Source organism: Anabrus simplex, chromosome 7, assembly GCF_040414725.1.
Source record: "Anabrus simplex isolate iqAnaSimp1 chromosome 7, ASM4041472v1, whole genome shotgun sequence".
NCBI classification, from domain to species: Eukaryota; Metazoa; Arthropoda; class Insecta; order Orthoptera; family Tettigoniidae; genus Anabrus; species Anabrus simplex.
This window is the reverse complement of record NC_090271.1, coordinates 49,618,667-49,905,363: the sequence shown is the minus strand read 5'-3', so window position 1 is coordinate 49,905,363 and position 286,697 is coordinate 49,618,667. Positions and strand designations below refer to the sequence as shown.

At 39.3% G+C, this 286,697-nt stretch overlaps 1 protein-coding gene and 1 non-coding gene across 2 annotated transcripts; both read left to right on the top strand.

The window, feature by feature from the left end:
* The first annotated feature begins 51,022 nt into the window (after window positions 1-51,022).
* Window positions 51,023-177,394, top strand: LOC137501507 (zinc finger protein 813-like). The gene is made up of 7 exons (XM_068228565.1): window positions 51,023-52,885; window positions 100,696-100,803; window positions 116,705-116,926; window positions 121,443-121,554; window positions 127,641-127,813; window positions 157,966-158,076; window positions 176,306-177,394. The coding sequence occupies exons 1-7, from the start codon at window positions 52,011-52,013 to the stop codon at window positions 177,138-177,140; spliced, it is 2,436 nt and encodes an 811-aa protein (XP_068084666.1). The 5' UTR covers window positions 51,023-52,010; the 3' UTR covers window positions 177,141-177,394.
* Window positions 177,395-281,839: 104,445 nt separating this feature from the next.
* On the top strand, window positions 281,840-281,951 carry LOC136877869 (U6 spliceosomal RNA). The gene has a single exon (XR_010860817.2). It is a non-coding gene; the product is annotated as a U6 spliceosomal RNA (small nuclear RNA).
* Window positions 281,952-286,697: the final 4,746 nt, after the last annotated feature.

The following is a 286,697-nucleotide window of genomic DNA, read 5'->3' as shown; positions in this document are numbered from 1 at the left end:
AAGGACCGGTTTCGACGCTCACTGCGTCATCATCAGCTAACAAAGATCAACAAATAGGCAAAGTACATGTCATGAATGATTTACATTAATAACTCTTGTATGGCTGAATACAAATGGTGAACTGCTTTGTCATAAAAGCTAGGAGAATATGTATCCCAGTATCAACACCAAAAAACTCCTTCCCATAATACTAAAAAACCTAAAAACATATAGTGGGCTAAGTAAACTAGAGATCCAAGACTTTATGCAGGTCCTAAAACTCGTAATACATAACAACTATTTCGCATTTGATAAATGCATTTACCAACAAGATAAAACAAGATAGAATACAATATCTACAGAAAACCAACCCAAACAGCGACCACTATCAGAAACGACTCTACACATCCACATGCACATAAATGTGCCACTTACTATAGCATGGTAGACCGTGCACTAAAAATACCCTTATCCAAGGAAAACCTAAAGAAGGAATTGAACACCATTCGGGCCATTGCTAAATTTAACGGTTATAATGCCTCATTCATAGAACGCATCATTAACAAATGTAAACATAGACTGAAGTCAACATTAACCAAAGAAAGACATAACCCTGCCCTATTCGCCACCTTCACCTTTAATGAAAATATACACAGTGTAACGAATATTTTCAAGAAACATAATATTAAAATTTCTTACAGAACCAGCAATAGAAACATAGATATAGTTCACAATTCCAAATCAGTTAACAGGTCTGACACTTATGCAATGTCAGGTGTTTACCGTTTTCAATGCAATAACTGTCTTTCCTCATATGTCGGACAGACCGGGCGCAGCTTCAAAGTTAGATACTTAGAACACGTTAATGCCATCAGATATAATAGATTTTCCGCAATAGGCCAACATATACATGACTTAAAGCATAATTTTACCACCATAGAACAAGACCTAGAAATTCTCAAAAACATAAATAAAGGCCCTTTACTCGACGTTACGGAGAACTGTTTTATTCACCTAGACCAATTTTTTAACCCTAACTTAAATCTTAACGAAATCTCAGAAAAATCCAGCATTCTTTTCGACTACCTAATAGAAGTCTTTAGAGGTATAAAAACCACGAGAGAAAAATCGATCTTTCACGCTCTCCACAGTACTCTTTTACGTCCCACACCACTGCCACTCCGCCCTCCTGACCCACCTTAAACTCTGCCTCCCTACCCCTCTCCTCTCCACCCCTCTCACTCTAACTTCGCTACTCAGTCACACCTTCTCACTAGTCCAGAACTCTTCTTACACCACACACTCAGCACGCCAAACAAGGTGAGTCTCATATTCTATCACCCTTGACCGAACTCGATTTAGACTTCCATTTCACTAACTTAGTTTTTCTTTCCTCTCTTAAAGATTCACTACCCTGTTGAGCTGAGACTAATTTGAAGAGCAACCTTATTCAATCGCCCAACATCAGGTGTCCCGGCCTCGACAAAAATTTTTTATTGGTTTGACTATATAACATCGGACCTGGACTTATGTGCCTGAAGTGAACAACAGAAGAGTGGACAATTTTACCATTATATTATTTTTACCACATAGTTTTATCACCATATTCAGACTCTCATGCTCATAGCATCAGTTCAATTTTATGCATAATTTTTACCCATCAAACCACTATGTTTTATGTGTCACATCACATTATCATATTTTACTCAAGTTTCTCCTAGCTTTTATGACAAAGCAGTTCACCATTTGTATTCAGCCATACAAGAGTTATTAATGTAAATCATTCATGACATGTACTTTGCCTATTTGTTGATCTTTGTTAGCTGATGATGACGCAGTGAGCGTCGAAACCGGTCCTTATTATTCAATAAATATTATGTTGTGAACTTCTTATACAACACGTTTTGTATTGAAAAGGTTGAACCTCTTTGATATTTCAATTGTGTTTCTTCCTTCCTCTCGTGGAGTAGAGGCTGAAACTAACAAACAGTTGTAAAATATGCTCCACACACACACGCGATGAAATTAATGATGGAAAAATATGTAACTTGTTGTAAAGAAATCTGCCAGGCTCGTTGATCCAACTATAAGCGAAGGGTGGCTGGTTTTACTGTCAAATAATTGATTTAAGAAGTAACCATCCCGGAGTAGACAGTGAATATCACGTCGAAGTTCGCAGCACAACACAGCAAGATAAGACCACAGCCGAAGAATCAACGAGCAGAGAGCGTAGAGAACGTTTCTTCTGGAAACATGGGTTTTAATGCATATCCAGGGAAAGGGGTTGTCCGTAATTGGTCGACGTCTAGCGTTCAATTTTCGAAAGTACTTCTGCCTGAGATTTGACATGTGCTGTCCGCGTGTCCAGGCGGCCTTGGCCTGCTCCCTCAGTGTGTCACGTGGGCCAGCTGATTGCTCCGCAGAGAAAAATCAATACATTTCTCCCCTGCCAATAAGACCGGTTTTGAACTGTTGGAGCAGCCTTTGTAATACAAGGCTGGAGAACATCGCCCGCGCTAATGAAATAAATATTACACACGCAGATACAATAAATGCTTATTGTAGGCCAAATTTGAAGGGGACAGTATGTATGTGTGTATGTATGTACATGCATCACGAGAAAACGGCTGAAGAGAATTTAATGAAAATCGGTCAAAGTCAGGGAATAAGCCGCTACAATCTAAGCAATAAATAATTGTATTCACGCTGAGTGAAATGGTAGTTTAGGGGTAGGCCTAAAATTTAATTCTCAAATATTTATGTTATTAGTGGTTTTTTAAAATGAAAATAGGTATGCAAAGTTGGGGAATAAGTCGCTATAATCTAGGTGCTAAATAATTTTATTCATGCTGAGTGAAATGTTAGTTTAGGGGAATGCCTAAAATTTAATTCTCAAATATTTGTTATTAGAGGTGTAATCGATAAATACTTCATAACCAAGATTATATATTATTAAATTTCCTATCATTCATGTCTTATACATTGTTACCGTACCGGCTGTGATCACAAAGATATTAATGAATTTGGATTTTTGTTACCAAGGCCATATCAGCGCCGAGTCACGAGAAAATGGGTAAACAGAATTTAATGAAAATTTTACAAATCACAGAGTCAAAAGGAAACTAAATGTGAAGGCCTACAGTATAGAAAGCTCATAACATTGATCAACAATAACATTACATTGACCATTGTTTGTAGTGATGCTCTTAATGTCTTCTGTTGCCACTCATCTCTGGCAGATAGGATTACTGCTGCGTACCGAGTGTTTGTTTATTTGCAAGGAAGCGGCCTTGGCCTTAATTAAGGTACAGCCCCATCATTTCACTGGTGTGAAAGTGGGAAACCGCGGAATACCATCTTCATCGTTGCCGACAGTGGGGTTCAAATCCACTGTCTTTCGGATGCAAGCTCACAGCTGTGCACCACTAACTACGCGGCCAACTCACCCAGTCGTCCAGAGTGCAACAGCCTGCCGAATATTGATGGGAAGTAGCTGGGGAGTTAGATAACTTTCTTCTTTAGCATGCCATTCCTCTGGTTCATAAATTTTCTAGGGCCGATAACCTAGATGTTAGACACCTTTAAACAACAAGCATCAATCAATCAATCAATCAATCAATCAATCAATCAATCAATCAATCAGTCAATCATAAATTTTCTGATACTACTGGTACGTAACACGCCGGTTCATCATAGCATTTGAGCTATTCAGTTCCTACTCTGAGGCACTGATTGGAATGAACAGTGTGCATATTTAATGGAATAATGGCAGAGGAGTGTTCACGGCAGTCTGCAGCCTGGTCATTCCAGCTCTGGAACTTTGGACTATTAGATTAGCAGCATAGAACTGTTCGTTCAGAGTGATAAAATGTGTGGTTTTTTATTTGATAGAGTATTTTATATGATAGCATTGCTTTTAATCGCTACATTCCTACTGACGTTTTTGTAATGACCTATGTTGACTTCATTTAGTAAAACCACAAGGGCAGTCTTTCTGAGAATCCCATAGTGAAGCACGGGTACATCAGCTAGTTTTATTCTATAATGTAGCAGCCTATGTTGACTGCAGCATGTTTCATCTTGGCTCTTGTCATTATCTTAATGTAGGTATGCCAGAAGATGCATACATTTAAAATCCTTTCCTGCCCTTACATCAAGAGTTTAGTTAAATGTAAATATTGACTGGTGTACAAATAACAAAACCCAGTGTAATATACACAGTCATAAAGCTCACAAGAAGCTGCTTCCTGTTGACAGCTAGTGTGACAATAGCACTTGCAGTAGCCAGCAAACTATGATTTATATTTTTAGTTGTATGTTGTTTATACTTTTATTAGTTCACAGCCCACATGTGTAATGACATAAGAAGCTCTTTAAAGGGTGTTTCAAGATCATTTTACATAATTGCTCACATATTTGTTCATTTTAAAGACTTCAGTTCAAAGTAAGAGCATAAGGGTATACAATTTCAGAGCTGCGTTGTAGTGTAAGTTATTTTTAATCACTTGTTAATAAGAAATCAAAATTCCACAGTGAAAAACTATAAAACTACCCTTGTGACACAAATAGACAACATTACAAGATGCTCTAGTAATCTTCATTTTCATTGCACACCAACAGTTTCTGCTGACCCATTCAGCATAGCCAATTCTCTTGTTAGTAACTTAATGTTACTGTACAAATTATCAACATCTTTCTTCATTTGATAAGCCCTTTTACTCTTTACAAGCCATTTTACTCCTAAGAATTAAAGATATAAGTTAAGACTGCATGGAATAAACCTACTTATATAAATAAATAAATAAATAAATAAATAAATAAAAATAACTTCATCTCAGCAACATTAAAGTAATGTCTTTGCTTGTTTTAAATCCAAAATAATAATTATTTGAATTCTACCGTTAGACTTTTAGCAGAAAATGCCTTGTTCAAGACTCGCCTTTCAGGAACCTAAAAAATGAAAAAATAAAAAATAAATTGCTTTTAATGATCTTATGCAAACCCCACTACACTGAGCACTATTAGCTTGCTGGCCACAGAGATGCACTGGAGTCAGGCAAGTGAAAAAAAAAAAAAAAAAAAAGCAGAACTTTGCGACTATGGATATTAAGGCCGTGTAACAGAATACTTTAAATATTAGTAAGAAAGGCTATTTCATTATTTTTCTGAAGAACTGGGAGAATTTCACACACTAATTTGTTTTTGCTTCATACAAGGATCTGGGATATCAGGATCAACAGCCACATGTACTTGGTGACTTGTGTGAAGTATGTCTGATACCTTTTGCTATTGCAGTATGTGTAATTGTTATTAATTGCATCTAGGATTGAGAAGGAATTGTCTTGACATTCACCAAAGTTGAGTACCATACCATGGAAGATCACTTAAGAATAGTGAGATTTTAAGTCTGTCCACTACACAAATGGGGACATTTACTTTTTTGTGCCAAAATTAAAAAATGAAGTTAGTCTGTTGCTACTGCATATGATTTTGACACCTAGCCATAAAATTCTTTTTTTAGCTTATTTGTTAATTGCACCTATTCCGTGAATAATGTCTCTATAGATTTTAGATTCTGGCTGTATTCCCTTTGCTCAATGTAACTTAATGAACTATTCTCTCTTTTTGCAATATGCCCTCCTCTTTTAGTCTCTTCTGCTGAACTCTTTCTTTCTCAGACATTCTACCCATTCCTGTCCTTGTCACATAAACTGATATTAGTAGTATATACAACCATTCTTTATTGCTGAACCATGACAAATTCTATGAGAGGTAGCAAATTACTTAAACTCTGGACACAGAATTTGTGAAGTGGCAGTGAGGAAACAAGCCTTCTGTGCTTGTATTATCATAGGTGGCTGGTCTGATAAGTAGTCAGCGCAAAAGGAATAGAGAGGGTGAGGGAGCATATCACATTGATGCTACACATTTGGTTGTTGTTGTTTTGGTCTTGAAGCAGAGAACATGCCAGTCTGTAAGATGGGCTCAGTGTTCTGATTGGGAGAATTCAGGATAGTTTCAAATATGTATGAGAATATGTTTGAACGTGGTGGCAAAACATTTTCTGAGTGTTTTTATTATAATCACAATACAACTGACCGATGTGCTTGCATGATGATAGAATACTGGTGTACAGTATTTGTTTACATTTTCTTTACTTTTCTTCATTGAGTTGACTTACATTATTATTATTATTATTATTATTATTATTATTATTATTAATTTTTTTTTACATTATGCCCTACTCAGCAGCACGGTTGAACTTGCTTAGCTGATGTGTTGGCCTTCTTTTCCTCCCAAAATCTCTTCATCATCTCGCTGAGCTTCTTCCTTTGTTCTTCTGTCCAAGTTGTAGTAGCTCTGGTGTTGGGTTTGTCTTCAAAGTGGTGATTGTCGATTTTGGTTCTGAATTTACATCTGTCCAGTACAATGGGTTCTGAGATGTTGATTTCCTGGAGATCTGTTTCAATTTCACAAAGCCAGCTGTGTTCTTGGTTTTAGACGAAAGGGCCAGGTTGAGAATTCTTTTAGTTAGCCTGTTAGTGTTCATTCTGTTAATTTGTACATACAATTTCAATTGTCTTTTCTGAAAAGTGTGAGAATTTTTTTCTGAATGACACTATATCTCCTGGGATGATTTTTTTTTTTTTTTCATATGCCATCTACACAAACTGGGTCAAAAAGTTTTTGTAAAATTTTCCTTTCTTGTTTCCCAATGTCTTTGGTTAAAGATTCGCCACCTATGATTAAGGTTTCTGAGGCATATAACGCTTCAGGTTTGATCACTGTATTATAGTGTCTTAAGTTTTGCATTCCAAGACATTGATTTTTTATTATACCTTTCCAAGTGATCCTGTATGCTTTCTGTAATTTGGAAATTCTTTCTTTATTTGCTTCGCGGTTTAAACCAGAGGGCTGAATAATTTCTCCCAAATATTTAAATTGGTTCACTTGAACAAATTTGCCAAATTTAGTTATCATAGGTTGTCCATCCAAGTTTTTTTTCTTTTTTTTTCTTTACGTCGCACCGACTCAGATAGGTCTTATGGCAACGATGGGACAGGAAATGGCTAGGAGTGGGAAGGAATTGGCCGTGGCCTTAATTAAGGTACAGCTCCAGCATTTGCCTAGTGTGAAAATGGGAAACCATGGAAAACCATTTTCAGGGCTGCCGATAGTGGGGTTCGAACCTACTATCTCCCGAATACTGGACACTGGCCGCAATTAAGCGACTGCAGCTATCGAGCTCGGTCATCTAAGTATCGTGAGGCTCCTTCCATGTACGAAGTTTTCTCATACGAAATTTGAAGTCCCATTTTGATGGCAAATTCATGTAGTTTTACAATGGAATGAATTGCTTCATGCCTATTATTGGAAAGGATTGCTATGCCATCAGCAAAGGCCAGACATTGCATGTGAATTCTGTCTTTACATAGTTTTCCAAGGGTTATTCCTTTAGTTTCCTTTTCCCAGGTCCTGATTACTTTCTCAAGTACCAAGTTAAACAGTAACGGCAATAAACCATCCCTTTGACAGACCCCACTTGAAATTCTTCTAGAGTATTGAAAAGTGTTTGATGTTCTATGGAGTCATATGCTTTTCTGAAATCGACAAAAGTAATGTCTGTTTGTCTGGTTTTGCGTATTTGGAGGATAGTTTTGAGATTAAGGATTTGTTCTGTACAAGATCTTCCTTTTCGGAAACCTGTCTGGTATTCACCAATTTAGATGGTCTGTTTGTTTCTCAAGTCTAGTGAGCAGGGCTTTGGAAAAAAATTTGTAAACAACTGGTATCAAGCTAATTCCTCTATAATTATTGATGTTCGTTTTATCCCCTTTCTTGTGTAGTGGATGGATTAGAGCACATCTCCATTCTTCCGGGATTTCTTCAGTGATCCAGATGTTCTCAAGAATCAAGTGAATTTTCCGGGCTATGCTGTCACCTCCTATCTTCAGCATTTCGGCAATTATACCATCTTCCCCCGGGGCTTTGTTATTTTTGAGTCCATGGATTATTTCTTTGACTTCTTCCAGTGTTGGGGGTTCTGAATCTTGATTAGATAAGGGTTTTTCAAAGGTGAATGTTCTTTAGGGGATTCACAGTTTAAAAGATCCTGGAAATAAACTGCTAGAAGTTTGCAGTTGTCTTGATTATTCGTTTCCAATGTCTCATCTGGGCGTTTGAAGCAAAAATCAGGGCCTGATAATTTAATAATTCTTCTCTGGAAGTTTTGTAGAAGTCTCGTGTATTGTTTTTTGTAAAATCTTGTTTAATTTCTGCCAATCTGTAGTGTGTATTTGTGTTTTTCAGACCTGATAATTTTTTATGTTTGTTTCTGTATTTTGGTGAAATCCTTCCAGGTTTGTTCAGTTTTATGAGAATTCCAATTCTGCCAGGCTCTAGTTCTAAAGTTTATGGCCTTGTCGCAGGTTTCATTCCACCACCTATGTTTGTGTTTCCTGGGTGGTGTGCCAACATTTCGAGACGCCTTCAAAAGTATGTCTTTGAGTTCTAACCAGTTTGAAGGATTGTTAGTAGGAATACTTTCAAGGCAAGTACTAGTGTTCTGTTTAAGAAATTCTGGATCGACACGCAGGTTTTTTGTTATTCTGGGTTTGGACCTGTTTGGTTGAAATTTGACCTTGATTAAGGATAGATGGTGGTCAGAGTCATTGATCCCTTTTTTAACTTTAACATTCATAATTTCTTTTTGATTTTTCATGGAAATAGCCACATGATCTAGTTGAAATTCTCCCAAGTGAAAATTTGGGGATCTCCAGGTTGTTTTCTTGTGTGGTCAAAATCAATTAATCTTTCTCCATTTTTATTAGTTCTATTGTGCACTGGGTATAGTCCTGCAATGGTCCTGAATTTCTTTTCTCTACCAATTTGGGCATTGAAATCTCCGAATAGAATTTTTATGTGATGATTTGGAATTGTGGCTGTAGTTTTTTCGAGCAGTTCCCAGAAGTCTTCCACCATTTGTGGATCTTTTTGATTGTAGTTATTGGTGGGTGCATGCGCATTAAGTAATGTATAAGCTTTATTTCCTGATTTAATGGATAGTGTTGAAATTCTTTCAGAAGGCGAAGAAAAGTTAAGTACTGAGTTTACAATGTTTCTTCTTACAGCGAATGCTGTGCCGAATTGTAATGATCTCTTATGAAGGGAGATTGCTGGCTTATCTTTGTAAATTCTATAATTTCCTAAGTCAAAATGATTTTCATTCATGTATCTGGTTTCTTGAAGTGCTAAAATTTGGATGTTTAAGTTATCTAACATGTCTGTTCATTGTTCAAACTTCCCAATTTTCCGAAGTGTGTTGATGTTTAGACTACCAAAGAAAGTTTTGCATTTTGGGCGAAGACTTTGTCTCCTTATCAAAAATTGATGCCTGCTTGGCCATCAGATGATATAGATGTTGATTCCCATAGGGAATCTGAAATATTTGTTCCGAATGAGTAAATTTATAATACCAATATAAATGGTCCGTTATTGGACATTATAGATTTTGGAGATTTTGGAAGCTCCGATACATTCCTGCATGATGTTGATGTTCTCGGTCCCCCAGAATCTGATGACCGAGAAAAACTAATATGTCTACTAGGGCCTGGGGTAGTTATATTGTAGGTTGATTCCATCATGCTATCAAGTTAAAAGTATTGGGGGCATCTATCTATGTCGGTATCATGGTTATAACTGAAGTAGTGAGCTCCAGAGGTTGCTAAAGATGTTGGTGAGCTGTGCCTCTTTTTGATTTGCGAGAGGTATTTTGTTTCCCTCAAACCCTCCGGACAAGTCCGACAAACCTCCCAATCCGCCGCCTGGGACCCGCCCGATAGGGGAACAGGCTGAAACCCCCATGGGATTATTATTATTATTATTATTATTATTATTATTATTATTATTATTATTATTATTATTATTATTATTATTATTATTATTATATTCTTTGTCGTTTAGACCTACTAAGGACCATGGGGCTAGTATCTACTCTTCGGTAAAGTTGTTGCTTTCTTCTTCTTCCAATACTCCTTCATTTGCTGACTATGAGCCAGCTTTCTCTCTTCTGTCTACTTAGTTCCTGTAATCCTCTTCCTTGTAAGTGATGTTGGGAAAACACTGTGTCGGATGGTTTGACAGAACAGTATTCGGTCATGAGTTTGTCCCAGTGGGATACCTAGTTGTTCCATATCCGACTTAACTGACATGATCCATTTGTTCTTAGAAGCCTTGCCTCTTCCTGTTACTGTGAATATTCTGTTGGTGAGTCTTTTGGAATCCAGACGGGCCAAGTGCCCATAAAAGGTCAGGCGCCTTTTCCTTAGACACGTGACGATGTCCTCCTGGTGTTCATACAGTTCATCATTATGGCGGATTCTGTAAATGCCTCCTTCCTCTCTGATTGATCCTAATATCCTCCACAGGATCTTTCCCTCTTTTAACACCAGCTTTCTGAGTGGGCCCTTCCTGGCCATTACAAGGCACTCGGAAGCATACAGAACAGATGGTTTGATGACCGAGTTGTAGTGTCTGAGTTTGAGGTTCTTGGAGAGGCACTTAGATGAATAGATAGTATGACAAGAGTGATAAGCCCTTTCAAACTTGGTACATCTGGCATCTATGGCTAGGTTCTCACTCTGATTCACAGAGATCCATTCTCCCAGGTACTTAACTGCAGGTACTTTTCGTATGGTAGCGTCTGTGAGAGGAATTGTAGAAGGGGCCTCCTTGATATTGGTCATAAATTCAGTCTTCTGGATGCTGATCTTCAGACCAGTCTTAACCGCTACACTATAAAGACTCTGTAAGTTGTAGGTAGCCTCCTCTATATTGTTTGCCAGTAGAATGAGGTCATCGGCAAAGGCTAGGCACGGGACAATGAGGTTGTCTCTCTTGTACCCAAGCTTCAGTCCAGCTCCCGGTGGTAGCATCGTTCTCCATTCCCTAATGATGTTTTCTAGGACACAATTGAAGAGAATGCAGGAGAGACCATCACCCTGTCTAACTCCTGTTCTGATTGGAAAGCTTTCGGATAGTTCACCTCTGAATCTGACCTTGGACGTTGTGTTCCTCAGAGTGGCTTGAACTAATCGTAGAGTCTTTCCATCCAGACCCAAGTTCCCATAGTATGGAAAAAAGGGTGTCTCCATCCACAGAGTCATAAGCTTCCTGAAAATCTACTAGGACCACCACCCAGGGATGTTCACCTCGGCTTTTGTAATTGAGTACTGTCTTACGATTGTGTATCTGTATTGTGTATTATTATTATTATTATTATTATTATTATTATTATTATTATTATTATTATTATTATTATTATTATTATTATTATTATTATTACTACAAAAGATTATACCACCCGTTTACAAAGAAGTGAAAACAGCAATTAATGCACTTTAAAACTACAAAGCTGCAGGAGAGAATCAAGTAGTAGCAGAAATATGGAAGAATGCTAATGATCAGACTATTCAAAACCTACATAAATACATCATTGATATTTGGAACACAGAGAAGCTTCCCGAGGAATGGAATACAGCGATAATCCACCCGCTGCATAAGAAAGGTGATCGCTCCGATCCAAATTATCGGGGGATATCCTTGCTTAATATTACATACAAGATTTTATCCAAGATTATATACGCAAGAATCCAAGAACAACTCGACCAAGAACTTGGAGAATATCAGGGAGGATTTCGACCAGGTAGAAGCTGTCCAGATCAAATCATTAGTTTAAAATGGATAATGAAGCACCAAAGAGTTCAAACTAAGGGTCTAGTCATCACGTTTGTAGATTTAAAAAAAAGCATACAACAGTATTCATCGTGAATCATTATTAAAAAGCCTTAAATAATTTGGCTTACACCAAAAACTTGTTAACCTCATTAGTATATCTTTTAAAAATACGAAGGCAAAAGTTTAATTTAGAGGTGAATTATCAGAATCATTCACTATAAGAACTGGACTTTGACAAGGAGATGGACTTTCACCATTGTCATTTAATTGTGCATTGGAGAAGGTTATGCGTCAATGGAACAAGAAATGCCAACCAACTATCAAGATCGGTAGAAGTATAACTCAACTGCCTTGCTTTTGCAGACGATTTAGCATTACTTGCAAATATAATAGAAGAGGCTAAATTTCAAATTGAACAACTAGAAATTATAGCAAAAAAGAAAAAAGAAAAAAAGGGGATAAAAATTTCATTTGAAAAAACAGAAATGATGCCAACTTTTAAAGTTGATTTACCAGTTATTCAACTGAACAGTAATAAAGAGATTAAAATTGTTCAGAAGTTCAAATATCTTGGGGAAATAATAACTTGGAACACAAATGAAAAAGAAGCAAAAGAACACAGAACAACTAAATTTAAACAAGCACGAAGGCTTACCTGGCCAACCTATTTAAAAAAAAAAAAAATTATTTCGATAAACGCTAAGCTGAAACACTATAATTCCATAGTTAAACCAGAGGCAACGTATGCTAGTGAAACTTTATTCAAATTAAATGTAAAATCTACAACAGACAAATTACAGAAAACTGATAGAAGAATTCTTAGAACAATAATTCATAAAAAACACCTAGTTGATGGACAGCGGAGATTGTTGCCTAACAACATTGTCTATCATGAATGTGAATCAATAATATCTACAATGCGTAAAAGAAGAATTTCCTTTTTCTGTCACATATCAAGATTACCAGACACCAGGATATTGAAACAACTATTTGATTACTTTTTGAAAAATAAAATCAATAATAATTGGTTCAAAGAAGTTCAGGATGATTTGGAAGAATTGGGTATGACTCGGCAACAAATCAAAGACAGAAAAGAGAAGAAGATTTTGAAGAACAAAAGCATAAGTCTCAAACTAAAAACATTTGAACAGAAACAATATACTATATCGGACACACAAAGGGCTTCCAGGTCGGAGAGGATGAGAAAGTTCTGGGAGAAGAAAAAGAAGAAATTAACGCAAATGTATTGATTTAAGTGCTCCAATGTGGGCGTAAAATATGTAAATAATAATAAATTATTATTATTATTATTATTATTATTATTATTATTATTATTATTATTATTATTATTATTATTATTATTATTATTGCCTTAAAATTATTTTTAGCTTATTCACAAATTGGTCCTAATCTTTAGCATCACTGAATGCTCGGTCATGAGCAGAGAAAGCAAAGCTGTAATGTAAAGCTGAAAGTAGGGCAGCTTGACCTTTAAATATCTTGTCAGTATTTGTCAAAGACAACAGATTAACCAAAAAAATTAACAGTAGGCTTCAAGCATCTTCATGCAAACGTCTACAGTTTGGTCTCACAGCTTGTATGGGACAAAAGTTTCCCCAGGAAGCTCAATTACCAGTATATAAATCCTACCTGCCTCCCTTCCTAACCTATAGACTAGAAACTGCTACCCTGACAAGAAATGACAACAGCCCAGAACAGAGATGAAGTTCCTCAGGCGAAGTATACAAAAGACCAGATTGGACAGAAATAGGAATAAATCAGTCTGCCTCCAACTAGGACTGCAACAAAGTGCACTTGACATTGTGGAGGAGTCAAGGTTGAAATGGTTGGTCACTTGATGAGGAAGACATTAAGCTGAGTACCCAAAGCCTGTTTTGAAAGAGAAGTATCTGGAAAAGGTCCTAGAGATGGACCAAGATGTGGATGAAGCAGATGCAAAAGGACTAGGCTAGTAGCAGGGCTGTAGTCAAGGGTATATACGGGTATATGCTGTATGCCTACTGATTCCTTGGGTATACCTTCAGCTTTGTCTTTCTTTTTTTTTTTTTAATTTTGCCATTCTGTCTGCGAGTTTTAGCTCTCCAGCTATGCACGTAACAGTGAATATCTAAGGTTTAGCTTGATGAATAACATTTTCAGCCATCACTTATTTAAGGTCACCACTGTTTGTTGCTTACGCCTCATACATTCAAATGCCTCACCACTTGACCAATTTAAGCCTGAGAAATATACGGAGACATGGCTGCAGAATCACTGTACTGCAACATATGCCAATTCAAGAGTTTTTTCTGGTGAAAAGTAATTGCAAATGAAAAGAGGTGGTCATGCATGCAGGATTTGTCATGCCCTGTCTTGGAGTATACCTTGTGAGAATTTTGGGACTACCAGCACTGACTAGTGGGAGCCTGGAATGGGTGAAGATACTGGAAGACAGATGGTGGCACGACAGGAGATTGTGGAAGTGGCTTATTCATTGCCATGCATGTTTGTTTTATTTATTTTCCCAGTGGCTTTATGTCACACCGATATAGATAGGTCTTATGGCGACGCATACATGGTCTGCTGGAGTGGAGAATCCATGATGATGAATAATTATACCTATTATAATGCTACTTCGGTAATATTTGCAAATACAAAATATGTTTCATATTAAAGTAAAAAGTTGCGTGCTAATATTTTAAAAATTATGGTACCCAGAGTTATGGTAGATCTGCGTCTTGCACGAAACATTATGTGAGACCCTCAGAATGATTTTAGTCATATTCTGGATTTCCTGCTTTCTTTTTGAGACTTGCTGGTAGGAAATAAAAGAATGCATGCTCTCAGGCTACACACACACAGTTGACATTACACGTAACCATACTTCACAGAATCCATGTACAGGTTTTAGAAGTAACGACAGTAACTGTAACCTTAAAAGTGTATGCTATAAGCCCTCTTTCACACATACTGATTTCAGCTGGCTGGTTCTTGCCGATTAAAGTAGTAGTCCACATGAAGGCATTGCACTTTTCACACACACCAGCTGCTGGGTAGCAGCTGGATACTGCCACTGAAGAACTGGTACATGCAGGAATGTAGAATACACATCTTCACACACATTGGTTTGTATTAGTCCAGCTGTTTTCTTACAACGTAGACATGCTAAAATGACCAGTTCGAAGTAAATATGGAGTTTGTTATTTTACTGATCAAGGCTAGACCCAGTGTTGTCGGACAAGGCGGAGAATATTTTCAGGGACCGAAATGAAACAGAGAAAGTGTAGGAAGAAGTCTACAAAGGACTGAAGGAGGACTTTGGAGAAGTGTGTAATAATGAAAAAAAAAAAAAAAAAAAATTGGTAAATAGCTAACCATAAATCAAAGATAAGTTACAGAAGTTCTGTTCGCTTGCTTTCAAAGACCTTACTTATGAAGTGAAAATTTACAGAATCAAATCAAAAATCTTGTTCTTACATACTAAATACCGTATTTACTTGTATATTTGACTCCACACCCCCCCCCCCCCTCCCATGGATTTTCAAGATGAAAATGAACTAAATGAATCTCACATACAAGAGCCCCCAGCGTAATTCATCAGAGGACACCGATGATTCCGCTTCAAAGCGGGTACAACTCTTATTGCAGCTCTGATGACATCACACAAATTTGTGAATAGTTTCGTCCGTATGACCCACGCAATGAAAACATGCGTCTAAGTCATGTAGTACATCTGTGTTTCATAGTAAAGAAATGTCTGCCTCTGTAGCGTAGACTTACTGCAGCTCAGATGACATCGCACAAATACGTGAATAGTTTCATGTCTGACCCACGCAATGCAAGCATGCATCAGTCATGCTATATGTCTGTGTTTTGTAGTTAAGAATGTCCGCCAGCGAAATGTTTATACCAATATAAATAGTCCGTTATTGGACATTATAATTCCTGGTTGGGGGTTCGTATCCCACTGTCGGCAGCCCTGAAGATGGTTTTCCGTGGTTTCCCATTTTCACACCAGGCAAATGCTGGGGCTGTACCTTGATTAAGGCCACGGCCGCTTCCTTCCAACTCCTGGCCCTTTCCTATCCCATTGTCGCCATAAGTCCTATCTGTGTCGGTGCGAAGTAAAGCAACTAGCATTCCTGGTTGCCATCATTTCGCCCCAGTGTGCTAAGTTGGGCTCATCAGTTAGTAAATAGCACACCCACCAAGATGCATGGCTAGTGCATACCGTGGATCATCTGATGGCCAAGCAGGCATCAATTTTTTGTAATGAGACAAAGTGTCTCATAGTGCATTGACACTGCAGGTGGCTCCAAATAGCCTATGCCAAGCAGATGAAGGAAGAACTCGAGAGGTTAGGAATTGCAAATGAAGAATGTCGTGATAGAGACCAATTCAGGAAAAGACTTTCCAACATAAAAGTTCTGGTTGAAGAAAAGAAAGAGCGCAGAGGGGGAAGATGGACTGAAGAGAGAAGAGCGCAACATTCTGAAAGAATGAAGGCATTGTGGAGAAAGAGGAAGGAAGAAGGGATGATTAGAAGGAAGTGAAGTGGTATTGGCTTGGTCCTAAGTTTGGCCGGTTTGCAAGAAAGAAAGAAATAATAATAATAATAATAATAATAATAATGATTTTATATCGCCATTTACTTTTAACAGTTTTTGGAGACGCCAAACAAAACATATTAGAGTATACGTTAGTAAGAAAAATGGAGACAATGAACGTGCGAAATAAACATTATGATAATAAAACGCATTATCACCACACTTGTAGATAGCCTATCCATAAATGCGGCAAACTTTCCTGGTATTTATTTTCATTCTTTCCGTCGTGGAACTTTTGGCACTATCCGGACGATAGCATACCTAACCTAAACAATGTGGTCTCTCTTTATCTCATATACAGCTGTTTAGGTAAATCCTGATTAAATAAATGTAGAGAACAAGCATGATTTGTACTTAAAAGTAAGGGTCTGGCTTTCAACAGCTGCAGTTATCAAAAGAATGCTTCCAGTCACTGGGTACGGTATTACATTCGGAAGTACAGCTCGTATCATACGCTAGTTATCAGCTGATGGTTTGGCTCACTTCCTACAGCATGGCTTTATTCTGAAGGAGTGGTTTCTGTTACACACACTCACTAACTGGGAATATCAGAGACCATCTCCAGAAACCATTTGGGAATAGATTCACACTGTTTGGACTCTATAGTCAGGAACAGAACTATTTTTAAAAGTTTCATAAAGACGAGACCTCAAATGCTCTCAATTGCAGTGCATGGCTGAGGAGATGACAGCGAAGATGACGTCACTTGGAATGACAACACGCCGGTAGCAGGGAAATTGGTGGCGCAAGATGATAATTCAAATTATAAAGCAGTGATCAGGTTTACTGTGTGGTAGGCCTACTGCTCAACTGACAGAGACAAATGACTGACCATTAAGTTATTTTGGATCAATATTGCATTATATGATAATACGATACCCTTATCCCTTTTCTCAACAGGGTTGAATATGAAGCGAGACGAATCTTTGTAGTGAGTTTTTATGACTGTATGTCCTTCCTGATGTCAACCTCACAGAGGAATTAATGAGATGAAACGAATGACGTGATATGAGTAACTAAAAGTAACTATACATGTACAATTTATAGCCTAGAAATCATGTGTTTACTGCACAAAATTTGAGGGTATCGCATATTGGACTCTCCTTTACTTTTTTGGCTGTAAATGTGGGGGAAAAGGGGGCCTAATACGCGAGTAAATACAGTAGTATTTAGCATTCCGTATTGTCTGGCACTAATACATATTCTAATCCAGCAGATTGCATGTCACTGGAACAAGTCCAATGCTTTAAGTATCTCAGTTGCATATTTGATCACAGCTGGAAAATGTTGCGTTCAGGAGAATGAGTAAAATCCTCTGTAACAGGGGACGACTTTATCTCCATTTACTTCGGTGTTATATATTCTCTGTCTTACTTTATGGTGCCAAGGACTGAACCCTAACAGGGAACACCAGCAAAAGGCTTCAGTCCTTCAAGTTGTGGACCCTAATACCTGCTCAGAATATCATGAGTTGATGGGTTGTAGTACTTCATCTCCTGAACAAAGAGGTCCTGCAAAACATCAAAAAGAAGAAACTAGAGTACTATGGCCATATCATTTGAAATGATAAGTACAGAATCTTTCAGCTAACTTGTAAGGTAGAAGGAAGGAGAAGCAGAGAAAGAAGGAGAATAACTTGGCTACAGAATCCACAAGAATGGTATGGACTCAGTACCCCCTACACTTTTCCTACTTGCTAAAGAGAAACTTGTGTCCTCATCTCAGAATTGCACAGCTCTTTTCAAGCACACCCCTAATGAAGGTGAGCTGCATGTACTATTTTAACTACATGCCAGCCCTCCTGCCATTTTTAAATTCCTGGCAGTGCCGGGAATTGAACCTGGGCCGCTGAGGATGACAGCTAATAGTGCTAACCATTACATGCACATCCTTGCTGAGAACAAGAATCATTGCCCTGATGACAACCAACATGAGGATATGGTACAACAAGAATAATAATCCTGTACGTAGTAATTTCAATTTACTGTACTTTGACCATGATGAATAGAATACCTATAGTTCCATTTTTATGAGTTTCAACTTGACATTTAGCCGGAAGTCAGCCGGTGGTGCCAAATTGCTACGAATACAAACAGCTGATTTACGATACACAACACAAACAGACATGTAAATACTGGAATATAAGCCCATAATCAGTTATTCTTTGTAGCAACATACATGATTCACATAAGATCAATAATACACAACACATTCAGGATAAAGCTACAAGATAAAAATATGTCAATGCTCAAACTGATAAATCGTGAAAAAATTAAATTAAATTTCTACTTAACCATGTAGAAGATCTCGCGTTGCTGTTAGATTCAGTTTCCTGTAACGAAGGAAATAATCCTGCAAAGCGAATATACCACTCATTTCCCAGTCACTATCGGCATTGTCATCGTCTGTTACAATACAATACAATACAATACAATAGATTTATTTTGTCTGGCAAGATTAAGGCCATTAGGCCCTCTCTTCCATCTAACCAGAAAAGACTGTTTTTACATGTGCAAAATTGAAATAAGTACACTTACAATTGAAATATCTTGCAACTACTAAACAATACAATATTATGATTAAAAAAGGAAAAAAAATAGGAGAATGATGAAGATGATGATGATGATGATGATTATTTACACAATTATGACATGATTAGCTAATTTCTATTATCCTTAGTAATAACAGTGGGATTATAATTATAAAGTCTCTAGTTTGAGGGAGGTTAAATCTACAATATCTCCATAGCATTACTTAGTAGGTAGCGGTGACAAAGTTGCCTAAAACTAGCAGGCGAAGCTCCTCTGACAGAGACGGGCAGTGCATTCCATTGTCGTGCCGAAGAAATAACAAATGAGTTTGTGTATCGTGTGGTGCGGTGAGGTGGAATAGATAAGAGTGTATCAGATTTTGACCGTGTTCCAAAACTGTGATTGGATGAGAGGTGATGAAATTGACTGTACAAGTAGGGAGGTGAGCATGAGGAGAGTATTCGACGAAGAAGGCATAAAGCATGAAGATTACGGCGCTGTTTGAGTTTTAGCCAACCGAGTTCATCGTAGGCAGGTGTAACATGGTCAAAGTAACGTAAGTCACATATATAGCGAACACAGGCGTTTTGCGCGCGTTGTAGTTTGTCGTTAAGAGTAGTAGTCAGGTCGTTGTACACGGCGTCACAGTAGTCGAAGTGAGGCAATACCAGAGTGCAAATAAGGCGTTCTTTTAATATTCGAGAAAATATGTTGCGGAATCTTCTAAGTGAGTTGAGTGTCGCAAATACTTTCCTGGAGATGCTGGTAACCTGCTGCTTCCAAGAAAGATGTTCGTCTATCATAACGCCGAGATCTTTGACAGATTCACTGAAATTAATGGGTGAATTTTGTAGGTAAAGTTTTGGTAAAGTGAATTTGCTTATAGTTATTGAACAAAGCCGAGGATGTGAAATTATTATAGCTTGAGATTTTATGTTATTTAATCTAAGTCCATGCATGTCAGTCCAGTTACAGATTTCTTGTAAGTCTCTATTGAAATTTTTAATTTCGTCGGTTAGTCTTTCCGGTTCACAGTGCAAGTATAATTGTATATCGTCAGCGTACATGTGGTGTCTGCAGCTGTTTACCGACGACGTAATATCATTTATATAGACAGAAAATAGAAGCGGTCCTAGGACAGACCCCTGTGGAACACCAACCTCTACGGATCGCCAGGATGAATATTCATTGTTGTTGTTTCTTACACACTGCAGACGACCACGGAGGTATGAATTCATCCACTGAAGACTGTTTGTCGAGAACTGGAGTTTAAATAGTTTGGAAAGTAGTATGTCTATGTCAACAGAGTCGAAAGCTTTAGAGAAATCAAGAAGAGCTAGTATGGTAACTTGTCTTTTGTCCATCGCATTGCGAATGTCGTCTGTAACCTTAAGTAGTGCAGTAGTAGTGCTGTGGTTACGTCGAAAACCAGACTGGTGTTCGTCAAGAATATCGTGTATTTGCAAGTAGTTGGAGACTTGTTGGTGTACAATGAATTCTAGGGCTTTTGAAAGCACCGATAACATGCTCACAGGTCTATAGTCAGTTACGTCTTCAGGCGGTGATTTTTTAGCGAGCGGGACGACAACGGCAGATTTCCATAAGGAAGGATACGTGCCAGTCATTAGTGAGTGGTTAAATATGTGAGTTATAGTAGGTAAAATTATGTCAATTATTGTCTTAATAAGTTCTATTTCTATGTTGTCTATCCCTTTGGACTTCGATTTTATTCTAAATATGGCTTGTTTAACTTGCGAGGGTGTCACATGTGAAAAGTAGAATTTTTCTCTGTCAGGTGCAGGGGAGTTGTAATTGCTGTATAGTGTTCTATGTTTCCTTTCTCTGTCAATGGTATGTCCGGGAGTGGTAAAATATGTATTGAGGGAGTCGAGGGATACGTCTGTTGAGGTTTCACTCTCGCTTGACCCTAAAGAGATAATAAAATCTTCAACATAATCGTCTGAACTACTTTATGCCCATTCCTTCTGACTATCCACCACATAAATTGGGTACTGGGGCTTATTTTATTTCAAGAGAGGCATAAGATCCCCCTTCCCCATGTCACCGCGAACCGAAATATTGTGCTCCTTCAACCACTTAATCAACTCATTCTTTCTAGCTGCCATTGTTGGTGCTTTGTCAAGAATGACTCCCTAACATTACAAACAATTTCCCGGGCCTGGCTCCTTACTGGAGTACCGCGTCCAAAGGGCTTTCTTCTCTTGGGAGCTTCATCCTTAGATATAGGCGTCAGAACATCAAATTCACACATGGGCCTAAAATTAACCTACTATATAATTACCGAACAAAATATTAAACTAAGCTACTATATAAAATAGATCACTTGTTACACACTATTTTATTATTTTATTTTAGCCCACATTGGAGCACTGAAATCATCTATATAGAGTCAAGTCTTATGAATATTGGTTACAAATTTGGTTGATGTTTCTTCTTTTGTTCCCAGAAATGTTTCATCCTCTCTGACCTAGCTGCCCGTTCTTCGTCAGTTATGTTGTACTGTTTGCGTGTATAGGTCTTCAGTTTAAGTCTCACTATTTACTACAATATAACACGCTATACTATTAAAAATACTAAACAATACATTTATAAACTCTACACTATGAAATATAAACGAACAACCTAGCACAAAGACTGCGAAAAGAACTGAGCACAATAAAACACACAGCTGATAGCACGTGGTTACAGTAAACAACAGATCGACAACACTGCTAACCGGAACTGGAGTCTAACGCGCTCTGTCGGAGCGATCGGCTGCCTATGATTGGCTGTTGATTAATTCACTTACCCTCTGCCAAAAGGCAGTGCTCAAACGTTAAGTCAAAACTCATAATAACCGAACTATAGTGAGATCACTGACCGAGTTCAAGCGCCCTCCCACAGAGCGGCGCTAGTGAAGCCAATCACCAGCGCTACACGGTCAACTGTTTTAGTGGAGGTTACACTGATACACAAATAACCAAATACGACACCCACTTGTTTAGAGTTGTGAATAATACTGTCGGGGAGTTGTAAATAATATTCTCAGTCCCCACAAAGAAATATCCGTGGACTTTAATAAGAGAACACGTGAGATAAAGTGGAACATTATGAAAAGTGAAAGCAGTATTGTGCTTTACATACAAAAAAACCCTTTTTAAACAGAGCACATAAAATAGGATGAACCAACTGTTTTGGTTTGGTTGTTTTTAAAATAGAAGAGAGTCGTTCCGAGGCATACGTGGAATCGAAAATATTCTTGCTGCAAATCTGTCTAATTCGGGAAACCTTTTTTTTAATGAAAAATGTATATAAAAGTCGCACAAATCCTTCTTATTTTCAAATTTATCCCTTAGTTCTCTATCACACTGTACATCTGTCAACTCTTAATTGCAGGACTGGATCAACGTTATCTGCAACAACTGAATATGGCATGGTTAAAAGTTGAATATCAGTTTCCAGGCACTCCAAATTATTTAAATCTACAATCAAATCCTGAATAAAGGCGTTTTATGATAATGATGTACTTATCGCTGTAGCACATTCAAACGCTGTAAGCAGTTTTTGAAAATCTGGAATAGTTCTGTTTACAAACTGATGCTCCCACACACACAATTTTAATTTGAATGATTTCACTCCAGCAAACATTTCTGTCATTATTAAACCCTTTCCCTAGAGAGAAACATTTAAAATTTTCAAATGACCTGTTAAATCTCCAAGAAATGCTTGGTCACAAATCCACTTGGGAACTGACCCATTTTGTTGCTCCATAAATGCAGCTATATCTTAGTTGAAAAACCGCATTAAGTACTTTGCATTGACTAAACCAGCAAGCAGTACAATGATAAGGCATATCCCCAATTTCACTCTCACTTTCTGCTAGGAATTCCTTCAATTGCCGATGGCAGAAGGCCCTTGATTTTGTGAGGTTAGTGATTCTAACTACTGTGGTCATTATATTATTCATGTTAATGTTTTTCTCACATAGATTTTCTAAATGTATGATGCAGTGAATTGGAATAAGTGTGTGAGCTATATTAAGAGTCTTCATCTGTTGTGTTAAGAGCCCAACTACTCCAGCATTATGCCCTACCATTGAAGGTGCGACATCTGTTGCTATTGAAACTAGTTTGTTCCATGGCAAGGAAGCATTTTCAACAACACTTACAGTACTGTTAAAAATTTCGATGGCTTCCGTGGTATTCATCATAGGCAATAAATCCAGTAGTTCCTCCCACATTGTAAGGTTTACGTCAACCCCTTTTATGAAAATGGTTAGTTTGGCCGTGTCAGAAATATGTGTGCTCTCGTCAATTGCTAAGGAGTAGCCTATGCCCAGAAGCTTTCGTCAGTTGTAATAATTGTAGGAGGACATCGTCAGAGAGGTCTTCTCGACACTGTCTGTGGATTCAAGCTGGTAACTTCAAACTCTTCAGTGATATTTGGTCAAAACTCCTCACCGGCTAGAATTAAATGTTCCTTCACAAATTCACCGTCACTGAAAGATTTGTTTCTTTGCAATTAAATTATAATGTTATTTGCTTTACGTCCCACAAACTACTTTTATGGTTTTCGGAGTTGCAATTAAATATGAAATTTTAAAACTCAGTCGAACTGCTAACTCACTGATCGAATGCTCGACAGGGTTATTCAATTTATCTTTCAGTTCTGCAATTACACATACCTGTTCTTTGCCTTGATACTGATCATAACGTGTAGTGTGATACAAACTGTAGTGAATCTATTACAGAACTATTTAAAATATGTAGTTTTACTTGAGTCCGTCTTGTCAGTACACCTTATAATGATAGAAAACTATTTATTTTACCATACATGTTTTGGGAAAATCATCCATTCCCTTCATTAGTGATGTCAGCATTACCATTGCCCTCCTGCTATTACCACCAGTCAAGTCAATACAGGAACAAACAACCATATTAACCTATTATGGTTAAATTTATCAACAAACTGTAGTGACGTTGTAAATTATATATTTTTACATACTGTAGCTCTTTTCTACAAACTAAACATTTAGGTGTAGCATTCCTATAATTTTTTTTTTGTGAGCCTCCGAGGCTCAGACGGCAGCGCGTCGGCCTCTCACCGCTGGATACCGTGGTTCAAATCCCGGTCACTCCATGTGTGATTTGTGCTGGACAAAGCGGAGGCGGGACAGGTTTTTCTCTGGGTACTCCGGTTTTCACTGTCATCGTTCATTCCAGCAACACTCTCCATTCTCATTTCATTGCATCTATCAGTCATTAATAAATCACTTTGGGAGTGGCGACCCCATCGTACTAATAGCCTATATCTGCTTCATTCATTCCATCCCTGACCCGGTCAGTGACTGGAAAACAGGTTGTAGATTTTCATTTTCATTCCTATCATTTTTAACAAATAAATGTAGATCTTCCCATAAAGATAAAAAGATCAGAAGCATAGATAGCTTGTCGCACTGTGAAGTGCTCGGTTCATCCATGCTTATGTAGTGGACTGTACCACTATTAGCACAACTCTGTACGGCACAGCACATACCTGCTACAAAGTGAGGCAGTCCCTTCGTCACACTCTGCACTCTTATGTCACACGGGCACTCCGACGTCACTCATCAGCCAGTTGGTGGACACTGACATAAAATGTTAAACATTCCATGTTCTTATTCTGCCCCTGTAGGAAATTAATCCTAGCTTTGACTGAGAACAAAGACATTTACCTCACATTAAATTACGAGTTGCATTCTTTGGTCACCTTTTGAGAGACACTGTTGGGTTTTGGGCATCGGTAGGAGAATTAGACTGGCCGTGAATTTGACTATGGCTAGGCTGACCTTGAACTTTACTGTTTAGTATTGTCATTACTGCTTCAAATAAGAATTAAGTAAAAACTTTTCCACCTGATCATCAGGTGGAAAAGTTTTTACTTAATTCTTATTTGATTACAATATCGATACGGAATGAAGTGGATAGTATGTAATATTACTGCTTCACTTGCATTGTAATTCTTGTTCCTTATCCTCTTGATACTGTCTTCATTCCTTTTCCTTCTGATTGCCTTTTGCAGTTTTACCTGAGTGGATAGGTATTTCGGTAAATTTGGGAAAATTGGTTTTAATTGGTTTTAATTTCCACCTCACATGAGGAAGTTCAAAGTTTTCACCGTTCACAATGAAACAGTCTGCCTTTAATCTGCTAAAAAATGCAAGTCACATATTCTGCTTTTGACCGACAATTGCTTATCTTGAAGTCAAATAAATATTAAAGTTTATTTATTCCACCTGTTCAATACACAAAAAAAGATAATGAATTAAATAAAATTATAGGGACATGTTTTGCCCTTTAATTATGGGCATCTTCAGCCTTGATCTCGAACTGAAAGTTGATTAATCAGGTACCTGATTGTAATTAACTTACATATGAATGTGAAGGAAATGTTGGAAATGTGCGAAATGGTTGACAATAGTTATGAAATTCTTAATATCAGGCCTTAATAAAGTCTAAAATACAAATATTCGTAAAATTATATACTTTCTTGAATATAGTTAAGAAATTCTTGAAATGAGGCCTTAATGAAGTTTAACATACAAGTAGTCGTGAGTTTATACACTAGAGGAAACTTTTGGATCTTAAACAGATTGAATGTCACTATAATAGTCGCATCAAGTGGGGTAAGTTAGAACCAGTCTATAGTCTATCTTTCGTGAGGAGGAAAATTAGCCTTCCTCTTGAACTGATGCCAGAGCGAGGGAAAGTGTGACAGTAAACATCCAAAATTATAAAGTTCAATAAGGACTCAGTTAATTACGCTAAAAGGTGTTCTGTAAAGGGTTGATGGTATAAAAAATCAAATTGTAGCATTAATAGTTTGGTGAGATTTGCTTAGAAGCAGCTTACCCTCAAGCACTCTTCTTCTCTCATGCTTCTAGAAAACTACAGTTTTATCTTTTCACATTTATTATAAACCCCACTTGATGTGACTATTATAGTGACATTCAATCTGTTTAAGATACAAAAGTTTCCTCTAGTATATAAACTCACGACTACTTGTATTTTAAACTTCATTAAGGCCTCATTTCAAGAATTTCTTAACTATATTCAAGAAAGTATATAATTTTACGAATATTTGTATTTTAGACTTTATTAAGGCCTGATATTAAGAATTTCATAGCTATTGTCAACCATTTCGCACATTTCCAACATTTCCTTCACATTCATATGTAAGTTAATTACAATCAGGTACCTGATTAATCAACTTTCAGTTTGAGATTAAGGCTGAAGATGCCCATAATTAAAGGGTGAAACATGTCCCTATAATTTTATTTATTTAATTCATTATCTTTTTTTATGTATTGAACAGGTGGAATAAATAAATTTTAATATTTATTTGACTTCATTGTACATTTCAATACAGACCTAAACATGAGAATTATAACATGTAATTGCTTATCTTTCCAAGAAATAACTCTTGTCCACTTTGCAAACAGACTATTTTCTTTTGGCGGCTTCCTTCTGTTACCCAATTTATAACCAGGAACGAAAGAGTATGGCATTTGTTGAAATTGCACACACAAAGCACTGCACAGATATTAATACAAAGCAAAGCAAAGTCATCTCCATACAGGCCATGAAGGCCCCTTGGAGGGGTGGAAGGTAAAGGCTTCCACTATCCATAACCTCGGCACTTGATGGGGTTAGCTCTACGCCCGGTCGCCTTTGCCCCCAAGAATTAACCTGGTACTCATTTTTGGTGTAGGCTGAGTGAATCTCAGGGCCATGTGCATCTCCAGAAGTGGAATACTAATTTCTTAAATTTTACGACTTCCTGACGGGGATTCAAACCCACGTCCTTCCGGGCGAACCGAGCATGCCTTTACCACCGCGGCCAGGCAGCCCCTACAGATATTAATACAGACTTTTGGAAAATATCAAAACAAATCAATTCCTTCAATAGGCGTTAAAATTATTATCATGACTTTACACACACTATTACCTTCGTTGTCAATTTGGTGCACGTGTTGTTGTAACTGGTTCGTTGTGATTGCAGCGCCACATTCTGGCGGGGCCACCAACAACAATGTTGAGAGAACAGAGTGATCATGCTAGGTATTCTATTCGTCATGTTTTACTTTTTTAAAGTGGATAAAGTGGATTTTGGATTGAATTTTTATATTTTTAACAATTGCATATCCACAGCTTCAGTCAGAAAGTTATCAGTCAATGCATTAATATTTGCAGCCAATTTGCTTTGCTTTGACAATTTCTTTGGCAGTAATTCACTATTCCAGTGAGAGTTGATGAAATGATTGGCTGTATCCAGCCTAGGAAGTTGCATGGCAGCAGGTGGGTAGTATGAAAACAACAAGATAGTCAACTGGTTTGCTGCTGGGTGGCTGAAATCATCTAGAGGGCTAATAGTGAATGGTAGAAAACTAAATGGCAATTGATCCAACATTTCCACAAGAAATGATTCGTGCTGTAATTTTGTTACAAATAAAAGAGTGTTTGTTTTATTACTCTAATTTACTTCACGATGACCCAATAAATTTACACACACAATTCTAATCAACCATGAATAGCCACACTCACTAATTGCTGTCTATTTACAAGTCTCTCTTCTTTCGCCACAAAAGGTGATCCGACCAGGCGAGTTGGCCGTGCGGTTAGGAGCGCGCAGCTGTGAGCTTGCATCTGGGAGATAATAGGTTCGAGCCCCACTGTCGGCAGCCCTAAAGATGGTTTTCCATGGTTTCCCATTTTCATACCTGCAAATGCTGGGGCTGTACCTTAATTAAGGCCACGGCTGCTTCCTTCCAACTCCTAGGTCTTTCCTATCCCATCGTCGCCGCAAGACCTATCTGTTAATACAGATGTTGATTCCCAAAGGGAATTTAAAATATTTGTCCCGAATGAGTAAATTTATAATACCAATATAATGGTCCTTTATTGGACATTATAAATCTTCCAGCTAACTCTCTTGGTTACCTGCGTTTTGCCCTCGTGTGCTAAGTTAGGCTCATCAGTTGGGATTTAGCACACCACCCAAGATGCAAGGCTAGTGCATATCGTGGAGGCCACTGCATAGGCTACTTAAAGCCACCAGCAGTGCCAATGCACTATGAAAGCTATGTCTCATTTCCAAAAATTGATGCCTGCCTGGCCATCAGATAATACAGATGTTGATTCCCAAAGGGAATTTAAATTATTTGTCCCGAATGAGTAAATTTATAATACCAATATAATGGTCCGTTATTGGACACTATAAATCTTCCAGCTAACTCACTCTTGCTTGCCTGCGTTTCGCCCTCGTGTGCTAAGTTAGGCTCATCAGTTGGGACTTAGCACACCACCCAAGACGCAAGGCTAGTGCATATCGTGGAGGCCACTGCATAGGCTACTTGAAGCCACCAGCAGTGCCAATGCACTATGAGAGCTATGGGAATCAACATCTGTATTATCTGATGGCCAGGCAGGCATCAATTTTTGGAAATGAGACATAGCTCTCATAGTGCATGGCACTGCTGGTGGCTTCAAGTAGCCTATGCAGTGGCCTCCACGATATGCACTAGCCTTGCATCTTGGGTGGTGTGCTAAGTCCCAACTGATGAGCCTAACTTAGCACACGAGGGCGAAACGCAGGCAACCAAGAGTAAGTTAGCTGAAAAATTTATAATTTCCAATAACGGACCATCATATTGGTATTATTTATTTACTCATTCGGGACAAATATTTTAAATTCCCTTTGGGAATCAACATCTGTATTATCTGATGGCCAGGCAGGCATCAATTTTTGGAAATGAGACATAGCTCTCATAGTGCATTGGCACTGCTGGTGGCTTCAAGTAGCCTATGCAGTGGCCTCTACGATATGCACTAGCCTTGCGTCTTGGGTGGCGTGCTAAGTCCCAACTGATGAGCCTAACTTAGCACACGAGGGCGAAACGCAGGCATCCAAGAGTGAGTTAGCTGGAAGATTTATAATGTCCAATAACGGACCATTATATTGGTATTAGACCTATCTGTGTCGGTGTGACGTTAAGCCAATTGCAAAAATAAAAATAAAAATAAATAAATAAATAAATTGATCCGGCCCGTTAATATTACCTGGAGTACTTTCACTTCTCTAAGTCCAACAGCCTTGTGCTTATGAGGGGCAACTAGAACATTCAGGGTTCGGCTTGCAAATTCCCGTTGTACCTTACAGAAATCGCCTGAGAAGCTAGACAAAGGGAACAATGAGAAAGAGCCGCAGAATATCCTCGGGTGAGCTGGGAAGTTCTCCCAGCTGGCTCAGTCATTCCTTTGAGGTAATACAGAAGGGGCTGTGACAAGCTGATGGTCGCTTGAGCACGTAACAATTTGATAACTTGATATTAACAGTCTTGGAATGTCGCAGATTGACACTCTACCTTAGATATAACATAATGACATTTTTTATTATAATATTACCCTTTTGTTTAGTATTCAGTAGGATTTTCAAAATCTGCAACACTGTTGAATTACAACTTAAATGATGCCATACTTACTTCAGTAATTATTTGAATACACCCGTTTCAAGTTAGAGATCTACTAAACTACCTTATACCGAGTGATTCAAAAGGTTGCACAGAAACTGAAGTAGCCCACAGAGGGATCAAAATACAACAACTTTCAAATAGGAATGAATAGTCTAGAACGAAATCCTCTGTCAGGGCAAGACGGGGAATGTTAAGAACCATAATGGAAAACTTATCTTATTTTCCAAAATGCTTTACATTTAAATAGTGCAGAATTAACAATAATTGAAATGATAGTAATTTGTGCTCACAGTGAGGGTAGACACTGGACACTTGAATGATGTTTACAGAAACTTTGCTAACTGTCGCCTACCACATTTATGGCAGGCATCACATTAGCATAGTAAACTCTAATGCACTTTACCAATTATACACACATCATACTAAGCTCATTAAATGCTGTAAATATCCCGACCATTATGTCATTCCTGATGTTCCCAGGCTTGGATTGTCACAGCGTTTTAGAATGTATGTCCTTATTCAAAAGTTGTTGTATTTGCACCCCTGAATGGGCTACTTATTTTTGCGCAGCCTTGTGAATCACCCTGTATATGAATAAGTAAATTGAATCATTTTGGGTCAGAAAATATCATCATCATCTAGCACAGTTTTTAGCCATTGGCCAGATCTTCTTGGAATGTAAGCATCTCCTTTGTTTTGTATCATAAAGATTATTGCTATCAGTTTATAAATTCAGTGAAACTAGTTGTGTGTGAAATTTCACTCATCTAATACATAGGACTATAGGCCAAAGGGGTTGGCTGTTTGTCATAAAATTCTAGACTCACTTGCTGGTAATCTGCTATAGTGGTTACTGTGACTCCTTTTTCTTTGGTGTATCCTAAACTGTTTATGTAAATTTCATATATTTTTATACATGTACATTTGTATAGAAATAATTGCTCCTTTATATCAAGAAAATCTTAAATTTGTTTCCTCGTATTCTTTATTCTGTTGCATTTCAAAGTGATAGTTTATGACTTTTACATGAAATTTCTGGAAACATTGTGCTGCGTTGCTGAAATATCAGCCATATTGTAAAATTAGTTTTAGTTGCAGTTTGTAGTTAGCAAAACTTCTGAAGATAATTATTAGAGTTAATGGTGTGTATAATATTTATATTTATCCATTTCATAATGAGTATATGTAGCCATGTTTTTACTAATATATGTATATATCAATTAAAGGCTTTTTTTTAACTCTGTTTTTGTCTTCGTCCCTCTCCTCACATGGAAAAGTTCAGAAATTGCTTTAAAATATGACTTTCCAGAGTATAAGGATGATGGCAAATCCAATATAGCTTTCCTTTTTTCTTTTCTTCTCCCCTACCCCCACATTTTTCCTTTTTTCTTTTTCCCCCCTTCCTAATTGACAGAAAGCGTAGATGTTCCAAGAATTTAATTTATAATTTAATAGAGGTAATTACATGATGTTTATTGTTGGTAAATATACTGCACTCTCTGCCTGTGACCATTGAAAATTGGATATGAGAACTTTCTTATATTCTGGAATTATTTTTAATAACTTTCTTGTAAGTTGTAGATATTTCAAGCTATTTAATTTTGAGTTTAGAGAGCTTAACGTGAAGTTTAAAGCCAATTCATGTAGACAAAGATGATGCGGATTCCTTTCCATAGAATAGAAACGTGAGATTAGTGTATTGGGTCGATGCATAAGTTTATGTGGTTCTTATTTTTTATATTTATTTTACTGTCACTGTCACGCACTGTAACTCGCAATCACAATCACTCAGTGATGTATTCACCTCCACTCTCTACGACCTGCCAACGTTCAGGTAGCATTTGAATGCCTCGCCTGTAGAACTGTTTTGGTTTTGACTGGAAGAAAACTGTTAGCCATTGAACATGAGAAGCTTCATCAGGAAACACTTGCCCCTGAATGTGGTTAGAAAGAGAGCGGAAAAGATGAAAATCTGAGGGGGCAAGGTCAGTGCAATACGGAGGATGAGGAAGAGGTTCCCAGCTAAGTTCAGCAATCACACCTTTGGTCAAATGCACTGTAAGCGGATGAGTGTTATCACGGATCATAAGACTGGTTGTTGTTGTCTTCGTCTTTTGTTGTCTTAGCTGGTCACTATACACAGCAGAGGTAATCATTACATTTTTCGGAAGAAGTTCATGGTGAAGAATGCCATCTTTGTTACACCAAACATACAACATGATTTTCTGTGGATAGGCACTATCCTTGGCACGGGGAGTTGCTTTTTTTGATGGGCTGAGCCACTCTTTCCTCTTCTTCATGTTGACATACAGGCACTATTTCTCGTCACCGGTGGCAATGTTTGAAAGGAATGCTTCGTGCCTATCACAAGCCAACTGATGCGGGGCAAGCAATGATGAACAGATGTTTACTCGTTGATTTTTGTTACTGTCACGTAGCACATATGGTACCCATAAACCCAGTTTCTGTACCTTACCCATCGAATGCAAATGGCGTACAATAGTTGACTGATCACATTAAAAAACTTGCGCCTTTGGCACGTTGTTTGACGAGGATTCTCATGAAGCATTCAAACGATTTTCGTCAAAATCTGAAGGTCAGACAAGTCAAACCGACCTGCTCAAAAGCGGGAAAACCATTTTTGTTTGTCTGAAATATACACAAATAATACGTTCACAATCAAGAAAACCTTTGTTTCACAACACACAAACTCCAGACTCGGTTAAAACGACGGAATAATGATAAGCAATCCCTTCGCGCCGCATTGTTGCCAACCCAAAAGAATACCACACTAACTTATGCATCTACCCAATATTTCTATCCAGATTCTCTAATCTGTTTAACTGAGAGGTATGTATCTCTTGTATCTTCAACTTACAGTTGTAACTGATGATAAAAGAATCTGGTTTTGTGGCCCTTCTAGAATATTAACCATGACCACCATGTGAGCTTCTCACCAGAAAACTGGTAATGTTAAGATTTCAGGGTTGGGTTTTGAATTTTTATAAAACACATTGACTTTTGAGTAATAATAATTGTAATTGTATGGCCTGAACTACCCTTTGCAGTTATTTTGATTTCGTTTCTTTTAGGATGCCTACTTGTCAACATTGATTTTCCGTTTCACTTTATCAGCTAACTGAGGAACTGGGATTCTGCTGGATGACTTATTACTTAGTTGTAATTCATTTTGGTTGGTAAACTCCAAACGTGTCATCAGAGATTTGTTACATACTAACATTGCATGATATGGAATGTTCCACCCTTCTAAAATCTGACTAGAGAGGAATCTGTCTTAACTGACCTGGGATTAACCAGCCAACCTGGTGAATAATCTTACTGCTGTTTTCCTACAGTCGCGAGTGTGGAAAATGGTGAACAGTAAGGAGAAATCTACCAGAGGCATTATGTTTATGAGGAAATGGAAATAGCCTTAAAAAAAAATTGTTGAACCCCCCCTCCCCCAAAGAAAAGGCATAAAACATTGCAGATTACTTTAATACACTGATGGTTGCTTGTGAGACTTTCTCTCACATTGAAATAAAAATGGTAACATTTACAATTTTGCATGGTATAAGATTGAAATTTATTTTTGAAATGGAGTGCAAAGTCTGCCTGATATACCTTAGACATAACATACAGAAGAAGAAAAAGAAGAAGTGTGACCTCTTCTGCTTTTACCCGTAAATCAATTGAAGAGAGTCGTGGCCCCGCCACACAGCAGCAGCACCGTTGTCCGAGATGGCAGTTTGCTAGTATAGCCATAAGCGTGCAGTCGTCTCAAGTTTCCATAATAATTGCTGATTGTTTTGTTGCTGTTTATTGTTTGTGAAACATCTAGGCGGTCTAGTTGTCTTATTACTTTAATTAGTCATATACAGTTGTATCAGCACACTAAAATAAAATTTATCAAACAAGAGAATAGTTTATTTAGAAAAGTGTGAAATTGATTCCATTGCAAATGAATAAGGTAAATGTACTAATATTCCTTCAACTGTCTTATCAAGCCTTGATGCAGCTCCAAATCACCCTAATAACTATACTTCTTATTCTTCAGATATTGGGGAAAATAACCCAGGCAGCATGGAAGAGGACAAGCACAATGTAGTACCATCAGATAAATTCAAAGTTACCAATTCATGCCAAATTTCAAATTAGCACTTCCACTGCATTATATTTACATTTATATCTCCATAATGAGCAGTAGTGTTCTTTGAATACAGTGTACATTTACATGTTTTTTATTTTTTATTTATTCTACGCCCACATTGGAGCACTGAAATCAATCTGTATACAGTCAAGTCTTATGAATATTGGTTACAAATTTCGTTGATGTTTCTTCTTTTGCTCCCAGAAATGTTTCATTCTCTCTGACCTGGCTGCCCATTTTTCGTCAGTTATGTTGTATTTGCGTGTATAGTGTAACGCTCTTTGTACTTGATAGAGTCTTTGCTTACTATCAACTTGCTAGAAATAGCGTTGTAATTGAGATTTGTTTTTAGGAGAGTGCCCTTGATCGGGATACTAGACAACAAGATATCAAAGTACTCAGAACTGACTACACAAGCGCGCAGAGTGCCGAGAAGCGTGCAACATGAGAATATAACAGTTCAATACATCGTGTCAACATTACCGTTAACAGTGCAATTCAGAGCTCCATATATGTGCATAAAGAAGTTAAAGGGCCCCTACCCAAGAGAATTGCCGTGGTAGGTGCACGTGAAAACAGAAGTAATAGGGGAAAGGAACTCGTGAAAGAGAATTTTGGAAAACAAGTTTGAAAATAACAAATATATTATACCAATCTCAAAGGGGTAACAAATTATCTTTACATCAGAACAAATAGTATGAACCAGCATATGGCGTAATAAAAGCATTTTGATTTTAAAACACGTAGGTGATACAAGATTTGATTACATCGTCATTATCGAATTCCTAAGCACCAATCACTACAACCTTTGGACATATGTTCCGACACTTCAATTAGGGGAAAGAGAAAAAGGGGGAGGGAACCCATAGATTCTGAAATCAGTTTCTTTGCATTATATTACACAATACGCTAGAAGGGAGGTACATCAAATAAAGTTTCAGGCTCGTGCCAGTAGAATACAAAGTTGGTAGTGTCATACCCTTGCTAGATAAGCTCACAAATTGATACAATGTTTACAATAGGACATCAAAAAATGTAACCTCATGCCAAACAATTCTAGAGATTCAGAATAGAAATAAACCAATCTCCAATCCAGGGAGTGATCCTTTTGGTAGATTAGAGAAAAAATAGGAATTCTAACAAGTGATCCCAGAAGGGATTAAAACACACATGCATGCGCAGAGGCGATAATAAAATTGAAGCTAACCGATGAACATACAAATTAAATTAGCCGAACACATCTTCTGAGCAAGCACCATTTATACGCAGAGTTAACAGATAGATGGGATAAGAAAAGAAAACAAGGAAATAAGAAACGGAGGAATGGGATAGGATAAGGATCAAGCCGCCAAGTCCCCCACTAACAGACGCGATGCAAAAGTTCATCTCAGAAGGTAGGAATGTGTATGGGCTAGAATTTTAGATCAGCTGTCCAGTACACCATTTTACACCACATTTTAGGAATATAAATGTCCAAAAGGCAGAACATTTGCGCTGCACGAATACTCAGATGCGTCCTGAAGGGACCAAAGTTCAATTTTCGTTACTACGGCGAAGCCCAAGTACAGCAAGGTAGGGCACGTTAAATGATAGAAAGAAACAGTGTCTGCTCACCCTTGACAGAAGTCCAGCACGAAGTTTACAAGTAAAATGGACACGGTCCAGCCGTGTACAGAGTTCCAGCTCCCACTGTCTTTAACAAGGTTATACCACAACTGACCTGCCGAATGAACGACACAAGGCTATATATATATGCCAGCTGGGTAGATCGAGAACATACTATAGGCGTGACATCAGAGTGGATGCGCCATGCAGGCGAGCAGTGACAGCAGTAGTACAAGCAGCCAGGAAGCCGACAGTTCGTAACAGCAGACGTAGAAAAGAGCACCAATTCGAAGGGGAGAATTTTTTTTTTTACGTAAGGTAAGCTCAAACAGCTCGCAACAATAGGTCTTCAGTTTAAGTCTCAGTCATTATTTCTCAGGATCCTCTTCTCTTCTCTGTTTTCAATTTGTTGAATTGTCAAGCCTAATTCATTTAAATCTTCTTGGACTTCTTTGAACCAGTGATTTTTAGTTTTACTATTCCAAAAGTAGCTGAATAAATGTTTGAGTATCCTAGTTTCTGGTAGTCGTGATATGTGACAGGAAAAAGCAACTCATCTTTTCTGCATTGTATCTGTTATAGACTCAGTCTCCTTGTATACAACTTCATTAGGTAGTAATCACCATTGTCCATCTACTTGGTATTTTTTGTTAAGTTCTAATGATTCATCTATCTATTTTCTGTAATTTATCTGTAGTTGATTTCGTATTCAAATTGAATATGGTTTCACTAGCATAGGTTGCTTCAGGCTTAATAATGGAGTTGTAGTGTTTAAATTTTACATTTATCGAGAGAGATTTCTTCTTGTAGGTTGGCCAAGTAATGTGTTATGCTTGTTTTAATTTGGTAATTCTATTTTCAACTGATATTTTCTCTTTTAAGTTCCAATTTATAGTCTCTCCAAGATATTTAAATTTATTAACAACCTTAATTTGTTTGTTATTAGTCAGTGTGATAGGTGATGTTTCCACTTTGAAGGATGGCATCATTTCTGTCTTTTCAAAGGAGATTTGTAATCCAATTCTTGCTGCTAGTCGTTCTAATTCTTCAGTTTGGAGTTTAGCATCTTCCACACTACTTGCAAGTATCGCAAGGTCATCTGCAAATGCTTGACAATTAAGTTTGATATTTTTGGCAATCTTGATGTTTGGCTGACATTTCTTAGACAATTCTCGCATGACTTTCTCCAATGCACAGTTAAACAATATTGGTGAGAGACCATCCCCCTGTCGAAGTCCAGTCCGGATTGCAAATGATTCAGACAACTCTCCTTGGAATTTAACTTTTGCACTATTGTTCTTGAGGGTAACACCAACGAGATTAATGAGTTTCTGGTGTAACCCAAATTCTTTAAGGATTTTAAGTAATGACTTGCGTTGAATGCTGTCATATGCTTTCTGGAAGTCAACAAAAGTAATAACTAGCTTTTTGTTTCTCTTTCTTTGATGGTTCATAATTCACTTAAGATTAATGATTTGGTCAGGACAACTTCTTCCAGGTCGAAATTCTCCCTGATACTCTCCAAGTTCTTGGCCGAGCTGTTCTTGAATTCTCGTGAGGATAATTCTAGACAGGATCTTATATGTGATATCAAGTAGAGAGATCCCTCGGTAATTATTTGGATCCAGTCTATCCCCTTTTTGTGTATTGGATGAATTATAGCTGTATTCCATTGTGCAGGCAGTTTTTCAGAGTTCCATATGTCTATGATGTGTTTCTGTAGGTTTTGAAGTGTGTGGTTATTTGCATTCTTCCACAGCTCTGCAACCACTTGATTTTCTCCTGCAGCTTTATAATTCTAGAGACAATTAATCGCTTGAAGTACCTGATGGAAGTCTGGTGGAATAACCTTGTCTAAGCGTGTTTTATTTTTTGGATCAGGTGAAAATTCTAGGTATTCTTTTGGGTCTTCAGCATTTAGTAATTCTTTGAAGTGATCAGCTAGAATTCTCGTGAGGATAATTCTAGACAGGATCTTATATGTGATATCAAGTAGAGAGATCCCTCGGTAATTATTTGGATCCAGTCTATCCCCTTTTTGTGTATTGGATGAATTATAGCTGTATTCCATTGTGCAGGCAGTTTTTCAGAGTTCCATATGTCTATGATGTGTTTCTGTAGGTTTTGAAGTGTGTGGTTATTTGCATTCTTCCACAGCTCTGCAACCACTTGATTTTCTCCTGCAGCTTTATAATTCTAGAGACAATTAATCGCTTGAAGTACCTGATGGAAGTCTGGTGGAATAACCTTGTCTAAGCGTGTTTTATTTTTTGGATCAGGTGAAAATTCTAGGTATTCTTTTGGGTCTTCAGCATTTAGTAATTCTTTGAAGTGATCAGCTAGAATGTTGGCATTCTCTTGATTATTGTGTGTTAGTTGTCCTCGTTTATTTCTCATCATGAGTGTAGGTGGAGTATACCCTGTCCTGTAATAGTCTCGTGTCTTATGTTGTTTGCTGATTCATCTATAAGTAAAATTCTTTCAAGAATAAATTCATCTATCTATTTAGCTAGCTTTTTTTTTATGGTCTCTTTTGATTCTTCTAAGTTCTTTGGCCGTTTGTCTTCTAGCAGTAGTTAGTTCATCTTGAGATTGTGCGGTTTTCTTTTGTTGGTCATTTAGCCATGCTTTGTGTCTTTTCTGTATTGCCTTATCACATTCCTCTTTCCACCAGGTGTGTTTCTTTCTCCTTTTCATAGGAGCAATTTGTCTTTTCTGTATTGCCCTATCACATTCCTCATTCCACCAGGTGTTTCTTTCTCCTTTTCATAGGAGCAATTTTTTAGTTTTTCAATAATCGTTTCCAGTTTGTTGCTTAGAGGTGTTTTGTATCTCTGTATACACAGCATTATTTATTAAATAGCTGGGGTTATATTTCCTCCTTCTAGTGAATTTAGATGGTTTGTGATGTTTTCTTGGGGTTAACTTGATTTTAATCTTTGAAATATAATGATCAGAATCAATGTCCACCCCACGAAGGACTTTGACATTATAAATTTCTGTATGGTATTTTTTAGGTGTTTTGTATCTCTCTGTATACTGAACCGACTTACTCTTCACTGGGGTGTCAGTCTCTCTTCCAATCAACTACACGCCGGCGTTCAAGAAAATCTCCAGCTAGCTATGCCATACAACTCAGGGATTATCCTATTTCAAACTAAAATGTTGTATTTTTTTTTAAACGTGAATCCGACTGAGATACGCACCTCAAATATATCCATCATGTTTGCCTGACTAACAGGTCAATAATTCAAAATACGACCAATCTTAAATTTCATCATTTCCATATGAAATTACCTTAAATTATTCTTATAACCTATTAATAATATTAATAAGTTAAATTCTTAAATACTAATTTTATTCAAAAATTATTTTTGTACTAATGATAAGTTGTCATTTAAATGATTCTTATGTACATGTAGGTATCTCATCAAAAATTTAAAAAAAAATATTGACTTGAAGGTATCACTCTAATTATTGGTTTACATTTCACAGTATTAATATTTTTTTTTTCAACATCCACGGTCTCGTCTTCTCTGATAAACAATTGTGAAGTGGAATTGTATCATTTCAGGAAGCTCTCCTGACCTAACATGGATTACCTCCTACATCTCCTCAGTCTCATATATAAAAAAAAATTAAAATGTTCAGTCCACTAAACTACCATAAAATAATTCTATGATTCCTTCTGGCTAATTCAAAATTAACGAACTGTTATATTAAGAATAAACTAACATGAAATTATCTGGGAATAGAACTCTCAAATTCTCCTTAAATATCAAATTCTAACTTGTTATTAACTTTTATCAAGATCTTAAATGATTACATAATATTATGTTCTACATATGTACGTAATTATTGAAAGGTTTGTTCGGCCATGTATTTAAAGAATGCTTCTTTTTGGTGTCTCATCCTAACATTATTTCATTTTTGTGATTGTATCATTAATAACGTAGATGGAGTAAGCAATGTTTCACATGTGTAGCTTTCAATTGCTACCTAGGCTGATATACCAATGAACATAAAAAATATATATATATTTGATCATACTTGGACATATTCAAAATATTCCCTAAGAAATATGTAATAATTGTTCAATAAAATCTCAATAAGTTTATGTCTAGGTCAAATTAAGGTCGAAATGCTTTATAAATCCAATCAATGAGTGCTAATGGTCAAGGGCTACCGTTGATGAAACTTCCACACTCGCAAATAGCAGTAACATAACAGTATGAAGACACTACCGTCAATGATTTACTGTTCCCACTTAAGTCATTTTAAATACTGAGTAACATGTAAAATTTTCTTAGAAAATGCCGTCATTATGCTCTACTATAGGTTATCTAGGGTTATTTTTGAGGATCGTACATTATTACCAATCTGCAAGTTCACTAACCAAATGTCAATAACTCAAATAATAAGACAAGCCATATTACATATCGCTATATGCGTCAAATATATCCTGATCCATAACTGCTTGAAATAAACGGACATCAATTCCTTATTCGTCGTCGTATTAATCATAATTCCACGTCTAATATCTCAATGCATATATTATTTATAACATTCACAAGTCTTACCTCAATATTCCCGACGTATAAGAGCTCACCGTGAATATAAACATCATTAATTCTTTTCAGAGTACCGCTCGATTCACTATATTCAATATCTCATCAGAATTCATATTATATGGATCAACAACTATCATTTTACTTCTCTTATCAAAGCATGAAGATATTAAGCCTGTATCAATTTACATTAGGTAAAAGTTGACGTCGTATCCGCACGTTAACCTATAATTCAATATACTATATATTCTCGTTTGAAATATCTCATTTCACATTATGTACGGCAATATTCTTTGAAAGAAAACTAAACATTGCAAGCAAAGCACGTCATTTGCGAGTGTTATCTTTCCTACACATGGGAGTGCTTATTAGTTTTGGAAGATTACCTAAATATAATTATATAAGGAGCACTCGAATGAGTATTGAGTTTGTTGTGCCAATTTACATTGTGCTGTATTCTGTTAGAGTCTTTATTCTGTTCTTGCACTTTAGCAGATGGTAGCGGTCGCACTTTTCCTTACACAGTGTACAAACACAGTCATCTGTTGGGTTGTGGAATATTGTCTTTGCGCATATTTTGTGGTGGAAGCAACACCTCCTAGATAATAAGGCCTAACAACAGCGTAGTGACGTCACGCTACGGAGGCGATGGCAATGCAGAGAAACGCGGAACATAGTTAAACACAGACATGAATTTAATATTTTTTGCCAATGGAATAATTTATTTACTAACAAATAGTGTTTCAAATTTGAAGGATATTGAATTATACTGTCGTTATTACCGTATTTTAGTGACTCTGCCATTAAAGATAAACAGCAGACAGTTGTAAAACACGACAGCATTTTGCAGTGTTAACTCACTTAGGCCGAACTGCTAACATCACAACAGAATGTTACAAACATATTTCAATTTAAATAGATATTACGTGATCTTAAAAGAAAACTAGCACGTATAATATTAGCATAGGCCTAACATCTAAGCTGATGTAGCATCACTGGCAGTATTTGCACATGAGCCTACAATGTTTCCTCTCTTGAAGTTCATGTATGGTTTAATGAGAATTTCACCTACCATCGATGTTACTAATTTGTAATTCTGTTCGAAACCTTTATGTATTCCAGAAAGTATGTAAGTTTCTAACCTAATATTGGACTACCATTCGGACTGGAGCCTACTCTTTTAAAAGTATTGACATATTGTGGCAACATTAAATTGCTACTGTCTCATAAATTTGTAAAAATCGCACGGCGCAACAGCCCTGAAGGGCTTGGCCTTGATCCTGCTCAGCCCGAAGGCCTGCAGATTACGAGGTGTCTTGGGTTCCGCATGACGAATCCTTTCAGCCGTTATTCTTGGCTTTCTAGACCTGGGCCGCTATCTCACCGTCAGATAGCTCGCAAATGTAAACACGCAGGCTGAGTGGACCTCAAACCAGCCCTCAGATCTAGGTAAAAATCCCTGACTTGGCCTGGAATCGAACCGGGGCCTCCGGGTAAGAGGCAGGCATTATATCCCCTCACCACGGGGTCGGCCATAAATTTGTAAACATGAGGAGATATCAGACAGAAGGTTGAACAAATAACAAGAAAATCATGCACATACTCCTTTATGAACTAAGAAATGTTTTAACTATGGCTATTAAATTAACTGTGGGGACATCATCCTCGGTGTCCAATTCACCAAAAAGGACTAGATTTAACTTATTTATTGAATCTTTCTACACATTGTTACACTCATTCCTTGTGATGCAGCTATGATGTTTTGTAACTAAAGAATATACCGCATTTATATTAGAAATTTTGTCCACATATACATTAGAACTATTTTTACTTTAATAAAACCCGTTTATAATAAAGGCCATGTCTTATAAGATGATTACATATGCCATGCAGTATGGTTGCCGTGATGTATCGACGTACTGAAAAATTACATACGTTCCCTTCATCACAGTACAACAACCATCAGGTAACAACGTGTTTATTGTACTTTTCAGCTGTGTTGAAATTCTGTGTATGAGATATGTACTATCTTCAATGGCTCTGTTTATTGCTCCTTTCTATTCTACATTTTTGCCTGGTTCTTTTAACTACTCCTCTTCCAAGACCATGATTGTCAGAGACAGCAGTGGCTTATATCTTTTCCAACTGCCCATCATATTTATAGTCACATTCTGGCAGGATCAGTACCAGTTACTTCCCATAAAATATCACCGACTTTGAAATGTCTGTGGCATACCTGTAAAATAATGTATCACCGTGAGCGAAATTCGTGCATTTACAGAGTGAATCGGCCTACACCAGCAGCTCCTGCAGTAGCGTAGCCAGGATCGGCCAATGGGGGGGGGGGTTGCAGTTACAAAATTAAGATATAACATAATGAAAGTGCTTGTGCTTGTGCGTGTCTGGTACGCGCATGCATGACTGTCATAAGGATACTGATAGAAGAGTGAATTACTGTATGTGATATTCAGATTGCAATACACTACAAAATTCTTACTTTAAAATACAGAACAAGAACAATATGATCGAGGTCAGCAGTTTTATCTCAAACGGTATGTTCAGTTTACAATCTAAAATCTAATTTTCGAGGCTTCCTAGAAAATACATCTGTTGGTTTTACAACTATGTCTCTGTGAATGTTCAAGGGAGCCAACCCGTTGAGTCGACTTTCACTTGTGGTATTTCTGAAGTAGGTTTTAAGGCGTCTTAATGTTGAAAATGATCTCTCACTGGCTGCAGTGGTGACAGGTAGGGTGGCAAACACTCTCAACAAGCAGTAGATTGCAGGGAGTTTATCTTGATCACATAAAAGAAGTTTATTGTTTACTGTCAGTTTCTATTTATTTTCTTTTTGTGAAAGTTCAATGGGGGGGGGGGGGTTCTAACCCCCAGTAACCCCCCCTGGCTACGCCCCTGTGTAGGTGGTATGTTTTAATGCGTATAATAATAATAATAATAATAATAATAATAATAATAATAATAATACCGTTGAAATAATGTATCCCATGATTGTGATATAACATAACCTTATATCATTAAAGAGTAAATATGCCTACATATCACCAGCTGTTGCGTGTAGTTAAATACGTCAAAGGCCTATACTCATTATGATTGTGTGAGAATGTAATAATAATAGTTACTCACCATTGAGTTATTAGTAAATCTGTAGTCTTGTCTTGGAATTGCACGTAAACATATCTGCCGCATAACCTCGTCTTTCGTAAACTTAATGCATGCACTTCGTTATCACTGCCGGAATTCTCCTTAAAGTTGAGTACGCAACACATCAGTACCATTACGTACAACGGTATTAACAATTGGCACCATTAAACGAATTAAAACTCTTCTAATTTCAGCGTTACATGGCCAAACTCATTGCTGTGTTATTACTGAAAAGGTTCAAGCTTGCCTCCCGATTTTGACGTCACAGTATATTCCCAGAACAGTTGTGAGGCCTTATATATCTAGGAGGTGTTGGTGGAAGCCATGTATTGCATATCTTGTTATGACATGTCTTTGCTCTTGAAGGTGATTGGTCCAGTTTCGATCGATCATGGCGTCATTTCCGTAGAATTCGGGGTCTATTTCCGCGCGTTTCTTAAGAAGTTTTTTCTGAAGCTCTTGGAATGGGCCGGTAGATGGCAGTGGTAGATTGAGTCGTAGATCCTCAATAAGTTTCCCGTGCCAGTACATAAACAAGTCTGGAGGGTGCCAGTTTGCCTACTCCTAGGGCCTTCTTCAGGAACCTTGATTTGACCCTTTCTATCCTCAACAAGTCACCGATTGTCAGGTTATCCCATATTATTTCGATTCCATATGAGACAATTGGGGTTATTGCGGTCTTAAATAAAGTCATCGCTGTGTTAAGGGATAGCATAGATATATTCTTGATGTTGTGGATGGCTCTGATTGCTGCTGTCGTTCTGTCTATGACGTGGCTGTTGAAGGATGTCATGCTCGTTTGGAACATGATGCCCACGTATTTGAATTTCTTGACTATTTGTAGTGGTTTATTATTTAATGATATGGCGTCGTCCTTGGCCGCCTTGCCACCTTTTCTGAAGACCATCTGCACTGTCTTTTCCTGATTAATTTCAAATTTGTTATCTGAAGGCCAAGCTTCTAACTTCATCACTGTCGACTGTAGTTCTGCCTTTGAGCTCGATCCCAGAGCCATGTCATCAGCGTACATTATTAGAGTAGTCTCAGGGGAGTCCGTCATTATTTGTGTGATATCTGCCGTTGCTACGTTGAATAGTAGCGGACTTAGTGGGTCTCCTTGGGGTACCCCGTTTGTTTGAATTACTTTCCCGGATGAGGATGCTCCATCTTCAATTTGGATTAGCTTGTAGTCTAGTATGGTCTCAACGATTCTCACGAGCTTGTTGTCACCAATCATTTGTTTCAATTTTCCTATCAGGATATCTCTGTCGATAAGATCAAAAGCCTTCTTATAGTCGACAAAGACGACGTAGTACTTCCCTTTTGGATGCCTCAGTGCCTCTTCAATTTTTTCTTTCAGGCATGCTGCGGCTTGTAACGTGCTTTTTCCTTTGCGGAAGCCTAGTTGGCATTCTGGTATGAATGGGTCTATTTCGTTGTTCAGGCGATTCGCTACAATAGTTGCAAATGCTTTGTATAAGTTGCTTTCTAGTGCTATACCTCTATATGAGTCGGGGTTGTCAGTTTCTCCTTTCCCTTTGTACAAAATCTTCAGCGTTGCCGTTCTCCAAACTGCCGGTATTTTGCCTAAATTTAGACATTTGTTGAATAGTTCTGTCCAGAGTTGTAGTAAATGGTCTTGAGTACTTTTTAAGTGTTCTGTATATATATTGTCCGGTCCTGCTGACTTCCCTTTTTTTCCTTTGCTGATTACCATCTGTACTTCCCCTGTGGTTAGTCTAATTTCGTGTTCTGGATCGATAGGGTGGTTTGCGGTTTCACCTTTTGCTCTGCTGTCCCTGTTTAGAAGCGCTGAGAAGTGTTTTTCCCATGTTTCCATTGGTATTTCCCTCGCTCTACACTCTTGCTTTTTCTGGAGGGCCCGAAATGGGTCTGTTTCTGCTTCGACTGCAAGCTTCTTGGCTTCTGCTTCCAGGTATTCAGCTCGCTTCTCTTTTAGAAGTTTTCTGTAATTTCTTCTTTTGATGGCATATGCTTCCAAGTAATCAGCGGTCTTCATTTTTGTGGCTTAAGCTTAAGTGCATCTTTAGAAAAGAATTATATATAAAAAATGATTTTTATATTTCACTAACTGTGAACAAATATATAGCAAACGAATTATTGAGTTGTTTGGGGCATAACCAGCCTATATAAGATATAGTCAGTAACCATTTGGTGAGTGAACTCAACGCCATTGTTGTTCGGTGCTAACAAAGAGTATATTTACATAATAGACAAAGAGAACGAATCAAAGAAACATGACTGGGAAAGGCAACAACAATGCCCCTTGCGGCACATGCGGCAAACAAGTAACAGATAGCGATGCCGGTGTTTGTTGTATCGATAGTTGTAATAAATGGTTTCACAAAGATTGTGTCGGTATCAGCGCTGGAGACTATACTACTCTCCAGAAACCTAGTTGCACATTGTTATGGCTTTGTAAACCGTGTAAAAGAGAACTAGAATATCTCAAAAGAAGCAGAAGCGAACTCAAAGATATCAGAAGAGAAATGCAAACATTACAGGAAACAATCTTAGCCGGAGTCAGAGAGGAAATGAGGAAATTCGTCGAAAACCTCACCTGCAAAGACAATCAAATCAACAAAGAGCAGACATCAAAGACACCTCCAGAGGTAGAATCAAACCAAACTCCACAGACCCCACCAGAAAAACAGAAAACGGACTCCTCTAAAGATCGTACAACTTCAGATATACCGATCCAAAATAAGAACTCAACTACTAGACCCGGAAAAGCCTCAAAAAAGAACCCACCTACGGACAACTTGACTGGACAGGAAGAAAATTCCAAAGAAAAGTGCGTGGATGGAACAGCACAAGTCCGGAACTATAGACCTCAGCTTGCTCGGATACTGACTTTGGAGACAAGGAGAAAACGAGTGATCTAAATGAATCTACCCTACCAACACCGACCGAAGACGCAGGACCCGATGAAAAAACACCCTGGAACACAGTGGTGAAGAAATCGAAACAGCATCGTAGGACCATCATCGGGACGAAACAAAGCAACGAAGAACTACAACCGGCAGCCAAAACAGCATGGCTATATGTGGGAAAGATAAAAGAAGGAACCACAGAAGATAACATCAAAAACTATTTATTAAGAAGTGGCATTACAGAGATAAAAGCCTGTGAAATGCTTAATACAGTTGGGCCCATGAAAGCCTGCAAATTGGGAATTCCTTTTGAATTTCTACAAACAACAGAAAACCTGATTTCTGGCCTAAAGGTATTGTAGTTAGAAGATTTTCTTTTCGAGGCCAAAGACGCAACATTGGAGTGTCCCTCGAATAATAAAATAATCAAGATTCTTCTCTGGAACATCGAAGGACTAAAAAACGCCTTACTATTAATACCCCCAAAGACAATGGAACATTTCGATGTCATCATAGCTACGGAAACTTTTCTTTTAGAACCAACAGACCTACCAAAATTCTATGGATACCACACATTTGCAACGCCAACAGGAGGTAGACCGGCTGGAGGAGTCTCATGCTTCCTCAAACCAACTGTCGGAAGAGTACATGAAATCCAGAGAAGTGAAAACACAATCATAGTTAAAACCACTGACCTAAGATTAATAGGAATATATATCGCACCAGATAATTCAATAGAAGATGTAGTAGAATCAGTACTTAATGCAATAGGGAAAGTAAATACTGCGGAAGAAGTGATAATCGCGGGTGACCTCAACTGCAGGATAGACAAGCCGAACGTAAAGATTACCTAAATCCATCAGTTAAACATCAACATTGGTACATTCGCGCTGAAACTCGATATTGAGATCACCTCTCGAAGATATATCGACCTAGCTCTTGTACAATCACCATCGACAACTTGATATCAAATGATATACCGGTACATATAACTACAATTTAAGAAAAGAAATTTGTGAAACTTAACTTAATCCATCTGCGTTTCTGGACTGGGATGGCTGCTTCCTGGTTCTCCTAGGACGTTCATCTCCGGGTTATCGCTGCATCATGACCGGGCTGCGGCCACGATCCTCGGGTCCGTAGGAATGGTTGGCGGGTTACCGTCAGACTCTCGTCCCATCTTCAGTCTAGCCGGTCATCTCGTAGCTCTCGAAGACATGCATAAAACACATATTTGAAGACATCATTAGCTTGACAACCATGCTACTCGTATATCTTCCTTAAACTATACTTATGTTGAGCAGAGTAGGTTATGATGTGACAAACGTCAATATTTTAATTTGAATTATCTTAAGAGGTATCTTCAATGTTGCCGTGTCTTCACTAGATACATTAATTGATCGATTTTCGTCTTCAATAATAAATCTTTGATACTCTAGTTTACTCGGAACCTGCGCTCCACTATTTACTTCGTTTATTCCTTTTTTTTTTTTTTTTTTTTTTTTTGATACTCCGCTTGGGATTTCCGTTACCACTACGAAAAATATATTGTCATAACTTTATAATGCAATCTGGTTTTACAAAAATTTAGGAAGTATCCCTTTTAAATCTTCTGTTCTAGTTGCATATCAATTCATTCGTAAATCTCTTCCTGGTGACTTCATGCGATGTTCACCCGTTCCTATTGTTGTTTCTTCCAATTAAAAGTCACTGCATCAAATACAGTAGAGACGGCATTCATCTAAATCACGGCCATTTGGATTCCACATGTCTGCACCTTCCTCCAAGATATTCACGGCCTATCAAATTCTGCATATTACAAGTCGTATTTTCTGCCGCATGATTTCCGACACTTTATCGCTATTCACGGCAAAACGACGATTTTAATATCGCGATTCTAAATGACCAGGGCAATGAAATGGTACAATACACAGCATTATTTGTTAAGTAGCTGGGGTTATATTTCCTCCTAGTGAATTTAGATGGTTTGTGATGTTTTCTTGGGGTTAACTTGATTTTAATCTTTGAAATATAATGATCAGAATCAATGTCCACCCCACGAAGGACTTCGACATTATAAATTTCTGTATGGTATTTTTTATCCATTACCACGTGGTCTATCTGAAACTCACCCAGTTTAACATTAGGGCATTTCCAGGTCATTAATTTGTGTGGTTTTCTCTTGAATCTTGTGGTTTCAAGAATAAGGGCACGGTCTGTGCAAAGCTCAATTAATCTTTGACCTTTTCTATTTGTCAATTTGTGTGCTGGCCATTTACCTACCACTGTGCGATATTTTCTCTCTTGCCCAATTTTCACGTTGAAGTCTTCAAGCATAATTTTAACATGGTTGTTAGGGATATTTGAAATCAAAACATTCAAAACATTTCAGTGTCCTCTTTATTTGTCCTGTTTTTTTCATTTGTTGGAGCATGGACATTAATCAGTGTATATATTTTGTTCTCTACTCTAATTGTTAAGGTTGCGGTTCTTGATGAGTTCGATGAGAAGTCCTCCACTGAATCTAATAGGCTATTCTCCCATCACTGAGAGAACCGAACCCGATGTAAGCAAAGAAAAATGTGTATCCTTATGTATCCATCCGCGGTTTAAATGCTGATTGGAGAATCACTAGGCTACTCCCGGACACATGGCAGGAACCACGTGGGCAGTCTTGAAACTGTCGTTACTTCGCTTGATTGAGGCGATTACATCAGGATGAGCTCTACATTGACTGTTGCCGGATACCACTGAGGTCAACATGTAGTTGACACGCAGTTGTGATGCGGATTACGGCACAAATTATACTCACTGTCTGCAAGAAATAAACAACAATGAATGATTAATGCCATCTCGATATTTAAAATATCAGAAAAGAAAGGTAGATTTGAATTTATGGCCGAAACGTAAATACGTAATAAATCAAACATAACAGCGCATATGAGTAAAACTTCACAAACTTAATATTCTAATCAAATAACATTCTAGCGAGGATCTTATAGCAGAGAAAAGGCAATATTAAAACAATAAAATGTACAGTACTTTACCTAATCAGAATATGATAAAGGACAAATGCCTTCCATGTCGGCGCTTCTTCGATTTCCCAGGTTTTCTTACCAATCCTCGGTGCAGTCGTTTGCTGCGCGCGGTTATAATGCTCCACTCCGAAACACAAGTGAACTCGGATTTCAGCTTCGCAAATCCTTTAAAACTAAAGTCAGGTATTTCTTACAAAATTTATGAAACACATTCAATGCAATTGCCTTCTCGCCACTTTTCAAAGGTTTCTCTTAGTGATGCTTAACGAACTCAACTCGGTGATACGCATTGCACAAGAACAAGTAATGTCTCTCTCACTCACTCACTCACTGTATCTGCTTGCTTCCCAAGCTCACAGCTTAACAAAATGGCGGGTCAAGCATGAGCGCATGCATCCCTGGTGTTCTTCAATTTGAAATGCTTGTTTATATTAAATAACATTGAATACAAATAGTTTTTTGTACATTTCTCTGACTTAAATTATTTGAGGAATTATATTTTGGACATTTTGCATCTAGGATAGCATTAGCCATGATGTGGCTAACGAACTAGTTTCATGTCTCCGCGTAGGTGTCCCGCGGCAGAACTAACCAATAAACGTTAACCCAAGCACGTGCTTATATTTACATCACGACTGGTTCTCTGGGTGAAATCTGTATAGTATGAACCAGGAATCCCATTCCCAATTGGGGAACATTTTTCATTACTCTCTTTCCTGGAGGTCCTTTGTAAAGATGATATCCCCCAGATTCAAATGGGTCCTGATCTGTGTTCCGAAGTTCTTGTAGGGCTGTGATTAGAATTCTGTGTTGACCCATGACATCAGTTAAGTGTTTCAACTTCCTAACTTGCATTATTGAATTGATGTTTAATGTTGCAAAGAAAGAGAATTTTCCTGGTTTACTGAATTTAAGTCTGTGTCTGTATCCGTGGTTCGTCTGTTGGGCTTTCAGGCGCTCCGACTCACCATGATCTTCTATGTAACACCCCACCGTATCCGAATGGTGTCTTTGCTCGGGTCTAGAATGTTGGATGTCCAAGCTGGTGGATTCTTTCATTAGAAGACTCTCCATGATAAGTTGATTGTCTGATCATTGATCAATGTTCTGACCGTGGTCAGGAGTTACAATCCCAGATGTGATCTGGGAAGGTAATTCATCCTTGTTGTTCAGGACTGGGAGTAGGCATTTCCTCCATACCCCTCAAACGTTATGGTTTTCCCACCAATACTAGGGTGGCTGATTGCAGTGGTTTCCCACTGGGCGGTGGGGTCGCCACATCCCTGCGCCATATTTACATGTTTTAAATTTATTTGCTTAATTTGTATCTTGATAATGTGTAACTAGTCTTCTAATATCGGGATGAAACGTTAGTATTAAGAATGTAATTGTATTTCTCTTATGGCAATATTTTGATTGATATATTATAAAGGTGGATTCCGTTCAAACTTTCACTTCATACGAGAATTCATTGTCAATATGGGCTCTAAATAGGAAATTTCTTTCATGCAATGAAGAGTCGGTATGGAAAACGATTGATTGTATTCAGTATAAACACCGGAGTGTATAAATATGGATAACGGAAAAACTAGTGCCCTGATTTGCTTGTAATAAGGTATGAAACAATGAAAAGGTTCTCGTAATTGAAGGATATTACACAGATTAATATAGGAATTTCCCAGGGGCTTTAAAAAACTGTTCTTACAACAGGGTTATTGCTATAGCGGACTTCTGACTGTACTACAGCAGCCGTGGTTGGCTAAGGACGGATGAATGTATGAACCTGACATCTCAATTTTGCGTTAAACGCCTGCACTCCAAATTCCTCTTCTGTCTTGAATCATCTCTAGCAAGCTTATGACATCCTTTTCGTAGGTTCTTAATGTCACATTTTCTAACGCTAAGTGCAGGTTCTACTTTAATGCAAATTACGTTAAATTGAATATAAAATTGAATAATTCTTGGGACAAAAATTTTGTCTGTTAAATACAGGTTTATGCAAAATCGTGGTTATACTTGTACTACTTTTTGTTGCATTACGAAGGTTTCCAGTTTATATGTGGTACTATTACATATAAAATCACTGTTTTTTTTTTTTTTTTTTAATCTGTATTTACAAGTTTCCTTGTTATACAGGATCTGTGATGTAAAGGTTTTACTGTGTTATTAAATTGATCTCTTCAATTATCATAATTAAAGGAATGGATGTAAAACTGCAGCTGCTCATTAATCAGCACCGTGTGAGAACTTCTTCCCTCCCTAACTACTTGTTTGGACCTCACTGTATAGATTGAGATAGATACGTTCCTTCTGAAAATAGCTTTGTATTGGTGTATATTTGTTATAACTGTTTGAATGAGGTTACATTTTTTACTTATTTTGAAACGTCCCTATGAATATAACTCACATAAGCACATCACAAAGCAATGTCTTCGTTACTGGTTTTACAAGAAAGAAATGAGCACCTGTGATGAGTAAGCTCATCATGTCTGTAAATTGTGATGAAGGAGCTAGCATATCCTGTACTCTGGAGTCGTTCATGTGAGGTTGTCGTGTAACATGCTAATCTTTTTGACTTATTTTTGTTCTTTCATGGACTGTCTCTCTCTTTTTAAGAGGATAGTATATGCCATTGGTTGAGCTGTGATCGAGGTAAGTCTTTGTTTATGAATGTTTCTCTTTTATCTGCAGAATGGACTACTGAGGAGCCTCAGCATCCAAGGTCTGTAAAGTAATGAGTGTATTTACTTTGAGTTGTCAATAATGATACATCTCACCATCATTATCTGTTCATTTTTCCTGATAAGCTTCTCAAGCCTGTTTCAACAAAACATTATTAGAGCTTTGACACACCATATATATTTTCTTTGTTCTAATAGCATCTTTCTATTTCCTTCTAGTATTTTGCCTTTCTCGATAAATAATTCCTGTTGGACTATTGTTTAAATAGTTAGAAGCTCTGATATAAAAAGCTATGCGAGTTAATTTCTCATCAGTCTCCTCATGAATTCCACATAACTTGTCATTTTCCTCTTGTGTTTCCTTCTAACAGTAGTTATCTGTAATAAATAACTTTTAACTGACATTTTTAATAGTGTTTGCTAAGTGTGTTCCTTATTACAGGTATTAAGAAGGCAAGAATTCTGTTTGCTTCAAATAAGGTACAGAGGAGATCCACTAAGCTGCATACACATCAAGAATGTGAGCCAGTGACTTATCGTGAAGATAATATGAAAGAAGCTTGCAACTCTTCTACTTTACTTGAATCTACTTCTCAGGCTGTCGAGGTGCCTTTATTAGCCACTTCTTTCAGTACTCCACAATATTTGGATGAGTCATTTAATTCCAGTGATTCCCACCGTGAAGTTCTTGTAAGCATTGATACAGTTTCTTCAGATGGTTCAAGAGATATACCATATGATCAATTAAAAACAGCATTGCCTGATATTAAAAGTCTGACCAAAAGCAATTCAAATACAGACGGTGATAATTTTTTATCTAGTAGTTCTGTACCAGTTATATTTATTAATGATGTCAGTATCTCAGAAGACTTATTTGAAGACTCATCACAGTTAGTCGTTAACAAGAGAATAGTTTCTTTAGAAAAGTGTGAGATTGATTCCATTGTAAATGAACAAGCTAAATGTACTAATATTCCTTCAACTGTCTTATCAAGTCTTGATGTAACTCCAAATCACCCTAATAACTACACTTCTTATTCTTCAAACATTGGGGAAAATGACCCAGGCAGCATGGAAGAGGACAAGCACAATGTAGTGCCATCAGATAAATTCAAGGTTACCAATTCATGCCAAATTTCAAATCAAACAGTAATGAACCAAATGCTATCAAATATTCGTTCAGAGGTCAAAATTGAAGATCGATTCAACTCATGTGGGACAATCTTCTCAAACCATGATCCTCTTGACTCCAATAATGTGGAGTTAAGCACTTCTGGTCCTGATGATGTGCAGTTAAATGATAATTTAAAAACCATTGAATTAATATATTCGACGAACTCTGTGAAGCAGGATACAAATGTGTCTTCAGACATTAAACCTTCTGAAATGGAACAGGGCATTGTATCAGGAGGTAGAAAAAGAAGGTAATGAAGAAATTTCAAGTCTAGTTATGACCATTGCTGGTTCAACCAGGATGAAACATGGCTTGTAGTAGATGTTATAGATAAAGGTAAAGTTTAATATTAAACATAAGGGAGTTTTAAGAATTCCTATTCAAAATTTAACTTTTAAAATCTAAAACAAAGTAAACCAAACAAAGTAGGGATGGGACTTCCCTCTCGAGAATCTTGAGGCTGTCAGCCAAAATGTCTTAGAATCTGGAGCCTTCTCGAGTCAAACTGAATAATTTTGTGCACTCTGAGAATATTTGCAAATTACAGCTTGCTGTAAATACTTCTCTCTCCAAGTGTAGGGTTTCAGCTGTTTTATGGGATCATATTTTTGGTTAATTTGATGTAACACATGGAGAACATCTTTTTAGAATTCCTTACACTTTAGGTACCACATATTGAATATTCTTTGTTAATTATTAACATCTGCTAATTTCCAATAAGAAATGAAATCGAACAAAACACAATTTAGGAACTGTTCAAAATCAAATGCAATAATATTTGCAATTAAATTAAAAATTAGTCTTATTATTCCTTTGAACCATGCTTTCTCATAAGCTTTTTATTTAAAAAAAATTAATCATACTGTAAAATTAGAACTACTTATTCACACAAAAGGAATGAGTAAGAATAAAATAATTATATTGGTTTTATATCCCACTGACTACTTCTGGAACAACGTAGCTGTGTCTTGAAATAGTGTATTGTTGGTTTTGAAACTACTACACCAAGAACAAGTATTACTTTGCACTTTATTTTCTGGGACTTTTGTGAAATGCTCCCAGGTCCATAATTTACTCTTGGTAGCCATTAGTGTGCCCCAAAAATATTACATTCAATAAATGACAAGTAGAAGGGTTTTTCCTATCGATCTTAAATTGAAGGCTCAGGCTCAGATGAAATGACAAATTATACTATCTGCCTTGTGTGTTGACTGGAGACATGTCTTCTCTGCAAGACATTGAGAAGTTCTTGAGCTTCTAAACGCTACAAGTATGCAATCTCATGAAATCCACATCTCTAGCGACACTGTCAAATATTTGCATGCTATATTTCTTTGGTTAGGAGATAGAAATAAAGATTCCTAATCTTCGCGTGGAATATACTTCTCTCATCTGTTAATTTTATACAAGTAGCTTGGGGGGAAGCATTATTTTTTTCTAATCCATGCTTTCAGAGATAACTACATTAAAATGTTGAAAAGAGAGACAGGATATTCCAGAAAGTGACTGATGTAATGTATACAAGGTGTGGTTAAAAAAAAAAAACTGGACTGGGGCTTCAAAATCTTTATTTAAAAAGAAAATTGCACATTGGAAATATTATTCCCTTCAATATAGTTTCCTTCCCAGTTCCGACACCGCTCCATGCAAATTTTCCGCTGTAGGCTCACTTCTGTCAGACTGTTCATCAGCTTTGTCACTTTTGCTTTTACTGCTTCTAGAGACTCGAACCAGATTTCTTTCAATGCATTCTTGATTTTGTTAAAAGTAGAAACTTCGTTATGTTCCGTAAATAGAACTGAACTGCTTTGGAACCACCTGAGTTAAGCCTGTTGAATACCACTGATTAAGAGAACAAGATTTATTCTTCCCACGGATAACACATTTTGCAGTTTCTTTGTAACAAAACTAAAGATACACCTTATGATCTATAACATTAGTCTTGTAGGTGCTTGTCATGTGTTTTATATTGTTTTTTGATTAGTTGTGATTAACTCAATTGATTCATTGGCTGATGATGACGCGCAATGAGCGTCGAAACTAGTACCAATCTTGTTTAAACGACATGATTCAACTCCCATCAATAAATTGTCATTGTATTCTCGATTTTGGGAAACAAAATATGTCACAGTGTGCCAGATCCGATGAGTACGTTGGATGCTCCAACATAAGGATCTTGTGCTTCTCCAGAAACTGTTTCACAGAAAGTGGATTGTGCGTCGATGCATTTTCTTGGTGCTGTATCCAGGAGTGATTCTTTCACATTTCAGGTCTTTTCCATCTGACCTGCTCATGGAGGGTTTCTAAAACATCCTTGTAGTAGACTTGGTTAACTGTCTGACCTTGTGGCACTCAATCAACGTGACTGATTCCCTGGATGTCAGAAAAAAAAAACATCATGGCCTTGAATTTGGATTTGCTTGTGCTTGCTTCCATCTGTCTGGGTGAAGAAGGACTCTTCCAATACATGGATTGGTAATCAAATTCTCAGGGAAGCTGGGGGTAGTCGGGACAGTTGTTCATTCTCATGTCCTTTTGCTCAGGAGTGAGGAGTTTTGGAACAACCTCTGAACACACATTTTTTCATACCAAGGTCATCATACAAAATCTGTTTGTTTCCTTGTCAAGATCAGTTAATTCTCCAATAGCTGAAATGCTCAAACGACTATCGTTCCTAACAATTTCACAAAATTTTGTGATTATTGGTCCATTCTTGATGTTCAAGGTCTGGGTAACTTCTCTTCCTTCTTTGAATGTTCTGAATCCGTGAAACACTTAAAGAGTATGGAATAAACACTGATCACCATAAACTTTGCTTAACAAATTGAAAGTTTCTGTAGTGTATTTTCCAAGGTTTACGAGGAATATCACATTTACACGCTATCGACTTTCACACTCAACATCTTTCCGACGGAACTGAGGTATACAAGTTTCTTAAAATGGCTGCTACAGTGAGACTGTTGGTTGTGTGTCAGTGTAAGTTGGCGGGTGAATAGAGGGGGAAACAGGTTACACTCGCCTGCCCGAGTCCTTGTTAACAAGACCACAGTGATTTGAAGAAAAATCAATCGTTTTTTTTGCCACGCCTCATATACAACTCAATAAGTACTCAAGCCGGTGGAGATGTTGGTCACCCAATGCCTAAATTGATTTTGTGAATTAATTTGGTAGGACACAATGGGGCATTGAAATTTGTTTGCTTCAACTTTTTCTGATCCTTTCCTATAAAGATCTTCTCAAGTGTTCTACAGTTTAAATTTAGATATCCTCCAAATCTCATCCACTTCTTGAAGTTACACCCTATAGTTATACATTGGTCGCTGCCAGTAATGTTGGTTGCATGTTACTGGGGTTTCAGGGATGGTAAATATTACATTCACCTATGAGTTGTGGCTCTTTAAGTGTGGTGGTATGTTTTTGTCAAGTAGTGATGATCCTAAATACAACCATGAAAATACATTAACCTGTGTTGAATTCAATGAATAGGATATATACTACAGGTGGTGCAAATTATTTGTTAGTATTCCATGGAATTACTAATGTCACATCCCGAACATTTATTTTAATTTTCATCGTTAATAACCAAAACATAAAATCCAGTTATTAGAAGAGGAGGCTTCTAGCACCTAGATCTTATAACCAATATATTAACACAATGCGGACCGGTCCCGAGAAAACTCGTGTTTGCCTAGCCGAGCGTTGCGGACCGGTCCCGAGTTATCTTGTGCTAGCAGCAGACCCAGCAGACTGAACTTTAGTGCTATCTTTTGAGATATATAGGAACTATTTGGAGGTCAAGGGTGATAGAACTCTTATGTATCGTTCTACACAATCGATAGTCGCATTTCTTTTCTAGTATTCTTCATATCATAGATTTTCTTTGCATTTTTTGACAACATTTACAAAGTTCGAAGAGCCATGCAAGATGGCAGCGCTCAGAGATCGCACGTGTTTAGACAAAGATGAAATTATATTATTCGCGAATTATGTGTTGACACAGGCTCCGAATGTCTAAGTGTTGCTGAATATTTAGAGTTCGATGATGAAATATCTTCTAATTGAAATGACCGAGCTCGATAGCTGCAGTCGTTTAAGTGCGGCCAGTATCCAGTATTCGGGAGATAGTAGGTTCGAATCCCACTGTCGGCAGCCCTGAAAATGGTTTTCCGTGGTTTCCCATTTTCACACCAGGCAAATGCTGGGGCTGTACCTTAATTAAGGCCACGGCTGCTTCCTTCCCACTCCTAGCCCTTTCCTGTCCCATCGTCGCCATAAGACCTATCTGTGTCGGTGCGACGTAAAGCAACTAGCAAAAAAAAAAAAAAAAAAAACTAATTGAAATGTTTCAAGTGATAACGAGGCTATAGCCGTATCTTCAAGGTGTGGAACTCTTGTAGCAGAGAACGAGTCTGATAATTGTGTTACGGGTGTAAATATTCTAAATATTGTAAATAATGTAGTGTTTTCTGACAACTGGGTTATGGACAACGGTGAACCTAGGCCAGAGAATTCTGAAGGCACTCCTGGTATAAAGGTATGGCCTAATGAATCTGGAAATATAGGACAAGCAGCAGGACTTATGTTTGGTGAGGAATTTTTTCAGTATGTAGCTGAACAGATATACTTATGCTACGAGCAGAATTCACATTCTCATAACGTATCCCCTAAAACACTAAAGTGGACTAATGTCACTAGCAGGGAAATTAAAAAATATTGCTCTTGTATATTGATAGGGCAGGTGAAGAAATCATGTCTGAAAGATTACTGGCCAACCGATCCCGTAATAAAAAACCCATATTTCCGAAAACTATGAGCTGAAATAGATTTCAAGAAATACCCTGCATTTCAACAACTATTCAGGAAGGCCGCTAGAAAAATGCACAGTAGTCCTTCAAAAGCTAGTGAAGTTCTGACAGTTTATTTGAATGCATGCACTCCAGCTTGGAGGTAGTTAAACCGCGAGGCCTCGCCGTGCGGTCTTTTCGACCGCACATTCATTTATTCACTTGTAATCTGCAACGAACTTACATCTCGTCTTGCTCTTGCTTCTCTTATCCTTCGCTGGAGAGTTGACAACGCTAGTGCAGTAACAGTTAATCTAAATTTGTTGTCCATTGTTACCGGGAGGAAGAAACCAAGAAGAAACTCTGACCTCGACGGAAGTTGCGGTCTTTTCCACCGTGCGCGAGGCCTTGCGTTTGGCGTTGTTCTTTTGTTTGTGTTCCGTAAAGATACGTTTGCGTAGCATTTTGGGTATTGAAAAAGAGGACCAACGTCACCAAACTGTAAATCAGACAGACAATGATCGCTGTTGCTTATTGTGACAGAAAGAAGAATCGGAAAACCAAAACTAAATGCGTTTCATGTTCACGTTTCATATGTAAAGAGCATACATGGCCATCATGTGTCCAGTGCGCGGAGAAAAGTGTTGAAATCATACAGGAGGAGGGGGATGATGACTAAATTCTTCAGCATTTGTGAGATCTGGCAAGGTCTGAACGGTTTTCCTGTATTGCACTCAGTGTTAAGTTCCGAGATTTGTTTTGAAGCAGCCAGTGGATTTTCATTCTTTAATGTTTATTACTGTTTGCATTTTACATTTCCAGAGTTCAATTTTTAAACATCGGTAGCCATAAGTTCTGATGGACAGATGTTCAAAGTAGTCAATTGAAATGAATATATCTTTATTTTGTGTCTTGTAGAATATTTTCTCAGCTGATTAGACATACATTTGTGTAATAAAGCTATGATATGACATTTCGGTGTATTGTGTTCGAAAAAATAATTTGTGCATTAAATAATGGCCTGTGCGAGTTCTGGCGAAAAAATATCAGTGCGAGTTCTCCTGGGTTAAGAAAGTGAGCGGGAACAGGGCTGTGCATGGGGTGAAGGACACCTGGTCCGCAGTGTGTTAGCATTTTTCCTCTGTCATCTGTGTTTCCTCTCCTCTGCTTCTTCCCTATAGGACGGACAGAAAGAGGAGGTTGGTTTCCAGACCCAAGCACTAATGTGTTCCTCTTCCAATATTTGAGTGTATGAATTTATGGTTTCCTAGTTGACCATTTCAGAGTCTGGACTGTAGGATCTGAGTTAATGTAGTAATTGTGGTTCAGGAGAGAAGTCGCTTCTGCTCCAGGCAATGCTGACACAGAACATGTTCTAACAATAGCTTTTTATCATTAATAATTTTTGGGGTCGACATTTTTCCGTGTCGGACAAGTGTGTGGTACTGGTTGTTAGAGAGACACTCTTGCTGTGCTCTCGCATGCGTGCACCCATCCAGAATGTAACTATGACCAGCGTGCTTTCACCGTCCCTTGGGTGGGAGTTCTCTCACAACTCCCATGCAATGTACAGTCACCCTTCCACCAAAATGGCTGTCATTCTTGCTTAACTGTTGTAGGTCATGCATTGCAATTATCTCGTAAGACTTAATCATTTTGAAAAGTTGCACCCACCTTGGTTTTTCCACTTATTTCCAGTGCGTCACAATGAGACTACTTATCATTTGGAGAGCCAGTGCCATTAGGTATAGTTGTGGAGGTATCTGTGGTGGTGCAATTTGGAGTCCTAGTAAACTGGATATGTGTCTGTTCTCTTGGTTTAGTCTGATTTTTCCTGATTGCTGCCTTAAAAAAATGCGGGATATTAAGGATGTGTACATCTTCGTTAAGTTACTGTTATAAGACACCCTTGTACAAGGAGCCATCGCTTTTATACCCAACAGAAAAATTCTGAAAATGTATTCTTCTAGACTAATAAGACATGAGTCTTGACGCCTAGGTATAGAAATTAGATAGATTTGTGTGGCTCAGGCAGCAGCTCATCGGCCTCTTGCTGCTGGATTACGTTGTTCAAATCCTGGCTACTCCATGAGAGATTTGTGCTGGACAAACTGCAATAGTGAATGCATCCCTCCAGTAGGGTTGTGTCGGAAAGGGCATCTGTCCATAAAACTGGGCCAAAACAACACGAGGTACCTCCTCCAAGACAATGGGATAAAGAAGATAAAATCTAAGAAATACTGTAATCTTATTCAAACTTATTTTGCCGCCCAAGGCTGATTGGTTGGCGTAATAGCTTTTGGTCCAGGGCGTCACTAGTTAATGTCCCTTATACAACTTTTTGCACCGGACAGGAGTTCTTTTATGGGTGAGTAAACTAAGAGTCTGTTGTTCTGTACACAAGGGGCAAGCACCTAATAAACCGGAGGACGGGACAAGTTTTTCTCCGGATACTGTAGTTTTCCCTTTCATCGTTCATTCCAGTAACACACTCCAATATTATTTCATTTCATCTGTCAGTCATTAATCATTGCCCCAGAAGAGTGCGACAGGCTTTGGCAGCCAGCACAATTACTATCCTCGCCGCTAGGTGAGGCCTTCATTCGTTCCATCCCTGACCTGGTCGGATGACTGAAAGGCTGTGGAGTTTCATTATGTATGTTACACAGTTTTAAAAATCTGTTGGTATGATTTAAACCCGGGACCTCTTTGTTAGAAACTCTCGACCCTAACCACTCATACACAAAGCTCACCTGCAAAGTCGCTACCAGATTTCTGATCTTTGGCAGACAAGACTTATTATTATTGTTGCAATTATTATTCATGTCCGACTCCTTGACTGAATGGTCAGCGTTAAGGCCTTTGGTTCAGAGTTTCACAGGCTCGATTCCCGGTCGGGTTTGGTTTTTAATCACGTCTGATTAATTCTTCTGGCACGCGGACTGGCTGTTAAAGTTTGTCCCAACACTCTCCCCTTCATGTTTAGACAACACACCACACAATCAGCCACCACAGATACATAAAGTAGTGAATACATTCCTCCATATAGGGTTGGCATCAGGAAAGGTGTCCGACTGTAAAACTGGAACAAATCCACACATGCAACCCCGCAGGTGTGGGAAAAGTGGTAGAAGAAGATTAATATTATTAGTCATATTATTAACATTATAGTACTATATGAACTATCAGTAACAAGTAGTCCTACTTGATATTGCACCGTATCCTGTCATAAATTGGTCTAAACTCAGGATAAGAGTGTGTGGTTACGTTTGGAAAAGGTAGACGACATGAAAAATCTCTAAATATATCTTATACTAAAGAGTATATGGACAGGATATACGACTAAATTAATTTTGTGGATAAGAATGCAGATTAAGGGCTGTGATGGATTTATTTGCCTAAAAACATAAATTTAATTCACACTAATAAAATAAATTGCATAATTAAATAATGGAATCAATCCCAAATCGGTCATAAAAATATGTGACATGCACATGAACGAAAGTACATCTGACAAGATAAAATTGATACAAAAGCAGTTGGGTGTAACACTACATTTTGTATGTATTTGTAATGAATAGGTTGAACTACCTTATTTATTATTGTGATACATTTCAATAGGGAACATTATGAAACTTTTATCTTTAAATGACAAATGTTTCACGAGCGCATCAGAACGACTGAGAACCAAATGCGCACGGTTCCCCTTCCCCTGGACTTTTTAAAGCCTCCCAGTGATGCAGTTGTGACGAGGGTTCCCCATCCATCACTGGCACTCCTCTTCCAACGGCCAAGCAAGTTCAAACGGCTTTATGTTTAACACGTTCCGTGCGGTTCAGGTCACCATGTGCCCCGAAACATGTTACTCTTATCCGTCGGTGCAAACTTCCCAGAATTGCGAAGTAAGTAACTACGTCCTAGTTACGAATTTCCGTTAACTAATGGCAACATAGTGTTCCAATTGAAGCAAAGGATCGGCCCACCGGTGACCCAAATTTAGTTTTTTTCATCTTCCATTCATATCACTTCGGGTCACCCTGAGTCCCGATTGTTGTCTGGCCTATATTTTTACGCGGGAATCGCTTTATTCCTTAAATGATCAAATGCTAGTTTGTACAATGAGTTCTCTTCTGTGCATCTTTCATTTAAACTTGATTCAAGGTCATTTTTTGTACAGGATAAATTTCTAAACTTTCCAAAACATTCATAAATTTTCCCTTCTTGGCCGAATGCATTAACTCCATGTCATTAGAAATATCTGTAAATTTATGATTCCTTTCAGCCATATGCTCTCACATTGCCGAATATATTTTATGTTTGACTGCATTAACATGTTCTTTTTACCTTATAGCCATACGTCTTCCAGGCTCTCCTATGTATCATCTACATGTTTGGCATAGATTAAAAAAAAAAAAAAAATTAGGTATTCTCATTCAGTTCAACAATATATTAAATTTTATGATCATTTTCATAATATTTCATTAGTTTCTGTATTCATTGATGTAGTGAAATTAGGATACAATACTTCTTTAAATTGTAAGAAAAAACAAAAGATAGTGTTATATATTTTATTCCTTGAACTGACATCATTGATGAAGGATGTTTTACTTGAGTGCATAATCCTTACTGGGTGTAGAGCCAAGTGAAACTGTTTTGATCCCTCGAATACCAATGATACCCACCGACCAACCATTTCAATTAAAAGGCTCCAATTTTCAGTAAAAGTATGTTTTAGTATCACCATTAATCAAGCACAGGGCCAAACTCTAAACTTCGAATGTTTCTTTCATGGTCAACTCTACGTGGCCCTGTTGCGTGTTACTTCCAAAGAAAATGTGTTTGTGTTGACCCGAGATGGAGAGTCACGTAACGTAGTACACACAGAGATATTTAATATGCAAAGCCTGGGCGGGTCAGCTAGTATACTTCATTGCATATATTTTTTTAAAGAAACGAGAGAACACAGAACATCAAAAATCTTCTGTTACAAAAAAAGTATACAGTAATACTAAACTTGTGTTTAGTAAAACACATGTTGTACAGCCATAATAGCTTTGAGAAGGAGAAATGTTTATAGCATATTGTGATTTGCACCCACGCTCAGAGAGCACAGCACTATTCACTTTGGCTTGGAAGAGTTTATGAAATTCTCAAGATTTTGGCTGCTGGCCTCAAGGCAGGTCAGTTCATTAAACATTTGTGAAGGAAAAGGAAAGAAATGGTGAGGGGAAATGATGAAGATGTTGACGACGACATGTAGTTTGATGGTCTGCATTTCTTTCCGTGGTGTTGTTGTATAACCTAAAAATTTAAGATTTTGTAAAGATAACATGACCCTTCTACTCTTATGTATTGTAAAATATAATCAAACTCAACAACTGAATCTTGAAGAAAACATATTAGTTGTTTTCTTCTGCATTTTGTACCATGACCATGTTAATAGTATCTTAACCACATGGAAAGTATGGTTAAACCATGATTATTCATGAGTAGATGAAACACTGTGCAGTTGGCATTTTCCCCTCTCTCTTTTTAGGAAATTTCAAGTGCTGCATTTACACCTGTTTTGATATGTTTTGGAAATATGATACAGCTGATCATTTTACTGGTGCCTCTGTTTCCATCTACAGTGAATTTTCTTCTTCACTTCAGTTTAGGAAAAGAGCAACTGCAGTTCACAATGTTCATTGGTTTTTTTAGTGACAGAAAATGTCTGAGGAATCGTATATTCATATATAGTAGTAACAATACATTAGAAACCTGAAATAGTGCATTAACTTGAAGGAAGTTCATCTCAGCAATCATCTTTGATATATGGCAGTAGTGAAATAATGATTGTAATATATCAAAGAATACTCATAATTAGTTTTTGCAAGCATTTCCAACTTATTTAATAATTAGCAACAGAGAAAAACTATGAAAACATACTGCGCAGAACTTTGTGAAGCTATGTTAGTATACTTTCACCAGAAATGAGCAGAAAACATGCCAATATCTGATCCAGTATGTGTCAAGCAAGCCCAGATTTTCTTCATAAACCTTGGGAAGCAAAAGAGATGTTATTCTATCATGTGGTTTGTTTTAATAATACAGTGGCATCTAGGTTACTGTCCAAGGAGAAGAGTGAAAATAAAACCATTTCCTCTGATTTTTGTAATCAATTTAAAGAGTTCATTGTTAAAGACAGTGTACATCAGGAGCAGATTTATAATGAAGACAAAGCAAGAATATTTTGGGCGTATCATTCAGCAAAATCTTTATTTATTGAGTGCTCTTCATTTGATTATTAATCAAGCAAGGAAGGAATAACAGTACAGGGTCATACAAAAGCTTGGTGTAATATACAGTGCAAAAAAATCATAGTGCCTCAAGGGAACTGATCCACACAATTTACTTGTAAATTACTTCATCCAGAAGTTATTTTGAATGGATTATTCCATCTTTTTAAAAATACAATCTTTCATTTTCTTTATAATCACTAGGGTGAGAATACTGAATTACAAAAGACCCATGGCTAAAGACTATTTTGCAATTAGACAATACACATCCAACGCAAATATACTAAAATCAAAGGATGGGAGAATGTTAGAAGTATTTGCATAATTTCAACCAGTCATTGCCATGATGAAGAGCTTTCTGAAGGAAGCCCTATACAAAAAATATTTTGATGCAGGTGATCTGCTAACAAATTAGAGGAAGTTAGATGATATTTAGTAAGTGCAAAAGCAGTTCGAAAGGAATCAAATACATGTAGGTTGCTTACTCTCACCTTACCTGTTCAACTTATTTGCCGAGTACAACATGAGAGAGACAAATTGATTTAGTCCTATTGTGGAGCTATGATAAGTGGACTGTATGAAAAACCTGCAGTATTCAGACAAAGACACCTTGATAACTGAAAATAGGATTGATTTGGAGGACATTATAATCAAAGTTAAAGAGCAGAGTAAAAGGATAAATCTGTATCTTAACCAAGATCTTAACAACAATTTTACCATCTGATATCAGGATAAATAAGAAATCATCAAAGTAGTAGATAATTTTTGTCTTCTGAGATTGACCATTAGTGGTCCAGAAATTTGCCAGAGTTTTGCCAGAACTGAGTTCCTCTCTGTTCTCTGTACAAACAGGCCCATCAAGTTCCTGCATTGGATCGAGAACTTTCTGGTTTCACAACAGTACTTCTGTCAATGCCGTTAACACAATCCACTTGCTTAATTACTATATAATTTATTGTTTTCCTTATGAAAATTGATGCTACAGGCCACTACCAAGTTACATATTATCAACAGAGGAACTATGTTTCACGTCATCTTTTACATGTCAACATTCAACATTCATCCAGTGATTATTCATGCCATGTTCAAGACTTTTAGGCATTACACAGTGACAAAGACTTTTTAAACCATTTGTTAATATTTTTTCACTTCTATTTTATTATTCGACCATCAAGTCCCTCACTTGTAAATTTTGTAAGAATGACTTTTAAGCACTATCACGTTGTATATTTCATCCAATTAATGTCATTTTATTACTAATGGTCTACATTTTGTATTATTATATACAGTATTAGCTGATGTACCCGTGCTTCGCTACGGGATTCTCAGAAAGACTGACTTTGTGGTTTTCCTAACTTGAAATCAACATAGGTCATTACAAAAACGTAAGTATGAATGTAGCGATTAAAAGCAATGCTATCATATAAAATACTCGATCAAATGGAAAGCCGCATGTTTTATCACTTTTAACGAACAGCGCTGCAGTTAGATTGCGGTGCCCATCTAATAGTCCAAAGTTCCAGAGCTGGGATGACCAGGCCGCAGATTGCCATGAACACTCATCTGCCATTATTCCGCTAAATATGCACACTGTTCATTCCAATCAGTGCCTCAGAGTAGGGATTGAATAGCCCGAATGCTATGATGATCCAGTGTTACGTACCAGTAGTATCAGAAAATTTATAAACCAGGGGAATGACATGCTAAAGAAGAAAGTTATCTAACTCCCCAGCTACTTCCCATCAATATTCAGACAGGCTGTCACACTCTGTACGACTGGGCGAGTTGGCCGTGTGGTTAGCGGTGCGCAGCTGTGAGCTTGCATCCGAGAGATAGTGGATTTGAACCCCATTGTCGGCAGCGCTGAAGATGGTATTCCGTGGTTTCCCACTTTCACGCCAGTCAAATGCTGGGCCTGTAACTTAATTAAGGCCTAAGGCACTCCTAGCCCTTTCATATCCCATCGTAGCCATAAAACCTATCTATGTCGTTGCAACGTAAATCAAATAAAAAAAAATACTCTGTACGCAGCAGTAATCCTATCTACCGGAGATGAGGGGCAACAGAAGACACAAAGCACATCACGACACACAATGGTCAATGTAATGTTATTGTTGATCAATGTTATGAGCTTTCTATATTGTAGGCCTTCACATTTAGTTTTCTTTCGACTCTGTGATTTGTAAAATATTTTATACCATAAACTGTAGTTTCTTATTCTCCGACTTTACATACCGATTTTCATTAAATACTGTTTACCCATTTTCTCGTTACTCGGCGCTGATATGGACTTAGTAACAAAAATCCAAATTCATGAATATCTTTGTGATCATAGCCAGTACGGTAACAATGTATAAGACATGAATAATAGGAAATTTAATACTATATAACATTAGTTATGTAGCATTCATCGATTACACCTCTGAAATGAAAACCTACAACCTGTTTTCCAGTCATTGACCGGGTCAGGGATGGAATGAATGAAGCAGATATAGGCTGTTAGTACGATGGGGTCGCTACTCCCAAAGTGATGTATTAATGAATGATAGATGCTATGAAATGAGAATGGAGAGTGTTGCTGGAATGAAATATGACAGGGAAAACCGGAGTACCCGGAGAAAAACCTGTCCCGCCTCCGCTTTGTCCAGCACAAATCTCACATGGAGCGACCGGGATTTGAACCACGGTATCCAGCGGTGAGAGGCCGACGCGCTGCCGTCTGAGCCACGCAGGCTCCCGATTACACCTCTAATAAGAAATATTTTAGAATTACATTTTAGGCCTTTCCCTAAACTGCCATTTCACTCAGCGTGAATAAAATAATTTACAGCCTAGACTATAGCGACTTATTTCCTGACTTTGCATACCGATTTTCATCAAGATAGGACTACTAATAAGAACAATATTTGAGAATTAAATTTTAGGCCTTAAACAATTATTGAAAGCCTAGATTGTAGGAACTTATTCCCCAACTTTGCATACCCATTTTCTTTAAAATACGACCACTAATAACATAAATAGTTGAGAATTCAATTTTAGGCCTTCCCCTAAACTACCATTTCACTCAGCGTGAGCAAAATGATTTATAGCCTAGATTGTAGAGGCTCATCCCCCGACTTCACATACCGATTTTCATTAAATTCTCTTCAACCGTTTTCTCGTGATGCGTGTACATACATACAGACAGACAGACAGACAGACAGACAGACAGACAGACAGACAGACAGACAGAAATTACGGAAAAGTAAAAAATGCATTTTCTTGTTACTATGGACATGACCGATACAGAAATACCATTATTTTCAAATTCTGAGCAATGTACAGACAAAACTCTTATTTTATATATATAGATATCGTTGTTCATTTGACCTATTGTGGCCGATGATGGTGTCCAAAGACTCGTAATAAAAATGTTGTGATCTTGTATTAGCAACATATTTTGTATTGATATAAGGTGGATCATATGTACTCTCCTTTATTGTATGTTAGTCTCCATTCAGTAGGACCAAATATGTTTTTAATATTAAAAGATTAATAACACCTAATAATCGTCATCATCATGAAAAGTGTGATGCTCAGTAAAGCAATCCAAGGATTCTCTTGATACTTCCCCTTAAAACAGTAAACATTTTAAGCAACCCATTATAGCTAACACATGGACAAATATTCTAGCTGTTCTGGTATGTAGTTGCTGAGGGGACATAATAGCTGAAGTGATATCGACTGACTTCTCACCAAGGTGGCTCTAATTTAAATCCTTGCCAGTGCATGTTTTTAAAAAAATGAAAAGTCATATCCCTATACCCCAGTGGGAAACTGGGTCAGTGAGCCAACAGGATTGGAGGAAAGTAGAAGCCAACGGGAAACCACCGCTGTAATTTTCCCAAGAAAACCCTATGGCTTTGCTCAATTCAAAATATTCTGGAGTTTCAAGTTCCCCAGTCGGATCTCCGGGGGGAACTAGGTTGAGAGAAGCCTCAAGAAATGTGCGATGCTGCAAGGAACAGTATTGTTTAGGAACTTGGAATGTAAGATCCATGTATCAAGGAAAGCTGAATATAGTGAAACGAGAAATTAAGAGACTGGGCATCGATATACTGGGAATAAGTGAAGTGAGATGGATTGGTATTGATGAATTTGCTACAGATGAGTACATGGTCTACTATTCTGGACATGAAAACCAAAGGAAAAGTGGAGTTGCCTTCATAGTTAGCAACAGGATACATAACACTATAATGGGTGCAATTTTAAAACTTATAGAATGATGTTGGTACGTTTTGAAGGCCAACCTTTTAACATCACAGTCATACAAATTTACGCTCCAACCACAGAAGCTGAAGAGGAAGATATTGACCAGTTCTATGAAGACTTACAAGAAATGCTACAGTTAACACCGAAGAAGGATGTCGTCCTCATTATTGGCGACTGGAATGCCAAAGTAGGAAATCAAACTGTAGATGGAGAACGGGAAAATTTGGCCTTGGCACTACAAATGAAGCTGGACAGAGACTCCTAGAATTCTGTCAAGACAACTCACTGGTCATTACCAACACACTGTTTTAATTGCCCAAACAACGCCTATACACCTGGACCTCGCCAGATGGTAAATGTCGGAATCAGATTGGCTACGTACTTTGTAGTCAGAGGTGAAGGAGTGCTGTACAGTCATCCAAAACAAGGCCTGGGGCTGATTGTGGATCAGATCATGAGCTCTTAATTTCCAAATTGTGACTCAAATTAAAAAGGATTGACAAAGCCAAACCTCAAGCAGATGTGACCTAAATAGCATACCTCTTGAATATACAGTAGAGGTTAGAAACAGATTTAATGGATTAGATTTAAGAGATAGAGTCCCAGAAGAGCTATAGTCAGAAGTATGCTGTGTTATTAAGGAGACAGCGGAAAAGCATATTCCCAAAAAAAAGAACAAGAAGGAGGCTAAATGGTTATCGGGTGAAGCACTATGAAAGCAGAAGAAAGAAGGAATGAAAAAATCAAAGGGGAAAGATCAAAGGTGGCTAAATTAAATGCAGAGTTTCAGAAACTAACTAGAAGAGATAAGAATGCCTTTTTGAATGAACAGTGCAAGGAAGTTGAGGAAAATAACAGACTGGGTAAGACAAGAGATCTTTACATAAGAATTGGAGACATCAGAGGAAAATTCCAGGCAAAGATTGGAATGATAAAAGATAAAAATTGAAAAGATCTTAAAGCAGAGGAGATTAAAGAAAGGTGGAGGGAATATGTAGACAATTTGTATAGGAAAGATCAGAATACTCCTGATGATGAAGTTACTCTGTTGCCAGAGCAGAACCAGATATCCTAGAAAGTGAGGTTAAGTGGGCCCTAGAAAGTATTGCAAACAATAAGGCAAGTGGTTATGATGGAATCCTAGCAGAACTGTTCAAAATCCTAGGAGAGGATGCTGTGAAAGTGTTACATTCAATATGTTAGTAAATATGGGAAACGCAGCAGTGGCCAAAAGATTGGAAAATCTCTGTGTTCATCCCAATTCCAAACAAAGGCAGTGCTAAAGAATGTTTAAACTACCAAACAATCACACTTATATCGCATGATAGTAAGATCCTGCAAAATAGGCAGTATGTAGATCAGGAACTAGCTGGTTTCCACAAAGGCAGAGGAACCAAAGATCAAATTGCTAATATTCGTTGGATTATGGAGAAAGCAAGAGAATTCCAGAAAGACATATACCTATGCTTTATTGACTATGCTCAAGCCTTTGACTGTGTTGACCACAATAAATTGCAGCAAGTACTCAAGACTACGGGAGTACCAGTTCATCTTATTTGCCTTATGAGAAATCTCTACTCTGATCAAGAAGCTACGGTGAGAACCCTATATGGAACAAATGAATGGGTCAAGATTGAGAAAGGTGTACATCAAGGCTGCATATTGTCACCTTATTTATTCAACTTATATACAGAGTACGTGATGAGGAATGCCAAATTATATGAAATAGAAACTGGAGCTAAAATTGGTGGGAGACATAAAAATAACCTTAGATATGCTGATGACACCACCCTGTTGGCAGAAAGTGAAGAAGAACTTAAGTATCTACTAATGAAGGTGAAAGAAGAAAGTGCAAAAGCTGGACTAAGGTTGAATGTCAAGAAAACAAAGATCATGGCAACTAAACCTATCACCTCCTGGCATATAAATGGTGAAACAATGGAGGTTGTTCCTAGTTTCATCTACTTAGGTTCCAAAATAACTGCTGACGGCAATTGCAGCCATGAAATTAAAAGACGCTCCTTGGGAGGAAGGCAATGGCCAATCTTGACAACGTTTTGAAGAGTAGAGACGTAACTTTAAGAACAAAGATTCGTATAGCAATGTATGGAAGCGAGACGTGAACAGTAAGGAAGGCTGAGCGTCGAAGAATAGAGGCGTTTGAACTATGGTGTTGGAGAAAACTCCTTAGCGTTCCGTGGACTACGAAGAGATCTAATAAGTCCATATTACAGGAAATCAACCTAGGCTGTTCACTGGAAGGTCAAATACTCAGACAAAAACTAAAGTACTTTGGTCATATTATGAGAAAACATGATTCACTGGAAAAGACCTTAAAGCTGGGGAAGACTGATGGTAAGAGGAGAAGAGGGCGACAACGGATGAGGTGGATTGATGGCATCAACAAAACTACGGCTCTCAATTTAGAAAGACTTCGGAAAATAGTGCATGACAGGAAGAAATGGCGCATTTTGGTCTATGGGGTCACGGAGAGTTGGAAGTGACTAAACGACTAACAACAACATATCCCTATAGTTTGGATTCCACGTAAAATTGGAGATCCTTCGGCTGTAATCGTGGGTTTCTTGAAACTACAAGCTTGCTTGTTTAGACAGTTATCTTGTTGGGAAGGAGGCTGAGAACAATCTGTAGCCATGTTCTCTACTGCTTTTCATTGTCTCGCAAGCTGTCGACATTGACAGCATAGCAGAATATTTTGAATATTATTGACTGCTCCAAACTAGGTTACAAAGCCTTGCTTGAGAATACTAAGTGGCCCCAATGGCACAGCAAAGAATAGATGAAAAGGATTAAAAGATTACCTGGAACAGCAAGAAATTACATCCGTCACTGATAAGCTGGTACTAAAGAAAATGTGTAGTGCTGTTCATAAAAAACACTATATCACTGAGGAAAAAGCTAATTCAGAACTACTTTATGTCACAGTTGATGTTAAATGGTATTTATTAATATTGTTTTCAGATCAGACAGGTATGTAAGCATAGCGAAGCCATTTCTACAAAGGCCATGAAGGCCCTTGGAGGAGTAATGTTAACTTGTGACAGAGAATCTCAAACCCACATCCTTTTAGGTGAACAGATCACACCTTTACAGCCTCAGCTAGGCACCTGCTCAGACAGATATGAAATAGATTTTTAAACTTGACCACAAATGATGTAAAGTCACTAGATATTAAAATATTTACACTCCATGATATTTTCTTCTTAGGATGCCCTCTCCCTATGAAAGTGGGCAATCCAACTAATGATTAATCGTGAAACAGTGGCTCAGGATATTTGAATAGAAGTTTGTCCATACCAGTGGCACAAGTCTTTAAGTCAGGAATTTCTCTGTCTCCCCCTAAAGATTATTGTCCATCACTTACTTTCCTCTTGATGAGTTGGAGAAATTCATATCGTTTACCTCTTTTAAAATGCCAATGAACCGAAGCTTACACTCCTTTATGGTTGTTAGAAGTTCTTTCTTCTTATCTAACAAGTTGAAGATTACCTCATTGGTCTTCCTTTGCACCCAGGATATTCGAGGCATTCTTCTGTACATTTTGAAGCTTTAATCCATCTCTCCAGCAAAAGGCTGAGCGTACAGAAGCACAGGGAAAATATTGCATTGCAACATATGAACTCGGAGCTGTAGGTTGAGATCTCTGTTGGTGAATAGTCCTCGTACAATTGAATAAATTTTTGGCTTGCCTTATCCTGGACAAGATTTCATTTTTGGGATTGCAATGCTCATTCAGTATAGTCTCAAGATGTTTTATGGATGACAGTTGCTGAAAAATTGTGTTGTTGATGTACAGGGAGGCCTGCTTTGGTGTTTTCAAAAATACAATCAGCGTGGTCTTGCCAACATTCATGAGCAGACTAAATGCTGCAATGATCCTTACAGTGTTATCAATAATTTGAAGATTGGTAAGTGTTGTATACAAGGAACTTGGTATACAAGGCACAACATAAAAGTTTATTGCTTCAATACATTTATACAATATGTACATAAAATAGAACGAAACTTTTCTTGAAGCTTGTTGAGTTGCACACGTTTAATGTTAATATAAGGTAGTAGGCTGAGGGCCTGAATAATATTTACAAATTGAGATTCCTATATATATTCAGTCTTGTCTTGATGAGACAGTCTGTTCAAATGAGAGAATGTTCTTGATAGTCAAAAACTATCGGTCATGTATAATAACAAGTGGAACTTGTAGAGAGAGTTCGTATTAGCAGAATGCTAACAGGAAGCGTATAACTTGCAAGGAACTTGCATCTAGTGTTCATATATAGCAGAAGGCTATGACTGGAGTCGGAGCACTGTAGGGGACTTGAGTGAGTAGCAGAATGCTTGGGATGGGTGCTCGATGTGGCTACGGGATGCAGGATGAATGAGGCAATGTCCAGAGGTGAAACCTCGCGGCCAGGAACCTATTCAGAACACATTTTTATGAGGGTGCCTCTGTGCCTGACTTGCGGTGTAGTCTGGTCGTTGGACACTGTAGGAGTCCTGGAGAGGTGAGAAATGTTGCTCCTTTTATAGCGCTGGCTGACGTCACCGACGATCACGTCAGCGCACTGCAGTCTGCCTCGTGGTCTCTGGAAACATCCATGTGTCGGGTGGGCTGCCGAGATTGTAGGCACGGAGGGTACACACAACACCCTCCCCTCCTAATTACGGCGCGAAGTGGCGACGGCGCTGGCGGCGGCAGCAATGCTGGGCTGGATAGTCGGCCATGTCTGTTGTGTTGTCCGGAGCCTGGTCTGGGCGAAGGAGCGTAGAATCGTCCTGAAAAGAACCCATGTTGATTAAATGGTCCAGAGCTCGGTCTGCAATAGATTTTTGAGGTGTTACAAGGGAATCAACAGAAGGAGATGGACGATAGCGGAGGCGTATCTGGTCCTGGTTGCGGCAGATGCGTTTCTCGGCGGTCTGGATGTCGTAGAGGCGATGGCCCAAGGTACGGCAGATGATACCAGGTATCCAGGGAGGATTGGACTTGAAAGTCCGGACATATACTTTGTCGGCGGTGTTGAACTTCGGTTGCGAGCGCTGCGGCTGGGCAGGAAGAGGCTGCAACAAAGAAAGCAAAGTTCGATGAGGGCGTCCATGGAGCTTGTGAGCTGGAGTGAGGTTTTCGGTACCAGGCATAGTTCTATATCTTCCTAGGAGTTGTAACAATGCTTGGTCCTTAGTTAAACCTGAAGATACAGCTTTCTTCATGCTTTTCTTGAAAGTCTGGATAAAACATTCAGATTCACCATTAGATTGAGGGTGAAAAGGCGGAGCCAGAATATGCCGAATGCCGTTATGAGTACAGAAGTTCTGGAAGTTAGCGGCAGTAAATTGGGGTCCATTGTCTGAAATGAGCACTTGAGGTAAACCTTCAGTAGTGAAAATCTTCTGAAGTGCGCGAATGGTAGCTTCTGCAGTAGTAGAATGCATTTTTACGATGTAAGGAAAGTTGGATAGAGAATCTATCATTATGAGTCACATAGAGTTGAGAAAAGGTCCAGCAAAGTCGATGTGTACTCTTTCCCAAGGAGAAGTAGCAGGAGGCCATGGAGCGAGGTCAGATGACGGTGCGTTCTGATGTACCTGACATGGGTCACAGTGGCGGATGAGTTTCTCGATGTCGGCGTCAATACCGGGCCAATAGCAGTGTTGACGGGCGAGTTGCTTGGTGCGTGATATTCCTCAATGACCTTCATGTAACAAGTCGAGAACTTGTGTGCGTAGATTAAGTGGGATAACCACTCGGAATAGGGTGCCTGTTTCTAATAGGATAACTCCTGCACGAGTCGTGAGACGATGCTGAAGACGATGATAAGGTGCAAGGCTGGTAGGAAGCTTGCTTTGAAGAGGCCAACCGTTGCGGATATAAGTTCGAACTGTAGCTAGTGTACTATCCTTATCACTCGCTTTGGCGATGCAAGTAGCGTCAATGGGAAAACTGGAGACTGCGTCTTCAAGTGCGATGTCTAACTGAAGACATTCAGATTCTTGAGAATCGAAAGTAGTATCAGGACCTACAGGTAAGCGAGAGAGAGCATCAGCATTACAATGCTGGGATGTGCTACAATAGGCAATCTGATAGGAGTAGTCAGAAAGAAATATGGACCATCTTTGAAGTTTCCTTAGAGAATGTTCAGGGATCCTGTTACCGGGATGGAATAAGTGAACAAGAGTGATCAGTGATTATGAGGAAATGATTGCCATAGAGATACTCGTTGAAACGGCGAGTATCAAATATAATAGCTAAAGCTTCTTTCTCTATCTGAGAGTAGTGACGTTGATGCTCGTTGAGTGTCTTGGAAGCGAAGGCTAAAGGACGTTCTTGTCCGTGACGATCCTTCTGGGAGAGAACGGCGCCGAGTCCATAATCAGATGCGTCTGTGGCGAGAGTGAGGAGCTTACCGGGCTGAAAATGAGTAAGCTTGACAGCATGGACAAGAGCCTTGTTGATAGTCTGCCAGGCATGTTGACATTGCTGAAACCAATGAAATTTAGCACCTTTCTTGTGTAAGGCGTTCGGAGGAGCTGCTACTGAAGCAAAACGTGGAATGAATTTGTTATAATAGTTCGCTTTTCCTATGAAAGATTGGAGCTGTTTGACGTTCTGCGGTGCGGGCATGTTGACAACGGCAGAGACGTTCCGTTTGCTAGGTCGAATGCCATTCTTATCAAGGATATGACCTAGGTAGTGAACGTGAGGTTGAAAGAATGTGCACTTAGCGAGATTAGCACGTAGGCCATTTTCTTTCAATTTGGTGAGGAGGCGCAGATTACGCAGGTGTTCTTGATGATCTTTGCTGGTCACAAGAATGTCATCAAGGTAATTTAGCACAACCAGGAATGGAGGTGGTAAGCTGTGCTAAATAGCGCTGGAAAATTGCAGCGGAGGAAGAGACACCGAAAGGTAGGCGCTGGAGCTGTAGAAGTCCAAGAGGGGTATTCAGTGTGAGGCACTGCTTGGATTCTTCATCTAAAAGTAGCTGGAGATAAGCTTCTTTGAGATCCACTTGAGAGAAGAACTGTCCACCGGCTAAACGGCGAAATAAGTCTTCAGGACGGGGAATCGGAAAAACATTGGTTTCAATCTGTGAGTTGATTGTAGAGCGAAAATCACCACAAAGGTGGATATTGCCATTAGCTTTTTTAACTACAATGAATGGAGTAGTAGCCCATTTACTGGAAGTGACGGGAACTACTCTTCCGGCTGCTATCCTTCTCTGTAATTCTTGAGTAACTTTATCTTGAAGTGCAAGTGGGACTGGACGTGCTTTGAAAAAGCGAGGCTTGGCTCCTGATTTCAGCTGGATATGAGCTGTGTAGTCTTGGGCTGTGCCTAAGGTAGAATCGAACACTTTAGGAAATTGCTCTAGGAGATCGGTGACATCAGAGGTAGGTTGTAAGGCAGAGACTACATTGACGTTGTCATGTATTTGAAAACCGAATAAATTGAAGAGATCCACGCCTAGGATATTAGATGCAGTGTAGTTATTGACCACTAGTAAGGTAATGACCTTATGAATATCTTTATATCTTGCCGGAATAGTGATTTGTCCCTTAATATCAATTTTTGTCTTGTTAAAAGTAACAAGTTGGACATCAGCAGGAAAGAAAGACGGTGATCCTAAGTTGTGATATGTAGCCAGATTGATGATGGAGACAGGCGAACCAGTATCTAACTGAAAATCAGTAGAGTGATCTGGGAAAACGATCGGAATGATGATCTTACGAGAATTTCTTGTAGGAAGAATGAGGTTGATTTGATCAACTTCCATGTCCTGTCGAGTCGTCTGAAGAGGTTTCTTTGCAGGATGAGTACTGGCAGGGCGGGACGTACTTTGACAGACAGTCTTGATGTGTCCTACTTTATGACAGCGATCACAGGTGGACTTAAAGAAGCGGCAGTCATGGCGGTCATGATGCTTAAAACATCCTCTGCAGGAAGGTAGGAGCTGAGGGGTTTTCTTAGAAATGCGTGTCTTCGTAGAGGAGCACGGAAGAACTTGTCGGGAATGCTTGGCAGGGAGCGAGCCGACCTGGCGGTTTGAAGGAGCAGAATGCTGCCTGGCCGTATGAGATACGTGTGCGACTTCATGTTTCGTAGCTATTTCAGCTGCAGTCTTGGTTGTCATCTCATAGGCTGTGGCAAGACGCTGTACTTCTTCCTAAGAAGGATTATTACTCTTGATAGCGTCGAAACAAACCTTGTCTTGGGGAGTATGGAGAATAACCATGTCCCGAATGAGTGAATCAGAGTAGGGCGTGCTACAACCATCCTTAGAACAGATAAATTTGCAATGTTTGCCGAGACCACGTAGTTCCGCAATCCATTCTGTGTGAGTCTGATGCGGCTTCATTCTACATTGAAAGAACTTGTAGCGAGCTGCTACGATGTGAGGATCCTTAGCATAATGTGTATTTATGCGAGCTAGGAGCTGTGCGAAAGGAACTTCCGAGATCTGTTCTTCGGGGCTTAATTTATGCAGTAATTCGCAGGTAGTATTTCCTACAGAACTGAGAAAAAGAGCTTGTTGGCGCTTCTCGTCCATAATGGAGTGACAGATAAAATGCTGTTGAAGTCGAGCTAAATACACTGACCATTCTTCTTTCTCTGGGTCATCTTGGAATTTCCAGCGCGGTCTGACTAATCTGATATAACATGTATCAATAATCTGATATAGTCAGAGAGGTCTTCCCGCGGTAGCCACCAGTCACCCGGCCATCTTCAACCCAGAGCGGACATCCAGCCTGCCTTGTGCGGGCACACGAGCAATTTGTCAGGCCCTTAGTGCAGTATTGGTTCGAGCCTTGTCTCGGTGAGATCCGTCCAAACTATACCTGGCTCGACCGTACCCACTAAGTGAGCACAACCAAGACGCCGGTCCTCCTACCGAGTTTGACCAAACCAGTGCTTCACCTTACCCAACCATGGACCTTTCTGAGCAACTTAACCAGCTTCATACCACTATGACACATTTTCAAGCTACAACCCCGCAACTAATTCAGTCATCCTATAACCATAGTAACCAACCCCTCACCCCCCAGCCTTATACACAGCAAGATGACGACACCGAAGAAGACTGTTCCACAGAAGAAGAACAAGAAGACAACTTTGACTATACAGCACCCTACTTTTTCGCTCGCAACAATTCTTCATTTCCAATTTCCGCTAAATGTCAAGTACTAATATTCAATCTTAATAATCCAGACCCAGTACCCATGACCCGCCGCACCATCCTTTCTGCATTAGTGGCCCTCTTCGATGATCATATCGCTGTCATAGAAGAGACCCATAATAACCTTATGCTACTTACTCCCATCAGAAATACATCAGTCAGAGCCATCCTTAGACAATTGGAAAAAACCAACATTCCCACCCCTATCATTATCAACCCTGTGCACAGCACATCCAACCAACGTGTCGTCATCGAACCCGAGACCGCCGATCAACAAACCCAAACCCACCCACTCCAACCTACCATCAAACCAATAGTCTCCACTAATAACGCCCAGGCACAAACCACTCCATCCAATAACCACAAAGCCATCCAAGCCACCACCTCAACAGTCGACTTCCTACAACAAGTCAACTTTCAGACTCCGAAACCGAAAAGAAAAACAAAGGAAATTCAAGCAACCCCAAAAACCACCAGCCTTTCAGTGCAAACTACTCCCTCTACTTCAGACTTCTCACTCCAAACCCTCTCCAACAACCAGGACGCACAGTCACAAACCTTTCCTACTCCGCCACCACTACCTCCCGTACCACACATTCATAAATCAACCCAAGCAATATGTCAACCCAATACCACTCCCACTCAATCCGAACAACTACCACAAGAAGAAACTCCGCCAGAAAAGCAGGAAACTCCAGCTCACAACAATTCTCAACCAGCTACATCAAGAAGAAATCGACCAGCCCCACACCCTTCCCACACAATCCTCTGCTATAACTGCCTTAAACTAAACCACCACGCCGCAAGTTGTCGTAATTCTACCCGCTGTAATAGGTGCGGCGGCCCGCACCGCCACACCGAATGCAAGGTTCCAAAGCACCAGGCGAAGTGCGCCAACTGCCAGGGCGGACACGCGGCCTCGTTCCCTCGATGCCCATACTTTAAAAAGGCAGTTATAGCAAAAACCAAGGCACAACAGAATATCTTGCTCAGGAAGAATCCCAACTCTAATCCCCAGCCAAGTTTTCACGCACCTATCCCACCCCTAAATAACCAAGCTCAAAACACCCTATTACACCTACTCATTACCCTCCTCAATAGCCAAGTTAACCCACTACAGGGCTCCCTCGGTGGATTGAGTAGCTGAGGTCCCTGTAACCCCCCAACCAAGTATCAATCACCACTCCACCAAGATACAACCCCCACCCTCCAAGAAACACCAAGTCCTCACTTCCTTTTGCGCCAATACTGGCAATAACATCACAAACCTTCTTAGCACAAGATGAAGCACTGGTCGCAGGAGACGAGGCGGTGCACATACATATGCTGCCAATAATGATGCTTTCGCCAAATTACATAACATCTGCTACTAAATTTATCTCGAATAAATTAGTGAAACATATACGTCATAGCCTTTGCAATTCCGAAAGCGAACCGGGCACGGCTAAATCCAGCCATATGACGTATCACAATAAAATACCTGTGTCACCAAACCCGGGAGAATAAAGTACATTTCACTGGAAATTATTCATAACGTTTTACACCGCAAAAGTAATAATTAACACAAATTAACTCGCTATTATTATATTAAACTCGCAAAACTATCATATTAAACTCGCAAATTAACTCACATAGTTAAGCAACATTGGGCATGGTCACCCACTGGATGGGTGACCGCCTCACACACATCAACTGACTCCGAAAAAACACATTCGCAAAAGTAACTTTTAATCCTTTAATTAACTCATTAACTTAAATTAATTCATTTACGCTACACCCAAATCGCAAATTTAACTTATCTTAAAATAACGACCGACAGCGGAGCGCCAAAGCGCACCGGTATCGGTAGCCCACTTACCACCTATCTCTCCGGAGATAGGTGCCCATACGTTTCGCCAGGGAATTTCTCTGGGTCGAAAGCAGAAAATGGAGGAACGGTGCTGTTTTGTGCGGAGGAAGAGAGAGCCTGTATGGCTGTAAGCAATGCGGACTGCTGCTGTTGCGTGAATTGCTGTTGTTGCTGCTGTAAAGCCTATAAGATAGCCGCCAATTGCTCGGTAGTAGCCATGTTGACAGATGAGACAGTGAGCACAACTTGCGAGACAGCGTGTAGGGGGGACCAGCTGGAAGCGTGACCTTCAACGATTGCCTGTGAGTGAGAGAAAAAGAGAGCGCGCAGCGAGAAGGCAGTGGAGAACAGGTGCTGTGTGTGCCGTGAAAGGTTGGTTTGATGTCCTCAGTTCGAACGAGGCGTACACTGGGAGGAATGGCACTGCAAATACGAAATGTGAGCAGAGTGTTGGCGTGGCTAACTTGTGTTCCGTAGCTATTTTGTTGATATGGCGTAACCACTTGCAACATTGGCTTGTCGTCAATATTGTTGGCGTGTCTGCGCGTAACGTTTCCTTGTTGCCGATTTTGTTGGCGACACACACTAATAACGTTTTCCCGTCGCCAATTTTGTTGGCGAGACCTACTATGAAGTTTTCCTCGTCGCCAATTTTGTTGTGTGGTATACAAGGAACTTGGTATACAAGGCACAACATAAAAGTTTATTGCTCAACACATTTATACAGTATGTACATAAAATAGAACGAAACTTTTCTTGAAGCTTGTTGAGTTGCACACGTTTAATGTTAATATAAGGTAGTAGGCTGAGGGCCTGAATAATATTTACAAATTGAGATTCCTATATATATTCAATCTTGTCTTGATGAGACAGTCTGTTCAAATGAGAGAATATTCTTGATAGTCGAAAACTATCGGTCATTATAATAACAAGTGGAACTTGTAGAGAGAGTTCTTATTAGCAGAATGCTAACAGGAGACGTATAACTTGCAAGGAACTTGTGTCTAGTGTTCATATATAGCAGAAGGCTATGATTGGAGTTGGAGCACTGTAGGGGACTTGAGTGAGTAGCAGAATGCTTGGGATGGGTGCTCGACGTGGCTACGGGATGCAGGATGAATGAGGCAATGTCCAGAGGTGAAACCTCACGGCCAGGAATCAGTCCACCTATTCAGAACACATTTTTAAGAGGGTGCCTCCGTGTCTGACTTGCGGTGTAGTCTGGTCGTTGGACACTGTAGGAGCCCTGGAGAGGTGAGAAACGTTGCTCCTTTTATAGCACTGGCTGACGTCACCGACGATCATGTCAGTGCACTGCAGTCTGCCTCGTGGTCTCTGGAAACATCCATGTGTTGGGCGGGCTGCGGAGATTGTAGGCGCGGAGGACACACACTAGTAAGGCTACTGGCTAACACAACAGTATCATCAGCAAAGCAGATGTTATTAATGACATTGCCATTTATCCTGATGCCTAGGTTACCATCCTCGATAGCTTCTCTGAATAGTCTCAGAGGAGATAGTAGAAAGAAGAGGGGACAGTGTGGCTCCCTCTGTTTTGACTTCTGCTGTTTGGTTCCAGCAAAGCTGAGTGATGATATGTAGATTGCCAGCACCACAACCAGTAGTTTTTAAATCTCAGCAAGTTTTGCACAAGGTACACAATTGAAAGCTTTTAAACAGTCAGAGAAGCATGCATACACATCAACATTCATATCCAGGCTTTCAAAGAGAAAATAATCTTGTGAGCTCCCAGTCTGTTTCTAAAACCGAACTGATATGATCAATTCGGCATTCACAATTCGCATAGACACAAGTGTGGATGAAATGCAGGAATACCTGTAAAATATGGGACATTAGGCTGATCATGCAATAATCATCACAATTTAATGCATGGTAGGGTAACAAAAGCTGGCCCCGTGGTGTAGGGGTAGCGTGCCTGCCTCTTACCCGGAGGCCCCAGGTTCGATTCCCGGCCAGGTCAGGGATTTTTACATGTACCTGAGGGCTGGTTCGAGGTCCACTCAGCTACGTGATAAGAATTGAGGAGCTATGTGACGATGAGATGGCGGCCCCGGTCTGGAAAGCCAAGAATAAAGGCCGAGAGGATTCGTCGTGCTGACCACACGGCACCTCATAGTCTGCAGGCCTTCGGGCCGAGCAGCGGTCGCTTGGTAGGCCAAGGCCCTTCAAGGGCTGTAGTGCCATGGGGTTTGGTTTGGTTTTTTAGGGTAACAAAAGTTGGATTTTCTTCGTTAGCCAGGAATTACTAAGGTTTGCTGAAGACAAGCGTCATCCTCTCTCCACAGCAGGTTTCTACAAGATCCCGTGCAGCTGCGGCCTGGGGCCAGGTATACATAGGCACTACCAAACGCAGCATCGCCACACAACTGAAGGAGCATAACAGACATAGCCGGCTGGGACAAGCAGATAGGTCATGTCATTGACACCAAAGTACTGTCAACTACTGTATCGTATCACGCCCGGTTACAAAGGGAAGCGATTGGAATCCTGAAGCACACCAACAGCTTCAACTGTAAGAAGGAATCCAAACGGGTAAACAAAGCCTGGTTTCCACTCCTAAAAATCTTAAATACTGGAGGACATGATGGTCACGGCAGACCAGAAAAAGCAACGGGCGATCTTCTGCCTGTCTCCGTCAAGGCTGGTCGATGTACATCGAGCTCCTTAATGCTTCAATCATTGGCCAAAGAACAGCCAATCAGCAACCGCTCCTCCAGCATGGCGGACCAATAGGCAAGCAGCGCGCCTTAGCCTACACTATATAATGAGGTGGAACTGCAACACCACTCCATTCCACTGTGAGCTTTGCTGCTATTGAAGTCGGTCGGAACCTTTGATAATGCCGGACGCAGTCTTCGGTGAAACGTTGGGACCATAATATGCTCCTGGACCACGGCCTACAAGCCCAGAAAAGACTGACATGATTTGTAACGCCGGCCATGAAAGCCTCAATTGCTATACAGCTGTCTCAGTAATCTCGCACGTGGTTCAAAGTTGGTAGAAATTATTAAATAGTTTGATTTTATTTATTGAACCATGAATATTCCTGCATTCTGTTCTGTGTGCTTTTTAACAAAACAGTGTATCTTATTTCAGGTAAGTCAATTTCCTTTATGTTATAAGAAGGTTATATTGAAAGCTATTCTTAACACGTTAACTGCGTATTTGTGGAGCATGACATATCCACCAACCTGAGCAAGATATTTGTGTGGAACTCGTAAAAAATTGTAATAATTAGAGTTTTGAATGTTGGTAGAACGAGTTATACCGAACTCATTGACATATCCCACTCACGCACCTGATGTGTGGCCTACATGGTGGTTGAAATCGAGAGGTAATACTGGTCATGGGGCGGATCAGGCGCGTGGGTAGTTTACTGTGCATATTTACCATGGATAACAAACAAATGCATAAGTATGATTACAAATATATTCATATTTGCACTTCTCTATTATATAGTTTTACACCACAATGTCTTTATCATTGCAAAACTGCCGAGGCATTATTTCTTCTGTCGAAGTGCGCCATTTATTTGGTGGACCTCATGATGTTGAAGGAACTGCATTGTCGGCCATCTGAACAAAATAAAATTACATAAGGATCATGGCAAAGTCAAAAATGATTACAACAAGTTCTTTCATGTTACTCATAAATATGATGGAAGAATAAATGACAATTATCTACAAGTTCAGTCCTTTCACTTGAACTCATTGCAGTAGTTGAATTCATTTCAAAAGTGGAATCACTCGTAATTCTCTTGAAGTAATAATAAGCAGAAAATTCTGTGTCTTACCTCGCATTGAAGTTGTCTTGCTGCTCAAAGATCCCAAAAAAGAATGGTGACATATGATAAAAACTGCAGAGAGGTAATGCGCAGGAAACAGAATATGCATGTGCAAATCTGGCTACAGATGAACCTCCTAGTAGATTGGACTTGCACAATGTGTGGGATGACAAGAAGAGTCTTTCTTAACATGCGGGAAACCTCTAATTCATATTTCCTAGCACCCGTCCCATGACACGCTAGGTGCATGATCTGCACTGAACGTGTTAATTTTTGCCATTGTAAAGCACAAATTCTCGTCACAGGTTCTCACTAGAATACAGATAGGTGACTAAGCAGTGAGTGAATAATATGGATAGAGTCAAGTGGTATTCCAAGCAGCAAAATACTCTCTTCAGAACATTTTGAAGAGCACTATATGTGTGTGTCCCAATTTGTATAGGGTCAGGTGTTTAGTTAATTACAGGAAATGTTAGTTGCCCAAGGCAGTGCTGACAAATTAGAATTGCTGTCTTCATCCATACGTAATAGGGGAGGAAACAGAAATAATCCCAATGCAGACCAGTTCAGATCAGCATACAGAAAATGTGTACTGGGACAGATTCATCCATCGACCCCTGCAAATTGTAAACAGCCAGGAAGTGATGCGCTTCTCTTATCTAATACGGTTCCTTCTCAAGAAAGCACCTCTGCTGATCATAATTACTGTCATGCAGGTTATGAGTCACTCACCAAGTACTCTAAAAATGTTAAGTGCACGGCAGGAAATGCCAGCTGTGAGTTGGGAAATAAATTAATGCCACGACTGTCTAAAGATTATGTTTGCTCAGCGTTCTGAAGAGAAGAAAGTAGTTTTTGCCTGTAAGAATGTAAAACATAGTCTTTTTATCCACCTCATGATGTGAAATTCTGTCATGTGGCTGTAAAAGTGTTATGAAAAAAAGCCAGTCACTGACACAAAGATGTAACAAATACTTTGTGTTAAAATACAGACTGAAGTCCTCTCTTCAATTGCTGTATAGTAATGATCATTTATTTACTGTTATCAATCTCAGTGAGGAATCCCATTAAGCCAGCTTGACAAAACTTCTGTTAAAGCAGTATTTTACTATTATTAAACAGCACCACAGATGCAGAGCTATTATGCAAGAACTGAAAGGAGAAACCATAAGGCATATGTTCACAAAATTAATACTTTTCAAGGGACAATACATCAGAGCTAGAAAATAATGTACTGTATTGGTTCTTGTGAATGAGAGAGCTGTTTCGAATCAAGAAATGTGACTATTAATAGATCAATATAAAATTCAATCTTCTTAGTTAACCTGTCATTGTTCATTCTGTGAAGGTGACCATAAAATTGTAGTCTTCATCTTTTAATTGTGTACAAAAAGCTCTTGAAAAATAAAATAAGTGACAACATCGAAAGAGAAAAACAGAAAATTATAGAGGAAGCCAAGAGGGATCCATATAAAGCACTACACCCCAAAGAAAGAAGATTCCAGCCAAACATACTGATGGAAACTTGGGGGGAGCATCTGCGCAAGGTCATCTGCTCGAAGGAAACCAGGCCTCAGTTCAGACAGTCAGAGGTCTGTCATGAGCCCCAGCCTTTGACAACAGAAGAAGTAAGTTGGGCCATCAGTAAAGCTAAGCAAAACAGGGCTCCAGGTACAGATGGTATTAGGAATGAGCATATCCAAAAGACAGTGACAGAAACTATATCTATATGGACTGCACTGCTTAATAAGTGTCTAGAACTAGGCAGAATACCAACACAGTGGAAGAAATCCACAATAAAGCCTTTATACAAAGGTAAAGGAGACACAGACGACCCTAACTCCTACAGAGGAGTAGCCTTAGAGTTCACAGGCCTAAAATTGCTAACAAGAGTCCTGACCAAGCGAATAGAGGGAATGATAGATCCATTGCTACCCGATGAACAGTTCGGGTTCAGAAAAGGAAGGTCCACTATCATGGCTATGGAAAATCTGCTAGGACACATCAAATCTACGTTGGAAACACCAGGAGGAAAACTCTACGTGATATTTGTAGACTACTCGAAGGCTTTCGATTTAGTGAACAGGGAGATCCTAGTCAAGAAGCTGGAGAAATTGACCGGAAGATCTAATATGACGACGCTTATATCAAATATACTAGCGGAAAATTATGTGCAAATGGACGATGGGATAGGCGTATCAGAGTGGATACCACAGAAAATAGGGGTCCTCCAAGGAGATCCACTGAGTCCAATCTTGTTTTTTCAAGTCAACTGTTTACCAAGAACTTATCTGGAGTACGGGTGCTCATTCAGTTGTACTAATTGGCGTCGTATATTTTTATATACGTAATTGGCTTCCCGCAGCCGTGACAGGTTCTGGACCTTTGAAACGTTCTCCACTCTACTTTGGTGTTTAGCCGCAGTGCGTGACCTTGAGTGTGCCGCGCTGGTCACCGGGAGCTGGCGGCTTTCTACTACAGATCTGTTCGTCTGCGAATTCAAGCCTTTTTGATCTTCGTATGTTGATTAGTAGTGTTGTGACTTTGTGCAGGACAGAATGTAATGTCGTGTCTTTGTGCCTAACAGTGTGTGGAACTGACCTCCAACATTCATAAACATTTTATATGTTTTTATGGCTGATGATGACCTAGACTAAGGTCAAAACCGGTCCCATTTAAATAGAAATGTGATTGCTACGTTTCTTTCTTTTGAGTATTGAATAGGTTGAACCTCCTTTCCAGTTATTTAATTTTTAACATCAATAATTTCAATACGGAACAATGAAATTTTTATCTTTAATGCCTTCACATGCGATGTAGGGGTAAAGATAAAAGAAAGTACCAATGCGAAAATGTATATCTACGCGGATGACATGGCGATCGCTTCAGAGAACATCGATGAACTGCAATGAGCTATGGACCTACTTGTGGAATGGGCAGAAGAAAATGAAGTCTGGATAAACGAGGACAAAACAGAAATGATGATTTTCAGGAAGGGCGGTAAATTCGCGGAGGCTGACCAAATAATGTGTAGAGGATCGCGTCTAAGAAGAGTAAATCATTTCAAATATCTAGGGCTAACTCTGCAAACAAGTGGGCATTGCTTCCGAATACACATCAGATCCAGGATGGTTGCTGCGATCAGAGCAATGAACGGCATAGGGAATATTACCCTTATTGCAGTAGAGACAGCTATGCAGCTATTTAAGGCAAAGGTAATACCGGTGCTGACATATGGTCTCGAACTCATAGGAGAGTACCTTACTTATAAACAACTGGAGGAACTGGAGGAAATCAAAGCTCGCTACCTCAAGAGGGTCCTGGGAGTATCAAAGTCAACCCGATCGCGGTTGGTGTATGAGCTAACGAGGGAAACGTACCTGATAGAGGACCTTCGGAACGAGCTGATACTGCCAGTTAATGCGGCATACGAGAAGCTTCTACAAGATCTGAAAGCCAAGAAAATGGAAATTTGGGATTCCTTCTACACTACCGAAGCCATGATGGACAGAAGGTGGATGGGCACAAATTACCAGCTGCGCCACATCGCTACAAGAATGGCGGTCCATGGTTTCCATTTTAAGTTGTGCTCAGAGAAGAAATTCCATGACCCAAGTGATCAGTGTGTGTGCAAGCTCTGTGGTCAAATCTGTGGGCGATATCATATACAGGAATGCTCCAAGAGAAAGTGCTCAATTAGTGAATTTGTGAAAGCCTGATGATTTCCGCCCGAACTAAGCTGGTATGGATGTATACATATATGATTGTATTCTTGTTTTATGGCCAGTGGCTACATTAAAACATTATTATTATTATTATTATTATTATTATTATTATTATTATTATTATTATTATTATTATTATTATTATTATTATTATTATTATTATTATTATTATTATAATTTTCTCTGTATATCAGTATAGGTCTTCATTTTTTCTCTTCCTCCAAATATCTTTATTCTTTCGGAGTCCCAAAATTTTCCTAAGTTTTATTTATTTAGCATATGGCTAGAGATACAGCGTCTATTGTTACAAGATCTACACTATATACATATGTCCAAATTATTTATATAGTCTATAGCCTCTGGAGTTGCAAAAGCAGTCACTAGCACTGCCACTGTATTTTCTAGTCCTGCATTCTTCGATGTTGTGCTTCACTGTCTGTTGTGTAGCGCCACAGTCACACTCAGGTATTGGGATTCTGTTCCACTTGTAGTGGAAGGCTGCACAGTTCCCGTGGTTTGTTCGGATCCGGTTCAGTGCGGACCATAGTCTACGAGGGAGGTTGAAACCAGGTGGCGGCGTCTTCTTCACAGAAGGCATTGTCGGGCAGTATTTTTCGTTGAGTCTCTTCTGCCATTCAGCAGAAGTTTGGTAGTTGTTGTTCCACAAGTTCATGGCATCTCTAGTTGCTGGTTTTCTCGAACGCAGACGATTAATATTCGCATCGTCGATGTCATTATGTATCGGGAGTTCTGGGTTATTCATTATTTTACTGAATTCTCTTAGGAGATCATCTTTACGTCTGAGATCTGGGGGAGGGATATGACTTAACACTGGTAGCCACTGCGTGGGAGTAGATTTGATTGTGCCAGTGATGAGATGCATTGTAGTGTTCAGCTGGGTATCTATGATGTCTGTGTGGGCACTATTCAGCCAAACAGCAGCACAGTATTCAGCAGTCGAGTACACCAACCCTAAAGCTGAACATCTCGGAGTTGCAGCTGTAGATCCCCAAGTTGTTCCACACAGCTTATGAATTATATTGTTGCGAGTTCTTACTTTGGCAGAGACGTTCAGGAGATGTTGTTTATAAGACAGTGTTCTATCCAGTGTGACTCCTAGATATTTAGGGTACCTATTATGTCTCAATTTCTGGTTGTCCATGTACACATTTAACTCCCTGTTAGCCATTTTATTGTTTAGGTGGAAGCAACAAACTTCAGTTTTGCTGATGTTTGGTTGGAGTCCCCAAATTTGAAAGTAGTGTGCCAGTGTCTTGAGGTCTTCAGTGACGATCTCTTCTGTTTTCTGAACTGTTTTGTCCCTGATAGCAAGTGCCCAGTCATCTGCGTATCCGAATTTCCTTGAAAGTGTCTTCGGCATGTCTGCAATATATAAACTAAACAACAAAGGAGCGAGAACTGACCCCTGTGGCAGACCGTTGTTCAGCGATCTTTGGCTGCTTACAGCTGTCCCATTGTACACACGAAATTGTCTGTGACTTAACATGTTGTTCAGGAGTCGTGCAGTTATACCCCCATGGGACCACTTTCAGGAACTTGTAAGAGTAATCCATCTTTCCAGACTGTGTCATAGGCTGCAGTCAAGTCTATGAATGCCACTGAGGTCTTGAGTTTTCTTTGGAAGCCTGCTTCTATGTAGGTTGTAAGAGACATAACTTGATCTGTCGTACTTCTCTGTGGTCTAAAGCCCGCCTGTTCCACTGGAATTTTCTTGAGTATTTCGGGACCAATTCTGTTGAGCAGAAGTCTTTCTAGTAGTTTATATGCAACGCTGAGCAAGGCAATAGGGCGGTAGCTCTCCAGTTTTTCACTTGGTTTACCTTTCTTAAGCAAGGCAATAATCTTTGTCTGTCTGAATAGTTTGGTGTCTTGCCTCTTTCGAGGATATCAGTGTAGAATTTAGCCAGCCAGGCACGAGCCTTTTCTCCATATACCATCCTCACCAGGGGCTTTACCTGATTTAGTGTCTCTGATAGCTATGTTTATTTCTTCCATGCTAAATGGTTTGGAGTGTGCCACAGGGGAGCTACTTTTCAGGAGTTTCAGTTCTTTCTTTAAGTTCTTGGTAAGTTTCTTGTTTCTTTTGCTTTTGGAAGTCATGACCAGATGAGAGGCGATCTTGTTTGGATTGATTTCTGACATCGTCCGTCCAGTTGCTTTTCCGTCTCCAAGCTTCTTTAGGAGAGACCATGCTTGTCGACTCGATTTAGTAAAGTCTAGAGAGCTAACTTTATCTTCCATTTTTGCCTCCTGGCTGCATCTGGGCTGTGTAGAAGCTGGTCTGCAATTTCATGGTCACTGCTCTCAATGAATTGTTGGTAAAGGTTTTCGCTTTCCTCGTTCCATCCAGGAATGTATTCCCTGCGAAACCCTCTAGGGATATGTTTCTTTGCTGCTGACACCACAGCTCCTACGAATCTTTCATAAGCGTCATGTGTAGGTGGTATCCGACCTACGCATTTATCAAGTTCTTCTGCGAAGCCAGGCCAATCAGCTTTATTGAAATTCCAGCATGGTCGAGGGCTAGATGTGATCAGAGGGATTTGGATGCTAATTTCGTGTAGAACAGGCCTGTGCTGACTATGAGGGAAGTCGTGGAGCACTTTTTGAGTAGTTGGTAGAGGTTTGTTTCCTTTGTCTCTGGACACAAAGCACAGATCAGGACAATACCCCCGTTTCCAGGCTGCTGATTTGAATGTGTCCCGGTCTTTGGCATCAAAGACGTGAAAGAGGTTGTTACTATCCATCCATTCCAGTACTGCTTCCCCATTATCGTCATTAGTTCTGTATTTCCAGTCCTGGTGGTGACTGTTGAAATCACCAATGTAGACTGCTGGATGTGGTCGAATATCTACAACATGGTTGGGCCACTTAGAATTCGGAGGTTTGTATATGTTTGAGACCTCCATGTCACCTATTCTGATGACAACGGAGTGGATGTCCTCCTCGGTGCTAGTAGATAAAAGAAAAGCATTATCTACAGTGTTTCACACGTATGTAGCATTACCGTAGGCATGATGATAGGTTGCTCCCAGAAGATTGTAACCCGGAATTTTTCCTCTAGCTTGCAGCTGCTGCTCAGCTAAGTATTTTTTCCTAAGTATTTTCCTTTCTTCCTGTTTCCAGTTCCTCTTATTCACCTCTTTTGCACAATGTTAAACATTCTGAGGTATAATACATCTGGTTTATTTACAGTTGTGTAGTGCCTGATATTTACCTGAAACGATATAATAATAATAATAATAATAATAATAATAATAATAATAATAATAATAATAATAATAATAATAATAATACATCCATAGCGCTAGAATGAAGGAATACTGGGCTAAGAGGAAGAAAAGGGCTCACCAGAGTTAAGAACCACGTGGTCCATCGTAGGCCTAAACGAATAATAATAATAATAAAAAAATAATTTCGTGTAGCTATTTCTAGCCGAGTGCAGTCCTTGTAAGGCAGACCCTCCGATGAGGGTGAGCGGCATCTGCCATGTGAAGGTAACTGCATGTTATTGTGGTGGAGGATAGTGTTATGTGTGGTGTGTGAGTTGTAGTTATGTTGGGGACAGCACAAACACCTAGCCCCGGGGCCAATGGAATTTAACCAATGAAGATTAAAATCTCCAACCTGGCCAGGAATCGAACCCGGGACCCTTTGAACCGAAGGCCAGTGCGCTGACCATTCAGCCAACAAGTTGAATGAAACGATATTGATCGTTTGTTATAACTGTGTTGAATGAATTCAAAGCCATGTCCATCTTCTTCAATATTTAAATTTATCAACTCTTTGAATGCGTCCATGTTGTGTTGTTAGGTTCTTTTCTCCATTGTGCTTATGTTCATTATATTTGGTTTTTTCATATGAAATTTGAAGAACCGTTTTAAATGTCATGTCATGTAGAGTTTCCACCGTTATTTGTGCTCGTAATTTATTTTCTCAAATTACTGCTATATCATCAGCAAAGAAAGACATTTCACCTCAAATCATCTTTTACCTTGCCCAAATGGATCCCTTGAATATTGTTTTTCATGTAATATATATTCCTATTTCCTCAAGAATTTATTTAATACCAAATTAAAGAGAATTGGTGAAAGTCCATCACCTTGTTGAACTCTTTATTCTGAAGGGGTCTGAGAGTTATAACTTGAGGTTGTATCTGTGAGTGTTTGTTCAACCAATTCTCTAGGTTATTTTATCTGTCCCCAGTTCTGCTAGAGTTGGGAATATGGAATGCCTATCTAATGAATCATAAGCAGTTGAGGAGTTCCTTAAAATATTTTGCAAGTAACTCCCAATTGTCTTTATTATTAATGACCAGTCTCCCTGTTGAATCCTTTAAGTAAAGATTGCATCTCCTCTCAAAATACTTTGTAGAATTCTCTAGTATTGTTCTTTTTAAAACCTTCATCTATTTTATCATAATTATGATTATCCAAATGATTTTTGATGTTTGTTTTTTATCTCTACAAAATTAGTTGAGTCATCTGCTTTTTTTCCCCAAATTCCATAGTTGTCAGGCTGTGAGTCTATGTGTGTTCGCTATGTTACATGTTGTACTAGGCGAATCAAATATAAACTGGATTTATTTTTTGCAATTTTATTGCATCCACCAACAAATACCCAACAAGCACCTCATTCTTCTACATACAGGTAGTCTCCCAAATTTGACACACATTTTTGCCACCAAATTGGCAACTTTCTGATGCCGTCCTCGTAAAAAGAAGAATGTGTATTCAGCCGATACGGAATAATATGAAGTTGATTACCTATGTTCAGCCAATTGCGCACGTACTCCTCTACTGGTGCATCATCATGAAATTGTTTTCATCTCGGTTCTTTCAGTGGTCCAAAGAAGTGGTAGTCTCAAGGTGACAAATTTGGACTGTAAGGAGGGTATTCCAGAGGTGTCCAATGCATTTCCTCCAGATTTTCCCGGGTTACAACAGCAGTGTGTGCCCTTACATTGTCGTGCAGAAGAACCATATCTCGGATCGGTTGCCGGTGACATTTGTTACGATATACAGCTTTTGTCTCGACCAAACGATGGCAGTAATAGGCTGCATTCACTGTCCATCGTTCATGCTGGAAATCCATAAGAAAAATGCTTGTATAGTCCCAAGAAAACAGTTCCAAGCACCTTTCTAGCAGAAAGGCGTGTTTTGGCCTTAACTGGCCCAGTTGCCCCTCATTCCCATCACTCCATACTTGCTTGTTTGACTCCAGGTTGTAATGATGAACCCAAGTGTAATCAGAAATCATAATGCAAGGCAAACAAATAATATCCTTCCTCCTCGTAGCAATTCAGATGCCTTCAACAAACATCTTTGTTCCTGGGTAAGGAGACGAGGAACCCACAAGGCAGACAATTTCCGAAGGTCAAATTCATCATTGGTGATGGCTTGAACACTTCCAAAGCTTATTCCGAGTGAAGCAATTTCAGAAATTTTTATGCGACGATCTTCTTCAGTAAGGTCTTGAACAGCGATGCTTGTACGTGGTTGTCTTTGGTGGGGCTCAATTTCCTCTTCTTCCCATCCTGCCAAAAATTGTTTGTGCCATTCATACACCTGTCTTTGAAAAAGTTGCATCCCCAAGTTGTGCACAGAGCTTTCTCAACTTTTCCAGAGCTTTAGTGCATTCTTTCGCCAGAAACTTGATGATGATGCACTGCTTAAGGGTACGTTTACGCTGCAGCTTCGCTGCTGGCACATGGATGCTCACCCTAGCACTCCCGTGCTCATACTGCTGGCTACTCTCAGTTATAGTAAAATATTCAAAACAGCGGAACTGAGAGTTAAGGTTGTTTGTATTTTGCATAATGTGATTATAGATATAGAGGGGTTGAACACTTGGACTGCGAAGACGTACTTCAAAGAACTACCCCGTTAATGAGGAACAACACAGCTCCAGCTGAAGATTTTTAGTGCGAAATAAATTCACACATTTTTTTTTTAATGAGTGAGTCACAGTTTTGTTGGAGAGTTGATTGAAGAATGAAGTTACAAAATAGGCTTCATTTCATAATTTAATAGTGTACTTTTGAATAATGTAAAATAAGGGGTTATGGAGTACCTCATTTTGACTTTAGTTAGATTTCCTATACAAAACGTATTTACAGTTTTAAAAATCTATCGAACATTCCATGAAAAATGGGGTACTTCATATAAATAACCTGCTTGTAATGATACAGGTCCCCTAAATAGCAGGAATTAAAAGAAGTTGACATACTCGTTCCACATACTTTTACCACTTCATTCCTTAGTTTGATGATGCTTGCTGTTTAAAGCAGTCTAACATCTAGGTCATCGGCCCCTGATGGTACGAGGCGAGGCAAAATGGATTAAAAGTTATAATTAACCCACTGACTAGGATTGGAAAAATGATAATGATGAGCAAAATTATTATGAATTTAAAATAATCAGTGGATCTAATTCCCAATGCCTTCCTTGCCTCTAAAATTAAAAAAAAAAAAGTAAACTGTAATGAAACTGAATAAGGCACTGACATCAAAGTAGAATTATATATTGAATTCAAATTAAAAAATACATATAGATAAACACATAGTCAATAGGATAAAAGAGTAGTTAACAATAAAAAAAAAACAATTAAAAACAAATAGAAACATAACGTAAAGAATTTCATTCTATTTTCTTGACACGGCGTAAGACCAAAAGCCTATATCATGTCTATAAGTAAGGGCTGTGAAAGCATCAATGGCAAAATAGAAACTTTACTTTTAAACATTATAAAATAGGCCCCTATCCCACATAAAATGGAGAACGAAGTCTACTGGCCACTCATAATCTCATCACTCCATTTATCCCATTTGAACCTCTTATGATTATCCGCATGCCGCTGGTTCTAAATCACATTTCGTTCAAAGACAGGTTCAGATAGCAAGTGATCACAGAATATCTGTATAGACTCAGAGTGCGAAGAAAGGAAGAGTGGGAGAGCAGGTGACCTTGAAAAAACCAATCACAGTCCAAGTTGTAGGATAGCCGACAATGTGCCAGGCTCGAAAATCAAAAGTGTTTGAGACCATCGATATGGCGAGGGTAGCAGCGAGCAGCGCAGCTATGAGCTGAGCTCCAGGGTAGAAGCACCGATTGAGATCCATTGGTTTGTTTCATCATCGCCTAACATCGAGCAGCGAGGCCTGGTGATGTGCCAGCAGCAAAGCTGCAGCATAAATGTACCCTAACTGACATGTGTACCTCTTGCTCACTCATGGTGTATTGAAGCGAACGGTTGCTGTGTTGTGTGATGCATCAAAACCCCCTACTCTGGACATCCCCACAAACATCCTCTCAAAGCCTTGCCCATTTCTGCGTGCTGCCAGAGCCGGTAATTTTAAATTCCAGTTTATATTTGATGTGCCTGGTATAACACCACCGGTGTTTCCTTGTTCTTGGTGGCTGTCCCAATTCTTTTGCTGATTGTTATTATTATTATTATTATTATTATTATTATTATTATTATTATTATTATTATTAGTAGTAGTAGTAGTAGTAGTAGTAGTAGTAGTAATAGTAGTAGTAGTAGTAGTATGATGATGCCTTTATTTATATGGTGTAGTTCAGGCTATAAAGCCTGTTATTCTGCCAAAGTATGTCTTATAATGTACATACAGTTTAACATATATTACACATAACTTGTCATACACACATACCACTCACCTCTCTCTCTCAAATATTAAACTTTACATGTAGTTTTAAAAACACATTAAAGGAAAGAAAAAAGAAATGTATATAAAATAACCCAGAATAAATAAAATTGTCCTAATGCATCAATAAAAACAAATTTAGTAAAACTTAGTGACACATGGAATGAAATAACAAAACAGTAAAACAGAATTCATGTATTTACACTCAGCTTGATCCGTCCAAGTACCGCTGCCAATATTTCTTTTTAAAATACTGGTTTAGATAGGGTGTCCCTTAGGTCATTGGGCAACAAATTGCATGTTCAAATTGAAATTGTACTGACAACAAAAGAATTATTGTAGAGGGTGAATCTGTGATTTGATATTTTGAGGGTTAGGTTAGCTGCAGCTCTGGCGGGGATGTTATGAATGGTTGAGAGCAACTGGAAAGAATCTGTTAGATTAAGAGATGTCTGCCTGTATATTATTTTGTGTAGTAGATGTAACAAATATTTAGTTTAAGCCAATTTAGCTCATGGAATGCAGGAGTTATATGATGAAATTTTGGAATATTCAGGATAAAGCAGACGCAAGCATTCTGAGGTCTCTGAATTCTATTAGAGAGGGCGCTACTTAATCTCCCATACACAAAGTCACAGTGGTCAAAGAGAGGCATTATTAGCTGTTGAACTGACAACTTTCTTTAAAAGAAGTAAATCATTCAAACTCGTTGGCATACAGCTGTTACATGTTCTATCCAGTCATGGTTCTTTTCCAATATTAATCCTAATTCTTTAACTTTGTTTTCAAATGGGATAATGATTCCATTCAACGTTATTGGCAGGAGGACAGGGGGATATCTATATTTGTTAAGTGATAATGGGTCTTGTATGTACCAATCATTATAGCTTGAGATTTCACAGGGTTCATTCCTAGTCCGTTTAGTCTAGTCCACATTTTGACATGCACAAGTTGATTAATTTTACATACAGTTTCATGAATACCGGTTATTTTCATGTGAGCATAGACCTGCAAATCATCTGCGTATAGATAATATTTAAAGTTTTCAATATTTCATGAAGTATGTGTATGTTTAGTCCTCAGTCCTAAGGCTGGTTGGATCCTCAACAGCTCTGCCATCAGCTCTGGCCTAGGCATCACTGAAGAGGCATACTAGGGAAATGAGGAGTGAGGTGGTTTCCCGTTGCTTTCCTCACCGAGCCAGAAGTTTCTATTACATATCAGTCTGGTATCGTTAATATAAAGGGGAAATAAAATAGGGGAAATTGTAGAACCCTGAGGCGTCCATGCCTCAACCTGCTTCCATATGGATGTTCTTTCTGTGATGTAAACAAATTGACTACGATTTGACAGAAAAGATTTTATCCACGTTATTACATTGGATGAAAAGTTAAACAATTCTAATTTTGCCATATTAACACAGGCGAAGGCTTTAGTCAGGTCTAATAGTATTAAAATTGTTAGATGACCATTATCCATAGCACATTCAGAATCACTAATTACTTTCACCAGAGCTGTTGTAGTACTGTGGTTTGGGCAAAATCCTGATTGATATTATTGAATAAATTGTTCTCCTCTGTGTACGTCGTAATCTGCTTGTGAACTAATTTTTCAAGAATTTTTGACGAAAAAGGTAATATGCGTACAGGTTGTAAATCATCAGGTAAAATAGGATTATTATTTTTTGGGATCAGGCAAATAATAGCTTCCTTCCACTGCGAAGGAAAAATGCCAGTCATAAGGGATGGTTTTATTATGTGAGTTAAGGAAGAAAGGATGCATCATGTTTCGTTTTTTTCCTGTTTCTCCTGATGAAAAAAAGACACGGTTCCTTTTGAAACGCGTTGAGAGTGTTTATGTAGTTCATTGCATGGCAAAAAACCAAAATATACAACATGAATAACAAATATGTTGGACCTCGTCTTCGGACACTCAAGAAAAAGAGGAATTTTTCTCAACTTCCGAGTCTTAAGTCGTCTCTTCACGAATGTATTGGTCTAGCTAATGAGCTGCTGGGCGAGTGACCCATGCTGTTTTCAGGGGGGCGTATCTATTGTACAGTGAAAGTGAAAGGTAACTCTATAGTAATGAGTTTTATCATCAACATTATTCAGTTGCTGAACAGGGTGCCATGGCATGGAAAGAGGCATTCATGTTAACATTTTTAAAATCTCTGAAAGTAACAGTTTTTGGTTTATATTTGCAGATTTTGAGTGAATATACAACATATACAGTGTAATGATGGAAAATTCCAGGAACAGGAAGTTGTACTTGTGCTATGATCTTGTCGGGATTGTTTGTTAGTATCAAATCAGGTAAACTCTGGGAAGTATTGGTGTGATATGTCGGTCCTAAGAGCAATATCGTCATGTTGCAAGATCTAAAAATATTGGTCAGTTGTGTCGTCTCATTGGTGCATTTTAGAATGTTGGTGTTAAAGTCCCCTAGTACCAAAATATGTTCATATCGGGGGGCTAGATTCACCAGTACATCCTCCAGATCCGCAGTGTGATCAATTCGCGGGGGTTTGTATGCCACACCCAAAAGAATCCTCGTACCAGACACACTTCAGTTTCAACAAACATGAACTTGGGTTTTGCAGAGTAGATATTCTGTGTTTGGTGAACAATTTCATACTTCATTTTATACTTATTTTATGCTCGATTTTACTATTACATCTCTGATCTCATCCCAATTGTTTATACTTTTTTGTAAGGAGTTTATCGATAAATTCAGTCTTATTTTCTGATAAAAATTTTGTGTCCATTTTAGGAATTTGTGAAAATTTTGGTTTGGATTTATTTGGCTTGAGTTTTGTTTTGATGTCAGTCAAAAAAGGTCAGAGTCAATGTTCAGTCCTCTTCTTACTCTTAACATTAATAATTTCTCTAAAGTTATGTTTCATAATTGTCACATTATCTGATTGATACAAACTTAAATGTGTATTTGGAGAGCATCAAGTTTTCTTTCTTGATAATTCTCTAAAAATAGGTTGACATGAATTTAAGATTAAACAATCTAAAAAAATTTATGGGTCTCTCTCCGTTTTTATTTGTACAGGTGTGAGGTGGGGAGTCTCTTTGTTTCTTTTCTCTGCCAGTCTGTGCATTGAAGTCTCCTACTAGTAATTTAACAAGATGTTTAAGTATTTTACTTGATTCATGTTCTAGCACTTCCCAAAATTCCTTATTTTTTGCTGGATTTTTCTTAATATCTGCATTGGTAGGAGTATGTGCAGTGATGATAGTATAACCTTTGTTTTCTGATCTAAATGAGAGAATTGAAATTTGTTCTGATGGTGACACAAAATTTGTTATTGATTCTGTTCGATTTTGTTTAATCATAAAAGCTGTTCCAAGTATTATTCTGTTTTGTTTGGTTTTCCTTTGAAAAGCCTGTATTCCTCAGACTCAAAAGCATCTTCATCTATATATCTATTTTCCTGTAGAGCAAGGATGAGGATGTTACGTCTGTTCAGCACATCTGTCAGCTGTTTAATTTACCAGTTTATATTCAGTGTGCCTAGCAGATGTTTCTGCTGAGGTCTTATGCGTAAAGTTCTGGGAATTGTAAAACAAAAATCCCCCTTTGAATGGAAAATATCTGTGATTAGCACAACATATTCACAATACTATTCAGTTACCACACCTCTGGACGACATTGTATATTAAATCTTTTACTTGCTGTGTGGCACGCATATACAGTATCTACAATTTATATCATTATGCTGCTCATTAGTAAGGATGTAAGTAATGTTAATAATAATTAAAAAATACATTTTGTATTGGATTAACTGTGATCTTTCTTATAGTTTTCTTCTCCCCTTATAACATACCCTACATTACACTAATATATAAGTATATATATATATATATAGTGTATATATACAGTACACACATCAAGGGTGAATCACCTAAAACCTACACCCCAAATATTTCTGAAATGGAAGGTGCTCTTCATGTGTTGTTTTTGCAGAAATGAAGTGTAAAAAAGTGCTCATAATTGTAGCCCATAACACAGATTTTACTAATTATTAAAATATGTTATTTTAGAAAGTTACATTTTTCAAATGGAATGATGGCTATTGACATTAACAAAATAAAACCAGAGTAAATTTGAAAGACAATTTCTTTTTTTTTTTATTTTTTTATCGAGATTCTAGTACAAGTAGTTTACAAGCTATTGTAGTTTGAAAATGTAAATACTGACAGTTGTTATGAGATCAGAGTTGTTATGTTCATTTCCTTTACAGTACCGGATTGTGACTTCCTTATCAGTTACTTTGTGGTAATTCTAGAAGTAGGTCATGATGGAAAATAGTATTTACCAATGCTGAAAAGGTATGAAAAATGTTATTCATTCTTGATTTCTCTGCGTGGAATGATATCCCAACGGACGTCACCCATCTCGACAGTTATTTGTGAACCTCTTCAACCAGTTATGTTTACTGGTAGTGTAACACGTAGGAAACATAACAGAAACAAACGAGTGACTGTAGAGGAACGCAAATTTAATGTTTTGCACAAGGAAGTGACATGAGTCAGGCAAGTGTACCACGCGTTCTCCACCATCAGAAGTTCCATCCATATCATGTCTCTTTCCAATCAACAGTTGCATGGGATATGAAAGAATCATGTTAACTTTTGCACATGGGCATTAAGACAAGATATGACACCAGATTTTTCATGTTTGTTTAGTGATGAAGCAACATTTACAAATCATGGTCAAGTAAACTCCAAACATGCACTATTGGTCTGTAAACAATCCCCATTGGCTTTGTCAGGTGGAACGTCAGCTTTTTTTTTCTTTCCCCATAGAAGGAACACTAGATTCTCAAAAGTATCTGTGTCCTAACGAGGCCAACTTACCACAGATGTAAGACATTCCATTGCAGACTAGGAGGAACATGCGGTATCAGCACGATGGCTGTCCAGCGCATAGTGCATGATGTACTACATCTTGTCTTCACCAGTTGTTTCCAAATCATTGGATTGGATGAAGGGAACTTCTACCTTGGCCTGTCCACCAGATTTGACCCCTTTAGTTTTTTTTTTTCTCTTGGGAAAACTAAAAGATGCTGAGTAGGACATACAGACTACCTCAGATGATATGAAACAACGTATTACTGCGTTGAAATTTCTCATGAAATGCTAGAACGTGTGCATCAATCTTTACACGGCAGACTGGAAGCATTCCTTGAAGCTGGTGGTCTTCGTTATGAACACAACCTTTGAAAGGCAGTTCTCTTTCTTCTTCAGAATCCAACAAATTTATTTATTCATTTTTTTCTTAAGTTAGTGCCGACACATGGAACAGACAACTGCCAGTATTTACAATGTTCAAACTGCAGTAGCTCAGGAACTACTTGTACTAGAATCCTAAAAAAGACACCATTGACATTCTAATTTACTCTAGTTTTATTTTGTTAATGTCAATAGGAATTGTTCTATTTGAAAAATGTAACATTCTAAAATAAATATACTTCTAATAATTATTGAAATCTGTGTATGCACTGCAAATATGAGCCCTTGGTTACACTTAATTTCTGTAATAACAGCACATCAATAGCCATTTTCATTTCAGAAATAGGTGATACACCCTGTCTATATATAAATACATACTTGTTATATGAGACTGCACTATACATGACTTCATACTATCACAGGTTGTGTATGATACCTTTCTTTCCTTTTCCACTTCATGACTGGATGTACATAATTTTATTGAAGTAATTAATAGTACATCATGGAGTGTATCTTCCTTATATTCAGTCTATTTGTTCCAATCCAGAAAGTTGTACTGCATTACTTATATTACTTTATTGTAAGCTGATGAATATTTTACTAAATGGAGCTTCATGGTGCCTCCGAAAACCATAAACGTAGTTAGTGGGACATAAAATCAATACCATTATGGAGCTTCATAGCCTTACTTATGTAATCCTTAAATAAACAAACAAACAAACAAAAACAAACAAACAAACAAACAATCGATCGATCACTCTCTCTCAGAATGCAGAAGAGAACCAGTTTATACGTCCTGGGTTTTTTTTAACTCAGTTTGCCTACTGTTTAAAGTTTTAAATAATATTTTCCTAATGAACTATATTAACGATACTTGCACATAGCATACTATATTATCCGTATATTTTCAGTCCTTTTTATTCCAAAATCTATGTAGCTGATGAGAGAAAGCTTGAATATTGCTTGGAAATCAATCCATTTGCATGTCATGTTTCTTCCTGGTTGGATTTCTGTATTAGCAATGAAATAGAAGTTAATCATAATTTATTGTGGTGTATGTGTGTTTGTTAAGATAAGCATTAAATTGCTTAAGCATTTATAAGGCATGTATCTAATTTATTACTTGAGGTTGTGCTATCAAGATTAATCAGTATCCTGAAGATAGTAATCTTATATTTTTTCTTTTACTCTAATTGTACTTATGTGTGCATTAGGTTTGGTTCATTGGATGATTTATCTTTCAGATTCAAGAAGGACGACATATTTCTTTGTGTATTCTGTGGTAGAAAATTTGATTTCAAATCAAGACTTACATCCCACATCAAAAGAATGCATTCTGGTATGCTGTTAAGGTATTTCTTGAATTCTTTAGATTGGTAATATTAGTGTATCCTGTCTGTGTGTATTATTAGATTTTGCCTTAATAGTAGGTATAGTTGTTTTTTGTTTTTTGTCTTTGAAAGATAAACATCTCTGTGGTGAAGATTGATTTATATAATTTGGCTGCATCTTGAGGCTGCCTGTGTTTGAAGAACAAGCATAAATCTCAAAATTCCAGTCATAATTTTTAGTATGTGTTTAAGAGTTATACCTATAGGTAGGTACTGTGGTTTTGGTATTACTTACATTGCCTTAATTGCTTCTACTGTAGGCCTATTGATCTTTCTTATACATGTTGGGGGGAAAGATGGAGCATGATTCCTAAATATTTAAAGAAGAGGACAAATTCTATCTGGGTGTTACCACATGTGATTTTGTCATTCATTGAAAGCCTCCCTCCCCTTTAAACTTTGTGATATGAACATTATGCCATCATCTTAATGTAATTGTTTTATATATACTTTTATCAGCTGCAGTATAGATTATACTGTGTTACTTTTTTTTCTGTTGTGAAAGTTCAGATTTTTTTCTTTTTCCTTTGGGCTGGCTCATATCATTTTCATTACGGTACACTTCAGAATGAAACATTTAACATTTAGGCGATAATGCTGAGAGGCCTATACTTCTCTCAATTTTGATCAATTCTTCTTGCAGTCCAGGTAAAATAATGTTTATCAAATTTCCACAAATTAGCCACTTGTATTTGTGTTATGAGACTTGGTGGCTGAGAAAGACACTGAAATGTTTCTTTCATCCCTCAGCTTGATTTTTCTCTTAATAGAGTTGTAAATTTGTTCATCTATCCCCCTGAACAATGAAATTCTAGTATCAGCAGTCAGTAGTTTCCAAGTCTTGACAGATTCTCTCTTTTTGTTCAGCCGGGCTGAGTGAATCAGATGATTCTGGCCCCAACTGGGCAGGTTCGATCCTGGTTCAGTCTGGTGCTATTTGAAGGTAGTCAAATACGTCAGCCTCATGTTGGTAGATTTACTGGCACGTTAAAGAAATCCTGCGTGACTAAATTCCGTCACCTCTGCGTTTCCAAAAACCGTAAAAGTAGTTAGTGGGACGTAAAGCCAATATTATTATTATTATTATTATTATTATTATTATTATTATTATTATTATTATTATTATTATTCTATTCTTTCCGTTCATCCTCGTGAGGGTATATTGGCATTATGATGTCACTACATGGGCTGTGATTCTCCAGGCTTTTTTGTCATTGGCTACTAAATGTCGGCTTAGACTGGTCACCGAGACCAGTTGATCCAACCATCTCTGTCTTCTTGGCCGCTTCTCATTTAATTTCGAGGTTGTTGATTCGGTGCATGGGATGACCTAAGTATTTCAGGAATTCTTCTAGTAATTATTGAGAAAATTCTATTTCTTTTTCATAGTCATCGTAAAACCAATGTGTTGGGGTATGATATTCTGTCCTAGATGTACTTATGCATCCTTCCATATGCCCATGTTTTGAAGGTTTAGTCTTTCTTCCAGTCACTTAATTTGAATGTTCATGTCTTACAGGCATAGTTTACTATCTGAAAACTTAGGCTCTGCGTTGGCTTAAGTTTCAAGTTATGAGTTAGTGCTGAATCTTTCCATATTTAGTTTAGCTTGATCAGCGATGTTTTGGCTCTTGCCAAATGATGCTTTATTTAATCTTCACAGCAGCTGTTGTTATTAGTTACAGAATCAAAATAGATGAAATTTGGGACAACCTCATTGCCTTAAATGCTGCAAAAGTATGCTTGATTGGTTCTATCAGTGATCATAACTTTCATTTTATTCTTATTGAGATGTAAACTTTCGATTTGAACTTTCTAGCTTCTGTATTATTTCTTCAAGATGTTCTTGAGAGTATGAGATGGGCAGTGGGAAACCACTTGATTATAATTCCCATGAGAGCCTTATGATGAACATTAATGATTAGCTAGACCGATTACCTGGGAATTTCTATAAAATTTCTGGATTACAGTGAACTGTCATTAATTTGAAATCTAATCAACTCTGTTCTTGATTGGAACTAATTATTCAGTCCCAGCCATATTTAGGCAGAAATCTATCACTTAAACTGAAGTTTTGATAAATCTACAATCTGAAATTTTGTCCTCTCGGTTCATATACCTTATCTTATTCCTTGGTTAAACAAGATATTATTTAGTTTATTAGTTCTGTGCAGCTCATTAGTGATCCCAAGAACAAAGGAGATGGAGAAGAAGGGTATGCAGAGAAAACACGGCATTTGACTTGCAACAGTGAGCCACCCTATTGGTTTGTTGCGTGTCACGTTGTTTTCCTTTGGTTTGCAATATGCCTCTGAAACAGAAATATGCCCATAATGTTGTTGCATTGAAGGAAATACAGGAAATTTTACACATGCTTTGCAGTGGAAAGAACACTTTAAAATCGCAAAGTCCTCTCTTTCATCAATGATTACTAGCTCAAGGTGGAAAATAGAGGAAAGTCTGGCAAGCTTTTCATTTACCAGCAATAAGAAATGCATGAGCACAACCAAACATGAAGATGTGGAAGCTTTATTGTTTGAATGGTTCTAACATATGCGTTCACAGCAAGTCCCACTCTCTGATCCTCTGTTACAACAAGAGGCTCGTGAATTTGCCAAGAAAAAAATGGCATTTCTGGGTTCATGGTCTCTGAGGGCTGGCTGTGGCACTTTCAGAAGATTTGTTATAGTGGAAGCCATTTCTTTTCAGTTTTGACTCAGTAAATCTATAACTGTGAGGTATTTTTGTATGTTCAACTTACTGAAATCTATAACTGTAACATATTTTAGTCTGTTGAAACTGATTTAGGATAAATAAAATTAGAAAATACGTCTTAAAAGAAGCATTTCATAACATTATTATGCTGTACCTGAACAAATGTATAATTTAGGTAAAGACAGAATGACATGTTTTGTTCTTGAAAAAACATCACCAGATTTCTAAGGAAAAGAAATGACGGAATTAGAAAACATATACATTTGTTTAGGTCAACAATACAACAAAAATAAAAACCTAAATAACGAAATTGAAATAAAGAACCCCATGTTAGTACAATTACCGGAACTAATACAAATGCTTAAATCTGATATAAATAAATTCTATAAACATTTTAATCTGAAGATGGTTTTCCGTGGTTTTCCATTTTCACACCAGGCAAATGCTGGGGCTGTACCTTAATTAAGGCCACGGCCGCTTCCTTCCAACTCCTAGGCCTTTCCTATCCCACCGTCGCCATAAGACCTATCTGTGTCGGTGCGACGTAAAGCCCCTAGCAAAAAAAAAAAAAAAAAAAAAAAGTTAATGGCTTATTGACGCAAACAAACTCAACTCCTCCCCTTACTTCTCCTAGGCAGTCCCCTCCACAATTCATTGCAGCCATCAATGCACCGCCTACCGTCACTTCCCCTTCCCCACTCCCCACCAAAACGTAAACTCATCCACACTCACTCATATAATACAAGGAGTGCAAACAGAACAACAAGTAGTTCTCAAGAGGCTAGGAGTAACACTAGACAATTACACAGCAGAAAGAAAAGAAGTTTATACAGAATTATAATCAAAACCATAAACATATATTTTTTATCTTTCATTACAGTTATACCAACAAGCCCAATTTGGAACATATGAGAACAATTCAAATTCTATATCACATTGGAAAGTGTTTATTCACCAACAAGTTTGTTCATGAACAATATTCTCTTATTGACAACATAAAATTAATGCCAATACATTTTTTACAAATGTTACTCCAGCAACATCGAGAACAAGTTAAATGTTCATAAATAGGCAATTATCAACTGTAGAAAATTGTTGATATAGTTAACGAAGTTTCAACGACAATCATACATGTCAAGCAACATTGAATCAATACAATTAGCCAGATCTCAAAGGGTTTTCTAAAATAATTTTAAAGGATGTTCACCAGATGAGTTTCGTCAATAAAATGTTAGATAGATTTTAGACAAATATGTTTTAACTTAAAGACATAATTTTATTGTTATATGACTTGTAAAATATTATAAGACTTGTCAATCAGGTTTACAAGCATAATCTTAATCCAATAGAATAGATTCATGATCTTATATAACCTTAAGTAAATAATAATTGGCTGATGATGCTCATGAAAAAGGAGCGAAACATGTACCATATCAACAACTTAATAAATATGTAAGTGCTCTTGATGTTCGGTAATTATAAAAAAATGTCATCATACTTCCTAAATCACCTTATCTAAATGGTTTCATAATGTCCTTCCTCTAAGGAAAAGCATCATCTGAAAGTCACCACAACAACCCAGCAACACCGACGCGGACTTGCCACAACAACCCAGCAACACCGACGTGGACTTGCCACAACAACCCAGCAACACCGACGTGGACTTGCCACAACAACCCAGTTATGTCCAACCTGAAGGTGAACTTAATAGGACAACACAAACTCATCGGACCTACAAAAAGGTCAAATAGATTAACCAACGAGGTACTAACAACTGTACACGATCATCTTAAACACCCTAAAACTGAAGATCGTTTCGATATCTTTGGCAAACATACAAGTATGAAATTGCGAGAATTACCTAAACAGTAAAGAATAATCGCTGAGAAAATCATCAACTAAACTGTATTCTTAGCTGAAATGGTCTGTTTGACTATGTCACACTCTGTGAGAAGCTCTAATTTTATGAACACTACTTTCTCATCTCATCACTCTCAGCCATACACCCAATGCAAACTCAATACACACCACAGACACAAGTTCTAACTCCATTCCAGCCACTCCCGTCAACCTCACAGTGTCAGTTTCAACCTCAGCCATCTGAAAATTCAGCTGCTTCCCATGTGAGTACAGTAGAGCCTCGATTATCCGACCTAAACGGGACCCGGAGTATGTCGGATCAGCGAAAATGTCGGATAATACAGAATTACTTTGAAAATTAACTAAAACAAACAGGAAGGCCATAATGTATTACTAAAACAATAACATGTTTTACAGCACTCTGTTTATTGAATTATCAATTCAATTGTACAGTGCATGCAGTATTGAACAAAAATATTCCAAATATCTTATGAAAAGAAACTTGCCAACAATCAAGGATGAAAGGAGTTTCCGCCGATATTTCCTCTTCAGTTTTTCCAGCACACCTTGGTCCACTGGCTGGCATAATGACGTCATGTTAGGAGGGAGGAACATTAATTTGATGTCACCACTTCTAAGTTGCTGTTCATTTGGGTGTGATGGAGCGTTGTCTAGTTGAAGAAGAGGTTGTTTGAAGCTAGAAATGTTTCTACATCTGGAACAAACTGTGTAACAAAACAGTCTTTAAAGATGTCAGCAGACATCCAGGCAGCCTTCTGATTCGTGTAATGGACTGGAAGAGCATTAACAGAAATATTTTTAAATGCCCTAGGCTTCTTTGCTTTACCAATCATAAGCAATTTTCCTTTTAAGTACCCAGTAACATTACTACAGGCAAGAACAGTAAATCTTTCCTTACTACGCTTGTAGCCAGGTGCAGACGTCTCGGCTTGGGCTGCGAGAGTTTTTGATGGCAGCTCAGTCTCATCACAGTTAAAATTCTGATAACCGGTTAATCCTTCAGCAAGTATTATTACTTGACATTACTTTTTAAATTTCACAACCTCATCGGATTTAGCTGACAGTTTTTCTCCACAGATATTAAGCTGCCTAATGCCGTACCGTTTTCTCCACCGATGAAGCCACCCTGCACTGGCAGTAAATTTAGGGTCCACTTCATTAAACTCTTTCTGGAAATACACCGCCTTTTCATGCAGAATGGGGCCAGATATTGGCAGGCCCTTTAGTCTCCACCAAAAGTTCAAAATTAAGTCTACCAGTGTCGGATAACACGGAATGTCGGATAAGCGAAGGTCGGTTGAGCGAGACTCTACTGTACATATATTTTTTAATTAGCTTTACGTTGCACCTACACCTACACAGACAGGTCTTATGGCAACTATGGGACAGGAAAGGCGTAGGAATGGGAAGGAAGCGGCCGTGGCCTTAATGAAGGTACAGCTCCAGCATTTGCGTGGTGTGAAAATGGGAAACCATGGAAAACCATCTTCAGGGCTGCCAACAGTGGGGCTCGAACCCGTCATCTCCCGGTCTCCCGGATGCAAGCTCACAGCTGCGCACCCCTAACTGCACAGCCAACTCACCCGGTGAGAGTATATTTAGTGGCGAGTGAAGACTAACAATAACATGAATGTACACGTAAATGAAACCGTTTGTCTTTATACAAATTATGTTTATTACTATTATTAGTAATTTTATTCAAGATTTTCACATCATGTTGCTATGTAGTCTATACGTAGTACAGTCATTAAGTTCTGAGACTTGACACCTGGAGGTTAGGCAGTCACATGACTCTGTATGTTGCACACGATGCCGCATTACACGGCGTACACTTACACAGAACCACATCCACCCTCAAAACAGTCGCCGTTGCCAACGTTGGTATAGCTACTGGAAGCACCACTGCAAGGAAACCCCATGTTTCGTTTCCAGTTATTATCCGTTTGACAAACATCAGATCTTCATCAGCGCTACTGATGAGGTCACCACAAATCGTCATGCGATCATCATGTTGGTCTTGCAACAGGATTCGTGGCACACTGTGCTGGGTAACACGAGACATGTTGAGGTCATCCGTAAGAATTTTGTGGCAAGTACCATGGCTGACCTCTATTGCTGCTGCGAGATCGTCTACCGATACGGAACAGTTAGCATGCAGCAACGTTGCAACTTCTTGGATCTTGCATTCCGATCAAACTGTTTGTGGCTGACCAGTACGCACATCATCTTGCAAACTGTCCCATCTGTGCACAAAACGCCGGTGCCACCTAAACACAACACTGCGACTCAATGCGTCCTCACCGTAAACCTGCTGCATAATTTCAAACGTTTCAGCAGCGGTTATGCCTAATTTATGGCAGAACTTGATATTTGCCCATTGCTCAAACTGTGACATGTGAAGGTCCGACGGGCGCATTCAATTCCCGTCACAAGAATGACCGTATGTCTGCTTCCAGTGCATGCACCCAACTGTCTCTTGCAGCGACGAGAGACTAACTGACATGGTACCATACCATTGCGCCATCTATGCGCTGTAGTGCACCACAGGGCCATCAGGACTTAATGACTGTACAACGTATAACTGCATGTAAGTCAGTAGGCCTACTGTTCATACTGGTGTCATGTGTATTATTTGTATTTGTTTCTTTAAGATGTTAATTGTTAAAAATGTTAAAAATGGTGTCTACTGTAACTTACGCGTAGGATTCTACTGTAACGTACGCGTAGGATTGCTCTGTCTATATCTCGCAGAAGCCGCATAACCGGTAGCATATTTGTCCTGTAAGTGTGTACTGAGTGATCTTGTACAAGTGTGGTTCGAGTTTGGACATAAATAATAACAGATATGTCCGTCCAGAAAGTGAATAAGCGGATTAATGCTTTTGAAGCAACTATGAAGGACTTTGAGGCGCGCCTTCAGTTGTTATCCAGCTCTGCCAATTCCAGGGAAGAGTCCCTAGACTCGCTGAGTCATGATTTTCGAGACTTCCGAGGCGCCATCTCCTCCAAACTTGCCATGCTGAAAGAAGAACTGTGCAAGTTAGCACGGCAGCTCGACCATCAAGAAGCTTTCATTGATGAAGGAGAGCCGTATAACCGTAGAAACTGCTTCCTAATCCATGGAGTCTCCGAGGAACCGCGGGAGAATATTTATGAAAAAGTGAGGGAAACCTTCCGAACGAAGTTGAACGTGGACTTAACGATGGAGAGCTTTGACTGGTGCCACAGGATTGGGCGGCCTCAGCACTCAGCAGCTGACGAAGTATCTACAGGCAGGCACCCTATAATGTTAAATTTACCCGTTACCACGAACGTGACCGAGTGTGGAAGGCGAAGCGGCTCCTGAAGGGCACAAAGGTACTCATTACCGAGTCCCTCACCAAAACCCATAAGTGCATATTAAACCTTGCTAGAGATCACTTCGGGCCATCCCGCGTCTGGACCCAAGACGGACGCATCGTGATTCACCTTTCCAATGGGGCAAAAAGGTCAGTCACCACTGTCGCGGTACTGGACAGCATAAAAAATCTGCGAGATAACAGTGGCAATTGAAATGAAACAGCACAGCTCGATAGTGCATCTGCTTGTTATTCATAAGTGTTTGTAAGTGTATTATGTGTGTGTGTTAGTGTTAGTCAGTGTAAGCATTTATCAGGATGTCGAGGTAAGTTGCATGATATTTCTGTTATACTATTTCGTTAACATTGTTATTCAGCTGATCCAGAGCCCTGTACCTGACACTGACCTTGGCAACATCCCCATCCTCTCACCCCATAACCTCTCACCACCGCTTGCTCCTCAAACAGCCATTATCTCCCTCTACCACCTGTTTGCAGTGCTGCCATGTCAACGCACTCTCCTTGGTAGCGCACTTCAACGCAATTCAAGCCATAATGGGGGAAAATAATATCCATATTTTTGGTATTAGCGAAACCTGGCTGACACCGAGCATACCCTCCGGTATGGTACAACTTGACCGGTATTCCCTCTTACATCATGATAGGTCCGGTGGCAGAAGAGGAGGTGGGGTGGCCTTGTACTGCAGAAACGACTTAAAAAGCCGGGTGATATGTGTATCTAACAATGCATAGCTAGGGCCAGAATTCATGTTTGTTGAAGTCATTATTAACCGACAGAAACTCCTTATAGTTATTGTATACAAGCCGCCCAAAATAACAAATATGACTGAATTCGAATTTCTCTTACTTGACCTACTGCCTAGTTACGAGCATATTATTGCCATAGGTGACTTCAACATTAACCTACTTACTAAAACGCACAAAACTAAACAATTTATTGACATGTTTTCTTCCTGTGATATATGACCATCCTCCATTTAGAGCCTACTAATCACACTTACACAGAAAACTACGAAACACACACGCTCATTGACCACATTGTGACAAATAACCCAAACAAAGTTAAAACTCACGGCCAGATTCCAGTCCCAGGCATCTCCACTCATGACCTTATCTACCTATCCTACTCCCTCCGAATGCCAAAATATAAACCTAAGTATGTTATTTTACAGAAACGCAAAAGGCGTTGATATGGACGAGTTAAGACATGACGCTTACAATCTACCCTGGACGATATAGACGCGAAAGTAGACAAGTTTTACTCCCTTGTAATCACTCTGTACGATAAACACGCCCCTAAGCGACAGATAAAAGTTACTCGCCCATCTTGTCCCTGGCTAAATAATGAAATTAAAAACATGATGGCTCATCGCAATGCACTTAACCGACGCTTTAAACGAACTCGTGACCAAAGTGACTTTGAAAATTATCGGGTCCTTAGAAATAGAATTAAACAGTTCGTTAGAAACCGTAAATTTACTTACTTGCAAAACATGACTGCAAACATGAATTCTGCCAGGCTGAGTGGCTCAGACAGTTAATTACATGTTATAAACCTCATTTTACAACATTACAACACCAGACTCAGAGCCAACAGACGGGCAGCAACCAAGTCTCCGACAAGATTATAATTTAATCATAAGACAGTTTTCCATTAACATCTTTATATTTTATCACTTTTCACATTTTTATGTTCCGAATTTTAATAACTGACTAAACTTTTAACTTCCACTTTTAATTTAGTTGTATTTTTGATGATTGTGTTTAGGCTGAAGATGCCCTTAATTGAGGGCGAAACATGTCCCATGTAACTAAGAATCTAATTATGTAACCACTATAAGTGAAAATATAAGTATTGAATAGGTGGAACAAATTAAAACACCTTTATTATTGTTGAACTGTCAGACGGTTAAGGCGCTGGCCTTCTGACCCCAACTTGGCAGGTTCGATCCTGGCTCAGTCCGGTGGTATTTGAAGGTGCTCAAATACGTCAGCCTCGTGTCGGTAGATTTACTGGCACGTAAAAGACCTCCTGCGGGACTAAAATTCTGGCACCTCGGCGTCTCCAAAAAGTGTAAAAGAGTAGTTAGTGGGACGTAAAACGAATAAAATTATAAAGAAAACATGAATTCTAGCAGTGCTTGGAACACGCTGCGTTCCCTAGGCATAGGGAAACCTCAGCAACAACCTCATGTGCCAGACATATCACTCGATAAGTTAAATGAGTTTTTTACTGAAGAAAGAACACCACCTAATGTATGAAAATCCCCAAACTCAGTACCCAACTCCGTTATGAACCCTTTACCTGACCAACAACATTTTACATTTCACCCTGTTACTGCTAATAAAGTTAAAAAGGTATTTGTATTCTATCAAATCAAAGGCCAGAGGAGTGGATGATATCCCTATAACTTTCTTACACAACATTATTGGTGCTGTTTTACCAATTATTACCCACATTTTTAACTACTGCCTTAAAAACGGAACCTTTCCTTCACTATGGAAACTAGCCAATGTTATCCCTGTGCCTAAGAAACCTGACCGCTCTCTACCATCCGACTACAGACTAATTTCTATCTTACCTGCGATTTCTAAAGCACGCAAGCGTCTGGTTCATGAGCAGGTGTTGGAATACTTAAACAACCATTCTCTCCTAGACCAACTGCAATCTGGCTTCAAGAAGGGACACAGCACAGCAACTGCCTGCTCAAAGTGACTGATGACATACGACACGCAATGGACCAAAGACTAGTGACAGTACTTACTCTCCTCAATTTCAGTAGCGCATTTGACACTATAAACATCCATACTCTAGTAAACAAGATGCAATCTTACTACTTCGATCAACAAACTATTAATTTCTTTTCATCGTACCTCAAAAATCGCACGCAATAAATTATAACACTTGATCAAACCTCTCACTGGCTGACCCGGAAGGAAGGCACGCCGCAGGGTAGTGTTTTAGGCCCATTGCTCTTTATTTTGTACATAAATGACATTTCATCTAATTTAAAGAATTGTAGCTACCGTCTTTACGCGGACGTCTTACAAATTTACTGTCACTGTAAGACCTCTGATTTGCCTCATGCCATAACAGGCATTAATGCTGACCTTCAGCGACTTAATAATTACTCCTTGAAAAATTCCCTCCTTCTTAACTCCTCCAAGGCACAAGCAGTCATTATTGGCTCTCAAAAATTGTTGGCCACACTACAGTACGAAACTATTCCTCCAGTTATACTGAATGGTATAGTTATTCCATTCAGCCAAACTGTGAGAAATCTTGGAGTGACAATGAACGAAACTTTAAATTGGTCTGAATATATTAAGACTGTGTGGAAAAAAATAAATTTTAGATACTCCATTCAGTTAAAAGAAACAGCGATATTTTACCTTGTAATGTGAGAGTCAAACTCGTACAAACGCTAGTGCTTCCCGTCCTCAACTACTGTGACGTCATTCTGGTAGACGCAACAAAAGAGCAGACTTCGAAACTTCAGCGAGCGCTTAATTGTTGCCTTAGGTTTATATACAGTCTGAGTTATGATACGCATGTCACCCCATACTATCACACTATTTCATGGCTGAAACCTGACAAACGACGAACGTATTACATACTGATACAGATATTCAGACTACTCTCTGAAGACAGACCACTATACATTTCTTCAGCTTAAGTATTTGTCCTCCTTTCACAGCAGTAATACCCGCTCTGGTTCCTCCCTTTCTATTCCTCTTTACTGATCCTCTATGTGCCAGGTTCTAAACTTTGGAATTCCCTGCCAGTCAGTGTCAGAAATTCCACCTCATTACCTAAATTTAAGACTGCTTGCCGAGACTACCTGCTAAATGCAGCTGACTAACTTGTATGACTGGAAGATCGAATGAATGTGAGTTAGAAAAGTGTAATGTATTTTTGTGTAGGTTATTATTTACTATATAATATTATGTACTCAAACTCTGCTCCCAATGATGTATCAGTGCAGTGGTTAAGTGTAAGAGAGGCCCAAGAGCCCTAACTTCGCCACCTACAAAGGCATAATACATAAATAAAAATAAATAATATATTTTTAAATTTCTAAAATGTCTTACCTTCAAATATTCGCATCGTAAAGTTTGACAAAGTGCATTACAAGTTTCAGGAATAATATAACTGAGAGCCTGTGGCGGTATTCTTGAAGGGTATTTCAAATCTTCATATGACCGACCCATGGCTAAATATCTCAAGGTAGTGGACAATCTCTCATGAGGAGTTATAGCTTGCATCATCAGAGTGTTCTTTTTCTTTATAAACGGTGTAACCAGTTATAGAAGGTGTAGATAAGTCTCTTCATCCAGTCTTAAATAATTGTGCCAATCTTTAGACCACACGCTGCATGTCTTCTTTTGCTTTTTCATTATGCACACTCAGACACACAGGCCCAACACCGCTAGTACGTCATCATCATCTGTCGATGACATGTTGCTTTGGTAAATGTCTGATGAGAACTGTTGATCGATGCAGTTATATGTACCATGTGGATGCTATAGGGCCTTCATTTTTACTGCGCAGTTCATCATTGCAGTTAAATCGCACAGTTATACAGTAACGTGTGTGGCTACTTTAACGGTATTTCTAAACACAGGAAACGATTCTTCTGAAAGCTAGAACACCCTCTTAGAACTGCCAAAACCGAGCTCGATAGCTGCAGTCGCTTAAGTGCGGCCAGTATCCAGTATTAGGGAGATAGTAGGTTCGAACCCCACTGTCGGCAGCCCTGAAAATGGTTTTCCGTGGTTTCCCATTTTCACTCCAGGCAAATGCTGGGGCTGTACCTTAATTAAGGCCATGGCTGCTTCCTTCCCACTCCTAGCCCTTTCCTGTCCATCCCATCATCGCCGTAAGACCTATCTGTGTCGGTGCGACGTAAAACAAGTAGCAAAAAAAAAAAAAAAGAAGAACTGCCAAAGCAAGGTCAGGCACACAATAAATTGTAGCCCCCTTTACTATAGGTTGTCACAAAAGTATGCACATCACTATAGGTTGCCACAAAATGATGTAAATCATAGAATTTTAAGCCAGTCAGTGTAATCGGCACTGGCAACTTCCGATTGGATTTTTAAAGGCCAACCTGATCGGCTTTGGTAATTTAAAGGGCAGTTGCTCGCTCTACTGCCTGGTTCCAAGAGGGTTAAGCCAGAGATATAAAAGTAACACAGATGGATTTACACTTCTCAGACTTTTCTCATCCTCAGATGCGTGTATTACCTCCTCTTGCACCAGTTACAGCATCTAACCTTTTCAGGCATGCTCATGATTAACACTGCAATGTCTTCTTGAGGAATCAGTTTTCATTCTTCCAGGGTGTCCGGATAATGCCAACAGACCCTTCTCCCCAGTTAGTGCCATAGGATTCAAATTGGGGCTTTGAGCAGGCCTAACCATAATAACATGAATTTTTGTTTCATCCAAGAACTTCTGCACACATCTCACAATGTTTGGGTGTGCATTGTCCTGCATTAGTGTGAAACCATCAGCAATAAATAGAAGGAAAGGCACAACATACTCCAGAAGTATTCCCTCCAAATACCAATGCACTGTAAGGCTCCCGTGCTCCATGAAGACCAAATCTGCCCATGCAGTCATTGATTCCTGCCCACACCATACAAGAACCACCCTGAAAAGGCATCCTAGGTAAGAATGTGCAAGGGACCTTTCCTCAGGCCTTCCTCAGACCCTTTCTCTAGGTGATCGCAGGCCAAATCGTGACTCATCAGTGAACATCGGTTACTCCCATTGTTATAATGTCAAGCCACGATGTTCCCTTGCAAAATGCAGAAGAGCTGCACGATGCTGTTTGGTGCATTTTGGACCTTTAGAGGGTCTTCTGGGTTGAGCATTGGCTTCTTCCAGTCTTCTTCAGACAGTTGCCTCACTAACAGTGACCTCTCGAACTTGGTGGAGTCAATTTCATGCTTCAACGGTGGTGTGTCAGTTACGGAGAACTTGAAGCCGTAAAAAGTGATCATCTCTTGTTCTTGGGCCTGACCCTGGTTTCCTTGTACAGCCTCCAGTTTCTCTGTACCTTTTTACGGTTCTGGAAATCGTTGAAGGTATAGATCTCAACACTTTTGCAGTGTGATGCGTGCTCGACCATCTTCCACCAAAGAATCAAGAATCTTTATTTGCCGTTGACCATATACAATTAAATAGGCTTCGTCAACTGATAATAATTTAGTACTTAATATTACTGAGGCTAAATGAACAATATACCTTTTATTAAAACTTAATACTAACATTATGCATTTCTAACAATTTAGAGGTATTATAAAATGGATTTTCTATTAACCAAGCAACAGCTTTAGCAGCATCTTCAGGATTTAATGGTATGTTTACTCCAGAAAACTGATTATAATAATGACAGAAAACCTTACAAATGCACGTGATTGAAAGGGGGTACAATACAACACTTGAAGAGCGGGAAAACATTATTGCCTCACTTCCAGTGATATGTTTTCCAGGTTGTGTGAGGGAAAAAAAATGAAGGCTAGTTCAGTAAACAATCCACACTTCATTGTTTGCCCACAAAACAAACCCAGCAACCTCCCCTGGCTAAAAATATAGGATAAAGTGCTAAACTTTGTTTAAAAAAGGGAAATTGCTCATAATTTCCTCAACAGTTATTACATGTTATGTTTTTCGTGCCAGTGAGTGTATAATTTCCCAGTACTGCGAGAAACTGGAGTGTTGAGGGTTGTACTATTCTTTGGAATGTGGCTTACAGGCATGGATGGTGTAGCATTGCCTTCACCACGTGTAAGCAGTGCACTTTTCATAGCTAAAGCACTTCCTTACTGACAGTGGAGTAGCAGTATTTCATCTAGGAAGGTCCAATATGACAACTATTTTCTTTTTCTTTTTTACTGTTCAGAAATTTGGTGGGGTTATATGGGAATCTTCTCGTTGAAGACTTTTCTTGAACCTGCTTGATGAAATATAGCTATCCACTTCATGATGTCAATAATAGGGAACTGTTTATCATTATTATAGCTGTCCACTTCATGATGTCAATAATAGGGAACAGTTTATCATTATTAGACCCATTCTTCGCAAGCTGTTCAAACGCCACTGCGTGGCTGCCTGCTACCACACGTAAAATTTACAAACTACACGTGACCTTCAAATTGCAGCTGTTAAACGGCGATCAAAATGCTTGGTTATTCTGCGCTAACAGTTAAAATGGTGTTATTGAACAGGTCACTTTCAAAATGGCCTCTGTGCAGATCGGGCGTATTATAGGATTTATTTTGGTTGAAGAAATTCGTAAAGAAACATTTCATGAAAAGAGATGTTAATGGACTCACCCTATGTTATCTAATGTCGTTTCAAGTGGACAATTTCATGCCACGTTTGGTAAACGTAGAATGTATCGAGACAAGTTTTTTCAGTTCTGTAGAATGTCAGTTTTGTGGGTGGTGATGATAATATTGCAAAACGTGATACAGTCATGAGGAAGAACATTATTCCAGCCTGTTACTTCCTCATGTAGATTGGCTCACGTTCCTACCACCAGCAGTTGCAAAGCTTCCGACCACCTATGGCTGTTTAAACTCCAGCAAAGCCCTCAGTGAAAATGCTCATGTAGACGAAAACTAAAGTTTCCATATTTGTACATTAGATAGGTGACGTTTGAAGGTGCGGTTTACCAGCTGCCTGACAGCGGTGCTTAAACGGCTTGTGTAGAAAGGGCCTTATATACATATTTCCAAAATTGGACTTGTTTATTTCATATGATAAACTCATAATTATTGGTTAAACGTCAACACGGAAATGAAGATCATAACTTATGATATGATAAACTCTGTACAATAATTTTGTTCAGATTATTTCGGAAGAACCATGAACAGAATTTATATTTTTGTTCTAGTTGTGCCAAATGCTCATATACTACAAAATGTAAGGAGCTGCTGAAACACCATGAAGCCAAACATGCAGGTACTTACAAATGCAATGAGTGCCAAAAACTCTTTACGAGGGAGATATATCTCAAGTACCACATTGCTAGTTTCCATGGTGAAATGCGTCTCTTTTCATGTGCACCGTGTGGATTGAAGTTCAAGTCAGAAACTGGAGTAAAGAGGCACATACGGTAAGCGGACTATGTTTTATTGATTATTCCTCTTCATATGCCACATAAAGAGAGATGAACAAGAGATTCATTGCCACATTTGCAATATACTCCTTTTGTGGTGGTGGGAAGGTTATTTTCTTTTGTGTTTTCATGTTTATCATGTCTCCTCTTTTTGTTGCTTCCTCTTCAAGTGCTGATCTGTCATTGTATTTATCCTATTATATGGTTCTTTATATGACTTGATGTATTATTTCTTTACTCCTTTCCATTACTTGTGTGATTGAAGGATATTTGTTTTCACCACCAGAAATGAGTGGCCCTTCTAATATCTTTTAAGTTTTGAATAGATCAGCATGCCTGGAAATAGCTTTTATTCTCATTATTTCTTCTCAGTCATGAAGGCCACACTGCCCCTTGGTATGCTCTGATTAAGTGGCGTAATGATTACAAGGAACTACTACTACTAAAATGTTTTCATTCCTTCGCTGAAGGGAGAGGCGGGCCTCTTAGACGGCAGTGCCGTCTCTCAGGCCGGGAGATTTGTTATGGTAAAGGAGATTCACGGAGAAAGTGAGGGGCTTGGCAGCCATGGCATATACTAGGAACTGTTCCGGCATTCACCTTAGTGCAGGAGAATGGAAAACCACGGAAAACCATTCTTGGGATAACCGATGATGCTTTTGCAAAGTCGATATAAACTGCATCTATAGAAAGCCCTTTATTCACGGAATCAGAAACATCCTGAATAAAGTTCATAAGATTAGTCATGGTAGAACCCTTGAGATAAAACCCGTGCTGAAATTCTGATACATATGATTTGATATGATTAAATATTCTATCATAGAGTAGGCCTCTGCCTGCTGTCATTTCTTGATGGATGCAGTACTTTTGCATCCATCTCTTGGCACAGGCCAGAGTAAAGTGTAGCTTCCACCGAAGTCCCAGTCAACATCCATGGCTGTGACAATATGGAAGTTGCTGGGGTATGGGTAGTGCTGAGTAATGACATTCGGAGCACGACTAGTGCATCTGAGTGTTATGAAAGGTGTTGCTCGTAGGGTCAGTCGTGCTGCAATAGTACTTTCTGACCCAGTGAGGAAAGCAATGGCAAACTACCTCACTCCTCATCTTGCCTAGTACGCCTCATTTTGGTGCTCCCATTGGTTTTTGGGGTTTCCTTATAACCGCATAATCTTTGGTGGTGCTATTTGAGGATCCAACCAGCCTCTGGGCTGATGACCTAACAGACAGACAGACAGACAGACAGACAGACAGACAGACAGACAGACAGACAGACAGACAGACAGACAGACAGACAGAGTAGGCCTATTTGTTCAATGAGCATCACTAGATCACATATTATTGAGATAGCTCTGTAGTTCTCAATTTTCAAACTATTACCAGATTTAAGGATTGGAGTTATTTTACTTATTTTCCAAATTTTGGGAAATACTTGCGTCTTTAAAATTAAATTATATATGGCACATAGTGGAACCATTTGCGCCTTTGCACATCTTTTAATAATTTAAGGAGATATGTAATCAAATTCCACCGTTTTAGTTGCCTTAAGTTTTGTTACTGCGTCTTTGTACTCATCTTCGTGTATAGGACCAATCTGTAAACTGTGAGCAGTAATCATTGATACTGACTCAGAGGCTATATATAAAAAAAGGCTGGTGAGCATAAACAGTTTGAAAATAACATGCAAACATGTTGGCTATTCCTTGTGCAGTTACCAAATGGTTTCCTCCATATATCATACACTGTTTGAACAAACTATTATTTAGTTTACTTTTTATGAAACCCCAAAACATTTTTGGATCCTTCTTTATATTATTCTGTGCCTGTAATATATACAATTTATATGCCCCTTCAATAAGTGCCTTAGACTGTTTTCTTAATTGTTGTACATGTGAGCACTGTATTCAAAATGCTTCATGTGCTTCCTGTGAGTCTCCTTTAATTTCAACATTTATATGTAATGTAAACCAACAAAAATACAATCTTTTATTATTCACTGTTTTTTAGCAACATACTGTACCTCGTATTTTGTGAAAAGGTTGCTAAGGACTTCATAAAAATAGCTTACTGTATTTTAAAAAATTTTTTTTTGCAAGTTGTTTTACGTCTCACCGACACAGATAGGTCCTACGGCGCGGATGGACAGGAAAGGGCTAGGAGTGGAAAGGAAGCATCCGTGGCCTTAATTAAGGTACAGCCCCAGCATTTGCCTGGTGTGAAAATGGGAAACCACAGAAAACCATTTTCAGAGCTGCCGACAGTGGGGTTTGAACCCACTATCTCCCGAATGCTGGATACTGGCCGCACTTAAGCGACTGCAGCTATCAAGCTCGGTACTGTATTAGTAGGGTCTTCACTCATTAGTAACTTATTCCAGTCATATTTTTGTAGATACTGACAGGTAATATTTTGACTCACCCAGTGTTAACAACCAGTTCAAAATATAAAGCAGGATGATTCGAATTTTCAGGTACAAGGGGGTAATATCTTCTGAATACATTAATATTTCCTACATAGTTGGACAGAACTAAATCACGTGTTTTACCATTGGCATTTTTTTATTTTATTAAACAAGCTCATATTGAATAAACCAATAAAATTAGCCAGAGCAAGGTATTTGGTCCACAGTTAAGTAAATTAAAGTTACTATCAGTGATCAAAGGTATGTTAAAATCACCCATTAATAACATTATAATGCCGTATGAATTTGATATTTTCAAGTATTGCAAAAAAATTATTATCCCTTTCAGACCTGAAAGAAAACTGGCGGTGTGAATTTTTGTTTGTACTTCAAAAACGGACTAAAATGCTCTTAAATACATATATTTTTAGTTTATTCTACAAAATAAAAATTAACATCTGAAAAAAAGCACCTGCACAATTCTGTGGCTTGGTTCTAAAAGGGCCAATGTCAAAAAACCTGTTTTCGAGCTATGAGCATTTGAAGTTTTGCTTATAGTTTTCCAATTATCAAATAAGTTAATATACCGGGCGAGTTGGCCGTGCGCGTAGAGGCGCGCTGCTGTGAGCTTGCATCCGGGAGACCGTGGGTTTGAGCGCCACTGTCGGCATCCCTGAAGATGGTTTTCCGTGGTTTCCCATTTTCACACCAGGCAAATGCTGGGGCTGTACCTTAATTAAGGCCACGGCCGCTTCCTTCCAACTCCTAGGCCTTTCCTATCCCATCGTCGCCATAAGACCTATCTGTGTCGGTGCGACGTAAAGCAACTAGCAAAAAAAAACAACCTTAATACTTTCTTTGTTTAAGTCACCTTATTACTCGCTGATTTTTTCTATCGTACTCATTAAAAATTGCCAGGTCTCTGATCTTTATTGGTAATCTAACATTATTGGCAAGGGCTTATTGAATTAAACGTTAACTGTTCGTTTAGTACTTAACAGAGACATTGGCCCTTTTAACATGTTGCGAGTTAGGATTAAACGCGCTTGTATCAGTTAATATCTCAGTTTCGTTAAAAAATGACATTGGCCCTTTTAGAACCAAGCCACAGAATTGTGCGTGTCAGGACTTCATTCACTACTTGCAAAAAATAAAAAATTCAACTCAGTACATGTGAATATGCACATGTACATGATCAAATGTTCTATTTTACAGTGTGGAACAATTTTAAACAATTAAAATCTTATACATTACATTTCTCATGTAGAGTACGAGTTTTGCTTTCACAGTCGTTTTTGTGACAGCACCCAGCACTCCTGCATGCATTGCCTGTAAGGAAACCTAGCCTGCACATATGTGCGTATCAACATTCTAAACCTCATGGTATTACGTACGATGTTGTAAGTTCACAATTTACGTTTGCTACACAATTTACACACTTCACCGATTATATTCTGATATTCAGTAAAGCTTCTAGATTAATATGAATGCAATAAATAAATACTTACCTTAGGGATTACTGCTTCCCGCCATCTTGTTAATGAACTGTATTTTTTAAACTCTTCTTCCTGCCCCCTGGTGGTCAAGTACTAAATAAAAACAGCTGAAGTACATACTACGTGTCCCGCACAAGCACTGCAGTCTGGTCTAGCGCCAAGAAAACATCAAATAAGCTCAGACATAAATAAAATGTGAACCCGCTCAATTGTTCGTACACGGTCTGAAAGGGTTATAAGTTTCTGGATCAGAGTTTGGTGGAACGTAAACAGTTATCAAGAGATATACCTTTTCACCTAAAATAAATTTAACACAGACACATTCGATGTTCTCTACATCGATTTCTACAACAGATTTAAAAGTATTAGCAACAGCCATCAAATCACTACCGCCCTTCTTATGAACACAATCCCGCCGAAAAACATTATATACCATGTCTCCGTCACTATGATCATGTCATGATTACTAGCAAGGACACTTGTGTATATGTCACTTATTTTGATGTTCAACCCTCTAACATTCTGGTAGTAAAAGACCATGGTCATCATATGCAGTGTATTACAAAAATGTCTTTTGTGTTGTAATGCTAAGTAATATACTTTTACATATTTCCAGGACTAAACATGAACCACCTGAAGAGTATCCATGTTATTTGTGTGACTACGTGGGAAACTGCACGAGTAGCTTGTATTGTCATTTTGAAAGACTGCATAAGAAACAGTTTAAGGTAGGTTATGATACTCTGCTGTTTCTGAGATACGTCTGGAAGTAATATTTAGAAAAGTATGTACACAATTGGTGATGAAGATTCAAACTTAGATATTCAGATGAATTCTCATAAATTTTGTATATCCAAAAATATGGAGTTGAAATGTTGGTTTGCTTGACTCTCAGATTTGAGTACCAATCAACTTAGAAATGTAATTAAGTACTACACCTTTTTAAAACAACAAGGACCATGACGTGACAGTAATTTTATATTTGCTGCAAATGAGACCAAGGACAGTGCATTATTATTATTATTATTATTATTATTATTATTATTATTATTATTATTATTATTATTATTGTTGTTGTTGTTGTTGTTGTTGTTGTTGCTCAGCCCCGTGGTGTAGGAGGCAACGTGTCCGCCTGTCCGGTGGCCCCGGGTTCAATTCCCATCCGGGTCAGGGGCTTTTAATTGTAAAGTGGTTAATATCCCTGGCCTGGGGACTGGGTGTTTATCTCGTCCTTAATGTTCCTTTCCTCTCATTCAACACTCTTCACTTCCTCCATGTACAAAATACACACAGGTTTCTCACATATGGTGCATGTAGAGGCAAAAGATCTTTCTAGGTTGATGCCCCGTACAAATAGCATTTAAAAAAACTTATTATTATTATTATTATTATTACTATTATTATGCCTTTATTTACATGGCGTGACTCAGGCTATAAATTCTGTTAATCTGCCAAACCATATCTTATAATGTACATACAGTTTAACATATATTACACATAACTTATTACACACAGATTATAATACTAAATACGACAGCAGATTGGAATGTAATGCACAATAATTTTTTTCTGCCCTGGTATTGCTGCTGGAATGGTGAAATTTCTCAACAATATAGTTTGAAGTCTGTGCTACAGAGGCCATTTTGTCTTCATATAGCTGTAGCAAGGCAAACCTGAACTACGAAACAAACATGGCGTGCATGTTACTGTCGTCCACGTGTGAAGAGCAGTGAAGTGTAGTTCGATTTTTGTGTGCCAAAGGGCATATACCAAGTGAAATTCACAGGGACATGCATGGCATGTATGGGGCCGACTGTCTGGACCGTAACATTGTCTCTAGGTGGTGTGCATTTTTCCAAGAGGGCCGTGTGAACCTTAGTAATTCGCCACACTCCAGGCGGCTGGTAACAGCTTCAGCTATGCAGAATATCTGCGCCATTGAGGCAGCAATTTTGAACGTCCGGCTTGTGCAACTGCGAACCTTATCGCAGACGTTCAACATATCCTATGGTGCGGTGTACAACATTGTTCATGACATGTTGAAATTTCGTAAAGTTAGTGCTTGCTGGATGCCTAAGAACCTGACAGACAGTGACAAGAGCCAGCGAATGATGACAAGCATGGATCACTTAATGCAGTACGCCACAGAAGGGCATGACTTTCTAAAAGGAATAGTCACTGGTGATGAGTCGTGGGCATACCACTACATGTCTGAAACCAAGCAGGCCTCTATGGAGTGGAAACATGCTGGTTCCCCAGTACGAAAAAAATTCAGAGTGACTCAATCTGATTGGAAAGTGCTTGTGACAGTGTTCTGGGACATGTTTGGTGAGTTATTGGTGGACTTTACTCAACATGGGGCCACTGTGAATGCTACAGCCTACATTTAAACTTTAGTAAATTTGCGTCGTGCCCTTCGTGACAAACGCCGCAGCATTAATTCTGACGGTGTCAAACTTCTTTATGACAATGCCCATCCCTGTGTTTGTAACTGTTCTGTTACCATACTGTAATGAGGGGTAGTTGGAGGCCGTGATAATAATAATAATAATAATAATAATAATAATAATAATAATAATAATAATAATAATAATAATAATAATAATAAGGTACACTCCGATGACAACTCAAGTAAAAATTATGAACAAAGCAGTGGTAGGAATAACTAGGAATACCAGGGAATACCAGGATTAAGGTTTGAATTCTATGTTGGAATCAAATGAGGAGCATAATAAATGTCTTGAACTGAGGAATTCGGGTTAGGCTCAGAAGCGGGATTGCCAAGGCAAGAGAAAAGAGCAGCGATTCCTTTGAGAACAAAATCTATTTAAAAAGAACAATACCAAAATTTACAAATTTACAAGGAATTTACTGATCTGTACAAATATTGTTGTTTGCCTACCATCGCACATACTTCAAATCAAAAGAATAAATAAGAAAAAGAGAAAAAGGAAGGGGGTGAGGGGGTGTAACAGAGATAAATACCTGCCTAAAGGCAAATAGGCAAACTAAGCTGATAATAGGCACGGCACTTTACACAATTTCAAACATCAAGCGAAGAAAAAAAAAAAGGACAAATGTTACTAGCGAAAAGATCTTCATAGGTGAGGTTCGTTGATTACACACATAGAAAGTATACACCTCAAGAAAAAAAAAAATAACATTAACAGAGAACTGCATCCATTGACAGTCTATCGGCATGTAGGATAATAATAGTAATGTCCACTAGGTTAGCGAGAGTTCCAATTATTAGACATGCTATTCAACGACAGTCTCACTTAACCTCGAATGGTGCAAAATGGATCAAAACCACAGTTCTTGCATAGTAATGAAGAGGACTCAGAAAGCAGTGGAAACCAAATATGCACACCTCAGAAAGCTTGAAATCTTATTTATCATGCGTAGACCGGTGAAAAAAGATAGTCTAAGATTGGAAATGACATGTTCCCCCATTAGTATTTAGATAAATCAAACTGCTCAACTGCCAGATTTTGAGGAGTAAATAAAAATGTTAGTCATACCTCACGTCCAAGTGCATGATACTGGAGCAGGAAGAAAAATTATGTACACAGCTTCGTAAGAAAGAATAAACACACTCCTCATTCCACCCTCTACACAGGCTGAAGTCCATCTCAGTTTGATGTGATCGAAGCTGCGATTATAGTGCGGACGGGGAGAGATAAGGGGAGAAGGGCTAACACTTTCTGGAAGAATTTTAAATATTACAAAACTGTGCCAGTTGAAACAGCTGTGCAATGTCACGTCATCAGGGTATCAGCTGAGAACAGAGAGTTAGTTGACGATCCACATGGATGTGAATAGCTGAAAAGATTAAGGTTATGTGCGTGCGGCGTATTTCCATTTCTCATAGATATTGGCGATGAGGTGAGTCTATTACATGTTGCTGCTCCTGTTCCTGAGAAACTCGCCAAATTTGGGTGGTAAGTGCTCTAGCATCCACCATACAGTCCAGACCTGGCACCATCAGATTTCCATCTGAAGAAATTCCTGGCCGGCCAGCACTTTGCGACAAATCTCGGAAGTGAAATCAGCAGTCCACAGATGGCTATATTCCAACCAATCGGACGTCTACAAGCAGGTCATATTGAAACTGGTACCACGATGGGAGAAATGTGTTGAGAAACTTGGTGGCTATATAGAAAAGCAGGTCTAAAATGTTAAGTTCATTTGTGATTTGTTTGATTTTGGTACATATTAAACATTTGGGGGAAAAAATGATTGTGCGTTACTTTCTGATCTGCCATTGTAAATTACTAATTACTAAACTTTACACCTAATTATAAAAACACATTAACGGAAAGAAAAAAAGAAATATATATTAAAACTGAGAATAAATAAAATTGTCCAAATGCATCATTAAAATCAAATTCAGTAAAACTTAATGAGACACAGAAGGAAATAACAAAATAGGAAAACAGAATTCATTTATTGACACTGAACTTGATCCGTCTAAGTACTGCTGCCAACATTTCTTTCTAAATACTTTTTTGGATAGCATGTCCTTTAGGTCATTGGGTAACAAATTCCATGTTCGAATTTTACTGACAACAAAATTATTATTGTAGAGGGATCTTTGATTTGGTATTTTAGGGTTAGATTAGCTACATCTCTGTTTGGGATGAAATTTTATTCCTGAAATTGTTGACTGTCCATTATCCGTATGAATAAATCTTTGATGTCATCAAATATACAACTCTCAGGCAGTTTCCATTGTTTATTCGAACAGCATACACCGAAGTAGCCAGACAAATTTTTTTCACCTGGGAAGTACAGTGTGGAGCAGTAACTGCTAAAGTCCCCCATATTGATGAAATTTATATCGGGTGTTTTATTTGAAAAAGTAGATTTGTATTGAATTTGTAAAGGCTGCCAACTTTGATAATGTATACACCAAACTTTCCCTTCTCTTCCCCTGATCAATGATTCTTTTCCGTGTTTCAACATCACCCTGCACTCCTGTGCCGTGGACGCTATGTCTTGCATAGCATTATGCGTACTATTTGAATGTGGCATGTGAAACCATAAAATTCTGTCATGTTGCACTTTTCCTGCAGCCATTCAGTGTCTTTCTCCTCATATGTGTTTTTTGAACAGTATCCTTTACAACAATTTGTGGTGAATGTTGTAAAACATTACAGTGGAACTCCAGAACACTATAATGACCTGCATCAGCATTGCAAGAAATAAAGTAGGTTGCAGATATTGTTTCCAGCACTGCAGTCAAAATGTATATTACTATAATTTCTGCACTGACAGGGAATAAGTGGCCAATAAAATGTAATTCAACATGGCCAGCATATTTACCATCCAGAGGTAACAAATTTTCATTCTCAGTTGAATTACTAATGGCCAGTCTATAAGATGGGTTATTCCCATGCAGTTTTACTTGTCTGACCTACCTGTAAATGTATTTCACGCTGATGTTCCTGAGTATTGTACAGGCAGTGTGATAAAGACTGAAATAAACACTGCTGGGGCTGTATCTTAAGGCCACGGCCGCTTCCTTCCCATTCCTAGGCCATTTCTATCCCATCGTCGCCATAAGTCCTATCAGTGTCAGTGCAACGTAAAGGAAAAAAAAAAGCGAAATAAACACGTGCCTTCAGCGACTATTGGGATAACCCGGCTTTCCTTTTTTGTAAAATTGTAATTAACACAATGACGAAGAATTGGAAATTAAGAACGTTATCTACCCTTCTACCACCATTTAAGACAATCAAATATTGACAAAATAATCACAACAAAGAGGAGAGAACAATTTGTAATAATGACAATGTACAACTAACGACTGCGTTGCTAATAATAATGGCATGTGGCCTCCGAAGAGGCCTGGTGCAGGTCTTTTGAGTTGACGCCGTATAGGTGACTTGCGTGTATATGAGGATGGGGCGCTGTCTGTGGTGATTTCTAATGATAAAGATGGCGCGCGCACAAACACACACACACACACACACCTAGTTCCCAAGCCATCAGAATTATCCAATGAAGGTTAAAAATCCCTGACCTGGTCAGGAATCGAACACAAGACTCCCTGGACCAAAAAGCCATCATGCCAACCATTTAGCCATGGAGCCGAACACTGCTTTGCTAACTCACAGCTAGGGAAAGTCAGAGAGCACCAGTGCAAACGTCTCTTTACACAGCAACACTGAAGCAGGCCGTAGACATAACATGGAACTGCTTTCTAAAGCCTGGAAGGAAAGAAATTGTATAGATCTAACAGATTCTATGGTTTTATATCTTCATTAATGTCTTTAGCTATGTGCTAGAATGTAACTGTAGGTAGTTCCGTTGTTGTCATCCACAAAATGAACTACAGTATTGCCATCTGTTGTCAGTTATTGGAACTAATTGCAGCTATGTCCGAATAATAAAAAATTCCTTTAAAGTGAATATGGCCTACTAGAAATTGAAAAACCTGGTGATGAGGAATGTATAAATATGTATCTTTAAAGTAAACAATATAGAAATCGGCCAAGTAGAAATTAGTGATGGATTGTAGATAAAAAGCATACTTGTCGTATTTGGGCAAGTACAATTATAGTATGTTCATTTCATGACATAAAATGCTGATTATGTTTGAAATAAAGAAAAACATAGTTTTGGCACATATACATGTAAGTGCCTTTCATCTAAATCACATTTCTTAAAAATCGGTGTTCCTTGCATTTTAAATATATAGATTTATACTATTTACACTATTTTGTTTACTGGCCTTTATATTGCATGTTTTATAACAATGTTAATGCACGATTTCATTAACATTGTGTAATACTTACATTTATATTTACAGTGCAATGATTGTGACTATCAAGGCACTACTGAAAGTGCACTGAAGAAACACGTGGAAATTGTTCATAATACAAAGGAGCGTCTGTTTCCATGCAAGCTTTGTTCATATCGAGGAGCAAAGCGCCGCCACTTGCTGGAACATGAGCGCAATGTGCACAATACTTCTATTAATTTGTGAGTACCTCTTTGCCTGTATATGTAAAATGTTTTGAGAGTATAATACATTCATTTTCTCAAGTTTGTAAGAAGTGACAATGTTTCTTCAAGATTTTAGTAAAACGTTTTAAGTAAACAATATTTATACTATAATAGTTTCAATTGAATGTGAATAACTGGTATACTTAGATCAGCCATTTTGACATTTATACAAGAAAATGTAATAGTTTTAATTGAATGTGAATACCTGTTATACTTAGATTACAACCAATTTGACACAATATACAAGATAATTGTGTTTAACCAAGTTTCTTAAAAATTGCATTAATTTGAAGCCTGCTAATGAAAAATCAATCATATAAGTTCTAGGTCAATATTCCTAATTAGCCTTAAGATGTTAGTGTGGCTGAAAATGCTCAGAAAATGAGCGAAACATGTACCATGTTTTAATAATTTAGCAATAAAATAAGGATGAGATCCTAATTTTGTAAGCTAGGTGAGTATTGAATGGATGGAATAATAAATTTATTGTTTTTCCTTTCAAAAATTGTGTATACGGTACAGAGACTTATGTACAGTAAAACCTCGTTAATTCAAAGTCGTTGGGACTCAAAAATCGTACTTCGAATTACGTGATTTTGAATTAACCACCAATTCGCAATTCAGAAGTACCAACCCTTGCCGCGTTACAAAATATTCTATTTCCCATTACTGCATGCAGTTATTGATGGTTATGAATTTCATGTTTTTGGTCCGTATTGAACTGAGAATAATATATAAGTAATAATAATAATAACGTAAATGTTTCCATCTTTTCAATACAATATATTCACAAAATTACAAAATTATACGGTACTAGTTTCGACCCATCTAGGGGTCATCATCAGCCGTATTGGAGCAAAGATCATTTGTGGCGAAATCCTAAGACAATATTATTTTAAAGAATAACAAGTGAAATGAGATGTTATGATAATAGTTAATAATACAAGGAATATACATACTAAGAGGTTTTTAACAAAGAATAAAGTATAAATGGGGTGTTGTAAAAATTATAATCATGGAAATCAGTAAGTTCTTGTATTGAAATGAAATATGGCTTAGGAAGAGGGCTTAAGGTGGGGCTGAAGGGTGCGGGAGAAAGTGTAAATGTCTTGGAAAAGTACCTTTGATTAAATTTAGGATTGAGTTTAGGTTGGCTGCATTATTGTTTCTGAGGAAAGTGATAAATAGATCGAAGAGTATGTTGGGTTTCTCTGAGATTTCATTGAGATTGTGACTGGCATTAAAGTATTGGTCTAGGTGTATGTAGTAATTTTCCATTATGTTCAGTAAAGGGCCCTTGTTTGCTAATACGAGGATGTCCATGTCTTGTTCAATATTGGTGAAATTATGGTTATAATCTTGCATGTGTTGGCCGATGGCTGAAAACTTGTTGTATTTTATTGCGTTAGTGTGCTCGTGGTATCTGATAATGAAGTTTCTCCCGGTTTGCCCGATGTAGGTTTTTTTACAGGTGGTACATTTGATCCTATAAACTCCTGATTTTAAAAAAACTGCTGGTCTTGTTGATGTGTGAAGTATTGTATAAAACATTCATGTTCTTATTGTTGGTTTTGAAGGCTATTTTAACGCCTTGTTTCTTAAAGATGTTGGTTAACTTGTAGATATCATTGTTGAACGTGAAGGTGGAAAATGTTAGAGGTTTGGTTATTTCTTTTTTGAGGGTAGTTTTTGGGCGATGTTTGTGTTTATTGATTATCCTTTCTATAAAATGATTGCTGAAGCCGTTGAATTTTGCAATTCCACGGATTGTGTTGAGTTCGTTTTTTAGATCTTTATTGGACATAGGTATGCTGAAGGCTCGGTGAACTAGGCTGTTGTATGTGGCTCGTTTGTGGGACTGGGGGTGCACTGAATCTTGGCGAATGGTGGAGGCTGTTTGAGTGGGTTTTCTGAAAATTTTATAACTGAAAGAATCTGAGTTTCTAGTGATGGTTAAATCTAGAAAGTTGATTTTTTGATTTGATTCGGATTCTAGTGTGAATTTGATATGAGGATCAATATTGTTGAGTCTTAAGAGGGTGGTGGGTGCGTTAATTGATTTCTCATTCATGATTACAAAGACATCGTCGACATATCTGGCCCACTCCCCACTGCTAAAGCTCTTCCCAAAATTCACAAAACCGGAATTCCCATCCGGCCAATTATCAGCTATAGACCGAGCCCCTTATACAGAATATCACAATTCATCCAATGTTTCTTAAGAAAAAATTGTCAATTCTTATCCAAAAAGTCTATTAAAAACACATCTGAGCTAGTAGAAAAACTAAACAAGTTCAATTTGCAACCGGATCACTCCATCCACTCTTTCGATATTGTAAACATGTACCCAAGCATACAAGTATCAAAATTAATTCCAATAATTATAAACAATTTAAACAAAAACAGCCACTTAAGCAAACTAGAGATACAAGACTTTATCACAATATTAAAACTTATCATCTACAATAACTTCTTCACTTTTGACAATGTCATATATCAACAAAATGGTTTGGCAATGGGGTCACCGGCCTCAGGTATCTTAGCAGAAATATACCTGGACTTCCTCGAATACACCAAAATTGACAACGAATTCGAAAACATTCTCTTTTGGCCAGATATGTCGACGATGTCTTTGTAATCATGAATGAGAAATCAATTAACGCACCCACCACCCTCTTAAGACTCAACAATATTGATCCTCATATCAAATTCACACTAGAATCCGAATCAAATAAAAAAATCAACTTTCTAGATTTAACCATCACTAGAAACTCAGATTCTTTCAGTTATAAAATTTTCAGAAAACACACTCAAACAGCCTCCACCATTCGCCAAGATTCAGTGCACCCCCAGTCCCACAAACGAGCCACATACAACAGCCTAGTTCACCGAGCCTTCAGCATACCTATGTCCAATAAAGATCTAAAAAACGAACTCAACACAATCCGTGGAATCGCAAAATTCAACGGCTTCAGCAAATATTTTATAGAAAGGATAATCAATAAACACAAACATCGCCCAAAAACTACCCTCAAAAAAGAAATAACCAAACCTCTAACATTTTCCACCTTCACGTTCAACAATGATATCTACAAGTTAACCAACATCTTTAAGAAACAAGGCGTTAAAATAGCCTTCAAAACCAACAATAAGTACATGAATGTTTTATACAATACTTCACACATCAACAAGACCAGCAGTTTTTTAAAATCAGGAGTTTATAGGATCAAATGTACCACCTGTAAAAAAACCTACATCGGGCAAACCGGGAGAAACTTCATTATCAGATACCACGAGCACACTAACGCAATAAAATACAACAAGTTTTCAGCCATCGGCCAACACATGCAAGATTATAACCATAATTTCACCAATATTGAACAAGACATGGACATCCTCGTATTAGCAAACAAGGGCCCTTTACTGAACATAATGGAAAATTACTACATACACCTAGACCAATACTTTAATGCCAGTCACAATCTCAATGAAATCTCAGAGAAACCCAACATACTCTTCGATCTATTTATCACTTTCCTCAGAAACAATAATGCAGCCAACCTAAACTCAATCCTAAATTTAATCAAAGGTACTTTTCCAAGACATTTACACTTTCTCCCGCACCCTTCAGCCCCACCTTAAGCCCTCTTCCTAAGCCATATTTCATTTCAATACAAGAACTTACTGATTTCCATGATTATAATTTTTACAACACCCCATTTATACTTTATTCTTTGTTAAAAACCTCTTAGTATGTATATTCCTTGTATTATTAACTATTATCATAACATCTCATTTCACTTGTTATTCTTTAAAATAATATTGTCTTAGGATTTCGCCACAAATGATCTTTGCTCCAATACGGCTGATGATGACCCCTAGATGGGTCGAAACTAGTACCGTATAATTTTGTAATTTTGTGAATATATTGTATTGAAAAGGTGGAAACATTTACGTTATTATTATTATTACTTATATATTGCATGCAGTTAACCTTGATTCACAGTTTATACCTTTAAAATGCCTTGAAAAAAGAACTATTTCCAAAATGTATCCCAGAAGGTGTATTTACAGTATTCAAGTAATGCACTCGGATATCTCACTGGCAAACATAACCTCATGCAACGAAAGAAAGAAAGAAAGAAAGAAAGAAAGAAAGAAAGAAAGAAAGAAAGAAAGAAAAAAAGCACGATTCAAAGACGAGGAGAAATCTATGCTGGCTCCCATGTGCAAGTGCTTTATTAATTGGATTACTATACTGTATGCATTTTAGATTCCTTGTATTTACAAAGGAAGTACCTGATGCCCTTAAAATCGAACTTTTCTATGACTCTATCCTTGTACGATTTCCCGCCATGGCACTTCTCTCGTACTTCAGAAATGTAAACACTTGCCGCGTCACAAAGTATTCTAACAGCCATTAATACATGCAATCACCTCGATTCACAGTTTAAACCTTTCAAATGCTATGGAAAAAACTATTTCCGAAATGTATCCAACAAGGTGCATTTACAATGTTCAAATAATGCACTTGGATAAATCACTGACAAACATAACCTCACGCAATGAAAGAAAAAAAAAAATCACACAGTTCAGAGACGAGGATAAATTATGCCGGTCCCCCTGTGCAAATGCATTATTTTTTGGATTTCTGTACTGTTTGCATTTTTAGATGCTTTGTACTGGCATGGAAAGTGCCCGACGCCCTTAAAACATTGTGGTTTATCGAACTTTCCTATGACGAGGGGATAAAGTTTCTCGCCTCCATCCCATGTGCATTGCAACGCAGTACTATGACCCATTTAAAACCATAAGACCGTTTGGGCTTGTATTAAAATAAACCAATGTAGTTTCACCGGCAATGACAATATTGTTCGGTGCCTATGAATTTATTATATGAGCTACGTTTTTTCGTCAACTGTCGGCATTGCCAGTGTTCGCGGATTCTGTTTTTGCGCACACTGCCTGTTGCGTGATATTACGGTGTTCCTTAAAGGGTTGAATACAAAACAATTCCGATTTCATTCAACTTAGCAATCATGAAGCGCACTGTAGACCCACCGAAGTGAGTGTAAGTGCGGAAAGCTACCCTTCCACGTTCTGGAACGCGCGTTATATTATGACGTGGAGCGAATGAATTTCGAGTTGAAATTACTTTGTAAAATACTATTGTTTTAAAATGTAAAGGCAGTTTCGAATTAAAAGTCTGAATTTCGGTAATGGGGCCGACATTGTACTTCGAATTACGAATTATCCGTATGTCGAATTAAACAATTTAAATAACATGCAAAACTGTATCTCATGTTTCCAGGAACGAGAGCTTCTTCGAGTTAGGCGGGATTTTGAATTAACCGATTTCGAATTATGGAGATTCTACTGCAATAACAAAGAAGTCCATGGTTCATCAACCACAAAATGTACATACCTAAATAGAATACCCCGCTCTTCCTGAATGTTTAGAACACTTCTATCCATTATTTTGATTACTTTTTTAAATACGAAATGATAAACTGAAGCAACAAAACTATTGTCAATCACCTGCTATCGGCAGAAAGGATGTGCGATTGTAGCGAATTCCATTAGACAATTGGAAGCAATTCACAAGCAGTGTCTACAGTCATGAAAAGAATACAGTAATAAAATGCAGATGCAGCAAGAACTTTGAACGAGTTATGCAGAGTTGACAGGCCAGAAATTGGGTTAAGTGTGCCATCAAATCGTTTCTGGTCTGTGGTACTTTATATCTGATATCCACAAAGAAAAATAAATCCTGTAGTTATCTATGGTGCGCGCACACACACACACACACACACACACTATTCTATTTGACCTCGTTTGAAGCCATCGATACCTCGATGTTCGAAAAACACGAAAACATGAAAACACGAAAAAACTATGTACGACAGGATGGCCAGTATATTTTAACATGGTAGCCAACATAGTTGCCTGCTGCCATTTCTTGATGGATACAGTACATTTGTATCCATCTCTTGGCACAGGCCAGAATAAAGTGTAGCTTTCACCGAAGTCCCAGTCTCATCCATAGCTGTGACAATATGGAAGCTGCTGGGGTATGGGTGGTGCTAAGTCATGACATTCAGAGCACGGCTAGTGCATCTGAGTGTTATGAAAGGTGTTGCTCATAGGGTCAGTCGTGCTGCAATAGCACTTTCTGACCCAGTGAGGAAAGCAATGGCAAACTACCTCACTCCTCGTCTTGCCTAGTACGCCTCATTTTGGTGCTGCCATTGGTTTTTGCGGTTTCCTTATAACCGCATAACCTTTGGTGGTGCTATTTGAGGATCCAACTAGCCTCTGGGCTGATGACCTAACAGACAGACAGACAGACAGCCAACATAGAAATTAGGTTCCAACAATAATGCATTTTAATATCTTCCTCGTTAGTGTCATTCTTTTCGAAATACAAGTCACTGGTGCGCTCCTTTAGTGCATTTTTGTAAGTTATCAAAATAAAATCTATTACTTCCATTGCATTCACAACATTTTCTGGGGCATAGCTGGTAGAGATGACACTGTCCAGAATCGATAAGGCTGTCATTGCATCTTTAGCTGGCGGGAATGTGGGAAAAGACTCTGTTTCTAATGTTTCTTCTGCTTGTGATTCCACTTCCGTGGGCTCACATGGGTCAATTGCATCTGTTACTTGTACTTGATTGTCAGTGTTTACAAAGTCTTCGAAAGTTTCTTCCAACTCCAAGTGCTGTTGTAAATCAGTTCAGTCCCCATTATCGGCATTGGCCGCGGCTGTTTGTTCTGTATCATTTGCAAAGAACCCGCACTTCCGGAAGTAGTTCTTTATAACAGAGGATGTTACGGTGTCCCAAGCCACAGCTACAGTCCGTATAGCATCCGTACATTCCACTTCCTGGTATCAGAGTAGAGGACATTTCTTGATACCTCTCTTACAAAAAACGTACAAGCCACTTCCGATGTGCACGTTTCACGCAATAAATAAACCCTTGATCCAATGGTTGCATGTGGCAGATAGTGTTTGCTGTGAATCGATAACCACTATTGCACCAGAGCCGAGGAGGGCACAGATCTCTCCTGCAATGCCATTCAGATGAGGTATCGATCTTCTCCGAGAGTGGTCTGGGTGGTGGGACCAGACCCATCTTGTCATGTTTTACAACTTCTGTGAACCCTTCTGTACACCCCTGTTGCACTGCAGACACACTCCGTCCCACAAGAGCAGCAATTTCCTGGATGGATGCATCACATTCTCTCACGCCAATAATGCACCCTATTTCTAACTCACTCATTTGATGGTACGGTTCTCGCATACATCTGCGAGGCATCCTGCACATCTGTTCAAGTCACACTGATGGATATTTTAAAGTTCCAGTCCATCATGCTTGTGAGCAGCGCATCGATCCAGAATAAGAAGAATATTGCGGTCTTTACACGCCATCTTTCTTTCCAAACAGAGCAACCGTTCATGGAACAAATGTCCTGTCATTCAAGCATTTTTAGAACATCTATAATCACACGCAAAATTCTTCACACCGTTAAAATAGTGGGGCGTTGCGAACTTGCCTATAACAAGAGGGCGTAATTTCTCACTGCCATCTGCATTATAGCAAAGTTTCACTGTCACTCTGTCCTTAAAAATTTTTCCACCATGACAAGCCTGTCCTGTGACAGTGAGAGTTCCCTCCGGTTAGGCATTAAAAAAGACAGCTGTCTTGTCCATATTGAACTCATCCTTGGGTGCACATTTCACTAAAATCAGTGCCACTCGCGGGATCATTAATACTTTCAGTCTGCACTTGCACTTTCGTCACTCACTGCCTGCCAAGTGATATTATGTCGTTCTTTGAATCTATGCAACCAGCCATTCAAACACTGGAAGTCCAGGGTGCGCTTCAATGTCGGTTCATTGGCCTTTTCTTTTATCAATGGACCATCCACCGGAATATTACACTTTCTTCATAAAAAACAGAACACCTTGAAAGACTAGAGATAGGAAGTTCATATTCACAGGACATGTTCATTAGTATGTTCTGCAGAAACGATTGGCATTTCAGTCATCTAGGTTCAGCATGTCTCCTGTTTACTAGTAGGCATTGGGTCCTCCATGGACACTGATAACTTGTTCCGTGCGCGATTGCATCGACGCGTATAAGGTGCGAATGGTGTCCTGGGATGCTGCATTCACCTGGTTCCACGGTGTCATCGTGGTTGCGGAGAGTCGCGATAGCAGACACAAAATATTTGGGAAGAGTGCCAGCTCATTCCAGGGTTTTCCCCTTTCAGTTGCGTCTTTATTGTGGACAGTATCGATTGCGGACACATTAGTAGTCTCGATGTGCCTATTTCCTACAGATAAGCCTTCACGAAATAAAGTATCTATATTGTACTTTTATTACTAGTGCAAGGTTCATTGTTTGGTAGCGCTAATCGGAACTACATGCCCTTTTTTTAGAGCACCTCGCTTATTTTCGAGCTAGGCCTGCCGTGTAGCTCCGCACATGAAGTTAACGGCAGGGTTCGGAAGACCCTCGGACGCCATGAACCACCACGGTTAACCGTACTCGGCCTTTAAAATAATGATGACCTAGTCCCAAAAAGGGGCTTCCTGGCCGAGGCGGTAAAGGCGTGCTCGGTTCGCCCGGATTGCTGTGGGTTTGAATCTCCGTCAGGAAGTCATAAAATTTAAGAAACGAGATTTCCACTTCCGGAGGTGCATATGGCCCTGAGGTTCACTCAACCTACACCAAAAATGAGTACCAGGTTAATTCCTGGGGGCAAAGGCGGCCGGGCGTAGAGCTAACCACTGTACCCCATCACATGCCGCGGTTAACAATGGTGGAAGCCTTTACCTTCCACTCCTCCAAGGGCCTTCATGGCCTGTACGGAGGTGACTTTGTCTTTGTCCTAGTCCCAAAATTAACTGCTTTTTGTTTTGCTTTGACAGAATAACTGTTTGCACTTTTTAAGAAGTTTGTAGTTTTTACTACTAATTATTGCCCGACTCATTGGCTGAATGGTCAGCATACTGGCCTTCGGTTCAGAGGGTCCCGGGTTTGATTCCTTCATTGGTTAATTCCAATAGCTCGGGGGCTGCGTGTTTGTGCTGTCCCCAATATCCCTGCAACTCACACACCACACATAACTCTATCCTCCACCACAATAACACGCAGTTACCTACACATGGCAGATGCTGCCCACCCTCATCGGAGGGGTGCCTTACAAGGGCTGCACGCGGCTAGAAATAGCAACACGAAATTATTATACTACTAATTATTTACGTATAGATTTAGGGCTTTTATTATTTCTCATCTGTAAGATACGTCATAATTTTACATACATACTGTTAATAATACACTCTTATTTACAACATACGTTTTCTGAACAAACGACACTTACGCTTACTCCATTCTGAGGACAAATGACATCACGTTCATAAACCGTTCCAAGTTGCCAGCCTCATTGTACTTCCTCGTGCTTAGAGCAATTCTTCCGTCCAGTTTACGGTACTTTCTTTTTCTTTTAGTTCCTTCCAAATTTGCTTGTTCTGTGTCTAACGTTAAAACATTTCCACCCCTCCATCGGAATAGATTCATTCAGCAGCCATTGCTCAACAAAATAATCAAATAATTCTGTTAATTTCACTCCAATTCTACTGTGACCCTGGAGGGACGTTTGATGCTGCTTTGCGTCTAGTATAGTAATGGTGTGTGTGTGTGTTCCGTTGTATGCTCCTCCTTACGGGGAGGCAAGTTCTAACAACAGCAAGAAATTGAAACGAAGCTCCCTTCACAAAAATTGATCAGCAATCAGCTTCAAAGTTCCACATTAGACTCAATCAAAGGCACTATAAGCAAACTCATAATATAATACAACTTACCTGGAAGGAACGGAAGAAAAAACTTTCAATAATTTGAACAGTGTTATGAAGTCAAATATTTTTAAAACTTTTAACCGCAAACAGACATTTTAATGTAACAAAATGCAAATTTGTTTTAATAACTATTCAAATGGATAGACATAGTTTTTAAGCTGACCAACTATGTAATCATCCGTTCTCATATCATTAACACACTAACTCCTACATTGTTTTTAATATCATTCAATTTAATTTGTATTTTAGTAGTTTTTAAGTGAATCAATGTACCTGCAAATTAACGTGTTTAAAATCTTAGCAATTCACCTAAGCTATAATAACAGCTGAGGATGTTCCTAAATAAGGAACGAAACATGTACTGTTGACAAATAAAAATTTGCCAAAAGGCAAATAAAAAAGTATCAAAACGGTGGAAGAATTTTAATATTGTAAAACTTAGTGATTAGATTTTGATACGGAAAATGAAGCTGATTACTTGCAACTGTACAAACCTCACGATCAAGAAAGGGATTATACAACTTCTTTGTTAGTTGGCTCTCCCGCATCGATCTATTCATTGTTGGGCTAAAGTTCCATGAAATTATGGTGTGCAGCATGACAAAAAAACTGTCATTTCACGAAATAAGCTAAAACATGTTGATGAAAGTGTTATAAAACCACTCATTCAAGATGAGGAAAATGGAGACAACACTCATACCTCCTCCTCAGAAGACGGGGATCACTCAAAAACAAAATAATTAGAAAAATACTAGACTATAATACTAAAAATAACACGATCACCACTTTCCATATGTTCCAAAGCCTACTGACAATGTATCTTGTTATCCAGACTTGATAAAAGATCAAGATTAAAATTTGAAATAGCTCATTCATAGTTGGATTCTGAGGAATTCCAAGCAAGTAAATTTAATTAGATTAGATTTTTTTGAAAAATACTGTCAAACCCTACAACTTTCCAGATCAACTTAGGCCTCCAAGCAGAATGAAAGCCAGAAACAGGTTAACAAACCTGAACGACAATCATCAACTCAGCATTCGTATGTCACATTAACAGACCAATCTGTTCACAAGAACACCAGTTATACAAATGTCCAGACTCCGCAAGTTATCTCCCGAAGAAAGAACAAAATGTTTGAAGACTAACAAATATTGCAGTAATTGTCTCAGTTCTTCTCACCTGTGGAATTAATGCAAATCTACCATGTCATGTAAAACATGCAAAAAGTACCATCACACATTGCTTAATCGTGAACTTGAACCGCCAATGCCAACGCAGTCCAACTATTCAAACAGCAACTGTTCAGAGTCAACGGAAGACAGTGACTCTTATCAAGTGACTTATCATTCGTTGAGGAGGTCACATCAGCCAAATGCTGGGACTGTAGCTTAATTAAGGCCACGGCCACATCCTTCCCATTCCTAGGCCTTTCCTATCCCATCGTCGCCGTATGACCTATCTGTGTCGGTGCGACGTAAGGCAAATAGCGTTGAGGAGGACACCGAGGACTCGGGTGCTTCCGAGTATGATTCTGATAGAAATTAAAGATTTTCATGGAAGACCCCACCCAGTTCAAGCCGTACTCGACAGTGGTTCCCAGAACAATTTCATCTCAGAACATGTTGTGCACTATCCAGACTGAAAAGGAGAAAAATGCCAATAATTTCTCTACAGCCTTTCGGAGAACTATCATCCCAAGCTGATTCATTAGTGAACGTCAGTGTGCACTCTACAGTCAATGATTACCATTTTAACATGGATTGTATTGTATAGATTACTGGTAACATTCCCACTTAATGATAACTCACTCAGAGTGGAATACTCCAAGTGACATAACACTAGCAGATCCTCATTTATACCTGCCCATCTGTTAATTGAAGCACAGTTTTTCCTACAGCTGATCTTGCCTGAGAAAAGGACCTGTCCGAGCTATCCTATTCTGCAGAACATACACCTTGGATGGATCCTCAGTGGGTAATATCCACAAAGGAGTCCACAAGCCAGTGATCCATGAGCAGGAAACAACTTCTTTCCATCAGATCAAAGGAACATTTAGAAGCTCAGATTCAACGTTCTTGTAGCCTTGAAGTAGCTGATGTTCCATTATCCCCCGAGCAGCGAGAGTGGGAAAATTACTTCAATAAAACTACTAATAGAGATGAAAAATGGATGTTTCTTTGTTGAACTACATCTTAAGGGCAGGGCCAAGTCTAAGAAATTCGATGGACATTGCAAACTTCCTGGGAAAAAAACTGCAAGCAAACGAGAAGCTTCATAGAAACTGCGTTCAATTCATGAGAGAATACCGGTCTCTTGGACGCATGATGGAGCTAAAACCTGAATCTTCACTTCGAAAGGCAGAATACTACTTCCGTTATCATGCTGTCCTTAAAGAATGAAGAAGCACAACCAAACTGAGAGTAGTTTTTGATGCCTCAGCTAAAAGTGATAATGGAGTCTCTCTAAATGATAAATTAATGATTGGACACACAATACAAGATCTCTGCTCACTGACCATATGATTCCGAACACACAGAATAGCTTTCATTGCAGACATTGAGAAGATGTACCATCAAGTAAAGGTACATCCTAACCACCAACCCTTACAATGCATCTTATGGAGATAAATTCCAGAATAGGAACTTACGACTTATGCTTATACGACTTGATGCACCTGCAATAAACTGATATAACTTGAAAACAATATTCTCTCACCCATGGGTAAAAAATGCAAGTATTGAGCTTGAATTATTATTATTTTACAATTATTATTATTATTATTATTATTATTATTATTATTATTATTATTATTATTATTATTATTATTACATCATATGTACATACAATATGATCGTGTTGTTTGTGAGGTTATGTCATGAAACATGCACTGTATATAGACATTTATATCAGTTCAATTAATGTAAGAACATGTATGTAATTCTTATCTGTATATATAATTTGTAATCCACTACAAAATTGTGAAACACGTTGTAACTTCCAGAATGGTACTGGGTAGACAAGAACGCTGGAGAATATTCTGTACACTATATCTATGTATTAAGCACTCTAGAATTTTTGAGAAGGTATTTTTTTGTAACGTATGTAAGGAGGCAATCTTGACGGTAGAGTAGAATTATTGTTCAGTAGAGTTATGAGTTAACAGGTTATACTTGTGATCATGTGTTGTGACATGCTTTTAAGCAGTAATTTGTTTCAACTGTGTTTTAAGGTTGCAATCTCCATGTGCATTGATAGGCAGTTGTTAAAATGGCAGCTTTGTTGATGTATGTATTTTGCTAGTGACAGCAGTGATTAAGGTCATGCGTGTGTTTAATTTGTAAATAGATGTGAATAAATAACTGTACCACCTGACAGCATTTCATGGTGTGTGTCTTTGTGGATACGTTAGACTGTCATATATGGAACGCCTTCAGCCCTGTATTTGGCAACAAAATATCTTCATGAGCTTGCGCAGGATGATGAAACCAATTTCCCTAGAGCTGCTTTAGTCCTCAAACATTATTTTTATGTAGATGATTGTCTTTCAGGGGTAGACACCCAAGAAGAAGCTCTACAGCTGTGGACAAAACTACTAAGTCTTCTCCAGCATGGTGGATTCCATTTACGGAAAAAGTTCCACAAACAATTTTATGCTTTTAGAATCAATTCCAGAGAATTAAATTCTGTAACCAACACTGATCCTGAGGTTTTTCATACTTTAGAACTAGCCTGGAACCCTTCAGCAGATTAATTTCAAATCAACTGTTGTCTAAACCTACATCAGACTGAAAATAGAAACAAATTCTACACTAAACGAATGGTGCTGTCCACAATATCATCCATGTTCAACCCCCTCGGTTTGATTAGTCCTATAGTTATTGTTTTTAAGACATTTATACAGAATTTGTGGTAAGAAGGGACTGGATGGGACGATTGATTGTCAGAAAGAGCACCTTCAAATACCTTCAGACTGAGCCAGGATCGAACTTGCCAAGTTGGGGTCAGAAGGCCAGCGCCTTGACCGTCTGAGCCACCCAGCCCGGCATAGGAAGAATAGTGAAAATGAAAGATATAAGAGAAGGAAACACAAGTATTGAAATCAAAAGTGTGGGAATAAAAGGAAAATTCCATTATAAACCGAAATAACACATGCCCAAAACTGAGGTGGAGAGTGTTTTAATCTAATGTATCATGTTCAAGAACACATTTGTAAGCTGTGCAGGGAGTGCTTGTGACAGAATAACTGAAAGAGTGAAAGCTAAAGATGGGTATCAACATCTATATCAGTATCCAGTATTCGGGAGATAGTGGGTTCAAACCCCACTGTCGGCAGCCCTGAAGATGGTTGTCCATGGTTTCCCATTTTCACACCAGGCAAATGTTGGGGCTGTACCTTAATTAAGGCCACAGATGCTTCCTTCCCACTCCTAGCCCTTTCCTGTCCCATTATCGCCATAAGACCTATCTGTGTCGGTGCGACGTAAAGCATCTTGCAAAAAAAAAAAAACAAGAAGCAGTGCAAAATAAAAGGAAAGAATAGCATTTATGGAATAGGAATAAAACGAAAGAAAGTATCAGATAATGTAAAGAAGGTGCTACAAAGTAGTAAGTGAAGAAAATCTGGACCCTGTCTAGAAAGCAAAAAATAACGGTCGAGAGAATTCGTCATGCTGACCATATGACAGCTCGTCGTCTGGTGGCCTTTGGGCTGATCAGTGGTTGCTTGGTAGGTCATGGTCTTTCAGGGCTGTTGCGCTATAGTGTCTTTTTATTTTTTATTATTATTAAGAAAAACTGGAAAGGATTTACACAACAGTTGGAAGAGTATGTGCATAGTGGTAAAAGGATACTATACGGACTTGTAAGAAGGAAGCAGGTGAACCGGGAAGGAGGGGAGATAACACAACCAGAGGAGATAAGGAGAATATTGATTACCTGGCTTAGGTGAACACAATGTGAGAAGAGGTGTAGATGAGATGATAAAAGTAGAGTGTGAGGAGACAGAATCCATGAGTGAAATCACATTGGAAGAGGTGGAAACTCTCGTTAAATGATTAAAACTGATAAAAACAGGAGGAATGGATGAATTGTCTGTGGAAATGACAAAAAGCATTAGGACTCATTGGTCCATAATGACTGTATTGGCTATTTAGACGTATTTGGAAAGAAAAATCAGTACCAAATGACTAGAGTTAAGAAGTAATAATACCTATATTTAAGAAGGGCACAAGAAGATGTGTGATAATTATCAAAGAATCACATTCGCATCTCATGTAGCAACATTTTTGGAAGGGTACTAGAAAAGAGAATGGGATGAAAGGTGGAAGGACAATTACAAGAAGAGCAATGCGGCTTTCAATATGGAAGCTCAATACTAGACCACTATCATCTGTATGAGGAAGTTAATAGAAAAACATTGAAAATTTGCAAGAGGTATGGTGATGATATTCCTCGATTTAGGGAAGGCCTATGATAGTGTACCCAGAGCAAAAGTATGGAAAAGAATGTAACAGAAATGATTTGGAAAACTAATTATAGAATTTTTGCAGACAGTGTACAAAAATGTTGCAGCAGTGTTCACACACGTGGGGAGGGCAGAGTAGTTTTGGAATGAAACTGGACTACAATAAGCAAGTGTGCTGTCACCATTGTTATTCATAATGGTTATGGACACAATTTTGAAGGAGACAGAGGTAAAATATTAGAACAGGAAGCTGAAGGTAATGCTGTTTGCTAATGAAATTGTGGTCATCATCATCATCATCATCATCATCATCATCATCACCATCATCATCAATGTCCCACTCCAGTCGCCCGGGTGTGGTTAACAAACCTCCTCCACTCCTTTCTGTCCTTCCACTTTTCCTGCTCCATTACTTCCGCCACATCCAATCCAGCTTCTCTAATGTCCTTCCAAATCTGATCCATCCACCTTCTTCTCGGTCTTCCAACTGGTCTCTTTCCCTTAACTTCTCTTTCCAATTCCCTTCTTGCTATCCATTCCTTTCCCATTCTTTTTACATGTCCGAACCATCTCAGTCTTGCTTTCTATATGTTCTGTACGAATGGTTCTATATTTAGCTCTTCTCTGATTATAATATTTCGAATTCTATCTCTTCTTGTCTTTTTAACCGATGTTCTTAAAAATTTTATTTCTACTGCTTGGATCTTACTATCTTGTCTCTTATTAGTTACCAACGTTTCTAGTCCGTATGTTACAATCGGTATGAAATACTGTTTACATAATGTTAATTTCGTTCTCTTGGGTACTTTGTCATCCCATAAAAGCTCTCTGACTTGATGATAAAATGTTGTACCTTTACTTAGTCTGTTATTAATTTCAGGGTTGATTTCATTACTTCTATTAATAATGCTACCCAGATATGTAAACTGTTCTACATTCTCTAACCGTTCTCCGTCTATGTTCACTTGGTTTCTCTTTTTCTCTTTTCCACAGTGCATGACTACAGTTTTCTTTTTACTAATCACCATTTCAAACTCCTTCAGATTTTCATTCCAAATGTCCCGTCTCCTTTGTACTTCCTTTTCTCCATTTCCCCAAATCACCACATCATCTGCAAATACCAAAGTTTCACTTCATCACTACTGATGCTCCGTTTTACATGTTTTATGATTTCATCCATCAATATAATAAACAATAACTGCGACAGTGCACTTCCTTGCTTGAGACCTTTTTTTGTACGAGGGTTGAATCGTAAATCATGGCAACTAATTTTTTCTCGTGAACAGGAGACAATTACATAAAATAAATTTCATCGTAAAGTCCGTATTGTCGTACGTATACTTTTAGGTTAAGTCAATATTCCACCTTTACAATATCATAAGTTTATTGTCTGTTTATTTAAACAACATTATTAACTATCACGGGACATGTTTCGTCTAACTTGTAGACATCATCAGCCGTAAGATATTTAAGAAAAAGCACAAAAAAGACAAGGACAGAACAACACATTAAAATAAATCGGGTTGCCGAACACGTCAACCAAAATAGCGAGTATGTTCCAGATTGTTCCAAGTACACACATTCAAAAGCTGTTCATGAACAAAGTTAAAATCATACACGTGAGACGATACAGTAAAGCTTGTTGTTGAAGTTTTTCTTAAGGGTGCCGTTGACATGCAGCATTCAGGTGCGTCGGCAAAGGCTGATAATGAAGTGCATAATGTTATTTGTATCAGAAAACAGACGATTAACGAGCATGTGTAGGGAATCCAGTGAGAAGATGTAAAGAATGTCATATTGGTGCAAAGTTGACATTTCTTATTAAAACTAGGTGGAATATCAGATCGTATGACGTACATAAAAATACAGTGGACGGCCCTAGAATGAGAATAGAGATTATTATAAAAATTGAAAAAATTGAAATTAAGCAAGCTTTTACAATATAAAAACGAAAGAATGAAAAAAGGAAGATTGTGGCACATCTGATTACTTGCGTTCTTGCTTCTCAAAGAGTAATTAGCTTAGCATGGTGTTTTTTTTTTTTTTTTTGACTGAGGATGAACTATGGAGGACGTGTGTGATGGGAGCCGGTGTGAGGGGAAATTAGGGGAAGGTTGGAATCAATAGACGGGGAGCGATCACGTGGAAGCTTGTTTGAATGTTTGTCGAAATAGGAACTGTTGAGTAATGCCTCAAAAATTACGTTCATAGTTTCTGAAATCTCATTTAAATTATGAGTGGGGTTGCGTTTTTGATCTATGTTAATATATAATGTTTTCTAAAACGTTGTGTAAACTTTCTTTACTATGAAAATAAAGAATGGATATCACCCGCCGATAACGACGAAAAGATCATAAGAAATCAAATTGATTTCATTTTGGTAAAACAACAACTAAAGAAATATGTGACATCCGTTAAGACGTATCCCGGTGCTGATGTAAATAGTGACCACAATCCAGTTGTAATGGACCTTAAAATGGTACGTTTCAGAAAAATTAAAAGAAATGTTAAACTATCCAGGCATATAGATATTAACACATTGCTGTCCGGCCCATCTGACATGTAACTGGCCTGTGTGGCCGGAAGATTTTGGCAGAGACATGTAGTTGTTGCAGGTTATCATTCAAATTATTGCAGTTCCTAAATATGGAATGAGAATGCATTGAAACTTACAGTTTTTTGTGAGATTTTATGTTTGGTTCATTCTGGTAATAGTATCTGTTTGATTCCTACACCATATACTCCAACAAATCATCACCAATGAACAACTTGACAACACAACTTAGGCCTATATTTTTAGGTTCACTCGGCCAAAATTTTAATGCTAGGCTTCCCCTAGGAAGGCTCCAAAACCGGTATAATACACGGTTCAAACCACTCACTGCCAGAAATAGGGAGAATGTTATCAACAGTACTTACACCTAGATCACCTTCGCAATCTGAAGCAACATGTTGTTGCTCTGACTGCTCACATGGTGCAATAAACGTGTCATTAGACGCATCATTTTCACATAAATGCACAACACTAGCACTAGAATTATGATTAAACAATTCATCTTCATTCTCCTTACAATCACTGGGAACATCTGACAAATTATCAGCGTATAATTCGCGTATAAATTCACCTGGAGTCAATCCACTGTTTACTGCCGCTGCCATTTTTGTTTACTAATAATAATAATGTTATTTGTTTTACGTCCCACTAACTACTTTTTAGGTCTTCGGAGACGCCGAGGTGCCGGAATTTAGTCCCGCAGGAGTTCTTTTACGTGCCAGTAAATCTACCGACACGGGGCTGTCGTATTTGAGCACCTTCAAATACCACCGGACTAAGCCTAGCATTGATGGATACACGGGAGATATTCGAAGGCGAAAACAAATGCCATTCACGCACTAAAACGGGGAAAACCAGTACTAAAAGAAGTGTAGGTTTTCTACCATTTAGGTACATCAACAATAATCTCCAAGCAGTTCCTCAATAACCGTGAGATGGCACAAGAAGACAGAGCTGCACCAACACGTATTCATACGTGATCGGCTGCAGCGCACCGTGCTCGGAAACACGTATTGCTACGTGTGCGGACAGCATTGTGTTACGAAACTATTGGATCCCAAAGTAAGAACTAATGTTGGAACTGCACTGGAAAAGAAGACGGAATTAATAAGATACACTGAAAGATACACTGAATCATCAGAAGTAGAACACACATGGAACACCATTAAAGACAGTGTGATTGAAATCCAGGAAAATGAAATTGGACAATGCAACAACATCAAAAGACAGAGCTGGATGACAGATGAAATTCTAGAACTTATGGATGAAAGGAGAAAGCACAAAAATACAGATCACATTCAATACAAAATTCTAAAAAAAGCTGTACGCAGAAAGTGCAGGGAAGCCCGAGAATTATGGATGACAGACAGATGTAAAGAAATTGAGATCCTTCAAGAGAAGCACGACTATTTTAACTTGCATAAGAAAGTGAAAGAACTTGCTGGTTTGAAACTGAGATGATATGGTCAAATTTTGAGAGATGCCAATAATGAAATCATCTTCGGTGTGGAAGGGAAACTCAAACGATGGAACGAATATATAGAAAATCTCTTCAAAGATGACAGAAATGATCCTCCTTCACCTGACGAGAGAATAAATGAAAATAGCCCTGAAATAACAAAAAGTGAAGTTGTACATGCCGTAAAACTTCAAAAGAATGGTAAAGCAACTGGACCTGACGGTGTGTACACTGAAGTTCTCAAAGTAATAACAGAACAGGAATCTACTGGCTTCAATATCTTAAGATCATTATTCAATCAGATATATGTATCAGGAGAAATACCATCAGACTGGCTGAAATCAACCTTCATACCACTACCGAAGAAGCCTAACTCGTCTCAGTGCGATGATTATCGTATGATAAGTTTGATGTCTCACGTGCTCAAAATATTCTTGCGAATCATTCACACTAGAATATACAAAAAATGTGAATCCCACATGGATCAGAATCAGTTCAGTTTCCGAAATGGCGTTGGTACACGTGGGGCACTCTTCTTGTTAAATGTGTTGTTACAGAGGTGCAGAGATATGAATGTTGATGTCTATGCCTGTTTTATAGACTATAAAATAGCTTTTGATTGTGTCAGGCACAATAAGCTGATAGGGATTCTGAGATCAACAGGTATTGACTCTGGTGACTTATGTATAATCAGTAACCTGTACTGGAATCAGTTTGCAAATGTCAAAACTGATCAAGGAACTTCAGTAACTGCTTCGATCAGGAAGGGCGTCCGCCAGGGTTATGTACTGTCACCTCTGTTGTTAAACTTTTACTCAGAGGCAATCTTTAAAGAAACATTGGAAGACTATGGTGGGATCAAAATTAACGTGAAAATCATCAACAACATCAGATATGCAGATGATACTGTTGTCATAGCTGATGACATGCCTGTCCTTCAGTGCATGAGAAACTCCTTAGTTCAGCACAGTGAAGAGTTTGGATTATATGTTAACCCCACAAAGATGAAACTGATGGTGTTCTCTAAGAAGACAATTCGGACAAATCTCACAATAAAAGATAAAATAGTTGAGCAAGTGTCTTCTCTCAAATATCTGGGTACCATCTTGGATGACCAATGTAACTCCAAACGGAAGATAATATCTAGAATTGAGCAGGCCAGGAAACAATTCATTACCATGAAGAAATTCTTTGTGAGGTTAGATCTCAGTCTCCAACTACGAGTTCGTATGATCCGCTGCTATATATTTTCTGTTCTCCTATATGGATGTGAAAGCTGGACTCTGGATCCAATTGTAGAAAAACGTATTGATGCCTTCTAAATGTTCCTGTATCGCTGTCTCTTGCGGATATTCTGGGTAATGAAATTCTCAAATGCCAAGGTCCTTCGTCGGATGAAAAAGCGAAAAGAACTACTGCTCACCATAAAACAAGGAAAACGCAATATCTAGGACATATCATGAGAGGTGAGAGGTATCAGTTATTACAGCTTGTTATCGAAGGGAAGATACAGGGGAAGAGATCCGTTGGGAGAAGAAGAAATTCATGGCTGAAAGACCTTCGAAGATGGCACTGCTGTACTTCAGAAATGGCATTCCTTTCTGTGCTGTCAAGATCAGAGCTAGTTATGTGGATCGCCAACCTCCGCTCGGAGACGGCGTCTTAAGAAGAAGAAGTTCTATGGAAGTGAAGAAATTATTGGACTCTGTCATATGAGTGCTCATGGCGGAGTATCTTTTGTTTGGCGGCGTTGACATGTTCTTTATATCTGATAAGAAATGTCAACTTTGCACCAATATGACGTTCTTTACATCTTCTCACTGGATTCCCTACACATGCTCGTTGATCGTCTTTTTTCTCCTACAAATAACATTATGCACTTCATTATCAGCCTTTGCCAACGCACCTGAATGCTGCATGTCAACGGCACCCTCAAGAAGAACTTTAACAACAAGCTTTACTGTATCGTCTCATGTGTATGATTTTAATTTTGTTCATCAACAGCTTTTGAATGTGTGTACTTGGAACAATCTGGAACATACTCGCTATTTTGGTTGACATGTTCGGCAACCCGATTTATTTTAATGTGTTGTTCTGTCCTTGTCTTTTTTGTGCTTTTTCTTAAATATCTTACGGCTGATGATGTCTACAAGTTAGAAGAAACATGTCCCGTCATAGTTAATAATATTGTTTAAATAAATAGACAATAAACTTATGGTATTGTAAAGGTGGAATATTGACTTAACCTAAAAGTAACAGGAGCCAATGCGGAAAATCTAAGATATGCATATGGAAATATAGGGCATACACTTATGCATAGTGCCTGGACAAATTCTGACTTCAGGAGATTCTCGTAGGAAAGTGACAGAACACAGGCCATTGGTAAACATTGTTTTATTATGGTATACACAGGACTACATACAAAGGACAGGTCTCCACTGGTTACAGACCTTTGAATAATCACCCAAGGTTTCCACTGTGCGTTGCCAGCAGTGGGGCAGGCGCTGAATACAACTCGCTGCGTGTGTATCACTAACGTGTGACTGTTCTCTCCGAAATGCTGTTACGATGTCCTCTTTGTTAACGAACCATTGTCCACGTAAATGCTTCTTGACTTTGGGGATTAGATCATAGTCACATGGGCTCAGATCATGCGAATAAGGCGATCGTTGCTCCTGCTTGTTGACTCCCATTTTGTGATGCTCTCACTCACACACTGAACTTGGGGGCATGCTTAGACCCACACTGTTGTTTACATACACCATCTAGTGGCATCATACACAAGTACATACCATACGTTTCCAAATGCATATCTTAGATTTTCCGTGTTATCTGCTGTTGGTGAGAGAAAAAAATAGTTGCCATGACTTATGACTCGACCTACGTATAAAATGTTTCAGAGTCACCACTCCCCACTTGTACACTGGTTTTACTCTCATGATACAACATTTTTATCTAGTTAATTAATGATTTTGTTACATTCCTTTTCTGTAGGCATTCCCATACCTGTTTTCTCTTAACTGTATCATAAGCTTTTTCCAAATCCAAAAATACAAAGATGATTTCCTTGTTCCTTTCCAGTTGTTTTTCCAGTATCGTTTGCACTGTAAATATCATGTCTATTGTTGATCAGTTCATTGTAAAGCCATATTGTTCTTCCTCTAACTGCGTTTCTCTTATATCCTTCAGTGTTTTGTCTATGACTTTCTCCATCATTTTTAGCCCATGTGATAAAAGGGTTATACCTCTATAATTTTTACATTTCTTCCTATTTCCTTTTTTGAACAATGGTACAATGCTTCCTTGTTGCCAATCTTCAGGTATCCTTTCATCCTTCCATATGCCATTTTGGGCTCGGTATAGCCACTATAGTCTACTGCTTCCTGCTGCCTTAATCATATCAGCATTGAATTCATCTTTTCCACTTGCTTTACCTTTGGTCACTACTTTCACTGCCCTTTCAAGTTCCAACCATGTTATCAGGTTCTCTTCTTTTCTCCATCTATTATTTCCATTTTTTTTATCTCCTTCTTCCTCTGAGCAGTCATCCTCATTATATTTTCAAAATATTTTGCCATCACCTTCTGAAGACCCTTTTTGTCATGTACTGTGGATCCATCTTCTCTCTCTAATGCCTTGATTTTTTCTTCATGTTTGTGGGTTACTGTAGTCACGTCCTAGTTCGTGAACCATGGGCAACGGCTGAGTGGTCTAGTAAGTGGTCCTGAGAGTCGGGATACCAGTTGCTATGGAATGGGAGTGGGCATCTCGGACATATTCTGAGTCGTGGCCCTCCTTGTGCTCAGGCGGCTAGGACTACACAATTCACCGGTGGTCCATAACCCGTTAGAGGAGAGATCCTCACTTGGACTATGTGCAAGTAGGGCAGCATCCTGCTTCATGAATTTACCGAGCTCAGAACACTTTAAGCAAGCCTCGGACCTATGGGGTAATGGAGTCCCACTCCCATTTGACAGGCGAGGGACTCCTTGGAAACAACTTGGCGAACGAAATGGAATTCGATGGGGAGCTATCAATATTAATGGAGCTTATGGAAGAAAAAAGGTAGAACTTGCTGAGTCAGCAAAGAGGATGCATCTGGATGTGCTAGGAGTAAGTGATATTCGGGTAAGGGGAGATAAGGAGGAAGAGATAGGAGATTATAAAGTGTACTTGACGGGTGTTAGAAAGGGAAGGGTGGAGTCTGGGGTAGGGTTCTTTATCAGGAATACCATTGCACGCAACATAGTTTCTGTTAGGCACGTAAGTGAGCGAATGATGTGGGTAGATTTGTCAGTTGGAGGAATTAGGACAAGAATTGTGTCCGTGTATTCACCATGTGAGGGTGCAGATGAGGATGAAGTTGACAAGTTTTATGAAGCATTGAGTGACATCGTGGTCAGGGTCAACAGCAAGGATAGAATAGTGCTAATGGGCGATTTCAATGCGAGAGTTGGGAATAGAACTGAAGGATACGAAAGGGTGATTGGTAAATGTGGGGAAGATATGGAAGCTAATGGGAATGGGAAGCGTTTGCTGGACTTCTGTGCTAGTATGGGTTTAGCTGTTACGAATACATTCTTCAAGCATAAGGCTATTCACCGCTACACATGGGAGGCTAGGGGTACCAGATCCATAATAGACTATATCTTAACAGACTTTGAATTCAGGAAATCTTTTAGGAATGTATGAGTTTTTCAGGGATTTTTCGATGATACAGACCACTATCTGATCTGTAGTGAACTAAGTATCTCTAGGCCTAGGGTAGAGAAAGTGAAATCTGTCTGCAAACGAATAAGGGTAGAAAATCTCCAGGACGAGGAAATTAGACAGAAGTACATGGATATGATTAGTGAGAAGTTTCGAACAGTAGACAGTAAGCAGGTTCAGGATATAGAAAGTGAATGGGTGGCATACAGGGATGCTGTAGTAGAAACAGCAAGGGAATGCCTAGGAACAACTGTGTGTAAAGATGGGAAAAGGCGAACATCTTGGTGGAATGATGAAGTGAGAGCAGCCTGTAAACGTAAAAAGAAGGCTTATCAGAAATGGCTCCAAACAAGGGCCGAGGCAGACAGGGATTTGTACGTAAATGAAAGAAACAGAGCGAAACAAATAGTTATTGAATCCAAAAAGAAGTCATGGGAAGATTTTGGTAATAACCTGGAAAGGCTAGGTCAAGCAGCAGGGAAACCTTTCTGGACAGTAATAAAGAATCTTAGGAAGGGAGGGAAAAAGGAAATGAACAGTGTTTTGAGTAATTCAGGTGAACTCATAACAGATCCCAGGGAATCACTGGAGAGGTGGAGGGAATATTTTGAACATCTTCTCAATGTAAAAGGAAATCATCATGGTGGTGTTGCAAACAGTCAAGCTCATGGGGAGGAGGAAAATGATGTTGGTGAAATTATGCTTGAGGAAGTGGAAAGGATAGTAAATAAACTCCATTGTCATAAGGCAGCAGGAATAGATGAAATTAGACCTGAAATGGTGAAGTATAGTGGGAAGGCAGGGATGAAATGGCTTCATAGAGTAGTCAAATTAGCGTGGAGTGTTGGTAAGGTACCTTCAGATTGGACAAAAGCAGTAATTGCACCTATCTATAAGCAAGGGAACAGGAAGGATTGCAACAACTATCGAGGTATCTTATTGATTAGTATACCAGGCAAAGTATTCACAGGCATCTTGGAAGGGAGGGTGCGATCAGTCGTTGAGAGGAAGTTGGATGAAAACCAGTGTGGTTTCAGACCACAGAGAGGCTGTCAGGATCAGATTTTCAGTATGCGCCAGGTAATTGAAAAATGCTACGAGAGGAATAGGCAGTTGTGTTTATGTTTCGTAGGTCTAGAGAAAGCATATGACAGGGTACCGAGGGAAAAGATGTTCGCTATACTGGGGGACTATGGAATTATAGGTAGATTATTAAAATCAATCAAAGGCATTTATGTTGACAATTGGGCTTCAGTGAGAATTGATGGTAGAATGAGTTCTTGGTTCAGGGTACTTACAGGAGTTAGACAAGGCTGTAATCTTTCACCTTTGCTGTTTGTAGTTTACATGGATCATATGCTGAAAGGTATAAAATGGCAGGGAGGGATTCAGTTAGGTGGAAATGTAGTAAGCAGCCTGGCCTATGCTGACGACTTGGTCTTAATGGCAGACTGTGCCGAAAGCCTGCAGTCTAACATCTTGGAACTTGAAAATAGGTGCAATGAGTATGGTATGAAAATTAGCCTCTCGAAGACTAAATTGATGTCAGTAGATAAGAAATCCAACAGAATTGAATGCCAGATTGGTGATACAAAGCTAGAACAGGTCGATAATTTCAAGTATTTAGGTTGTGTGTTTTCCCAGGATGGTAATATAGTAAGTGAGATTGAATCAAGGTGTAGTAAAGCTAATGCAGTGAGCTCGCAGTTGCGATCAGCAGTATTCTGTAAGAAGGAAGTGAGCTCCCAGACGAAACTATCTTTACATCGGTCTGTTTTCAGACCAACTTTGCTTTATGGGAGCGAAAGCTGGGTAGACTCAGGATATCTTATTCATAAGTTAGAAGTAACAGACATGAAAGTAGCAAGAATGATTGCTGGTACAAACAGGTGGGAACAATGGCAGGAGGGAACTCAGAATGAGGAGATAAAGGCTAATTTAGGAATGAACTCGATAGATGAAGCTGTACGCATAAACCGACTTCGGTGGTGGGGTCATGTGAGGCGAATGGAGGAGGATAGGTTACCTAGGAGAATAATGGACTCTGTTATGGAGGGTAAGAGAAGTAGAGGGAGACCAAGACGACGATGGTTAGACTCTGTTTCTCACGATTTAAAGATAAGAGGTATAGAACTAAATGAGGCCACAACACTAGTTGCAAATCGAGGATTGTGGCGACGTTTAGTAAATTCTCAGAGGCTTGCAGACTGAACGCTGAAAGGCATAACAGTCTATAATGATAATGTATGTATGTATGTATGTTACTTGTATAATAGTTTCTGATTTCCTCGACTCTCTTGCTCAATTTTGTTCATAAACTCTCTCCAACATTTCTCCTTTTCCTCCTTTATACTCCTCTTTACTTGTAGATTCAATCTTTTGTATTCCACATGTAACCTTTCTATCTTATTCTCATCCCTCTGATGCGTTTTTTGCTTTTCCTTATCCATTTCTTTCTTCACCTTGTCCCTTTCTTTTATCTCTTTTTTTATTTTGTCTGTCCACCACTGTGTCTCCTTTCCCTTAACCTTTGCTTTTGTTTTCCTGCATATCTCAATTGTTGCTTCCACGAATGTCTGCCTTAAATTGTCCCACTCTTCTTCTCCACTTCGTATTTCTGTGTTAGGCAACTTCCTTTTTATACAATCTTGGAATGCCATTCTTTTATCCTCCTCCTCCAATTCCCAATTCTTGATCTTTAGTGTCTTCTTCGGTACAATTTTTAGGATTTTTACTTGTTTTAATTCCACAGTTAATAATCTGTGATCACCTTCTATACTTTCACTGGGGATTATCTTTGTTTTCATGATGTATCTTCCCCATTCTCGGTCTGTTATTATAAAATCGATGAGTGTTCCATACTGTCCATCCCAACTATATCGGCTGATCTTATGGCTATTCCTCTTCATAAACCATGTGTTCTTTATTATCAGGTTATTTCTGATACAAAAGTCCAACAGATTCTCTCCATCTTCATTTTTATCGACATACCCATGTGGGCCCAGAACATTCTCGTATCCCATTCTGTCAGTTCCCACATGGGCATTCAGATCTCCCATTATCATGATCCCATTTCCAACAATATGTGTTTCCAGTTCATTGAGGAAATCTTTTTCTTCCACGGTACATCCTGTCTGTGGAGCATACACCTGTACCATCTTCAGTAGTTCCTTGTTGACATGTATGAGCATTATTATAATTCTTTCATTTACATACTCAATTTCAGCTATTGGTTCAACATTCTGATTCACGATAAATCCCACTCCATTTCTTTTCTCTTTACTGTTACCCATCCAGTACAAGGTGTACCCCTTTCTTAGTTTCTTCATTCCTTTTCCTTTCCATTGTACTTCAATTAATCCCAGGATGTCGAGTTTTCGTCTCTCCATTTGGTCAATCCATTTTCCTTCCCATTCATTGTTAAAATATTTGGTGTGGGGAGCAAATAGAGAGGAAGTAAAAGAGCAGCTCGACATATTGAATGAGATTATTGAAAATTATGGAATGAAAATCAGTGTGGAAAAGAGTAAAATAATGTGTTGACTAGAGGAGAAAGGAATTATAAAATAAAGGGACAAAACCATGAAATTGTGGAGAGCTTCAAGTACTTGGGAAGCAAGCTTATGCAGGATGCAGGGCTGGACATGTACAGCAGATTATTAAAAGTATTCAACCGGGAAATGCATTCTACGAGAGTGTCAGAAACCCAGATTGGAAGAAGGAAGTACCAAAGAAGTGTAAGGTGGTGATGTATAAGATGCACTTCTGCCTAATACTAAGATATGCAGCAGAGATCTAGACATTGAGAAAAAGATATTAGAATAAAATCCAAGCCAGTGAAATTAAATTTTTAAGAAGTATGATAGGAAAGACAAGAAAGCTGAGGATATCAGGAAGGAAACCAGAGTAGAAAAGCTTTTTGACTGAATAGAGAGGGATAAACTTAGATAGTTTGGACATGTTAAAAGGATGTAAGAGAGAAGGACGCTGAAGCAGATGATGGGGACCCAGGTAGAAGGAAGGAGGGAAGGAAAGAGGGAGACCCAGAATATGATGGTTGAAATCGATCAAAAAAGGTATATTTAAGAGAAACTTGGCTAGGGACACATTTAAGAAGGAACAATGGTGATTGAATAGAGGAAGATGGAAAGTTGCCATAAACATTCCAACCCTGCAGGAGCTGGACGAGGTAAATGGTTGATTATGACAATCTAAAGGAATGTACATGTTAGATTTACACATATGGCAGCAAATGTTAAAAATAGTTTTTTTCCCCTCTGGTTAACTCTTAATAAGGTGTTAATATAGTGGTAGCTGGGGAACAACATACTGCCTTAGCACTGTTGCTCAACAGGTTTGACGATTCTCTCTCCAAAGTACAATGGCATGATGCCTGCCTGCTTAATGAAGATCATCTAGATTGGAAATGGAAGAAAAATCCACTTCTTAAATGCATGTGTCCCACAGACAGGTGTGCTCACGATATCAGGGATGCCTTTGAGTAATACTTAAGGAGAAAACAACAGTATATGATTTCACTGTCACCAGTGATATCGATGAACACGTTTGATATTGGAAAGAAAATCACGCAATCCATGGCGTACATGGATAGAGAGAGAATACAATGTGAGAAAGGGTGTAGATGAGATGATCGAACGGTGGCAGTCAGCCCCAAAATTGTCGTTCACATGTGTTTACTTTTTTACTTACTTTCCAGGCTGAGTGGCGCAGACAGTTGAGGTGCTGGCCTTCTGACCCCAAATTCGCGGGTTTGATCCTGGCTCAGTACGGTGGTATTTGAAGGTGCTCAAATATGTCAGCCTTGTGTTGGTAGATTTACTGGCACGTAAAAGAACTTCTGCGGGACTAAATTCTGGCACCTCGGCATCGTCGAAAACTGTGAAAGTAGTTAGTGCGACGTAAAGCAAATAGCATTATTATTACTTACTTACTTACTTACTCGAAGCCTCCGTGGCTCAGGCGGCAGCGTGCTGGTCTCTCACTGCTGAGTTCCGTGGTTCAAATCCCGGTCACTCCATGTAAGATTTGCGCTGGACAAAGCAGAGGCGAGACAGGTTTTTTTCCAGGTACTCCGATTTTTCATATTTCATTCCAGCAACACTCTCCAATATCATTTCATTTCACCTGTCATTCATTAATCATTGCCCCGAGGAGTGTGACAGCCTTCGGCCGCTGGCACATTTCCTATCCTCGCCGCTAGATGGGGGCTTCATTCATTCCATTCTTGACCCGGTCGAATGACTGGAAACAGGCTGTGGATTTTCATTTTCACTTACTTACTTACTTACTTACTTACTTACTTACTTACTTACTTACTTACGCACTCATTCATTCAGTCACTTACTCACTCACTTACTTACTTACTTACCTACTTACTTACTTAGGTACTCACATACTCATTCATTCAGTCACTCACTCACTCGCTCGCTCGCTCGCTCGCTCGCTTGCTTGCTTGCTGCGACCTAAATGTCTGAGCATGGCAGATTAGGGATCATCTGGAGGAGCATGATTATGCTTCTCTGCTCTGTAAAGGATAACATCAATATTATTGAGAGAAATATATAATATACTTTTTTTTTTGCTAGTGGCTTTACATCACACCGACACAGATAGGTCTTATGGCGACGATGGGACAGGAAAGGCCTAGGAGTTGGAAGGAAGTGGCTGTGGCCTTAATTAAGGTACAGCCCCAGCATTCTCTTGGTGCGAAAATGGGAAACCACGGAAAACCATCTTCGATGCAAGCTCACAGCCGCGCACCTCTAACCGCACTGCCAACTCGCTCGGTAGAGAGAAATAGACATTAGTATTTATGTCAATGAAATTTTGCATTTCTTCATTCCAGTATCAGATGTCTATTTTCTTGTATATTAAAAAATTGCTATATTTTAATGTTCTGTAATTATTTTTAGCATGGAAATCTCCAAATTATGGTTTTTAAAGCGTATTAACTTTATTATGATATGAAGTTATACTAGCATTTTTTCATTGTAGCTGATCGTTTTTTCAACTAATTTCAGAGCAGTTTGAGTAACCATTTCTATTTCATTCCAGACATACGTGCCCCATTTGTCAAAAGACCTTCAAGACAGCAGTTATGCTGAAGCATCATCTACTATGCCACACCACTCGACCTCTTTATTCATGTAAAAGTTGTGGTTACATGTAAGTAATATTTATCTATACTACAGCCTATCGCATGTCAACTCTTGCTCATCAGGGGATCAGGTCGCAGTAAATATGGATGGTATAGTTAGGTGGGTGTATATAGTTAGACAAGTTCAGCAGTAACTATAATGTGGCAAGCTCTTTGACAGATTATGACTAGGCCCTACCGTCTAACATTTATTCACAAATACTTAAGTATTTTAAAATTTACAAAAGAACCGTAGCTAATTAAGATGGCAAGAATAATCGCTACATTACATTAAAAATGAAAACAGTCGACCTACAGACCCCCCAGAGTAGGGCATATGACTGACTTTGAAGATATTCTACATCGACTATTACCGACTTATGAACACGTATTAATATTCGGAGACTTCAGTACTGACATATTACACCGGACAAGAAAAACGAAGCAATTGCTAAATATATTCCAGTCGTGTAACATGACAGTATTACCACTACAACCAATTAACCACGCTATCGGAACCACCTCCTCATTCCTCATCTCATACCCTTCTTGATTTAATGGTTACGAATAACCCTCATAAAAGTTTGCTTCATGGTCAGATTCCTGTTCCGTGCATTTCTAAGCATGACTTGATATACCTGTCATATTCTCTTAAAATATCAAAATATAAAACGAAATATATCACTTATAGGGACATTGAACATATAAATATGAATGACTTTAGACTGGATACTTCTAATTCTCCTTGGGAGGACATAAATAACATAGTTGATATTGATGTGAAACTACAAAAGTTCAATTCCCTCTTACTTATTCTCCACAATAAGCATGCTACGAAGCGTAGAGTTAAAGCACGGCCGACTTGATGCGTCGCTCTAGCTAGCTCCTTACCGGCCTTGACAATCGGGTCCACGCACTGTAATCGGAGTAGTTACACAACTCGACATGTGGCGCTGGCGGCCGACCTATTTGCGGTAGAAATGCATACTTCTTTATGGAAAATATATTGACTTTGATTGCCGATTTATCGTAATTTAGAGTAATGGAGAATGTTACATAGGTTAATACTATTAAAATGATTAATCCTAAAGGTTACATTCGTTGATATTTGCCAAAATGATGTGAAATGAAACTGCGGGGAGATGACTTAGTCCAGCTGACGTTCTGATATTGACTCTGATTGCCGATGTATCTTAATTTAGGGAATAAAATAGTATGTTACATTGACTAATATTGTTAAAATGATTAATCCTTAAGGCTACTTTGATTTATATGTGCCAAAATAATGTCGTGAAATGAAACTGCGGAGGATGGAGTAGTCCAACTGATGTTCCTTAATTGTGAGGAATAATAGTAATCGTTTTATTATCATGGCATTTAGATACATAGCAGAACTTACCAAAATACTTTTGTCTTCTGATGTTAATATTGAGATTAAGAGTCATTGTTCAATTAGAGTTTTAAAATTCTTCAAGCGCTGCTCTCAGGAAGGGGGCTGGACAAAACATAAAAGTCTTACTTTTTCCATGTTCGTTGTATGCATAACATAAATATTTTGACTCAAACATGTTTAAATTTTAATTTCAATATATATAGTTTCAGATTACATTTCATTCATACCTTTCACTAGAATATAAAATACCGGGCAGGTTGGCCGTGCTAAATTCAGACAATATTTTTTACTTCAAATGCAGTAGTGTGGAACAAGTCGGCCGCGCGGCGTGCAGCTGTGAGCATGCATCCGGGAGATGGTGGGTTCGAACCCCACTATCGGCAGCTCTGGAGATGGTTTTCCGTGGTTTCCTATTTTCACATCAGGCTGTACCTTAATTAAGGCCACGTCCGGTTCCTTCCCACCGCTAGCCCTTTCCTGTTCCACTAGGGTCATACGACCTACCTGTGTCGGTGCGACGTAAAACAAGTAGCGAGAAAAGAAGAAGAATTTTAAATAAAAATTCAGTGAGAGAAAAGTATTTTGAGTACATAAATTGTAAACTGTTGTCTGCTCGATGATGATGATGATGCTTGTTGTCTAAAGGGGCCTCACATCTAGGTCATCGGTCCCATTGCTCAGGTAACAACTCTTCATAGCAGTAGTGATTCTTACTTGTCAATGTTTAAATGTTAAAGTTCAGATTATCTGGGATAAAAATGTGTTGTGTTGCTGTCATATGGCAAATACGAAACCACCTAAAGGATTATTCTATGAAAGAAAATTCATGGGTGAAAAAAACCTGATTAGCGCGTTTACTTGCCACTCCCGGAGGCCCAGGTTCGATTCCTGGCCCTGCCAGAAAATTTCAAAAGTGGTACGAAGGCTGGAACGGGGTCCACTCAGCCTTGGGAGGTCAACTGTGTAGAGGGGGGTATCGATTCCCACCTCAGACATCCTTTCTATAGTTTCCCACTTCTCCAAGCAAATGTCGGGATGGTAACTAACTTAAGGGCACGGCTGCTTCCTTCCCTCTTCCTTGTCTACGCCTTCCAGTCTTCCCATCCCCAACACAAGGCCCCTGTTCAGCATAGAAGTTGCGACCGCCCGGGCAAGGTACTGGTCATTCTTCCCAGTTGTATCCCCCGACCCGCACTTTCACGCTCCAGGACACTACCCTTGAGGTGCTAGAGGTGGGTTCCTTCACTGAGTCCGAGAGAAAAGCCAACCCTGGAGGTGTAAACAGAGTAAGAAAGAAAGAAAGAAAGAAAGAAAGAAAGAAGGCAAATACCCGAAATAGAAATGGAAAACTAAGATAAGAGTGCTACCTGCTTTTAGCCACTACGTAGTTTTGTCCTGGTCTGCAGAGAATTAGTGAGATGATAGTGTCCCTTTGCTCTTTTTTTCCTGTTCGGATTACAAAAAAGGCACACAGCAATATATCGAATATTTTCTAACACAGTTAAAGAAAAGCAAATCACCACACCATTAGAAAACGAATTAGCGCATAAATTAAAATTCTTGTTCAGGACGAAATTACAGCGAGAAATCACTTTGTTCTTGTTTCCATAAAATTTCTGCTCGAAGTACGAAAAGGTGCACAAGAATGTCACAAATTCCAAGATTTGTAAACACAATTTAAAAAATATAATCATCACACTACACAAAAAGAAAATAAACTCACTAGCGCATAACTAACAGATCTCAATATCAAGCCAACAAGCACCTCATTGCGAACACATTGCCAACATTTACGACAGCAAAACCATATAAATAAAATTGGAAATGCGGCAATTTGCGATATACAGCTGCCTGTCAGTGGGTAGTAGGCCAGCACTCCAGCGGCATTACGGTGAAACTTTCCAATTACAGCTTTATGCTGGGCTTCACAAGCGATTGTCAAGGCCGGTATAAGGAGCGCAGCGAGGGATCCAGTTGGCCGTGGTTAAAGTAACTAGACCTCCCTCACCATGGCTAACTGATGACAACAAACGCATGGTGTCCCATCGAGATTCATTACATCGGCTGTATAGACGAACCAACTCTCCTGATGTTCTTGAACAGTATCGGTCTCTGCGCAACAAAATTAAAGTATTGATCCAAAATAAGAAATTCTCTCACTACCAACAGCTAGCCAAGAATAATATGAATGCACGAAGCACATGGCGAGAGCTTTGCTCCATGGGAATAGGGTAACTTGAACCATTGTAACCCAGAGATATCACTTGGCGACTTAAATAAACACTTCTGTGACGTTAAAATTAAGTACCAATCACTGATTATGACTCATACAATTAACACATTACTGACTAAACCGCCACCAAATAGACCAATGTTCAAATTCCTTCTTCTTCTTCTTCTTCTTCTTCTTAGCGTGCCTGTCCGCCTCGGACGTTGGCGATCAACATGGCTATTTGGGCTTTATCCATTGAAATTCAGAACAGTTCTCCAGATGTTTTGTTGAACCAGGTTTTAAGGTTGTCGAGCCAGGAAATTCTTCTTCGCCCAGGAGATCTTTTTCCTTCTATTTTCCCTTGCAGGATAAGTTAAAGCAGCTCATACCTTTTCTGATTCCTCATGATGTGTCCAAAATATTGTAGTTTACGGCACTTGATGGTGTTGATTAGCTCTGGTCTCTTGTTAGCTCGGCGTAGAACCTCAATATTTGTGATCTTCTGAGTCCATGATATTCTCAAAATTCTTCTGTATAGCTAGAGTTCAAATGCTTCCAGTCTAGCGTTGGTGGCTTTTGTAAGCGTCCGTGTTTCCATACCGTAAAAGAGAGCTGAAAACACATAGCACCTAAGGAGCCGCATTTTGGTATCCATGGTAAGGTCGTGATTCTTGAAGGTTGAGCTCATTGAATTGAAAACACTTCTCGCTTTTCCAATGCGACACTTTATCTCTTGCGAATTGTCCCATGCTTTGTTAATGATGGTACCCAGGTACGAATACTGTGAAACTCTCTCTATACTTGCTCCATTGAGGAACAGATTCACGCCTCGGATGTTCTTCTTACTGATGATCATCAGTTTTGTTTTATTAGTGTTGATGTCCAGACCATATCTCTTGCTTGTTTCAGAAATTTTGTTCATCAACTTCTGTAGCCCTTCCATCGTATCTGCAAAGACAATTGTGTCATCTGCGTAGCGCAAATTGTTGAGTTTGACACCATTCACTGAAATTCCTTCCTCCACATCAAATAGGGCTTCTTTGAATACGTGCTCAGAATACAGGTTGAAGAGTATCGGTGATATTATACATCCTTGCCTGACGCCTTGGCGTATTCTCACTTGCTCAGATTGGTCTTGATCTATTTTCATGACTGCAGATTGGTTCCAGTATAAATTTGCTATTATTCTTAGATCTTTCCCATCAATTCCTGTTTTCTTGAGTACGTCTATCAGGTGTTCATGAATCACGCAATCAAACGCCTTTTGATAATCAATGAGGCATGCAAATACATTACAGTTGATATCCCTACATTTTTGGAACAGTAGCCTACCTGTACACTAAATATTGCCAACTGCCTTCAAAAACCCAAACTGGTTGGACGCTATCTGTTCTTCACAAATACTGTATATCCGCTTGTGTATCACTTTAAGAAATAATTGTAGCAGATGGCTCATTAAACTGATGGTACGGTAGTCCCCACATTCTTTGGCATTTGATTTCTTAGGTAAAGCAGTAAATTCTGATTTTAACCATTCTGGAGGGATTTTATCTGATGAGTAAATGTCGTTGAATATTTTTGTGATCATTTTTATTTTTTCCTCACTGAGCAGTTTGAGAAATTCTGCTTGTATGCCATCTGGCCCAGCTGCTTTCCCTTCCTTCATTTGTTGTATTCCCGCTTCCACTTCACTTACTAGGATATCTGGTCCTGTTGTATCTGATATCTCTGGTTCGTCTCTCCTCATGTCATCTTGGAATAACTGTTCCAGATATTTCTCCCATTTTCTCTTTTTTTCTTCCTTGTCAGTTATGAGGTTACCATTACTATCTACAAGCTTTGCACAGTTTGATTTGCGATATTTTTTTTGTTGCCTCTCTGACCTTCCGGTGAACATTAAAATCGTCATGTCTACTCTGATAAAACTCTATTTCTGCACATAATTCAGTTTTCTCTTTCTCTTTGGCTTCTCTAATTTTCCTTCTGATTGTATTTTGAACCGCTCTGTATTCCATCAAATTACCTCTTCTCTTCCTTCGTTCTTCCATTAGGTCCAGAATCTCATTTGTCATCCACGTTTTCCTCTTTCTAAAGTCCAGTCTCAAATGCTCTTCTTTTACTCCTTTTATCACTTCTTGTAGGTGTGTGAGTTTTTCATTAACATCGTCACAATTGTCAATCAATTTATTGTTTAGAGCTATCTTGACTGTCTGCTATATGGTAGCATCTTTCAATTTTCTCAAGTCGTATTTCCGTGCTGTTTTGGGGACAACATATTTCATTCTGATCTTAAAATTTCCAACCACTGGGACATGGTCTGATTGTATGTCTGCTCCTGGATATGTTCTGACAGATGTACAACCATTTCTGTATCATTTGTTCACCATCATGGAATCAGTCTGATTCCTCACAATGTGTCCTGGTGTGTCCATGGGCCATTTCCATGTGTATAACTTGCGTGGTGGTAGTTTAAACCATGTATTCATAACCACTAGCTGATTTGTTTCTGCAAATAGTTCCAACTCATCTCCTCGAGCATTCCTGTCTCCTAGACCAAAGGGTCCGACGGCGTTTGATGTTCTTCCCGCCCCAAGTTTTGCATTAAAGTCGCCCATGACTATGTTGAGGTCTTCTCTTTTTAGCTTGTTCATTGTTATGCTATTATAGAAATTTTCGACTTCCTCATCTGGTTTGTCTGCAGTAGGAGCGTAGACTTGAATAATATTTAAGTCAACTGGCCTTGCTTTGATTTGAACTAACATAACACGTGATGAGACTGGAATAATGTTGTCAACACACTTGGCTATTCTTTTATTCAGTATGATTCCTACCCCATGTTCATGCATACCATTGTCTGTACCCGAGTAGCAAACTCGGGGCTCGTCTATATTGATGGTTCCAGATCCTGGCCATCGCATTTCGCTTACTCCTAGAATATCTATTTTCATTCTTGTCATCTCCTTTATTGCATTGTGGATCTTCCCCGCCTGGCTCATCGTCTTCACATTCCAAGTTCCAATCTCGACTCTATCTTGATATTTCAGTCTTTCTATTGCTGTGCTTGTATCTGCCCCTCCCGGAGATCTGATTGAGGAGCTTACACCGGATACTAATTTAGCTGCAAGCATAGCCATGGTGATTACTAGGGAAAATTAATTGAGGTGGTTTCCCGTTGCCTTCCTCAGTGCGCAGTAACCACGTCACATCGTAACATCCAAGGATGCTAGGACGCGAGGCAGCTGTATGCTGATACAAGGTCTTTGTATCGATCTTCTTATCAGCATTAATGATATAGCTGCTGCCACTATATCATGTCCTCAGTTGATCCGCGGGTGCGAACACCACTCTCTCACGAGAGCCCCTATCAGCCATTGGGACGCGCCGTGTCGGGGTTGAGGACTTCCCCATCCAGATCCGTCTTCCACAGAGTACAGAAAAGCCCCTACTCAGTTCAGAGCTCTTCCCCTGTACAAGCTGCATCTGGCACGGTCAAATTCCTTACTGTTAATGAAACTGAGGTGCAGCGTGAACTGCTTTCGGTCAAGTCAAATGCCACTGGAGTTGATGATCTCCCCCATCATCATCATTAAATGCATTCTAGATATTATTTGCCCAGTAATTACTCACATATATAATTTCTGCCTCAGTTCTGGAACGTATCCAAGGATATGGAAAGACGCAATCATAAATCCGGTACCAAAAAGTCTCCAGCTATTTGCCTATGAGACTATCAACCTGTGTGTATACTTTCATCTCTCTCCAAACCCTTCGAACGGATAATCCATCGGCAACTAACCGGGTATCTTAACAAATATTCCTTGTTTGACCCATTACAGTCAGGCTTTAAAAAGGGACACAGCACAACCATTGCCCTATTGAAGTTTACAGATGACATTAGATGTGCAATGAGTGAACAGAAGGTCACATTACTTACTCTACTTGATTGTAGCAGTGCATTTGACACTGTTGACTTAGACATATTGCTAGCCAAATTAAAATCCCTTCATCTAAATCAGACTGCTTTACAACTCTTTAGCTCTTACCTCACAAACTGCAGACGAGTCGTTATAAAGAGTAATACTTCTCAATGGGCAATGAAACACGCAGGAGTACCCCAAGGTTCTGTACTTACACCAATGCTTTTTATTTTATACATAAACAACATAGCATCATGAAGGGCTGAGAACCATAGTGGGCCAAGTGCCATTTTTTAAAAATGGAGAAAAATAAGGTTAAAGTTTAGTCACTGCTATAATTCACAGACACAGAATACAGAGACTACAACATTTGCATATTATCGTCAATAGATCCATTAATCACTACAAAGCAAAATACAAAGATTATCTGGCTTTTTAATACAAATAAAAAGTAAATGAATACCATCATTTTCCACTGGAGTGGATTTGGCCCACTTTGGCTCTAAACAGAAAGGATGAATTTTAACAATACGTCAGTGGGCCAACTCCACATGGCACTGTAAAGTACTTCATTTTGCAGTAGTTACATCACAATATTGCAAATCCTTAAAAAAGCTTATGATTAAATGGTGGAATGAATGGAAGCATGGCAATTAAATCATCATATTTAGCTTTTGTCAGCTTAATGGGTGCTGCATAAGCAGGACTCATTTCCCATGATGAAGGTGCTGAACTTGTTACCTTTACAGATGGCCTGCCCTTACCAGAAGGTGAAATATCAAGGATTTTCCATTCTTCCATTTCGCTGAGGGTGTATCTGAACTTAATCTTAAGAGGTTCATAAGACTGGAAACGAAACCACCTAATTCTGAGCCACACAACCTTCTCCCTATATACTGTTTCCTTACGAATCACAAAGTTTTTTGAGAGCTCCTTAATGTTCACAAATTCTTTCTGTTCCATTTTTTCACACTAAAGGGCTTATTTCTCCTACATTCCTTAACTAAGGTCACATAATCTTCTACCGAAAACAGTGATTTTGCCTTACATTTTGAAGTTTTGATGGTACTAAAATCTCTGTCATTAGGCAAATATGAATGGCCAGGTTCTAGGAGCTTATGATCAATAGTTTTAAATTGGGAATGATGAACTAATTTGGCCAACAAAGATGCAATATAATGATTCCTATTCTGACCACCACAAGTGTCTGAATAGTCTATGAAATGATTTGCTGTTGTGCTGACGTTCCTGAGGTAATACAGAATATATGTACCTACTTCTGTTAGGCCCCTTTATACTGTATCTTCACCCCACAATTACATGTACCCTTTCTCATCCTCACAGTTATGTATTCCTATGTTACACATCCAAAACTTCCTCTTGTAAAAATAAACACTACTTGTTATGGAATAATAATAATAATGTTATTTGCTTTACGTCCCACTAACTACTATTTGAATGTCTTCGGAGACGCCGAGGTGCCGGAATTTAGTCCCACAGGAGTTCTTTTACGTGCCAGTAAATCTACCGACACAAAGCTGACGTATATGAGCATCTTCAAATACCACCGGACTGAGCCAGGATCGAACCTGCCAAGTTGGGGTCAGAAGGCCAGCGCCTCAACCGTCCGAGCCACTCAGCCCGGCACTTGTAATTGAGGGAAGGAGAAGGGTCTGCTGCATGTCAAATCACTACTACTATTTTCCTCGTGGCCGATGTCCGCCATGATACTAGGCATATCACGTGACTCAGAGCAAGCGAGGGATTGCTCATGCGGATTTGGCCCACTATGGCACTACCTCCAGCGGCTAGTTCAATTTGGTTGATATTTTGTGACCCTGTAGCACATAAATGGGAAGACGTAGAGATAGCCCAGTTGGAGAAATAATACCTAAGTCAGAAATGAACCGCTAGATGGCATTAACTCATTTTCGACCGTTGGTGGATTTGGCCCATTATGGTTCTCAGCCCTTGATATATGCGGATGACCTCCAGATATGTTATCACACAAATTTGGGAGATATTCGTCTAGCAACTGATAAAATGAATGCTGACTTACAAAATATATCATCATATGCTTGTGAGAACTCTGTATTAATAAATCCCTCCAAGACAAAAGCTATTATAGTTGGACAATCGAAATTGATAAACATGACAAAGTCTTTAGACATTCCTTCACTCAGTCTATCTGGTACCAAAATTCCATATGAAAGCTTGGTAAATAATCTACATGTTGTTATAAATACATACATACATACATACATACATACATACATACATACATACATACATACATACATACATACATACATTATCATTATAGACTGTTATGCCTTTCAGCATTCAGTCTGCAAGCCTCTGTGAATTTACTAAACGTCGCCACAATCCTCGATTTGCAACTAGTGTTGTGGCCTCATTTAGATCTATACCTCTTATCCTTAAATCGTTAGAAACCGAGTCTAACCATCATCGTCTTGGTCTACTTCTACTTCTCTTACCCTCCATAGCAGAGTCCATTATTCTTCTAGGTAACCTATCCTCCTCCATTCGCCTCACATGACCCCACCACCGAAGCCAGTTTATGCATACAGCTTCATCCATCAAGTTCATTCCTAAATTAGCCTCTATCTCCTCATTCCGAGTACCCTCCTGCCATTGTTCCCACCTGTTTGTACCAGCAATCATTCTTGCTACTTTCATGTCTGTTACTTCTAACCTATGAATAAGATATCCTGATTCCACCCAGCTTTCGCTCCCGTAAAGCAAAGTTGGTCTGAAAACAGACTGATGTAAAGATAGTTTAGTCTGGGAGCTCACTTCCTTCTTACAGAATACTGTTGATTGCAACTGTGAGCTCACTGCATTAGCTTTACGACACCTTGATTCAATCTCACTTACTATATTACCATCCTGGGAGAACACACAACCTAAATACTTGAAATTATCGACCTGTTCTAGCTTTGTATCACCAGTCTGACATTCAGTTTGTTGAATTTCTTACCTACTGACATCAATTTAGTCTTCGAGAGGCTAATTTTCATACCATACTCATTGCACCTATTTTCAAGTTCCAAGATATTAGACTGCAGCCTTTTGGCACAATGTGCCATTAAGACCAAGCATAGGCCAGACTGCTTACAACATTTCCACCTAACTGAATCCCTTCCTGCCATTTTATACCTTTCAGCAGATTATCCATGTAAACTACGAACAGCAAAGGTGAAAGATTACAGCCTTGTCTAACCCCTGTAAGTACCCTGAACCAAGAACTCATTCTACCATCAATTCTCTGTAGCCCAATTGTCAACATAAATGCCTTTGATTGATTTTAATAATCTACCTTTAATTCCATAGTTCCCCAGTATGGCGAACATCTTTTCCCTCGGTACCCTGTCATATGCTTTCTCTAGATCTATGAAACATAAACACAACTGCCTATTCATCTCGTAACATTTTTCAATTACCTGGCGCATACTGAAAATCTGATCTGAAACCACACTGGTTTTCATCCAACTTCCTCTCAACGACTGATCGCACCCTCCCTTCCAAGATGCTAGTGAATACTTTGCCTGGTATACTAATCAATGAGATACCTCGATAGTTGTTGCAATCCTTCCTGTTCCCTTGCTTATAGATAGGTGCAATTACTGCTTTTGCCCAATCTGAAGGTATCTTACCAACACTCCATGCTAATTTTACTACTCTATGAAGCCATTTCATCCCTGCCTTCCCACTATACTTCACCATTTCAGGTCTAATTTCATCTATTCCTGCTGCCTTATGACAATGGAGTTTATATACCATCCTTTCCACTTCCTCAAGCATAATTTCACCAACATCATTTTCCTCCTCCCCATGAGCTTGGCTGTTCACAACACCACCAGGATGATTTCCTCTTACATTGAGAAGATGTTCAAAATATTCCCTCCACCTCTCCAGTGATTCCCTGGGATCTATTATGAGTTCACCTGAATTACTCAAAACACTGTTCATTTCCTTTTTCCCTCCCTTCCTAAGATTCTTTTTTTACTGTCCAGAAAGGTTTCCCTGCTGCTTGACCTAGCCTTTCCAGGTTGTTATCAAAATCTTCCCATGACTTCTTTTTGGCTTCAACAACTATTTGTTTTGCTCTGTTTCTTTCATCTACATACAAATCCATGTCTGCCTCGGCCCTTGTGTGGAGCCATTTCTGATAAGCCTTCTTTTTACGTTTACAAGCTGCTCTCACTTCATCATTCCACCAAGATGTTCGCCTTTTCCTATCTTTACACACAGTTGTTCCTAGGCATTCCCTTGCTGTTTCTACTACAACATCCCTGTATGCCACCCATTCACTTTCTATATCCTGAACCTGCTTACTGTCCACTGTTCAAAACTTCTCACTAATCATATCCATGTACTTCTGTCTAATTTCCTCGTCCTGGAGACTTTCTACCCTTATTCGTTTGCAGACAGATTTCATTTTCTCTACCCTAGGCCTAGAGATACTTAGTTCACTACAGATCAGATAGTGGTCTGTATCATCGAAAAATCCGCGGAAAACTCGTACATTCCTAACAGATTTCCTGAATTCGATGTCTGTTAAGATATAGTCTATTATGGATCTGGTACCCCTAGCCTCCCATGTGTAGCGGTGAATAGCCTTAAGCTCGAAGAATGTATTCGTAACAGCTAAACCCATACTAGCACAGAAGTCCAGCAAACGCTTCCCATTCCCATTAGCTTCCATATCTTCCCCACATTTACCAATCACCCTTTCGTATCCTTCAGTTCTATTCCCAACTCTCGCATTGAAATCGCCCATTAGCACTATTCTATCCTTGCTGTTGACCCTGACCACGATGTCACTCAATGCTTCATAAAACTTGTCAACTTCATCCTCATCTGCACCCTCACATGGTGAATACATGGACACAATTCTAGTCCTAATTCCTCCAACTGACAAATCTACCCACATCATTCGCTCATTTACATGCCTAACAGAAACTATGTTGCGTGCAGCGGTATTCCTGATAAAGAGCCCTACCCCAGACTCCACCCTTCCCTTTCTAACACCCGTCAAGTACACTTTATAATCTCCTATCTCTTCCTCATCTCCCGTTACCCGAATATCACTTACTCCTAGCACATCCAGATGCATCCTATTTGCTGACTCAGCCAGTTCTACTTTCTTTCTTCCATAAGCTCCATTAATATTGATAGCTCCCCATCGAATTCCATTTCGTTCGCCAAGTTGTTTCCAAGGAGTCCCTCGCCTGTCAAATTGGAGTGGGACTCCGTTACTCCCATAGGTCCGAGGCTTGCTTAAAATGTTCTGAGCTCGGTAAATTCATGAAGCAGGATGCTACCCTACTTGCACATAGTCCAAGTGAGGATCTCTCCTTTGACGGGTTATGGACCACCGGTGGATTGTATAGTCCTAGCCGCCTGAGCACAAGGAGGACCAGGACTCAGAATATGTCCGAGATGCCCACTCCCATTCCATAGCAACTGGTATCCTGACTCTCAGGACCACTTACTAGGCCACTCAACCGTTGCCCATGGTTCACGAACTAGGACGTGACTACAGTAACCCACAAACACCTAAATTGGAATGAACACGTCACACGTATCTGTAACAGGGTATATGCCTCACTCCATCCTGTGAAATACCACCATAACATTTTACCATTAAATATGAAAGTCATTCTTATAAAAACATTAGTTCTGCCTTTATTCTGCTATTGTGATGCTCTATTCATAGATGCAACGAAAGAACAAATGAGAAAAATTCAAAGCACCATGAATTCCTGCATCAGATTTATATTTTCGTTATGCTACGACACTCATGTCACACCTTATTACAAGCAACTTTCCCTCCTGAAATTTGAAGAACTTGGAAATCTTCATGTAGCCCTGTTGGTGTACAGATCACTAACTGAGAGAACTCCCCTGTACCTGTCATCAAACTTTACATACCTTTCCTCATTTCACCAGTATAATACATGCTCTGTTACTACACTTGCCATTCCCTTTAGCAGGTCAGCTGCCTATAATCGCTCATTCATTGCGACGGGAAGTAGATTATGGAACTCTGTTCCAAATAACATCCGAAGTAGTAACTCACTAGAGTCTTTAAAGTCTTCCTACAGAACGTATCTCTTAGATGCATAAGCCCACGGTGTGAATCTTGATGGGTGAATGGTGATGTATGGATGTGTGTATAATTTAGTTAATTTTTCTTGAAATTAATTTAAACTTATTTATCATTAAATTTCATTTAGTAGTTTGACAAATGATATGTTCATACTGGTATAATTATGATGATGTATTTGTTTTGAATTTATGATACAAAGTTTCTTTTAAAATATTTAATATTCTCTACGGTTTTTCTGTTCAATGATGTGGTTAAGTGTAAGAGAGGACCACGAGACCTAACTTCGCCATAATTAAAGACAAATAAATAAAAAATTTTAAAAAAATCACAAGCTAATGATTTTCCGTAACTATCAAGTTTCAGTTTCATCTATGTATATAAAATAAGAGTTTTATCTGTACATTGCTCAGAATTAAACAAGAATGGTATTTACAATCTAGGCCATCAATAATTTTATTCACGCTGGGTGAAATGGTAGTTTAGGAGAAGGCCTAAAATTTAATTCTCAAATATTTATGTTATTAGTGGTCCTATCAACAAATCTGCCACGTGGGCGACTGCCCTAAATGCAGATCAGTAGTGATTGATTGATTGTTGATTGATTGATCGATTGATTGATTGATTGATTGATTGATTGATTGATTGATTGATTGAGGGAAACCACGGAAAACCATCTTCAGGGCTGCCGACAGTGGAGTTCGAACCCACTATCTCCCGGATGCGAGCTCACAGCTGCGCGCTCCTAACTGCACGGCCAACTCGCCCGGTTTATACATTTTTACAGTACCGGCTATGATAACAGAGATATTCATTAATTTCAACTTTTCTTGCTAAGTCCATATCAACACCAAGCCACGAGATAATGGGTCAACAGAATTTAATGAAAACCGGTATGTAAAGTCGGGGAATAAGGAACTACAGTATATGCAATAAATAATTTTATTCACCCTGGTTGAAATGGTAGTTTAGGGGAAAGTGCCTAAAATTTAATTTTTAATTTCCTATATTATTGGTCCTATTGAAAAGTACTACCTAACAAAAGTTATAGAGAATACAATTTCCGATCATTTATGTCTTATTCAGTTTTACCTTACCGACTGATGAGATTGGTGGTGGTGATTACTTTCTTAAGAAGAGGTACAACTAGGCAACCATCCTCTATATAACACTAATCAGAGAAAAAAATGGAAGGGGTCCGACACTTCGAAGAATGAAGGTGTCGGCCTAAGAAAGACAGGGGCGACTAAGGGGATGAAAATGAAAGACTCCCTAGGCTTCGATACATAAACAGAATTTAATGAAAATTAGTACCTATGTAAAGTTGGGGAATAAGGATACGCTATACAGTGCACGCTATAAATAATTTTATTCACCCTGGTTGAAATGTTAGTTTAGGGGAAGGGGGTCAGGAAATGAGAAGAGTTGGCAAGGGAGGTTGGATAGGATAGATGAAAGTGAGGAGCCTGGCACAAGTAAGTGGAAGCAATGCCAAGGGATCTATAGTCGCCAACACACCTACCCTCCCAAGTTCAGACCCCTGCGACCATATTTAGTCGCCTCTTATGACAGGCAGGAGGTGGTGTGGGTGTTGTTCTATCTCCCACACATACAGGGGGACGACTGTAATGAGAGAATTCATGAATTTAGATTAATTCAGACTTTTGTTGCTTAGTCTCTATCAATGCCGAGCATTGCTGACATGGAAATATTGTTCAATCATGTTAACTGGCAATAGATTTTGTCATGATTGTCTTAAGGTGTAAAAATGCATGGCATGGCCATCGGTCCATATCAACAAGGAAAATTGTGAAGATGATTGTAAAAATGAGAAACAAATTGTAAAGGAACTATCGCCTGAATAATAAGATAAGAGGGAGTCACGAAAGAGACCACCGGTCTTCCACAATTCCCCCATTTCCTTCCAATCCCTCTATTACACCTACTGTATCCTGTACATTGTTTGGAGGGCTACTTTCCTTCCTGCCCTCTGAGAGTATCTTAATTATCTCCCTCAAGCTCTCCAACTCCTCCCTCATACTCCTTAATGCCTGGCCATACCCACAGTTCCTACACTCGTACTGCTTAGCCATTTTTACTAAGTAAGAAAAGGAAAAATACGATAACTTATTCTGTGCAAAATAAAAATAAAAGGAAAGAAATATTATCTAGGTTAGTTCACAAAGAACAAACGACAGTATGTTATTTAATATAGGCTACTACTACACTACAGTACTACTTAATTGTACTATTTTTCTTCCTACAACACGCTAACACGATGAAAATTGCTGTTAATTACTGGAAACAGAGAATAATACACAAGAATTACTCAATTCTTAACTGCAGTTAAGTCTACCCTAATGACAACAACAGAATTTTTCTAAGAGAGTTACTACAGATACCGGTACCACAGAAACGGTACTATACAAATATTTCACAGTAATAGAATAAGATGCTATAATACACTACAATAATTTTAAACTATGTTCAGACGTATTCTAATTACAACAGGTTATTACCAAGCAAAAACAGAAAAGTTAATTAGCATTAAAGTTCAAAATTCGCAAAACTACTCAAAATTATAGAATAGGCACTCTAATTTCTAATAAGTTACTATACTACACTACAATAATGTTAAAACTACGTTCAGACGAATCCTAGCTTCTTACTAAGCACAAATAGAAATGAAAATTCCAATTAGGCCTAAATTTAGATATTCGCAAGAACTACCGGTAGGTACTCAAAGATTACCAACAAAGTTAAACACGTATACAGATTAATATTAGTACTACTTTGTCCTGCTATGCTGTAATAGAAATGAAACCTGCCGTTTGCACACGAATATAACAGGCAAGATACTATCTAATATACTGTATCTACACTACAATTCTCAACTGAAATGCGGTTATGTGATCTTTACAGATGGTGGATTGCTATTATTTTCCCTACTCCGCGGGACGGAGAATAAAAGTGTCCTTAAATGTTGAAAAATATGAGATGGTTTACAATAATTTCTCAAAAGTATTTTTGTCTAAACTATGCCAGGGACTTGAATTACAATTATCGGAATGTAGGAACTAGATTATTAGCTAACCACTCATAAATACTGAAATGTCGAGGGAGTGATATATAAATTACGGATACTTTAACTGCCTACCCAGAACTACTCAGAACTATTTTATAAGCCCCAGTGGAAAAGGTTTCCATATTTGTTCTTGTGTTTTCCATGCATTTCAATACATTCCTCTCATCTTTAGAAATGCTAGATATAGTTTTCACTGTACCTACGGATGTACGATGTAAAATGTCCTCATGTCGGAAAAGATCGTATGTAGTGTTTCCCATATCCCTGTAGGATTGTTTTTATTCGTATATTCAGTAGTATGTTTTCTCGCTCAGCACTTTCTTTTTGCTGTTGTACGTTTTCTCGCTCAACACGTTCTTTTTTGTCCTCTACAGAAACATAGTGTCCACATTCTGGAAAGTCAGGGAAAAAGTCATGGAAATAGACAAAAAAATCCGGAAGTTAGGGAAATCTTCCCCGATGATGGATTTGAGGGGATATTTTTAGGCTCTAGTCTGTTGTAACCCAGGCTATTGTAGCATTTCTTTCTCAGATATTTTTTCACAAGAAATGCATAACAGTTCTACAATTTTTGTGTGGCCTAGTGTCATTTCTTTCAACCATTTTATGTTATTCTTTTTTATTTTAGTTCTGGATGCTTTCTTGAAACTCATGACAATGGCTAACAAGCAGTGTACATTTAATAAACTTTGGCTAGACAGGTAATAAACTTTGGCTAGACAGGAAAGTGTTTCCCAAACTGAGTGGTTGGTTGGACATATTGGTAAATGATGCAACATCAGCATATTGTAAAGTGTGTTGTAAATCATTGAAATTTAGTAATATGGGTAAACAAGCAGTCACTTCTCATGCTAAAGGACTTCTTCATTCTGTTGTAAAGCCGTTCCACTCTGATTTCCTTCCTGACATCCTGTTTTCTTACTCTACCCTTTCTATCTTTCCTATCATACTTCTTAAAAGTTTCATTTCACTGGCCTGAATTTTATTCTTCTTCCTTTTTCTTAGTGTCCATGTCTCCACTGTATATGTAAGTAGTGGGCAGTAGTACATCTTATACATCACCTCTTTACACTTGATACTTCCTTCCTTTACACCAGGTTTCTCACATTCTGATAGAATGCATTTCCATAATTTTCAAAAATCTCACTCAAGTGTCAAGTTGCCCTTTTACTTCCAATCTGTTTGCTCCCCACACCACAGTATCACCTGTAAACAACTTTACCTTCAGCTCCTGTCCCCGAATTGTACCTTTATCTCTTTCATAATTTTGCCCATATCATTATGAATGACAGTGGTGGTTGTGATATTGATGGTATTATTATTATTATTATTATTATTATTATTATTATTATTATTATTATTATTATTATTATTTATTCATTGTTGTATGTATTAAATATTGAAATTAAGTTTTTAAAAATGTCTTAGATTTATGTATCTTCAAAGAGATTAATCCATTTTGTCTCTAGTATTTCTGAAGAGTTACTAAAGTTGACTTCTTTGCTCTGTCTGTTGCAGTAGTCGGCACCGTCAAACTCTCCATTACCATATTAAGCGTGTGCATCCTGGACACGAAGTAAAGAGCTTGTCTGTTGGGCCATCTGAAGCAGATTTTCAAGACATCATTAAATCTGCAACTCAGAAATTAACTCCACTGGAACAAACTCATGAAGAGGAAGAAGATTTCACAAGTGTGACATCACAAATGATCCAGTCCAGTGAGCTCATGTTGTCAAGTGATTATTTACCAGAATCGTTTGAACTTCAGCCATTGGATGGGGATGTAGTTGACATAAATTCCAAAGAACCTGTATCTGGAGGTTGTGAAAGTATAACAGGCAGTTCTGGTTTAGAGTCAAATCAGATGGTTAACATCTTGGATGATCCTTCTTTAGATAATGATAAAAACTATAAAATAGTCTCTCTTTCCAATGTAGTTAGCTTAGGGAAACATGAAATAGATCATTTGGTATCTTTCGCAAAAGAAGATTTCGACTCGGTTAACAATATAACATTCACAGACAGTGAAGAATTTCAGTCAGTACAAAATTACTCTCCCCAGCATACTGAAGCTCTGTTGATCGATTCAGTAGTGGATTCAAATGAGAAAGAGTCCTCACAGCCCTTATTAAATACGTTCATTGGTTGTGAGGGTGGTGAACAATCTGAAAAAAGTGATGAGATGTTGCCCTTGGTAAATACCAGTGTCATCTTCCAAGATGATGTCACTGATACTCAGGACCATTTGTTACATCATGAGTCACCTTTACTGGACTTCCTGTCACAGCAACCAGTGTATGAAGAAGAAGTCAGCTCCTGGGACCAGGTCACTGCATATCAACTTAATTCATAATGACAGTGAATGATGACCATGAGTATGGCTTTGTAACATGTTTGTGTAGCACCATTGTTATATGAATTGTTGTGATTGTTATCATAAATTTTGAAAATAAAATGGAGGAAAATAAGTGCATGATAGGTTCTCTAAATAAGCAAGGAGTGAGAATGGCTGAAGGTACCTTTAATTCTCACTCTTCTCTCAAATTCAGGCATAACTTCCTTTCAACAAAAGGCACTGCAGTCTTTTTGTTATTGTGTATATATTGTATATTATGTATATAATTTCCTTGCCATACGCTAATAATAACACTGCAGTCTTAGTTGAACTCGTTTTGTTTTTCTTTTAGTTGCTGCCGTTTATCAATTTTTCTCTTCTAGTATATCAAGATTTCAAGAAAAAATGTGAACAACATAAAATTCAAGAAACTCAATCAGAAGCCGTAATTTTTGTTAATGTGAACAACATATTTCACTTTAATTTACTTATGTTTTTTAGACTTGACACATTACTGGTGGGACTCAAGTACATTCCAGTGGCGAAGCGTGATGTTTTGAAAAGTGTTACCACTCTTCTTCTTAGAGTATATTGTCGCTCGCACCGCAGCATTGTTTTGAGGAGTACAGACGCCATTTCATGAAAGCGAAAGACTTGATATTACTTTTGTATAAGATAAGATCATTTGAAAATGATGAAATGGCACATAATATATTGAACACTAGTGCGCATCAACATCATAGAAATTAGAAACGTGCCTAATTGAAAATAGTTTACATCATGCAAAACGTATGGCAGGCTACTCATGCACTCCTAAACATAAAGTTTAAAATTATTTTCTAACGGAGCTTTAAGCCTTATCTCAGTATTTCCTATTTCTACTTCAGGTCGATACAATGTCATGTTGTGCCATCAAAAATGTCTATCACAGCTTAGTAGAAATTAGGCCCTCTTCATAAAGTCACTCAGAAATGTCTTCTCAATTGCAATCAAAGAAAGTGCAGAGCCTGTCTTTTACTTGTCAATTTCTTTGGAAGGTGTGTATCCTTTTAAGGTCATGAAGCACTAGTTGCCAGGATGGTGAAAATGAGGTCGATCAATTTCGTTGCTTCTGGATATGCTTTTTAAAAACCTCAGGTGTGCAAATATTGGTAGAGGTCATATGCATTATTTTTCACAAGGTCTGGCTTCGTGTAGATGGCAGACAGTTTACTTTTATGTTTTATGCAGTCAAAATTTCGTCCATAGGTCTTCAGTAACGACTGATAGGCGCTGTTCGGGAACTCCTTCGCGAAATTGTTAAACTGGTCAATATCAATTAACTGAAGGAATTCCAGCTTGTTAATATCAGAAAATCTATCTGATAGTTGCATGGACATGATGTCAGTTATTTCCAAATACAATCGGAGGTACGATGTTTTCTTAGTTCCTATAAAATCAGTTCTCTGCCTCGCTTCATTGTCTTGCAACTTTGACCATATAGTTTCAAAATTGATTTTCTGCAAAAATGCTTTAAACTGCTGTGTTGTCTGCAAAAATGCTTTAAACTGCTGGATCTCTTTGGAACAGAAGGCAATATCATGTAATTTCTTCTGAAGGATCTGATACAGAACATCAGATTGAGGGAGCACTTTGGCAAATAAATTTAGTAGGAAATAGAAATCGAGGTCTTGTAGGGTAACATAGTAACCCTTAGCTTCAATTCTCGTTCCACCGTCCCATTTGTCTGTATTATCTTTCATTTCTCTGGAGAATTCAAGGAGATCTGTATAGACAGAGGACACAACTTCTACCAGCTTGGCGCTACTGTTGGTAATCGTCTTTGTATCACTTTATCAAGGGCAGCGACCCTTTAAGGGGATGATGAAGAAAACCTGCTAACCCAGACAAGGTCTGCAAATATACTTTGCATTTGCTTTCCTTGATATGGTTAACAGATTGTTGTAAAACCAAGTTGAGCCTATGACCATAGCAGTGAACAAATGTAGTCTTGTCATATTTATCCCTGACTAACTTCTGCGACCCACTGTGCTGTCCTGCCATCATTGCTGTGACATCAAATGTCTCTGCTAACTTGTCAACACACTGAAATTCTTGTAACACTCCAAAGAGATGTTTGGAGAGAGAAACAGCAGAACGGTCACCACTTACATCACTGAAGCTCAAAAATCTCTTTTGAATTTTGCCTTTGGGACTAACATCTCTAAATACAGTCGAGAGTTCTGCCCTGTTAGAAACGTCTGTACTTTCATCCAAAATAACGGAAATAAAGTTTGCTTTCATAACTTCATCTTTAATTTTGCTGGTCATAAAAGTAGTTACGGCTTCAGTAATATAATTTTGTACATCAGATGAAAGTCCTGAGAAAACTGTAGATGTTTCTAAAGGGTGCCGAAATATGTCATATTTCTTAGCAATTAATGCTAGTAACTCTCTGTAATTACCTCTGTTATCAGATTCTTCAGTTTCTTGATGGCCCCTGAAAGGTAATCCTTGCTTTGAAAGAAAACACACAGTATCTGTTGAAGTGCTGATAATATATCTGTTCCAGTGCTGATAATTAGAGTTTGTGATTTTTAGCATTTGCGATAAATGTGAAATATGCCGAAACTTTGTCAGTGTATGTGCCTTCATCTTATATGACCCGTACGGGTGGTTTTTAGCGGTTTCGAATTCGCGATAAAATGCGAAATTATACAGGAGAAATAATTATTACGACGCCCATTGCGATCGTAAAGCGGTAACATGCTTTGACGGACACTTCCATCTTGGTGCACGGAACATCTATAAGTTCAGTATCGCAGTTAGCTGGTCGGAGAGATTTATTCTCTTTGTTTTGCAGCTTAACCGATTGATGTCAGATGATACCTGAAGCTATTTTCTCTGTGTAAATAGTAACTCCTGTGGTGTAGTGGTTAGCGTGATTAGCTGCCACCCCCGGAGGCCCGGGTTCGATTCCCGGCCCTGCACGACATTTGAAAAGTGGTACGAGGGCTGGAACGGGGTCCACTCAGCCTCGGGAGGTCAACTGAGTAGAGGTGGGTTCGATTCCCACCTCAGCCATCCTGGAAGTGGTTTTCCGTGGTTTCCCACTTCTCCTCCAGGTAAATGCCGGGATGGTACCTAACGTAAGGCCACGGCTGCTTCCTTCCCTCTTCCTTGCCTATCCCTTCCAATCTTCCCATCCCTCCACAAGGCCCTTGTTCAGCATAGCAGGTGAGGCCGCCTGGGCGAGGTACTGGTCATACTCCCCAGTTGTATCCCCCGGCCCAGAGTCTGAAGCTCCAGGACACTGCCCTTGAGGCGGTAGAGGTGGGATCCTTCGCTAAGTCCGAGGGAAAAACCGAACCTGGAGGGTAAACAGATGATGATGATGAAATAGTAACTCTGAGCTGAAATACGGAAAATTAAAAGCACCTCATTTTGCCGCTTGTTGTAAACAATCATGGCGGCATCCAAGCACGGCATGGATGAGTTTATTCGTAACTGGCTTGAAAATAGGATGTTGAAAGTGGAAAAGATTCTCTGGAGAGTGAAAATATTTCTTCTTCTTCTTCAAATGACAGTGATGAAAGTGATTCCGATTTCAGTTCCGAGATGATAGTGCCAATTGAAACTACGTGACAAAACCAGAATGCAACAAGAGCGAGTGAGAAGTCTAGTTTTCCTTTTTTTTTTTTTTTTTTTCCTAGTTGTTTTACGTCGCACCGACACAGATAGATCTTACGGCGACGATGGGACAGGAAAGGCCTAGGAATGGGAAGGAAGCGGCCGTGGCCTTAATTGCGGTACAGTCCCAGCACTTGCGTAGTGTGAAAATGGGAAACCACGGAAAATCATCTTCAGGGCTGCCGACAGTGGGGTTCGAACCCACTATCTCCCGGATGCGAGCCCACAGCTGCGCGCTCCTAACCGCACGGCCAACTCACCCGTTGAGAAGTCTAGTGAAATGATACTTGGAATTATGATCTTGTTGACAATAAGCCTCTTTCTGTAACATGTAAACCAGTTTTTGAAATTCACTCTATAGTGAGGAGGGAGTTGGGTAATAATCCGAAAGAAATGGACGTAGTGAATGAATTTATAACCCCACAGTTCTGGGATCACATTACTAAGGAAACCAATGCCTATGCCTCTACATTTCTTGCTGATTTATCTGCTTCCCTTGAAACCAGTAATACTTACGAACAAAAACATTGGTTTCCTGTTACTATAGACGAGCTAAAAGCTCACTTTTGCTTTGTGTATTCTTATGTAGCCTATGTGATTAATCAAATTTATGTTAAAGTGACGAAAAAATAAATAGTTTGTAAGGGAATATTTCCTTTCACAAGTAATGGCAGGCCAAAGGGTTAAATCATTCAATGTGTGGAATTTCTTTCACTGGCTAAAGAGCACTGCAAAGACCAGTCAATCAAACAGCAAATACACTTTCAAGCTCCACGTTCATTCTCTTTGTGTGTTGACCCTTGATCTTAGTCGGTTATTCTTGACATTGGTGTTGAGTAGTAGTTCTGTTTAAAAGTACGGTAGCGATTTATTTTATTGTCTGTTAGCCATGGGTAGAAGCAAAGTGACGATCAAACAGCATGCCGAAAGTCACAAATCTGGACATTTTTATGTAAGGATACAGATGGCCTATATTGATGTGCCGACTCTGCAATGAAAAACTTGAAGAAGAAAAAATATGTTTTGTAGCCCTTCCTTTGCCTTGGTAGCACTTCTGTGCATTTGGGCTTCTACGAACAGTGTCGATGTAGAGTTTTATTAGCAAGTAAAACATAATTGTAACTGATAGGTGGTCTCAAATGAAGGAGGACACCTTTTAAACAATTGGCATGTTGTACTTAAATCATCATTGAAATTCCTCTGCCTTGTAGGTGTGTTGTACTGTGATAAATACGTTCAGAATAGTATTTTTCACTTTGAATTGTGTTTGTAAATTTGAAAATAAGCATATTCCTGTGTGTTCGTTAATACTTCTTGCAGTCTTAGGGGGCTGTCACACAGGCTCGATCGAACGACTGCGATCAACCGACTAAGAAAACAAACCTACAGAGGGCAGTGGCACCAGTCACACAGCATCGATCGTCAGCGATCAACTACGAGCGATGAAGATCGACTGGTTTGTGAAAACAAACGTGTCCGTTTTTCAGTCGCAGTCGTTCGATGATGGCGGACCCAACATAGTCATCTGTTGATGAAATCGAAACATTAATTTGCTTAGTGTATAAAAACAAAGTGGTGTATAATCCTAGACTCCCTGGATATAGTAATAGCGAGGCCGTGGATTTTGTATGGCATTCTATAGCGTCAAGAACTGGGACAAAAACTGGTAAGTAATTATTATATTTTTACGATCATCTTATGAATAGTGTTATCTTAGATTATTTATTGATAAAATATATTATACGTAATAGATTGGTAAAAAAAAGTTACACTAGGAGAACTAGTAATTATCATTCTTGTAACTTAATTGAAGAAATGTTTGGAAAACATAAGCAGTGCTTTCCTAACCTCCATCTCGTACCTAATGAAATGAATAGGCCTACCATTGTTCGCTTTAATGACAAATAAGTGTAGGCCTATGCCATAGTAGGCCTACTACATGTATATTTTCTTTGTCACAATATTCTGATTCATTGTTTCAGGAAAAAGTTGTGCCAAAACAAGGCAAATTCTGAAGGCTGGATATCGAACTTGGAGAGATAACATCCTCCCTCTCCTCCCAGGTTCTGCTGTGCAGAAAACATAAAATGGGTCTACTTCAATGCCCTCAACTTTCTGGAACTCTTCATTGCTGGAAAAAGGTACAATTCTGTAATATTTATTTTTAAAAGTAGGCCATAAGTAGTGTTCTAGTTGTGAAAGAGTGAGGGGAAGATTCAGTCTGTAGGCCATAAGTTCCACCCATCTGTTCATTAATTTATCAGATATAACTGAAAGTAATATAATATAATCCAACCTAACAATCATCTTACTAAAATAATTATTGAAAGTAACAATTTCTTAAGCAGAAGGCTTGTGTCCAGACTAAAATATAGCTCCAATTTAGAAGAATTGCATTAATATGTTGTTCATTTTTTTCAGTTCTGTAACAAACACATCTATGGAAGTGGCACCTGATGTGTGAGAGCCTTTTCATCAAGCTGAAATAGAGGAGGAGGAAGCAGAAATAATTTGTGTTGGAGGGGTCTAACTCCTACAGATCAGAAATTATTGAAGGGACTTCAACTTCCAGTCCAGTGGCTTCTGCTTCCACAAACAGCTCTGCCAGCAGTTAAAAATAAAAGAAACAGAAATGTGAAAGTGACAGTGATGTGTTAAGTGAATATTTAGAAAGGATACTGAAAACTGAAAAGAATGAAAAGAAAATGTAATCAGTGTTATTTTTAGTGTCTTTGTGATGACATGGAAAGAATGAGTGTACTAGGTCGAAGGGTTTTCAAAGTTAAAATTCAGGAACTGTTGTATACAGTGTTAGATCAAGAAAGAATCGAATAAAATTTATGTTCTTGAGAAATGTTCTACTTTTTTAATTAAATCACTTTTTGTTATACTTATCTATCAATATTTATTTGAATCCTCAGTGAGTTATGTGTATTAGCACCTGATGGGAAAGAACCTTAACTCCAATTTTTTTTAAATTATTAGCATTATTACAACATCTTAATTTGTATATTTTATGTGGTAGAACATGTATGGTTTACAAGGAAAGGAGTATTTTGAAATACATGTAGTAGGTCCCTTCTGTGTGTATGTAGTAAGCAGTTGTACAGCACAGGTGGTCTGAAACCAGACCAGCGTATTGATAGTTCTGTCCAAGAGCTGACTTCCTTCTTACGGTAGGCCTACCTATACTGTTGATCACAACTGCAAACTCATTGCATTAGGTATGTACAGCACAGGTGGTCTGAAACCAGACCAGTGTAAAGACATGAGTAGTTTTGTCCAGGAGCTGACTGTCTTCTTACAGAATACTGTTGAACACAACTGCAAGCTCATTGCATTGGGTTTACTGCATCTATATTTAATGTTGCTTACTATACTGCCATCCTGGAAGAATACACATCCTAAATACCTATTTGAAATTATCTACCTGTTCCAATTTTGTATTCTCAACCTGACATTCAGTTCTATTTTAGGTGTCTTCCCTACTGCCATCACTTTAGAATTGAAACGACTAATTTTCATGTCATATTCATTGCATCCTTTTTGAAGTTGCAAGATATTAGATTGCACAGTTTCAATAGACCAAGTTGTTTGCATAGGACAAAATTCTTACTAGAGTTATACCTGACAGAATCCCTCCCTGCCACCTTATACCTTTGTAACTTAGGTAGCCTTTATCTCCTCATTCCAAGTACTCTCCTGCCACTGGTACCTGTCTGCACCAGCAATCACTACTTTCATATCTGTTACCGTACTTATAATTTATTAATTAATAACATATAGGCCTACAGGGGGCATCAGGGTAGACCGATTATTTTATTTCTTGTGCTGTAGATCCATATGAACAATGAACAACAAAGATGAAAAATTCATTTGTAAGTATTTTGACAGGTGTTTCTACCAAAGTTTTGTAGATTTTAATCCACAACATAAAAAAACTGTATTTTGTGGGATGTGATATTAAGGGGATATGATGACAGAACATGTACATATTTATAAAAAATATATCCATATGACAGTTACATGCTTGTAATAAAAGGTTGAGTAGATTAATTACCCTGTAAGTCAATCCAAGATCTTAAAAGACCCATACACCCTACTCTGTCAAACATTAATTTATATAATTGGTATTTACAAACAGTTTTGACAGGCAATGTAAGATATAGCAAAATTAAATCCTTTACCACCTGAGCAACAGGCCTAAATAACATTTTACTGTAGATGGCAATAGTATTTAGTTGTTAGAAAGGCACACTCTTCACTTCTAAAAATAGAAGGCAAGGTGCTTGTTATTAGCACCTATTATTTTTTGCAGTGTTTGGTTCTCATTTTGGGTTAAATTGAAGGCAAAGTTTTCATTTTCCTTGAACCGATTCATAAGGAAAGTATTTCAGGATGGATAGATAGGCTTGGTAGTGTTCATATCAGTAAAGTGTATGAACAATACACAGAAAGGCAAAATCAACATTGAGGTAAGGAAGAGAGTCCTACCAGACCTTTGCAGAAAAAGTTGTTACTCTGTACCAAGGAGTTTACCAGTAACTTGGATGGAAGTGCAGGATTTATATTAATTGGTTTATTATTGTCAAGTGAGCAATTAGAGCAGCTTGCCAGTGCGAAGTTTGGGGAGACAGTACTTTATGCTTAGTGATGAGGGTAATAAACAAGACCTTGTGTGTAATTTACATGTAGTTGTGACAAGTATCAGTCTATTACACTGCCAACTTATTAGAACAATATTCCAGAAGCTTTTCCTATAGTTATTAAGCTAGTGTAGAGCACTAGCCTCACCTGAACTCCTCAAGAAATGTACACATATGTGAATACACAGAACCCTAAAGAGAATTTACTTTGGAAGAGATGTCCATAGACAACCTTTCTTCACAGCCATTTGGTAAAATTAGCTGCTTTTGAAGCTGCTGTAGTCTTCAATGATATAAATTAAGACAGGATTGTCATTCTTGCAAAGTTTGGATATGGAACTGGATTCTTTGCACAAAACACAGTAGGCCTACAGAAATTCAGCAACATCTTTGTCATGAAAGCAATATGATACTATTCTGAACATGGCACAATAACAAAGAAGAGGAGAGGCAACAAGAGATTTGCAGACGATCATGAGGGAGAGAAACAGTGTAAGGAACTCCAATACTTTTATCATTTTCACAATACTCAGAGCATATGTGCATTTTTCTTTCTTTCAAAATTATTTACAGGATTGTAATGAAACTTGACACACTACTTCTGCATTAGGTAATGTAAATTTTGACTGGAAGCATTTCTTGATATGTCTATTATTTTGGTAGGTGGGATCTCACCAAGTGGTATGAAAAAAAAAAAAAAGCTGTTAATCTCCATCTAATAAACACCTCAAAATATCATTTGAAAAGACAGTAATTATGCTCCAAGATCCAGCATCATTAAAACAAATAAGCATAAATGGTATTAGTCTTATATTTGAAGTACAATGAGCCACTGTTGTGAGGCTTTTGTTGGAACTTTCACCCTGTCAAGAATTCTGGCTGTAGTGCTCTATGAATGGCATCACATATAATAGGAACAAATCCACTGATGTATTGTGAGCAATCCTAAATCTGTATGAGTCACCAATGTCCAGAAACCTGTAGGCCTAAATAAATATATTTCCACTGTTCATTGTAGCACCTTCAAATTATGAATTCAGACTGATGTAGGCTACATAACAGTTTTCAGTCCCTTTTTATCAATACTTTATTAGAATCCTACAGAATGCAAAGAAATGTACCTGCCACTAATCCTTTATTTGATATATTTTGCCACGGACATACAGTAGTTGTTTCGGTGGTGAACATCACTTCTGACTTTAAACCTAAAAAAATAGTTGTGAATATTGAATTTAACGATAGTCAGCCTTTCATCAGAACTTATACTTTTCCTGTAATTTGTTTGCCTGATATTTATTAGTGACTACATTTTTTCCTCTAATTCCTTATACCGTATTATTGATGAACATTCGGTACTAGTTCCTGAATTTTTCTTCGTCATTCCACAACGAAGGCACACTTTGGTGGAATTCTCCATGGCTCTTTACCTTGTCCACTGCGATCGTCTGGTTCTTTCCTTTCTCCTAATATATTCATAGGTTAGAATCATATTTCCACCCGAATTATCGCTTTCACAACACATTCTTTTTCTCTCGTGAATATGAATACGTCTGTAGCCTGTACGGTACTGGGCGGGAGTATCAGCTGTTTCCGTGCAGTCGATCCCTCTCGATCGATGAGCAGTGTGACAAGCTAAATTAATTTAGTCGTTAGTACTCGATGCCAGTTGGTCGCTCTTGATCGTTCGATGCCCTGTGTGACAGCGGGCTTATGTTGATGTTTGTCTTATTTTCCATAGTGAATTCAAAACTGCATGACGAGCAATGTGTGATTAAGCAGTATGATTTTACTCCCAAGTGTTGTGTGTGCAGTTTAGCAAATTATATCTATTTTCAACCAATTTGCTACAAAACGCTAAATTTGAGAAGTTCAGATGCTACAAAACGCTAAATTTGAAAATCAAAATGCTAAATCTCTGATTTTTAAATGCTATAAACCACGAACTCTACTGATAATATATCTGTTCCTTTTTTCTAGCTCATTATGCTCTTCAATTTTCTTTCTGTAAGCTGTACTCAAACAGAACTCTATTCTGGACCTTCCGAACTGAATCATATTGGCAACAGCGTTGATGTGTGCTTGAGACACCTCATGGCGTTTCTTTAAAACTCTGAAACTATCTAAATTTTCCACACTGTCTTTATTCCAAGCATTATTTTCCGAGGAAAATAGAATACATGGCCAACAGTACAGTTTATTAATTTTTGCACAGCCACATAAGCACTCCAGATCTATGTACCACGAGTCATGAAAATATCGCACCTACTGTCCTTTTCAATTCCTTGACTAAATTTTTAAGAGAAGGCATGGGTCTAGCTTTTTCACTTAGGTATGTTTTTCTTTTCTTCAAAAGTTCTTAATGAAAATGGTTTGTTCATTAAGCTTTCTATTATACTTGAACATTCCAGGCCTGCCAACTCACTTTTCGAGGTGGAAGTGACAGCACTCATTTTAATGTTTAATACCTTGTGCAGTCCTATAGGCTATCCTTACCTAACATAAATTAACTATAAATTCACATCTTAACAAGAAAAGTCACATCATATTATAACAGAAAACCATACCATAATAATATAGCAATGCACTGATGAGCGCGGTGGAAGGAACGGACAGAACAGCTCAGCACCAACGTTATAAGCAACGTTTTCCACTTTCCATTGTGGTAACACGACCGGAGAACGTAGCAGGATACATCTCAGTGTCGTGGGCAGTAATACTTGTGTAGCTGTTAGGAGAGATTCAAAGTGCAACCACTGCATGGAGTTGATAACAGCCTCTCGCTCAGCTTTGACGGTGGCAATCTACTGCAATAGAGTTCTTACGACATGTCCAGGCGAAGAAACAAAAATATTAATATTAAGGAATGTTCGAGTTTTATATTTTTGAACTGTTACCAGTGGTAACAGTGGATACTAGCATGCTTCGCCACTGGTTTATTTGTGTTTGGCTTGCTGAACATTGTTGATGGGACACAAGTTAACTTGCGTTTATTGGACAATACTTTCAGTAATATCTGCAAACAAAACAACAGAAGCAAGATGATATCACTGATACTCAGGACCCCTTGCTACATCATGAGTCACCATTACGTGGTGACCAGGAACAAACAACACTCTGCAGATACCAAACATAGGAACAAAAGATCCCACGAACCTACTACACTGGCGTAGAAGGGGGAGAGGTGATACTCCCACGTGGCACGGCCCAGGTGGCGGATAGGGGGGTCCTTGAGGGAAATAAAATACCTCTCGCGGACCAAACTCACAACCCCCTTTGGGTGGGTGACTCAGACGAAGAATACACCCAGGGTATCCCCTGCCTATCGTAAGAGGCGACTAAAAGGGGCGACCAAGGGATGATTGTCTTAGAACCATGAAACTACTTGTGACTAGTACCACCATGCGGGGAACACCATGGGTCGCTTTTATTTGCGCGTAGTACCACTATATTAGGTTCCAAGTAGGTTTGTGATTAGTAGCACACAGGAGCACCGTGCGGCCGGCTTTTGCAGTACCTGTGATTAGTACCATCATATGAGCAAGACCATGGGATGAGGGCTACCATGGTTCTGGCCTGCCTATGATTAGTACCCACTGTATGAGGAACACCACGGGATAGTGCAGGTCCCTGTGGTTAGTACTCTTATGTGATTAACACTATAGGTTCGCGTTGCCTGTAACTGGCGCTACAATGTGAGAAACACCATAGGTCTGTATTATATGTCGAATTTCATAACCTGTGAGTAGTACCATAATGTGTGGAATACCGCGAGTCTTTGCTACTCTTGATTAGTACCGCAACATGACAAATACCATGGTTCTACTTTCCTAGCGATAAGTACCATTATGAGGGGCCGATGACTTGGATTTTGGACTCCCTTAGACTAGAAGCATTATCGATTTAGTATTATGCTGTAGAAGCAGTCCCTTGGTCAGTAATACTATTGTTTTACTTCAGTTTCTGTGAATGTAAGGCATTGTAGGTCGCATCCACTGATTGTTTTAAATTCATATCCATCCATTCATTCTTCATCCTCACGTTTAGAATTCTGCTCAGTGGATGATTTTTGACTTTTAATTTGTCATTCCATTTTGCCTCATTTCGTACCATTAGGGGCCGATGACCTCGATGTTAGGCCCCTTTAAACAACAAGCATCATCATCGGAACAACAGATCATCCATAGTCAAATATTTTGCTTTGTTGCAGCACATTGGTCAAAAAAAAAAACAACAGGAAAGAAGGCATACTGATTAAGCACCAAAGGAAACAATCAAGAGGTAGGGAAGACATTTTTAACTTACGTCCTAAAAGAAAAAAGGAAAACAATTCCGTGATGACGGATAAATACATTTTTAACACTGATCAAATTTAACCGACAGTTAATCAAAAGAAATAGGTAGGTGGAGTTCAAAAATACAATTAAAATCCCATATTAAAGAAATTAAAGGAAAATGAATTAAAACAAACACATGATTGATTTCATTACATTTAAATTCAAATTTTTAAAGTCCAAATCATAGGACTACCCAAAATGTTATTATATAAATCATTAGTATGCTTCTTACTAAGAACATCTTGATTAAAATCAGTTTAATTCAAGACCATTTGTTTGATGTATTTTCAGCTAAGGTCCTTTTCATTGAACAAAATTAGATCGAAGTGGGAACCTCAATGCAACCATAATTATATTGTCTTAGAGAAGAAATAAAATCCCCACCAGACAGGATAGAATGTAATTTTAAAATATAACCAAATCAAACCCCTTGGCGTAACAGCCTCGAAGGACCACTACTTACCAAGCGACCGCTGCTCACCCTGAAGGCCTGAAGATTACGAGGTGTCATTTGATCTGCATGATGAATCTTCTCAACCATTATTCTTGGCTTTCTAGACTGGGGCCACTATCTTACCATCAGGTAGCTCCTGAATTATTGTCACATAGGCTGAGTGGACCTCGAACCAGCCCTCAGGTCCATGTAAAACTCCCTGACCTGACTGGATTTTGAAGCCGGGGCATCAGGGTAAGAGGCAGGTACACTACTTCTACACTGTGGGGCCAGCAGTTTTAAAATGGAAGAATCATTTAAGACCATAGACTAATAATAATTAGAATCAAAACATTCCAAAATGGCAGAGATAAGCATAAATCAGTTTCACATCAGATCATACACGATGATAATGAAAACAGTGGAATATGAAAACAAGTCTGGAGCTAAAGAATTAGAGCAATAATGAATCATCACTTAGCAATCAAACAAATAACTAAAACCAAGAAATGAATTGAAATGAAATGGCGTATGGCTTTAGTGCCGGGAGTGTCCGAGGACAAGTTTGGCTCGCCAGATGCAGATCTTTTGATTTGACGCCCGTAGGCGACCTGCATGTCATGATGAGGATGAAATGATGATGAATACAACACATAAACCCAGCCGCTGTGTCAGCAAAATTAACCAATTAAGGTTAAAATTCCCAACCCTGCCAGGAATTGAACCCAGGACCCCTGTGACCAAAGGTCAGCACGCTAACCATTTAGCCATGGAGCTGGACACCAAGACCAAGAAATAGATTTTCACGTCCCACCACAATGTAAGAAAGGAAATTATAAATAAAAAAGACGACCTGCATGTCATGATGAGGATGAAATGATGATGAATACAACACAAACCCAGCCGCTGTGTCAGCAAAATTAACCAATTAAGGTTAAAATTCCCGACCCTGCCGGGAATTGAACCCAGGACCCCTGTGACCAAAGGTCAGCACGCTAATCATTTAGCCATGGAGCTGGATGCCAAGACCAAGAAATAGATTTTCACGTCCCACCACAATGTAAGAAAGGAAATTATAAATTGTTTAATGAATTTAAAAGGAAGTTATATTAAATCACCAAAATAGAAAATAAGTATTACATTAAGATGTGCATCTCTACTGTCATATATTTTCCAAAATTTCAATATGAACCAAGAAGGTCGAATGGGCAAAAAACAAAAAAAAACAAAAAAAAAAAAACAAACATATGTCCAATGAAAGAAAAGAAATTTAGCTGGATGATGGAAAATGGATAATGATTAACAATGATAAACCCCCCAAAAAAGAAAATTCAAGATGGCATTTATTAAAATTCATTTACTGGTTAACAATAATATGGAAATAAAATATGACTTAAAAACAATAATTCTAGTTTCTAGGAAAATTCCCACATAATGTTAAAAGTAAATAATTTTGCTTTATTAGATGAAACTATGGTTTAAATTCAGTGATCACTTAATTAAACAGAAAATATTGAATTGAATTTGAAACAAAATCCAAGTAATAATAATGCCTTTAAAATTACTTCAGTACCTAAGGACATAGAATAATTCAGAGGAGGTAAGCACTTAGTTGCAATTCAGAGCATCTATACCATAGTGTAAAGTAAAGTAGACCCCTTTTCTCTGTCTGTTTGAAATTGCTAATCTCAGGAAATAGTAAACGGATTTTTTTCAAGTTTTCACCGGTGGATAGAGTGTCTATTGAGGAACATGTATGTGTATAATTAATACATAAATGTTGTACATGAGCTTAGCTGTCACGGTTTATGTCAAGCAAGCAAGTCATATAGTTTAGAATTTGACCGCTGGTGCTGACTATAAAACGACATTGAATCATATGAGTTTTGTATCTTGCAGTGAATTTTCATGCTGAGCAATAATGTAGATTGTGATGAAATCGTTGGTTTTGTTTCAGTGGTGATTTCATCATGCCTCGACGATGTACTAATATGAAATACAACCCAGCAAATGCTAAGAGACTACGCATACTATGTAATAATGAAAGTTATGATGAAAGCAAAGACCATTTAGAGACTGAAAAGGCAATCTAGTGTTTGCGAGACATAGGGAGACTCCTGGAATGAAACGGTAGATTATCTCAAGATCGTGAAAGACATAGATCCCAAAGAGAAAGAGAAACGTCTGTTGATAGAGGACAGCATATGCTCAGAGATTACCCCAGGCATGCAGAACAATATCATAATGTGGTTAGAACACGTAATTCTAATAATTTATGATTAGAATGTTCAACAATGAATTACGATTCTACCATAAATTACAAAAATTATCCGTTGGTTTTGATAGGTGCTATGAGTGTCAGTATTGTTCAGCGTTGAAATGGCTTCCAACGAAAATTTGTTTTTGTTGCCCCAGATGGAGAGTCATATAACATAGTATATAAGGAGATATTTAATATGCAAGGCCATCCGTGCGAAACCAGGACAAGTCAGCTAGTCTGTATAATATATAAAATGAGAGTTTTGTCTGTACATTGCTCAGAATTTGAAAAGAATGGTATTTCTGTATCGGCCATGTCCATAGTAACAAGGAAATGCATTTTTCTGTCTGTCTGTCTGTCTGTCTGTCTGTCTGTCTGTCTGTCTGTCTGTATGTATGTATGTATGTATGTATGTATGTATGTATGTATGTATGTATGTATGTATGTATGTACACGCATCATGAGAAAACAGCTGAAGAGAGTTTAATGAAAATCAGTATGTGAAGTCGGGGGATGAGCCACTACAATCTAGTCTATTAATAATTTCACTCAAGCTGAGTGAAATGGTAGTTTAGGGGAAGGCCTAAAATTGAATTCTCAAGTATTTATATTATTAGTGGTCCTGTCGATAAATACTACATAACTAAAGTTATATAGAATTAAATTTCCGATCATTTATGTCGTATATTGTTACCATACCGGCTTTGATAACACAGATATTCATGAATTTGTATTTTTGTTGCCAAGTCCGTATCAACACCGAGCCATGAGAAAATGGGTTAACAGAATTGAATGAAAGTCTGTGTATAGTGTCGGGGAATAAGAAACTACAGTTTAAGTTATAAACAATTTTATTCACCCTGTATGAAATTGTAGTTTAGGGGAAGGCACCTAAAATTTAATTTTTAAATACCTATGTTATTGGTCCTATCAAAGAATACTACATAATAAAAGTTATAAATAATACAATTTCCGACCATTTATGTTTTATTCAATTTTACCATACCGACTATGATAAGAATGGTATTTCAGAGTCGGAAGAAAACTAAATCTGAAGGCCTACAATATTGAAAACGTGTAACATTGATCAACAATAAAATTACATTGACCATTGTTTATGGTAATGTTCTTTGTCTCTTATGCTGCCGCTCAACTCCGATAGATGGGATTACTGCTGCGTACCGAGTATAACAGCCTGATTGAATATTGACGAGAAATAGCTGGGGAGTTAGAAACCTTTCCTTCTTTAGCATGTCACTCCTCTGGTTCATACATTTTCTGATACTGTACTGCTGGTACGTAACTCACTGTTTCATCATAGTATTCCAGCTATTCAATCCCTACCCTGACACGCTGTTTTGAATGAGCAGTGTGCACACTTAAGCCAGAGGCTCCCTTAGAAGTAGTAATAGTATGGCCTGGTCTAGAATTACAATTAAGGTATATTCAAAATTATAGCACCACAATTCACAAAATGACTCAAAATTCAACCCCGAAAAGAGCCATTTCTTAAAAAGAGCTTCTTCCTCTTTAATTATATTAAATCCTACATTTAATTTATTCAAAATTAGCAGTGAAGAGGGGGTTCTCCTCTGGCTTGGAGAAAAAACTGCCTCCAAGTCAGATAGATTTTTCCGCCGCCAGTGTAGTGAATTGAGATTTTCCAACTCATCAGGTACTCCTAGGAAACAGATTAGTAAAAGGGCATAGTTTTTTGCCCTGGGACTCTCCACTATTCGATCCCCCCTCCCCCTCCAAAGAAAGACTAAGTTTGTTCACGGATCACGGCTGTCTGTGGCCTTGTCGTTCTAGCTCTGGAACTTTGGACTTTTAGATCGGCAGCGTAGTACTGTTATAGATGTTGATTCCCATAGGGAATTTGAAATATTTGTCCCGAATGAGTAAATTTATAATACCAATGTAAATGGTCCATTATTGTATGGCGATTATATTAAATTAAGAGATGTCTTGCCACTACATATTTTTTTTTTTTTGGTTAAAAATGAAGCCATGTTTTCCAGTGTTGACTTAGTTAAATGTAATAAAGGCTTTTCAGTCCGTCAAACACACAGCAAATACAATGTAAATTAAAACACTATAAACATACCTGTAAAATACACACTAACATACAAAGAATGACATGTTTCGTTCTACAAGAACATCCTCAGATTCTATCATATCACTTAAAAACAAGCTTATATATGTACAGTATTGTTTACGTAGCATAAACTTGTCAATGATAGAGAGATTAGTGATAACATGAAACAGTAATGACAAATATATATAGTGAGGATTTATCGGTTACCTCCATCGGGCGTGTCCCATTGGAATTGGGGAAGCTCGCTGGCTCTGCCGCCAGCAGAGTTAGAGGGTAGTAGGGAAATAAAATACCACCGTGAAAAAAAAATTGGTCCCTGGCCAGGGTTATGGCAAAGACTGGTAAATGACCAGAAGCCAGAAAACATCTTGAGGCAACCTCTAGGGCTAACACCCCTAGTTGTAAAAGGATGGGTACACGTCTAAAGCAAAGTCAAGTCAAAAAGCATGATGGCACAACATTTCAAGAAACATACCCCAGGGGGTAAATCTTCGGATAAATCCCTCGTCGTGAAAGCTACGGCGCACGAGTCTCGTTCGGATTCTGGGGGAGACTCAACATCATGTAAGAGACGAGTCGGAGCGTCTCGGTGTACCCCGAAGAGTCAAAAACTCAGGCCAAAATCTAAAACCTTTCTAGCAACTTTCAACATAAATTAACTTACACAAACTGGCAAGCTGAAAGCTCTTCACGAAAATCAGATATCCATAATGGCCCTACAGGAAACAAGGTACCCAGATGAAGAGATTTTTGAATCCGAAGGATACCTATTTTTCAAGAGCAAAGCGCAAAGAGGAATCCTCAATGGAGCTGTGCTGCTTGGAACCGCGTTTGCTGTTAGAACCAAGATCCTTAAATCGGTTGCAAATTTCGAACCTGTGAATGACAGATTGTCTATACTCACAATTAAATGCGCGAGCAAAACCTACGCCCTAGTTAACGCACATGCTCCTACAAACGATGAGAACAAGTCTGATCCAGACGAAGTTGATAATTTCTGGAACCTACTGGATGAAAAATTAAACAAAATCCCCAAACACCATGTCAAGCTTCTTTTGGATGACTCCAATGTCCAACTAGGTCGTGAACAGAAGTACAAGAAAGTTATAGGAAATTACCCTGCTCACAAAAGAACCAATCCCAACGGCAAAAGACTGGTGTCCATTTGCGAAAATCACAACCTGCAGGTCATGTCGACCCACTTTCGCCATCTACCCAGAAAGCAAATGACTTGGCGTTCTCCCGTCCAAGCTCTCGGAGAGTTCCAAATTGATCATGTTGCAATCTCCAGGAGAAACAGCCCTGAGATTATGAACGTCAAGGCAAAGAAAGGCATCAATGTGGCCTCAGATCATTACATGTCTTTTATCAAATTCAAACCAATTCCCGCAAACACAAGGAAGACAACCAAACAGATCACACGCTTCGACAATGATAAACTTGGCAAAGGGTCGAGGAGTTTCAGGAGAAGGCTAGACCAAATAACTGTGGCTTTAACAACGCCAAAAATCTCGTTGTTGAGGCCGCCCAAGACGTTGCAGAAATCAAGAGAAGCAAAAAGCATGCCTGGTGGAATGGTACCTGCGAATCAGCCTCCAAGAAAGACTCAATGCGTGGAAACAGTACTGCTCTACGAAATCAGAAAATGATTGGGAAACCTACAAAACCCAACGTGCCCAAGCAGCTAGGGTGTTCAGAACTGAGAAACGTAAAAACGAAAAATCTCTCATTGAAAAGATAGAACAAAAGAATGAAAGCAGAGAGTACTACAGAGCCTTCAAACGCAAACTCATTGGCTATAAACCACCATCTCTATGCTTTGAGCGAAAGGACGGCACACTGGCGACGTCAAATGAAGAAAATTGCAGCATTGTGGCATATTACTTCAAGGATTTACTTAATTGCTCTAAACCGCAAAGCGCCATTGAGATCAAGGAACCCTTACTCTGGTACCCAGATTCCAGACCACCCGACAGAGATGAAATCAAGCGCCACATTGCCCGTCTCAAAAATAACAAAGCGCCGGGGGAAGACTCAGTAGTAGCAGAACTATGGAAATATGCCCCAGAGGAATCACTTGATATCTTGCAAAAGCAAATAGAAGAAATTTGGAACAAGGAGACCCTACCCGAAGATTGGAAACTAGCTTTGATCCATCCATTACACAAAAAAAGGGCAGCATGAAGAAGATCAACATCTACAGAGGAATATCTTTGCTACCCGTGACTTACAAAATTCTATCACTTGCCATCCTGGAGCGTTTGGAAGCACAAGTCGAACATCAAATAGGTGAATACCAAGGAGGGTTCAGAAAAGGTCGCTCAACAGCTGAACAGATCCAAAATCTCAAAACGATCATGAGATATTGTACACTAAGGTCCAAGCAGTATGTGTCTGTCTTTGTGGACTTTAAGAAAGCGTACGACTCCATTGACCGGGAAGTCCTGCTAAACATCTTAAATGAATTTGGAGTTGATTTGAAACTGCTGGCATTAATTAGAGCCACCCTGACCGAAACAAAATCCAAGGTGAAGTTCCACGGATGTCTCTCGCATTCCTTTGACATCAAAACAGGGGTCCGACAAGGTGATTGGCTATCCCCGATACTCTTCAACTGTGTTCTTGAAAAGATCATCAGAACCTGGCGGGTGAGATTACAGGAAACCAACTACAGTCCATTGAGAATAGGAACCAAATCCAAGGGGATCGCAAAAGACTGCTTAGCATTTGCCGATGATATTGCTGTTCTCTCAAACGACATATAAAACGCTAGAGCTCAAGTTGAAATTTTAATGGAAATTGCCGAACAAACTAGTTTGCAGATATCGTTTGAGAAAACAGAAGTAATGACTAACATTAAAGAGGCTCCACCAAAACTCCATACAAAATACGGGGACATCACCCGAGTAGACAAATTCATATACCTGGGTGAGATCATCATGAAAAATGGACTGGACAAAGAAGCACTCCAGGAGCGAGTACGCAAACTGGAAATAGCCTACCAAACATCCCGCAAAATCTACAACAAAAAATACCTTTCCCAAAACACCAAGATACGTCACTATGAAACAGTTCTGAAGCCAGTAGTTCTATATGCAGCCGAAACCCTGTCTCTAAATGCCAACAGAGGACTCCTTGAAGAACTGGAGAAAAGAGAACGCAAAATTGTGAGAGGAGTCTTGAGATCAAAGTACAGAAATGGAATCCATCAAAAGAGATCCAACAAGGAAGTCTACAGCAAAATAGAGTAAATTACCGACACAATCAGAAAAAGACGGGCACGATTTTACGGTCATCTGAAAAGAATGGACGGAAGAAAGTTAACTAAAGACATCTTTCACTTTTTTTATTCAAACCCCAAAACCACAATTCCCTGGTTTAGAAATACCAAAGAAGACCTGCAAATGCTACATATCTCAGCTGAAGACGCCCTCAACAGAGATCTCTTCCGCAAGAAAATATTGACGAACGGGCTAAACCGAGATGAGCAACCGAAGAGAAGACACGGTGCCCCTTGGACAGAGGAGCGTAAGCAGGCCCACTCACAAAGATTGAGGGAAATTTGGGCTCTAAAGAAGGCCAAGTTCAGTGTCAAATGCAACAAGACTTAACGTGGTCCTTGATGGGCCCAGCGAAATGTAAAACTTATGTACTTATCTAGACTGCCGATGTTAAGTCCGTTGTCACCAAACACTATTTCAGGACTGTGGTCATAGAAAGTTTGTGGTGAGCCACGCTGCGCGTGGAGAGGAGAGGGAAAGAAAGGGAGGGGCCTTGTAGAGCGATGTGGATCTCTCCTATTGGATGATTAAATCGAGTTGACTATACAGTGGAGAGGGGAGGGAGAAGTAGGGCGGAGCGGCTGGAGCGCTGTGGAACCTTCCATCAACATTGGAGAGGGGGGAGATGTTATTGACCTTTTCCATGTTAAATGTACCTTTATGTAATATGGATGAATACAAATTAATATTTTTTCTTTTAGGCGAATAAAGTAAAGAACGTTATTATTATTATTATTATTATTATTATTATTATTATTATTATTATTATTGTATGTATGTATGTTTAGTCCTCAGCCCGAAGGCTGGTTGGATCCTCAACAGTTCCGCCATCAGCTGTCATAGATGGCCTAGGCATCACTGAAGAGGCGTACTAGGGAAAAGAGGAGTGAGGTAGTTTCCCGTTGCTTTCCTCACCGAGCCAGAAGCTGCTATTACATATCAGTCTGCCAAGCCCACTGAAATGCATGCACCAACTGACCCTATGAGCAATATTTTCACACCACTCATAGCAGGGACTGGCTGCAGAAGGAATGGCATTACTAGCATCACTCATACCTCAGTCACTTTCATTTTGTCAAAGTCAAAAATAAAGCTGAGACAGATCAATGAAAGTAACAAAATTGCTCTAGCCCATACCAGAAGACATAGTGCACTGTAAACACTAGGTCCCGCCAGCAAAGGCACATTATTATTATTATTATTATTATTATTATTATTATTATTATTACGATAAAAGTAATTTAATGAGTAGGTGTTGTGAGATATTATGTGAGTAGAGCGAATAGGGGGGATTATTTAAATATGTTTGCTCATTCAGGTTATTGGCATTAGCAATTTTTGCGACGTAAATTTCTATTGCTTCTTTTATATTCAAAGTTTTACTTTTATTTTCGAAGTGTAAAATTTTTAGATCAGTGTTGATGTCTGTGAAATGGTGTAAACAGTCGTAGATGTACTCCCCGAAGGCTGAATGCCGATTATATCTGATCGCGTTTTTGTGTTCTTTGTATCCTGTTATGAAATTACGTTTCGTTTGACCTATGTATGTGGCGTTGCAGTTAGGTTCTTGGCACTTGAGTTCATATACTCCTGACTTTGAGAAAGGGGCCTTTTTGTTTAGGTTGCACCTGCTGAGGTGTTTCTGTAGTGTGTTATTCGTTCAAAAGGCTACTTTTAAACCTTGTTTCTTGAAAATGTTAGGTACTTTGTATGTGTTATTGTTAACATAGTTGATAACCACGTAGTTTCCTTTGTCGTGTGTGGTGCTTTCCCGGCGACTTTTCTTATGTTTATTTAATAGTTTATCTACTGTGCCTGGAGGATCTTTGTTTCCTTTCGCGATTTGTTGAATAATTTGTATCTCTTCATTGAAATCCGTTGTGCTCATTGGTATGGAAATAGCTCTATGTATCATTGTATTCAGTCCTGCTATTTTGTGTGTGTAAGGGTAGTTCGAGTTGTTGTCAATAGTGTGCTACGTCTGAGTGGGCTTTCTGTATACTTTGTAAGATAGGTTATCATTATTCCTGTTGATTGTGATGTCTAAATAGTTTATTTTCTTGTTATTTTCTGGCTCCATTGTGAAGCTGATGGATTTGTGTAAAGAATTTAGAGTGTTTAATAACTGGTCTGCATTAGTGATGTCATTATCATATATGCATATGACGTCATCAATGAATCTGCTCCAATGTAAGATTCCTTTTGAAAGCTGGCCCATTAAGAAGATGTTTTCGAAGTTATTCAGAAAAATGTTTGCTATTATACCTGATAACGATGAGCCCATGGCTAACCCCTCTTTTTGGCAATAGATTTTGTCGTTAAATTCAAAGCAATTTTGGTGTAGTGTTGTTCTAAGAAGGTTAATAATTACTTTGGTTTCTTGTAGAGAGGTGTTTTCTTTAAGAAGGTTTTCGATAATTTTAATGGATTCATCTATTGGTATGTTGGTGTACATGATAGTGATGTCAAAGGATATCATACGTGTGCTCTCTGTTATTTTAAGTTTATTTAATTCCTTAATTAGTTCTAGGCTGTTTTTAATTGATCTGTCTCCTTTAAGTGAAATTTTCTCTTTTAGAATGATGTTCAGTTGTTTGCTTAAATTGTAACTTGGCGCATCTTTAAAATTTACTATTAGTCTAATGGGACACGGCTCTTTGTGTATTTTGGGCAGGGCTCTTAGTGTGGGGAGTTTAGGATTTTTGATGGCGATGCTTTCTTTTTCTTGTTTTGTGAAAATGAAGTCTGTCTCCTTGATAGCTTGTTTTATTTGGTTTTGAAATTTATTTGTAGGGTCGCGTTGCAATTCTTGAATACCGTTGTTGTTGATAAATTGCATTGTTTTTTCTGTGTATTCGTCTTTCTTCATTATGACTGTTGCGTTACCTTTATCCGCTTTCGTGATGATAAGGTTGTCGTTTTTAATTTTGTTCTTAACTGTTTTCAGTGCCGAGTATTGAGTGGCGTAATTCGGTTGTTTTAGTGGAATTTTCATGTGCGATTATTTTTAGGGCTTCGTTGGTGGCTACGTTTTTTTATTATTTCTCTTTCTGGAGAGGGTATTTTGTCGCAAGCAATTTCTACGTCTGTGATGAGCTGTTTTATGTTTTCGTTATGACTTTCCTGGCAGTTGAATTTGAGACCTTTCTCTAGCAGATTTATTTCATTCTGATCTGTTAATCTAGGGTGAAAATTCGCGAGTTTGTTGTGCTTAGCGCTTTCTGGACTTTTCTGTTTAATCATTAGGTTACGTATTTTATTGTCAATGACCTTCTGTTTCCGGATTGCTTCCTTTTTAATGTAATCGTGTAAAACGTTGGAGTAGGATGTCCATTGTGTGTGGTGCCAGAAGTTGCTTAAGTTTAAATGGATGCGTAGAATTTGTTTATTGATTTGCTGTTTCTTTATGTACGCGAATTTGATTTCGGTGGATTATATATAAAACGTTAAGCATTCAATTATAAATTTCAGTATAAATACCGTAGTGAAGCACAGGTATCCTGCTAGTTTAAAAATACATACAATAAATGGTGAACAAGTGACTTTTAGTCCTACATATAAAGTACATATAGTCAGTCAGAGTTACTCTTTTATCATGCCATTCGTTTCATCTAATTGACTCCTCTGATGAGGTTTACGTCGGAAAGAGCATTCGGTCGTAAAAATTCGCTACGAAAATTCATCTCTCTTCATACTCGACCCCGAAGAGAAAAGTTTGTTGATGATGATGATGCGTGTTGCTTAAAGAGGCCTAACATCTAGGTCATTGCCCCAAAGAAGGAAAAGGGGATAACGGTATCTTATTATTGTATTATGCAATATTAATCAAAATAACTTAATGGCCAGTCATTTGTCTCTGTCAATTGAACAGTAGACCTATCACACAGTGTGATCACGGCTTTCATTCGAAATATCGTCGTCTTTTACCGCAAACTTCCCTGCTACCAGCGAGTAAAGAATACACTGCTACCGACATGACGTCATCTTCACTGCCATCTCGTCAGCCATGCACTGCCATCAAGAGCATTTAAGATCCCGTCTTTTGAAACTTTTAAAAATAATTTCGTTCCCAACTATAGCAACACCTCCTAGATATATAAGGCCTCACAACTGTTCTGGGAATATACTGTGACGTCAAAATCGGGAGGCAAGCTTGAACCTTTTCAGTAATAACACAGCAATGAGTTTGGCCATGTAACGCTGAAATTAGAAGAGTTTTAATTCGTTTAATGGTGCCAATTGTTAATACCGTTGTACGTAATGGTACTGATGTGTTGCGTACTCAACTTTAAGGAGAATTCCGGCAGTGATAACGAAGTGCATGCATTAAGTTTACGAAAGACGAGGTTATGCGGCAGATATGTTTACGTGCAATTCCAAGACAAGACTACAGATTTACTAATAACTCAATGGTGAGTAACTATTATTATTACATTCTCACACAATCATAATGAGTATAGGCCTTTGACGTATTTAACTACACGCAACAGCTGGTGATATGTAGGCATATTTACTCTTTAATGATATAAGGTTATGTTATATCACAATCATGGGATACATTATTTCAACGGTATTATTATTATTATTATTATTATTATTATTATTATTATTATTATTATTATTATTATTATTATTATACGCATTAAAACATACCACCTACAGGAGCTGCTGGTGTAGGCCGATTCACTCTGTAAATGCACGAATTTCGCTCACGGTGATACACTATTTTACAGGTATGCCACAGACATTTCAAAGTCGGTGATATTTTATGGGAAGTAACTGGTACTGATCCTGCCAGAATGTGACTATAAATATGATGGGCAGTTGGAAAAGATATAAGCCACTGCTGTCTCTGACAATCATGGTCTTGGAAGAGGAGTAGTTAAAAGAACCAGGCAAAAATGTAGAATAGAAAGGAGCAATAAACAGAGCCATTGAAGATAGTACATATCTCATACACAGAATTTCAACACAGCTGAAAAGTACAATAAACACGTTGTTACCTGATGGTTGTTGTACTGTGATGAAGGGAACGTATGTAATTTTTCTGTACGTCGATACATCACGGCAACCATACTGCATGGCATATGTAATCATCTTATAAGACATGGCCTTTATTATAAACGGGTTTTATTAAAGTAAAAATAGTTCTAATGTATATGTGGACAAAATTTCTAATATAAATGCGGTATATTCTTTAGTTACAAAACATCATAGCTGCATCACAAGGAATGAGTGTAACAATGTGTAGAAAGATTCAATAAATAAGTTAATTCTAGTCCTTTTTGGTGAATTGGACACCGAGGATGATGTCCCCACAGTTAATTTAATAGCCATAGTTAAAACATTTCTTAGTTCATAAAGGAGTATGTGCATGATTTTCTTGTTATTTGTTCAACCTTCTGTCTGGTATCTCCTCATGTTTACAAATTTATGGCCGACCCCGTGGTGAGGGGATATAATGCCTGCCTCTTACCCGGAGGCCCCGGTTCGATTCCAGGCCAAGTCAGGGATTTTTACCTAGATCTGAGGGCTGGTTTGAGGTCCACTCAGCCTGCGTGTTTACATTTGCGAGCTATCTGACGGTGAGATAGCGGCCCAGGTCTAGAAAGCCAAGAATAACGGCTGAAAGGATTCGTCATGCGGAACCCAAGACACCTCGTAATCTGCAGGCCTTCGGGCTGAGCAGGATCAAGGCCAAGCCCTTCAGGGCTGTTGCGCCGTGCGATTTTTACAAATTTATGAGACAGTAGCAATTTAATGTTGCCACAATATGTCAATACTTTTAAAAGAGTAGGCTCCAGTCCGAATGGTAGTCCAATATTAGGTTAGAAACTTACATACTTTCTGGAATACATAAAGGTTTCGAACAGAATTACAAATTAGTAACATCGATGGTAGGTGAAATTCTCATTAAACCATACATGAACTTCAAGAGAGGAAACATTGTAGGCTCATGTGCAAATACTGCCAGTGATGCTACATCAGCTTAGATGTTAGGCCTATGCTAATATTATACGTGCTAGTTTTCTTTTAAGATCACGTAATATCTATTTAAATTGAAATATGTTTGTAACATTCTGTTGTGATGTTAGCAGTTCGGCCTAAGTGAGTTAACATTGCAAAATGCTGTCGTGTTTTACAACTGTCTGCTGTTTATCTTTAATGGCAGAGTCACTAAAATACGGTAATAACGACAGTATAATTCAATATCCTTCAAATTTGAAACACTATTTGTTAGTAAATAAATTATTCCATTGGCAAAAAATATTAAATTCATGTCTGTGTTTAACTATGTTCCGCGTTTCTCTGCATTGCCATCGCCTCCGTAGCGTGACGTCACTACGCTGTTGTTAGGCCTTATTATCTAGGAGGTGTTGACTATAGAGCCCAGAAAGTGAGAATCTATTTGCAAATGGTTTCTAGAGATGATGTCTGTTATTCTCTGTTGGTGTATGTGAAGCAGAAGCCACCCCTTTCCGAATAAAGCCGTGCTGTAGAAAGTGTGCCAACACACCAACTGATAACTAGCACTGCCTTCGTGATGACCAGGCCGTACTGTAACGAGCGCGGGAAAACAATCAGCTGATCGTTAGGGGGGAAGTTTAGCACATGAGTTAGTAGAGTTAAACATAGATTTTTGCAGTTTTATTGAAATTTTTAACGATGGCCGCATGTTCACTCAGATATATGTGAGAATGAGTCGTCATCGACTGCATTATTAAGAGGAAAGTCGTTAATTAGTGAAGAAAACTTAGTGTGAGCGTGTATTTATGTGAAGCTATAGGTTAAGAAGATCGTTCTTAAGTGTTTTAATTTTGTAGTTTATTTGTGTAAAGTTATATTTATAGTGTAAAATTAATTGAGTTAGTGCATTGTGTGTTTTATTATTAACCACGAATTGTATATACTTGAATTAAGATGATCATTGAGTGAAATCACCATGCCTAAGAGTTGCTGCGTGCCTGGCTGCAAAGCCAATTATAAACAAGGAGAGTACACTCCGGTATTTGTGTTTCCTTCTGATGAAGAACGAGTTAAGTTATGGAAGAAGGCTATTCCCAGGGAGAATTTAATAGTTAATCACAACACAGTTGTGTGCATCAAGCACTTTCCTGAAAATCACATCCTGAGAGAAATAAGAGTGTTTCGTCCAGACGGTGAGTTAATTTTTGTTATTATGTCATAAACATGGGTAACATTAGGTAGGCCCTATATTTTTTATGTAATCAGACCTACGGCTTATTTGAATTCGGTGCATTTGAAAATGCAAGTCTTATTTATGAGTATCACCGAGCTCGATAGCTGCAGTCGCTTAAGTGCGACCAGTATCCAGTATTCGGGAGACAGTGTGATGTATGTAAATCTTATCTTCTGACAGATTCAGATCTTATTTATGAATTACCTCCAGAAGTAAGATATCTGAATTTCCTAAATCGAGGGGCCTAAAGTATCCATCAGACATGTCAATAGAACTTGGAATTGAGGTGTATAAAGTATTTTGTGTGTTAGTGTCAGATATATATAAGATGGTATTTCTAAATTCAGACAATCCTGTGTCAAAAAATCCTTGGCTTTGGAGTCAATGCAGTTGGCAGATTCCCTAGTCATTTGTGACTGCGGGAAGAAATTGGAAGACCTGGCCGGACAGTGTATATACAGTATATTTGGGTGAATATATTTTTAAATAACTTTTCCAAAATTCACACCGACTTGTGTATTCAACAAAGTGCTTCAAAGAGAGCAGACCTACTCCATACTGGTGTAACTTCCTGTAAGAGGTCCAGGAAAGCTACAGTGTTCATGGAGTGGAAGCAGTGAGGTACGGAAATAATTTATATTTGTAATAAATAGTAATGGTAATTCGCTGCATGTTTTCTGTCAGTGCGTAAGATGTGAATATTCCAGTTGATCGGAAAATGGATAAAATCGCAAGAATATGTCTCAAAGTGTTAGGCTGTACTCACGCAAACGAACGTATATACGCGAGAAATAGAACGTTACGGAGAAGGATATGCACTGTATGTCAGAATTAACAAATATTTGAGGATAAGTTTTGGTTTTATAAGGTGTTAACAGTTCTTTAAGTAATTTGAACGAATGTGTTATTCAAGCGGAACGTATGCGTATTGCCTTCAAGTCCCCCCCAAAGCGTGACGTCATCAGAGGTACAGTACGGCCTGGACATTACGAAGGCAGTGTAACTAGCATATGTTACGAGTTGTACTTCTGAATGTAATACATAATGACCTGAATCATTTTTTGGATAACTGCGACTGTCAAAAGCCAGTCCTTTATTTTTAAGTGTATGTCATGCTTGTTCTCTAAATTTGCCACATCAGAATTTACCTAAACATCTGTAATTGAGATAAGAGAGACCGCGTTGTTTAGGTTAGGTATGCTATCAAGTGCCTGGATAGTGCTAGAAGTTTCATGATGGGAAGAATAAAGATTAGATAACAGGAATACATGCTGCATTTATGGATATCTATAGGTGTGGCGATAAAGCGTTTTATTACCATAATGTTTAATTTCATGTGTTCCTTATTTTCATTTTTTATTAACGAACAGTATGTTTTGTTTAGCGTCTCCGAAAATCGTTAAAGTAGTTAGTGGGAACGTAAAGTCAATATTATTTGTTAGGTACGTTACCGAGTAAAACAGTTGTTATGAATGGATTGTTCTTATTACATTTTAAACCTACTTCTCTCAAAAATTACGTATATTGGCCCGAGTCACGAGATATTAAACGATCACTTTGTTAGTGATTTTGCCCGCTATATTAATAGCAACAACCGTGAATATTGCTTAACTAAAGTAAAGTCGTTTCCTTATCCCGAGGTGGTGCAGTTCTCTTTACGTATGCTCCCAATGGAGTGGAGCTGCATGCATCATTTTTACCGCATATCAACCTTCCTGCCATTCTTAAATCTGGCAATACAGTACCGAGAGTCAAACTCAGGGCCCCGAGAACGGCACCTAATTGTGCTAACCACTACGCTGGCGGACATTCTTAACTACGAGAAAAAAAGACATTATAACACGACTGATGCGTGCTTGTATTGTGTGGGTCGGACACGAAACTACCATATTTACGCGAACGATCTCCGCATACTTTTTGTAAACAAATTGAGGCAGGATATTGGGATGCGGGTTTTATTTGCGTCAAGGTTGGCAAGTTTTCGATGTTGATTGTACAGTTACGGTTTTCAAAGTACGCTTTGTGTAACCACTGATGGAAGAAAATTGCCCCCATATATAATATTTAAACGGAAAACAATTCAGACTTTTATTTAAAACTGCATTTACATTTTTTTTAAATATTGGTTTTCTACAGAGTAATATAAATTCAAAATTTCTCCGTGTCACGATAGAATGCGACTTCCGGAACATGCAGGGGTAGCTTTCTGCACTTTCTTTCACTTCGGTGTGCCTACAGTGTGTTTCGCAGTTGCTAAGTTCGAGTGAAATCGTAATTCTTTTGTATTCAGCGTTTTAAGGAACGCCAGAATATCACGTAACAGGCAGTGTGCGGAGAAGCAGAATCCGCGAACTCTTTCAATGATATATTGTAACAGTAAATGTGGTACTTCGGTAGACATGAGACGCAGGGCGTGTACCATTCGTTGAAGTGCATACAGAGGGAGAGGGTTTGTTTAAATAAATCTTAAGTTTTTTTTCCAGAGTTTATTAAGAAATTGAAAGTAATGTCACCTCTGTACAGCGGATACAGTATAAAATGTTCCTCGTCCTATGGCTGGCGATGTCCTTGGATTCCGGCAGCTCCATTTTCCATATCAGCGAACCACCATTCGTCCCCCAATGGAAGTTCCAGAAAATCCATTCGATGTCTTGAAGATCCATGCGACGTTAATGAATGGCGTCGAGGTAGTCCTTGTGAATGGTGAACATGAATGAACATCGTTGAGCCCTGGGGCGAGTTAATGTAAAGGCTGCTTCTGTACAGATGAGAGGAACGTTTATAAATGGTTTTAACAAAGTTCAAACACAAAATGTATCTTTATCACACGGTGAAATGTCGCTCAATTTTGTCCCGTGTTAAGTGAAAGAATGCCACTAGACTCGAATAAGCATGTAAGTTAATACTCATAAAATAAAAGTCCACTCGAAACTTATCGTCGAGTTTAACAGAGTCACTTAAAGTTTGTGGCACTTGGTACAACGTAAGGTAATGCCGCATGACTTAGTTCTTTGAAGCACTGTTCAACATAATTCATTGAAAATAAAGATGTTCCACTCGTGAATTAGAACTCATTATAGAATGTACAACACGACAATGTAAATGTACATGGTAATAAATATAAAACTAACACTAGTGATAATAAGGGACGTAAACCCAGTAAAAACCTATAACTAGCGGATATAATTCTACTTTTTATGAAAATATGCTCATTCACGCACTCATTCACACTACACACATCGAAAAGTCAGCTAGAAGTATTCAGAAAGTGATTTCGGCAATCCATCTTAAATCTCCTACGAGAACGCAAATCCCTAATGGTAGCAGGTAGGGTATTCCATAGCCTCGCGGCAGTGACTACAAAGGAGCGGTTGTAGGTCCTGGAGTGACTGAGAGATATTGTTAAACAGGAGCCAGATCGTGTATCGTGGTTATGATAGGAGGAGAGGTAATTAAATTTTGAAGAGAGATAATTCGGTACACCTGTATTTAGAACTCCATGCAGAAGGGACAACATGCGGAGACTGCGACGCTCATGAACACGAAGCCATGACAACTTCCTGTAATAAGGTGAAATATGAGAACCATATCGCAGCTTAAATATGAATCGAATACAGGTGTTTAAACTCCGTTCAAATATCTTGTTACTGTCATGAGCTATGTCCGTAAGTACAGTGTCGCAGTGGTCTAGGATTGGTAAGATTAGGGATTTTACCAGTTGTATTTTGAGATGTTGTGGAAATATAGTAGAGTAGCGTTTGAGAGGAAAAAGGGATTTCTGCACTTTACGGCATGTATTTGTCACTTGTTCAGTCCAATTTAGTGTCTCAGTCATTATAACGCCTAAGTTTCTTACTGACGTACAATAGGGCACGACAATATTATTTAAAATAATTGGGGGTACATGTCTACTTTTTAACAAGTTAAGGTTTCTTTTGGTACCAAATATAATAGCCTGAGTTTTGTTAGGATTTATTAACAAGCTGTTATTTTTCGCATAGTCATTCAGTCGTCGTAAGTCAAAATTTACTCTGTCAATGGCTACATCTATGTCTTGTGGATAAGAGTGATAATAAATCTGAAGATCATCTGCATAGATATGGTACTTGCTATATTTCAATGCGTCCCCTATGTCGTTCACACTAACAACAAATAAAAGTGGGCCCAAAACCGACCCCTGCGGGACACCTATGGATTTGTTGTGCCATCCTGAGTACATTGTTCCCACTGATACTCGTTGCCGCCGGTCAGTGAGGTAGGAGCTAAAAAATTTAAGAGATGTCATATTAAAGTTGAGACTACGGAGTTTCAGCAGTAGTAACCCAGGGCTAACTGTTGATGTTCAATTGTTTAATATCATACCAGATTATTTCATAAATTGAACTTACTGACAGTCATCTAGCATCTGTTATAACCGGAAATTTCTGCAAACAATTTAATGTTACTGACGTTTTATTGGTTTTATATTCAAGAAAATTGTTAATTTGCCCTCCCCCCTGGAAAAGATCCCGCGGGCGCCCATGCCACAGCGTGTTTCATAGTTGCTAAGTTCAATACACTTTTCCATACGCCCAAACCGATCACTGAATCAACTCTGCCACTTTTCTTCTGTTACATTTTCACACTCTTGATCCCATGCTGCCAGAAGCTCCTCGTCGGATGCAAAATACCGTCCTTTCAGCTTCATCTTCACTTCTGGGAAGAGTGCAAAGTCACATGGTGTAAGATCAGGACTGTATGGAAAGTGATCAAGTACAGTCAAGTACAGTCTGGCAAGAAAATCCGTTGTTACATTAGCACGATGTGCTGGAGCATTATCGTGATGCAAGAGCCAAGTGTTAAGCCGTGACCTTGGACGGAGCTGCTTGAGAGCCTGGATGACCTGAAGCAGACAAGTCTTACTGTACCACTTCGCAGTAACTCTCCTTTGTGTTTCTAGCACAACCCGAGTCAGGATGCCCCGTTTAGTGACGAATATTGCAATCATCCTTTTCTTCACTGACCTTGACTTTCGCACAGTCACAGGAGTACCCTCATTTTCAAACAGCCACACCTTGTTCTGGGATTTTGTTGGGACATCGTAATAATAAAGCCAAGTTTCGTCACAGGTAACGATGCTATTGACATTACGCGAAGTCCCATTTTCAAACTGTTTTAACATTTTTCGGCACCATTTCACTCGACGTGCCCTTTGTTCCTCTGAAAGTGAATGGGGCACCGAAAAGGAACAAACCTTTCTAACGTGGAGATGGTGGTGTAGAACTGAATGAATAGTTGGTGCAGGGATGTGGAGGGTCTCTTCTACCTGCCGATATGTCAACCGCCTCTTTTGCTGCAACGTTTTCCTCACAGCTTCAATGTTTTCTCAGTCACTGATTCAGACGGTCGCCCAGAACGAGGATCATCTTCAACCCCAAAGTTTCCCCTCTGGAACTCTTTGTACCAGCGGAAAATTGTTGTCCGATGTGGACAGTCTTTCCCCAGTACAGGAGTCATTTCTTCCAGGCACTGTTCAACAGTTAATCCACGAGCAAAATTGTAGCGGATAATTGCGCGATATTCACCTTTAGACCACACTGACATCTTAACTTGCTTTCAGTCCCACTGCTTGGTAACAACTGGTGTGAAGGTCGCGCCTTGCTGCCTTCTAGACCTGTTTTCACCCCTCTTTTCATCCCTCACCATAACAGGGGTGTACAGCCAACCGTTTTTGCGTATTGCAAAACTTTCCTAGTGTCCTTTGTAATCCAAAAAATAAAGCACTTGCACAGGGCAGCCAGCATAATTTGCCCTCGTCTTTGAAACGTGTTTCTTTTTTTCTTTCATTGCGTGAGGTTATGTTTGTCACTGAGTTATCCAAGTGCATTATTTGTTTACTGTAAATGCACCTTATCGGATACATTATGGAACTTTTTTTTCATGGTATTTGAAAGGTTTAAATTGTGAATCAATGTTAGTTGCAAGCAGTAACGGGTCTTGAACATTTTGTGACGTAGGTTGTGTCTAGAGAGGCCAGAGGTTGTAAGGTTTTGTGTAATGTTGCCTTGAGTAGGTTGTAAAAAATTGGGAGCCAGTCTCCTTTGTTGAATTTGACGAGCTTATAAACTCTTTTTGGTTTTTGTATAATATTGAGTGGGGCCTTCGGAAGGCTGTATTTGTAACCTTTGGAGCAAAGTGCTCTGGAAATTGCTGTTTAATCAAACGAATATTTGCGATGTGGTAAACTTGTAAAATTGGAGTTGGAAGCTCAGCAATTGTAATTTCCAACCCTTCGATTTTCTTTCTTGAATCAAACTGCCATTTGTACCTGTGACCCTGTTATTTCACGAAGTGAAAAGTTTGTTAAATTTGTGATTTGAAAAAATATATAACCTTCATTTTTAAAGTTTTAAGTTCACCTCTTTGTGCTCCACGAAAACCCGGTAATAAATAATAATAATAATAATAATAATAATAATAATAATAATAATAATAATAATAATAATAATAATAATAATAATAATAATTGTACCGGGCGGTACACCCCTACGCCGCAATTTTAAATCTTGCGCCAATAAATCCTTCTCTACTGGAGAAACTCTGAACCTTAAAAACTGGACCGATTTATAAGTTTCTCAGAAGATGTCAATAAGTAAAATTTTGTGATTACCAAGTTGTCAATACTGTGTGGATGTCAACGTGTTTCGTTTTCTATTGATCAAGAAGTGTGGACTTTCTTTTATATATGTCTCTATTAAAAAACTATGATCATGCACCCTGGTGCGAAGTGAAGGCACTTTATTTGAAGAAATTTTGTATTCATAAGTTTTTCTCTTTACTAAATTTCGTTCTTTCATTTGTGGGTTGGCAGTATTAATCTTTTCCTTCCGCCGGTTTTGATTTTAACCAATCAAGAATTTCTGTAATTAATTTCCTACCGATCATGTGTTTCTTCTCCAATTTTGTGTGTAACTTTGATGTTAGCCAATAAAAGACGGTGGGTGTGTCTTAATTATTCATGAAAGTTCTCGAAACTTCCCCGAGGGTTTAAAAACTGCTGATTTTCATGGCTCTTCGCCACTTCAACAACATCTAGCTTAGTGTATGGACGTGTAGCAGGGGGCGGGTAGTGCCTCTTCCTTCAGGCAGCCGCTCTTCAACAAGGTAATGGTCGTTTAACATCTTCATTTCTTGCTAGCTCAGCAGTTTAACCCGCGGGGCAAGTCCGAAACCTTTAATATGTAAGCTATCTCTTGAAATATGTAAAATTCTTCCGTCCTTGTGAAACTTCAGATATCTTTAACTGTAATTCGGGGATAGAGAGTGCTTTACCCTCTCGAGCTCCCCTGCATTTTTGATTTGAGGTAACTACGTTTTCATAACCGATTTTCGTCTCGTCCTTAAAGTGTTGAAACTTTTTCTTATACGAGTCACCTCCCTAGATTGGGAATAGTCCCGGTGTCATCGGCCTAGTGCTTCTTAGATTTTTAAATGTGTATTTAGGAATGCTAATTCACGCCTCCTTTCCTTTTTTGCATTTAGGGCCATTTAAATTAACCTATTATTTTTCTTTTAAGGCCCTGTAGGCTGGGTACGAGGTACCCCTGTTTAATTATTGTAAGTTGTGCCTTGATAGCAAGTGATTGTAGACTACGGCATTGCCTTGAATAGGCTTGAAAGATTGAGAGCGGGTCAGCTCATTCTGGTGTTTTGAAAGGTGCCTCTAGGAGGCTTGACATTACTAGGTGGGAGCAAGTGCTCCATGTAATTAGGGGTTTTCTGCCCTTTGGTAATTTGTGGTTGTGAGCTGAGAGCGCAGGAATTATAAATATTGGGGCTCGAAGCCCAGATTGTTAAATCGTCTTAAATCTTGGCTTTTCCTGGTCTTGTACCTGATATGTTGGCTTGTTGTTATTTGTTGAAATTCTATGTGAAATTTGTTAAGATTTTCTATTTTGAAAATATAACCTTTATTGAAATTTTAATTCATCTTTTGGCCTTGTAGTTAGACCCATTCCAGCCCGCACCTTCTTTCACCTCTGCAGTCCACGGCTAAAACCCGTAATAATAATAATAATAATAATAATAATAATAATAATAATAATAATAATAATAATAATAATAATAATAATAATAATAATAATAATAATAATAATAATAATAATAATAATAATAATAAGAGCCTTCGTGGCTCAGGCGGAAACGCGCCGGCCTCTCACCGCTGGGTTACGTGGTTCAAATCCCGGCCACTCCATGTGTGATTTGTGCTGGACAAAGCGTCGGCGGGACAAGTTTTTCTCCGGGTACTCCGGGTTTCCCTGTCATATTTCATTCCGGCAACACTCTCCAATATCATTTCATTTCAGCCGTCATTCATTAATCATTGCGCCAGAGGAGTGCGACAGACTTCGGCAGGCGGCACAATTCCTACCCTCGCCGCTAGATGGGTCTTCATTCATTCCATTCCTGACCCGGTCGAATGACTGGTAACAGACTGTGGATAATAATAATAATAATAATAATAATAATAATAATAATAATAATAATAATAATAATAATAATAATAATAATAATCCCGTGGGGGTTTTGCCTGTTCCCCTATCGGGCGCGTCCCAGGTGGCGGATCGGGGGGCTCGCCGGACTTGTCCGGAGGGCTTGAGGGAAATAAAATACCTCTCGCGGACCAAAAACAGGCACAGCCAGAAAACATCTTGAGGCAACCTCTGAGGCTCAATACCTTAGTTGTAACTATGAGATTGACAAAGATCAATCTCCCCATTATCTTCAACTTACTAGCATGATGGCAACGTCAGTTAATGATACTACTACCCCAGGCCCTAGTATTCATACTAGGTTTTCTCGGTCATCGGATTCTGGGGGACCGAAAACATCATGCGGGAATGTATCGGAGCTTCCCAAATCTCTTCGCCCAAAGGAAAAACATTTTATTGGCACTTTAAACATCAACACGCTTCGCAAAATTGGAAAGTTGAAGCACTTAACAGACACATTAGACCAACTCAACATCCAAATTCTGGCACTCCAAGAAACTAGGTACAGTGACGAAAATCATTTTGAATCAGGAAACTATAGAATTTATAAAGGTAAACCAGCTACCCTCCTCCCTAACAAAATATTACAATTTGGCACTGGTTTTGCAGTGAGAAAAAATATCACAAATTCGGTATTATACTTTACATCTCCTTCTGAAAGAATTTCGCTAATGACAATCAAATCAGGAAACAAAGCTTATACACTAATCAATGCACATGCACCAACAAACAATTACAATCAAAAAGACCCACAGAAGGTTGATGACTTCTGGGAATTACTAGAAGAAACTACAGCCAAAGTTCCAAAACATCATGTCAAAATTCTGCTGGGGGACTTCAATGCACAAATTGGCAAAGAGAAGAAATTTAGGACCACTGTAGGACTTTACCCTGCTCACAAAAGAACCAATAAAAATGGAGAACGTTTAATTGGCTTCTGCGAGAATTTCGATCTAAAATTGATGTCAACCCATTTCCTGGCACTTCCACAAAAGAAAATGACATGGAGATCCCCGAACATGCATTTAGGAGAATTTCAACTAGACCATGTGGCTATTTCCAAGAAAAACCAAAAAGAAATTATGAACGTTAAAGTCAAAAAGGGAATTATTGACTCCGACCACCACCTATCTCTTGTTAAAGTAAAGTTTCAACCCAACAGGAAGAAAACCAAAACAATCAGAAACCCAAGAATCGACCCTGAATTTCTGAGACAGAACTCAGACAATTTCCTTGCGAATATCTCCAACGATGCTCCTTCAAACTGGCTAGAACTCAAGGACACACTCTTGAAAGCTTCACAAAACATCAGCAATCCCCCAAGGAAACGCAAACACAGGTGGTGGAATGACACCTGTGACAAGGCCATAGAAGTCAGAATTAGGTCCTGGCTAAACTGGAGTTCCCATAAAACTGGTCAAAATCGTGATGAATTCTTCAAAACACAGAAACAAACCTCAAAAATCATCAGATCTGAAAAACGAAAATATGATCAAAACAGACTGGTAGAAATAGAAGAAGATTTCAAGAAAAACAATACACGGAACTTCTACAGAACATTCAGAGAAGAATTATCCAATTACCAGGCACCTAGTCTCTGTTTCAAACGTACAGATGGGACTTTGGAAACAAGTAATAAGGGAAATTGTGAACTCCTAGCAAACCATTTCATGGACCTTTTAAACTGTGAATCTCCAAAGGAACAATTCACCTATGAAAAACCAACACCTAATCCAGATTCAGAACCCCCACATTACAAGAAGTCAAACAAATAATCAGAGATTTAAAAGACAACAAAGCACCAGGAGAAGATGGAATAATCGCTGAAATGTTGAAAATTGGTGGTGACAAACTGGCCCAGAGTATTCAAAAAATCTTACAGGACATTTGGTTTTCTGAAGAAATTCCGGAGGATTGGAAATGTGCATTGATTCACCCGCTTCACAAGAAAGGAGACAAATCAGATATTAATAACTACAGAGGAATTTCTCTCCTCTCACTCGTATATAAAATCTTCTCTAAAGCTCTACTTAATAGATTAGAGAAACAAACAGACCACCTGATCGGAGATTATCAGGCTGGATTCCGAAAAGGGAGATCCTGCGCAGAACAAATCCTAAACCTAAAAACCATACTACAGATTCGCAAAACCAAACAAACAGTAATCACCTTTGTTGACTTCAAAAAAGCGTATGATTCCATAGATCGGCAGACCCTGTTCAACATACTAGAGGAATTTCAAGTCGACAGGAAAACGAGGGAATTGATTAAACAAACTCTGACCAACACAACATCAAAAGTTAAGTTCTTGGGAGAAATTTCTGAACCGTTCGAAATCAGAACTGGCGTCCGACAGGGAGATGGACTATCCCCACTACTATTCAATTTAGTTTTGGAAAAAGTGATTCGTGAATGGAGAAAAGAAACTAAAGGTATAAACATTGGCAGACTTCTTAAAGACAAAATTCACCTTGACTGCTTAGCTTTCGCAGATGACCTTGCGATCCTTTCGAACAACAGACAAGAAGCAATCCAATCCATAGAAAAATTGAATGAAATAGCCGCAAAAACCGGACTTCAAATTTCATTTGAAAAGACGCAGTTTATGGAAGGAACTAAATCAAGATTCGACAATCAACCATTAATCACCAATTGTGGAATAATTTCCCAAGTAGACAAATTCAAGTATCTAGATGAAATTATTCAGCCAGCAGGGTTAAATCAGGAAGCTAACAAAGAAAGAACTGCTAAACTGCAAAGGGCTTACAAAATCACATGGAACAGATACAACAAAAGATGTATATCAAAAAATGCAAAATTACGACACTACAATACAGTCATCAAACCAGAGGCACTTTATGCATCTGAAACACTGATCATTGGCGGCAGGTCACAAATGAAAAGCATTGAGAAACAAGAGAGGAAAATTCTCAGAAAAATCCTAGGACCAAAGTTCGAAAATGGAATTTGGATGAAAAAGAAACCACACGAAATTTTTCAATTCACAGAAAAAATCACAGATACCATCAGAAAGAGACGACTAAAATTCTACGGACACCTACACAGAATGGATAACAAAAGGCTGACAAAGAAAATTCTAAATCTAGCTCTAACCCTGAAAATCCGCAACAATTGGTTAGCAGAAATTCATGAAGATCTACAAGAAATGGGTATTGAAGACGAAATCATTCAAGATAGAATGAAATTTAGAAGCTTAGTAAACAAACATAAATTTGCAGAGAAACCAACAAGAAAAAATACAGGCTGGACAGAAACACGCAGAAAGGAACACAGTGAAAAAATGAAGAGATATTGGGAAGAAAAGAAGAAGAAACATTGTGCAAAATAAGTTCAAACGCGCTCCACAGCTGGGCACAACGAATCAAATAATAATAATAATAATAATAATAATAATAATAATAATAATAATAATAATAATGCCTCAGCTATGGAGTTCAGGCATTTTGATTCGACACCACTAAGGCTACGTGCGTGTCAAATTTGACGTTCCGTTCTAATATAGGTACAGCAGAGAAATGGATCTCTGTTGGGCGACCTATGACTCAGCTGCAATTAATTTTGCCGGGTAACCAAATGTTTCGTCCGCCCCTGTGGTGTAGTGGTTAGTGTAATTAGCTGCCACCCCCGGAGGTCCGGGTTTGATTCCAGGCTCTGCCACGAAATTTGAAAAGTGGTACGAGGGCTGGAACGCGGTCCACTCAGCCTCGGGAGGTCAAATGAATAATACTATGCATACAATTTACAATTTTTGTACACAGGGGTATACTGTATATTACCCAAACTACTAGGCCTTCGTGAAAAGAGGAACAGGTCAAATTACCGACCCAAACACAAAATGTATTGACCGAGCTCGATAACTGCAGTCGCTTAAGTGCGGCCACTATCCAGTATTCGGGAGATAGTAGGTTCGAACACCACTGTCGGCAGCCCTGAAAATGGTTTTCCGTGGTTTCCCATTTTCACACCAGGCAAATGCTGGGGCTGTACCTTAATTAAGGCCACGGCCGCTTCCATCCCATTCCTGTCCTATGGTCGCCATAAGACCTATCTGTGTAGGTGCGACGTAAAGCAAATAGAAAAAAAAACCAATGTGTGGAGGCGTACACTTGTGCTCCTAGGAAACCAAGTATAAAACCCTAATTCGGCTCGGGCCCGATGATACAGAGGCTAATCCCAAGCTACTGAGGTGACTAAAATGAAAGGTTAATTTAATGCTTTACAGAAAGAGTTAAAAAATCGTAGTCACCTCAAGATAAATTGAAGAGGAACTCCTGAGGGTAACGCACTCTCTATCCCCGATTTACACTTAAAGTCTTTATGAAATTTTACATTAGCCGAAAGAAGTTTTACATTTTAGAAAACAGTTGGTTACATAGTTAGAAATTCGAACCTTCCCCTCGTGTAAGTCTACGGAGGTAGCTACAGAGAGATATGACTGGTGGCCATTACCTGGGCTGATGAACTGCCTGGCGAAGAATGAGGCGCCCCGCCTCCTGTCTTAACTCACACTCTGAGAAATTCGGCGATCAAAAGACAAGGTAGCCAGAAAAGCCTCAGCTTACATACTCGAGGGGACGGTTCGAGAGGGTTCTGGACTAAATCCGGACACACCCTCTCATTTTTATTGTTTAAGCCAGAAACCTACAAGAAGCCAGAGATTGGCTGAAAAATAATTACAGAAAATTGTTATTGGCCAGATTCAAATGCTGGCGGGATGAGAAGGAAGTCTTGCAAACCTTGAAATATCAAAATAAATGAAAGTTGAATTAGTTATGAAAACCCATAAACACAAAATTTCTTTAAATCACTAATTCTTGTACCTTGCACCAGAGTTTTTTGAGATGACATCTGTGGAAAAAACTTCAAACTTCTTGACGTAAACCAAAACAAAACAAATAAATTCAGTCAGTTTAGGCAACTTCAAAATACCAACATTACTCAATAATTCAATGGTGACATCTTCTGGTCAATGTCCCAACTTCATGCCGTAGCTATTTCACGTTTTGTTTGAGAGATAGCGTTCTTTAAGGCGCTTCTTTTAAATGTGCGGAGTTGAGGTGTACCGCCGTTACATTATTATTATTATTATTATTATTATTATTATTATTATTATTATTATTATTATTATTAATGCGAACAAGCCCATTAGGACTAAGCAACGTACTTAGAAGCGTTCATTTACCTTCCTTCGTGCCCATATTTCTTTCATTGTTTTACTGTGGGCTTCCTTTCTCTCTTCAGACCAGATTTATCCAGTCTTCTTTGGACTTTCCACTTGGTCAACTGGCCATTTATGAATTTTGGATCTGAAGACTACCCTGTTTTGGACATTTGCTGGTGTAGTTCCTGCCTGTTTCAAATCGGTTTTGATTTCGCCAATCCATTTCGTTGTGACTGTATTGGCCTTACTCCTGGTTTCACCGAGCAAGTTGGCAGTGCAGGTAGGGACGCGCAGCTGTGAGCGCGTATTCGGGAGGTGGTGGGTTCAAACCTCACTGTCGGCAGCCCTGAAGATGCTTTTCGTGGTTTTCCGTTTTCACACTAGTAATTAAGGCAACGCTTTTTTCTATCCCATCGTATTCCATAAGGCAATATTGTAAAAAAGAAAAACGGCCCCTGTTTTCGTAGAATTCAGCTATCTCTTCTGTAATTTTGTCTGGATGCATTCTTTTATTGTGTCCATCAAATCTTAACCTGCGTTTTCTAACGTCATCCTTAATATTCGTGTATTGTTTGATTTCCTGTCTGCCTCTGAGTCGGTATTGTCCGTCGGCGAGTTTTCGGCCTATAATTTTTCTTATAATTTTGCACTCCCTTTCCTCAATGTTTTCAATGTCTGTTTTCCTGTTTAAAATGAGCATTTCTGACCCATAAATACATTCTGGTTTTATGACTGTATTGCAATGTCTTAATTTTGAGTGGTTGGAGATACATTTTTTTGTTATAGATATTTTGGGTTGGTCAGTATGCAGTTTCCATCTTTTGGAATCTAATTTAACTGGCTTTTATTTCGAGTTCCCTGAATTGTTTCACGAAGATACTTAAATGGTAATACTCGTTAAATTTTGTCTCCATGAAGTGTGGTATTTTTTTCTTGCAGGTCATGTATTCTGTCTTTTCTAAAGAATATCTGAAGGCCGACTTTCCCCGCAATTTCTTTCAGGAGTTCAATCTGATTTTGGGCTGTTGAAATGTCTCGGGTTAAGATTGCTAGGTCGTCTGTAAATGCCAGGCAATCTATCGCTAATTTTCCTCTGCCTAAAGTGATTGGTGAATTTTGCGGACTGATTTATATTTCCGTCCGCCTCTGTGGTGTAGTGGTTAGCGTGATTAGCTGCCAGCCCCGGAGGCCCGGGTTCGATTCCCGGCTCTGCCACGAAATGTGAAAAGTGGTACGAGAACTGGAACGGGGTCCACTCAGCCCCGGGAGGTCAACTGAGTAGAGGGGGGTTCAATTCCCACCTCAGTCATCCTCGAAGTGGTTTTCCGTGGTTTTCCACTTATCTTCCAGGAAAATGCCGCCATGGTACTTAACTTAAGGCCACGGCCGCTTCCTTCCCTCTTCCTTGTCTATCCCCTCCAATCTTTCCATCCCACCTCAAGGCCCCTGTTCAGCATAGCAGGTAAAGCCACCTGGGTGGTCTAATGGTCCTCCTCTCCAGTTGTATCACCCGACCCAAAGTCTCCCGCTCCAGGACACTGCCCTTGAGGCGGTAGAGGTGGGATCCCTTACTGGGTCCGAGAGAAAAAAACCAACTCTGAAGGGTTACCGGATTAAGAAGAAAGGAAGGAAATTTCTGTTTGCGGCATTCTTTTATTTTTATTATTATTATTATTATTATTATTATTATTATTATTATTATTATTATTATTATTATCCTCAAGATATTCTCCAGACATCCACCAAAAATAACGGTTCCCAGTTGTTCTAAGTCTATTTACCAAACACGTATTTACACCCCTTATTATAGGTTTTGTATTTTCAGCTGTACTAACGTGTTTTTAACTACCTAATCTCAGTTTCTATTCCAGTAAGTTAATACACAGCTCTTCTCGTTAATCACCTGATTTGCGAAGTTAATGAAACTTGCCTCGGGTTAGACGGTCTACTAATTCTGCTCCTTGTGAGAAATTAGGGTCGTATGAAGTCAGTCGTCACTTATCTGAACACCCCAAGGAACTGTAAACACAGCTGCTAATTCCAGAGCCACCTGTATCTCAACCTATGCAGCGTATTTTAGAATTTGCTGAGATGAGGTGCTCGTAAACAAGTGGTAGGTTACCTGCGAACGGGAGAGGGTGAGAATTCCCAGAGAGACCCTGTGCAAAGGGATGTTCCCACAGCGATCCAGTGTGACCCGGATAGTACAGTTGCTATTGTGAGTTGTCCAACGGATATTGCAACTTCATCATTCGTTGACTCAAGTTAGCTATTCTCTTCAAAATGAGGATGGAGTCAGGTAAGAGGTCAAGATATTTTCGGAAACAATATATTCCAGTACCTTCAGATCAGTAGCGTAGCCAGGATTTCAGTTTGGCGAGGGTGGGGGTGGGGTGCGGGGTATTAAGATAGTTCTTCACCCAGAATTTTATTTTGATAAGTGTTAAAACTTCCAGAGTTTAGGTGGTATAGAATACCTAAAAAGAAAATGAGTGTCCTTGGATCCAAGTAAGAGTGGATTCGTGGGGATTTTAGAAGCTGATAATAATATGCATTATATATATAATGCTTAATAAAAGTACATTCGTTAAAACTCCTGGGTATCTGGACCCCGGGATGACAACCCCCTCCACCCCACCCCCGCCAACCTCTGTTATTCCCATCCAAACATAACTGCAGCACTTCATATATTTCGAGTACAAGTGAAACGAATGCAAGAATATAATTATAGTTTGAGTAACGACGCAATATTCTGGTTTAGAATAAATACGGTAATTTTCTTATAATAATGGTCATGTGATAAGCTATAAAGAAGTGACATTTTATACAAATAATGCGGCAAAGAAATACACACACACACACACACACACACACACACACACACACACACACACACACACACACACACACACACACACACACACACACACACACACACACACACAACATATATATATACTAGCAAGATACCCGTGCTTCGCTACGGTATTATACTGAAACTTATAATTGAATGCTTATCGTTTTATATATAACCCGCCGATATTAGCGATCTGACTCATGTTATGAGAGATTGCGGCAACGTTCCTCCCATTTTCAATCTTTTTTCCAGCAATCGATTTCGTACTTCCCAGGCTAGGTCCAGGTATTCCACCCGGTCAGTTGGGTCCCTAAATCTTAGCCATGTTTTACTGTAAGCACTTTTAATGTGGGTCATATCTTTGAGGAGATCCGGCGTGGTGTCCTCTTGGGTGCCTTGGCGGTACTGAACCGGCGGCCGGACTGCAATCGTAGTCATTACCCGTCCAGGACCCGTTTCCAGCACGGTCCGCCCATTTTGACGACGGTCCAGAACATTATTATTATTATTATTATTATTATTATTATTATTATTATTATTATTATTATTATTATTATTATTATTATTAGGGTGGGTGAAATTAGTTGAATTTAGGTATTATTATTATTATTATTATTATTATTATTATTATTATTATTATTATTATTATTATTTATTGATGTTCTGGACCCCACAGCAAGATGCAAGACCTCTACTTGTCGGTAAATTACATCTGCTGCCAATGTCATACATGACAGTATGACCAGCACCATTGTCGCCCGTAGGCAAGTGCGCAGGACTTCTGGCGATACGAATGACATACTTCCGTGTATTATTGACCTTATTATAGAAGTGAACAATTGTACGGCCAATCTTATACCTATCGTTTATTTCAAATGTGTTTAAATTTGTATTTATGTGCCAGAAGAATCTACTGTAATCTAAGAAGGTTCTCCAAAGGAAAATATGGCTCTTGAAAACGAACCCAGGAAAGATTAAAAATAATCGGTTTATGATCAGAATAAGTACATTGAAAATCTACAGGCTGTTTCCAGTCATTCAACCGGGTCAGGAATGGAATGAATAAGCCCCCAGCTAGTGGTGAGGATAGCAATTGTGCCGGCTGCCGAAGCCTGTCACACTCCTCTGGGGCAATGATTAATGAATGACAAATGAAATGAAATGATATTGGAAAGTGTTGCTGGAATGAATAATGACGGGGAAAACCGGAGTATCCTGAGAAATACATGTCCCGCCTCCGCTTTGTCCAGCACAAATCTCACATGGAGTGACCGGGATTTGAACCACGAAACCCTGCGGTGAGAGGCCAGTGCGCTGCCGCCTGAGAGACGTAGGGTCCTTATAAGTTAATACATTAGGAACAGTAAAATCAATTGGTCTCACCTCCGTTTTCTCCCCACTGCGGTTAAGTTGAATTACCCCCCCCCCCCCAAAGAAAAAATAAGGCGTGTTTCTTTATGTTTAAAGGAGGTTCCAAATACCAATGTTCACGTGTGTTACCTTCAGTTTTGAGATATAAGTATTCCCATTAAAAAAAAAATCACTTTTTTCACTTACTTTCACACTCCCCCCCCCCCCCTAAGTGAATTTTCCGGCAAAAAATATTTGTTTCTTCTAAACGTCGATTATCTTCAGCTTTTGATATATGTGTCCTCATGAAACGAATTCAACTCCTTTTCACACCCGCCCCCAAAGATGGTTCCCCCCCCCCCCCCCCAAATGCGTCGTTTTATTTTTTAAAGATGATCTAAATACCACTTTTCACGTCTGTAAAAACTTTAGTTTTTAATAGATGTAAGTATCCTCATACACTTATTTCAATTAATTTTTCAATTTTTCACCCCTCCCCCCGACTCTTCATTGGATTTTCCAAGAATACCTGTTTCTTTGCTTTAAGAGGAGATACCAAATACCAGTTTTTACGTCTGTAACATTTTACGTTTCTGAGATATATAGTCTTTCTAAAAATTCACCCCAATTTGTCACTCCTGTTTAACCCCCATTAATTAGATTTTCCATAAACAACAAAAATAAATGTTTCTGTATATATAAAGGAGATTCCATATACTAACTATTTGGTCTGTAATATCTTAAGTTTCTGAGATATACGTATCCTCATTAAAGACATTCAACCCCTTATTCACACTTTTCACCCCCCCCCCCCTATTGGGATTTACAGAAAACAAAAAATACGTGTTCTTTAATTTTGAAAGAAGATTCTAAATATCAATTTTTTTACATCTGCAAACTTTTGAAGTTTTGAGATAATAGTTACACTAATTTTTAAAATACACCCCCCTTTCACCTCTTACTATTTGTATTTTCTAAAAACAAAAAATACATGTTTCTTTATTTATAAGGGAGATCCCAAATACCGATCTTCAGGTCTGTAACATCTTCAGTATCCTTAAGTATCCTTATTAAAGGCATTCAACCATTTTTCACCGCTTTTCACCCCTCCTATTGGATTTTCCTAAAACAAAAAATACGTGTTTCTTCATCTTGAAAATAGATTCTAAGTACCAATTTTTACATCTGTAAAGTTTTGAGATATTGGTACACTCATTTTAATAATTCACCCCCCTTTCAACCCTCCACTATTTGGATTTTCCAAAACCAAAAAGTACATGCTTCTTTATTTTTAAAGGATATCCCAAATACCTTTTTCCAGGCTGTAATATCTTCAGTTTCTGAGATATAAGTATCTTCATTAAAGGCATTCAACCCTCTTTTCACTCCTTTTCACCCCTCCTATTGGGATTTTCCGAAAACATAAAACACGTGTTTCTTTATGTTGAAAGGAGATTCTAAATACCAATTTTTACATTTGTAAACTTTCAAATTTTGAGATATAGATACGCTCATTTTAAATATTCACCCCATTTTCACCCTCCCATTAACTGGATTTTCCAAAAACAATAAAATTTCACCCCCCCCTTTTCACCCCCTTAGCGATGGAATATCCAAAAATCCTCTCTTAGCGAGCACCTACAACTTAATATGAATGTATCCCCAAAATTTAATTTTTTTTATGTCCAGTAGTTTTGGCTCGGCGATAATGAATCAGTCAGTCAGTCAGTCAGTCAGTCAGGACAAGTTATTATATATATATATATATATATCTATATATATATATATATATATATAGATATAATGTAAGGGGTATGGGTATAGATATTTTGTTAGTTGGTAAAGAAAAATACATGTGTCAACATATGCTAGGTAGGGTTTACCTTGTCCTATTAGTTTCCCTCGCAAGCTTGGGATACAGAATATACCGTAGCCGTCATACCAATAAACGGTGTATAACTTTTATACAAGGTTTATACACCGTTTATGTGAAATTCGTTACTAATAAACCGCGTATAAGCTTCCTGTATATACACCTGTATAGTTATTCGTTGAATTGCTTATACAGACCAGGACCCTTGTATAAGCGTTGTATAGCGGCGAGTAGCGGAAAAAGAAACGAGTGAGCAGTTTATTTCCGTGGTATTTATTGTCTACAGTAATATAATCGTGGTGAAATATTCGATTTATCAATTTAACATTGAACACACGTTGAAAGAATGGACGATAACGTTGATGATGTTCACCATATTTTAAACATAGAAGACATACACCATTCACAGGTTATGGAGGTTAGACATCTTCGTAAACTAAAACACGTTAAAGAGACGGTATGACAATGAATAACTATAAAAGAAATGATGGTTGGGCGTATTTTTGCGTAATAATGTGTTACAGCTTAATAGACTTTTGATATTGCGAGTTTATTAGACACTATCTGCCCCTACAAATATCTTTCTCACCGAGCTCGATAGCTGCAGTCGCTTAAGTGCGGCCAGTATCCAGTATTCAGGAGACAGTAGGTTCGAACCCCACTGTCGGCAGCCCTGAAAATGGTATTCTGCGGTTTCTCATTTTCACACCAGGCAAATGCTGGGGCTGTACCTTAATTAAGGCCACGGCCGCTTCCTTCCCACTCCTAGCCCTTCCCTGTCCCATCGTCGCCATCGTCTGTGTCGGCGCGACGTAAAGCAACTAGCAAAAAAAAAAAAAAAGATCTTTCTCAAATTTGAGTACCTACCGTATAAAAGGGGACATATTCCTCGAGATAAAAATTGGCATAACTTGAAAACCATACGTAATATGATTTCCATACTTTGTATTTGAATTTGAATGCACAGAAATATGATGTATAAATGCCCAATAGAAACTTTTTTTGATCAAACCTTTCTTTTAAGCTACAAAACAGTTTTTCCTATCTCCTGAAAAGTAAGGATTTTGGAATGTGTACCTTTTTCAACTCGCCGATTCAATTACAATTGCTTACGTTTTCCGTACTACCCCATTTCTTTTTTGGCGTCCATTACACAAGCAAGCTGAAGAAATGTTGATATAAATATAAGTCAATTTCCAGCTGTCTCACGGAATGACAATGAAGAACTATATAAGAAATTATGGTTGGGCGTATGTTTGTGTAATAATGTGTTACTGCTTAATAGACTTTTGAAATTGCGAGTTTATTATACATTATCTGCCTCTACAAAGATCTTAGATCTTTCTCAAATTTGGGTATCAAAGGGACATATTTCTTGACATAAAAAATGGTATAACTTGAAAACTGTACGTGAAATGATTTCCATACTTTGTAGTTGAATACGCAGGAATATGATGTATAAATGCCTAATAGAAACTTTTCTGATCAAACCTTTCTTTTAAGCTACAAAACAGTTTTTCCTATCTCCTGAAAAGTAAGGATTTTGGAATGTGTACCCTTTTCAACTCGCCGATTCAATTACCATTGCTTACGTATTCCGTACTATCCCAGTTAGGAGCTATTGATCTTTTCTTAAGCATTTCCATTTCTTTTTTGGCGTTCATTACACAAGCAAGCTGAAGAAATGTTGATGTCAGTATAAGCCAATTTCCAGCTGCCTCACTTAGTTTTGCCACTGCCTTTCCGATATGCCGTGTTACTGTGCGACTTTCCGGAAAGTTTTGCTCGTAGACAACTAGCAGAAGCGATCATAAAGGCGGTGAACGTGCGAAATACGTCAGTGAATTGCAGGAAGAGATTCCTACGCCTTGGAACGAGTGTGTACGTGCTGTAAAGTAATACAGTGCGTATACATCGTTTATTAGTAAGAAAAACGTAAAACGCTTATACAGGGTTTATTCACTGTATAACAATACAAGAGTTAAACAACTGTATACGGACTTTTTATTAGTAAGACGGTAGTAGTATACAGTTACAGTTTTGTGACCCTAATATTCGTAGGTATAATTTTTATGAACGTGCCAGAAATCAACGACATGGAGCTGTTGCCATTTCAACACCGTTGTAGAGTCCACCGACCCAAGCCGGGATTTGAACCTGCGAACTCGGACTCAGAAGGACAGCGGCTCAACCAACTGAGCCACATTAAAAGCAGGCGTTTGTGATTATTGTTATAAATAGATGCAGTTAGTATTTTTACAAAGGATTTATGAGGAGCATTTATTAAGGCGTACGTTTTTCAAGTGTCCTAAATGCGCGAGACCGGAGGGAAGAACTAGCTGGAAGCTAAAGAGCCTTGCAGGGATGTCGTTTCCTTCTCTGTTTACTTTTCCAAACCAGACTCCATGGCGTAGCAACCCCGAAGGGCCATCGCCTATCAAGCGTCCGCTGTTCATCCCGAAGGCCTGCAGATGACGAGGTGCCGTGTGGTCAGCACGACAAATTCTCTCCGCCATTATTCCTGGCTTTCTAGACTGGGGCCGCCACCTCGCCGTCAGATAGCTCCTCAATTATAAGCACGTGGGCTGAGCGTAACTCGAACCAGCCCTCAGATCCAGGTGAAAATCCTTGACCTGGCCGGGAATCGAAGCCGGGGTCTCTAGTAAGAGGCAGGCACGCTACCCCTACACCGCGGGGCCGGCTGTTTACTTTTAGGACTCCTTATTTTAGAATTTGACTTAAGGCATTCTGCATTCGATTCCCGGCACTGACAGAGTTAAGAAAGGCATGGGATGGGGAAGATACAGCCTTGTTTGTGGGTGCAGTAGAAATGGCCATGAGTCCCCCGTAAACGAAATACCTACAACCTGGAAGGTCACGGAGCGTAGTACCAAAGTGGTTCCTTTTTTTAAGAAGACAAATTAAATGAAGATTCTACTTCCTCACAAACGAAGAACGATATCATCAATTTTACGAACAGTTTGAATAATGCAGCCGGTATATGTAAAGAGTACAGAAGCTATGATTTCGATTGTTGGATATGATTACATGATAACAATCAAAACCATCAATATCTACTGAAGATCCGTCACGGCACTCGGTGGGACTGGCTTTCTTTTCATATCCACCGGTCGAGTTGGCTGTGCGGTTAGAGGCGCCAGCTGTGAGCTTGCATCCGGGAGATAGTGGGTTTGAACCCAACTGTCGGCAGCCCTAAAGATGTTTTTCCGTGTTTTCCCATTTTCACACCAAGCAAATGCTGGGGATGTAACTTAATTAGGGCCAGGACTGCTTCTTTTCTACTCCTAGCCCTTTCCTTTCCCATCGTCGCCATAAGACCTACGGTGTAACGTAAAGTAAATGCTAAATAAAAAATAAACATTCTTTTCGGAACCCCTTCCAAGGAAAAGTTGTATCCACGCTACTGGCCTGGACTAATGGACTGAAATTATGTTGTGGGTACGCCACTGCATCCACTCACCATTTAACTCTTTATAGGGCAAAACCCTGGGGAATAAAATATATTACTTAAGGGCCGGTTCTACCATCTGCTGGTAAAGTGGTTGGCAGTTGCCCGGGAGGTAAACTACCTGGGGGGTGTAAATCAGCTGGTACTTTGCCTTGCGTGCAACCACCTCCGCGCAAGCGCTGAGTAGCTACCCGGAGCTAGACACCGATATACGGAGTTGGCCAGACTGATTTTCAGCGACTTCTCGCTTTCGAGTGTGGTGCTATCTGTCGTCAGATGTATGAAGCTCATTTCGATTGTCTTATTTTCCTGTGCTTGCATCTGTTGATTATCTTCAAAGAGCCTAATAAGGAGAGTCTTAAGAGTTATGGACAACGATTTATGTCAAGCTTTCGTGATTTTAATCTATGAGCTTCAAAATCAATACCTAATTGGGATTAAAATCTCGAAATTACATTTTTTTACGCCAGTTATAACCTGTCATGCAAGGCAGCGTTTTTGGAATGTATTCTCGTAGTAGATTGCTTAAGTTGCTCGCTCCGTAATAGAAGGTACGCAGGTTTTCATCGTCTTTCTAATTTACATTAAAAATTGTTCCCTGCCGTTGTTCTAAACTTTTTTTTCACGCGCTTCCATATACGTATATACACCCACATTTTCCTTATGGGAAAGTATTAGAAGCCCAAGAATGTTCTTAATCAATTGAGTGATAGCTTTGAAGGGTATTAGTTTCGTTAACTTAAAGCCTTAAAGCATAAAATAGATGACTGAGCTAAAAGGTTCTGGAGGCTTCTGTGAATTGATTAAGTATCTCCACGATCCTCTATTTGCAACTAGCTCTGTGACCTCGTTTAGTTCCACATGCTTCCTTCTTCTTCTTAATCTATTTACCCTTCAGGGTCGGTTTTTCCCTCGGACTCAGCAAGGGATCCCGCCTCTACCCCCTCAAGGGCAGTGTCCTGGAGTTTCAGACTTTGGGTCGGGGGATACAACTGGGATGAATGACCAGTACCTCGCCCAGGCGGCCTCACCTGCTATGCTTGTGGAGGGATGGGATGGGTGATGGGGGAAGGAACCGGCCGTGGCCTTAAGTAAGGTACCATTCTGGCATTTGCCTGGAGGAGAAGTGGGAAACCACGGAAATCCACTTCCAGGATGGCTGAGGTGTGAATCGAACCCACCTCTACTCAGTTGACCTCCTGAGGCTGAGTGGACTCCGTTCCAGCCCTCATACCACTTTTCAAATTTCGTGGCAGAACCGGGAATGGAACCCGGACCACCAGGGGTGGCAGCTAATCACGCTAACCACTACACCACAGAGGCGGACTCCACATGCTTCCATTTATTGATAATGCATTTCATTCTAATGTTTAACTTTATGAAGATAAAGTTGGAAGGTACTCAAATCAAATCAAAATCTCTTTATTTGCAAATGAGGTGTCTACCTCGGTGGTAAATGGTACACTAAAATACATTATTGTCAAGCACTAAATATTAAACTAACAAGAGAAGAAAATTTTCCTATAATACAATATTATACATTTATGCTAACAATTTGTTCTATTAAACACACAGCTCATCCTTAATAAATTTATATTGTTTACAAAATTCTACTTATAATATCTCCTGTACTACTTACAAATATAGTCAACTGATATACGGTATGTGGAATTACTTCAAATGATAGGCCTACTATACAACTGGTATAAGATTAAACTTCACAGCTCCCGTAGCGGTTCCAGGGCCCTCGAAGTCCCCACTGTACTTCACCCTTACAGGCAGTCCCGTACTTTGGCTGTCCAAACTCCTTAGACCAGGGGATGGAATTAATTTATTCATACATATTTTTTTATTTGCAATAACCTGCACTGGTCGAATGCCCTCTAACACTTCATTTATTTTGTTGCTGTTTATTCTCTTCTTGAATATCTGCCCAGATTTTGGAAAAGGATCAAACACTACCCCTGGTAAACTGTTCCACTCCTTCACGCCCTTCCCAATGAATGAAAATTTACCCCAATCGCTTCTGCTAAAATTCCTTCTAATTTTATATTTGTGGTCTGTCCTGCCGATATAATTATTTTCCAACTGAAGCCTCTCACGGATATCTCCACATGCTTCTTCTCTTGTATAGGCTCTATATAATCCTAAACGTCTAGTTTTCTCCCTTCTCTTAATTAAAGTTTCCCACCCAAGTTCCTTTAACATTTCTGATACACTACTCTTTCTCCTGAAATCCCCTGTTACAAATCTTGCTGCTTTCCTCTGCACACTATCTATTTCTTTTATTAGGTATTCTTGGTGAGGATCCCAAACACTGTTTGCATATTCCAATAATGGACGAACCATACTTAAGTAACTTTTTCCTTTTAATTCTTTGTTGCATCCTTTAAGTAGCCTCATTATGACATGCAACGATCTGTATGCTTTCCCGACGATGTCATCAACATGACCCTTCCAGTGCAAATTACTTTCAAATCTCACACCTAAGTATTTGCACTTGCCATCTTTTGGGATAACTAACCTCATCGAAAGTATATTCAAATTCAGTAGTAAAACTCCTGTTTGTAAAAGTTGTAACAGTTGATTTGCCTCCATTAACCTTCATATTATTTTCTTCAACCCATTGTTGGATTCTTTCAAGGTCCCTTTGTAATTCTGAACAATCCTCAATGTTATTTATTTCTCTATAAACAATTATGTCATCTGTTAAAGAACTAATCGGGGTAAACATCCATCATAGGAAGAGGAATTCGGGAATGGAATAGTTTCCATTTCTTCGAAATCATTTACAAGAAGACTATGTAAAGAACTGATAGGGAATCTGCTACCTGGGCGACAGTCTTATATGCTATTAATCGTAACATCACTTTATCGTATAAGTAGCACACATATAAAGCATTTTCCTAGTAGACATAATATTGTGATTAAACATTTCAATGAAATATATTAACAAAAGAACGTATGTAAAGAGGTATACAGATTAATACAACGCTAATAATGAAATGAAAGATTCGTGATAATAAAGACTCGACCCTGAAAACCTCGTATTATGAACTGAGAGCGTTAGCCTTTACGCTACGAGGAAGCTGGGGTTGAGTGGAATACATAGGACTAATTTATACCTAATGTCTGAAAACTGAAAAAGTAGAAAATTAAATCCTTTTTGAAATTATTTCCAAATAGGTTTTGATTTTATATCCTTTTAGAATTTCTTTACGAAAGCTTGACGTATAAAATGTGTTCCCTACGCTATCAATGCGAGAGGCTAGTGTGAGAGTTGAAACTCAAAGGAAACATTAATGTTCAAAATTCTGCAGTACAATATATGTCACTGTTACAGTATAATGCTTTTTTCAGTATACTATGCTCATTTGAGTTGTATGTCACCAGAAATACAGCTAATAATGTTCAGCTCTTAAAACTTGCCCGGCAGGTAAAAGTCTTATCGGGGCCTCAGTCGCTCAGTTAGTTAGAGCCAATTGGAAGGTAAGACCTCAGTCGGTCAGTTCAGTTGAAGGAAGAGGCTTACCATGAAGTCATATGAACGGAGAGACTTGCCATGAAGTCAGTGGAATACCGAGCCTTGCCATACGGAGTACTACGGAGATGGTAGTAGTCAGTCATCTGGATGGAGAAGCAGCAGTCACATGGATACTTAGTCGCCAGTAGCCATATGGATTAAATGTTCGGAGTGTGAATTTAATTTCAAGCCATGCTTATCTCGTCAGTGAAACAAAAAGGATACATCACCAAATTAGGCTTGAGATACCTTTAGCAGGCACCAACTCAAAGGAATAAATCGTAATTACACTCAAAGTGTTGAAGGTACAGTCAAGTGAACAGTGAGGGTTACATTTCTTGTACAGTTTTTAAATGTCCGGTCAAGAGGATTTCAAATTTAATGCCTAAGTTTCTTTCAGTTGTATTGTCATACTTTTATATTCTCATCTGTTTTATCGCAGCCAGTCGTACTATTTTTATCGAAATAATTTAAAGAATATATTTTGTTCTATCAAATTAATTTATCGTTTTACTTCAATGGTAGAATTAGATAACCTCAAATTTAATGGGGAAACCAAACGCACATATCCTTTTCCCAGAACCTATATGGTATGTTGTCTATGTAAGTATTTTAACCCACACCCTAGAGATATTCAAGACTCTCATTCTCTTATTGCTGCACTGAGTTGTAGCTGGCGCCCATCAAATATTGTATGTGTAAGTAATCGGGTAAGAACTAAGCGTGAGTAGATAGTCCGAAGATTGAGTATGTTATTTAATGAATATTACTTTCATATTTTTCCTTTTAATTCAATTTTATATATGTTATATCGATGAGTGAAAGGCCGCCACCTACCCTCTTCGTTGTCTATCCCTTCCAGTATTCTCATCCCTCCCATAAGGCACTGTTCAGCATAGAATGTGAGGCCACCTGGGCGAAGTACTGGTCATCTACTCCAGTTGTATCTCCCGACCCAATATCTCACGCTCCAGGACACTGCCCTTGAGGCAGTAGAAGTGAGATACCTCGCTGAGTCCGAGGGAAAATCCAACCCTGGAGGGTAAACAGATTAAGAAAGAAAGAAAGAAAGAAAGAAAGAAAGAAAGAAAGAAAGAAAGAAAGAAAGAGAGAAAGAAAGATTATTATTATGATAGTTTATAAATCAAGCAAGATGACTTAGCTAATAATGATGTTGTATCTGGTCAGAAACCTTAGAGCAACGACGTTTGCTTGGTTAGTTCATGGACTCGTCTTGACGGAGCGGTTTTCCCTACTCTCACTGCATATTTCAGGTAATGTGTTTACACTTTTCCGTTTCACTCAAGAAATCGATCGTAGAAAGTTCGATCGAGGTTCTAGCAAAGTCAAGCGATGTCAGTGTCCGATTCAATAACTATTCTTATATTTGCAACATTCAACACTGAACATTCAGGTGGCAGATTCTCCATCTGTTGTTTTCCTAGCCTTTTCTTAAATGATTGCAAAGAAATTGGAAATTTATTAAACATCTCCCTTGGTAAGTTATTCTAGTCCCTAACTTCCCTTCCTATAAACGAATATTTGCCCCAATTTGTCCTCTTGAATTCCAACTTTATCTTCATATTTTGATTTTTCCTACTTTTAAAGACACCACTCAAACTTATTCGTCTACTCATGTTATTCCACAACATCTCTCCACTGACAGCTCGGAATATACAACTTAGTCGAGCACCTCGTCTCTTTTCTCCCAAGTCTTCTCAGCCCAAAACTTTGCAACATTCTTGTAACGCTACTCTTTTGTCGGAAACCACCCAGAACAAATCAAGCTGATTTTCTTTGGATTTTTTCCAGTTCTTGAATCAAATAATCCTGATGAGGGTCCCATACAATGGAACCATACTCTAGTTGGGGTCTTACCAGAGACTTACATGCCCTCTCCTTTACATCCATACGACAACCCCTAAATAACCTCATAACCATGTGCAGAGATCTGTACCCTTTATTTACAGTCATATTTATGTGATTACCCCAATGTAGATCTTTCCTTATATTAACACCCAGATACTTACAATGATCCCCATAAGGAACTTTCACCCCATCAACGCAGTAATTAAAAGTGAGAGGACTTTTCCTATTTGTGAAACTCACAACCTGACTTTTAACCCCGTTTATCATCATACCATTGCCTACTGAACATCTCACAACATTATCGAGGTCATTTTGCAGTTGCTCATAATCTTGTAACTTACTTATTGCTCTGTACAGAATAACATCGTCTGCAAAAAGCCTTATATCTGATTCCACTTCTTTACACATATCATTGATACATATATGAAAACATAGATGTCCAATAATACTGCATTGAAGAATTCCCCTACTCATTATTACAGGGACAGATACAGCTTCGCCTACTCTAATTCTCTGAGTTCTATTTTCTAGAAACTTGGCCACCCATTCAGTCACTCTTTTGTTAAGTCCAATTGCACTCATTTTTGCCAGTAGTCTCCCAGGAACTACACTATCAAATGCCTTAAGTAGATCAGTCGCGATACAGTCCATTTGACATCCTGGATCCAGGATATCTTGCTGGAATCCTACAAGTTGATCTTCAGTGGAATAACCTTTCCTAAACCCAAACTGCCTTCTATCAAACCAGTTATTAATATCACAATCATGTCTAACATAATCAGAAAGAACCTTTCCCAAAGCTTACATACAATGCATGTCAAACTGACTGGCCTGTAATTTTCAGCTTTATGTCTATCACCCTTTCCTTTACACACAGGGGCTACTATAGCAACTATCCATTCATTTGGTATAGTTCCTTCATGCAAACAATAATCAAATAAGTACTTTAGATATGGTACTATATCCCAACCCATTGTCTTCAGTATATCCCCCGAAACCTTATAAATTCCAGCTGCTTTTCTAGTTTTCAACTTTAGTATCTTACTGTAAATGGCATTGTTGTCATGTTAATACTGCTTTAGTATTGGTCACCTCCTCTATCTGGACATTATCCTTGTAACCAACAATCTTTACATACTGCTGACTGAATATACTTCTGCCTTTTGAAGATCCTCGCATACGCACTCCCCTTGTTCATTAATGATTCCTGGAATGTCCTTCTTGGAACCTGTTTCTGCCTCAAAGTACCAAAACATACTCTTCCATTTTTCACTAAAATTTGTATGACCCCAATTATGCTTGCCATCATGTTATCCTTAGCTGCCTTCTTTTTTAGATTCAATTTCATAGTAAGTTCCATCAATTTCTCCTTACTTCCATAGCCATTTCTAACTCTATTTCTTTCCAACCTGCACCTCCTTCTCAGTCTCTTTACTTCTCTGTTATAATAGAGTGGATTTTCACCAATCCTTACCACCTTTAAAGGTACATACCTATTTTCACATTTCTGAACAATTTCTTTAAACCTATCACAGAGTCTGTTCATATTTTATTTTTCGTGTTCCACCGATCATAGTTACTTTCTAAAAACTCCCTCATGCCTGTTTTATCAGCCATATGGTACTGCCTAATTGTACTAATTTGATTACCTTCCTTTCTTTCACATTTATTTTTACTTACTTAATCTGTTTACCCTCCAGGTTTGGTTTTTCCCTCGGACTCTCTACCGCCTCAAAGGCAGTGTCTTGGAGCGTGAGACTTTGGTTCTGGGGACACAACTGGGTTGAATGACCAGTACCTCGCCCAGGCGGCCTCACCTGCTATGCTGAACAAGGGTCTTGTCAGGGGATGGGACGATGGGAAGGGATAGACAAGGAAGAGGGAATAAAGCGGCCGTGGCCTGAAGTGAGGTACCATCGCGGTATTTGCCAGGAGGAGAAGTGGGATACCACGGGAAACCACTTCGAGGATGGCTGACGAGAGAATCGAACCCCCCTCTACTCAGTCTACTCAGTTGACCTCCCGAGGCTGATTGGACCCCGTTCCAGCCCTCGTACCACTTTTCAAATTTCGTGGCAGAGCCGGGAATTGAACTCGGGCCTCCGGGGGTGGTAGCTAATCACACTAACCACTACACCACATAGGTGGACCATTTATTTTTAACTACCAAAAAAACCCAGCTTCGTGATCACTAACACCATCTATTACTTCGGTTTCTCTATGGAGCTCATCTGGTTTTACCAGCACCACATCCAGAATATTCTTCCCTCTAGATGGTTCCATCACTTTCTGAATCAGATGTCCTTCCTATATTAACTTATTTGCCATTTGTTGGTCATGCTTCCTGTCATTCGCATTACCTTCCTCATTGACTTTTCGGGAACTAATTTTTTATTTTATGGGCTACTAGTTAATATAGTTAATATGGTCAAGCAAGAGCTCATTAATTATCGTTGAGCTAACAGCTTGCTCGCTGCGTTTTCTATTCATTGTGGGAACATATCGTGAGCTGGGTTGGTCTTGTGGAGCAATCTCGAAATATTCAAATTGCATTTTTTCGAAATTGGGTGAGAGTTGCGGCTTGCAATTTGAACCGGCGAAAAGGCTTGTTATAACCTGCATGTATGTTGAAAAAGGATGACATTGGTGGAGACACGTTGGCGAAGTCACCTTCTATACCTGAGAACATGATTAACATCCCCAGAAGAAAAAAAAAACGAAGGCAATAACAGCGTTAACAATTATAAATGCCATTTTTTGATGTTGTTAAATTCTATTGAAATTGTTAACTTTATTGTGTTCCGGATTAGTGATTGGACATTCGATTCATTTTACTGAATCGATTCATTTGATTCCGTTCACGTTACTGAATCGATACAGTGATCCGATTCACGGCTCATTGGTCACCGCTCCTACTGCATCTGTGTAGTATGTGCTGGTAAGACAGCAGCAACAGCACTCAGTGCTCGCAGCTGCCATCTGGTCTTCATATTATGTACTCCTCTCTTAGAAAAAATGCTAGTTACTCTAATACATCGAAGGTTTCGGGCGACGCAGGGTGGGAAAGGTTAGGATTAGGAAGGTAGCAGCCATGGCCTGAATTAAGGTACAGTCCCAGCATTTCCTGGTGTGAAAATGGGGAAACTACGGAAAAACCATCTTAACGGCTGCTGACGGTGGGTTTCGAACCCACCATCCCCCGAATGCAAGCGCATAGCCACGCGATATTAACAGCACGACAACTCGCTCAGTCATTTTAAAAAAGAAGTATTTTTCTATCAGCTGAGAAATTTTTTTAAATCGTCATATTTTGTATAGGCTACCCGAGATGTACAGTAGCCCGCTGGTTTTCTGATTCAACATACTGTTATTGCGTCTGTCCACATATGATTGCAGTCTTGTGCAACGATGTGACATATGAACTGAGAGAATACTGAGCCGTTCTTCCCAATATAAAACAGGTACTTTTGAGTGGTCATGAGCCTGACTGATAGTCATAGGGCAGGCTAGAGTCGAGTTTAATTGTCAAATGTCAACTAAGTTATAGTACTAAGATTCATTAAACTAATAAATAGTATAACCTAATAGCCTACCTACTTACTAGCTACTTCAGAATTATGTTGTGACTACCTTTTTAACACTGCAATTAAATCCATCTATTATTTAAACCTCCCTGTAAGAAGCGGACAGTGAATACAAATGGGTATTATTTTCAAATGAGCTGAGCTCGAGAGTCCATTCTAGCATACGATTCTTTAAGTGTAGCATGGCTCACTGTATGTCTCGCTGCAGCGGAAGCTCGGCTCTCCGCGTGTCCAGTGAGCCGATAAGGAGCCGTGAGTATCTTGTGTCTCACTGAGCCGTGCTCGTTCACGATTCTTTCGATGTGCCATGATTCACTGTCTCGCTGCAGCGGAAGCTCGGCTCTCCGCGTGTCCAGTGAGCCGATAAGGAGCCGTGTGTATCACGTGTCTCACTGAGCCGCGCACGTTCACGATTCTTTCGATGTGCCATGATTCACTGTCTCGCTGCAGCGGAAGCTCGGCTCCCCGTCAACGTCCAGTGGGTGCGCCACTCAGCACTGTCCGCTGGGAGTAAGCTGAATCGTGTGCCGTGAGCTCGCCGTTCCTGTGAATCGATTCACTCGGACACTTGAATGAATCGATACACTGCTTCGAATCATGCATTCAGTAACCAGCACTATTCCGGATTTGAATGGTCACCCTGAGTGGAGGACGGACGATTTATTATTTCTTTAATAAATCTCTCTCTGGCGCATGGGTGACCGATTCGATCCATCTTTGGTACACGTGTAGGGGATGACCTGGAGTATAACTGGTGCAAGTAGTAAGGCGCAATTCTCAGCCGTTTCCGAGAAATTAATTAATGAAAAAGACAACCAACTCGTGGCGCAGCGGCAAGCAAGAGCTCCTTTATGTAAGCGCGGGGTCGCTAATCGAATCCCGCCGATGGACGACTTTTTTCCCAAATATTTCACACATTAAGGTGTCTTCAATAATGTTGATTTTCGAATACATTCCAATACATTATTTTTTTTTTTACCGGGAAAAGGTTTCTGGTCTGGTGTAGTGGTTAGTGTGATTAGCTGCCACCCCCTGATGTCCGGGTTCGATTCCCGGCTCTACCACGAAATTTGAAAAGTGATACGAAGTCTGGAACGGGTTCCACTCAGCGTCGGGAGGCCAACTGAGTAGAGGTGGGTTCGAATCCCACCTCAGCCATCCTGGAAGTGGTTTTCCGTGGTATCCCACCTCTCCTCCAGGCAAATGCCGGGGTGGCACCTAACATAAGGCTACAGACGCTTCCTTCCCTCTTCCTTGTCTATCCCTTCCAATCTTCCCATCCCCACGCAAGTCCCCTGTTCAGCATAGGAGGTGAGGCCACCTGGGAAAGGTACTGGTCATCCTCCCCAGTTGTATCCCCGACCCAGAGTCTGAAGCTCCAGGATACTGCCCTTGAGACGGTAGAGGTGGGATCTCTCGCTGAGTCCGAGGGAAAAACGGACCCTGGAGGGTAAACAGAAGAAGAAGAAGAAGAAGAAGAAGAAGAAGAAGAAGAAAAATAAGGTTCTGAAAACATCGTACAGGAGTAAAGGATTTCTTTCAGTCACGTACGTTCTACGTTATCTGCATTGCAAGTAAGCTATTATTGTAGATGTTTGTGCGTATTCTATCATATTATGTACACTTTTATACGTCGATACCTTAAAGCACACTAGTTCTATGTCCACTTTTAACAATTTGTGGGAAATCGCAAAACAAAACTTGAAATTGATATTTCGTTATAATCCATTGTTTCTAAATGCTATTACACTGATTTTTTATGAAGCATAATTCATCTGAGCCATAATTCTAAAGAATTTAAGAGGCAATTCTCAATATTTTCTCATTTTAATGTGCTTTTTTGCACTTAAGTCGGGACGTAGCACAACTGAGCACTAACAAGTATACAATTTTTGGACATAGTACTAACAGTTTTATTATGAGTCACGAAGGCGTAAACAGGATATTTTCAACAAATACAATATTTTAACCGCAAGGAAAAACATTTATGGCATTTTAGCACTTTGAATACAATAAAATGTACAATGGAATATCGAATATAAAAGAGACAGAACAGAAAGACCACCTCTTGGTACATTCTAATCATCGTTGCCCGCTGTCGGTGTCGATGCAGCTTCAACACAGAAGGCAAATTTTTGATGAAACCCTTGTAATCAGAAGGGATTACACCATTCTTCACCAGATTCAACAAATCTTTCTTTTTCTGAATTGAAATGGGCAGCTGAGCACTGTAATTTACTTTCAGAGAAATGTTTGCCCAATCAGTTTTACACGGCTTCATCACAATCTCGTGGAAATCGTCCTTCACACCATACTTGAAGTGAATTATCGAACAATTTTCTTGGAAACGAAACCACTTTACGTGAAGCCAATTAACTTTCTCATTCATAGAATCACTTGTTCGATTCTTCATGACTTGTTTTGTCAGCTGCTCTAAGTCGCACACGCTGTTGTAGCTCGGTTGAATGACAGTGTAAGGCTGAGGCTTCTTTCTGGCAATTTCTATTACAAGTTTATACTCGTGTGGAGTATAAATAGTTTTGTGTTTTCGACATTTCTCTATTACGGCATGAATTGAGTTAGCCTCAAGGTAGCTATGGCCAATCTCCATACATTTCAATTCTAGGTTTTCAAGTTAGAGTACATTTTGGTATTCATTGCGTAGGGCAAGGCAGAAAGTACATTTGGTTCCTGTTCTGCCCACCATATGTATCAGGATACAGGAATATATGCTCAACTTCCAGATGCAATTGCTTAATGTAACTCAGCAGGCAGCTGCCAATTTCCGCATTCCCTTTCCTACCATGAGCCTCATCTCACAAGTAGCAGGTTCCATTCTTGAATGAATCATAAGCTATAAAGTTAAAAACTGAGAGTGTTATCTTATAATAAATTGGGCAGTCCGCTGCAAAAGGTATTTGGAGTATCGCTTGCAGGTCAAAACTTCCACACGCAAAACTTTGGATTGTCAGCCGCAGTTTTTGTATCTTTTCCCTTCATTTATCATATTTGAAGCGTACGAGTGATGTGTTCCAAATAGTCCGAGCTGGTGGTAGTTGTCTTGATGCGTTCTGCCTCGGTCCAATTCGAGCATTGACCCTTCTTCGGGGTGAAAATGGCTAAGGGTGGTTCGAACTTTAAAAAATCGCCCGGAATACAGATTCTGACACCTGCGATTTGCATCCTTGCTGTACAGGTAATGTAAGGTTCGTATTTTATGTCCGGTGCCAAGTAGAGACGATTGCTCTTCTTTCTACAGTAGTGAGCATGAACTTTCGGAAGCGAGTTAATGAAGGCACGAGCGTGGCGAACAACTCGTTCTGGAGTTGCATTTGGAGCTGTCCTTCCAGCCCTCTGATCACGCCGTAAGAAGGATCCGTGAGGGCTCTTATACTGCAAAGCCGCGTTTACTACACTCTTTGAAGTAGTAAAGGTATTCAGGAAACATCTTTGACATACTCGAACTGCATTTCCAGATACATTTGGCAACGTATACTTCCTACTGACTTCTTTACTGAATTCCGAATCAAGTTGCCTTTTTCTCTTCCGTTGAACAGGTTGCTCACTAACACAGTTGTACAACATACTCTTTTGGCGTTCGTTATTTTCGAAACCATAATATTCGTCGAACAGTGTTTGTCGGTGTTGTCGAGTAATGTTCGTTAGGCATCTGAACCTACATGCAAAGTCATCCAGCTTCACACACAGCCTTGGGTGGAATAATTCGACCACTGACGTCGCTGTAACTCTTGCCAGCCAGCCGATTTACCTTTTTGACGTTTCTATTCCAGTTTGCAGGATCTACAAAACGTCATCTTTTCCGCTTTCAACTCATCCAATCACCTGCACAATTGATCTGCCTCTGTTCTCATTTCTAATCATATGCAAAATAAATACATTAGCACAGCCTTCAGCACAAATATGAGGTTTTGATTGTTTTCATAAGATAAAGAATGAGTTGAAGAAGACGATAACTTACCGCTGTAGTGTGTAGTATAACAACTATAAAAGCAGTCTTCACAGTCAACATTGACACCATGTCACTCATTCACGATTATCACCTACAGCAATTGTGCGAGTCAGAACAATTACACTATCTCTCACGAACTGCTGTACAGCACCGCCAAAACAAGTACCAAGAATGAATCAAGAACGTGATCTACGTCCATTCTTCTTTTATTGAATTAAATGCACTCGGATACTATTGTCCGGACATAGCACAATTGAGCACGTGAGACCTGACAACAAGGAAGATATCAGGACACGGTACTTGTGTGCGCTTGTAAAGAAGACAGGGGAGGACATAGTATTTTAGGTTTCTCGATTTTTCTCGTATTTCCCACTTGGTATGGACAAAGAACAACTGTGCATTCAATGCCGTTTCTCATGACTAATCTGGTGGTACCAATATGTCGATATCCCAGAAAAGTGGACGTAGCACTTGTGTGTTTTAAGGTATCGACGTATTCCTTTCTGTGAAATATCCGACTTCGTATTCCGCTAACAGTGACTCATTCTGCAGTATGGGTATCCATTGGGACACGTTTTGACCTGGTGAGGACAGCTGCAAACGAACAAAAGATTTTGGTTAGCAGGCGGGTAAACGGTGTCCAGGCAACCGTTAGAAGCCGCATTCGTTCATTGGCTCTTGAGGTAGTAACATTGTGATATTTTACATTGCGAGATGTCGGATTTTACAGGTGATAGTGATGTACCTGGGCCTTCGAAGGCCGAAGAAAATGAAGCTGATTCAAATTCGCAGACTGGTTAAGAGTCGAAAATACAATTAAAACCTGCGCTAGTGTATTGTGAGCAGCTACTTCTGGAATATAATAACATGGCAACGGAACCTTCCCCAGTGTGTAAAGAAGAACACATGAAAATCGGAGCAAAATTATACAGCAAAATATGGAAACTATGGCGGAAAATATAAACAGAAGACGAAGAAGGCCTTTTCGCAGAAGTTGAAAATTCTGCCTTACAATCGGGCGACGAGTAGCATCCAGATGAAAAAAGGTCGAAAATCGATACCGTACGGATATAATTCCGCTTGATTACAAAATAAAGGTGGTCAATTTGGCGAAAGAGCGTCCAACATAGACCCTGCAAAACTCTGAAGAGAATGGATCTGTTGAAGATATCTGGGGAACAAATTAGGAGAGATGGATTCACGACAGATGAATACAGAACAATTGATACATGGACTCATGATCGGTTTGTAGAAGCTCCCCAATCCAACCAGCAAGTCACGACGAGAAACTTGCAGCCATGGGCTCTGGCTGCTGCAAGCCAATTTCCGAAATTGGAATTTAAAGCTTCGGAGGCGTGGGTCAAGGTCTTCAAACGAAGACACCGAATTCGACCAAGAAAAATAAAATTTGTGTCGGAGAGAGAAAGCGTGACAATGGAGGAGACACTTACTGTAGCAGAAAAGTTTCGAATACAAACACGAGCTCTCATTCCACACTATGAGAACGATTTTGTCATTAACACCGACCAAACAGGTATTTGGAAAATAAATATTTTTGTTTTATACCAAATTAAAATAACATGTAGAGAATAAAGTACTTACATTCGACTGTTTTCTTTCAGGGTTCCAATACCGTCGATGTACAACCGAACCCTCGTCGAACAAGGATTGAAGGTTGTGCTTGTTAAGCAGAAAGATATGAATAAGGTCACGGAAACTTATACCGCACAATATGGCATGACCCTATCCGGAAAACTACTTCCAACATTTTTCGTCTGTCTACAAGAGGTGACTGGTAAATTTGAACCAAAGGTGCAAAAATCAGTAGACGCGTATGTGAAAATACGCACAAACGTTGACATTGCATCCTCAAAGTCCGGGAAGCTGACAATAGCTTTGTACAAAGATTTTCTGATCGATGTGATGAAGCCATACGTGAAGTAAGAAACATTTCTTTTCCTAACCGTTCTTGGGGAGGGCAAACAAATCCGGTTTTGTATGATGAGATTTTCACAGCTTGAAGATGATATACCAACGTGCACAATAAAAGTCATCCCACCAAAATGCACTCCATTAGGGCAGCCGAGCAACGTTTACTTTTATCGGCAAGTGAAGAACTTTATCAAAAGACTCCAGAACTGCGCTTACATTATCGAACACGACAGAAAAGATCATATAAAAATTCAATCTCTGGTACACCATCAAATGTCGGCACCTATTTTCTGCAGGATATTAAAATACGCGTGGTTTGCGGCCAAGTAGTGCAATGACAGGACATCGTTCATGAACGTCAACGAAGTTTGCTTTGCGATAGATGTATTAAAAAACCCTGTGAATGTAAAAATACGGCATTTATCACTTGCACAAGATGCCGCAATAATTTTTGTTTCCCCTACTTCTATGACCGATGTCATCCTAGTTCGTGCGGTAATTCGTCGTGCGAACAGCACGATAGTGAATTGAAATATAGGGTAGAATAAGTTGTCCGCCTCTGTGGTGTAGTGGTTAGCGTGATTAGCTGTCACACCCGGAGGCCCGGGTTCGATTCCCGGCTCTGCCTCGGAATTTGAAAAGTGGTACGAGGGCTGGAACGGGGTCCACTCAGCATCGGGAGGTCGACTGAGCAGAAGTGGGTTTGACTCCCACCTCAGCCATCCTGGAAGTGGTTTTCCGTGGTTTCCCACTTCCCTCCAGGCAAATCATGGAATGGTACCTAGCTTGAGGCCACGGCCGCTTCCTTCCCTCTTCGCTGTTCAGCATAGCAGGTGAGGCCGCCTGGGCGAGGCACTTGTCCTCCTCCCCAGTTGTATCCCCTCCCCAAAGTCTCACGCTCCAGGACACTGCCCTCGAGGCGGTAGAGGTGGCATCCCTCGCTGAGTCCGCGGGAAAAACCAACCCTCGAGGGTAAAACAATTAAGAAAGAAAGAAACAAAGAAATAAAGATAAGTTGTAGAAAATACTGGGAATAAAAGTATTGATTTTTCAAACAGCTCCTGTACGATTTTTTCAGAATCCTTTTCCTGATAAAATTTATTGGAATTGATTCGAAATTGAACATTATTGAAGACACCTTAATATCTGAGAGATGTAAAATATTGGAAAAAATCGTCCATCGGCGAGATTCGATCCAGCGTTTGCCTGGAGGAGAAGTGGGAAACCACGGAAAACCACTTCCAGGATGGCTGAGGTGGGAATCGAGGCTCTTGCCTCTGCGCCACGAGCTCGTTGTCTTTTTCGCAACCGAGCTCGATAGCTGCAGTCGCTTAAGTGCGGCCAGTATCCAGTATTCGGGAGATAGTAGGTTCGAACCCCACTGTCGGCAGCCCTGAAGATGGTTTTCCGTGGTTTCCCATTTTCACACCAGGCAAATGCTGGGGCTGTACCTTAATTAAGGCCACGGCCGCTTCCTTCCCACTCCTAGCCCTTCCCTGTCCCATCGTCGCCACAAGACCTATCTGTGTCGGTGCGACGTAAAGCAACTAGCAAAAAAAAAAAAGTCTTTTTCGCAAACATAGCTTGCATATAAGCGCACTAAGATTTTTCATTAATTAATTTCTCGGAAACGGCTGAGAATTGCGCCTTAATACTTGCACCTGTTATACTTCTGGTCATCCCCTACACGTGTACCAAAGAAGGATCGAATCGATCACCCATGCGCCATAGCCTCGCCTTGTAAGTTTAACTTGTTCTTTCTTTCTTTCTTTCTTTCTTTCTTTCTTTTCTTTCGTAATATGTTTACCCTCCGGGGTTGGTTTTTTCCTCGGACTCAGCGAGGGATCCCACCTCTACCATCTCAAGGGCAGTGTTCTGGAGTGTGAGACATTGGGACGGGGGATAGAACTGGGGAGAATGACCAGTACCTCGCCCAGGCGGCCTCACCTGCTACGCTGGATAGGGGCCTTGCGGGGGATGGCTTGTAGGGGGATGGGAAGATTGGAAGTGATATACAAGGAAGAGGGAAGGAAGCGGCTGTGGCCTTAAGTTAGGTATCATCCCGGCATTTGCCTGGAGGAGAAGTGGGAAACCACGGAAAATCACTTCCAGGATGGCTCTACTCAGTTGACCTTCCGAGGCTGAGTGGACCCCGTACCAGCCCTCGTACCACTTTTCAAATTTCTTAGTAGAGCCGGGAATTGAACCCGGGCCTCCGAGTGGGTGGTGGTGATTATAGTTTTAAGAGGAAGTACAACTGGGCAACCATCCTCTATATAAGACTAATCAGAGAGAAACACGGAAGGGATGCGACACTTCGAAAAATGAAGGTATCGGCCAAAGTAAGACAAGAGCCACGAAGGGCATGAAAATAAAAGACTCCCTGGCTCCTGCAAACCTAATAGCGCCGGGGTCGGAAAAGAACAAGAGTTGACCAAGAGAGGTCGGATTGGATAGATGAAAGTGAGGAGCCTGGCACAAGTGAGTGGAAGCAATGCCAGGACTCAGCTAAGGGCCCCGTGGTCGCCAACCTACGCTCCCAAGTTTAGAGCCCCTGGGGCCCCTTTAAGTCGCTTCTTACGGCAGGCAGGGGATACCGTGCGTGTTATTCTACCGCTCCCCCCACAGGGGGCGGGGCCTCCGGGGGTGGCAGCTAATCACACTAACCACTACACCACAGAGGCGGACTCAACTTGTTGTTACGGTTACAAATATTACACGTGAACAAGGATTTGAATCAGTTAAAGAAATACTCGGGAGAGTAAAGAAGGTTTGAGAACTCCATGTCCTTAATTGTCTGTTATCCATCAGCATTCTTTCGTTTCCACACCATAGCTTGAAAGGAATGTTATTGTGCGGGTAGCTAGAGCGTGATTTCCTTATTATATGAAGTACTATGTGTGTTTCTTTCCATTTCAAACCAGTTTCTTCTCTTTGTACTCTGCCTGTCCTCTTTCTTCCTGGAAAGCGAGGGAACCCATTAGCTAGGGTTATGCTCCTATTATGACACACAGCGGATCCCGTATCCAGCGGTTCTTTTACTACCTTACAGAACCAACATCAAACAATTAACATTTACATATCACTAGGAAAATCTTTTAATATTTAATTTACTGATATTTCTCAGAAAAGACAATAAGAGAGCCATTGTGAAACTGAGAGTACACCGGTTCATTCAGGGTATCGTTCATGTGAACTACGCAGCGATCGTTGTTGATATTTTGGCTCAAAAACTACGAGGGCTCGAAAAAGTAGTGCCATCACAGTATGGATATATACGAAACCATTTATTATAGAGCCACCAGACTTTTACAGGCCTTCAGTGTAATCCCCTACAACATGTTTTACCCATTGCCAGATGTGTAGAAGGCGTGGGATGCCAGTAGCAGAGCCACCGTTGGTGATGTTCGCGATGGAATGCCCTACTGTTTGCAGTACCGGTATGACATCTTATGTATGGTTCCTTTAGTTTGGGGATCAGATCGAAGTCACATAAACTCATGTCCGGTGAATAGGGTGGCTGCTCTACGACCTCCTATCTCCATCCCCCTGTGGCTGGGGCGGTAGAATAACACCCACGGTATCATCTCCCGTCGTAAGAGGCTACTAAGAGGGGCCCCAGGAGCTCTCAACTTGGTAGCATGGGTTGGCGACCACGTTGCACTTAGCTGAGTCCTGGCATTGCTTCCACTTACATGTACCAGGCTCCTCACTTTCATCTATCCTATCCGACCTCACTTGGTCAACTCTTGTTCTTTTCGACCCTGACGGTATTAGGTTTGCGAATCCTAGGAAGTATTTCATTTTCACGCTCTTCGTGGCCCTTGTTTTCCTTTGACCGATATCTTCATTTTTCGAAGTGTCGGATCCCTTCCATTTTTCTCTCTGATTAGTGTTAACAGAGAATGGTTGGCGTCGGGGTCAGAAAAGAACAAGAGTTGACCAAGGGAGGTTGGATAGGATAGATGAAAGTGAGGAGCCTGGCACAAGTAAGAGGAAGTAATGCCGGACTCAGCTAAGTGCCCCGTGATCGCCAAGCCAAGCTCCCAAGTTAAAAGCCCCTGAGGCCCCTTTTAGTCACCTCCTACGACATGCAGGGAGTACTGTGGATGTGCCGGTATTGCACCGCCTTCACACACAGGGGGTGTTCACGAGAGAAGACCTAGGCACGCCTGCCCATTACATAAAATATTATACCGGTGAACTGTCATAAAATCACACCCATTCACTTGTCCTAACATTTCAGTGTGTTTTGCCCGAAGCCTTGTAAAGCTTGTTGGCGTGTAGTTGAAAATGGGACAGAGTTACGTCTGTGGTGAGGTTCACTGGATAGTGCCGCCACGACGCGGCCAGTTCAGGAACTGTTTCTTTGAGCTGGTAGCTCTTTCCTTTTCTACAGCGGCTGAGCCGTGCCTATTGTATCAGCAGCATCAACCACGTAGTGTGCATACGTGATGTATGGTAAAGCCTTGGCACACAGTTCATGAACTGGGCAGAAATATTACTGCTTATTTCGTGAATTGCTCGGAATTTTGCTCTAAATTCGCCATTTCATGACATGAGCAATTACGGGATCTGTGACTCAGCTCTTCACCCGGTGCCTACATTAGCATCCTTAAACTCCAGGCTGACAAGCGGATTTGCACATCACGCTACAGCACACTTTCCAGCAGGCGGTCGCTCTGAAGTGTTGTTTGACTGACGCCTCGCCTTGAAACAGTGAACCAAACCCACGGCCACAATGGGACATACATTTAGCAGCTGCAAGGAGGGTAGGAGGGGGTCCATATTTAAGAGGCCAGGACTTGTTTCGGCATGGATCATTTACTGTGACTGATTTTATTCCTTTAACATTCTGGGAATGAGACATTTGTCGGGTGGGAGGAACAACAGCCTGTTAATGAAAAGCTTATTCTGCAGCACTCAATCCGAAACATTGTAACATACGCTTCGGAAAGTTGACATCACTATTTTTAAAGAATATTACCTTTTCTACTTCATATACTTGCGTGAATGGTAGCGTAGCGGCCTCCCGTTCAGAGGGCATCGAGCCAAGGACGTTAGCCGCGTTTGGTTCATTCTTCTGGCTCGGGGTCTGGGTGCTCGTTTTAGTCTAATACACATCTCTTACTGACACACAAAACATCACACTATCGTTGCCACGGTAGTGAAATCTCCAGCCGGTATCAGAGCGAGTGGACGGTCTTTGAAGCACAGTCTTACCCACCCTCCAACCTTGCAGGTCCTCCTTCTAGGCGACACAGACGGGCTTCCCTCGCACATAGGGTTGCCATACGTCCTAAAAAAGCGGGATTGTCCTGAAATTGAGCATGTGTCCCGACGTCCTGACTGAATTTTTAAAAATCCCTAAATGTTCTGAATTTAAAAAATCAGAGCAAATTATTTAAAATGTTGCTCAAATACTTTTGAAAGGGAATATCTCATCTGTTACTGAAAAATCTATGCAAATAACATTGAATATTATATAATATTGGAGTGGTCTGTAAAGTAGGTATTTTACTTCAAGTACTTCTTTCCCTATTTGATTTTTATTATTAAAATCAGATAAGAAGTGTGTCTTTTGGTAATGGATGGGGCAGTTTACATGGAATTACCCAAATACACTCATTGGAACCATAGGTGCCAACTTTTTGTCTTGAGCACGGGACCAAAGATGAATATATCAAATATTTTTACCGGAGCAAAAACACAATTGCGTCCCCGTACCATTATATGCATGGGGGCAACTGCTCCCGTGGAGTCGGCGCCCATGTTTGAAGCTAGTCGATGTTGGTGTCCTGAATTTCATCCTGAACCTTATGGCAACCCTACTCGCGCAAGTAATGCTGCCAAATATCTTTGGTGGTGGTGATTTCGTTTTAACAGAAGTACAACTAACGGGGCAACCATCCTCTATTAACACCGATCAGGAGACAACTGACAGAAGCACATCTTCGGTGGTGGTGGTTTTGTTTTAACAGAAGTACAACTAACGGGGCAACCATCTTCTATTAACACCGATCAGGAGACAACTGACAGAAGCACATCTTCGGTGGTGGTGGTTTTGTTTTAACAGAAGTACAACTAACGGGGCAACCATCCTCTATTAACACCGATCAGGAGACAACTGACAGATGCACATCTTCGGTGGTGGTGGTTTTGTTTTAACAGAAGTACAACTAACGGGGCAACCATCCTCTATTAACACCGATCAGGAGACAACTGGCAGAAGCACATCTTCGGTGGTGGTGGTTTTGTTTGAACAGAAGTACAACTAAGGGGGCATTGATCCTATTAACACCGATCAGGAGACAACTGACAGAATCACATCTTTAGTGGTGGTGGTTTTGTTTTAAGAGGAAGTACAACCAACTGGGCAACCATCCTTTATTATCACCGATCAGGAGACAACTGACACTTCGAAGAACGAAGAAAGGGAAGGGGCACGAAGGACGTAAAATGAAGACTTTCCTAGGACTCGCAATCCTAATACCGTCGAAAACTAACACTGTACTACTACTTTGCTTTCATCCTCCTCTGCTAGCCGGTGACTCGTCTCTCAAACTAGGAGATTTTTGGTGGTGATGGATGTGTGGAGAAGGTGAGGGGGTTGGTGGCTGTGACATGTACTAAGAACTTCGTGCAGGACAATGGAAAACTACGGAAAACCATTTTCAGGACAGCCGACGGTGGGGACCCGAATACAGAGGCGTAGAGCCATGGCCACCCGTCCTCAGCTCGATTAGCCGGTCAGAGTGCAGAGCTGTCGGACAACGGACCAGCTGTTGCCACTTGCAGGCCTAAGTCGAGTCTGCAACAATCGACCGGGTCCGAACAGAACAATAACTGACCAAGGGAGGTTCGATAAGAAAGATGGACCAGCTGTGGCCACTTGCAGGCCGAAGCCGAGTCTGCAACCACCGACCGGTGTCGCCATCTCTCCGTCAGATAACTCCTCAATTGTAATCACATAGGTTGAGTGGACCTCGAACCAGTCCTCAGATCCTGGTTAAAAATAACAAACACCGAGCTGGCCGGGAATCGAACCCGGGGCGGTGGTGGTGATTGTTTTAACAGGAAGTACAATTAGGCAACCATCATGTATATAACAGTATTCAGAGAGAAAAATGAAGGGATCCGACAGTTCAAAATGGTATCGGCTAAAGAAGGAGAAGGGCCACGAAGGGCATAAAAATGAAACTCCCTAGGCGTTGATTGCCGTTGGGGTCGAAAAAGAACAAGATTTGATCAAGGGAGGTCGGATAGGTGAGATGAAAGTAAGGAGTGCGGCACAAGTAAGTGGAAGCAATGCCAGTACTCAGCTGTGGGCCCCGTGGTCGCCAACCCAGGTTCCCTAGTTAAGAGCCCCTGGGGACCCTTTTAGTCACCTCTTGCGACAGGCAGGGGATACCGTGGGTGTTATTCTGCTTTCCCCACCCACAGGGGGTGCGAACCCGGACCTCCGGGGAAGGGACAAGCACGCTACCCCTAGACCGTGGCTGGCGCAAGCAGGGTGGAGCAATGCTGTTCCCAGCTCTAGGGGAGGAACCGTGGTCAACGACCCAAGTTAGCAGTCCCTGATCCCCCTTTTAGTCGCCTCTTACCCAAATATTTCCTAGTCTATTTATGACAGCTATGGAGGAGCTATGGATGATCAATCCAGCCTTCGGGCTGAATACCCAACATATACAACAGCTTCGGTAGGCTATTTTAGTTTTAACTTGTGCTGTCGGGATTTTAGGAAGCTGTGTCTTATTTTATTGTCGAAGCCCGATTTTGTACAATGCGTCTCAAAAGAGATGCCTTTCTACGTAGAGAAGTGAGCAGCAAAGGACAACATACTACTGGGACTACACGCCGTTAATAGCTTTCAAGAACCTAAAGGGACAAAAGCAAGTGACCCGCTAAAATCCAAAAGCTGCCGGCTGGGGTCACTATTCTAACCGTATTATTATTATTATTATTATTATTATTATTATTATTATTATTATTATTATTGTTATTATTACTATTATTATTATTCATTAAAGATTGTTGTTGCTGGAGGTTTAACGTCGCACCAACACATCAAAGGTTTTCGGCGATGTCCCCCTGTGGGTGGTGGCGGTAGAATATCCACGGTATCCCCTGCCTGTCGTAAGAGGCGACTAATAGGGGCCCCAGGGGCTCTGAATTTGGAGCGTGGGTTGGCGACCACGGGGCCCTTAGCTGAATCCTGGTATTGCTTCTACTTACTTGTGCCAGGCTCCTCACTTTCATTTATCCTATCCGACCTGCCTTGGTCAACTCTTGTTCTTTTCCGACCCCGACGTTATTACGTATGGAGGCCTAGGGAGTCTTTCATTTTAACGCCCTTCGTGGCCCTTGTCTTTCTTTAGCCGATACCTTCATTCTTCGAAGTGTCGGATCCCTTCCATTCTTTCCCTCTGATTAGTGTTTTATAGAGGATGGTTGCCTAGTTGTACTTCCTCTTAAAACAATAATCACCGCCATTTTCGGCAATGCAACGATGGGAAAGGCTTAGGATTGGGAAGGTAGCGTCCGTGGCCTAACTTAAGGTAAACGTCAGCATTTGCCTGGTATGAAAATGGGAAACCACGTAAAACCATCTTCAGGGCTGCCGACAGTGGGGTACGAACGCAACACCCCCACAATCTCCCGAATGCAAGCTCACAGCCGCACGGCCAGCTCGCCCGGTCTGCTTCAAACAGAGTTAAATATTAACCATTAAATGAAATGAAAACCTACAACCTGTTTTCCAGTCAGTGACCGGGTCAGGGACGGAATGAATGAAGCCCACATCCTGCGGCGAGGAGAGGAATTGTGCCTGCTGCTGATACCTGTCGCATTCCTCTGGGGCAATGATTAATGACTGAGATATGAAATGAAATTATAGTGAAGAGTGTTGCTGGAATGAAAGATGACAGGGAAAACTGGAGTACCCGGAGAAAAACCTGTCCCGCTTCCGCTTTGTCCAGCACAAATCTCACATGAAGTGACCGGGATTTGAACCATGGAACCCAGCGGTGAGAGGCCGACGCGCTGCTGCCTTAGCCATCGAGGCTGGCCGTTAATAATTAAATATTAAATCATTTTTCTTCTTTCTTTCTTTCTTTCTTTCTTTCTTTGTTAATCTGCTTACCCTCCAGGGTTGGTTTTCCCTCGGACACTGCGAGGGATCCCACCTTTACCCCCTCAAGGGCAGCAGTATCCTGGAGCGTGAGACTTTGGATCGGGGATACAACTGGAGAGGAAGACCAGTACATCGCCCAGGCGGCCTCACCTGCTATGCTGAACAGGGGCCTTGTGGGGGATGGGAGGATTGGAAGGAATAAACAAGGAAGAGGGCCGTGGACTTAAGTTAGGCACCATCCCGGCATTTGCCTGGAGGAGAAGTGGGAAACCACGGAAAATCACTTCGAGGATGGCTGAAGTGGAAATCGAACCCACCTCTACCCAGTTGACCTCCCGAGGCTAAGTGGACCCCATTCCAGCCCTCGAACTACTTTTCAAATTTCGTGGCAGAGACGGGAATCGAACCCGGGTCTCCGGGGAAGGCAGCTGATCACGCTTACCGCTACACCACATCATTTTTCTGGTGTTTTTAAGTCATAAATCCGGCATTTACCTGCATTTGAAAATGTTGGACATGGCTATCATAACATTGAAAAAGAAGCAGAAGGGAATAACGAAGTATGAATAATTGAGAGGTAGCGGAGAACTTTTATGAAATAAAATAACAGACATTTCATTTAACTTCCTGAAGTTGCTTCATTTTATTCATAATGCCTGTCTAGACAATAGGCGCGTTATACAGAGAAATGACTTGGCGGAACCCAGTTCAACGCAGAGAGCTTGCATCTTGTAACCAGATGTAAGAGGTGTGCCGTGCCATGGCAGGGAGTCTACATTGGTATGTATTAAATATCATCAGATAAGGCGAGACTTGAATAGAACGGAATCAAACAAATGCTTTGTGCTTACATTTTCATAGTTCACCTGCCTAATTGGGAAGACGTTTCGTGTGGCAAAAGTAAGGAAAGACTTAGAGTTTTAATAATAATAATAATAATAATAATAATAATAATAATAATAATAATAATAATAATAATAATAATAATAATAATAATAATTGTTTTCAACGTTACCTTCCCACACTTTAAAGTCGATGTCCTTCCTGTCGCTACGCGCTGATCCTATTGAAAATCCTCTTCATACTGTCGAGATTTCAAACCAGGCTTCGAGTCTGAAGTCGAGTTGGTGCGCAACCTGCTCATTAATAATAATAATAATAATAATAATAATAATAATAATAATAATAATAATAATAAATAATAATACGACTCCTTGGTTGAATGGTCAGCATTGAGGCCTTCGGTTCTGAGGGTCCCGGGTTTGATTCCCGGCCGGGTCGGCGATTTTAATCACGTGTGATTAATTCTTCTGGCTCGGGTACTGGTGGTTTGTGTTTGTCGCACCACACTCCTCTCCATATACACACAACACACCACACTACCGAGCACCAGAGAAACACGCCAGTAGTGATTACATCCTTCCATATAGAGTTGCGTCAGGAAGGGCACCCGACCGTAAAACGGCCAAATCCACATGTTCTACTCAGTTCGCAAGTGCGACCCTACACAAGGTATGGAAAATGTGGTATAATAATAAATAATAATAATAATAATAATAATAATAATAATAATAATAATAATAATAATAATAATAATAATAATAATAATAATAATAATAATCACCGAGCTCGATAGCTGCAGTCGCTTAAGTGCGGCCAGTATCCAGTAATCGGGAGATAGTGGGTTCGATCCCCACTGTCGGCAGCCCTGAAGATGGTTTTTCGTTGTTTTCCTATTTTCATACCAGGCAAATGCCGGGGCTGTACCTTAATTAAGGCCACGGCCGCTTCCTTCCAATTCCTAGGCCTTTCCTATCCCATCCTCGCCATAAGGCATATCTGTGTCGGTGCGACGTAAAGCAAATAGCAAGAAAATAATAATAATAATAATAATAATAATAATAATAATAATAATAATAACAATGACGAATTAGGGAGAAGACAACCACGAACTATACAGGCACATGGAGAAGATCACTAATGCAATTCAAAAAAAGGAATATTACCTTTTATGATCATCTGGCCCGAATGAACACAGTCATAGGCCAACCGGATAAAAAAGAAAGAATCTAAGGAAGCCTTGTTCACAGAGATAGAGACGGACCTGCAAGAATTAGGAATCACACTGGAAGATAATTTTTTTCTGCTATAGGTTTTACTTCGCACCGACACAGATAGGTCTTATGGCGACGATGGGATAGGAAAGGGCTAGGAGTTGTAAAGAAGCGGCCGTGGCCTTAATTAAGGTACAGCCCCAGCATCTGCCTGGTGTGGAAATGGGAAACCTCGGAAAACCATCTTCAGGGCTGCCAACAGTGGGGCTCGAACCCACTATCCCCCGGATCGAAGGTAATCAGAAGCTGGACACTGAATCAGAAACTTATATCGTCGTTGCCGGGACAATACCTCCTATGTGATAATATTTTTGGAGATATACTGACCCGCAGCACATACATTATGAAGAACGAGAATGCCTTGGCAATATTCACACAATATTGCACCTTAGATGACAAAACCTTACCGGCCAAATTTCTAAGCTAAAATATTTCACATAGGAGGTTTTGTCCCGGCAACGACGATATGTCACACGGGGGTTTACAAGAAAAATTGAAACCAAAGAGAGGAAAGGTATGGAGTCAGTGTTGTCAACAGTGAAATGCAGTTACTCACTAAACGACTTCTTGAATACCACCAGAAACTACTAGCTACCCACCCCAACATTCACCACCACCACCACCACCACCACCACTCCGCCGCCACCGACCTGCAGTAAGTTATGGTAATTAACGAAAATACTATATTGAACTCCTTAAGATCCATAAAGGATACCTACCTTCCTTACCTATTAGCAATCGGCATGAGATCTGTCTCTTGTGTCGTTTACGGGTTTTTCGTTACTTGAGGGTTTCAGTAAATTTAATCTCTACGAAATTAGAAATCAAATCTATAAAAATCGTGGTTTATTCAAGAAATAATTTGAAAGTGAACTTTAAACAAGACATTATAACTCGAACTCCTACTCGTTCGATCAACACAATCAACACTGATAATTACAACCCAGAGGAGAGATGTATTGGTTTGAGAGGCGTTAACTCAACTGCTGATGGACATCCTTACTAGAAACCACCGTCATAAGGACTCTAACATCTTCAGTTTTTGAGATATGTGTCCTGATAAAAAGAATTCAACTCCTCTTCACCCCTCCCCCCCCCATAATGATTTCTCCCCAAAATGCGTTTTTATTTTTAAAGGAGAGACAAATACCTATTTTCACGTCTGCAACAACTTTGGTTTTTATTAGATGTAAGTATCCACATACAATTAAAACAATTAATTTTTCAATTCTTACACCTCCACCCCCCTTCATTGGATTTTCCGAGAATACACGTTTCTTTACTTTTGATGCAGATTCCAAATTCCAAATACCAATTTTCACGTCTGCAAAATCTTTCGTTTTTTGAGATAAGAGTGTCTTCATACAAATATTTCAACTTATTTTTCAATTTCCCTCCCCTCCACTTTAAGTGGATTTCTGAAAAGAAAAATTACGTATTTCTTTAATTTTAAAGGAGATTTCAATTACCAAATTTCACGTTTGCATCATCTTCAGTTTTGGAGATATCAGTATCCTAATTAAAAGAATTCAACCCCTTTTGCAATCAACCCAAGTGCTTTTTCCGAAAACAAAAAGTACATGTTTCATTATTTTAATAGAGTTAAAAAATACCATTTTCCACTTCTGTAACATGTTACGTTTATAGATATACTGTAGAAATGCTCACTTTAAAATTTCACCCCCCTTTTTAGTTCCGCTTAAGTGAAGTTTCCAAAAACAAATTACCTGTGTTTCTTTACTTTTACAGGAGATTGCAAATACCTATTTTTACGTGTGTAAAATTTTACGTTTCTGAGATATACTGTAGACATAATCTTTCTAAAAATTCACCTCAATTTGTCATTCCCGTTTAACCCCCATTAAGTGGATTTTCCAAAACCAAAAAGTACGTGTTTCTTTATTTTTAAATGATTTCCCAAATACTAATTTTCACGTCTGAAATATCTTCAGTTTCTGAGATAAGTATCCTCATTAAAGGCATTCAACCACTTTTCACCCTTTTTCACCCGTCCTATTGCGTTTTTCCGAAAACAAAAAATGCTTTTTCTTTATGATTAAAGGTGATTCGAAATACCAATTTTTACATCTGTAAACGTTTAAAGTTTTGAGATATAGATACACTCATTTTTAAAAAATCACCCCCTTTTCACCTCCCATTAATTGGATTTTCCAAAAACAAAAAGTACGTGTTTATTTATTTTTAAAAGAGATCCCAAATACAAATTCTCAGGTCTGTAATATCTTTCGTTTCTGAGATATAAGTATCCTCATTAAAGGTATTCAAACCCTTACCCACCCCTCCTGTTGGGCTTTTCCCAAAACAATAAATACGTTTTCTTTATTTCTAAAGAAAGTTCTATATACCGATTTTTACATCTGTAAACATTTAAAGTTTTGAGATATAGATACACTCATTTTAAAAATTCACCCCCCTTTCCATTCCCCATAATTTGATTTCCCAAAAACAAAAAATACGTGTTTATTTATTTTTAAAAGAGATCCCAAATGCAAATTTTCAGATCTGTAATATTTTCATTTTCTGAGATATAAGTATCCTCATTAAAGACATTCAACCCCTTTTTCACCTTTTTTCACCTGTCCAATTGGGATTTTCCGAAAACAAAAAATACGTGTTTCTTTATTTTGAGGGAGATTCTAAATACCAACTTTTACATCTGTAAACGTTTTAAGTTTTGAGATATAGATACATTCATTTTTAAAATTCACCCCCCTTTTCACCCCGTTAGCGCTGGAATATCCAAAAATCCTCCCTTAGCGAGCACCTACATTATAATATAAATGTATCCTCAAAATTTCATTTCTTTATGTCCAGTAGTTTTGGCTCGGCGACGATGAATCAGTCAGTCAGTCAGTCAGTCAGTCAGTCAGTCAGTCAGTCAGTCAGTCAGTCAGTCAGTCAGTCAGTCAGTCAGTCAGTCAGTCAGTCAGTCAGTCAGGACAAGTTATTTTATATATATAGATATAGAACTATTGAAATTTCTGTTCACAACTGTAACGGTTCAAATCCCGTTACAAGGTAATATCTGTATTTTGTTATTAGTATTGCATCTGTGATATTATTATTATTATTATGTCCGTATTATTATTATCTTATCTGTGAGATTACTATTATTTTGTTATAATTATTATTTATAATTGAGTGTATGCATATATACGTATATGTAGATTAACATTAAATACCTGTACAGTGAGAGTTTCGATGTATCAGATGTTGGATATGACATTGCTATATTGTGCAATAATGCTGGCGATTCTGCCAAGTCATCGCCACGTCATGGCTACGTCATCGTGCTCACTTAGCACTGAGCTCTGTTCCTTTGAGTTTCTTAGGGAGCCCCGGGGGATTTCACCATTACATGCAACAGTTTGAGGCGTTGTGGGAGTATGTCATTGTTATTTCTGGAGATTACGTAGCTGTGTAAACCAACGTCTATAAAAGGTGGCTCCATATTGTAGCGTCAGTCATTATTTAAACGGAAGCAGTACAGTGAAGAAGCCAAAATGGATAAGTGAACAGTCATTAGTTAAACGGAAGCTGAACAGTGAAGAAGTCTACGAGATGAAGAGGCCTCAGTCGGTCAGTCAACGAGTGTGAACGAGAGATGGAGAAGACTCAGTGAACCATGAATTATTGGTCATTGAGAGAGTGAGGCCAAAGTTGGTCCGCCACTTAGTTGAAGACACGGACGCAAGGGCTTACAATGGAGTCAGAGAGGGATACCACCTGCTATGAGGTAATACCATATTGACTTACAAAGAAGTCAGATGATATGGAGAAGAAGCAGTCACAAGGATGTATCACCAAGTTAGGCGTGACACATCTACAGTAAACACCAGATCAAAGGAATACGTCGTAATTACACTCAAAGTGTTGAAGGTACAGTCAAGTGAATCAGTGAGGGAAATATTTCGTATAAATTGTTAAATGTCCGGTCAAGAAGAATTCAAATTCATGCCTAGTTTCTTTCAATTGCAATGCCATAATTTCATATTCTCATCTGTTTTATCGCAACAAGACTCACTATTTTTTATATATTATTTAAAGAATATATTTTGTTCTATCAAACGAATTCATAGTTTTATTTCAATGACAGTAAAATATCTTAACCTCAAAATTAATGGGGAAACTGAACGCCAATCTCCTTTTCCCAGAACTTATATGGTATTTTGTCAAAAGTAAGCTTATTACCCCACACGCTAGAGATAGTCAAGATTCTCGTTCTATTATTGCTGACCTGAGTGGTAGCTGGCACCCTTCAAATAACGTATGTGTAAATAAGCAGGTAAGAAGTAAGTGTGAGTCCAGGGTTCGACGATTATGTATTAATTTAATGAATGTTAATTTTCCTAATTTTTCATGTTAAATGCAGATATTCAGATTTTCCATATTAAATTCAGATTAATATGTTTCAAAAGTTAGCCAGCGACTTAGGAACATATTACACAGCCACAATATTTCATCACTTTACACCAGAAATTAACGGTATCTATCATTTGAGACCGTTATACAAGGGTCAAACTTTATAATTTTTGTGAAAGAGCTGGCGTCAAGGTCACACCACTCAAGTCGGTAAATGAATGGCTCTTTAAGAAACTGAAGTGCGTTTGACAATGAAAAAAGTGACACTTTCTTTAACACACCGATGTTGTCCGGAATCCTTTGCTGCAACTACCTCTTTGAAAGACTTACAAATCGGATACACCTCTGACGCAGAATATTTCCCTATTCTGGTGGTCGGTTAGGGGCGCGCAGCTGTGACATTGCATTCGGAAGATAAGGGGTTCAAACCCATTGCAAATGCAAGCGTCTAATTAAATTATGGTTTCCTTCTAGGAGACGTATTTTTTGATATAGGCCAAAAGCAGGCATTTATACAAGTGGAGGCCCATGTTCCCGCTAGTGCATCGTCACTGCATTGTCCTACATAGGAGGCTTGCAGTGCCACTTAGCCAGGAGGCCGAAACACCCACCCATCTCCTTCACGGATTCAAACGCCCCCACCTCCCTCCATCAAATCTCCAAACCCGCCGAACCTCCTGGCGAGAGAGAAGGTGTCGCCTTCTAGTAGGTCCGCCCCTCCTATAGTGAATAGATTAAAATGGAAAGGGGCGATCACTTCCAGTCAGCTATGTGCTACCATTTTATTTCAAAGAATCTATATCCTAGATGATACAACAACATATCCTAACAATGCTCCTAGACGTTCAGAGAGCGCAAGTCACAGTCAGAGAGAATGCAAAAATGGATCAGTTTCAAACTCCCACATCCTCCCCACCCTGGTCGACCTCCAGTGGGATGATCAGCTACACTGGACGTGTAATCTGGTGTCCGTCAATCGTGCGGGGTATCAGCGTCCTGTTGTGGCCGTCTCGTCCTTGTCGTAATTCTTGGATGAGTGCTTTCTCCCACATATGACGGCGGTGTGAGTCGTTTTGTAGAACTACATCTCCCACTCGTAAGGGAATTGATCTTCCATATGTCTGTCGGACATGATGATAGCTTCTCAATTCGAAGATATATTCTTTGGTCCATCTTTTCATAATATCGTTTGTTGCCTGTTGCTGAAGTCTGAATTGCCGTTTCAAGTCTTTGTGCAGAAGTGGTTCAGATCCAATAGGGATAATAGTCAATTGTCTTCCGAGGTTTAAGAAGTGAGTAGGAGTTAAAGTGGTAGTGCCTTCATCCGGGAGTAATGGACGTGAATTTATTGTGGCCTCCACACAGGCCAGAATTGTGTTAAGTGTTTCATGGTCCACTTGTCTGTATCCTAAGACCTTTCTAATACACCGCTCAACTGTGCCACTCATACGCTCCCACTATCTTTCCCGCCAAGCAGCACGTGGAGCAATGAATTTCCAGTTAATTCCATTGGTTGCAAAGTATTGGAAAGTTTCGTTTTGCTGAAGGGTAGTACTTCTCTGAGTTCCTTATTGGCTGCTTGGAAGGTAGTAGCGTTCTCTGAATATAATGTGTGTGGAATTCCTCTACGACTGGCGAAGCGTTGAAAGGCGAGTAAGTTTTTGTCTACAGTCATGTCGGAAGTAAGTTCCAGGTGAACAGCTCGAGTAGTGGCACAAGTGAGTAATAAGACGGACACCTTTTGTACAGTATTGCCTTGCTTTGTATACAGCGGGCCAGCGAAATCCAAACCTGTGACTTCAGATGGAGTTGCGTTCTTCACGCGGTCTGCTGGTAATGGAGCTTCAGGAGCTTGCCCATGAGGGTTATTCACGAGCTTGCGTGGTAAACACATTCGAAAAACTTTCTTGATGGCTTGTCGTGCTCGAACGGTCCAGAATTGTGACCAAAGTTCCGAAAGTACTACTCGCAGTCCCAGGTGATGCAGTTTAATATGAATTTGTCTGCTCAATAAATGAGAGAAGTGATGATTGGCGTCAAGAAGGAGTGGGTGTCTCTCATTAAATGATGTTTCGGTGAACTGAAGTCGACCTCCTTGGCGGATCATATTGTCTTGCAGAAATGGTTGGAAACGTTTAATTTTATTCTTCGGCAGTGGTAAATGCTCCCGTAAAGCTTCATACCCCACAGGTTAGCTTTCCTGTAGGGTCATAAGAATTAGATAATGTCGACTGGTTTTCATTTCAGAAGCCGTCAGTTCGCCTTAACGTATTTCTCCGTTACGTATGTTATTCATGAAACGAAAAATCCATCCTATTATTCGCAGTAGTTTGAAGTAGAAACTCTACTTGGAAATATCAAGAAAGGGATTTTGAATGTTAACGGCAAGTGTTTGATGAGTAGTTGTCCCAAATTCTGGGATTGTATTGTGGTCAGGTATGGAATCTTGAGGTCAGTGTTGTGGTGAAGCTCGAAGCCAGGTAGGACCATACCACCATGTCTCAGTCGAACGTAGGTCTTGGGCTTCGATTCCTCTTAATAAATGATCTGCCAGATTATTAAGTTCTGGGCAGTGCATCCACTGATATGGTGAAGTGTACGAGATGATCTCGGTAACGCGATTGCAGACGAACGTTTTCCAACGATGAGGTTCGCTGCGAGGTGGTGGTGGTGGTGATTATTGTTTTAAGAGGAAGTACAACTAGGCAACCATCCTCTATATACCACTAATCAGAGAGAAAAATGGAAGGGGTCCGACGCTTCGAAAAATGAAGGTATCGGCCAGAGAACAAGGGCTACGAAGGGCATGAAAGACTCCCTAGGCCTCCATACGTAATACCGTCGGGGTCTGAAAAGAACAAGAAATGACCAAGGGAGGTCGGATAGGATAGATGAAAGTGAGGAGCCTGGCACAAGTAAGTGGAAGCAATGCCAGGACTCAGCTCAGGGCCTCGTGGTCGCTAACCCAAGATCCAAAGTTCAGAGCCCCTGAGGCCCCTTATAGTCGCTTCTTACGACATGCAGGGGATACCGTGCGTGTTATTCTACCGCCCCCACCCACAGGGGGAGGTTCACTGCGAATCCACCCAAGTGTAACAGTGGAGTAGGTCCACATTGTTGCCTTTGTAATATCATAAGTTGTGGCATTAAAGAAATATTGTAAAAGACTCGCTCCCACTAACGCTGCAAGCAGTTCTAGTCGAGGTAAAGTGATCTTCTTCACCGGTGCTAATCTATATGATTTTTCACGACAGTTTAATCCTGATGTAAACAAATAGGCGGAGCACTTTGGCTTTGCACGTGGACACAGACGTAGTTGATTGGAGAAGCAACCGTTGCACTCACTGGACTGTATGCGAGCTCGAAGAAAATTAGTACGTGGCATTAATTTAATTTTATCTTAGTTTATTACATTTAGATAGTCTGAAAGAGTATGTAATCAAATTAAAATATGGTTGTCATATATACCGGTGTGTATCTATAATTTTTTAAAATAAAACAGTGATTAAATAACGAGATATGAAGGCAGGAGGCGTGGTGTAATGCAGGAAGTCTTCTCATAGCGAGGGAAAGTCCCAAGCTGTACAGTGTGGAGATAAGGTGTTGCATCTTGCAGCAGCTGTCAGTGTCAGTATTCACAGTGGGAGAAATGGAGCAAGAGGTGCTCAAGCCTACGATAGCTTTCTTTAATATTCAGAAATGAATAAATAAATAACGTAGGCCCTAATCTTCAGCAGTAGATCTCCCTTTAGACCCCTCTGTTTAGTTTCGCACAGCTCAAAAACTGTTCCTCGCCTATTTTAGGTAATATGCGCAGCACTGTATGTCCGAACACGAGACGTTGACGGGGCGGAGGTCGATACTACACGCTCAGCGAATCACAACTCTTTCTTTGGCTGAGGCGTGGACATGCCTTGTTTACATCAGGATTAAACTCTCGTGAAAAATCATATAGCTTTGCTGCATACTAGTCGCACTGTCGTCAATCAATCAATCAATCAATCAATCAATCAATCAATCAATCAATCAATCAATCAATCAATCAATCAATCAATCAATCAATCAATCAATCAATCAATCAATCAATCAATCAATCAATCAATCAATCAATCAATCAATCAATCAATCAATCAATCAATCAATCAATCAATCAATCAATCAATATGCTAAAGGCTAATGCCTTGTCGATGTAACCACTCTTTTCTTTCATTGGCTGTTCGTTTCAGTTCCACGTAATGGTCAGAACCTTACCTCTCCTTGATGTTGTCCAAATACTTCTTCCTAAGTCTTCCTCTCCCTTTCTTTCCCAGCACTTTCCCTTCAAGTATGTTAGTGATGAAAGTATTGTGTCTGATGACATGTCCAATAAATTTTAATTTCCTGTTTTCTATTTCGTTTAAAAATCTTCTCTCTTCTTTAACTTCCCTTACGAGTTCCAGGTTGTTTTTTCTTTCCGTCCAGCTCGTTCTGGTCATTTCCCGCCATATCCACATTTCAGCAGCTTCAAGTCGATTCCTTTCTAGTTTACCCAGAGTCCAGCTCTCACTTCCATACTGAAGTGTACTCCATACTAATGATTTTGCAAAGGATTTTCTGACTTCTATATTCATGTGTGTGCTGGTTAAAATGTTTTTCTTGTTCATAAATGCCTATTTTGCCAATGCTATTCTTCTCTTTACTTCCAGGAAGCATCTATTATCCTCTGTTATCATACTACCAAGATAACAGAATTGTTTCACTTGATCAATTCCGACGTCATCAATTTTATATTGGTTTTAATTTCTCCCATATTTTTCCGTACTACCATTACTTTCGTTTGTTTACTTTTAATTTCCATAGTTTAAGAGTGCCTGAGAGGACTTTCAGCATTCTATTAATTTCTTTGGGGCCGATGACCTTCGATGTTAGGCCCCTTAAAACAAGCATCATCATCATCATTCATTTCTTCTTCTGAGTCTGCAATTAATACGATGTCATCTGCAAATCTGGTACAATGTATCCTTTCACCATTGACTTTTATTCCCTTTGTCTTCTCCTTCATGATCTGAATAGCTTCCTCAATGACCATATTAAATAAATAAGGTGATAGGGGACAACCTTGTCTAACTGCTTTCCTAATCCTGGCCTTTTCTTCTATCTGATTGCTGATTATTTTTCTGCTTTCGTACAGATACAGTTGAATAATCATTCTTCTAACCGTCCAGTCCAGTCCTATCTTCCTCATAGTTCTAAACAGTAGTTCCCAGTTCACATTGTCAAAAGTTTTTCTAAGTCAATGAAGGTAAGATACTCTACCGCTCACTAATTTCAATACACCCCGGTATTTCAGATTTGCAGCACAAATCAAACGTTATTTCTCACAAAAGATAATTATATTAACGTACACATATTTAATACAATCACAATCATTATATTTTTCTTTCATCAAAGTATCCTCCTTTGGATTTAATGACTGCCTCACAAACTCGAGGCATGCGGTCAATCAGTTTTTGTAGGTATCGTGAATCTATATGAGTCCACACATCCTTAACAATATTCAAGAGATGTTCCTTGCTGGATATATTAACTTCCCTGATACGTCTTTCCACTTCATCCCAGACTATTTCAATGGGATTACAATCGGGGCTTTGGGACGGCCATGTCATATCTTCCAGTACTTTCTGTTTTTCCTTTGATGCAATGTAGTTCGTACAGTATGCCGACCGATGTTTTGGGTCATTATCCTGTTGTAAGGTGAACCCTTTCCCTATTGAGCGCAATCCACTTGGTATTGCATGATACTGAAGTATGCGGTGGTACTGCTTCTGATCCATACATCCTTCTATTTTCACAATGTCGCCAAATCTATCTCCGGCAAAACATCCCCAAACCATAATAGAACCTCCGCCGTGTTTAACTGTAGGTAGAACACACTGCTGGGCTACCCTTTCCCCCTACAAATCGGCGAACAAATATTCTTCTTCTGGTTCCAAAAATCTCGAACTTCGATTCATCGGTGAATAACACCTTCGTCTACTCTTCCGATGTCCAATTATGTCGTTTTCTAGCCCATTCAAGTCTCTTCTGTTTCTTTATGGGCCTTAGAAGGTGTTTTCTTGCTGTGACACAGCCTTCCAAGCCGGCTTCAATCAATCTCCTTTTTACCGTTGCAACAGATATTGTTGTCGTGTTCATTTCTACCAATTCTGCACGAATTTGGGGCGCTGTTTTGAATCTATTTCTTTCACTGGCAATTCTAATATATTTATCATCACTTTTAGTTGTTTTACGGGGTCGTCCTGGTCGTGGTATGTCCTTATTGCTACCTGTTGCCTTCTGGCGGTGAAGGGTGTATTGCACCCTCCTATACATGCACTACACTGTTTCCCAGTTTGGCGAATAGATAAACCTGCTTGGCTAAGTGCTACAATAGCAGCACGTTTTTTCTATGGATATCTCCACTCGTGGAGCCATACTAGCGATGTGGACACTTCAACTGCCACGAAGGAACTGACATGCAGGAACCACATGTTATGTATCGTAGCAATGCTTGCCGTCCGCTGCAGATATCACATCACTACAGAGAACAACACAGGCGCATCAAATGCGGCGTCTGTTGGCAAATAGGTAAACAATCATATCCGATAGGTACATAACGTTTATGTACAAAACATTGTTTGTTGGATACTATTGTATCTCGATGACCATAAACAAAAATCATGACATGTGTACAACTGTTGTACTATTCCTTTGCTTCCTCAACCGTAGCCACGGTATTAGACCTTATCTACAGAGAACCAAATGTTATATATTGGGTGTATTGAAATTAATGAGCGGTAGTGTAAGTCGTTCTATTCATTTCCATCCTTCTCTCCAATAACATGCGTAAGGCCAGAATTGCTTCTCTTGTTCCTCTGCCTTCTCTAAATCCAAATTGGTCTTCTCCAACATACTTATCTACTTTTCCTTTTATTATGTTCTTAAATATGTTAAGGAGTATCTTGGAGGCATGTGTTAATGTTGATAGTGTTCTATAATTGGTGCAGTCAACTGCCGTTCCTCTTTTAGGTATAGTAATGGTTCTGCATTGTGTGAAGTCTTCTGGCACGGTTTCTCTTTCGTAGCATTAATTTATTACTCTGAATAACTGGTCTTTCATATTGATACCTACATTTTTCAGTAATTCTGCTGGGATGTCATCTACACCGGTTGCTTTTCCTTTTTTTCAGACTCTGAAGGGCATGTTAAAATCATGTCTCATGATTGGAGGACCTTGAATTTCTCTTCCACACTCAATGATGTATTCAATTAGCTTATTGTCATTCCTGAAGTCCTTATCATCGTACAGTTCTTCTATGTATTCTTTCCATCGAGCACATCTTATCGTTGTCTATCAGTAACATTCCTTTTTGTTTTTTACTACTGCAGATATGGTTCTATTTTTGTACCTAAGGGCATTGATTTTCTTATAAACTTGATCCTTTTTTCACTTTTTTATATCTTCTTCTATCTCTTCAGCAATGTTTTTGGTCCATTTCTCTTTTTCTTCTCTGCGTTTGGTTCTGATCTGATTTTTAATCCTTTTGTAGTCATCTACATTATTTTCCTTCCTTAGCTTATTCCTTTCCTGAGTTAGGTTTAGTATTTCTTCTGTCATCGAAGGTTTTCTGGGCTCCAATTTCCTTTTTCGTAAAAGCTCATTTGTTGCTTCAATTATCCTTATCTTGATGTTATTCCACTGCATTGGCTTATCACTTCCATTATCTACTTTATTGGTTCGTTCTTCAAAAGCCGCCTTTGTTGCTGCTTCTTGCAGTCCTTCTAGTATCTCCACTTCATTTTCATAGATCATTTGGTTCATTTAAATCTAATGTTGCACTTGGCTAACACAAGTGTATGGCCACTATCTATATCAGGACCTGGGTAGCTGTGGCATGATTTTATCTGATTCCTGTATCTTTGCTTCATTAGTATATAATCTAACTGATATCCTCTTTTGTCTGGAGCTTCCCACGTGTACCTTCTTCTATGAGGAACTTCAAATAATGTGTTTGTAATAACCATATCATTTTGACTGCAGAAATCTACCAAAGTTTCACCTCTTTTATTTGTTTACCCCAGACCAAAATTTCCTACTGTCTTATTGCCTGTATGGCATCCCACTATTGCATTTTTCTTTAGTTAGTTTTAATAGTTCTTCAATATCTTCATACAGAGTCTCCACTTCTTCCAAGTCATGAGCCGATGTTGGGAAATATGTCTGAATTATTACTAACTCCACAGGTGGACTATTAATTTTCACCATCATTAACCGGTTGCTGACATGGTAGGTACTGCAAACATTATTTGACCATTTTCCTCTTATTATAACTGCCACTCCATGCTTTCCTCTTTTCTCTCCACCACTATAAATTACTCTAAACTCATCACTGTAGAAGTCTCCACTTCCTTCCCATCTTGTCTCACACATACCTAATATATGTATCTCATTCTTCCTCATCTGGTGTTTCACTTCATCCAGTTTTCCCGCTTTCAATAGCGTTCGTACATTCCATGTTCCCATCTTCATGGCGGTTTTAGAGGGATTTCGCTTGCCAATGACCTAAGAAGCCCTCCTATCTCTTCTGCCAGATCTTGGGTTACGAAATCCATGATCAGTAATTAACGTTTCCTCATTAATGTCAGCTTCCATGGTTACGTTCTACTTGAGATATGCTTAGGATCTTTAATGGAGTGGTTTCCCGTTGCCTTCTCCATTCTATGCCTTTGACCAATATGTATAAGTTCATCCGCCTTTAGGGGCAATTTCTCACCCGAAGGACAAGAGAGTGCCATTGTTAAATTCTGTACGCAGGTACATAACAACTCCATATGCTTGTTCCGAAGCATCACAGAAAACATGTAACCGTGAATTTACAACTCCTATCCATCGTGGAAGCGAAATATCTGAAATATGGTGGAGATTGGAGCACCATAACGACCGTTTTGCACCACTGTCGAAAGGAAGTGTTTCTAGCCATGCAATACCTCCGAACCAAGTATCTTCGAATAATAATTTGCCAATTATTAAGACTAATGTGAACAATCCGAGTGGGTGGTAGAATTTCGAAATAACCTGAAGTACTATGCATTTGGTACTAGGTATTTCTAAATAGCCAATCAAAAAATCATCAGCGATGTGAGAGAAGGCATCAGGATTGGTATTCCAATCAAAGCCAATAACTTTTGTTCTTATATGTGGCACTATATTCTCAGCCTTCCATGAGTCTTGTAGAGGTTAAGAGTTACTAGCCCATTTGGACATCGGAAGATTGTATATGTTCATGAGTGCGATAAGATCTCTGTGTATTGTGCAGAGAGCAGTTTCGTCTGTCGTAGAAGTAATAAAGTCATCCATGTGAGTGCACTTGTCTACCAGTACAACAGACGAAGGAAATAAATCAGTGTATAACGTTGCTAATTCTCTAAGTGTGGCAGATAGAAGACAGAGGCTACAACAAATTCCAAAAGGTAGTCTGGTGAAACGATAAGTGATAACGTCATCTGCAGTATGAAGTTGGCCATTAGCGTCTGATATCACGCGATACCAAAAGAATCTGGTCAAATCTCTGTCGGCGGGTTGTAATTATAGTTGTAGAAATGCTTGCTTTACATCCCCTATTAAGGCATATGGGAACAATTTGAACCTGAGTAATACAGATAGTGTTTCAGGAAGGTGGTTCGGTCCTATTTCCAATATATCGTTTAAAGATAGGCACATATTTGTATGAGAAGATTCATCAAACACAACTCTCCATTTCGTGTAATCTCCATTTTTCTTCTTGACAGCGCGGTGAGGTAGATAGTAGGATAAGTCTCGGTTGATATCTGTGTCAACCACCTCAACTTGGCCCTGTAGAATGTAAGCATTTTATTGTAGTACATATTTTTGTAGATGACGTCGTTCTTGAATTTTCTTTGCAATGCTTGGAAGCGTTTTTCTGCATTTGTCCCATTGTCTTTAAGAAGTGAATTGTGTTTCTTGCGAAGTGAAACTACTCGCCTACCGTCATATACACAGAGTATCTCTGTGTTTCTAGTACTTAAAGATTTTGATCTTTATTCACTATCTTTGATGTCCATGCTTTCAAGATTCCAAAACTGACGTATTTGGTTATCAAGTGTTGTAAAATCTTCGAGTAGCTCTGCCTTATTTACGCTGACTTTGTTAATGACGATTCCTGATCGGTTGCCACTAAGTATCCATCCAAAAATCGATGGAAGTAAGACAAATGACGAAGAGATTCTGATCGGAGGAGTGTCTTTTATTCGTTTCCAATAGTAGTCGGCTCCGATTAGTATCTCAATGGGCAAGTCTGGCGAATTATCTGTGGGGTCTGCCAAAAATAGTTTATGATTGTGAGCAAGAGAAGTCATGTCTGGTGGAGTAGTCGGATGAGCAGAATACACATTGTTACTTTCGAGAGCAGTAATAAATGTTTTTGTCGTAAGTCCTTGAATGTGAAGAAGTACTTGACGACGTTTCTCTGAAGTTTATTGAGTCGTTTCAAATCCAGTTATGGTGACGGCTCGTTCAGTGATAATTTCAAGTTTGAGCGAGTTGATAAGTGATGTAGAAATGAAGCTAGATTGACTGCCTGAGTCCAAAATGCAACGTGTTAATTTACTCAATCCCGTTGGTCCAATTAACCGAACACGTGCTGTCTGTAAGTGCGTGCAGTCAGGTAAGTGGGTGGCAATTTGATTAACTGTGGTTGGTTGTGAATCTTCAATAGGGCAAAATGAACGATGATGTGATTGCTTGCATTTTGAGCGGAGAGCTTTCCCACATTTACTGCAGCTCTTAACTGAGTGACCACGATTAAGGCACAGAAAGCATCGTGATGTAGTTTTAAGTTTCTCAGTACGGTCCTTGATGTTCGTTATTTGCTTAGTCTTTGGCCCAGTGTCCTTGTTTATCGCAGAATACACAGAGTGGCTGCGGTGTCTCTTTTTTAACTGTTAAATTTTTTGTTGATTTTGCGTTGACGTGGAACGCAGCAGCAGTAGGAAGAAACGTTTCTTCGGTTGGTGAATCACCTCGAATTTTCTTCGCTATGAGAGCGCTTTCAACCTCGACATTAAAAAATTCCATCAACTTGGAAATATTGCCTTCTGAGAGTTTCTCTTTCTTCGTGAAAATTATCCAACGGCGGAAAATGTATTCCGAGAATGCCCGGAGAATTTTGGGTGTAAGAATTCTTCCGTAGTTTTCCACATTCTCTCCCAGAGCCCTCAGAGCTTGTATGCAACGATTGCATTCCATGTACATGTAATTTAAGGAATCAGGAGTGATAGATCTAATGGGTTTGAAATTATCTAGGAAATCTAAGTGTGTCTGTATAATTCTATTTTTATCACCATATTTATATTGAAAAATTCGTTTGGTTTCTTCATAATTTTCTGCAGAGACGGTGATACCATCAACGAGACATTTAGCTTCTCCCTCCAGATAACCTCTCAAGAAAACATGTTTATCAATTGTAGATACTGTCTGATTTTTGTCTACAGATGATTGAAACTGTTCCCAAAAGCGAGACCATGTTTCGATATTACCATTAAAAGGCCCAACTTTAATAGTGGGCAGTTTTGTTGAATGTGTGATTGCAGAGGGCACTGTTCTGGGGGCATTAATACTGACAGAAGATGTTGAAATGGCTGTAATTTCGTTAATGCCGTGTATAGCGCGCTGTATGGCTCGTTTGGCAGTGCCAATATACTCTTCACATTTCTCGATACCAGATTCAAACTCTTGATCCGAAAGAAGGTCGTGGATTACGTCATCTATGCTACTCTTGTAGTCTCTCTCTGTAATATTGATATTCGTTCAGCGGTGTAGTGACACTGAAGCTGTTAATAGCATTAATAAATCGTGTAGCATTTGCCCTTTCCCTAGTGCTTTTCCGTTTCAAGTCACGTAGTCTATCTAATGAAGCTTCTGTCATTTTGTTAGTGAACGAAAGCGGAACAATGAACAGGTTATGGTTTGTGGCAGCAATAAATATCTCCAGAACGATACGTGCTTAACTAAAGAATGTAATGTACGAAATAGAGTACTCTTCCTAAAAGGGACCAAAATAAAGTGGAAATTCTAACTGGAATAAGTAGCAAAGCTAAAACGAACAAGATACTTCCCTTTATCTGGCCGTAGTCTGCAGCTGTATGTTTACGAAGTTGTCGAAGTACAATAACTTTAATGATTCCTTTTTTGAGTCAAAGAATCAAAGTACCTCGGTTCATTCAACTGAATATTTCGGCACCAATAAATATAGTGAATAGATTAAAATGAAAAGGGGGGATCACTTCCAGTCAATTATGTGCTACCATTTTATTTCAAAGAATCTATATCCTGGATGATACAACAACATATCCTGACAATGCTCCTAGACGTTCAGAGAGCACAAGTCAGAGCCAAAGTGAATGCAAAAATGCATCAGTTTCAAACTCCCACACCTTCCTTCGAGGAGGGGAATGAAAACCTTTCTTATGTCCTAGGCGTCTTGGAAAATTGTAGCATTCGAACTGATGAGCCCGCTGCTACACTGGGGCGAAATGCTGGTAATTTTACGATTGAAAAAGCCTAAAGACTTAAAAAGAGCTTAAATGCTTTTAACATTTGCAATCGATAAAATTAAATTGTGGCTTCCTTCCAGGAACCTTATTTTTTGAAACAAATTAGTGTACCTTGTTTTATTTTTAGTTGCTTAGTAACCACTTTACCTATTCTCAGAAACACCTTTATTCCATACTATGACGAGCTTGTCTTCTTTCCGGACTCAAAAGTGTGCGGAAAATGGCACTTAACGATTCAGTAGCTACTTTCCGGACAGTTTTATTAGAAAACGTCTCTGACTGGTTGGATGGACTCTGGTTCACACTAATGTAAACCCGGATAGTCAGAGAGATGACTCAGCGCACGAAACTTAACCGTGTTGAATTGTTTCACAGCACCATACCCGCTAACACCAAAACTGACGTCTCTACATTTTCCGTTCAAGTAATCTGCCTCCGGTACCATCTTGACTATAGTCTAGGTCAGGGATGGCGAACCTTTTCTAACTAGTGTGCCATTTTAAGTATGGTTTATTATTCTCAACTGTTGACTGTGCCACTTGTTATTTTCCTTTAAGGAATGACTACACCCTACAATAACCCCCCCTTGCGACTTCCTTTCCAAATTCCTAATTATGTCTCATAAAATATTTATTTATTTATTTATTTATTTATTTATTTATTAGATATATGTCTTGTAAATACATTTGATTGAATGTTCCGTTGTCGTATTTTGCAAATACTGCAAATAATACGTTTTTTAAATACAGTATGCAAGTTTTGAGAATACATATTACTTGTAAATAAATAAATAAATAAATAAATAAATAAATAAATAAATAAATAAATAAATAAATAAATAAATAATAAGCCCCATTGTAACACACTTCGTCATTAAATATTATTAGCAGGCGAGTTGGCCGCACGGTTAGGGGCGCGCAGCTGTGAGCTTGCATCCGGGAGATAGTGGGTTCGAGGTCCACTGCCGGAAGCCCTGAAGATGGTTTTCCGTGGTTTCCCATTTTCACACCAGCGAAATGCTGGGGCTATATATCAATTAAGGCTACGGCGGTTTCCTTCCCATTCGTAAGCCTTTACTATCCCATCGTCGCCATAAGACCCATCTCTGTCGGTGCGACGTAAAACAAATTTTAAGAAGATAAATAATATTAGATATAAAAATTAAAAATACTAATACTGCCAGTGGACTTCATTATCTTTCCATGTTGTCGTAGTTCGTATGCTCAACAATTTAACTTATTTCTACCTCATCACATTTCCACAAGAAAATCAGAAGAAAACATCTATCCTTGCTTGTAAGGTCACATCAATGCTTGCATCAAAACATACTGTACTGCATACATCTGGGCGTTATCCAAATTAGCTTTCACTTGCTCTGAACCTTCTTCACTCATTCTTATTATTCTATCCTTAACAACAGTTCAGCTGGCTGGCATTCCTTTCATTCCGTTAATTATTTGTTGTTTGTTAGGGAAGTTTTCAAACAATGTGTCTGACATCAATAAGGAAGTTTATTTCAAGAACTCTGTCAGAAAGCGGTTTCCCATGCATGCTGTACTATGCAGTGAAACAGATGGAAACAGCCGCACTGATATTATTCCTTAGCCGAAAAGATGATACAAAAGAACTAGTTTGTTTTGAGTAATGTTCAATATTTTGTGACACGAACTCTCTTCTTTCTTCACTTGGCATGGAACAAACATTTGAGTGATTAGTCTCGAAATATCGCTTTACATTAGATGTGAGGGATACAATTTGTTGTTTTCAAACACAGGCAGCACATCGTTCTATCAGTTCGAATTCCACTGTTCTTGAAAAATCCGGTCACTACTTTTGTTAAGATTCTGTTCTTTTCAGCACCGAAAAATGTTTGCGAGGTCCGTATATAAAACCGCCAGAAAACGACACTGTTATCTCACTAGACTTTTGAACCTATCAGCGTAGCAGTGTTGCCATTTTGCACGTCCGGATGGAACTAGTATTTAGATTTTCGATATTTATTTCTTACACGGGCAACACTATGAGATATGTATGTTCTGTAGTACAAGACGTATATAAAACATTATGTTCATGTGGCGTGCCACTGAAATCGTGTTCGTGTGTCACCAAGTGACACGCGTGGCATAGGTTCGCCATCCCTGGTCTAGGTTAACCCATTTCCGACAGATAAATATCGTTTACATCACAATATGTCATAAAGTTCGTTCTACCTTCATTAATCCAGGACCGCAGAACCATGCCTACGACTCCGGTAGCTTAGTGGACTTTTCACTTCTGGAAAAAAACATTAATTTTGATATTTTATTACCTCATAACTCCATTTAAACACCTCTTGAATCTTTTATAACAGCTCTCTCTCTCTCTCTCTCTCTCACACACACACATGGATGATTTGGATAGTGACATGCAAAATTACAGCGTGTACAACAAATACTTAATTTAAAATAAGTTAATTACCCAAAGTATGGAATGAAATACAGTACGCAACAACCACTAAAGTGATAAGTTTACCTTACTCGTAACGTAAAACATCACTTTCTATGGCTGTTGCTTAAATAACTATGTTTATTTCAGATATGAGTGAGGTAAGACCTACTTTCCGACTTGAAATCTATTAATGTTAACTGTGATGTATTATTTCTTAGAATGTATTCATTCCACCTTTCTTTTTTAATCCGTTTACCCTCCAGGGTTGGTTTTCCCTCGGCCTCAGTGAGGGATCCCAAGCTCTACCGCCTCAAATGCAGTGTCCTGGAGCGTGATACTTTGGGTGGGGGATATAACTGGGGAGGAGGACCAGTACTTCGCGCAGACGGACTCACCTGCTATGCTGAAAAGGGGCCTTGTCGGTGGATGGGAAGAACGGAAGGGATATACAAGGAAGAGGGAAGGAAGCGGCCATGGCCTTAAGTTAAATACCATCCTGGCATCTGCCTGGAGGAGAAGTGGGAAACGACGGAAAACCACTTCGAGGATGGTTGAGGTAGGAACCGAACACAGTTGACCTCACGAGGCTGAGTGAACCTCCATCCAGCCCTCGTATCACTTTTCAAATTTCGTGGCAGAGCCGGGAATCGAGCCCGGGCCTCCAGGTGTGGCAGCAGTCACACTAACCACTACACCACGGAGGCGGACTAGTATGTATTTATTTAGGAGTTAATCTTCCTGGAGCCCAAAGCCTTTGTTATATTTCGTAAGACTTTTGTATTTATATGAATGTCACACATGGGCAATGAAGAAGGATAAATGAAGTTTTTAAATGCGGTGTCACGTAAGAGTGCTGATGGTCACATGAATGGTCCAGTACAACCTAACAACCATCCCTTCTCAATACGTATCAGAGGTGGAAAAAGTCTCCGCTACAAGGAAAAACAGATCATGGATATATATGTATAGACTTGACATAAAAAAAGAAAGTCTCCCCCCAAAGATTGACGGAAGGAAACTACGCGAAATTATGAGAAATCGATCCTTTCAGTCATGGTGTCAGCTACCACATAAAGGAAAAGGAGTAGTGTTATATTCAGAATGCCCGAAAGCAAACTCCTGGATGACTCATAAATCACCTCTGTCCTCCTCTGAATACATGAATGCAGTGAAGATGACATGCAACCTCACCGCAGTCAGGTCGGTTCCCGGTAGGTCATTCAAGACAACCCGTTGCCGCCAAAATGGCTGCAACGAGACAGAAACCCTTGGACATGTGCTGGGATTCTGCCGGAGCACTGAATTAATGCACAACCACCACCACCACCGTGTAAGATCGTCGATTGCTCAAGGCTTGAGACAGCGTGGATGGGAGGTGCACGAGGAGGTTCACTGCATCTCTACCGGTGACTCTAATTGGAGGGCGGACATCGTAGCCATCAACAGAGAGGACATGAAAGTGATGGTCTTAGACCCCACTATTCGCTTTGAAAGGGACCTGGATCAGGCTCGGAATGTGGACCTAGAAAAGCAAGCTATTTATATTCCATGCTTGCCTTACCTTTCATTTAAGTATAAAATACTTATCGATCGGTGGATTGTCAGAGGCCTGCTATTCGGAACAAGATGCGCCCTCCCTAGTCAGACATCGAACTTCCTACAAAACTCGAAAGTTCCATTCTGCGAGTTAGAAAAAATAGTAATACAGATACTGAGGGACTCTCTGCAAATCATTCACTTCCATCTGTACCTGAGAACGTGACTGACATTTCTCCCCCACTAACCCCGGGAAAAAAGAAGATAACAGCTTCAACGATTAAATATTCATTTCTTGATATTTTTAAACTCCATTGAAATTGAAACTGTATTCCGGATCCAAATGGTCACCCTCATTGGAGGACGGACGATTTATTTCTTTAATAAATCTCTCCCTCTATACTAGTGGACCCGTTCTGCTCCACAGCATTCCTTATAAACAGGTCAGATAACTCATCTTGATATGCCTGTCCTAGTCATATTGCTTTTCCTGCCTATTTCAATAATTTTATGAACGTTTAATACTGATAATATAGTTTATGGATTTTCCAAAAATAAAAAAATGTGTTTATTTTTTAAAGAAGATTCCAAATAGCAATATTAACGTCTGTAACATCTTCAGTTGTACGATCCCGCCCCTATGTGTGTCTTACCCTACAGTTTTCTTTCCCAAACAATAAGTCATAATATGTTTACCATACCGATTGGCAACGAACTTTGACTTAAACGGCATTCAGAGTGTCACAGTTCATCTCAGCTACCCCAAAGACTATGAATTCGTCACTAATATCGTCATTTTCGGATTTTTAAGTTTCACACCCTTCCTTTAGGGGTGCCAGGGGTTTCTTGCCCCTACAGTAATTTTTACAGATAAATGCAGAAATATGTTTTAAGGAAGTCATCATAATCTTCGCATACCGGTGGGTAGGCAACCCGCTGATCGGATTTGTCTTACGGTTTGCTTATCTTCCCCTATTTCATTTTTCACCCCTAAGTGCCGAACTACCAATCAGATTTCATTCAAACCACTTCATAATCCCTCTCAGATGTAATAAGAACAAACTGTGAAAATTTCAGCGAAATCGGTCCAGTAGTTTTTGAGTCTATTAGCTGCAAACATACCAACATCCAATTTTATGTATATAGATATTTGGCTTAGAAGACGGGAGAGCGAGACCATATCCACAATTCTCCGCGTATGCTAATTAAAAATACAGTGGATTTACCTACCTGATGGAGCATTGCAAACACGTACTTCTTCCACTGCATCCAATACTGTATCGAACTGGGAATCTATTCGAGGAACGAGAGATACCGCTCCATACAGCGCTCCTCTACGACGGAGCGATTAATGTTTGCTGTATCACCGATGGTTTCGAATGCGGGGAACAAACCTTCGATCGAAAGGATTCGCATATTCTCAATCGCCATGTAGAAGGACATGCTCGGGCTTCACTCATCGCCTGTCTCGTCTACGAATTTCACTCGTAGTCATTATAAACGGAGTGAGGTACTTGATCTTGAAGGCCGGTAGATGCAGAGTGGGTCTCGGCCCACAAGTGGCCACGGCTGGTCCGTAGTCCAACAGCTCTGCACTCCGACCGTTTCACCATATCCCACACATTTTCGATTGGCGACAAGTCCAGTGATCGCGTGAGCCATCCTGTGGGACATCCTATGACTACAAGAAGGCTCTATCGCATTCGGGAGACGGAACAGGGTTGGACCTCACGGCTGGTCCCAACCGTCGGCTGGCCTGATAATGGTTTTGCGTGGTTTTCTATTCTCCTGCACTAAGGCGAATACCGGGACAGTTCCTAGTATAGGCCACGGCCGCCAACCCCCTCACCTTCCACGAGCTTCTCCTTCACCGTAGGGGCTGATGACCTTAGATGTTAGGCCCCTTTAAACAATAATAATAATAATAATAATAATAATCATCATCATCACCTTCACCGTAACAAATCTCCCGGCCTGAGAGACGGCGTCACCGTCTAAGAGGCCCGCCTCCTCCTTCAGGGGAGGAATGAAAACGTTTTAGTAGTAGTAGTGATCTTGAATACACACGGCTCACGGGGTTATGTACTTGGGAACGAAAGATCTTCAGCATGTTCATCGTACAACAAACTGATCGGTTTTTGTGCCGTGCCCGGTGCAAGATCTAAATACACTCATGTTCATAAAATACAGAACACCTTGAAAGACTAGAGATAGGAAGTACATATTCACAGGACATGTGCATTAGGATGTTCTGAAGAAACTTTTGATCGAAAGGATTCATATCACATGGTGCAAGTAGGTGCAAAAGATCTCTATAGGTCGACGCCCTGAACAAATAGCATTAAAAAACTGCCACCTACCCACAGAGAGAGAGAGAGAGAGAGAGAGAGAGAGAGAGGGGAAGAGATACTGAATCGGGTTGGTGATTTGGTGAAATATGACCATAAGAAGACATTGACTGACAAGCCACATCAGTGGTGGCGATAGCGATTAACACTAATCAGAGAGGAAAATAATAAAAGGGATCCGACACTTCGAAAAAGGAAGGTATCGGATAAGGAAAGACAAGGGCCAAGAAGAGCGTGAAAATGATAAGACTCCCTAGGCCTCGAGTGCTCTAATACCGTTGGGGTCGAAAAGGAACAAGAGTTGACCAAGGGAGGTCAGATAGGATTGATGGAAGTGAGGAGACGAACACAAGTAGATGGAACCCAAGTTAAGAGCCACTGGGGCCCCTTTTAGTCGCCTCTTAGGACAGGCACGGTGTTTTATTCAGGGGGTAGGATCAAATGAACTGATGTCGCAAATATATACGGTATAAAGGTCGTAAATTGCTGAGATATTTGGCCGGAAGGCCTCTACTGCGCAGGCCTGGGAAATGCACCTCGCAATAACGATCGTGCTGAAGGCATGACAAAAATGTCTTTTTGGAATTCGTGTACTCCGTCGATCACAATTCAGATTATTTTTCCGCAGGAAGGATTTACGGATTTGCTAATCCTGCTTTCAAAGTCGTACATGAACCACCTGAGACCCGCTTCGAGCACTGTTGTTAAAGCTACAAGACAAATATTGACTGAAGGACTGAGCAAACCACGCGCCCAAGTACACAAACTGGTACAAAAAGACGACAAATGCTTTACAATAACAAGCCTTACCTTAAATCTCTCTTCTTTATTACTCTGTTCAAATCCATGTTCGGATATTTCCTAAGAGGAGAGAAAGAAAAGAAGAGATTATCCTTTGTGAGGCTGTTGGAAGTATTTGAAGTAATCCCCTAGGGGAGGGCTCTGTGACCTTGGAAAGCGTGCTGAATTATTGTAGGCTCGCTGCTAGTGCGAAACAACCTTTTAGTTGTTTTGCAAAGAAAGTGGTTACCTGGACGATTCGTATCCACGAAATTTCTTTGTAACTTTTGTGCTATATGGAGGATAATAATTGCTTTCACACAAATCAACAGTAAAATTTGCTATAAATTAATAAATGCCATTATTACTAGAGAAACATAGATACGCAACTACGGCGACTATTTCGCTGAAATGAAATGGCGTATGGCTTTTAGTGCCGGGAGTGTCCGAGGACAAGTTCGGCTCACCAGGTGCAGGTCTTTGATTTGGCGCCCGTAGGCGACCAACGCGTCGTGATGAGGATGAAATGATGATGAAGACGAAACGTACACCCAGCCCCCGTGCCAGGGAAATTAACCAATTATAGTTAAAATTCCCGGGACCCCTGTGACCAAAGGCCAGCACGCTAACCATTTAGCTATGGAACCGACTCTCTTCTGTGGTATTGCGCTTCATCGTGCCGTCTTTTGTTTCCTTCTCGAGGTCCAGGACTAGCACCGACGAATGGAAGTGCTATGTCTGTGAATTCTCAATATCTTTGTCCATTACGACTAGCGCGGGCAGTTCAAACAGGAAAATGCAGGTGAAAAGTATATCGTGAATAACACAAACATTATTTTTGTTGAAAGGAAAATAGCATCATCCTTGCACCAATAATTATATTTGTTACCGAGTTTTTGTGGTAGTTAAGCATGAAAGAAGGTGCTGGGTGGTGAATAGGTCTCAAGCTACTAAAGAGAAATTAAATTTTAAAATTTAACAAGGTTATATTTTCTTTTCAAAATTAGGTAACAACAAATAGAACAGGTACTTAGTAGCCGAAATACAACTTGAAATGTACAATTACAGGGATTAAAGAATTTGGGCTTCGAGCCCTGAAAACACAATTCTTGAGCAACTAGCTCAACTTTACGATATACCAATTTTAACAAAAGGGGCAGAAGACCCCACTCAAACCCTGGAGCCTTTGCTCCAAATTACACAGCAAAGCCTCCTCGAGGCATACAACTCTCAGTTTTAGAAAAGAGCCACTCGCTCTTAAAGTTAAGCCTCTCCCAGGCCACACCAAACTCAACTTTCAAGTTGTCCTCAAAGGACATATACACAGGGGTAAAATACCCAACCTACTGAGGTCTATTAGGTGAGAAAAGATTAATACATGACCTCTAAAATACAACTTGAGAGGAGGCGAACTTGCACTCCTAATACACTTTGCTTTTAAAACCTAATCTGGTTCTGGGCCACTAACGCAAGGGCTAATCCCATACTACAGAGGTGACTTAGAGAAGAACACTTTACATTACATAAACGAAGAAAAGTTTGAGAAAATAAGTTCACCTCAAAACAAATGTGAGTGGGAGCTCGAGAGGGTCAGCACTCTCTATCCCAATATGTAACTTTACAAGAAAAAGAAGAACAGAGTAGTTACATTTTAGGAAAAGGTTACATGATGGAAAACGCTTCGAACCCGCCGCGAGAGTTAAACTGCCGACCTAGCAAGAAAAGAAGATATTAATAGGCCATTACCTGGTAGTAGATCGCTGCCGAGGAAAGAGGCGCTTCCCGCCTCCTGCTATGTACTTAATACACTGAAAGATGGAACAGAAGTGGCCCGGAGACCCCAAAATCAGCAGTTTATATCCTCTCGCGGAAGATTCTAGGCGTTAGGGGAAATAAAACACCCTCCCACAAAATCTTTATTGGTTCGGGAAAAGAAACCCCTACATAGAGGAAAAAGAAACACATTATTGGTGGAAAATTAATTAAAGAAATTCGGGATTGGCTAGATCCAAACTAAGGGGAAAAAGAGGGGTATACAGCCAACTTAAACAATAACAGAAAGAAATTTAACAAGAAACAAACTTTTGAAATAAAAATTTCTCCAACAAAATAGTTCTTTGATTTCGCACTAGGTTGCACTATTGTAATTCTTCAGTAGTGTCCTCTAGAAGAGAAAGTTCCCACTTCTTACTTCAAGCGAAACAAAAACACATCAAAAGTGACACAGTTCAAAAACTCAAAATTTTCCACGTGGTGACATCTTCTGAGAAAGTAGAGAATTAATAGAATAGATAAAGTTCAACCTTCCTCCAGAAGAGGTGTTTCAACTGGCGCAACTTTTAAATAAACAGAGTAGAGGTGTACCGCCCGGTACAATATTAATTAATGAGTTATGGGCACAAGTCATCAACTCGCCCCACCAAGTAACATGAAACAAAGGAAAGGAGTTTAAAGAAGTTAAGTGAGCAAAGACTATACACACAGAATTGTTACATGAACAAAAGACATACCGAAGCGCAGTGATGTAGTAGAGTTCAAAGTCGTAATGTAGCGAAGTATGCATGTATATAATTTCTCTAGCAATAACGGTATTTATTAATTTACCGTTAATTTTAATTTCCTTAAAAGCAATTATTTTCTTCCATTTACGACAAGCATTAAAATGAAATTTCATGGATAAGACTCGTTGACGTATCCAGGAAAGTAATTCTACTTCAGAGAACTAATCATTTAAATTCATCTATTGCGAATATTGCTAAAAATATGACAACATACAGATTAACCCAAAAAATGATTGATCGACGATTAAACTAACGTCACATGCTCATGCCGTCAATGGCGTAGTATCACATTCTCAGCAAAGTTGCTATTTAAATCCCATCAAACAAATGAATATACGCTCCGTTATAAAATATTACGCAAAAATATTGTGGAGAATATTTATTTTCTCTAATACATTTGAAAGTAACATGCAGATTGACACCGAGCTCGATAGCTGCAGTCGCTTAAGTGCGGCCAGTATCCAGTATTCGGGAGATAGTAGGTTCGAACCCCACTGTCGGCAGCCCTGAAAATGGTTTTCCGTGGTTTCCCTTTTCACACCAGGCAAATGCTGGGGCTGTACCTTAATTAAGGCCACGGCCGCTTCCTTCCCACTCCTAGCCCTTCCCTGTCCCATCGTCACCATAAGACCTATCTGTGCCGGTGCGACGTAAGACGTAAAGCAACTTGAAAAAAAAAATAGAGATGATTGACACGCGGCTACCGAATATACCTTCAAACTTTAGGCGATACGCAATCCTCGTTACTGGCTATATATACAAGTTGGATTAAAACTATGCATGTACTCGCCTCGGCGGTACATATAGATTACTAAAATTGGAACGATACAGAGAAGATTAGCATGGCCCCTGCGGAAGGATGACACCCAAAATCGTGAAGCGTTCCGCACTTTTTTCAATTTACCATACCTCACACAATATCAGGTATCCTCATGCTGCCAAATTTAAGGTTTATGTTTCTTGTTATCTAGATTCGGCCCGCCTCTGTGTGTAGTGGTTAGTGTGATTAGCTGCCACCCCTGGAGGCCCGGGCTCGATTCCTGGCTCTGCCACGAAATTTGAAAAGAGGTACGAGAACTGGAATGGGGTCCACTCAGCTTCGGGAGGTCAACTGAGTAGAGGGTGCAGGGGGTTCCATTCCCTCTTCACGTATCCTAGGAGTGGTTTACCGTGGACTTCCCCTCTCAACAAACGCTGGGGTAGTACCTAACTTAATGCTACGGCCGCTTCCTTCCTTCTTCCCTGTCTATCCCTTCCGATATTCCCACCTTCCCTCACAAGGCCCCTGTTCAGCATAGCAGGTGAGGCCGCCTGGACAATGTACTGGTCGTCCTCCCCAGTTGTATCATCCGACCCAAAATTTCACGCTTTAGGACACTGCCTTTGAGGCGGTAGAGGTAGGATCCTTGTCTGAGGGAAAGACCATCCTTGAAGGGTAACTGGATTAAGAAAGAAAGAAAGAAAGAAAGAAAGAAAGAAAGAAAGAAAGAAAGAAAGAAAGTTATCTAAATTCCATGTAATCAACGCCGATTTTATTTTCCTTTTAGAGAATTACATTTCAAGCCTACTTTCTCTGTGATGGAATATTTACAGGTACAGTAGTACTAAAATAATAATGTCAACCGAGTAGAGTGAGTTTGATTCCCACGTCAGCCATCCTCGAAGTGAGTTTTCAATGGTTTCCCACTTCTCCTTCAGGCAAATGCCGGGATGGTACCTAAGTTAAAGCCAGGTCGCTTCCTTCCCTCTTCCTTATGTAAGCCTTCAATTCTTCCCATCGTCCACAAGGCCCCTGTTCAGCATAGCAAGTGAGGCTACCTGGGCAAGGTACTGGTCTTCCTCCGCAGTTGTATCCCCGACCGAATGTCTCACGCTTCAGGACACTGCCTTTGAGGCGGTAGAGGTGGGATCCCTCGCTGAGTTCGGGGCGAAAACCAGCCCTGGATGGTAAACGGGTGAAATAATAATAATAATAATAATAATAATAATAATAATCATAATAATAATAATAATAATAATAATAATAATAATAATAATAATAATAATAATAATAATTGTTACGGACTTTTCCGTGGTAGGTAGAGGTGAAAGAAGGTGCGGGGGTGAATGGGTTTCAAGCTACGAAATTATAGTGCAATGTAAAATTAATTTAAAAGTTAACAAGGTTATATTTTCTTTTCGAAAACAAAGAAATAACAAGCATGGCAGGTAGAAAGTAGCAATTCAAAAGGGGTTAGTTACAATATTTACAGAATTTGGGCTTCGCGCCCTGACTTCACAATGCTTGGGCAATCAGCTCAGTTTTACCCCAAACACAAGTTTTAACAGAGGGGGAGAAAACCCCATTTATACCTAGGAGCCCTTGCTCCAAATTACACTGAAAAACCTCCATGAGGCATACAACCCAGAATTTTCAAAAGAGCCACTCGCTCTCAAAATTTAAGCCTCTCCCAGGCCACACCAAACTCCACCTTCAAGTTGTCCTCAACGGACATAAACACAGGGGTAAAATACCCAATCTACTGAGGTCTATTAAAAGAAAAGCAGGTTAATTAAATGACCTCTAAAATAACAATTTGAGAGGAGGCGAACTTGCACTCCTAATACACTTTGATTAAGACCTACTTGGCACTAGGCCGTTAATACAAGGGCTAATCCCATGCTAAAGAGGTGACTTAAGAAAAGAACAATTTGTTTTACATTAACGAAAAATAGGTTGAGAAAATAAGTTCACCTCAAGACAATGTGAGTGGGAGCTCGAGAGGGTTAGCACTCTCTATCCCAATATGTCGTTTTAAAAGAGAATATATGAAAGGAGTAGTTACATTTTAGGAAAAGGTTACATGGCTGAACGCTTAGAACCCGCCCCGAAAGTTAAACTGCTGAGCTAGCAAGGAAAGAAGTTATTAATCGGCCATTACCTTGTGTTGAACGGCTGGAGAAGAAAGAGGCGCTTCCCGCCCCCTGCTATGTACTCAACACACTGAAAGATGGAACAGAAGTGGCCGAGAGACCCAAAAATCAGCAGTTTAAATACTCTCGCGGAAGTTTCTAGGCGTTAGGGGAAAGAAAACACCCTCCCACAAACTCTTTATTGGATAGGACCCCGCAACAGATTCAAGTTGGGGGAAGATACATCTGATTGGATAGAAATTAATTGAAGAAATTCGGGATTGGATACATTCATAACAAGGGGAAGAAAGGGGTAAATATTGCCAACTTAAACAATGATAGAAAGAAATTTAACAAAGAAAAACTCTTGAAATTAAATTTTCTCCAAAAAAATAGTTCTTTGACTCCGCACTAGGTTGCACTATTGTAGCTCTTCAGTAGTGTCCTCTAGAAGAGAAAGTTCACACTTCTTACTTCAAGCGAAACAAAAACACATCAAAAATGACACAGTTCAAAAACTCAAAATTTTCCACGTGGTGACATCTTCTGAGAAGGTAGAAAATTAATACTGTCAATAAAGTTCAGACTTCCTCCAGCAGAGGAGTTTCAACAGGCGCACATTTTAAATTAGCGGAGTGGAGGTGTACCGCCCGGTACAATAATAATAATAATAATAATAATAATAATAATAATAATAATAATAATAATGAAAACCTACAACCTGTTTTCCAGTCATTGACCGGGTCAGGGATGTAATGAATGAAACATATATAGGCTATTATTACAATGGGGTCGCCACTCCCAAGGTGATTTATTAATGAGTGATAAATGCTATGAAATGATAATGGAGAGTGTTGCTGGAATGAAAGATGACAGGGAAAACCGGAGTACCCGGAGAAAAACCTGTCCCGCCTCCGCTTTGTCCAGCACAAATCTCACATGGAGTCACCGGGATTTGAACCACGGTATCCAGTGGTGAGAGGCCGACGCGCTGCCGTCTGAGCCACGGAGGCTCTAATAATAATAATAATAATAATAATAATAATAATAATAATAATAAAAGAGTTCAGCGCTCGCTTGGAGAATAACAAGGAGGTTAGCTGAAAGGCCGATTAGCAGTAGAGCAAGTCCACAATCTTAAAACGATAATAAAATATCATATGTTGAGAGGCCGAACATGCGTGTGTACATTTGTAGACTCGATTGCGATGGGTTGCTTCCAATAACTGGAGAAATAGGAGTCCACGAAAAGCTGCCAGCGGTAATACGAGCAACCCTGATTAATAGGCCTACCAACTAAATAAAATCCAAGGATATTTCTCTGCACCCTTTGAAATTAAAACTGGTGTTAAACAGGGAGGTGAACACTCACCACTCTTGTTCAACTGCGTGCTGGAGAATATAATACAGGAATGGCGTCAGATACTACAGCATAGAAACTTGTCTCAAACCTTTAAGGATTGGGACGAAGAAGAAGAAGAAGGGAATATAAATTGACTGCTTAGCTTTTAGGGATGATATAGCAGTAATGATAAAGAATTTTGAAACTGCGACAGAAGAAATTAATGTGCTGAAAGAAATAGCAGGACAGGCTTGCGAATACCCTATGAAACGCCTGAAATAATGTCAAACATCAACGACACGACCCAACTGAACACCAAATATGGCAAAATAAACCGTGTGCGTAAGTGTAATACCTTGGTTAGTGGATCCAATCAAACGGACTATACCCGTAATATTGAAAGAAGCATTCTGACAGGGCTGCAGGGAGGAGCATTGCACGGTGTTACCACATTCCTGCATACTTTCCCTTTCCCCTCGCTTCCGCTCACTTGTTCGTTCGTCCAGACGGCTCAGAAGTGAGACGCTTCGGCAACTCGAAGCAACATGAGCCGGCCAGCAGGCTTATCTCCATGGCAACCGTAGTGGGTCCACCCACGTTTCCATGTCAACCATGTCTTCCCACCCAGGCAGGCAGTAAACGGACCTCCCCCTAAGAAATGGCTTTCAGTATTACGACCATAGATACCGAGGCCTTAGCAGCTAAAGCCTTATGTACTTTTAGGGGATGTCTAGTCGAGGGGGTGAAGGTGTGCTGGGTTCACCCGAAAAAAAAAAATGGGCTCGATTCCGCTGAGTGATGAATAGTCTAATGCCATTCAGAGCAGCTCTGGTGCGTCTGAGTATCGTAAAGTGTGCCAATCATAGGGCCAGTAGTGCTTCAATGGCACTTTCTGGTCTAATGAGGAAAACAAAGGCACACTACTCCAATTCTCACCATACCTCGTACGCTTCACTACGGCACCGCCTTTGATTTTGCGGTTTTCCAATGGAACTTTCGTGGTGCTATGTGAGAATCCAACCTGCCACCAGGCTGAAGAGTTACCAGACAAATGGACAAATAGAGAGCCCTTTTAGTGAGCGATGCTCAAAAAATGAACGAAACTTGCCAACGTTGCTCTGAGAGACGCTTCATTCTTTGAGAGGCTTTTAGACTACCATATTCTGACAACATTCTCTAATCTCGAGCGATAGGCCTATTTGAAGTTCCTTGACGTATTTACGCTCAACTCGTAAAAGCATGGCGTCGAAGTGTAAGAAGGATTATGTAAGACAGGAAGAAATTAAAGAACTAATGAGTCCAGGAAATGTTGTGGAGTCTGTGCAGGATTGTCCTGGTCAACATTCCTTTCTTCCCAGCCACTGTTAGTATCAACATCATCACTATCACTTGCTTGGTTATGTACA

Excerpts from the sequence above, each read along its gene's own strand:
- LOC137501507 (XM_068228565.1), top strand. The coding sequence starts at position 52,011 with ATGAAAGAAGCTTGCAACTCTTCTACTTTACTTGAATCTACTTCTCAG. Across the intron at positions 116,927-121,442 it reads GGAGTAAAGAGGCACATACG|GACTAAACATGAACCACCTG; the intron begins GTAAGCGGACTA and ends ACATATTTCCAG. Across the intron at positions 121,555-127,640 it reads TGCATAAGAAACAGTTTAAG|TGCAATGATTGTGACTATCA; the intron begins GTAGGTTATGAT and ends TTATATTTACAG.